Raw genomic sequence first — 270,492 nt, 5'->3', positions numbered from 1 at the left:
AGATTAAGAATGATTTTAAAGTTTTACTATTAATTATCTTCAGATGTTATCATTGAAAATTATCTTTAATTTTAATGAGAAGCTTTATTTTTTAGAGCTGATTAAAGCTTGTGTAGGTGATGGTGTTATATTTTGACATTGATGGCTGCCAATGATAGTCCAGAGCTCTCTTCCCAGCTGCTTTAGGAGTTCTGTGCTTACACTTTGTTTGGAAGTACAGTTAATTGGGACACATCAGGCCCAGCATGTTTTGGCCCAGTTAAGCAGCAGGCCCAATTAGCTGAAGTTTCATGGAAATAGTTAAAACGATTAAAACGAAGACAAACTATAAATTAAATTATGTATTTAAATGAAATACAAAACAAATTAGAGCACTACCAGTACATCTCTAGTACTGTAAAATTGTATATTAGTTCCTAATAGTTAAGTCATCACAGTGAGCAGATTCAGTGCAGACTCCTAGTGCAGATAATTGATACATAGCTTTGAATGAGTGAGTCCTCCAAGTCTTGATTTTCATTGCAACATTCAAGATGATTAATGATACCTTCAAATTCTTCGTAGTTACTAACATGTTGAAGTAGTGGAATAATTTCATTTTCACTCCCAGCCATTTCTGGCATTCTTGAAACTGCAGTGAGCTAAACAGTTCTGAATTGTCTTGCAGCTTATCTCTCACCAACTGTCTGTGACAAAAATCTCTGCTTTTTGGTCACAAACACACACAACTGACACTATGTAAAAATTGTTCGCTCTAAGCACAGTGTACTGTCTAATGGCCACACAAGTACGTGCGACTGATGCTTGTTAGAAGCTTCGGTAACAGTCTTCCATTCCAATTAAGTGGGTTAGTGTTCCAAATAAATAAAAGGATTCATGGTTAATTTCTCCTTTAGTTTTTGTTCTTTAAAAGTTGTCCCAAATAAGTGGCTGTCCTAATTAGCCAATTGCCCAATTAACCGGAATCGACTGTATTTTGAAGCTGAATTGCAGAACCTTGAGGGTCAGCAAAATGAGCTTCCACTGTTCCTTAGAGTTTGTGGAAAATGTCTGTTCATAATTACAGTTTTCTTATGGTTGCTTGGTGAATGTAGCCCACTTTTTCTCTGTCTTAAAAAGAAAGAGCAAAATTGTATCATAGATCTACACGAATGTCTTTAATAAAGCAGTGTGTAGGCACAGCTAATCCATAAAGGGAAGGGAGGTATAATCCATCATATCATAAACTCAAGAGATTCTGCAGATGCTGGAAATCCAGATCAACACACACAAAATGCTGGAGGAACTCAACAGGTCAGGTAGCATCTATGGAGAGGAATGAACCGTCAACATTTTGGGCCAAGACCCTTCATCGGGACCTATTTCTTGTTTTGTTCTGCGCAACTGTTTATTCTTCTCAATAGATGCTGCCTGGCCTGCTGAGTATTTATTTTATTCATTTAGAGATACATCACGGTAACAGGCACTTCTGACCCAATGACCCCACACCACCCTGTACTCCCATGTGACTAATTAACTATGCATCTTTCAAATATGGAAGAAATCTGGGGCAGCTGGGGGGAACCCACAGAGTCAAATGAAGGACATATGAACTACAGACAATAGTAGGAACAACAAGTTCCTTGTGTGTATGTTCTGCAAAGGCCTAGATTTGACCCTTTGCTCTAAACTAAGATCTTCAATAAGGCAGAGATTAAGAGGTACTTTATTCTTGGTGCCTGGTGTTTTTGGGTAACTATCCAGCTACAGAGCACAGACATTTATGACTGTCTGGTGTATTCACATCACTGCTTGGTGTAACATGTCAGCTCAGCTGGCAGCAGAACAACTCCAGCTCAGTTGGAAATTGATCTCTGCATTTGTCACACTTTATACTGTTGTGGTCAAATGCTGAGGGCAAAGGTTTTTGTTCATACTAATTAGATTTCCACAGTATTAAAATGTAGAAATATATTGTAAATTGGTGTTACTTGTTCACTGTGGGTTACCATTTTAGGTTCATGTGATATCTTAATGTAAAAACTATTGGAGGTAGGGGGAAATAAGTAGAATTAAATTACTGACTGGAGCTTCAAATGAAGAGAGAGGGTCCAGTAAGTAAAGATGTAAAATTTGAAGCATCAAATTCTGGTTTGGAAAAAGCCAGGCGGGTTCATCTCCAGTGTGGATCACCCACAGATTGCTCCGTAGTCCTGCCAACAATACAGAATACATAATTTTACTTAAACAAGGGGGCATAATTCATGGCTAATGCAAGAGGGCATAATTTTTAAGGTGACTGGTTGAAAGTATAGGGGGGCTGTCAGAGGTAAGTTCTTTACACATTGAGTGGTGTAACACCCTACCGGGGTGGTGGAGGAGACAAATATATTAGTGGTATTTAAGAAACTCTTAGATAGGTACATGGTTGATAGAAACACAAAATACTCTGCAGATGCTGGGGTCAAAGCAACATGCTGGAGAAACTCAGCAGGTCGGGCAGCATCCATGGAAATGAACAGTCAACATTTCGGGTCGAGTCCCTTCGTCAGGACTGAAGAGGGAGGGGGAGGGTGGGAAGGAGAAGGCTGGTAGGTGCCAGGTAAAAAACCAGTAAAGGGAAAGATCAAGGAGTGGGGGAGGGGATAGGCAGGAAAGGTGAAGAAGGAATGCAAGGGGAAAGCACTATGGGTAGTAGAAGGAGGCGGAATCATGAGAGAGGTGATAGGCAGCTGGAAGAGCAGGCAGAGTGAAACTGGGATGGGGAAAGGGAGAGGGAGGGAATTACCGGAAGTTGGAGAATTCAATGTTCATACCAAGGGGCTGGAGACTACCCAGACGGTATATGAGGTGTTGCTCCTCCAACCTGAGTTTGGCCTCATCCTGACAGTAGAGGAGGCCACAACAGACAGAATCTCCTGGTTGCCACCCACTTCAACTCTACTTCGCATTCCCATTCGGATATGTCCATACATGGCCTCCTCTACTGCCATGATGAGGCCAAACTCAGGTTGGAGGAGCAACACTTCATATACCGTCTGGGTAGTCTCCAGCTCCTTGGCATGAACATTGAATTCTCCAGCTTCCAGTAATTCCCTCCCCCTGCCTTCCCCCATCTCAGTTTCACTCTGCCTCCTCCTCTAGCCGCCTGTCACCTCCCTCATAGTTCCGCCTCCTTCTACTACCCATAGAGCTTTCCCTTTACATCCCTTCTTCACCCTTCCTGCCTACCTCCCCCACCCCTTGATCTTTCCCCTTACTGGTTTTTCACCTGGCACCTTCCCCCCTCCCCCCACCTTTATAGGACCTCTGCCCTCTCCCTCTTCAGTCCTGACGAAGGGTCTCGGCCCAAAACGTTGACTCTTAGTCTATCTTGGTTGATAGAAAAATGGGGGGGGGGGGCTATGTAGAAGGGAGGGGTTAGATTGATCTTAGGATAGATTTAAAATGTCGTGGGCCAAAGGGCCTGTACTCTGCTGTGATGTTCTCTGTTCTAAACTTGGAATATAAAATTTGTCTCTTTCAAATAAAATTCAATTTCTTTGTTTAATTGTAGAGAAGCCATTGGTTATCATTACAACAATGTATTTAGAAGTTTTATTATTGATTTCAAAGTACATTTAATAATTATCAGTCCGTTGGCATTACTACAAGATCACATTCAATTTCTTGTCATTCAGCTGTATTCATGTGTACCACCAAATGAAACAACGTTCCTCTGGACTAAGGTGCACAGCATAGTACATAGAACACACACATAACACATAAAGGTAATATTACCACAAATAACAAAGTGCATTTATGACACAAGTTCAAAAGTAAACAGTGTAATGCCACTGACGCGACCTGGGTGACGGTGGGGAATTCAGTAGTCTTAAGGCCTGGGGCAAGAAGCTGTCCCATCCGAACAGTCCTTGTCCTAATCCTATGGTACCTCCTGCCTGATGGTGGTTGGGGGGCTGGGGGGAAGATTAAAGAGTTTGTTGGACAGATGGGAGGGTTTGAGGACAGCATATGTACTGCCAATTCATGGCTGAATTGAGAACAGCATATGTACTGCCAGTTTGTAGCTGAATAAAATGAAAAACAAAACAATAAATCGCAGATGTAACTCAAATTTAAAAAATGTTAAAGCAATGCACACAAAATGCTGGAGGAACTCTGCAGGCCAGGGTGAAACGTGAGATGAATAAACAGTCCACGTTTCGGGCTGAGACCCTTCTTCACACAGCATCTATGGAAAAGAGTATAAACAGTCAATGTTTTGGGCTGAGATCCTTCTTCGAACAGCGTTTATGGAAAAGAGTAAGTAGTTGACATTTCAGGCCAAGACCCTTCATTGATCTTGAAGAAGGGTCTTGGCCCAAAAAGGTCAACTGTTTACTCTTTTCTGCAGCATTTTGTGTGGGTTGCTCTGGATTTTCAGCATCTACAGAATTTCTTGTGTTTGTGATTTAAAAAATGTTGAAAGTTTTCAACAAGTCTGGCAGCATCTGTGGAGGTAGAAATGTTTTAATGATTCACATTGGCAACCATCCATTAGAACAAGGCAAAGTTATAAATAAAATCCAGCCGACCAGGTGTTGGGGGAGGGAGGGAAAGTGCTGGCAGAACAAAGAAAATGTTTCTCACAGTTGGAGACCATGCAAAACTAAATTGTGTTAGGTAATGGCAAAGAGAGGGTTGGGATAGTTTGTTACTGCAGCTGATCTGTCTCCAGTAGATGTAAATAAATCAATGGAGAAAGAGACAGAAAGGGAAACATATCATGATTGGAGCTGTGAGATATGACACTGAATAGTGGGAATCTGAAATTAAATAACATACTGGAAATATTCAGCAGATTGAGTCATATCTGGAGGAGGAGCTCAGTTACAGGCTGATGATCTGATATTAGTCCTGCCCAGTTTCCATACAAACTGAACAGGATGGTGATCTGAGCTTGTTGAATTCAGGGGTATCTCATAAAACCACAAGATATAAGAGCAGAATTAGGCCATTTGGCCCATTGAGTCTGCTCCACCATTTCATCACAGCTGACCATTTTTTTCCTCAGCCCTAATCTTCTGCTTTCCCCCTGTATCACTTTATGCCCTGATCCATCAAGAATCTATCAACCTCTGCCTTAAATATACATAAAGCTTTGGCCTCCACAGCTGGCCGTGGCAACAAATTCCAGAGATTTTCCACTATCTGGCTAAAGAAATTCCTCATCTCTGTACTAAAAGGATGCCCCCTCTATTCTGAGGCTGTGTCCTCGGGTCTTAGACTCTCCCACCACAGGAAAGATCCACTCATCAAAAAACATAGAGAAACCTACAGCACAATACAGGCCCTTTGGCCCACAAAGTTGTGCCGAACATGTCCCTACCTTAGAAATTACTAGGCTTACCTCTAGCCCTCTATTTTTTAAGCTCCATGTACCTATCCAAAAGTCTCTTAAAAGTCCCTATCGTATCCGCCTCCACCTCCATTGCCGGCAGTCCATTCCACGCACTCACCTCTCTCTGAGTAAAAAAACTTACCCCTGACATCTCCTCTGTACCTACTCCCCAGCACCTTAAACTTGTGTCCTCCTGTAGCAACCATTTCAGCCCTGGGAAAAACCCTCTGACTATCCACACGATCAATGCCTCTCACACATATGCCTCTATCAGGTCACCTCTCATCCTCTGTTGCTCCAAGGAGAAAAGGCAGAGTTCACTCAACCTATTCTCATAAAGTGTGCTTCCCAATCCAGGCAACATACTTGTAAATCTCCTCTGCACCCTTTCTACGGCTTCCACATCCTTCCTGTAGTGACGCAACCAGAGCACGGTACTCCAAGTGGGGTTGGACCAGGGTCCTATATAGCTGCAACATTACTTCTCGGCTCCTAAATTCAATTCCACGATTGATGAAGGCCAATCCACAAACCTTTCACTATTTGATAGGTTTCAATTAGGTTACCCCTAATTCTTCTGAATTCTAGCAAATACAGGCCCAGAGCCATCAAACACTCTTCATGTGACAAGCTGTTCAATCCTGGAATCACGTTTGTGAACCTCCTTTGAACCCTCTCCAGTTTCAACACATTAACCATATAACATATAACCATATAACAATCACAGCACGGAAACAGGCCATCTCGGCCCTCCCAGTCCGTGCCGAACTCTTAATCTCACCTAGTCCCACCTACCCACACTCAGCCCATAACCCTCCACTCCTTTCCTGTCCATATACCTATCCAATTTTACCTTAAATGACACAACTGAACCGACCTCTACTACTTCTACAGGAAGCTCATTCCACACAGCTATCACTCTCTGAGTAAAGAAATACCCCCTCGTATTCTGCCCCCTAACTCTCAAATCATATCCTCTCATTTGAATCTCCCCTACTCTCAATGGAAACAGCCTATTCATGTCAACTCTATCTATCCCTCTCAAAATTTTAAATACCTCGATCAAATCCCCCCTCAACCTTCTATGCTCCAATGAATAGAGACCTAACTTGTTCAACTTGTTCATTCTTATTAAGAAAAGGGTGAAGACAGAAGTTGGGATGCTGTTCTTCAAGCTTTGCTTGAGCTTGATTTCAGAAGGCAAAGACACAAATCAGGCTTCAAAGTAAATTTATTATCAATGTACCATATACTATGATGAGATTTATTTTCTTTCTGGCATTTACATGAAAATAAAGTACTGTAGAATTAATGAAAAACTATGCATAAAGACTGACAAACTACCAATGTGCAAAAGAGAAATTATGCAAATACATAAATAAATAAATATTGAGAACATGAGAGGTAGAGATCTTGAAAATGAGTCCATAGGTTGTGTTCAGTGAGCATTTCAGTGTGGAGGTGAGTGAAATTATTTACACTGGTTCAGAATCCTGATGCGTGGAGGGTAATAATGGATCCTGAACCTGGTGGTTTGGGTCCTAAGGCTCCTAAATCTCCCGCTCGATAGTAATAATGAGAAGAAGACATAGCCTGGATGGTGGGTGTCCCTGGTGATGGATCCTTGCTGGTCTCTTGTGGCTGTGCCACATCTGGATGTTCTCAGTCAAGCAGAGGGCTTTACCTGTACACTGGCTTTTAGAGACTCTTCCATTCCAGTGCATTGGTTTTCCACACCAGGGTGTAGATTAGGTGGAACATTTAAAATAAGGGGTGACAAAGTTCAGATTTTGTTGTGCAAATGGAATGGGGGTTTTTGGCAAAGTAGTAGCCCAGACTACCTTTGAGAGCATTAAATGGGCACCAGAGTCAAGGAAGAGCCAGTTGTTTCATCAGTGAAGGAGTGCTTTGTGTCCCCGAGTGACTGGACGGCAAGGTCCAAAGAGATCTGAAAGGTCTTGCTGCCCCTGTGAGAAGGCAAGGAGAAAATGAAAGGGGGTGCTGCTTTTGGGAGAGGTTGTGCTGGGGGGGGGTTGGGGTAGGGGTGCTGGGGAGGGTTTGATAGGGGATTGGGGTGCTGATGGAGGGGTTTTTGGGGAGGATTTTGGGGGTGGGTGTACTGGTGGAGTGGTTTGTGGGAGGGGTTTTGGGTGGGGGTGCTGGTGGAGGGGTTTGGGGGAATGGGTTTAAGGGAGCGGGTGCTGGGGGAGTGGATGCTGTGGAGAAGATGCTAGAGAGAGTGTGCTGGGGAGGGGTTTGGGGGAATGGGTTTAAGGGAGCGGGTGCTGGGGGAGTGGATGCTGTGGAGAAGATGCTAGAGAGAGTGTGCTGGGGAGGGGTTTGGGGAAGGTGGTTAGGGGGAGTGGGTTGTGGGGAGTGCCTGCTGCGAAGGGTTGTTGGGGAGGGAATGCTGGAGAGGGGGTGCTGGGGAAAGGTTTGCGGGAGTGTGTCTTGGTCGAGATGGAAGAGTGGAGCACAGTGGAGGAGTGGACAGTTCCTCTGGGAAGGAAGGGAGGGGCTGATGTGTGTCGTGCCGGCGTGGAGTTGGGAAAGAGAGCGGGACAGCTATGCTGACCAGGGTCGTTGTCATGCGCACAAGCATAGTGCCGCAGTGTCACATGGACATTCGTTCAGACAACTTGGATCAACGTTATGGACAGTACAGTTACATGGATTGGGAATTCGGCCAGGGTACTACATGCAACAAGAAACAACATTCTACAATAATAAGGAATTATATAAAAACAAAATTAAATGTATGGGTATGGAATAAAAATGTGCATAAACACATCAACACCAACATGTAGTTACAATAAACAGTACTATAAAAAAAGGTTTGAAGTGTTTACAGCGCAGAGCAGTGACGGGAGTAATGGATAGAGGGATGGTGGGGGATTAACTAAAATGACTGATCAGATTAATTGCCTGGATCACAACATACAGAACATAAACTTTACCAGTGAAGAAAAAGACTGCTAAAACATTAATGCAAATAAAGAAAAGAATCCGAAAAATAAATAGAATAGAAAACAATAAAAAATAGAATCAGAGACAAGTCTGCGGTAGTGGAAAAGCTATTCCGTGGTGTTTGCTTGCCGAGGAACACGTCGGTCTTCTTGATCAGTCAGGGCGTCAAAAGTTAAGTCGAGAAGGCAGGAGAATGGGGTTGAATGGGATAATAAATCAGTCGTGGAGGAATGGCAAGGCAGATTCGATGGGCGGAATGGCTTAATTCTGCTCCTGTATTTTCTGGTCGTATGGTTCTGCGACTCTCCTTTCATTCAGCGAGAAGATAAATCCTGCAGATTGTTCCCGAGGTCGCAGCACCGCCTGAAAACATTAACACGACAGAGGAATAGACTTGGTTTCTGGTTCCCAGCCGGTTGCAATCCAGATGATCAGTTCGGACACGTTAATATCAATCCGGATAATTACACTTCGTTGACCTGCCGCCTTCTTATCAATTACATTTTACTGATTATGCCGTCCAAAAATCTAACCTCCAAGTGCTCCGGGAACGCTTTGGATTAGATAAGCGTGTCAGCGGAATTGTTATGTACTAATGAAAAACAGCAACAGGCCTGCGAGGCTCCTCTAGATCTTCCCCGTGAGAAAGTGCTAATGAAAATATGGGCTTTTATTATCCTCGCCACCCCCGCACACATTAAATACTACTCCATAATCGTTCAATTGAGTCTTTAGTTAATGAATCTGTTCTGAAGAAAAGTTTGACAGGAAATTAAATTTGCTTCCGTTTATTTATTTGTTTATTTGTCCATTCATTTATAGATTGATACAGCGCGGAATAGGCCCCACCCGCCCTTCGAGTGGCGCCGCCCCGCAACGCCCCACAACCCCGACCTAAGGAAACCCGCCAGGACACTGGGAGAACGTATCGACTCCTTGCGGAGGACGCCGGAGTTAAGATAGATAGATAGATAGATACTTTATTCATCCCCAAGGGGAAATTCAACATTTTTTCCAGTGTCCCATACACTTATTGTAGCAAAACTAATTACATACAGTATTTAACTCAGTATAAATATGATATGCTTCTAAAATCACCCTCCCAAAAAGCATTAATAAATAGCTTTTAAAAAAGTTCTTAAATAGTTGACTAAAGTGCATTGAGTGGTAACTTAAGCTCAGTCCTAACCCCGGCACTTTAACATGTCTTGCCCCTGGTGGTTGAATTGTAGAGCTGAATGGCGTTGGGGAGTAATGATCTCTTCATCCTGTCTGAGGAGCATTGCATTGACAGCAACCTGCCGCTGAAGCTGCTTCTCCGTCTCTGGATGGTGTTGTGCAGAGGATGTTCAGGGTTTTCCATGATTGACCGTAGCCTACTCAGCGCCCTCCTCTCTGCCACCGATGTCATACTCTCCAGTTCTGTGCCCACGACAGAGCCCGCCTTCCTTACCAGGTTATTAAGACGTGAGGCGTCCCTCTTCTTAATGCTGCCTCCCCAGCACGCCACCACAAAGAAGAGGGCGCTCTCCACAACTGACCGATAAAACATCTTCAGCATCTCACTACAAACATTGAATGATGCCAGCCTTCTGAGGAAGTACAGTCGACTTTGTGCTTTCCTGCACAGGGCATCTGTGTTGGCAGTCCAGTCTAGCTTCTCGTCTAACTGCACTCCCAGATACATGTAGGTCTTAACCTGCTCCACACATTCTCCATTAATGATCACTGGCTCCATATGAGGCCTAGATCTCCTAAAGTCCACCACCATTTCCTTGGTCTTGGTGATATTGAGACGCAGGTAGTTTGAGTTGCACCATATCACAAAGTCGGAACTCCGACGACCTGAGCCGTAATAGCGTCGCGCTAACAGCTGCAGTGCGCGCAGTTTTCCTCGAATTTACAGTAAATGTTCGTGGCCTGAAATTTATCAGAGATACTGTGATTATATAGGTTATGTCATTGTTTAAACCGATCTGTGGGATTGAACAGCTCCTTGAGTCGCGTAAGAGTTAAACGGCGCCGATTGTCCAAAAAAAAACAGCAGACGATGGAAACTACAATAATATCTGGGAAACTTCACTCTTTTCTTGCCCTCTCCACGAATGCTATCTGACCTGCTGAGTATGTCTGCTTTTCAACTGCAGAGGTGTGAACAGGGGAGCGGGACACGGGTAACGGAGTGCTCACATTTTGTTGTTTCCACTTTAATGAAGCAAATCCTTTCACTGTTGCGGTGAACAAGCAGCCCATGGGTAACTGTGAATATGTCCCACATCCCTGAAACATCGAGTTTCTCCACCTTGATCAGTCTGGACAATTCATTGTGTGTTAACCTGTAAAATTAGCAATTCTCGTTCTGTGTGTTTCATTTAGAACCTGCTCCAACTCCCAGGCATCTTAAGTTATATTTGTTTTGTTAGTTTTTTTTTGTCTTCTTACCCGCACGCTTGAGTTCCCCTTCGATCCGACCTCGAATGTAAGAACTTTTTAGAAAGATTTAAACCGAAAAGAAATGTATTTATATATAAAAGCTTGGTATTTCCACAGTTCAGTTATTCTTCGGTTGTTACAGAACTCGATTCGTCTGCAGCTCGCGAACCGAGAGAACTGTCCCAGAATCACAGTCACGTGAAAATCTGCAGATGCTGGAAATCCAAGCAACACACAGAGATGCCGGATGAACTCCTGTTCCAGTATTCTGTGTGCGTTGCAGAGAACTGTTCCAGTCCAGCTCCGAATCCTCGCACAGGTGGCGACGTAATTCGCCACCGGTATTCGGTCCAGATATCACATTATCCCTTTTGTTGGAGTTCAAAGTAAATTTGTTATCAAAGTACATGTATATCACCATATACAGCCCTGAGATTCATTTTCCTGTGGACATACTCAGCAAATCTATAGAATAGTAACTAGAACAGGATCAGTGAAAGATCAACCAGAAGACAACAAACTCTTCAAATGCAAATATAGATAAAAAGCAAGAACATGAGATGAAGGGTTCTTGAAAATGAGCCGGTTGCTTGTGGGAACATATCAATGATGAGGCAAGTGATGTCATCCCTTTTGTCCAGGTTTGTTGATTGAGGGGTAATAACTGTTCCTGAACCTGCTGGTGTGAGTCCTGAGGCCTCTGTTCCTTTTTCCTGATGGCAGCCATGAAAAGAAAACATGACTTGGGTGGTGGAAATTCCTGAAGATGGATGCCACTTTCCTACGACAGCGTTTCATGTCAATGTGCTCAGTGGTTGGGACAGCTTTACCTGTGAAGGACTGGGTCGTATTCACTCCTTTTTGTCTGATTTTCCATTCAAGAGCATTGGTGTTTCCATACCAGGCCGTGATGCAAACAGTCAGTCTGGGTCACTCCTACAGAGGTAACATGCCAGCATACTGCGAACCTACAGATATCAGATTTGCTTCCAATTTAAACATTATTTTATCAAGACGTGCTAAAATTTAAAGGCACAAGATGCTGGAATCTGGAGCAACAAACAATTTGCTGGAGAAACTCAGAGGGCCAAGCAGTGTCTGTGGAGGGATATGGATTGTCAACATTTTGGATTGAGGCCCTGCATCATAAAATGTAGAATAACATATACAAAATGCTGGAGGAATTCTGAAAGCAGGCAGCATCTATGGAGGGGGATTAAAGAGTCAATAGACTTTATCTGTTGAGGCCCTCCTTTGATTGCAGTTGACTGTGGATGTTGTGTCTCAGCTGTCTACGAGATACGCAAACCAGGGTAGTGTGAAATGGAGAGCAAGCTGTTCCCATGCAGCAGGCTCCCCTCCCCACATGGCTGGTCAGTTAGAGTTGAACTTGGGGATTCCAGCTCCGGACTTTTCATCATGAGTAGGTATAGACACAAGGCAGTGGAGAGCTGAGACAGAGCTTTTCTTCTAAATGAGCTGCCACCCACGGCTGATGAGTCCCATCTGGTTTTAAGGGGCCAGTAACCTCCTGTTGCCCCATCTCCTGTCAGTTGAAGCACTTCCACTGATTTAGTAACTGAGCCACCAATGAAGGCCAGGAGCTGAACTTGGTTGTTAGAGACTATTTCGAGACACACGCTATTGGGAATATTTACTAGTTAGCGGGAGTTAATCCCCACCACCACCCCCGACTATGACAACTTAAGAAACCAACATTCATCAGGACATCAGAAAATTCAGAATAGTTTAGTTTTGCTAAGTATAAAATAGTTACTACTGAAACTTGCTAAAAACAAACCTTGTGATTCTCTCAAATCTATTTGAATAATTGGCAGGGTTATATCCAAGAATTGTGTGGAGACGATCTAAACCTAATCAAGAAAGATTAATTAAGAAACTCATCCACTTTCTTCCTGGAAGTTCCTTCCCGATCAATGCAATTAGCAGAAATTTTAAAAAATCACAGTTTGACAAGAAACAGATGATTCTCTTTTTTTAAGGCAAGTTGGAAAGAAACCAACAAGTGCCATGTTTCTCATTTGGTTCAACAGTCACCTCTTGCCTTTCCTCTCTGCGGGAGCACGACCTGTCAGTGCACCAGCAAAGGAGGTGAAGTGAAACTAACTCAGACCAACAGCTCCAAAGGGAATCTCTAACAACTACATCGACACTTTGCCTTTAACATTGTCCTCCTGTACAATTCATGGCTTATCCCTTCTGTGCTGTTACACTTGTCTAGATTATAGATTTGGCCAGCCAGTGGTGAATCTGTGAAATTCTTTACCACAGCTGGCTGTGGAGGCCAAGTCATTGGATGTGTCTACACCAGAGCTTGTTGATTAGTCTGGACTCAAAGGTTACAGGGAGAAGGCAGAGGAATGGGGTTGACAGGGATTATAAATAAATCATGATTGAATGGCAGAGTGGACTCAATGGGCTGAATGGCCTACTTCTGCTCTCGTGTCTTACTGTTTTATATTTGTCTTTAGACCCTAAGTCTATAAGACATAGGAGCAGTAGTAGGCCATTCAGCCCATCGAGTCTGCTCTGCCAGTTCATCATGGCTGATCCCAGATCCCACTCAACCCCATACACCTGCCTTCTCATTATAATGTCCTGACCAATCAGGACTCCACCAACTTCTGCCTTAATTATACCCACTGACTTGGCCTCCACCGCAGTCTGTGGCAAAACATTCCACAGATTCAGCCCTCTCCAGCTAAAAAAAATCCTCCTTACCTCCTTTTTAAATGGTTGCCCCTCAGTTTTGAGGCTGTCCTCTAGTTCTGGATGCCCCCACCATAGGAAACATCCTCTTTATCTAGTCCTTCTAACATTTGGTAGGTTTCAATAAAATCCACCCCCCCCCCCCCCCCCCCGCGTATTCTTCCAGTGCATACAGGCCCAAAGCTGCCAAATGCTCCTCAGACGTTAACCCCTTCTTTCCCAGAATCATTCTCGTGAAACACCTCTGGGTTCTCTCCAATGACAATACATCCTTTCTGAGATATGGGGCCCAGAACTGTTGACAATACTCCAAGTGCAGCCTGACCAATGTAGCTTTTACAGTTTGCAGCTCTTGCAAAAGCTACGTAAAATCCTTTATCCATCAGCTCAAATGGCAACATCACAGCACAGTACAGTCATTTCAACCCAATTGGGCGGCCAACCTTTTAACCTACTCTAAGATCAATCTAACCCTTCCCTCATATGTAGCCTTCTATTTTTCTTATATCCATGTGCCTATTTAAGAGATTTTTTGAAATGCCCTTTATGTATCTGCATCTGCCACCACCTCTGGCTTGGTGTTCCACACACTCACCACTCTCTGTGTTACAAACACACCTCTGACATCTCCCTTCACTGAACTCCATCTCCCGGCTGTATTTTTATAACCGCCAACAGGCCCTAATGTGCCTGCTACAGAAACAGATCTCTTCACGCATTTAAACTGAAAGAATACTTATCCACCTTGTTTTATTTTTAACAGAATCAGAATCAGGTTTATTATCTCCGATATATGATGTGGAATTTATTGTTTGGTAGCAGCAGTACTAAATTAAAATACTATTTAAATTTGATTATTAATTTACTTGGTTCCACACAACTGTATGCCAAAGGTGGGGTACTGTTATATGTTCAGTACAATGCGAGTTCTGTCAATCATAAAAATAAATATTGCAAAAAGCAAGAAAGAAATGGATCGATGGGGCTGTTCAGAAATCTGACGAACAATTCCCGCTGCAAGGGGCCTTCCTACTTTTTAGGAGAAGCGCGTTCTTCGCGAAACTAAAGACCAACTCTGCATGTGTTTAAAACTGGGGAAAGTTGAATGAAATGAGGAGAGTGAGGCGATCTTTATATATCCACTCCAGCGACACTGCACGTTTGGCCCCTGTAGGTCGAGACTTCTGTACAAGAAAGTCTGTCTTGATAACTCGATCATTCTTTTCTGATGTCTCAGAGAGGCGAGTTTAAATCACCAGAGCCGCTCACCGTCTCGGCAAGAGTTATTGCTAAAAATACCGAAGGTTCCTTTGGGCGGAAGACCAAAGACACCCAGGGAGCCTGCGGAAATCCTTCGCGAACGACGAGGGCAACGTTATGAAGGTTAAAAAGAAGTTCTATTCCGGACAGAGTCCCATTGCCGTCCTAATATTCAAACGGTTTCCAAATCGCAAGCGTCAGCTCCCCGAGTTAATCAGGCTAATGTGATCCATTAGCGAAGTTATTCTGAACTGGCCTTTTCGCCGACGGCGTCAAAATGCGGAACAATCTTCACCCGCAACCGCCGGGACCTGGACCTCGGCCGTCAGCCACGCCATCGGAGAGATGGAGAAGGGGGAAGCCACTGGCGACGATCCGAGGGCTCGGCCGTGAGCCGAGACCTCTCCGCGTCCAGCACGGTGCAATATCTCAGCGGAACGCCCGCGGGAGCGCAGCGGACTTATCCCCCCGATGCAGGTCGGTGATCTACACGTTGTCAAAATAGCAGCTAATTCAGGCACATTCACTCGCGTAACCTTTGGTAGGAGGAAAGTGTATTAGGTCAAGAGAATGATCGTAAGCTGTGGTCAGAGAGGTCTGCCGCTGCACAAAGAACACAAGGGTAGCATGCAGTACAAAGTTCAAAGTGAATTTATTGTCAAAGAACATAGGTCACCATATACAACCCTGAGATTCATCTTCTTGCGGGCATTCACAAGGATCGCAATAGAATCGATGAAAGACCGTACACAGCAGGTCAGAGAAACAACCAACGTGCAAAAGGCAGCAAACTGTGTGCAAATACAAAAAGAGAGAGAAAAATAAATAATAATAAAGCAATAAATAAAAATATCGAGAAGATGAGAAGTGCTTGTGAAAGCGAGTCCATGGATTATGGGGACTGTGAAGTTATCCCCTCTGGTTCAAGGCTGAGGGGCAATAACTGACCCTGAACCTGGTGGTGTGGGTCCAGAGGCTCGTGTCCTCTCTTCCGGGCGGTGACAGCGAGAAGCGAGCATGGCCTGAATGGCGGATGCTGCTTTCCTGCAACTGCGCTCCATGTCCATGTCGTCAACGGCGAGTAAGAGGAATGTTTCCCTCTATTGCCAAGTCTTTGGAAAATGGCAGGAAACCGGAAACCCCGGAGGGGTCACGGGGAGAAAGTACAAACAGTAGCGGGAACCGAACCCGGGCTGACTGCTATGTTACCGTGCCGCCCCCTGAATCTGACTGAGATGCAGGAGGTCCGGGGGTGGGGGCACAGAAACTGTTGGAACTAATCAGCAAGTAAACAGTCTCTCTGCAGAGTGGGAAACAGAGTTAACATCTGAGGTCCGTGATCACTTCACTAATTGCATCGGAACATCTTTATTCTTGCACTCAATCCCTCTTGCAATGAAGGTCAATGTACCATTTACTTGTCATATATACATTACATGATTCAATGAAATCAATGATTTATGTACAAGGTCCCTCTGAACACCGACCTTTCAACATGCTCAAACCCCCCACTCAGTTCAGATGAAAGGTGTCATTCTGAAAGATCAAAACATCTTTATATATAATTCCTTATTTTTATATAATTCTTTATTTTTTATAATTGTTGAATTTTTGTTGCAAGTCACACTCTGACCAACACACCAGGCAAATTCTTAATACCTGTAAATGTGTATGATGAATGAAGTTCATCCTTGCTGCTTGATTGACAGTCCATTTCGCTCCACAGATGTTGTCTGATCTTCCTGCAGCTCATTTTTTGTTTCACCATTTCATTCCTTCTACTAAATGGATTAACCCACCTCTCAGCACATTCAATTCCATCATTTACCCATTCACTTGGCCTTTGCCGATTCCCTCCGCAACCTTTCTCCATCCTCCCCATAAGTCACATTGCCATCTGGCTTCATATCTTCAGCAAGTGGAAATATTACACCTGACAACCTGACTCAAATCATCACCATGTTAGTCAGATCACTGGGGCCCCAGCACCCCAGCTGAAGGTTTACAACACAGCCATCACAAAATCTTCTGAAGCATTCAGTATCAGATCTGGAGTAACAATCATTTCATTCTCCTTTACACTTGCTAACTGATGAATGACAATAAACAATCTTGAATCTTTAATCCTAATATAATGTGCTGTATAAATCTACTTAATAACCTGTTGTGTGGCAAATTATTAAAAGCCTTCCAAAAGTCCAATATCACCACATCAGCTGGTTCACTGTTATGCACTCAGTGGCCACTTTATTAGGTACATCTGTACACCTGCTGGTTATGCAAATATCTAATCAGCCAATCATGTGGCAGCAACTCAGTTCATAAAAGCACGCAGACGTGGTCAAGTTCAGTTGTTGTTCAGACCAACCATCAGGATGGGGAAGAAATGTGATCTAAGTGATTTTAACCGTTGGTGCCTGAAGGGATGATTTGAGTTTCTCAGAAACTATTCATCTCCTGGGATTTTCATGCTCAACAGTCTCTGGAGTTTATAAAGAATGGTGCAAAAATGAAACAAAACATCCAATGAGTAGCAGTTCTGTGGACAAAAATAAATCTTATTAATGAGAACAGTCAGAGGAGAACGGCCAGACTGATTCCTGATTCCAGCTGACAGGAAGATGACAGTAACTCAAATAGCCACATGTTACAACAGTGGGCGCAAAAGAACATCACTGAATGCACAACATGTTAAACCTTGAAGTGGATGGGTTACAGTGTCAGAAGACCATGAGCATACTGTACAATCTGTGGCTACTTTATTAGGTACAAGAAGTAATTGTAAATGTGGCCACTGAGTGCATATTTGGTTCACTACATTCTCTAAATACTTCGAAATTTGTCAAATATAATTTTTTCTTTCCAGAATCTATGTTGACTTTGTCCAAATATTCTACTCTTTTTGGAGTTCTCTGTTCCACTTCATTAATAATAGATTCCAGCATTTTCTTCTCATTGGTGATATTCTAACTATAATTCCATTTCACTAAATATCTCAGACCAGCTCATTACAAACCCATTCCACTCTCGACTAAACCCTTCAGGAGTTCTCTGAGCAAATGCTTTTTGTCACATGTCCCAGTACAAACCTGATCAATGCCAGTGTTTGGTTTCTACTGATAGATTTACACAGAAATTAAACATATTTATCTGTGATATAATTACATTATTTTGTGGTAATTGGCCATGTACATTGGAGATGGTAAAATGTTTATAGATGGTGATAAATATTTAATAGAGAAAGCTGTTAACAATAGCCATTTTCATTTTTAAGTTGGCAGGCTGTTATGAGAGGGGGTGCCACAGCAAAGTACCATCTATATTTAATGACTAAATAAAGGGACTGAATGCCGTTGATCCAGATTTACTGACGGAAGTAGGGTGAGTGGGAAAAGTAAGCAGCAACAAAGATGTGAAGTGTCCACAGAGGCTGGAGGCCTGATGGCAGGAACCCTGAGTTGATGAATCTCTGCAAGTTGGCTGGTGAATTGAAAGGCCCAAGAACTTCAAATCTACGAGTCTGCTGGAGCCTGAAGAATACAGCAATGTGCATGTGCATGCGTAGATGGGTGAACGGGAGAGAGAAAGGGGCTTGTTCTGCTGTTGTTGCATTTTGTGTTTTGTGTTACTCTGCCAATACGGTGGGCATGCTATGTTGCCACTGGAATGCATTGGCGACACTGCGGGCTGCCCTCAGCATATCTATAGGTTGTGTTGGTGGCATTTCACACTGTATATTTCAATGTACACGCGATATATCAAACTGAGTCAGAGAGATATGCGCAAGAGAATTTGGCCTAATTTGGAGTATCGTGTGCAGTTTTGGTCACCTACCTTCTGGAAAGACATAAAATAAGGTTGAAAAAGTACAGATAAAATTTACAAGGACACCATTGGAACTGGAGGACGAGCTATAAGGAAAGATTGACTAGATTAGGACTTTATTCCTTGTTACATAGAAGATTGGGAGGAGATCTGACAGGTGTACAAAATTATGAGGGGTATAGATAGAGTAAATGCAAGCATGCTTTTTCCACTGAGGTCATGGGTTAAGGGTGAAAGGTGAAAAGCTTATGGGGAACATGTGGGGAAACTTCTTCACTCAGAGGATCAGGAGAACGTGGAGCGAGCTTCCACTACAAATGGTGTATGTGAGCTCAATGTTTAAAAGAAGTTTGGATCGGTATATGGATGGTTGGGTTACAGAGGACTGGTTCAGGTCGATAGGAGTAAGCAGTTTAAATGATTCCGCATGGTCTAGATGGGCTGAAGAACCTCTTTCTGTGCTGTACTTTTCTATGACTCTATGAATGGATACTGGAGTATAACAAGGAGATCACATCCGTGGTCTCTGGAGCTGGAGGATAACAAAGGGAAGGTGAGCACATCGACAATGGTAGAAAAAATTGAACAGCAGAATATTATTTAAACGATATAGCAGGCAGGGTGAATGGGTTGAATGGCCTAATTCTACTCCTGTGTATACATCTTGTGGTATAAGAATATTAAATCTTGGAAAGTTACTGGTGGGGATTCTGAATGGCAGGGACTATCTGCATTTGGAATGCAAAGGCTGATTAGGATCTTAGCCTGAAACATTAGGGACATTTAAGAGTCTCTTACATTGGCACATAAATGAAAGAAAGATGGAGCACTTTGTGAAAGTGCAGACTTTTACTGCATTGAGAGCATACTCACCGACTGCATCTCACCGTGCTATGGCAATTGTCCCATATTGGACCGCAAAGCACTCCAGCGTGTGGTGAAATCTGCACAGTGGATTATTGGCACCCAATTGTCCACCATTGAGAACATCTACCATAAACGCTGCCTGGGCAGGGTGAAAAGCATTATCAAGGATGCATCTCACCCTAACCATGGACTTTTTATTCTCCTCCCATCCGGTAGGCTCTACAGGAGCCTCCTCTCCCGCACCAGCAGGCACAGGAAGAGCTTCTTCCCTGAGGCTGTGACCCTGCTGAACCTCACATCACAGCACTAAGCAGTATTGCACCCATATTGTACTGTCCCAGTACTTTCATATTTGTGTGCTGTAGCACTTATTTTTTATTCACAGTTATTTTGGAAATAACACTATTCTTTGCATTTCTGGTTAGATGTTAACTGCATTTCATTGGCTTTGTATCTGTACTCAGCACAATGACAATAAAGTTGAATCTAATCTAATCTAATCTAAAATAGTTGGCATTTGATTTTCTCCCCTCAATCTTCTATGTTCTAGGGAATAAAGTCTTAAAGTATTCAATCTTTCCCTATAACTCAGGTACTCATGTCTCAGCAAAATCCTTCTAAATTTTCTCTGCATCTTTCACCCTTTTTTACATCTTTCAAAGGTGACCAAAACTGCACAAAGTGAGGAGTACAGATAGGGTAGATTCAAACAGGCTTTTTCCACTGACTTTGGGTGAGACAGCACCTAGAAGTCATGGGTTAAGGGTGAGGTGAAAAGTTTAAGGGGAATATGAGGGGAAATATTTTCACTTAGTGGATTGTGAGGGTGTTGTCAGAGCTGCCAACACAAGTGATAGATGCAGGGACGATTTCAACATTTAAGAGAAATTTGGAGAGGTACATGGATGGTAGTGGCATGGAGACCTATGGTCCAGGCATATTAATAGTTTGACATGGACTAGATGGGCCAAGGAGCTTATTTCTATGCTGTAGTGCTCTATAACTTTAAAGGTTCAACACAACATTGTGAGTAAAGGGCCTTTACTGTGCTGTACTGTTCTGTATTCGTTGTTCTGAACAAAGTTAGTTCCCAGTTCTGTTGTCATGCTGTATAACTCAATGTCTCCATGGCAACAACAGTTCAAGAAGGCAGGTCACCACCACCACCACCACCTTCTCAAGGGCAAATACACAAGGACAACAATGCTGGCAAAGAGCCCAAAACTGAGATAGATTTTATATAACTGTAATAATGATAGTTATTATACTGATATTGTTGGCAAAGCTTAGGATAAGATGTGACCAGTGGGATTGTAACTACATAAAGTATTTATTAAATGTAAAAAAGGATTATATATTCTCTCCCAGGTTGAGGCCAGAAATCATGTGTCATAAATAGGAGCTCAAATTTGAACTCGTCCATGCCAACTGAGTTGCTGATGGAACTAGTCCCAATTACCTGTGTTTGTTCTGCAGGTGCCGTGGTCGTAGTAATTATCCTCTCACTATTGCTGCTCAGGCTGTCAGAGTTTAGAGTCTGGAGATCAATTTGGATGCAATCTTTAAGGAGTTTGTATGTTCTCCCTGTAAGCTCATTGGTTTTCTCCAGGTGCTCCAGTTTTCTTCCACAGTCCATGAACGTACCAAATAGAAGGTTAATTGGTCATTGCAAATTGTCCTGTAATTACTTTAGAGTTAACTCAAGGGTTGCTAGGTGGTGCAAATCTTAGGGCCAGAATGGCCTATTCACTGTATCTCTAAATCTATTCATTTATTTTTATTTTACTCCACTGCAAAACTGATACACTTGACATCAATTTCTCCTTCTCAGGGTGACTACTATCATATCGTGATCACTGCCTTCTAAGGGTTCCTTTACCTTAAACTCCCTAATCAAATCCGGTTCATTACAGATGCTCCAATTCAGAACAGATGATCCCCTAGAGCTGCTCTAAAAAGCCATCTTGTGGGCATTCTACAAATTCCCTCTCTTGGGATCCAGCACCAACCTGATTTTCCCAATCTACCTGTATATTGTAATGCTACGTGATTATCATAACATTGCCCCTTTGACATGCCTTTTCTATCTCCCATTATAATTTGTAGCCCATGTCCTGGCTACTGTTCTGAGGCCTGTATATAACTCTCTTCAGGGTCTTTTTATCCTTGCAGTTTCTTACCTCTACCCACAAGGATTCTACATCTTCCGATCTTATGCCACCTCTTTCTAAAGATTTGATTTCACTTTTTACCAACAGAACCACCCCACCCTCTCTGCCTACCTGCCCGTCCTTTTGATTCAAAGTGCATCCTTTGACATTAAGCTCCTTCTATAATCCTCTTTCATCCATGATTGAGCGATGCCTACAACATCACATCTACCAATCTCTAACTGTGCTACAAGATCATATACCTTATTCTGTGTACTGTGCATATTCAAATATAACACCTTCTATCCTGTAGCCATCACCATTTTCAATTTGTATCCCCTCTTACACTGCAACTCATCCCACTGACTGCAATTTTTCCCTATCATTTGTCTGTCCTTCCTCACAGTCTGACTATACACTGCCTCTGCTTGTATACTAACTACCTCATCCTGATTCCCATCCTCCTGCCAAATTAGTTTAAACCCTCCCAAGCAGCTCTAGCAAACCTGCCCACTAGGACATTGGTTCAGGTGTAACCCATCCCTTTTGTACAGGTTGTACTTCCTCCTGAAGAGATCCCAATGATCCAGAAAGTCACCTAGGTACCTGCCTTTTGCAACACAGGGGTGACTACCTCTCTGTAGGTCCAATCTACCACCTCTTCAGTTTCCCTTCTGAGTCAAAGATCACTGAGCTGCAGCTCCAGTTCCTGAACACATTCTCTGTGCCTGTTGCAGATGTGATTTTCTGGGAGGCCTCATTTGCCCCAGATACACCAAGCTGCCAGAGGAAGTGGTAGACCCAGGTACAACTATGACATTTCAAAATCATTCAGATAGGTACAGAGATAGGACAGAATTAGAGGGATATGAGACAAATAGGAAAGGAGTGAGCAGTTTTGGGTCCTTTATCTAAGGATATATGTGCTGGCATTGAAAAGGGTCCAGATGAAGTTCACAAGAATGAAAGAGTTAGTAAGAGGAGCATTTTACAGCACAGAAATAAACCCTTCAGCCCATCTTGCCCATGACCTTCACCCAGACCATAGCCCTCCATACCCCTATCATCCATGTACCTATCCAAATTTCTCTTAAATGTTGAAACCAAAACTGTTTCCATCACTTGTGCTGGCAGCTTGCTTCACACTCTCACCATCCTCTGAGTGAAGGTGTTCCCCTCAAATTCACCCTGAACATTTCACCTTTAACCCATGACCTCTACCCATAATTTCACACAACCTGTTTGTATTTACTTTATCTATTCCCCTCATAATTTTGTATACCTCTATCAAATCTCCCCTCAATCTTCTACATCCTAAGGAATAAAGTCCTAACCTATTCAACCATTCCCTGCAACTTTGGACCTCAAGTCTCAACAACATCCTTGTAAATTTTCTCTGCACTCTTTTAATCTTATTTATATCTTTCCTGTAGAAAGGTGACCAGAACTGCACACAATACTCCAAACTAGGAGTATTATGCTATCTTATACATTTTTAACATACCATTCCAACTCCTGTATTTGATGGAATTTAGAAGAATGAGGAGAGATCTCATTGAAACCCATCGAATATTTAAAGGCCTTGCTAGGGTCAATGTGGGGAGAGGAAGTCTTCACCCTGACACAATGGTGTCAAGAGAACAATCTCTCCCTCAACGTTGCAAAAACAAAGGAGCTGGTGTGGACTACAGGAGGAATGGAGACAGGCTCACCCCTATTGACATCAATGGATCTGGGGTTGAGAGGGTGAACAGCTTTAAGTTCCTCAGCAAACACATCACCGAGATTCTCATTTGGTCTGTACATGCCTGTTGTGTTGTGTACCTCTTTTCCCAGTTTCTCAGTGATACTTTGAGTTCAAGAGTCATGAGGTAACGCTCCAGCTCTATAAAACCCTGGTTAGACCACACTTGGAATTTTGTGTTCAGTTCTGATCACCTCATTATAGGAAGGACATGAAAGCTTTAGAGAGGGTGCAGAGGAGATCTACCAAGATGCTGCCTGGATTCGAGAGCATGTCTAATGGAGATAAATTGAGCAAACCAGGGTTTTTCTCTTTGAAGTGTAAGGGAATGAGAGGCAAGTTGATAGAGGTGTAGAATGTGTTAAGAGCCATTGACAGAGTGGACTACCAGAGACCTTTTCCCAGGGTGGAAGTGGCTAATATGAGAGAGCATAGTTTTAAGGTGATTGGAGGAAAGTACAGAGGATGTTTTTACACAGAGAGTGGTGGTTGCCCTCTGCCGGGGGTGGTGGTAGAGGCAGATACATTGGGAACAATTAAGAAATCCTTAAGTGGATGAAAGAAAAAAATGGTGGGCTACGCAGGAGGGAAGGGCTCGATTGATCTCAGAGTAGGTTATATGATTGACACAACATCCTGGCAGGAGGCCTTACACTGCGCTGTAGTGTTTTATATTCAATGAAGGGAGGGCTATCAGCCAATGCTAAGCAATGGACAGAAGCACTGGGGCAGGGGGCAGCTCCTGGCATTGATGGGATTGGATCAGGGGTCAGGGAGGTAAGGGTCAGGATTGGGCCAAAGGTATTCCTAGGTAGTTAGAGTTACAATCAGAATCTGGAGGTGAATGATCGGCAGTGGGTAAGGGAGGGAATATTCCAGGAGGGGGAAGTGGAGTTGGGAGAGTCATCATAAGACCATAAGGTATAGGTGCAGCTTGACACAGCATGCTGGGCTGAAGTGCCTGTACTGTGCTGTAATGTTCTACGTTCGATGAAGCTATGTCCCAGGCCCAGGCAGCTGTGGATTCAGAGTATTGCCAGTGTAAGCTGCGAAAACAGGCAGGTGCAGGTTGAATAGGAAGCAGATAAATGAACACTACAACAACACCTGGGGGAGCTCTGATTGTACTAAATATGTCTGAAGAAATGAGAATTAAATTAGACAAATTATCAGGTGAAATCTCATAGTTTATTATTTATTTCTGAAAATTAATCACTACAAAGATGTTTTATTTTAAGTGATTTTTTTTACGTGAGATTTTTCTGGAGCATAAGCATTGGTGTGAGTTCCAAACCCCTAGAAGCAGTTGTATCATACCTGGTTTCAGGTCTTTGGAAGAGCAGCACCTCATATTTCATCTGGGTAGTCTGCAGCCTAACGATCAGCCTGAGCGTGAGGCCTCTGTCGGTCAGGATGGACAATGGATGTTGCATCCTAGCTGTCTGGATACACGAGTCTGGGCAGAACAAAATGAAGAGCAATGTAGCAAGCTCCTCCTCTCCACACATCTAATGAATCCAAAGAAATGACAGAAGCCAATATAGTTTGGTACCACGAGTGAATCTGCAGATGCTGGAAATAAATAAAAACACAAAATGCTGGCAGAACTCAGCAGGCCAGACAGCATCTATGGGAGGAGGTAGTGATGACGTTTCAGGCTGAAACCCTTCATCAGGAGTCAGGAAACCCTCCTGATGAAGGGTTTCGGCCCGAAACATTGTCACTGCTTCCTCCCATAGATGCTGTCTGGCCTGCTGAGTTCTGCCATCATTTTGTGTTTTTACAGTTTGGTACCATCAGTGTCACAGGAGTTGCTATTCCGCATTGAATTCAGTGTAAGACTGCCTTACGGACTCCAGCTCCAAATGTTCCCTCAGGGTTTACTCCTGAAGCCTTCCCCATGAGTGGGTACAGCCACAAGGCAGCGGAGGTTTGAGATCAGAATTTTCCTTCTTCTAGACGAGCTGCCAACCACGGCTGACAAGCCCCATCTGCCTGAAGCGACTGGTCGTAAGGCACCTTCTCCCCTTCTCCTGTTGTAGAAATGTTTCCGCCAGGCTTGGTAGCTAAGCCACATGTGAAGGCCAGAAGCTGGACTTGGTTGTCAGAGGCTTTTTGAGGCACACGTTACTGGAAGCATTTACTAGGTAGTGGGAGCTTGTCCCCATTACCAACCCCAGCTATAACAACCTTAAGGAACCTGACGATATGACTATTGATTTCTCTAACTTCTAACAATTTCTCACCCTTCTCCCCTTCTCTCTTTTTCTATTCCCCATTTGGGCTCCACTCTTACCCCTTCCCTTTTCCTCATCTGCTCATCACCTCCTTGTGGAGGCCCTGCACCATCACTTTCTCCCATGGTCCACTTTTATTACCTATCAGATTTCTTCTTTGGACGTTTGTCTTTTCCACTTATACTTCATCCCTTCTCCCCCGCTCACACACCTTCCCCCTCACCTGGTCTCACTTATCACTTGCCTGCTTCTGCTCCTTCCTCTAACCCCATCTTCTTATTCTAGCTTCATCCCCTTTCCTTTCTAGTCCTGATGGAGGGTCTCGCCCTAAATTGTCAACTGTTTGTTCACTCCCATCAATGTTGCGTGACCTGCTGCGTTCCTCCAGCATTTTGTGTGTGTAGCTGTGAATGTCTAAGCACTTTATTGTAATGCTGAGGTCTTGAAAGACATTGCTGAGATCACAAGTGGAGCAGTATGTGCACTTTCAGGCCCCATATCTCAGACAGCCTGCGCTGGCATTCGTCCAGCGAGGTTCATGAGAAAGATCCTGAGAATGAAAGGGTTAACATTGAGGATGATTTGATGACTCTCCTCCTGTACTCATTTGAGTTTAGAACAATGAGAGGAGATCTCATTGAAACGTACTAAATACTGAAAGTTGCAAACAAGAGAAAATCTGCAGATGCTGGAAATCTAAACAACACCCACAAAACACTGGAGGAACTCAGCATCTGTGGAAAAGAGTAAACAGTCGACATTGTGGGCTGAGACCCTTCATCAGGACAAGATGAGAAGACAGAGTCAAGGGTCGAGTGCCTCGGCCCGAAACATTGACTCTTCTTCACAGATGCTGCCTGGCCTGCTGAGTACCTCCAGCATTTTGTGTGTGTTGCTTGAATACTGAAAGCCTAAGTTAGGGTGGATGTGAAGAGGATGTTTCCAGTAGTGGGGGAGTCTAGGACAAGAAGACATAGACTTAGAATAGTGGGATGTCCATTTAGAACAGAGATGAGAAGGAATTTCTTAGGCCAGAGGATGGTGAATCTGTGGAATTCATTACTGCAAATGGCTGTAGAGACTAAACATTGCGAATACTTAAAGCTGGGGTTGATTGTTTTTTGATTAGTAAGGGTGTCAAATGTTACAGGGAAAAGGCAGGAGACTGGGGCTGAGAAGGAAAATAATCGAATATTGTGGAGCAGTCTCTGTGGGCAGAATGGCCTAATTATGCTTCCATGTCTTATAGTCTTCCTAATGGCAGTGGTGAGAAGAGAACATGGCCTGGATGCTGTGGGTCTTTCATATCGGATTCTGCTTTCATGTGGCAGTGCTTCTTGTGGATGTGCTCAGGGCTTTACCTCTGATGGACTGGTCCATATCTACTACTTTTAGTAGGCTTTTCCATTCCGGGGCATTGGTGTTTCCATACCACGCTATGATGCAACTAATCAGGATTCTCTCCACTGTGCTTCTATAGAAACATCACAGTTTTAGAGGTCATGATGAATTGGCAAAAAATTTTAAGAAATTAGAGGTACCATCATGCCTTTTTTGTAACTGCACCTATGTGCTGGTTCCTGAACAGATAATTTGAAATGCTAATGACAAGGAATTTAAAGTTACTAACTCTCTCTGTCTCCAATGACCTGATGAGGACTGGCTCAAGGACCGACAGTTTCTTCCTCCTCTGGTCCATAATTGGCTCTTTAGTTTTGTTGATGCTTTGGCACATTCAATCATATTATCAACCTCCCTCCTAACTTTATAATTAGCTGCAATACAGCTCACCCTCAGTTGCATGTGATGTATAAAATATATACTGCTGTTTCTTCCAGCTGCTACCATCTGGGAAGCGGTACCGCAGCATTAAAGCCAGGACCAACAGGCTCCAGGACAGCTTCTTCCACCAGGCCATCAGACTGATTAACTCACACTGATTTGAGTGAACTCTATGTTACACTGACTGTTCTATTTATTACAAATTATTATAAATTACAATGATTGCACATTGCACATTTAGATGGAGACATAACATAAAGATTTTTACTCCTCATGTATGAGAAGGATGTAAGAAATAAAGGCAATTCCATTCAATTCAGTCTTTTTGATGGTGCATATCTTCACTTTTAGTAAATTAGTCCAATGAGTTAATTCCAAATTTAGTCTGACTATTGGTAATTAAGAATTTAAGCATTTTGAGGTATCTTCATGGTTTTGCAAAGCAGTTAAATACTGATTAAATATATTGGCAAATAGAGGCAAAAAAAGAAGCGTATTTTTAAAAAGGTGAGAGCATATAGAGCTGTAAGGTGCAGAAGCACCTGGGTATCCGAGAACATGACTCTCAAAAGGGTAGGACGCAGGTGGAGCATGTAATTCGAAAAATGAAGCGTTGTTGTTTCTTGCAAGAGGGTTCAACATTAGAATGTCGAGCAATGTTCCAATTACACAAGATATTGTTGAGACTGCACGTGGAGGGCAATATCGGTGGCTATGTTTGAGGAAGTTTGTCAACTGAGTGAAAGTACAGAAGCACTTTATAGTTCAAAGTTGAAAGTAAATTTATTATTAAAGTACATATATGTCACCATATACAACCCTGAGATTCACTGTCTAGTGGGCATACTCAATAAATCCATAATAGAATATTAACCATAATAGAATAGAGGTTGGTCATGGCTAAAATGAACTCCTCCCTGAACAAGGACCTGCATCTGCTGCAATTCATCCTCTGCCACAGCAGATCTACTGCAGGTGCAATCACACTGGCTCCCCACTCTTCCTCGGAGCACTTAAAAAACCAAAAAATCTATGCCAGTCTGCTTACAGCTGAGCATTCAACACCATCATCCCCTCAGGAGGAATCTCCGAGACCCTGTGCCTCCCTCTGCAACTGGATCTTCTTCTTCCTTACTGGGAGTCCACAGTATGCTCGGGTCAGAAATAACATCTCCTCCTCTCTGATGTTCAACTCAGATGTAACTCAAAGATGCATGATTAACCCTACACTTTTAACTGTATGGCTAGGCACAGCTCTAATGCCATTTATAAATTTGTAGATGACACCACTGTTATACGTAGAATCTCAGGTGATGACAAGGAGGTTTACAGGAGTGAGGTAGATCAGCTAGTTGAATGGTGTCAACGTTACCATTACACTAACCATTGATGTGCACTCAACATCCACAAGACCAAGTGTGAACTTCAGGAGTGTATCTCCAGCATTTGTGTGTCTTATTGTGGATTTCCAGCCTCTGCTGAATCTTCTGTGTTTATACATTTACTGTGATAGATTTCAATGAAAATTTTGTCTAAACTTGATTCCTGAATAAAAGATCCAGAAGAAATGTATACCTCACGAATTTCTAGTTTAACAACCAAACGTAATGGCAATCATTAATGGAGGTGACGTAATCCTGTCCAGCTTCAATCTGACTACTTTTAGAATATTGTGAATTGATCTGAAAACCACATGAATGTGTCAATATATTCTCATCAATACTTGATCAATGCAGTTGCACATCAATGGTTAGTGTAATGGTAAAAATGACTCATTGAGGCAAATTCTCCCTCTGACACCAGCCGACCAGCACAAGAGATTCTGCTGATGTTGGAAATACAGAGTAAAACACACACAATATGCTGGAGGAACTCAACAGCTCAGGCAGTATCTATGAAAATGAATAAACAGTCAATATTTTGGGCTGGGACTCTTCATGAGGATTCAAAGAACTCAGCTGAGTTCCTCCAGCATTTTATGTACATTACTTATAAACTCAAAACTAACTGGGATCATGTTTATGAGAGACAAACTTAATGGCCTCTCAATCCTATGACCTCCTATATTCTCTATGCATATTTTAGTTGGTCAGATGTGTGGTGGAGTGGGGATATATCTCTACCAAAGGAGGTGTAAGGTGCTCCTTACCCCTGCTAACCTGCAGGTCACCCTTGGGCAAGGTGTAGCACCTGCCTAGCCACCCCTTCCTCCTAATCAGGGTCACATGAAGCCATGGGAGCAGGTGGTGGATGGTCGTATTGAGCAGCCGGTGCATATCACAAATCCTGGTTATGCAACCACTGACATCAAGCAGACAATCTCTGAAGATGATGATGTCTGGGGTCACTCATCTTGTAAAGATACTGCCCAGAAGAAGGGAATGGCAAACCACTCTGCAGAAAAATTTGCCAATTACAATCCTGATTACGACGTGGCACATAACGAATGAACTCAGATACTGAGACGCCATGGTAGCTTAGTAGTTAGCTCAACGCTATTACAGCTTGGGGTGTCAGAGTTCAAAGCTTTATCCTAGTATCCTCTTTCAGGAGTCCGTACATGCTCCTCATGGAATGCATAGGTTTTCTTCAGGTGCTCTGGTATCCTCCCACTGTCCAAAGACGTACCAGTTAGTAGGTTAATTGGTCATTGTAAATTGTCCCGTGATTAGGTTAGGGTTCAATCACGAGTTGTCAGGGCAGTGTAGTTCGAAGGGCTGGAAAGCCTTATTCTGTACTGTATTTCTAAATAAATAACTATAGTAGATAAAAATATGGTAACCAAGGATCTTTAATGGGATCTCCCCTGCTAACAAAAACATAGCAACTGAACAGCTAGGAATTGATTGGTTTTGTGGTCTGGCTGCAATGAAATCCCAAGCAGTTTCTGAAATCTTCATGGACAGAGAAACAAACAGATTTTCCTGACATTTGTTAAGCATTTCAGACAGCAGTCTGCTGGGCTGCAGGCCTGCAATTTGACTACAAAGAAAGAAAAGTAAGGCTGTTTTCATTAAAGCCTGCTTTGGAATTTAGTGTGGTCCCTTAAGAGTCAAGCTCGTTGGCTCAGATTGAATTTCTGGAATATTTTCATTTAACTCAAGTAAATCAGCAATCAGATATTTGCCCATCTGAATAATACAGTACTTTGGGCATTCTATTGACGAACTTTTAATCCATAAGGACATTTCAGGGTATCATTGAGAGTACAGAGCAACACAAAGAGCTAATAATGAACCATTGTGCATAAAAATAATTATTTGTAAGGGAAATTTATATTTTACACATTAAATTAGGTTGAGAATAGGGGTGAGTAATCCAACTCGTGTTCAACTCTGAGAACGAGTCTCATAGTGCTTACCAGCACAATACCTATCTGATATTGATAGATGTGTTAGAAACCAACTGAACAGAAAAATTGTTACCAAGAGAGCTGACAAAAGTATAGAAACATATGCTCAAAGAGCCTAAAGACATCACACTTTCATTCGAGAAAAGAAACCTGATGTTGGATGTCATACAGATGTTTAAAATAAGGGTATGGATGGTTGGGCAATAAGAACAGAATGGGAATAAGGAGAATATTCACAGGCCTCAAGGAAGGCAAACAATTAAGAAATCTTAATCCTGTGCACATCTAGACAAGATTCTCAGAGATAATTGTTGATTTTCAATCCATATTGATATCTGCTAAGGAGGAAAGTCAGCATTGTGATATTTAGAGTGTGAGTGGATTCCATAACAGAGCCATTAAACTGCATCTCAGATAGAACAGGACCGATGGGATATACTGTATGTCCTGTTCTGATCCAAACAAAGAGTCATAGAAAAATACAGCACAGAAACAGGCCCTTTGGCCTATCTGGTCTGTGACAATCCATGTAAACTGCCTAGGTCCATAGCCCTCCGTACCGCTACCATCCACATAGCTATCCAAACTCCTCTTAAGCACTGAAATCAAGCTGCCTTGCACCACTCTCATCACCCTCTGAGCCAGCACAGACAGAGGCTCTTCAGCCCAACCACTCCAGGCTGTCCATATTGTCCATCCAGCAAGTCCCAATTTTCTCCATTTGGCCCATATTGTCTAAGCCCCACCCTTCCATGTTTCTATCCAAGCTCTTCGAATGATGCTATTGTACCTGCCTCAATCGCTTCTCAGTGGAGAGGCCTGTGAGCTCCCGTAATTTAGCTCTTGGTAGTGTCACCCATGGCAGTAAGGTCAAAGTGGAGGTTCCAGACAAACAGCAATCCAACCATATCCTCGCTGGAAGATGATGACACATCACAATGACAGTGAAGGGTCCCGGTCATCTTGGATGCTTTGCTACTTGATCCTGACCCTGATGCATCAAGGACCATGTGGTGGCTGCCTGTGCATCAGCCTCTCCACATTGAACAAAGTCATGCACAGGCATTCTCCAGTAAAGGAATAACCCCTTGTGACTACATCCTACTCAACTCGAGTGATCACACTATTTCTAGAGTAGTCCAGGTGTAGACTCAACAATGACTTACACAACCATTACATTATGTTAGGATACAAGAATAGCTGTCCTACTGTGGGATACCTCAATTTACTTAAACAATCCCAAAGATCCATTCTGTTATAGCATAAATGTATTGCTGGGGGGTGAGAACCAAACTGAAGAGATGGAGGAAGGGGTGGTAGGCTCACATATAGAGAAAGCTTGGAGACAGTGTGAGAGGGAGGATAGGCAGGTGATAGAGAAGGGATACACTCAGACAGATGATTTGAGATGTGTCTATTTTAATGCAAGAAGCATCATGGACAAAGCAGATGAGCTTAGAGCGTGGATCAGTACTTGAAGCTATGATGTTGCGGCCATTACAGAGACTTGGATGGCTCAGGGGCAGGAACAGTTATTTAGAATGCCAGGCTTTAGATCAGATATAGTGTCATGGCTGCAGAAAAGGAGGAAGTCATACAAGGATTGTCTACTGAGTCTGGGTGGAAGTTAGAAACAGGGAGGGTTTAATAACTCTATTGGGTGTTTTTTTTATAGAATACCCAAAAGTAACAGGGACATCAAGGAGCTGATAGGGAGACAGCTTCTGGAATGGTGTCATAATAACAGGGTTGGCGTGATGGGAGATTTTAATTTTCCAAATATTGATTGGCATCTCCCTAGAGCAGGGGCTTTAGATGGGGTGGAGTTCATTAGGCGTGTTCAGGAAGGTTTTCTGACACAATATGTAGATAAACCTACAAGAGGAGAGGCTGTACTTGATCTGGTATTGGGAAATGAACCTGGTCAGGTGTCAGATCTCTCAGTGGGAGAGTATTTTGGAGATAATGATCACAATTCTATCTCCTTTACACCATAGCATTGGAGAGGGATAGGAACAGACAAGTTAGGAAAGTGTTTAATTGGAGTAAGGGAAACTATGAGGCTATTAGACAGGAACTTGGAAGCATAAATTGGGAACAGATGTTCTCAGGGAAATGCACAGCAGAAATGTGGCAGATGTTCAGGGGATATTTGCGTGGAGTTCTGCATAGGTACTTTCCAATGAAACAGGGGAAGGATGGTAGGGTACAGGAACCGTGGTGTATAAAGGCTGTTGAAAATCTAGTCAAGAAGAAAAGAAAAGCTTATGAAAGGCTCAAAAAACTAGGTAGTGATAGAGATCTAGAAGATTATAAGTCTAACAGGAAGGAGTTTAAGAATGAAATTAGGAGAGCCAGAACGGGCCATGAGAAGACCTTGGCGGGCAGGATTAAAGAAAACCCCAAGGCATTCTACAAGTATGTAAAGAGCAAGAGGATATGACGTGAGAGAATAGGACCAATCAAGTATGACAGTGGAGAAGTGTGTATGGAACCCGAGGAGATAGCTGAGGTACTTAATGAATACTTTGCTTCAGTATTCATTATAGGAAAGGATCTTGGCGATTGTAGGGATGACTTAAAGTGGACTGAAAAGCTTGAGCATGTAGACATTAGGAAAGAGGATATGCTGGAGCTTTTGGAAAGCATCAGATTGGATAAGTCTCCAGGACCAGACAAGATGTACCCCAGGCTACTGTGGGAGGCAAGGGAGGAGATTGCTGAGCCTCTGGCAATGATCTTTGCATCATCAATGGGGACGGGGAGGTTCTGGAGGATTGGAGGGTTGAAGAGGTTTTTCCCTTAATCAAGAAAGGGAGTAGAGATAGCCCAGGAAATTATAGACCAGTGAGTCTTACTTCAGTGGTTGGTAAGTTGATGGAAAAGATCCTAAGAGGCAGGATTTATGAACATTTGGAGAGGCATAATATGATTAGGAATAGTCAGCATGACTTTGTCAAAGGCAGGTCCTGCCTTACGAGCCTGATTGAATTTTTTGAGGATGTGACAAAAGATATTGATGAAGGTAGAGCAGCAGACGTAGTGTATATGGATTTCAGCAAGGCATTTGATAAGGTACCCCATGCAAGGCTTATTGAGAAAGTAAGGAGGCATAGATCTTGCTTTGTGGATCCAGAACTGGCTTGCCCACAGAAGACAAAGAGTGGTTGTAGACGGGTCATATTCTGCACGGAGTTTGGTGACTAGTGGTGTGGCTCAGGGATCTGTTCTGGAACCCCTTCGCTTCCTGAATTTTATAAATGACCTGGATGAGGAAGTGGAGGGATGGGTTAGTAAATTTGCTGATGACACAAAGGTTGGAGGTGTTGTGGATAATGTGGAGGGCTGTCAGAGGTTACAGCAGGACATCGATAGGACGCAAAACTGGGCTGAGAAGTGGCAGCGTAGAAGATCAGAGGGATCTTGGGTTCCAAGTCGATAGGACACTCAAAGCTGCTGCGCAAGTTGACTGTGTGATTAAGAAAACATACAGTACATTGGCCTTCAACAACCATGGGACTGAGCTTTAGAGCTGAGAGGTAATGTTACAGCTATATAGGACTCTTGTCAGACTCCACTTGGAGTACTGTGCTCATTTCTGGTCACCTCACTACAGGAAGGATGTGGAAACTATAGAAAGTGTGCAGAGGAGATTTACAAGGATGTTGTCTGGATTGGGGAGCATGCCATATGGGAATAGGATAAGTGAACTTGGCCTTTTCTCCTTGGAGCGACAGAGGATTAGAGGTGACCTGATAGAGGTGTACAATATGATGAGAGGCATTGATCATGTGAATAGTCAGAGGCTTTTTCCCAGGGCTGAAATGATTGTCACAAGAGGGCACAGTTTTAAGGTGCTTGGAAGAAGGTGCAGAGAAGATGTCAGGGGTAAGTTTTTTATGTAGAGAGTGATGAGTGCGTAGAATGGGCTGCTGGCGATGGTGGTGGAGACGTATATGATAGGGTCTTTTAAGGGACTCCTGGATGGGTACATGGAGCTTAGAAAAATAGAGGGCTATGGGTAACCCTTGGTAATTTCTAAAGTAAGTACGTTTGACACAGCATTGTGGGCCAAAGGGCCTGTATTGTGCTGTAGATTTTCTATGTTTCTATCCTTCACTTTTTTTCCCTTTAATTTAAGTAATGCTTAAATATCCTGCAAAATCACTCCAAATTCCAAGTGCTTTTGATCAATAGACTAAATCTACTAATTGTTGTCAATCCCCGGAGAAAGGAATAAAGGAAAACAGAATCTCTGATATCGAAACATAAATTATTACTACACATTTGGATGCAATGATAGAGAAATCTGTCTTGTGTATAATGAACACATGATCTCATGAGGGAGAAAAGCAGAAAGAAGACTGTGAGTGGAAAAAATACAGGTCTTTGAAGCAGGTGGGAATAAATGAGAATTTAGGCATAATTTTTTTTAAGTGGAGAGCAATTTTGTTTTTAAGAAGTCTGGCAGAACAGCCAAGGACCCTGCAATGTTAAAGGATCAGCTAAGGTTCAAAATCCAGGATTCAAGATTGTTTATTGCCATTCCCATGGGTGATGGAGAATGAAATGTTTGTACTCTGGATCTGATGCAGCATAAAAAATACAATAAACAAATACAATAAAGAAACAAACATGCAGGAAAATATGAATATTAAAGCAATCCTATAAAGCATAATGAACAAGCAGCTAAGCATAGCCGTATATATACATACGATTAGTTTATATACATAGACTGGCTGTATATACATTAAGTGACCCTAGGTGCAGGGGAGTCTATACATATGATGACTCTGACAGGAAATGACAAAGTGAAAAAGTGGAACTCTTCTCCGTGGTGGCAGGGCTTCTGAAACACAGTAGGGCCATGATGCGTCAACCCTGCAATGCTGAATCAACTTTATTCACCAAATACATTTACGTGTAATAGGAATTTGCCGTGGTGTGGTGACATGCAAATATTATTAAGAATAATGAAGTTTATAAAAACAACTGATATGTTGAAGTTGTCAAAGATGGTGGTGAAGCCTAATTTGGAGTATTGTATGCAGTTCCGATCATCTACCCACTGGAAAAATGTAAATAAAGTTGAAAGAGTACAGAGGAAGTTTACAAGGATGTTGCTGGGACTGGAGGATCGAGTTATAAGGGGAGATTGAATTGGTTAGGACTTTATTCCCTAGAACATAGATAATTGAGAGGTGATTTAATGGAGGTATACAAAATTATGAGGGTATTGATAGTGTAAACATAAGCAAGTACTTTCCACTGAAAGTTTGGTGGGACTACAACTAGAGGTCATGGGTTAAGGGTGAAAGGTGAGAAGTTGAACTGGAACATGAAGGGAAACTTTGTCACTCAGAGGGTTGTGAGAGTGTGGAATGAGCTGCCAGCACAAGTGATGCCTGTGAGCTCAATTTCCTGGCTAAGTAGATTGATGGTAGGGGTTTGAGGGCTATGGACTGGTGCAAATTAATGGGAGTAAGCAATTGAAATGGTTCTGCATGGACTAGAGGGGGCAAAGCACCTGCTTCTGTACAGGAGTGCTCTGTGACTCTATAGAAGTAATGATATAGAATAAAATGTGCATAAATATCACATGTATTTACAATGTAAACAGCATAATTAAAAATTGATTACTGGGCAGTGCAGTGATGGGGGTAATAGGTAGGAGGGGTAGGGGTGGAAATAACGATCCCAGGAGCCTGAATATTGAACCAGTTCTAATTACAGAGTCAGTGATGATGAGCTGCATCTTCACTCTCAAATACTCTCAGTGAAACCCAAACACTTGAGAAAATTAGATAATGGTCATTATCCTTTGGGATGAATAGCCTAATTCTGTCCAATGCCTTATGGTCGTCTGATATTAATGTTGGGAGATCCCTGCTTCTGTAAACCTTTCTCAAGAGGCTTGTATATCAGAACAAGTGTACAGTAATTTTCTGAATGGTGCCACAGCCGTTTCCTTTGTCAGAGAGCAGCATTCATCATTAAGGGCCCTCACCAACACGGACAAACCCTTTTCTCATTACTACCATCATGGATGTGGGTACGGAGGCCTGATGACCCACACTCAATGTTTTAGGGACAGCTTCTTCCCCTCAGCTGTCAGACTTCTGAACAGTTAATAAACGCATGAATACTACCTCGTTATCCCTCTTTTTATAGTCTTGCACAGTACCATGAAATGGCACATTTCATGACATATAATGCATAAGACGTAGAGGCAGACTTATGCCTTACGGCCCATCGAACCTGCTCTGCCATTCATCCATGGCCGATTTATTATCTCTCTCTACCCTGTTCTTTTCCATCTCCTGGTAACCTTTGACATCCTTACCAATCATGATCCTATCAACCTCTGCCGTAAATATACCCAATGATGTGGCCTGCATAGCCCTCTGTGGCAATGATTTCCATTGATTCGCCACCCCCATGCTAAAGAAATGTTTCCTCATCTTTGTTTTAAATGGATGCCCCACTATTCTGAGGCTGTGCCCTTTGGACATGGACTCCTCTGCTGGAGTAAACATCCTCTCCACATCCACCATCTAGGCATTTCAATATTCAATAGTTTTCAATGAGATTCCCTTCCTTATTCTTCTAATCTCCAGTGTATACAGGTCCAGAACCATCAAACACGCCTCACACGTTAACCCTTTCATTCCTGGAATCATTTCCGTGAGCCTCCTCTGGATCCTCTCCAATGCCAGCACATCTTTTTGAGAATAAGGGTCCCAAAACTGCTCACAATACTTCAAGTGTGGTCTGATCAATGCCTTATAAAGCCTCAGCATTACATCCTTGCTTTTGTATTCTAGTCTTCTCAAAAGGAATGTTAACTTTGAACTTGTCTTCCTTACCACCGACTCAAACAGAAAGCAAACCTTTAGGGAAACCTACACGATAATTCCCAAGGTATTTTGAAATTCTGATTTTTTAATTTTCTCACCATTTAGAAAATAATCCATGCTTTTTCTTTCCTTCTACCAAAGTGCATGACCTCAGAGTTCCCTACATTACATTCCATCTGCCACTTCTTTGCCCATGCTCCCAATCTGTCTCAGTCCTTCTGCAGACACCCTGCTTCCTCAGTACTATCAGCCTCTCCACCTATCTTCATATTGTCTGCTAACCTGGCCACAATGCCATCAATTCCTTCATCCAAATCATTGACATATAAATTGAAAAGAAGTGATCCTTACCTTGTTAAGCAGCCTCATTTGCAGTACCTTGTGAAAGGTCTTCTGAAAATCCAAATAATCCACATCCACTGGCTCTCCTTTGTCTATTCTGCCTGTTATTTACTCAAAGAATTCCCAAAGATTCGTCAGGCTAGATTTCCTTTTAAGGGAACCATGCTGACTTTGGTCTGTTTTGTCATGTGCCTCATCCTTAATAATAGATTCCAACACCTTTCCAACCACTGAACTCAGGCTAACTGGCCTATTATCTCCTGGGTGTATTCCATCTGGTCCAGGTGACAACTACCTTCAGACGTTTCAGCTTCACAGGCATCTTCTCCCTAGTAATGACAACTTCACTCACTTCTGCCCCCTGACACTCTTGTACATCCACCTATTGGTAATGTGTTCCACAGTGAAGACTGGTGCAAAATATTTATTCAGTTCATCCGCCATTACTACCTCTCCAGCATCATTTTCCAGCAATCTGATATTCACTCATCTCTTTTTTTACTCTTTGTATATCTCAAAAATCTTTTTGTAGTCTTTTATATTATTGGTCAGCTTAACTTCATATTTCATCTTTTCTCTCTTTTTTTAGTTTCTTTCTATTATTTTTAAAGCTTCCCAATCTTCTACCTTCCCACTAATTTTTGCTATACTATATGCCTTCTCTTCTGCTTTTATGCTGTCTTTATCTTCCCTTGTCATCCATGGTAGCCTCATCATTCCTTTAGAATACTTCTTCATCTTTTGTATGTACCTTTCGTGTCCCTTCCAGAAATGCTCGCAAAACTTCCAGCTTTGGCTTTTCTGCCGTCACCCCTCCTAGTGTCCCTTTCCAATTAACTTTGGTCAGCTCCTCTCTCATGCCTCTGTGATTCCGTTTATCCAATGTAAAACTGATACATCAGACTACAGCTTCTCCTTCTCAAACTACAGGGTGAATTCTATCATATTATTGTCACTGCCTCCTAAGAGCTCCTTTACCTTAAGCTTCCTAATAAAATCTCTGTCATTGCATAACAGATCCAGAATTTCTATTCCCATAGTGGGCTAAACAACATATAAGCAACATATATTACATGGGCATTATACAAATTCCCTCTCTTGGGATCCGGCACCAAACTGACTTTTGCAATCTACCTGCGTATTGAAATCCCCCAGTACTATTGTAATATTGGCCTTTTCTATCTCTCAGGTTTATATGTCAGTGAAAATAAAGCTGTTTCTGACTCTGATTCTGAAACAATGAGATGAACAATAAACTGAGAATCAGGGATAATTTTCAGTAATTTGCTGGTAGGCTCTGGTCTACTGCAATGTTAAATAGATGTGGAACTGACCAAACTGACCAGTCCAGGACTGTACTGTAGTATTCATGCACTGCCTTTTGATGAGAATAAATGTGAAAGGAAATACTTCAAACTAGTTTATTAGCCAATAGTACGATTTTCAATATCATAATAGGAGCAAATTTAGGCATTCAGGTCATCAAGTCAGCCTCTTCCCCTATTTTTGTATCATCTGCAAACTTGGCCACAAAGCTATCAATACCGTCATTCAAATCTTTGAAACATAATGCGAAAGAAAGAGGACCAACATCAGCATAACAGACAGATGTAAGTCACCATACACTAACCCTTTTCTAATAACTTGCAAATCCTGCCTTCAGAAAACTTTGGGAATCTATCTTTGCTGAAGTTCCAAACCATCGGGTTCAAGAACAGCTACTTCCTTTCAACCATTCAATTCTTGAACAATCCAGCACAACCATAATCCCAACCCTCAGTTTAGTAACACTCTGATCTCTTTAACCACTTTGCACTACGATGTGTGTGCTCATTTTTGTTCAAATATTTTTGTGTAATTTTGTAAGATAGATGCTTTATTTATGTTTATTTTGAGAAAGATGTGACTGACGCTGAATCCTCTGATGATGCTATGGGCAAGTTTTTCTTTGCACCTGTCCACACATGTACTTGTGAATATGGCAATAAACTTGAATTTGACTTTGAAATTTAAATTGGGAAGTTCAGTGTTTGAGATATCATTTAGATCAAAAGGAATTTGTGGCAATGGGACACACTCACGAACTTTAAAGTTCTTCAAAAAGGTAAGAGATATCAATTATTCTGATCAAAACTACACTTTCAGAAGTTTACTTTTGTAGATGAAGGAATCTAAATGAAATAGGAACTGGTTTGTGAAACTGTTAATGAAGAACATAGAAGAGTACAGCACAGGAACAAGCCCTTCAGCCCACAATATTGTGCTGAACCAAATAAATAAGTAATCAAATGGTCAACTAAACCATTCTCCTCTGCCTACGCAATGTCCACATCCTTCCATTTCCCTGACATTTATGTGGCTATCTAAACACCTCGTAAAAGTACCCAACGTATCTGCCTCATCCACAGAGGAGCTTGTTGTGGACTAGAGGAGGAATGGAGACAGGCTCCTATTGACATCAATGGATCTGGGGTTGAGAGGGTGGACAGCTTTAAGTTCCGTGGCACACCCATCACCGAGGATCTCACGTAGTCTGTGCATACCTGCTGTATATACGTACAGCAACTCATTCACCTCAGACAGTTGAAGAAATTTGGTATGGGCCCCCAAATCCTAAGAATTTTCTACAGGTGCATAATTGAGAGCATCCTGACTGGCTGCATCACTGCCTGGTATGGGAACTGTACCTCCCTCAATCACAGGATTCTGCAGAGCCCAGCACATCTGTAGAAGTGAACTTCCCACTATTCAGGACATTTATAAAGACAGGTGTGTAAAAAGGGCCCGAAGGATCATTGGGGACACGAGTCACCCCAACCCAAACTGTTCCAACTGCTACCATCCAGCAAACTGTACCCAGAGCATAAAAACCAGGACCAACAGGCTCCGGGATAGCTTCTTCCACCAGGCCATCAGACTGATTAATTCATGTTGATACAATTGCACTTCTATGTTATATTGACTGTCTTGTTGTACATACTATTTATTATAAATTACTATACATTGCACATTACACATTTAGACGGAGATGTAACATAAAGATTTTTACTACTCATGTATATGAAGGATGTGAGTAATACAGTCAATACAATTCAATTCAATCCAATCAGATCTCCCCTCAGCCTCCTCTGCTCCAGAGAAAACATCCCAAATTTATCCAACCTATCTTTATAACACAAGGCCTCTGATCCAGGTAGCATCCTGATAAACCTCTTCTGCACCCTCTCTAAAGCCTCGACGTCCTTCCTGTAGTGGGGCCACCAGAACTGTGTGCAATACTCCAGCTGTGGTCTAATTAGAGTTTTATAAAGGAGCACAAAGTCAAGCTGGCTTGCCCAAATTAGCCATGGTTTTCCAAATGCTCAGCCACTAATTCATCTATACTATCATCCTATTCCTGCCCTGACTAGCACGTGGCACCAGGACTAATTCAGACATTACTACCTTGGAGTTCCTGCTCTTCAACCTCTTTCATAAATCCCTGTTCTCTCTACGCAGGGCCTCTTCCATATCATATCACCTATATCATTGGTGCCAATGTGCACCACAGCCTCTGGCAGCTCACCCTCTCTCTTGAGAATATTCTGCAGTCGCTCTGAGACATCCAGGACTCTAACACCTGGGAAGCAACACACAATCCTGGCATCTGTTTTGCAACCACAGAGTCTCCTGTCAGTCTCCCCAACTACCGAGTCTCCTAACACTATCACTCTACCTGACTTTACCCTTCCCTGCTGAGCTTCAGAATTGACCTGACTGCTGCTGTTGTGCCCAGTTGATTTAATTCTTTTAGCGACAGTGATGACGAATTCTGCTTCCAAGATGAGGAGCTCTTTATCAGGTTGGTACTGTTTTCATCAGTAGCGGTCGTGTGAACACTCAACTCGAGTATGGTGTTCTTCTGAGGAGATCTCGGTGGATTCCCTTAATGACAAACACCTGTGTGTGACTTTGTTCAACTTGGGGAGGCCGATGCATGGGCAGCCACCATATGGTCCTCGGCAGATCAGGGTCAGGATCTGCCAGAAGCATGGAACGCAAGACAACTGGGGACCCTTCACTGCTGCAGCCTTCCTCCGCCTTCACTTCCTTTGTGATGTGTCTTCATCTTCCACCAGCTCCACCACGGATGTCTTGGTCAGATCAGTCTTTGTCTGGAATCTCCCCCTTGACCAGGATAACACTACGAGGAGCTAAGCTCCAGATGGCATCAATCTCAGGATCTCAGGAACTCACAAGCCTCTTCACCACGACGAGGTGACAATCCTCAGAAAAATTCATTGGTCGAATTAAAAGAATGTAATCCATAATGTCATAGAACATAGAACAGTACAGTACAGCACAGGAACAGGCTCATCAGGCCCACCATGTTGTGCCAAACCAAATAAATTAGGAATCAAACCAATCCTCTCATGCCCACACAGTGTCCATACCCTTCTACTTCCCTCACATTCATGTGCCTATTTAAACTTCTCTTGAAAGTCCCTAAGGTATCTGCCTCTACCTTTGCTTCAGGAACCCACCACTCTGCATAATAAATTTGCCCCACACATCTTCTTTGAAATTACCCCCTCTCACCTTAAAAGCATGTCCTAATATTGCCCTAACAGTGTGAAATGCCATTGCCACTATGTCAATAGGGATAAAATGTCATCAATGAACTGATCTGAAACAGATTATTAATCAGATGCAGGTATGAATGATAAAGCACTCCACTAGAGTGAGGCAGGGAGAAAACAAAAGGGAGAATTAAGCCAACTTTATATTTCAGAAAAACATTTATTTTAGTTTCAGAAAGAGGAAAAGGGAAGCATGAGTTGAGATTTATTGAGTTATTTCAAGATACAGTATAGTACAGATCCTCCTGCCTCAACCAGCTGCACTGCCCAGTGTTTAGTCACATTGACCTACTAACCAGTCCATCTTTGGACAGTGGAAGGTAACTGGAGTACCTGGCACAAACCCACACAGTCCTGCGGAGAATGTATAAATTCCTTGCAGACTACACAGGGATTGAACTCCGAACTCTGGAATGCCCCACATGTAATAGCACCGTCTTGACTGATATGCAATGTGCATGCGTGCAATTGTTTTTCTTAATTTTTTATGTTGAAAATAAGTTGAGAGAAATCTATATGTAATGGCAAATTCTGCACTGCTGGCTAATAAATTACTTAGAGCTTTTCGCGCAGTGAAAGCAATGTCGAGTCATTATAAAGTTATTATCTAGTATCATTTTAGTTGAAAATGAGTTGAATATATCTTCCCATTAATTAAATTAATAACTTATCTTTTCAAGTTTTTTTAGCTAATACATTTTGTTTAAAGACCACATACAAATTTATTATTGTGCAATAATATCCCTTTGATGAAATACTCAATATCTTTACCATATTTTTTGTTCTGTCAGTTTTAATTTTGGTTTTGTATCTGGCGATCTGTTTCTCTGGTGGTCGACTTTATATGAAAACGATTTTAAGCCAAGATTAGATCTCATTTGGTTCTGTGTATGTCTGATTTAGATGTCACTTGGTTCTGTGTAGAAGGTATATTTTCGCCCTCCTCTGTCACTTCCAGGCAATGTCGTTGTGGCTCTGCCGTCTCTGAACCAGAAGGTAAGTTGAGGCAGATATCCCACTCCAGAGGACAAAACCTGAGCTGACTCATCAGGTTCCACTTGCAAGGATAAGTGCCAGGAGGGAAGGGACGAATGGACAAGGAAGTCACACAGGGAGTGATCCCTGCAGAAAATAGGAAGTGTGGGGGAGGGGAGGGGAAGATGGTAAGATGGTGGTGGGATCCCATTGGAGGTGACGGATGTTTCGGAGAATTATGCGTTGGACACAGAGGCTGGTGCGGTGATGGTTGAGGACAAGAGCAACCCTATCCCTGTTAGGGTGGCAGGAGGATGGGTAAGAGCAGACATGCGTGAAATGGAAGAGATGCGGTTGAGGACAGCGTTGATGGTGGAGGAAGGGAGGCCACTTTCTTTGAAAAAGGAGGACAACTCCTTCATAGAAACATAGAAAACTTACAGCACAATACAGGCCCTTTGGCCCACAAAGTTGTGCCGAACATGTCCCTACCTCAGCAATTACTAGGCTTACCCATAGCCCTCTATTTTACAAAGCTCCATGTACCTATCCAAAAGTCTCTTAAAAGACTCTGTTTTATCTGCCTCCACTACCGTTGCCAGCAGCCCATTCCACTCACTCACCACTCTCTGACTAAAAAACTTACCTTCATTCTAGAATGGAAAACCTCATCCTGAGAGCAGATGCAATGGAGATGGAGGAATGGAGAAAAGGGAATGGTGGATGTCAGAGGTAAGTTCTTTTACACAGAGAGTGGTGGGTGCTTAGAACACCTGGCCGAGATGGTGTTAGAGGCAGGTGCATTTGGGATATTTAACAGACTCTTACATGAATGAGTACATGTAAGTACATTCGTACATGAATGATAAAGAAATGAAAGGCTACATGGGTGGGAAGAGTTAGATTGATGTTAAAAGGTTGGAACAACATTGTGGGCTGAAGGGCCTGTACAATGCTGTACTGTTCTATGTCCCATGGCCTATGAAAGGAGGGATAGGAGCCAGTGCTAATCAATGGACAGAGGAACTGGGGAGCAGCAACTCCTGGCGTTGATGGGGTTACTCATGTGCTGTACTGTTGTGTGTTGTATGTTCTCTGTTCTATGTTCAAGTCAGATGCTGTTGGAAGAAGTGACTTCTGGAAGGATGTCAAATCAAGATGTCTTCACTTACTTGGGCATCCAAATGACTCCACTCACTTTCAGGGACTGTGCCTTTGTTATGTATGGACTTTCATGGATTCTATTGTATTTCTTTATTTTCCTGCAGATTCCAGCAAGTAAATGAATCTCAAGACTGTATATAGTATACATACTTTGATAATAAATTTATTTTGAACCTTGAAGACTGTGTCTATGTTGTGGAACGTAACCATGTTCCACCATTTTTAGCTTGAGAAAAATCATTAAAATCAGATCATTGTGGGAGATTGTTGTGTTTTCTACATTAAAACAATCTCAATTTTAATACAACTTCATTGGATTTGAAAACTTCATTCCAATATTATAAGAGATGTTGTAGAGCAGTAAGGCTTTTATTACTAATCAGAATCAGGTTTAATATCATCAACGTAATTCTTGAAATTTGTTGACTTTGCAATACCATACAATCCAATACATAATAATAATAATAATAATAATAATAATAATAATAATAATAATAATAATAATAATAAAACCATGAATTACAGTAAATATATATAAAATAGTTAAAGTAAATTCATAGTGCAAAAAATGAAAATAAAAAAGTAGTGAGGTAGTGATCATGGGTTCAATGTCCATTCAGGAATCAGATAGCAGAGAGGAATGAGCTGTTCCTAAGATGTAGAGGGTGTGTCTTCAGGCTCCTGTACCCCCTCCCTGATGGTAGCAATGAGAAGAGGGCATGTTCTGGGTGATGGGGGTCCTTGATGGATGCTGTCTTTTTAAGACACCATCGTTTGAAGATGTCCTCAGTGCTGGGGAGGCTACTGCCCATGATGGAGCTGACAAAGTTCACAACTCCCTGAAACTTATTTCAAGCCTGTGGAGAAGCCCCTCCCCCATAACCAGCTGGTGATGAAACCCTCCTGGTCAAGGGTTTCAGCCTGAAAAATTGACTGCTTAACTGTTAGAAGCTGCCTGGCCTAATGAGTTTCTCCAGCATTTTGTGTGTGTGTTGCCCCGGATTTCCAGTACCTGCAGAATCTCTGGTGTTTAAGATTTTAGTTTTGGTTTAGAGTCACAGTTCACCAGTTCTGAATCAAATATGAATCAGCTTTTCATTAGCCAGCAATAAATGTGAAATTATTTTAACCAGTGTCTACTCTTTATGGGCAAATCATACACCTCTGATCCGTTCTGTTGACATTAAGCTCTTTATTCCCATGGTCACTCAGGGAAGTAACAAAGCAAGATAGACAAGAATAAATTCACTCATAAAAAGACAATGATTTGATTAGTCATATCCATAATTAATGATGGACTAATGGATGCATATGTACTATATAACCAGAACGAAGATAGCATGGCAAAACTCAAGAGATTCAGCAGATGTTGGAAATCCAAAACAACATACACAAAATGCTGGAGGAACTCAGCAAGACAGGCAGCATCTATGGACATGAATAAACAGTTGATATTTCAGGCCAAGAGCTTTCTCCAGGACTGGAAAGGAAGGGGTGCCAATGACACCAAAATAAAAAGGTGGGAGGAGAGGAAGGAGGGCAAGCTGGAAGGTGAGAGGTGAAGCCAGGTGGGTGGGAAAGGTAACGGGCTGGAAAGGAAGGAATCTGATAGGAGTGGAAAGGAGACCATGGGAGAAAGGGAAGAAGGATGAGCCCCAGGTGATAGGCAGGTGAGGAGAAGCAGAAAGAGGCCAGATTGAGGAATAGAAGAAGTGGGGATGGGGAGGTGAAAAGAAAAAATGAGAAAAAAATCACCAGAAGGAGAAATCGTTGTTCATGCCATCAGAATGGAGGATACTTAGACAGAATACAAGGCGTAAATCCGCCACCCTGGGAATGGATTCATAGTGGCAGAAGAGGAGACTATGGACCGACATGCTGGAACAGGAATGGGGATAGGAATTAAAATGATTGGCCTTTGGGGCATCTTGCTTTTGGCTGATGGAAGCTAGCATGGATGGTTTAAGAATGAATCCAAGACTTCTGTCTAGTGATATCTTCCACTTGACAATGCCAAAATCCTAACAATTCCAACTCAAGTATTATTTTACATATTTAACTTCTCCTTGGGTAAATAGAATACAGGAACTAACAACACATTTCCAGCAATGACTCTCATAGTGGAAAACATGCTTCTGCAATCTGTACAGTTGTTTAAACTTAGGAATCGCAACAAGTGCTCGGGACAGCTACTGTTGGTGGGGACTGCACTTTACTGGAAGGACTACTTTGAATTAAGGGAACGATTGAGCAGGAAAGCAGCATCCATCATCAAGGATCCCACCATCCAGGCCATACTCTCTCCTCAGTGCTGCAATTGGGAAGGAGGTAGAGGAACCTTGGGTTCCACACCACCAGGTTCAGAAACAGTTATTACCCCTCAACCATCAGGGTGGTGATCCAGTGTGGATATCTTCACTCACTTCAACTCTGAACTGATTCCACAACCATCAGACTTATTTTCAATGCTCTACAATTCATTTTCTCAGGTTTATTTATTGATCTATCTATCTATTTGTTTATTTATTTCTCTTTTTTTGTTTATTTACTTATACTTGCAGAGTTTGTCTTTTTTTGCACATTAATTTTTTGTCAGTCTTGGTTAGCAGTTTTTCAAAGATCCTGTTTATTTCTTTGTTTTACTGTAAATACCCACAAGATAATGAACCTTAGGGTTGATATGGTGACATACATACTTTGATAATAAATTTAGCTTGAACTTTGAATGTACTATATTCCCATTGCTCCTCCTGACATAGGATGCCTGTCTGACCATTGTGTCTCTGCTAGCTCTCAAAGCAATTTCATACATCCACTTATTGCCCTGAAACTTATTCTCGCATGCAGCTGCATGCCTCCTACTACCCTTCAATGATGGGGGCACCATACAACAGCCAACTAACTCAGCAGCACATCTTCCAGATGTGGACAAAAAACAGTGCATTTGGGGGAGTCCTGAGCTGGGAGAACATGCAAACTCCACACAGACATTACCAGCGGTCAGAATGGAACATAGTTGCTGAAACAATGAATCATTGCACTACCTGAAGCACAACTACATGGCCTCTAAGTAAACTCTGTGGTATATTTGCTTGAGAGGTGTAAATAAATTTTATCATTGAAACCTATTGAATATTGAACAGCCTAGATTGAATGGATGTGGAGAGGATGTTTTCTTTAGTGGAGGTGTCAAGGATTAGAGGGCACAGCCTCAGAATACAAGGATGTCTCTTTTGAACAGAGATAATGAGGAATTTCTTTAGCCAGAAGGTGGTAAATCTGTGGAATTTATTGCCACAGATGGTTGTGGAGGCCAGGTTATTGGGTATATTTAAAACCGTAGTTGATAGTTCCTTGATTACCAGTTTGTCAAACGTTATGGAGTACAGGCAGGAGAATAGGTTGAGAGGGATAATAAATAATCCAGGATTGAATGGCAGCACAGACTCGACGGCCTAATTCTGCTCCTTTGTCTTAGGATCTTCTGAGAGGCACAGGTGGACTCCAAGCTTGCTGGATTCCCAGTGATTTCCTAACTCTTTCACAACGAGTGTGAGTATTTCACACAAGTGAATGCAACCTGGGGCAGCTGTGTGTGTGGGGACAATGAATTCGCACATCAGCCAACAGCTATCAATACAGGACTGTAGAGGGGCATGTCTTACAGAGGGTAAAAATTCATTTCACCAAGAACAGTCACATTTCAAACAAAGATTAAAGAGATAAAGGACAGCAACAAGGCCGATTGGTAGTGTCACACTTCTACAGAGACAGTGACCCAGATTCAATTCCACCGTGGTCTGAAAGGAGTTTGCTTAGTATCCCCATGACCATATGGGTTTCCTCCAGGTGCAACCATTTCCTTCCAGGTTAGTAGGTTAATTAGTCACATGGTGATACTATCTTGCCCATCCATCAAAAGCCATTCTCCCGAGCTAGCTAGTGATTGGCTTGTTTAAGGAGCATTGCAGCTCCTCCCACTGACTGCCATTTAGCTGATGACATCACAGTGATTATAAGCCTAGCGTCAAATTCCATGTGGCTCTCTTGTCACACTTCACAGGCTGAGGGTCACAGTGCTATGGAACAGTAAACGGTGGAGGTGTGCTGCAGTAAAGTGGGTCCGGGTGCACACTTTAAGTATTTGCCACTGTGTGTATATTTGGAGTCTGTCTTTTTTAGAGAAGTGTTTATAACAGAGGGTAAGTTGAAATTTACTGAATGTTTAGTGTCTGTCTTGTCCTGTAAATAAATAGTTACCTTACTTACTGGTAGTGTCTTCTGTCGCCACTCACCGAACCTGCAAACCTGATTTCACACAACACAGCATGGGATGGTTGGGCCGAAGGGCATGTTACCATGCTGTATCTCTAAATAATGAGTAGACTGAGAGAATACACATCAGCAGAAGCTGACAGATCTGGTAGCTATGAAAAGAGGGCAGGTCCTGGGTGATGGGGATCCTTAATCTGATTTCGGTCTGAATTGCAGTTAAACTGTAGCTGAGGGAAACAAGCATATAATAGCCTGATTGAAGGGGCCATTGGGGATCATAGATGTTTACATTTCCCTGCTTGAGGCCTAGTTTCAGACCTGATGCCTGAGACTTACCTCAGTAAAATGATGGATGAACTCAATAGGTCAGGCAGCATCTAATAAATAGTCAACATTTTGAGCCAAGAAGAAGAGTCCCAGCCTGAAATGCCAGCTGTTTATTCTTTTCCATGGATGTTGCCAGACCTGCTGAAATTTCACTGCCCAATAATCTCAACCTCATGGACCCTGTAGAGATTACAGAAGAAGAGATGTTTTCTACTCTGAGGCAGATTAGGGTGGATAAACTCCAGGGCCTGACAAGGGACTCCTTCAGGCCCTATGGGAGGTGGGTGCCGTGATCTTAGCAGAGGTATTTAAAATATCCTTAGCGTCAGGACAGCCAATGTTGTTCTATTTCTTTCAAAAAGGCTCTAAGCATAAACCAAGAAATTATAGGCTGGTGAGTCTGACATCATCTGTGGGAATGTTATTGGAAGGTATTCTAAGGGAACAGATGTATAAATATTTGGATAGACATGGACTCATTAAGGATAGTCAGCATGGCTTTGTGCACAGTAGGTCATGTCTAACTAATCTTATAGACTTTTTTGAGTAAGTTACCTGGAAAGTCTAGGGCAGACATGATCTCAGTGGCTCTCCACACAGCCTTGGATCACCTGGACAATACAAATACCTATGTCAGGATGCTATTTATTGACTACGGCTCAGCATTTAACACCATCATTTCTACGGTACAGAGAACCAAGGCCTCTGAACCTCCCTCTGCAACTGGATCCTCTACTTCCTAACCAGAAAACCAGAATCATGCAGATTGAAATTAACATCTCCACCTTGCTGACAATCAACACGAGCACAGCACAGGGATGTATGCTTGGCCCACTACTCTACCCTCTCTACTCCCATGGGTGTGTGGCTAGGCACATCTTAAGTGCAATCCGTAAATTTGCTGATAATACAACCATTGTTGACAGAATTTCATATGCTTCAGGAAGAGTAAGATGAAGAAGCACAAACCAATCCTCAGAAAGGGATCAAAAGTGGAGAGAGTGAGCAGCTTCAAGTTCCTGGGTTTCAAGATCTCTGAGGATCTAACCTGGTGCCAATATTTTGATGCAGCTATAAAGAAGGCAAGTCAGCAGATATATTTCATTAGGAGTTTCAGGAGATTTGGTTTGTCACCTAAAACTTTCGAAAACTTCTACAAATGTACCATGGACAGCTTTCTAATTGCCTGCAGCACCATCTGCTATGTGCAGGGGGCATTGCTAATGCACAAGATCAAAATAAGTTACAGAAAGATGCAGAATTAGTCAGCTCCATCATGGGTACTGGTCTCCACATTACCGAAGACATCTTCAAGGAGCGGTGCCTTAGGAAGGCGGCGTCCATCATTAAGGATCCCCATCACCCAGGACATGCTCTCTTCACACTGTTACCATTAGGAAGGAGATACAGAAGCCTGGAGACATTCACTCAGTGATTCAGGAACAGCTTCTTCCCCTTCTACCATCCAATTTCTAGATGGGCATTGAACCCATGAACCTGCTGAGCTCCTGCAGCATTGTGTGTACATTGATTGAACCCATGAACACTACCTCACTACTTTTTAAATTTCTGTTTATTGCACTACTTATTTTAACAGAACTAGTTAATAGACATATATTTCCTAAATGTAACTCAGTTTTTCTCTCTATGTATTTATTTATCATGTATTGCTGCTGTAAAGTTAACAAACTTCACAACATATGCTGGTGATATTAAATCTGATTCTGACTCTTAAGTGGATGAAGGCAAAGCAGTTGTTGTCTGCATGGGCTTCAGTAAGGCATTTGTCAAGGTACCACATGGGAGGTGGGTCAAGGTCAGTCACTCAGCATTCAGGATGAGAGAGTAAATTGGATGAGACATTGGCTTTGTGGGAGAAGCCAGAGAGTGGTAGTAGTGGGTTGCCTCTGACTAGTGGTGTGCTGCAGAGCTTGGTGGTGGGTTCTTTGATGTTTGTCTTCTGTATCAATGATCTGGATGATAATGTGGTTAACTGGATCAGCAAGTTTGTGGATGACACCACGACTGGGGGTAAAGTGGACAGTGATGAAGGCTATTGTGGCTTGCAGCAAGGTCTATATCATCTGGAAAAATGGGCTGTAAAATTGGGAGATGGAATTTTTCAACACAATTTTTTGCACTTCCATAGGAGCAAGCAGGGTAGATCTTACATGGTGAACAGTAGGGCACTGAGGAGTGTGGTAGAACAAAGGGATCTGGGAATACAAGCCCATAATGTATTGAAAGTGGCATCGCAGGTAGATAGGGTCATAAAGAAAGCTTTTGGCACATTAGCCTTCATAAATCAAAGTACTGATTACAGGAGATGGGATGTAATGTTGAGGTTGTAGAAGATGTCAGTGAGGCCTAATTTGGAGTATTGTGTGCAGTTTTGGTCACCTACCCACAGGAAAATGTACATAAGGTTGAAAGAGTGCACAGAAAAATTACAAGGGTGCTGCCAGGACTGGAGATTTGAATAGGTTAGGACTGTAGTCATTAGACTGTAGGTGATTGAGAGGAAATTTGATAGAGGTAAAATTAAGGTGGGGGGTTATATAGGAGGCAGGGTTTGAGGGCCGGCACAACATTGTGGACTGAAGGGCCTGTAATGTGCTGTACTATTCTATGATCTATGTTCTATTATGAAGGGTATAGATAAGGAAATGTAAACAACTTTTTCCACTGAAGTTGGCTGTGACTGCAACTGGAGGTCATGGATTGAGGGTGAAAGGTGAAATATTTAAAGGGAAACGTAAGGGGATATTTCTTCATTCAGAGCATTGTGTGAGTGTGAAATGAGCTGCCAGCACAAGTGGTGCATGCGAGCTCAATTTATACATTTAAGTGAAGTTTGGATAAGTACATGGATAGAAGGAACATGGAGGAGTTTGTCCCAGTGCAGGTTGATGGGAGTAGGCAGTTTAAATGGATTAGATGGGCTGAAGGTCCCGTTTCTATGCTGAATTCTCTTTGACTCTGCCTGATTGCAATGGTATTCCTGAATCTCCACGCAGGTGAAAACCAAGAGACCATAAGACAAAAGAGCAGAATTAGGCCATTTGGCCCATTGAGTTAGTTCCATCATTCAATCATGGCTGATCCTTTTTCTTCCCTCACCAGCCCCACTCGCTGGACTTCTCCCCATAACCTTTGATGCCCTGGCCAATCAAGAACCTATTAATCTCTGTATTAAGTACACCCAACAACCTGGCCTCCACAGCTTCTTGTGGTAACAAATTCCACAAATTAATCACACTCTGGCATCTCCTTGCAGTGTACTTTGGCCAGGTCCTCTCTCATACCACTGTAATCTCCTTTCTTCAATTGAAATATGGCTGCATCAGACTTAGTTTTCTCCCTGTCAAATTTCCAGTTGAACCCAATTGTATTGTGATCACTGCCTCCTAAATGTTCCTTTACCTTAAACTCCCAAATTGCCTCTGGTTCATTACATAACACCCAATCCATTATAGCTGATTCCCTGTTGGGCTCAATGACAAGCTGCTTTAAAAAGCCAATTACTATCATAACATTGCCCTTTTGACATGCCTTTTCTGTGTCCTGTTGTAATCTGTAGTCCGTAACAAGAGGACCTGAACGAAGCCTCGAACACCACCGGAGACGGAGGGTCCTCATCGCCCCGCTAAACACCAGCGGCGTAATGGGCAGTAAACTAAGTTAAACCCGGCACTGCTGCCACAAAACAACTCTGCCCAGGATGAACCTGAATCTGATTCTGATCTTCGCGAAAAGGCAGTGCGGGTTATAGTCTGTGGGTCTGATCTGTTCTCTGGTAGTCAGTGGGACTTTGGGAGTTCCGTGCGCAGCTCCCGCCGTGTCCTGCTTTTAAAGCATTATCCACTACCGTTGTTAATTTTGCCGGATCACCAGGTTTGGCAGGGGCGTCGGGGTGTTAACGCGAAAACCACCACGTGTCTAATGCGCCAAAACAGGGTGGAATTCGGTTTTGGGGCGTCAGTGTGCAGCAGGAGCGTCAACACACTTGCGAGAAAACCAACTCTGGTGTTCGGGAATAAAAAGCCATCGTACAGAGAAAATGAAATTACTCAGGGAAATGTTTCGTGCCGCCCCTCACTGTGAATAAATTCATACATCGAGCGGAAATCATCTCCGATCGGGACTAGTGTGTAAACTTCCGTGGGGAACAGGAAACGTGTTGATTTCCAAAGCGTTTTTCTGCTGGAGACAACTTTTCCCGTGAGATTAAAAATGAGGTGATGCTTGGACGAATTGTTCTGGTCTCAAGCACAAATAATGAGAATATAAGCACCGTGTACATTTCAGTGCGAAACACATCTCCATCGGCAGTGAATTCGTTCTAGAAATTCAAGTTCAAGTTTATTGTCATCTGACAACCAAGCAAAACACACTCCCCCGGACCACGACGCACCCACAGAACAAATACCACACACTGCTTACAAAACAAATTAATACCAGAGACAAGTTAATAAAATACAATTCAAAATGCAAGCAGTGCAGAGCACAGGTGAACAGTAAGCTGTCCTCGGTGGTGGCGGGGTGCTCATCAGTACAGCCGACAGTCCCAGTCCTGATACTCCTGTACCTCCTTCCTGACAAAGATTATGGGATGGGTGGTAGGGCCCTTCATATCCAACGCTGCCGATACATGTCACAAATATGAGACGGGGAGACCCCGATGATCCTCTCGTGGCTTTTACTCTCCCCCGTGGGGTCTTGCGGCTCCTTACCGTTTGCAGCTTCCGTACAACAGAACGATGCAGCCGGACCAGACACTCTCCATGGTACTCCTGTAGAATTGGTTGGGATCTGTAACCCCTGCGGTTGTGTGAGCTGGGAGACTTGCCCGCGGTTTGTATATAACGGTTGCCATTTGTATACGTGAATCTCTTGTTGTTCCATGCCCCGTTTAACTGTGCGTGAACTTGCTACTTCGGCCGCGGTGCATCAGACAGGTTCCACCCTGTTCCACACCCGGTCTACCTAAACTCTGGGAATCTCTGCAAACTGAGATCCAAGACAAAATAGCAAATGCTGGAAACGTAAGCTGGTTATCATATCAGAGGACATGTCCTGGGACCAGCTTGTAAGCGCCATCACAAAGAAAACACGACAGCTGCTCAGTCGTTCGCGTGTCACCAAAAACGTCGTCAACTTCTCTCCTAACTGGTTGCTTCACGGCCAGGTATGGAAACAGCAATGCCCAGGAATGGGAAAGTCGATAGAAGGTGGTTAATACAGGCGTCCAGCTGGGAACAGTTATCACCCCACAACCATCAGGCTCCTGAATCCGTGCGGATAACTTCACTCACCTCAACACTGAGTTGATTCCACAATCTGCAGACTCACTTTCAAGAACTATACGACTCGTGTTGTCAGCTATATATACAGTACAATCTTTTGCACATTGGCTGGTTGTCAGACTTTATTTCTGTTTTGGTTTGCACAAATTCTATTGTACCTTATTTTCCTGTAAATGAGAGCAAGAGACTGAATCAGAGGGTCGTCTAAAGTGACAGAAATTACTTTGATTTTGGGGTCAGACTACGTCTTCGGAAGGAGAAACAGAGATAACACCAGATAAATGGTCTTTCCTCAGAATACTGATACTGAGTATTTAGAGTCATAGAGATACATAGCGCAGAAACAAGCCAATCGGCCCACTAGTCTATGCTGACCATCATTGCCATCTAAGCTAGTCTCATTGCCTCCGTTTGACCCATAACCTTCTAGACCTTTCCGATCCATATATCTGTCCAGCTGTCTTTGTAAAGTTGTTATAGGACCTGTCTCAACCACTTCCCCTGGCAGCTGCCGCCTTCTGTGTAAGTTCCCCTTCAGTCTCTTCCCCTCTTACCTTTAACCTGTGCCCTTTTGCTCCTGATTCCCCAGCTCTGAGAAACTGAGACTGAGTGTATTCACCTTTCCGTTTGCTTTTTGTATTTTAATTTTCCAGAATCTGCATCTTTTTAAAAATACATTTTCCACAAACGTAATTGTCGCCCTCACCGTGACACTTCAGTTTTTTAGATTTTTTTTGAGATACAGCGAGGAACAGGCCCGTTCGGACTTTCGAACCGCGTCGCCCATCAATCTCCCGATTTAATCCCAGCCTAATCACAGGCCAATTTACAAAGATCAGCCAGTACGTCTTTGGGCTGTGGGAGGAAACCGGATTACCCTAAGGAAACCACTGTCACGGGAAGACTGTACAGACAGCGACAGGAATTGAACCCGGGTCACTGCAAAGTCTTGTGCTGTCCACTACACTTCCATGCTGCTCCATGGGGCATCCTAAGTATGAAAATATTTAAATAATAGCTTTATTTTTCACATATACATCGAAACATACCATGGAACACGAAACACATACACAAGAGATGCTGGAATCACAGCGTTACGTACAATGAAAAGCGAGTCGTTCTGCGTCAACGACCAACACGATCCGAGGATTGTGCTGGGGCAGCCCACAAGCTTCGAGGGCCAGCATAGCATGCCTACAACTCAGTATTAGGAAGTTTAAAAATAAAACATATTGCATTTTGTTTTAACCATCATGTCAAGTCTTATGATTGTCAACCTGGGCCCCGTCTGGAGCTACGTCCCTTTTAGGTTGCTGATCGAATTCAAATGAAGCGTTCGTTCATTATTTCAAACTTCCTGCAAGCTGGTGTTTTGTTCCACAGAACATCATCAGTCCTCCGATCAACATTTCGCAGTATTACTTACCTCGTTTCGCAGTCAGGATTTGCCAATAATATTAATACATTAGCGTCGCAATTCGGAATTCAGGTCCGGCGTCGTCTGCAAGGAAGTTTGGACCTTCTTTCCGTAAGCGTGTGGGTTTCCTCCGGGAGTTCCGGTTTCCTCCCACAGTCCAAAAACATTCTGATTAGTAGGTTAATTGTAAATTATCCTGCGATTAGGCTAGGATTAAATAGGTTGGTTGCTGGGCGGTGTGGCACATTGAGCGGAAAGACTCTGTATCTCCGAATAAGTAAATACTTGTTGAGACCGCAGTTACCGGAGTCTCTGTAGTGATCACTCCAGCTGACCATGATGTTCTCCTCAGGGCTTGTCTACTGGCGGCTGCAGAGGCCGGTCTGCCGTCCACATTTTCAGGTGCATTATGGCCGCGGTCTTTTGGTTGTTCGGTCTCTCCTTTTGCTAGGTCGCTGACTTGTGCACAGTTCCCTCTTGAACCCATTTCCTCCAGGGGTGTCCATTGAGTACAATGCGTAGATGTAATGTTGCATTTCTGATTTTGATGTTACCTTCGAAGTATTTCCTTTGCTCACTGGGGCAAAGTCTCCGCAACACGCAGTGAGATGGGGGAACTGTGGGGGAACAGACGCAGGGAGAGCTTTCATCGCAGATATCTACAATTACCCCGCTCAACACCGCACCCCCACCCCGCCAGATGCCGCTTGAAACAACAATGCGTTTGCATTTGATAACGAGTTTAATTATTGGCAAGTGAGCTATTTGGATAATATATGGAAAATGAGCTTGATATTTGCTTCACTGTTGTCAGGTTAGTGCATTATTGTTTTTGGACCCGAGACGGACGGATGGGGTTAAATGCTACAGTTAGAGCCCAATCAAACCAACTAATTAACTAACTAACTAACTAAAGGACTTTAATGAGTTCTCCCCACTGGTATATTTCTGAGGAATGGGGTTCCCCACTGCGGAGTGAGGGGAGGGAAAGAGTGTGGGCGAGTCCACTGTTATTAATTATTAAGTCCATCGGCTTTCCACTCCTGACGTTAATACGGATCGGTCCTTCCAATCATCACTCTGATCCACGCCCGCGTTCTTTGATAAGACCACAATTCGGCCCATCGAGTCTGCCCCGCCATTCGATCTTGGCTGATTTATTAGCCCTCTCAACATTATTCCCCTGACTCTCCCTCGTATCTTTTAAAGCCCGTCGATGGATCTGGGGATAGGAGGGGCAGCCCCGCTCTTCTTCGAACGTAGAACAGTACGGGGACCGGCCTTTCGGCCCATAATCTTGTATCGAAATTAATATTCATCTGGGGAAATGTCAAACCTTTAACTGCAGGAACTGGAACTTAATATCCCGAACATAAAGCCGGTCCGGTTCATCAATGGCCAGCGGCGGAAGGGATTTTTGTGTGAACACGATCTCAGTGCACCAGTGCCCTGGGCGCAAGAGGCTGGCACAGCGGTGGGAACCCCAGCAAAGGCGTGGAGTGGTCATCTCTACAGAGATTACTGATCAATCCATCTTAGTTAATCAGTTAATTCTGGCTTTTTTAAAAATAGCCGGTTCACTGTTTAAAAGGGAGTTCGTTTTAGGTTTAGACCTAAAAAGCTAGTATTTAGAAACAATTCAGAAGAATTATAATGATGACAGACCATTTAATCCCCTAACCTAGAGTGCATGACAATTATAGAAGCACAACAAACTGCAGATGCTGGAATCTGGATCAGAAAAAGCTGTTGTAAACTCAGCCAGCTCCATCATGGGCACCAGCCTCCCCAACATCAAGAACATCTTCAAAAGGCGGTGCCTCAAGGAGGGCCCTCGCCATCCAAGACATGGCTTCTTGCTACCATGTTTTAGTAACAGCTTCTTCCCCTCCGCTGTCAGATTTCTGAATGGTTTCTGAACCCATGAACACTATCTCACTATCTTGCACTACCTCCGCACCTTTGCCGCACGCTGGACTTCCTGGTGGCCAAGCAATTCAATTCCCATTCCCGTTCCCAGTCCCGCTCTGACGCGGGGCCACACTCAGGGCAGAGGAGGCATTCCGTCTGGATTGCCCTCCAACTTGATGGCATGAATATCAATTTCTCCTTCTGATGAACAAAATTTCCCCACTCTGGCCCCTTACTTCTTCTCACCTGCCTATCATTTGACCCTGCGAACTCCTCCTTCCCTTTCTCCCATGGTCCGCTCTCCTCTCCTATCAGATTCCTACTTCACCAGCCCTTGACCCGGCTGGCTTCACCCAGCTCCTTGCAGCTAGCCTCTTTCCCCTCCCGCAACATTTTTATTCTGGCATCTTCTCCTTTCCTCTCAGTCCTGAAGAAGGGTCTCGGCCCGGAATATCAGCTATTTATTTATTTCCGTAGATGCTGCCGGACCTGCTGAGTTCCTTCCGCGTTTTGACAGTGGGGCTCTGGATTTCCAGCCTCTGCAGACTTTCTCGTGTTTTTGTTTTGTATTTATTTCTTATTGTAATCTCTCCGTTCTGCTGCCGCAAAACAACAAATTTAACGGCATGTGTCGGCGATACTGAACGAGCTGCTGAAAGAACTCAATAGGTCAGGTAGCAACCGCGGGGGCAAATGGACAGTCCAGGTGAACGTCGACCGCCCATTTTCCTCATCGGACGCTGCCTGAAGCGCCGAACTCCTCCAGTATTTTATGTGTAATTCCATTACAACGATGTTTTTTTTTATTGACGCGAGTCCTCGCTTTGCTAATATCTGGCAGTATTTTTCTAAAGCCATAGATTATGTAATAGCATCGCCGAAGATCTCTATTAATCGGACCTGCATCCACGTTAGCACAGTGATGCACGGAACTCTATTTCGAACCGATTGCTCATCTATTTCATAATTTATTATCAATAGACACAATTTATAAAGCTTCGATTGCAGGCTGCCCGGACTGGAAAGTTGGCAAGGCGGCTCTGTTTCATGGGCCGGCGCGGGTTAATTACAATTCCAGGACGGTACCAACTTTCTTCACGACAAAAGCAACCGTGGATTTATTTGCTCGAGTTAATTGCTGATCCGCGTATTTCCAGCCAATTGACATTATGAGTCTTGAGGGCATCAACAATAAAGAGGTTAGATGAAATTAGAGGCAGTCACCTTGACTAATTTGGCATTTACGTGAAGGGAATAGAAGTTTGAAATGGAGACAAAATCTCGCCGACATAAGTAATTCACGCTGAGGTTTTGTACTGATGAGATGATTTCGGTGCTTTACTGCATGATATGTTTTGCCCAGTGCTTGGCGTCGAGAAGTGTTTTGTTTTATTTTCACCGTTCTCTTAATAAAACGAATGCACGGCGACCAAAGACACGTTTTCTGACTGACCACCAACCCCTCTAAATCGTGCTACAGTCGTGTCTGGCTTCCCGAGGAGGCAGATCATGGAGGGGGGCCCGCTGCCCCAGCAGCGGACGGTCCGGTCACGTCTCTACCACCGTCACCACCATCAAACATTATTTCTGTGAGTCAGAATTGAGCTGTAAATCGCGCTCTGTCTCTCGTTAAGGACGGCTGATTGATAAGTCAATGGGATCGATAAGTGGTCCAAGTGAGGGTGCATGAGGAGGTGCTTCAGCCCTGCCCTACTATATCGAACCTGTTAGGGTACACCCGCCCTGCCCTGTTATCACAGTACCTTCTCTTCAACAGAACAATTTCGCCCGGGTATATTAGCTCCAACCCTAGGCACACCAGCCCTGCCCTCTGAGAATACACCAGTCCCGCCTGGGTGCACCTACCCCGCCCGGATACGCTCTCCCCGTCCCAAATACAACAATATCGCACGTTTACACCTTATGTAACAGTCCTTCCGTCCAACCAACCCATCCCGCCCTGAAATATTACCCCCAGTCCCGAAAACACTAGCTCCGCTCAGGGGCACCCAACTCGTCCCGATATATCGATCCCGCCCAGGCCCAGATACACCTGTTCCACCAGGATACACCCGCCCCACCCTGATGTAACAATTTATCTCTCCAGCAAATCAAATCCCGCAGAGAAATGTCAACCCCGCCTGGAAACAGCCTCCCCCTGTTATAACAGCCACTCCTCCCCCATAGACTATTCCTCCCAAGAAATGTCAGTCCCAATCCCGGGAACACCAATCCCGTCCACATGCAACCTTCCTAACCCCGAATATACCGAACCCGACTGGGAACACCAGCTTCGCCCTGTTATAACAATCCCTCTCCCCTAATAGACAATTCTAGTTCGGGAACATCAGCCCCAATCCCGGATACACCAGCCCCGCCCGGGTACATAATGCCCCGTTATAATAAACCCGCCCCGACCCTGACACGCCCTCTCCCCCCCCCCGCTCCTACCGGTATCCCACCTCGCCTCACCCGGGAACACCAGGCACACGCTACTCTTTATTCGACTCGCTCACCTGTTTCAGAATTTTCCGACAGAGAGATGACAGTTAACCCAGAGACCCGCAAGCACCCTCATTTGGAGAATGGGTCAAGTGAGGGTGCATGAGGAGGTGTATTAGCCCCGCTCCAATACACCCGGCCCCCGCAAGAGTACACCCGCCCACCCTGTTATAGCAGTCCCTTCTCAAAACAAACCAATCCCGCCCGGGAATTTCAACTCCAAACCTCGGTATACCAGCCCCGCCTTCCGGGAATACACCAGTCCCGCCTGGGAGCATCCACCCTGTCCGAATACAACAATAAATCTTGTAACTATGAGCCAGAAGCCTTAAAAATACAATTTGAAACAAAGTGGACGGAAGAGAGGGGAAAAACTTATCAACAGTTGTCTGACTTGCAGCTCATAGACGCTCCATCTGAACATCTTGCAAAGGTCATAAACCAACTTTATTTTCCGTGGCGCATAAATTAATTACGCGCATTTAATAACCAAAATATCATTATATTCCCCCCTAATATCATCAAGGCTTTACGCTAGGGAAATGCTTAATAGTGCAGGGGGCTCTAACGGGCTATTATCTTTGCGTAATGCTATTACAGAACCAATTGCGCGCCATTATACTTGCATTTTTTGCAGTTTATATGATTTAGCCCAGTCCCGCGCCTCGACTTGGAATTTTTAGCGAGTGCTTAAAGCGCAAATTGCGGGAGGCGGGAACCGCGCGGTGTCTGCTCCTGACTCTAATGCGTTTTAGAAATAATATCATAGCGTCCCCTGCACATCATTTACTGAGGGAAGCGGCGTAAATCGATGCACCCCTTGCTGTGAGTATCTGAAAGAGGTAGCGATGTGACAGCATCCAAACCGCGGCTTGTGCGCGGGGCTCGCAGCGGCGGGTCGCCGGGGTCTTTCACTGGGCGGTGAAAGTGGAGCGCTGTGATGAGCGGTGACTCTCCCGAGAAATCGTCTTATCTCCGTCGTATAGGTAAGGTGTTACAGACGGGAGGAACGATGGAGAGGGTGCACGTTTTCGGAGAAGCAGACTCCCTTCTGCAAATGGGTGCTGTTGAGAAATGACGTTCCAGACCACGTGCGCATTTTAGCAAAGCCCAAAGGGCCTATCTAAGTTACTCACCGAAGACAATGCTGGAAATAATTAGATTAAACCCAATTATGCGTGAGATTATAAAGGCAGAGCCTGCCGCAGACAGATAGCGGCAGCTGGTCAGTCGCTTGCTGAGGGTTGGCCACTCGCTGCCGGGAAGGGTTCGCAACCTCCTCCACAGCCGCCCCACACCCTCAGCCGGATCCAGGTACCGGTCACTTGCTTCTGTTCCCTGGACGGTGGCAGAAGGCGCTCGGGCCTCGCTTCTGCTTCTCGCAGATGGAAACTCTATGGTGGAAATCAGCTGCAGATTATTCTTATTCTCATTATTAACATTATTGATTCTTTTTTCTTCTTCTCAGATACAAAACAAATTTTGCCCAGTCCTCTGGTGTAACACGATGTTTTACTTCCATTGCCCGCCGCAGTTAGATGGGGAGTGTTGCAGGACTAATTCCTGTAAGTACGTTCTCGTGCCTGTAACTTGGCGTAAATTAACCGTGTGCGGTAACAGCGAGGATCCAACTGAACACATTAATTGCCAAAAAACATCGCCTGCCAATGGCCATGGAAATAGAATAATAATTGTGTTCTGTTAATAACGGAATTTTCGTACTTTATAACGAAGGCTCAAATCCGTGTATTCCAATAGAACGTTTCTTTACCTAGATTTGTCCTGTCGGATAGTCCGCGGTTTTCCGCACCTGGGTGATGTGCGAAGGTGTGATGCCGGTGCCGGAGCCTAACTCAACGCACCTTTTTAACGGAACAACATTTGGCGAGAGTCAAATGTGGCCGCTAACTAACGAGTTAAATAAATAGTGAGTGTGCGTGATCCTATCCTGTGTATATCTGATCTGATTTTGCTCTGCACAATCTTAAGGGTTTGCTGTTAATTATTTATATTTTACAGAATTATTGAATCTCTGTGTAATGACGGATATCCACTTAAGGCGAGTGCCGTTCGCAGCGCCCGTGTGACGGTGCTCACCCCGGTCTGCCGAGAACGGGCCACCTGCTTCCTTCCTTCCTCTGCGGCTATAAAGGAGCCTTCCTTTTCGCCCGGGGGTTAAATTAGGCTTTTACCATCGCAGATGTTCGGTGTCATGCTTCGAATCAACGCCTTAACATGTGGTCACGCTCAACCCCCTTTGCCAAACGGCCCGCATGAATCTTTTATGCTGTTTTGCAAACAAATAATACACAGGGTGGGGTGGGGGGGGGATAGATTTATTGGAAGTTTTCACTCCCTGTCCAAGTGCTGGAGTTAGCGTTCCCATTCGAACTGAAGGCCACTGCGATCATTGCCGAGAGATTTGGGAGAATGGTTTTGAGAAAAATAGTTTTTGTTAATCTTATCAATATGCCTTTTTGATGGATATTTTCAATGTCTGTGTTTTATTGAGGACCTGCCATTTGCAAATCAAAGCTAAGCAGAATATTTTCTAGGCGAGAGACCCCCTACCCAGTTCACCGGCCCGCGGGGATTGTCCCCCGTAACTGTTACCTAATTGAACCACAATCTGAAAAAGCAAATACGGGATTTAAAAATGCTATTTTAAAAGCTGAGCTTACTGTCTCAAGGGGTACAGGGGATTTCCCTCCCTCTCTTAAATAAGCTTTCCCCATTGTTCAAGTGGGTAAAGGTTATGCTTCTTCTTTCTCAGTGAATTCCAGCGGCTTTGGAGGTCACGGCGCCGGCGATTTCGATGACGGGTTTCTCCGCAGAAAGCAGCGTCGGAACCGGACAACGTTCACCCTTCAGCAGGTCGGACTGCCGCGAGAGACCTGCTTGTGAGACGCGATTGAAGCACAAACAAGCTGTATAATATTGTTCACGGGGCTCCCTCGATGGTCAAAACTTCCATACAAATCAAACCGATGTTCGGATGGTTACAAATTTAACTTATGGTCTTTCTCACAAACGAAATCGGTTGTAAGAGGGTGAACTGAGGCCTGAACCAATTCGTCGAAACAAAAAAGATACCATTGAAATTCTGCTGAATTCATGGCCACAGAGGGCTGTGGAAGCCAAATCATTGGGTATATTTAAAGCGCAGGTTGATAGGTTCTTGACTAACGGGGAGAAGACAGGAGAAATGGGGCTGAGAGGGATAATAAATCAGCCATGGTGTAATGACAGAGCAGACTCAATGGGCCGAATGGCCTAATTCTGCTCCTATCTCGTGATTTTATGGAAATCTATTTCCAAAGTGTGAGAAATTTGATGCCACTTTGCACATTCGTTTCAAATCGCAATCTAACGGGGCAAATTCCGAATCACGGTATTGTCGCTGATTTATAGGGAGATTTGTTTATTAAAAAAGTGCATTCTCTCACTCTATTCCAGTTAGAAGCTTTAGAAGCCGTCTTTGCACAGACACACTATCCAGACGTATTCACCAGGGAGGAACTCGCAATGAAGATAAATCTTACCGAAGCACGAGTCCAGGTAAACGGGCTTTGAAGGACAGCTCAGACCTTTTGATATCGTCAGTGTAAAGTGCATATCTGGCTGTAGATATAGCAATGAAAGACTATCTGTCATTTATGTGATGCACTTTAATAACGTCAACATAATGTGGAATATTAGATTAGGTTGATTAATCGGTCATTCATAATTAACTAGTGATAATGTTCTACACTAATTTGTCCGTGTCTCTAAGGCACTAAATTACATCAATGCACATCCATTTCCTTGCCTTGGAAAAAAAAGTCCCAAACTCTCTTCTATATTGTGAGCGCAAACTGGTTTTTGTCCTTTGTGAAAAAAAGAGGGTGCAGAAGAGGTTTAACATGTCGCTGCCTGGATTCGAGGCCATGTGCTGTAACAAGAGGTTGGACAAACTTGCGTTGTTTTGTCTGGAGGAGCTGACGTTGAGAGGAGATCTGATAAAGGTTTATAAGATTATCAGAGGCATAGATAGAGTATCTTTTTCCCAGGGTTGAAATGTCTAATACCAGAGGGCATACATTAAAGGCGAGCGGGGTAATTTCAAAGGAGCTGTGAGGGGCAAGTTTTTTTTATACACATTGGTGGGTGCCTGGAATGCCCTGCCTGGGGTGGTGTAAGAGGCAGATACATTAGGGACTTTTTATAGTCACGTGAATGTGAAGAAAATGGAAGGACGTGGACATTGTGTAGGCAGAAGGGATAAGTTTAGATGGCCATTTATTTACTAATTTAATTAGTTCAGCTCAACATTGTGGGCCGAAGGGCCTGTTCTTGTGCTGTACTGTTCTATGCTCAATGCTGAAACCACGCTGTCAGTGAAATTTTTGAATATCTGGCTGCATGTAATTTAACACAAAGAGCCGGCTTAAAAAAAACTCACCCCATGTTTAATAAAGGATTGCACAGACATGCAGTTATGAAGTCTGTTGTAGGTGAGATCTATGGGTGAATGTAATTGCAAGAATTATAACAGTTTGTCTCTGGGTCACGATTCTATCGTTGTAAAGTGAATGAACACAGCGCAATAATGGAATTCGCTGCTCTGAATTAGGCATTGTAAACATATTATTCTTCCTTAAACGGATTAAGAGCTCTTGCTTATTAAATCTGGACATGATTCGACGTTCACTTGGAGGCGTATTATTATTTTTCAATGGAACCCTATTTTAGGTGTGTTTAAAGTGCTTCTTCACCGTCGCCTGCTCCCCTCCTGCCGAAAGAGAAACTGCAAATTAAGATAAATGTAGCAATTAGGGGCATTGAGGACGGGCAGCTCACGACTTTGTGCGGGAAGGTGCAGGGGTGAGATAGCAAGTGGAGACAATTACTCTGTAAACCGGAGCCTGAGATTTTCAATCGTCTTTTTATTTTCTTGAGACAAAAGAGAACTCGGAAAACAAAGCCAATAAAAAAAAAAATCCGCGACGTGGAATCCGTAGACCACTAAAATATGATTAATGCGTTAGAAAGCCCAGCCTTAATCGAAGCTGATGTTGTCAAACAATCACTAAATAGGATATAAACGACTTCATCATGCATGTTACTTTGTAGCGGACTGTCAGTGGAAAGTCATTAAAATATGATAATGAAAAATTGCTCAATTAAATGTTGTTATAGCCAATGACCTTCATTCAATTATGATGCAAGAAGTTATCTGCATCTGGTCCGCACTTAACTGACCCAAGTTTACGTGATTATAAAGTCATTAATATCGTCGTGAAGCTAACAGAAATTTCAATAGCGCATGCATAATTGGGGCAGAGTGTCGGGTCCGCCCTTCACCGAGTGTCCGCTACCAAATTTAACAAAACGGACTAAATTAGAATCTGAAGCAGGTTTAATATCACTGGCATATGTCGTGAGATTTGTTGTTTTGTGGCATCAGTACAGTGAATAATAAAAAAACTATAAATTGCAATGAGCGTATATATATTAAATACATAAAATTAAATTAAATTAGTAGTGCAGAAAGAGAGGAAAAATAGGGAGGTAGTGTTCATGGGTTCACTGTCCATTGAGAAATCTGATGGTAGGGTGGAAGAAGCTGTTCCTCAAACGTTGAGTTTTGTGCCTCCAGGATCCTGATGAAGGCGATGAGAAGAGAGCATGTCCTGGTGATGGGGGTCTTCACCATGGACGCTACCGTTCAGAGGCATCGCCTTTCGAAGATGTTCTTGATGCTGGGGAGGCGAGCGCCCACGATGGAGCTGGCCCAGTTAACAACTTTCTGTAGTTTCCCCCCGACCCTGTGCGGTGTCCGCTCCATACCACACAGTTAGAATGCTCCCTATCGTACACCTTCAGAAATTTGCAAGTGGCTTTAGTGACATACCAAAACTCCTCAAGCTGCCAATAAAGTACAGCATGTAATGCATGTAATTTTAAACAAATCTGAACTTGAACATTATTGCATTTTGATCGAACGTGCATCGGGCGGTCATTACCAAGGCGGGGTCTTTCTGACGGGCGGTGGTAGTCTTTGAGTGCGGAGGGGTTGGAGAGATCGGGGCAGTAGGAAAAGTGGTAGGAGGAAAGGTCCTCGTGTTTCACCTTAGTTAACAGATTGTAGAATCTCAGGGCAGCGGGTAAGTAGTTGCCGCCTTTCGGAAACACGAGCGGTGTCCTCGAGAGCTCGGCCTGACTTTGAACAGAAGTGTCGGAGCCCCATTCGATAACGCGACCACTTATTATCAGGCCAAGAAAACACGAATAGTGGGTTCTCGAACCTGACTTCACATCCCGAGCTTTGAATTGACAGGTATGGTTCCAAAACCGACGAGCGAAATGGAGGAAGACGGAGAGAGGGAGCGCGGAGCAGGAGACTGGGAAAGAGATCTCGGGAGAGGGTTCGCCGCCGATGAGAAACCTAAACTCTCCCTCTCAAATGGAGCAAAATAGGAACAAGAAGGAGTCTTTAGAAATGCAACAGAAGTAAGGGATACTGATTTTGCATCTTGCTTGTCGCTTTTGAGTTTTAACTGCCTGTGATGGTCCTGCTAAACTTGGCGTTTCTTTCAGCCTCAGCAGAGCGGTTGGCCCCGCCGGGCCATTCTTCCCGTCGTGTCTGCCCACCACTCTCCTCAACACCGCCACCTACGCCCAAGCTCTCACCCAAGTTGCATCGTTAAAAGGTGAGTCTGGTTTGCAGTTCGCTCGGTAGATCACAAGTGAAGATGCACCGAACCGGAAGGATAGCGAGGTGGGGTGGGGTCGGTGAGTGAACTATTAGGCTTGAGGATAGAACGAGATGCAAGGTCTTCATCAGGAACGATAAGAGGCAAGATTACCTTTATTTGTCACATACATTTGAAACATCAAATACGTACAGTTAATTGCATCGTTTGTGTCTGAAGATGAGCTGGGGGCAGCTCACAAGTGTCACCGTGCTTCCGGCGCCAACATAGCATGCCCACAACTTACTAACCCTAACTCATACGTCTTTGGAGCGTGGGACGAAACGGGAAGAGTGTATAAACTCCTTACCGACAGCGTTGGGGATTGAACCCTGATCGTTGGTGTAGTAAAACATTGCCTTAGCCGCTACACTACATGGAAAACTACTCCACCTACTGAGAGTCAACGGGACCACGGAACTCCAGATTAAAGATGGCACTTTATTCCTCCGTCCTGCATCCCAGGAGTCCAACGACAGGGAATCCGAGTCTGAGGCTGTTTTCTCCCCGAGATGTAATGGGCGAGGTTGTGGTGATGCCCACAGTAAGGCAGGAGAGAAACATAGAAAACCTCCAGCACAATGCTGTGCCGAACATGTACTTACTTTAGAAATTACCTAGGCTGACCCATAGCCCATAGAGAAAGATCAATTCACCCCTGCTGCCAAACCCGTCTCAGTATCTGAGACTCAAACGCCCTCAATGCAGAGAATCCTTAAGTGAGACTTTTAACACAAGTGACAGGGAGAGCCGGCTTTGGCCAGTTACGCCAGATGATGGAAGAAGACGTAGCTTGACATTCCCTCGTTATCGCAACCTCGTGCGAATCGTTCAGGAAAATGCTGAGGCAGAATCCATTAATGTCATTAGTTGGGAAAACAAAGTATGCCCGCCATAGTGCTAAAGGCCGGCAGATGGATTATATACTCGGCTTTGTAACTCCATAAATGTTGCTTGATTTACTGAGTTCCTTCAGCAATTTGTGCATTGCTCAAGATTTCCAACATCTGCAGAATCTTTGTGTTTCCCATTTGCATTGAGGTCTTTAAACAGAAATTCCCATCAGGCGGTAGGACTCCTCCACTTCACACCTGCACTTACCCCCATCGATGCCCCGTAGAGACATCACACCACCCATTCAGGGTAAGATAAGTCGGTGGCAGCGCCAGTAATTGCACCGGCGCCCTCAGCCTCCCCCAGAAGGAATTCCAGGCGCGGTGCTGTTTTACAGACCCCGATGACTGTGCCCTGCTGCAGATCCAATCGAGCTGTGATTTTAAACATATTAAATGCGGCGAGAAATAAAATTTTCATCAGGTACGACTTGTTACTCACCTAGTAGGTTTGAGCAGAGTAGTGGACTGGTTGTGCGCCAGATTTGAGAGGTAGTCCCGTGAAATATAACTGATTTGATTCCGTTTTAATTATTGATCGGTGCACAGAGGGGCCGGTATCACATCGAGAGTAAATATGGAGGCGAGAACTGCATCAGTTAATGTCTGGACTGTAACATTCACGAACTATTGTCACTTTCAATATTTATACCACAAACTAACGAATCTATTGGAGACAGAAACAAACAAGCCTAGAAATAATTGTATTTGAATCGGACAGTTACAATTGTTTCTCATCAGGTACAGGTTCGGAAGAAATGGGGGTTGGGTTAAAGTTAAACGCAAGTGAAGGTCATGATTAAGGTCCCGATGAAGGGTTTCGCATCCGAAGCATCCACTCGTTATTCCTCTCCATGGATGCTGCCGTGCCTGCGGAGCTCCTCTAGCATTTTGTGCGTGTTTCTTTGAGTTAAACTTGGCATTTTATCTCGTGTTCTAGTGAGCTGGTGGAGAGCGAAGGAAACCACAATGCATTTTTCCCGGTTGGTTCAGGTTTGATGTGGGTGTTGAGTTTACTGTGAATGACGTGTTTATAGCGTGGAGATCCACGACAGACCCGCAGCTTCAAGCTAAAGTATGAACAGATTTGTTAATCGGTCACAGATGGGGGCAACTGCGAGAATGCTGTACAGATTACATGTGTATCCCACAACAATAGCATTGTTCCTTCCAGTTACCATGAGAGTTAATGAACAGCTCTGATAATACTCAAGCCCCTTTGGCCACAGAGAGCTGATAAGGAAATTCGAAGCAAATTTCTCTCCATATAACCCCAACAGCCACCCCAACACTGAACTGATTCGACAACTTCAAGGACTCCAAACTCATGTTCGGAATCGGAATCCTGTTTAATATCGCTGGCTTCTGTTGTAAAATTTGTTGTTTTGCAGCAGCAGTACAATGTATATATATAATAATAAAAACTAAAGTGACTTTAGGTATATAGCCAAATGGTACTGAGGGAGTGTTCATGGGTTCATTGTCCACTCAGAAATCTGACGGCAGACGGGGAAGAAGCTGTTCCTGAAAAGTTGAGTGTGTCTTCAAGCTTCTGTACCTCTTCCTTTCTCAATATTTATTAGTTTTTTAATGCACTAGTATTATTATTTTCTTGTATTTGCACAATTTGTTCTCTTTTGTACTTTGGTTGGTTGTTTTTGATTTTGTACATTTTTCAACGATTCTTTTGTGCTTTTGTTTGGTATTTACTGTGAATGCCCACAAGAAAATGAATCGCAGAGTAGTATATAGTGACATATATATACTTCAATTTACTTTGAACTTTGAAATTTTACATGAGCAGGACTAAGTAGGATTCAGTCTAGACCAGATTATATCATCTAATTGTTAAAATGAGTAAAAATATCTTTGTGTGTTTAGTAATAATTGATTAAATCCACATTCTGGACTCTGAATTAAATTGTGGCATTATGAAACATACAGCAATTTATACATACATTTAATGCAAATGACTGTTTCTGGGCAGTTGATGATTTTACTATACAAAAAGGACACGGTATGGTGTGAGGCGATGAGGGGGCATCATTTTAAGGTGAATGGAGGAGAAAATATAGGGGGGGGTATGTCAGAGGTAAGTTTTTACACAGAGTAGTGGATGCATGGAACACTCTGCCAGGTGTGATGGGAGGGGCAGACACATCAGGAACATTTAAGAACTCTTAGGCACATGGATGGAGGGTTATGTAGGAGAGAAGGGTTAGATGGACCTTGGAGAAGATGAAAATCCTGGACTGTGCTGTAATGCTCTATTTTCTATGATATTCTGTGCATCTCTAGAGCTCAAAGTCCAAGCACAGGTTAGGTCAAGGGTCCCAAACATGTCCTTCCAATCTGGACCAAATAATGGAATGAAATGGATTTGCTCAATGACACTGAGGAATCTGAGTGAAAAGCGTAGCAGTTAGCACAATGCTATTACAGCTTGGGACACCAGAGTTCAGTTCTGGTGTACTCTGTAAGAAGTTTGTACGTTCTCCCTATGACCATGTGAGTTTCCTCCGTGTGCTGCAGGTTCTTCCCACAGTCCACAGATGTACGGGTTAGTAGGTTACTTTATCATTGTAAATTGTCCTATGATTAGGCCAGTGTTAAATAGGTGGGTTATTGAGGAGTGTAACTCACTGGGCCAGAAGGGCCTGTTCTGTGCAGTACCTCTAAATAAAATACAAGCAAAGTCCCCTTGTAGAGATCTCAGCAGATTGTTTTACAGGAGCAGATGGCAAGTCAGGTAACCAAAGTGGTATCAAGTACGTGTTGCTCATATTTGATCAGCTTTGTGAGCTGGGGTCAAACATCTAACGTCATTGCTGTGCAAAGCAACCCTTTTAATCCCTGGACCTTTTAATGATATGTTATCTTTCCTATTGTTTTTTATTAATAGAAATTTAGGCATATATAAATTGAGATCAAAATCCAGAATTCTTTCAAACCCAGTTGACTGTAAGGTTTGAAGTGATGTTTTTTACTGTTTATATTTGGTCTATCAGTACCAAGGAACTCATCTAGTGCAACTTGATCTGAGACAGAGATATAGTAAAATATAGATTTGCCAATCACATTACACAGTGGGAAAGAATTCAGTTTTGAGGAAGATGACCATTATCTATTAAATGTCCATTAGACCATAAAATATCAGAGCAGAATTAGGCCATTTGGCCCTTCAAGTCTGCCCTGCCATTTCATCATGGCTGATTCATTTCCCTGTCAGCCTCAGCCTCCTGCCTTTTCACCGTGTCCCTTCATGCCCTGACTAATCAAAAGCATATCAATCTCTGCCTTAAATATACCCGATGACATGGTCTCCACAGTCACCTGTGGCAAAGAGTTCCACAGATTCACCAACCCCTGGCTAAAGAAATTCCTCCTCAGTTCCATACAAAAGGATTCCCCTCTATTCTGAGGCTGTGTCCTCTGGTCCGAGACTCCTCCACTATAGGAAACATCCTCACTATGTGCACTCTATCTTGGTCTTTCAATATATAGTAGGCTTCAATGAGATCACCCCTTATTCTTCTAACCTCCAGTGAGCACAGGTCCAAAGCCATGAAACACCCCACTTATGTTAATGATTCTTGGAATCATTCTCATGAACCTTCTCTGGACCCTCTTAGGAGAGTACAAACCCAAAGCATCTAATGTTCCTCTTCCATTCCTGGGATCGTTCTCATAAACCTCCTCTGGAGCCTCTCCAATGCCAGCAGATCCTTTCTTAGATACGGGGTCCAAAAAAGCTCACAATACTCCAAATGTAGTCAGACTAACACCTTATAATGCCTCAGCATTACATTCTTGCTTTTATATCCTAGTCCTCTCAAAATGAATGATAACATTGCATTTGTCTTCCTTACTACCATCTCAAATTTATTTACTTATTTGGAGGTATAGCATGGAGTAGGCCCTCTGGCCCTTCAAGCTGCACTGCCCAGCAACCCCCAACAAGCCCGATTTAAAGCTAAACTAATCACAGAATAATTTTCAATGACCGATTAACCTACTAACCCACATATCTTTAGATTGTGGGAGGAAGCTGGAGGACTCAGAGAAAACCCATGCAATCCACGGGGAGAACATACGGAGACTTCTTAGAGATGGCACCAAATTGAACTTCAAACTCCAATGCTCCAAGCTTCAATAGAATTGTGCTAACTGCTAAATTACAGTAGTAGCCAAAACAAGCCAACTTTTAAGGAATCCTGGACTAGGAGTCCCAAGTACCTCTGTATTAAATATTAGCTTATAAACTCTGCAAGATGCAGTTTTTGTGTATAATTCTGAAGGATACTTGAGATAACTGTGTATTTTTATTAATTGTTCAAAAGGGACCGGTTTTGCGTGTTATACTGGAAATCTGAAGTGCAGCAAAAGAATCCCAAAGGAAATATCTCTATTGCACTGCCAGACATGTCATAAATACATTAACTACTATAAAAATTGGACCTTGGTGAGATCATACCTGGAGGACACAGTTTTGACTGTTTGAATATTGCCTGAGAAGGGCATTGTTGGTCCACCAGACTGATTCCTGGGATTGCAGAAGAAGTGATGGGGTCAACCAGGCTTGCCTTCACTGGAGTTTAGTAGAATGAGGCTGAACTCTTATTGGAACATATAGCATTCAGACAAACTCAACGCACTATTGCAGGGAGAATGTTTCCCTTGAATGTGTGTCATCTGGAGTTAAGTATCACAGAGACAGAACAGGGAATAAGAGATTTAGGACTGAGATAAAATGCTTTATAAGAGGTTGGTGAAAGTTTGGAAATATTTTCCAAAGAGGTGTATGGAGACCAAGTCACAGGATATATTTAAGAAGTCAACCTCTGTTGACATAGGACATGGGGCAGTACAGCACACTAACAGGGATATAGCTGAGTAGCAGAACATTTGACTGTGAATTTCTGGTCAACAGTGCTTTTTATTTTCATAATCTACAGTTTGTTGTGTGGGTCATTTGTACGTGTGTTGTGTATGTATTTGTGTTTTGTGTGTTTGATATGTGTGTTCTGTGTGTGTTGTGTGTAAGTGCTCTGTGTGTGCTGTGTGTATCTGTTCTGCAAGTGTTGTGTGTAACTGTTCTGTGTGTGTGTGTTGTGTGTATTTCTAAACAAAAAGCATAAAGGACCAAAGAGAGAGAATAGAAGTATGGTATTATGAAAGAGTATCTTCCAGAATAGCATTGAAAAAGGATCAGGCTTGAAGAGCTGAATGACTCAATGCCACTCCTACTTTTCTCCATTCTATGAATTAAGGACTTGACCAATCAGAACACAGCTCCAGGGTGAGATCTTTGCAGAGTGGATTTTAAGTTTTCCTGGGAATAAAGTTGGGATAGTGCACTGGTTTGCTCAATAGAAACTTTTCCTATGTGTTAATGACTATTTTAGTTAGCATGTTAATCCTTTTTTCCTTCCCTAACTTTGTGGAACTGAAAGGAAGTTTTATTTGAAACAGATGCAGGTATGCGAAGTATTAGAGTCATACAGCATGGAAACAGGCCACTCAACCCGACCTGTCCATGCCAGCAAGCAAGTCCCATCTACCTGCTTATGTTCCATAGTCATCTAAACCTTCCCTCTCCATGTACTTATCTACATGGCTTTTAAATGTTGTTAATTGAAGCAAGAGGCAGACTTAATTACTCAACCCATTGATCCTTGATCCTGTAATTGCTGATGTAAGGGTATCCTTGTTAGATGATTATGATAAAGTACTTTCAGTTGGATCTAAGTAATGTAGATTGTTGTGAAGTGTTGATGACTTTTGTAGAACATGCCACTTTCCACCAGATTAACTTATTATTTGCAACAGTGATTCTTTTAATTATTTCACAAAGAAAGGAAACATCTGTTTTAATGTTACCAAACGGTGACCTGTACTCTGTGCAATAATGCATCTAATTTTTTATTTATGGTAATTGTTAGTAAAATATCTTTTCATTATAGATTAAAACAATAAGCTTTATTTGTCACATGTACATCAAAACTTTAAGATAATGTCACATTATTTTTGCTCTCCTTTCACACTCCTTATTTAATTTACTTTTTTATGTATGTATATTTCCTATTGTAATTTATGATCGTTTATGTATTGTGTTGTACTGCTGCCATGAGACAACAAATTCCATGTAAATGTCCGTGACATTAAACTTGATTTTGATTTTATTAAAATAGCAGCTCGTCAACTGATCTGGCTTGTCTTGAGTTGGCAGATATGATTAGAAACAATGAGTTGTCAAGTTGCCTAACCTGGAACTGTTTTCAAATTTATTGAAATGGATGCAAAGCACAACATGAATTACTAGAATGCATCATTTTCTAGTCTCAAGATATCTTATCCAACCGCAATACTGAGTAAATTTTAAATTTCCCATATTAACACAAAATGCTGGATGAACTTAGCAGGTCAGGCAGCATCTACGGAGAAGAATAAACAGTCAACATTTTGGGCCAAGACCCTTCATCATGATCCCGACGAATGGCTTCAGCTTGAAATGTTGACTGTTTATTCTTCTCCGTAGATGCTGCCTGACCTGCTGAGTTCATCCAGCACCTTGTGTTTCTTCCTCAGAATTTCCAGCATCTACAGAATCTTTTGTGCTTATGATTTCCATATGCAAAGGAACATTATTAATATACTTGTGTTCATTTCAGGGAATTCCCTGTGTTCCTGTTGCACGCCAGACCCAATGGGCCTGTCCTTCCTGCCACCATACGGCTGCCAGAGTAATCGAACGGCCAGCGTGGCTGCACTACGGATGAAAGCACGTGAACACTCCGAGGCCGTGCTGCAATCTGCCAACCTGCTTCCGTCATCCAACAGCAGCCCCGCCATTGGAACAAAGGCTGCCTTGGATGGCGACCAGGAGAAGGCAAGCCTCCCCAAAGAAAAGATGGAGAGTGAAAGGAACCTATGAACAACATAACTGTAGCGACAACACTTGAGATCACTTTACGACATCATTGTGAATGTTCTGACTATGCTGGATCTACACTACCGTCAAGCCGTGACTCCAACTGTACAGAAGCTAAGATGTTCTTACCTGGTCAAAGCCAAAAGATGTAAATAGAGGGATTCTGAACTTTTGCAGCAGCATATCTGACTGGTTTTGTTTCTTTTAACCATGTTCATTCAACTCTTGGATTAATGGGAAGGTAGGAGCCTTTTAGCGTAGCTGTGCAGTGGCTCTGGTCTTGATGTGGATGAATGTCGCCAAGCGTTTCCTCAGAACACATGCAGTTTTATCTATTCTCTGATCACTATGCAGGAAGGAGGTTATAATCCCAGCCAGGTAAGTCATCACCGACCAAATGTGAATGGACAGAGTACAGCAGATTACTGATAAATTTGCATATGCAGGTGGTTCTTCTGCAAGCTGAGACCGTTTGTGTGCGATCCGAGTTTCTAGGTCATTATGATATAGTAGATTTCTATTAAGTGGATAAACTGTTAATAGGAATTCATTTAAAATATTAATAGCACAATTTCTGGTATACTTTCCACTGCAATAGGATTTATGAATTTAATTTATGCTGTTAATTTTAACTTGAAGTTCTGATGAAATATGAATACTATAACAGTTACAAAGAGTGAGATATTTCAGGGCTCTATGTATTGTGGACTGTAAATACTATTAAAATGTGTGATTTTAGAAAGAAAATATCTTGCATTTAGTTAAGGGGAAAACAAGAATGAAACATTAATATGTAAAGATCCTAAATTTTTAAAAATGTTCATTGTTGCTACTTTATTTGAATAAATTGGGTGTTTTACTAAGAAAGTACAAGTGGGCACACCATGAATCAGATTTCTAAATTCCAGAGCAATATTCCACTGTAATTTCTTTAAATAGCCTCTGTCTTAGATTAATTGCCATATGCTGTAATAAACTGTGCATTCCAGTCTTTAATAATCAGGTTAATACCATTTCCTTCTAAAATATGATTAACCGGCATAAAATTCAACTTGATATGATCCAGGGTTCTTGTAACCTAACTTTCATATTTAATTGTTTGATTAAATTTGTATTTCCAACAGAAAGGTGCATAAATAAATGACGATTGAACAAATTAAGAATACTTAACAGCATTGCATCCGAAAAGTAGTTACACTGATTAAATTTTCTGTCCTTGTGGATTTTCAGGAAATTACTTTTGATCGTCAATAACACAATTAAGTAAACTACACGCACATTAGCATGAATAATTGATAAGAAATTATGTATTACCACGAAGTACTGATTTAATAATTCACGATGCGACACTAGTGACTATTGCCATACTAGATAACATGGAATTCTTGTCTGATGCTTGAGGCAGTGTGCAATTACAGGGGGTGGAAGGTTGTGTATTTATGATGCATGGTTTAACCTCTTTGTTTTAAAAAAATAAATTAATAAAGATTAAAAAGCTATTGAGATGGCTCAATTTATTTAACAGGACAATAAGCATTAGGAGAAGAATTAAATCATCCCACAGATCTGTTCATACAATCAGTGCTTTCAAAGTGCTCAGCACACTAACCTGTTTTATTAATGGCAATTTTATCCTCGTAACTGTTGTTTTTGCAACTCCATTGAAGCTGTGAATTCCATTTTGAATCCCAAAGCTTTTAAAGTTATTTGACTAGGATCTGATCAATTGCCCAATCAATTTTGAGCATCTCAGCTGCAAATCATTAAAATACTATTCTTTTGAAATGTTGTGCATCCTGCAGGATGGCAGTATGGGTGGATACTATAAAGCTTGTTCAGCAGCCCTGTAAAAGCATGGACATTGTTCCTTTCTGCCTTATTGAATATCACTTCCGACCTCATTGTCAGTAATATATCATTGTTGAACTAGTCTAGTGCCTGATGCCCCTCACTGCCAATCACTTCATTTCATTACTTAGGCTGTTCTTTTTTATTTGAAGTATTTTATAACCATTTCAGAATCAGGTGTAATATCACTGGTGGATCTCGGGAAATTTGTTGTTTTGTGGTAGCGGTTCAATGCAATACATAATAATAAAAACCTGTAAATCCCAATAGGAACTATATATATTAGTTCTTTATGTATATGTGTATGTTCATATATAAATAAAAATTACATATATATATATATAAAATTAAATAACTAGTGTCAAAAGAAAAAATTAGTGAGTTAGTGTACATGGGTTCATTTTCAGCTCAGAAATCTGAAGGCAGTGGGGAAGAAGCTTTTCCTGAAATGTTGAGTGTGTATCTTCCTGTTTCTGTACCTCCTCCTTGATGGTAGCTATGAGAGGAGGGCATGTCCTGGGTGATGGGGGTCCTTAATGATGGATGCCACTTTTTTGAGGCATCACCTTCTGAAGATCTTTATTTGATTGCAAAGATGTTCATACAAGAAGAAAGTATTCCAGATCAAATAGAGTTTAAGCAATTGGCTGAGTGTGTGGAAAAGAGTTTTCTTTCTGAAATTTCTCTACTCCACCCATAATGTTCTTCAGTCAGTGACTGAGACTTTGGAGATGGTGCAGAAGAGGTTTACCTGGATTAGAGGGCATGCACTATAACAAGAGGTTGGACAAACCTGGGTTGTTTTCTCTGGAGGGGAGGAGCCTGAATGGAGATCTGATAGAGGTTTATAAGATTGAGAGGCATAGGTAGGGTAGAGGGACAGTACCCCTTTCCCAGGGTTGAAATGTCTAATACCAGAATGCATGCATTTAAGGTGAGAGGGGGTAATTTCAAAGGAGATATGAGGGGCAATTTTTTTCACACAGAGTGCTGAGTGCCTGGAATGCACTGCCTGGGATGGTGGTAGAGACAGATACATTAGAAACATTTAGATAGACACATGGATGTGAGGAAAATGGAAGGGTATGGACATTGTGTAGGCAGTAGAGATTGGTTTGGTTAGCCATTTGATTACTAATTGAATTGGTTCGACACAACATTGTGAACTGAAAGGCTTGTCCCTGTGCTGTACTCTTCTGTATTCTATTTTTCTCTATTCCTCCCAAGTGCTCTTCAACCACTGACTGAAGTTGTGCTCTGACTCCAAAGCTGCTGGCACTTGGAGCCAAAGACAGACTGTTGGAGGAAGCCAGCAGGTCTAGCAGACTCTGGAGGAAGGGTAAGGGGTGTGAAAAGAAGGAACTGTAAAATTTTGGGTGGAGACCCTTCCTAAGGACCTACTACTTAACCAACTGTGTTCTCCCAGTAGTTTGTTTTTCACTCTCCAGTTTTTTGTGTTCCATGTTTGGCATCAGCTTACTAGTTAATATTAGATCTCTGCAGCACAGGTTTTCTGCTGGTTTCTGGGGGTGATTTGTAATTGTACGCCCAGTCCCTTATTCCTCACTTTTTTTAGCCAATATTTGTGAGGTTTGTTCATTTAAAACAGGATTTTTCTGCTCCTTGTTTTCTTTGACAGGCATTAAACATAGTCAACATAATAACCGGGATGAATGCTTTAAATTAAAGAGACAGGAGATCTGTAAATGATGGAAATCTGGAACGGCAGGAAGGAACTCAGCAGGTTGTGCAGCATCTTACCTCTCACCTGCCAGTTTAGTATTTTCACCCTCTTTTATGTTGAAGTATTCCATAACTTTCATCCACTGACGATAAAGGAAAAACATTGTTTGCGGTCATAAACACAAAAGATTCTACAGATGCTGGAAGTCCAGAGAAACACAGACAAGAGCGGAGGAACTCGGCATGTCGGGCAGCAGCAATTGTGAGGAATAAACGGTCAATATTTAGGACTGAGAGCCTTGATCAATCAGGACAGGAAAAGGAAGGGGAAGAAGCTAGTGAAGAAGCCTTTTCTGGCTCCTTCCCCCTTGCTTTGCAGTTCTGATGAAGGGTTTTGGCTTAAAATGTTGACTGTTTATTACTCCCCGTGGATATTGACTGACATGCCAGGTATGTAGGTGACCTCGTTTATAGGTGGCAGTGTTGCTGTGACGTTCAATTTGCTGAATGAAGTGTGTGGATCTGGGAGGAGCTGCGTGAGAAGATTTTGGTGTCAGAAGAAATAGAGGCTTAACACACAAGCAGAGCAGCAGAGCCGATTCAGCAGAAAATAATACTTTACTGATAAACTGCAAAATAACAAGCCACAAGGAGCCACCAAACAAGAGAGAACAGATACCTAATGCAACGAGGCAATGAGGTAACTGAAGGCAAAGAGCAACTGGCTGAGGATGGGTAACAAAGTCTGTGGATGAGAACTGGGTTTAAATAGGCTGCAGGTGATGAGCTGGAAATGAATGGCAGGTTGCTCCTGTTAGCTGGGTGGAGACTGGGAGGTGTTTGCCTGTGCAGGCCTGACATTTGGAGAGTGTTTGCTGAACTCCCACTGTACTCTGTGACTCTATTAAGCAGAGTGTGCAGCCACATCGATATTCTTCCTTCCTTCACTCGCGACGCTGTCTGTTGCTGATGTTTCTGTCTATGGAATGATTTTTATAATCACATTGCATTAGCCCACCTTTACAGGGTGGTAACAGGTACTGTGCTTAACTTTGCTTTGCAACAGAGTGTTCCTTTTTCAGAGCCTTTTGTTTACACCCAGAGTTTTGAAACCAATTTTATAATGTTGCACTCACTGCATTAAACCTGCCAGTGTTCACTGTCACTGTCACTGTTGCATAGGGCTGACCACAGTTCTGGCAGTTTGCTGCTGAAATCACAGAGCTGCAGAGTGTGAAGCAGTGTGTCGTCACAGAGGCCCGTGTTCTCAGCTTCTCCATTGCAATCTTTCTGACATCACAGAACAGGCAGCATTGATGGAGTGGAATAAACAGTTCTGATGAAATGTCTCTGCCCAAAACATTGACTCTTTATTCCTCTCCATAGATGTTTCCTGGCCTGCTATGTACCTCCAGCATTTTTTTTTGCATGTTACCATCCATTTCACCTTTCTTACAAGCTGCTCTTGATATAAAATCAGTTTTGTGGTGCAAGATGTTTAAGAACATAGATCAGTACAGGCTCTTTGACCCACAATTTTTTCCATTTTTCTATCATCCATGTGCCTTTCTAAGAGTTCCTTAAATGCCTCTGATGTATCTGTCTCCACCTTCACCCCGGCAGAGCATTCCACTCATTTACCACCCTTCAATCACCTGAAAGTTATACCCCCTTGAATGAACCATTTCCACCCTGGGAGAAAAGTTTTTGCACTTCTTTTGACAAGCTGCTTTTGATAAAAAAAAATCTGTTTTGAGGTTTAAAATGTTTAATATTTCTAGAAATTACTTTATGCAATGTATTGTAACTTATTTGCATGATTATCTTATCATAGAATATAAAGGATTTTGGAACCTTTTTTATGTTTTAAAAGTTACCTTACTGTGTTTGTGTATCCTGTCTTAGTTAACCATGTTTATGTAAAATCACTCGCAAGTCTGTTTTAAGAGGGTGATTTAATGTGACTGGCTGCCTAGCAGGACATTGGTGCCCAGTAATAACAAACGTGATTCTGATTCTGAAAGACTCTCGCCCACAGCTGCCAAAATCCAGAACTTCCCAGCACTTAGGGGGTAGATGTCAGAAGGCTCCCACAGAACTGCTGGCCTTTGCCAGCAAGATCTCACTCAGTGCTGGTACCAAAGATTTATTGCTAAGACATTCTCTAAGGTCAGCAGAATTCAGACTTATATAGTTCTCTGGCATGTCCCAATTTATTGATTAATTTATTGAGATACAGCCTGGAATAGGCCTTTCTGGCCCTTTGAGCTGTGCCACCCCAGCAAGCCCTGATTTAACCCTAACATAATTACAGGACAATTAACCTACTAAACAGTACATCTTTAGACTGTGGCAGGAATATATGCCTCTTATCATTTTATGCACCTCCATCATAATAAAGCAGAGGAAACCCATGAGGTCCTGGGGAGAACGTATAATCTCTTTACAGACAACTGTTGGAATTGAACCCGGGTCACTGGTACTGTAAAGCATTATGCTAACCACTACATTATTGTGCTTTGGTTAGCAATGCTTTTATAGAACATAGAACACTACAGCACAGCACAAGCTCTTTTGCCACCAATATTGTGCTGACGTTATAACCTACTCTAAGGTCAATCTAAGCCTCCCCTCTTACACAGCTCTCCATTTTTTTATCATTCATGTGCTTTCTAAGAGTTTTTTAAATGCCCCTGAAGTATCTGCCTCTACCACCATCCCTGGCACACACTCACCATTCTCTGTGTTAAAATACTTACATCTGACATCCTCCGTATCCTTCTCTCCAAGCTCATTAAACTTATACCCCCTTGTATTAGCCATTCCCACCCTGAGAATATGTCTCTGCTCTGCATGGCCACACTGTCCATGCCTCTTCTCCTCTCTATCAAGTCACTGCGTACCCTCCTTTTCTATAAAGAGAAAAGCCCTCGTTCACTCAAACTATCAATGGGTTTTCACCACTCATTTCCACACATGAGCAAAGGACTGAACTTCGAGGTGATATGGCAATGTTCCCTCTCATATTTTTTTCAGCTGTGCACACCAATCATTGCTGTGAGCAGGACATTTTTGCATGGCCTGAAAATGGCACAGCACTTTAAAAGATGTCTTCCTTTTTTAAGCAAAGGGGCTTCCCTTTGTCCACCATCAACTCTGCTCTCAAACGCATCTCTCCCATTTCCCGCACATCTGCCCTCACCCCATCCACCCGCCACCCCACTCGGGATAGGGTTCCCCTACCACCCCACCAGCCTCCAGGTCCAACATATAATTCTCCGTAACTTCCACCACATCCAACAGGATCCCACTACCAAAAACATTTTTCCCTTCCCCCCCCCCTTCTGCTTTTTGCAGGGATTGCTCCCTACGCGACTCCCTTGTCCACTTGTCCCCCCATCCCTTCCCACTGATCTCCCTCCTGGCACCTTTCCTTGTAAATGGAACAAGTGCTACACCTGCCCTTACACTTCCTCCCTCACCACCATTCAGGGCCCCAGACAGTCCTTCCAGGTGAGGCGACACTTCACCTGTGAGTCGGCTGGTGTGGTATACTGCGTCCGGTGCTCCCGGTGTGGCCTTTTATATATTGGTGAGACCCGACGCAGACTGGGAGACCGTTTCACTGAACATCTACGCTTGGTCCGCCAGTAAAAGCAGGATCTCCCAGTGGCCACACATTTTAATTCCACATCCCATTCCCATTCTGATATGTCTATCCATGGCCTCCTCTATTGTCAAAATGAATCCAAACTCAGGTTGGAGGAACAACACCTTATATACCGGCTGGGTAGCCTCCAACCTGATGGCATGAACATTGACTTCTCTAACTTCTGTTAATGCCCCTCCTCCCCTTCTAACCCCATCCCTGACATATTTAGTTGTTTATGCCTGTTCTCCATCTCCCTCTGGTGCTCCCCCCCCCCCTTTCTTTCTCCTGAGGCCTCCCGTCCCATGATCCTTTCCCTTCTCTAGCTCTGTATCACTTTCGCCAATCACCTTTCCAGCTCTTAGCTTCACCCCACCCCCTCCGGTCTTCTTCTATCATTTCGCATTTCCCCCTCCCCCCAATACTTTCAAATCTCTTACTATCTTTCCATTCGGTTAGTCCTAACAAAGGGTCTCGGCCCAAAACGTCGACAGTGCTTCTCCTTATAGATGTTGCCTGGCCTGCTGTTGCTCCAGCAGCATTTTGTGTGTGTTGTTGTTTGAATTTCCAGCATCTGCAGATTTCCTCGTGACATTACTTTAAAAGTTTTTTTTTGTAATCTGCACATTAAACAACCACAAACCACAAATCATAACACAAGTAAACAATGTCAGGCAGTCAAAACAACTGACGAACACAATGACAAAAGGAAGATGTTTTGATCAGACGGTATTGGTGTTCAGTGGGATGGCGGTTTATTGACATTGAGCTGCTGACTAATATTCTGTTTATTGTTATAATTCGTAATTTGAAACACTGACGATGTAAATATGTTGAAGCTCTAATCTTTCAAAGTCAATGTTGTGGTACTTCTATTTAAATTTTGAAAATGTATGGATTATATTAATTAACACAATTAATTACAAGGTATTTCACAATTATATTATAATTTTCAAGATTATATTAACAAAGTTTTAAAATTATATTAACATTATATAAAAAGTCCAGCTCTATGGCAACAAAGGCTATGTATGTGGGAGCACTTCAGTTAGTGCATGGCCGCGCACCCACACAGCCTAGAGGGAACAGCACATCAGGGTGATTGCCTTTGATATCAAAACTGCACACCTGTCCTTACACTTCCTCCCTCACCACCATTCAGGGCCCCAGACAGTCCTTCCAGGTGAGGCGACACTTCACCCGTGAGTCGGCCGGTGTGGTATACTGTGTCCGGTGCTCCCAGTGTGGCCTTTTATATATTGGTGAGACCCGACGCAGACTGGGAGACCATTTCACTGAACACCTACGCTCGGTCCGCCAGAAAAAGCAGAATCTCCCAGTGGCCACACATTTTAATTCCACGTCCCATTCCCATTCTGATATAACTATCCATGGACTCCTCTACTATCAAGATGAAGCCACACTCAGGTTGGAAGAACAACACCTTATATACCGGCTGGGTAGCCTCCAACCTGATGGCATGAACATTGATTTCTCTAACTTCTGTTAATGCCCCTCCTCCCCTTCTTACCCCATCCCTGATATATTTAGCTTTTTCCCCCTTCTCCTTTTTTTTCCTCTCTCTGCCCATCACTCTGCCTGTTCTCCATCTCCCTCTGGTGCTCCCCCCTCCCCCTTTCTTTCTCACGAGGCCTCCCGTCCCATGATCCTTTCCCTTCTCCAGCTCTGTATCCCTTTTGCCAATCACCTTTCCGGCTCTCAGCTTCACCCCACCCCCTCCTGTCTTCTCCTATCATTTCGCATTTCCCCCTCCCTCTCCTATTTTCAAATCTCTTACTATCTTTCCTTTTAGTTAGTCCTGACGAAGAGTCTCGGCCCGAAACGTCGACAATACTTCTCCCTATAGATGCTGCCTGGCCTGCTGTGTTCCACCAGCATTTTGTGTGTGTTGCTTGAATTTCCAGCATCTCCAGATTTCCTCGTGTTTGCACTGAACTGAGTTCGGCATCAAGGCACCCTGGTAAGATGGCAATCTTTGCTCTGCCTTACACAGGGAAATACAGCTGCAGTTGCTGGATGAGTCCCCAGGACACCACTGTCATAAGGCATAGAGCAGAATTAGGCCACTCGGTCCATCAAGTCTTTTCTGCCATTCCACCTTGGCTGATTTATTAACCCTCTTAACTCCATTCTCCTGTGACCTTTGATGTCCTGACTAATCATGAACCTATCAACCTCTTCTTTAAATATACTCAATGACTTGGCCTCCACAGCCATCCGTGGCAATGAGTTCCACAGATTCACCACAGCTGGCTAAAGAAATTCATCTCTGTTCAAAATGGACATCCCTTGAAACTATTCTGAGGGTGTGTCTGTGATCCTAGACTCCCCCCAGTGCAGGAAACATCCTCATTATATCTACTCTGTTTAGGCCTTTCAATATTTGATGGGTTTCAATGAGATCCCTCCTTTATTCTTCTAAATTCCAGCTAGTAAAAAGAGCCATTTTCATGGGGATTTGAAAAGTGCTAAACTTTTAAGAAGTGCTTTACATTCTGATACTTTATTCCAGTGAAATCAAGGAAGGTATATACTTTCTGTGATCTCGGAATTTGTCAACTTCACAGAGACCTACACCCATCTGCATCAGACCCACAAGAGTGAAATTGTTTGTGCTCTGTGCCCTGCACACAAAGAGCAAGGTGAATTGAACCTACCCTGAGAGCAACCTAATCCTTCCCTCCCACATAGCCCTCTATTTTCCTATCATCCACATGCCTATCCAAGAGTTTCTTAAATGTCCCTAATGTATCTGTCTCTATCACCACCATTCCACGCACTCCCCACTCTGCGTAAAAGACCTGCTTCTGGCATCCCCCTGCAGTTTCATCCAGTCACTATAAAATTCCATCCTCTCAGATAAGCCATAAATATGGAAATCAGAGCACCTGGAGAAAACACAGGGAGAACATACAAACTCTTTACAGACAGTGGTGGGAATTGAACCCAGGTCACTGGCACTGTAATTGTGTTTTGCTAACCGCTATACTATGGTACCACTTAACCAAGCTCTTGCCCATCTGCCCTCTTCGACTGATGGAGAGCCACCCAGACTTCTGCCTATTAAGATTCCTCATGCTCCCGGACAGCAGGATCCCAAACTATCCACCTGCAGCATCCTGAGCTAAATCTGACCTTTCACACCTGGTTGTCACGTAGGTAACCAAGCCCCATGGTCTGGGTTCACATAACCATACAACGAAGTTCCCAACCTTGGAACATCCAACAGTCCGTGACAGCACAGTGGCTAAAGGGATCAGGGGGTAGGGAGAGAAAACAGGTACAGGGTTTTGAGTTGGATGATCAGCCATGATCATACTGAATGGCGGTGCAGGCTCGAAGGGCCGAATGGCCTACTCCTGCACCTATTTTCTATGTTTCTATGTTTCTATGATCAGCCTTCTGTTCAAATTGAAAGGGGTTGCTTTACTCTTCAAGCAAGGATGATGCACAAATTCCTGAAACATTCAATATTGTACTTCTTCAAGGATCCCGACTTTTTCATGGAGTAGAAGCTTGTGAGTTCTTGAGATCCTGAGAGCGAGGCCCTCTGGAACTTAGCTCTGGTAGGGTCACCCATAGCCTTACGGTCAAGTGGAAGGTTCCATCCAACCAAGACCTCAACGGCGAAGCTGGTAGAAGATGATGACTCATCACAACGGCTGTAAAGGGTCCCCATTCATCTTGCACTCCATGTCACTGAACCCTGACCCTGATCTGTCAAAGACCGCGTGGCGGCTGCCCATGCACCAGCCTCCCTACATTAGATAAAGTCTCACACGTCTACTCCAACATCCCAGTCCTTCTCATGTGGCACAGTTCCCTTTTGAACAGATTTCCTCCAGGCGTATCTATTGAATGAAATGTCTTTGCAGTTTTTAGATGAAGTGTTGAATTTCTTCAGGCTGATGTTGATGTATGTTTCAAATGTTTCCTTTGCCCACCGAGGGCTCACTGACCTTTGTTCAACTGGGAGCAAAGGATCTGTTTGGGGAGATGAGATCTTGGCATTCGGTGACATGACCTATCCATCGGAGTTGGTGGTGCTTTATCATGGTGGAGATGCTGCTCATGTTGGCTTCCTCCAATATGTCAGTGTTAGTGTATCTGTCCTTCCAGCAGCCTGAGCAGTCTGGTTTTCAAATTTATTGCTCTTCATCTAGTAAAAACAGAAGAGGTCATTCTGCCCATTGAGTCTAGGCAGCTCCCAGGGAAGTAGTCCATATCACCCCAGTTCCCCTTATTTGTCTGTTTCTCCTGCAATCTGGTCTCTCCTAATCTGGCCAATAACTTCCCTTGGCTTCTTTCCTGCCAATAAATTACAACGTGAGCAATCTACAGTGGCTAATCAAATTCAAAAGAAATTGATTATTGAAGTATCCATATGCTACCACATTCATTTTCTTGCAGGTATTTACAGGAAAATGAAGAAGTACTATAGAACTGATGAAAAACTATACATAGCACAGACTGAAAAGCTAGCAATGTGTAAAAGAAGAGAAATCTTGCAATACTGTACTGAGAACATGAGATGTTGACTTCTTAGAAGTGAGTCTGTAGGTTGTAGAATTAGTTCATTGTTGAGGTGAGTGAAGTTGTCCTTTCCGGTTTAGGAGCTTAATGGTACAGTGTTCCTAAATCTGGTATTGTGGGATCTAAGGCTCCAAGAATACCTTACTATTGGCAGCAGTGGGAAGAGAACATGACCTAGCTGGTGGGGGCCTTGATAATAGATGCTGCTTTCTTGTGGCAGCGCTCCTTGTAAATGTGGTCAATGATGGAGAGGGCTTTGCCCTGTGACAGACTGGGCTGTATCTATCAACTTTTGTAAATGTTTTTGTTCCTGGACATTGGTGTTTCCATACCAGTTAGATCACTTTCCACAGTGCATCTAGAGAGCCCATGTACAAGCACATTTTTGGGACATGGGATGAAGTTGGAGTGCCCACCAGAAAAGGCCACATCTATCATTAAGGGACCGCATGGCCCAGGACATGCCCTTTGCTCATTGCTACCATCAAGCAGGAGGTGCAAGAAACTGAAGACACACAGATGGTGACAAGAGGGTGTACAGGAGCAAGATATGCCAACTGGTGGAGTCGTGTCATAGCAACAACCTGGCACTCAATATCAGTAAGACAAAAGAGCTGATTGTGGACTTCCGGGAGGATAAGACGAAGGAACACATACCAATCCTCATAGAGGGATCAGACATGGAGAGAGTGAGCAGTTTCAAGTTCCTGGGTGTCAAGATCTCTGAGTATCTAACCTGGTCCCAACATATCGATGCAAGATAGTGGCTATACTTCATTAGAAGTTTGAAGAGACTTGGTATGTCAACAAGTACACTCAAAAACTTCTATAGATGTACCATGGAGAGCATTCTGCAGGCTGCATCACTGTCTGGTATGAAGGAGGGGGTTTGCTACTGCACAGGACTGAAAGAAGCTGAAGAGGGTTGTAAATTTAGTCGGCTCCATCTTGGGTACTAGCCTAGAAAGTACCCAGGATATCTTTAGGGAGCGGTGTCTCAGAAAGGCAGCGTCTATTATTAAGGACCTCCAGTACCCAGGTCATGTCATTTTCTCACTGTTACCATCAGGTAGGAGATACAGAAGCCTGAAGGCACACACTCAGTGATTCAGGAACAGCTTCTTTCCCCCTGCCATTCGATTCCTAAATGGACATTGAACCCATGAGCATTACCTCACTTTTTTAATACATATTATTTGTTTTTTGCACAATTTTAATCTATTCAATGTACACATACTGTAATTGATTTGCTTATTTATTTATTATTATTATTATTATTATTATTATTATTTTATTTTGGTTTTTTTCTTTTATATTGTGTATTGCATTGAACTGCTGCTGCTAAGTTAACAAATTTCACATCACATGCCGGTGATAATAAACCTGATTCTGATTCTGAAAACAAAGTTTAGGAACAGCTTCTTCCCCTCTGAATGCACAATGAATCTACACTACCTCACTATTTTTTCCCCTTTTTTGGTTCTCTTTTTGAGTTACTTAATTTTTAAAAAATATTTATATCTCTTATCATAATTTATATTGTTTTATTATTATGTATTGCAAAGTAGTGCTGCCACACAAAATAATAATCACAAGATGCCAGTGATATTAAACCTGATTCTGATTCTAATGTTAATTCTGAAATGCACATGCTTGAGGAGAGAATGTACAAACTCCACAAGGTTGAGACTTGGGACTAAATCTGTGCACGGTCCCTGACAAAGACAAGGTGAGTGACAGAAGGATCAGCAATTAGTGTGTCCTGAACTTACAAACATTTGTATAATGAGTCCCTTCAGAATTACAAGTCACAGTAAAAATGTTTGAGCAAAATATAACCTGTAGGTTCAACCTGACTGAATGTAGCATAGAACATACAATAGAACACAGAGCAGATCTGCACAGTACAGGCCCTTAGGCCCATGATATTGTGCTGACCTTTTAACCTACTCCAATATCAATCTAACCCCTCCCACCCAAATAGCCCTCCCTTTTTCTATCTTTCATGTGTCTATCTAGGATTTTTTAAATGTACCTAAGGTATCTGCCTCTACCACCATCCCTGACAGAGCATTCCACCCACCCACCACTCTCTGTGTAAAAAACCTAGCTCTGACACCCCCCCTCCAATCACCTTAAAATTATGTCCCCTTCTATTCACTATTGCTGCCTTTTGGCTGTCCTCTCTACCAATGCCTCTTATCACCTTGTATATCTCTATCAAGTCACCTCTCATCCTCCTTCTCTCCAAAGAGAGAAGTCCTAGCTCACTCAACCTATCCTGATGAGTCCTGCTTTCTAGCATCCTGGTAAATCCCCCCTGCGCCCCCTCTAAAGTCTCAATCCCCTTGTTTTTAATTAGGTCTTATATCTGCAAATACAAAAATAATAAATTTAAATTTTATGTTTCCACCTGAATATTGAGATTATTTCCATACCGAGATCATTCCAGAGTACAATTCAATCCTTTGAGTGCCACTAAAGAATGATTAAGATTTACATGTCAGTTTCAAGAATTCTGCCTCAGGGCTTTCTACGCAATTATTCCTTCATCCATGGAAATCTGGTGCTTGAATTAGGTTTTAATATTAGCAGTGTTAACTGATCACTTACTTGTCCATGTATTTGGACAGGAGATTTGAAAAAAAAGCACCCTGGGTTCTGTTCCACTGATGCATGTACATTGTCCCCATGGCCGTGTGGGTAACCTGGTTTTTTCCACATCCCAAACCTGTAGGTTAATGCTCAGTGGGTATAGTTGGGCAGCTCAGGAAGGTCCTGTTACTGCACAGAAATTTTATTTCTAAGTAAAATCTAAAAAATAAATAAATGAAAATGTATATATATTGATTCAGTATAAGCTGCACGTCCCAAGTACCTTCTATGATGTTGGATTTAAGCCATTATTAAAAACTGATTGGAAAATCAAACAGACATTAATGTTTGATGATACTTTTTGGTGTTAGTTGCAAAGCAGAATCATCATACTGTGGGTGCCACAGTAGCTTAGTGGTTAGCATGGCTTTATTACAGCTCAGGGTGTTCCGGAGTTCGGAGTTCAATTCCAGCACCATTTTGTAAGGAGTCTTTTTACATCCTCCCCCATGGAGTGTGTGGGTTTTCCCCAGGTATGTCAGTTTCCTTCCACAGTCCAAAGGTATACAGGGTAGATTAAATAGTTATTTTAAATTATCCCGTGATAAGGTTAGGGTTAATTGGGGTTGTGGAATTGCTGGGGCAGCATGGCCCAAAGGGCGGGAAAGGCCTACTCCACACAGCACCACCAAATAAATAAATAGTTGGATCATTGGAATGAACTCCCTAGTCTCACTGTACGCGAGGCTAGAAATACACTTTCAAAGCTCTGCATCAATTCTTTCCTCTTTCTTCTGGAAGGTCTTGAAATCTGCGTAGATGGTGGCCCTGCCTTCGTTCATCGGTGGACATTGATCATCTCTCTGTCATTAGTTCTGCAGGCACACTGACTACAGCAAAGGGACTGGGATTTGCAAATCACCATCATAAGAGATTCCGCAGATGCTGGAAATCCAGAGCAACACACACAACTGAGCAGGTCAGGCAGCATCTATGGAGAGGAATAAAGAGTCGATGCTTCGGGTGAAGGTCTTGGCCCAAAATGTTGACTGTTTTATTTCTCATTCCGCAGATTTGTTTTGGTCTGAAATTTTCATATTATGAAGATGGTTAATTTTCAATATACTACGAATTATAACCATTTGTTCATCCATCTTGTCATTGCTTTACCCTGATTTCTCTTCCCTGCCTTATTTTCTTTTCACCCCTTCTGTAGACTGCAGTTGTTGTTGACACTGGCTGTACAGAGCTGGATCACCATGGACTCCTGGTCATAAACACATGAGATTCTGCAGGTGTTGGAAATCTTGAGAAAACACACAAAATTCTGGAGGAACTCAGCAGGCCCGGCAGCATCTATGGGCGGGGGGGGGGGGGGGGAATGAATAGTCAATGATTTGGGCTGAGACCCTTTATCAGGACTGGAAAGGAAGGGGGAAGAAGCCAGAATAAGAGAGTGTAGATAAGGGAAGGAGTCCAAGCAGGCAGGTGATAGGTGAGACTGGGTGAGGGAGAACACTTCCCTTCCCCTGGCCGCACTCTGCACACCCCATTCACAGTATGAAACCCCAGATCACACTCAGACTGAGAGATTCCACAGCATCAGGATTTCTCAGCAATTGGTGCTAGATTCTCGGAGTGAACTGTTCCAGGTCTCAGTTACACTGCTGACCAAGATTTTATTGCCTCAATGTTAATTCTAGATCATACTCAGGACTTACCTTGATCTGGTCAGAGCAGAGATCATAAAGATACCCTTGAAAAGAAGTAGATAGACTCAGAATGATGGAGGAACTCAGCAGGCAAGGCAGCTTCTGTGGAAAAAAGTACAGTCGACGTTTCGGGCCGAGCCTCCCAGGGAATTACACCCGCGTGAAGTGCACCCGGCTGCAGCTCCTTGAAGACCGGGTTAGGGATCTGGAGCAGCAGCTGAATGAACTTCGGCTTGTACGGGAGAGTGAGGAGATCATCGATCAGAGTTACAGGGAAGTAGTCAGCTGGTGAGTAGCTGGGTGACTGTCAGGAGAAATGGAAATGTAATAGGCAGTTAGCACAGAGCTCTCCTGTGGCCATTCCCTCAATGATAAGTATACCGCTTTGGATACTGTTGTGGGGATGACTTCTCAGAGGAATGCCATGAAGACCAGGTTACTGGCACTGAGCATAGGTCCATAGAACAGAAGGGAAAGAGGAGAAGATAATGATAATTTAATGATAGGGGATTTGAGTCAGGGAACAGACAGGAGATTCTGTGGATGTGAGCAGGACACCCAGATGGTATGTTGCCTCCCACGGGCCAGAGTTAGGGATGTTTTGGATTGCATCCAGGAACTCTTTGCATTTCCTCCTATTTCATTGGTACCTATATGTACTAAGACATCTGGCTGCTCTCCCTCCCTCTTCAACTAGGTCCTGAAAAGAGAATTTAGAGAGCTAGGCAGAAAGCTGAGAAGCAGGAACTCCAGGGTATTCATTTCTGGATTGCTGCCTGTGCTACGCATCAGTGAGGGTAGAAACAGGATGATTTGGCAGATAAATGCATGACTGAGAAGCTGGTGCTGGGGGCAGAGCTTCAGGTTCTTGGATCATTCTGGGGGAGGTATGACCCGTACAAAAGGGATGGGATGCAACTCAACCCGAGGGGGGACCAATATTCTTGTGAACAGGTTTGTTAGAGCTGCTGGGGAGGGTTTAAACTAATTTGGCAGGGGGGATTGGAACTGGGGTGAAAGGACTCAGGACAGGACAGATGGCAAAAAACAAAGATAGCATGTCAGGAGGGGCGGGCAGATGATTGGACAAAATTGCAGCCAGCAGGGTGAGTATCAGTGCATTAGGGATGCAGAATCAAAAAAGGTAGCAAATACAGTATCAAAGTGTTGTATCTCAATGCACAGAGTAAAAAAGATAAGGTGGATGATCCTGTTGCACTATTACAAGTCGTCAGGTATGATGTGGCCGTCACTGAATCGTGGCTGAAGGATGGCTGTAGTTGGGAGCTGAATGTACAAGGTTACACGTTGTATCGGAGGGATAGGAAAGCAGGTAAAAGTGGTGGTGCGGCTCTGCTGGTAAAGCATGGCATTAAATCAGTAGAAGGATGTGACATATGATTGGAAGATGTTGAATCCTTGCGGGTTGTGTTAAGAAACTTCAAGGATAAAAGGAGACAGCAATAGAGGCCTGGAGGTGATTGGTGGAGACAACAGAGGGCAGCAGATGATGGAATCTGATGTGAGAGAAAGGTAATGGGAGGAATCATATGAGGGAAGGGTAGAGGGCAAGTTGGTGATTGGAACTGCCAGGGGGGGGGGTGGGCGGTGTAAAAGGTGGGATGGTAAATGGAGGAATAGATACGTGAGAAAGAACAGATCACAGGGATACATGGGGAATGCTGTTATGGGAATTTCCTGGGAGCAGCTATTGACACAATTGGCCAAATGCCCTCCCTTTAGATCAAGAGTCCAGAACCTGGGTTCCACAGACTCCCTGGTTAATGGTAGTGGTCCATGGCATAAATGAGGTTGGGAACCCCTGCTCCTGAGCCTCAGACTGTAGAAACAGACCCTATAGCCAATCAGAACAGAATTGTCAATAAGCACCCAGAGCTTGCAGTGAAGCTTGAAGCTTGCACCCAACAGCTCTGTTGGGATGGTTGATGCTTCAGGTCAAGACCCAACAGCAGGATGTAGGGTATAGTGCGAAGAATACAGCTATGTAGAAGTGAGAGGGGCAGGTGAAGCAGAGGCTCCACTGGGGCAGGCAGAACTGAAGGAGAGGGTAATGACGTTGGTGGAGGGGGAGGGAGGAATGTTGAAACAGAGGCCTCTCAGTTACAGCCATCAATGTTTGCATCGTGCATAAGATCCTGTACAAGGGATCAATATTGTGCCAGAATATCTTGGAGGAGCCATACTTGGGACAAGTCCAATTCGTTCAGCCACCATGTAATGAGCAGCTAATTAGTCCCGACAGGGACATTTTTGAAGGGCAAACTCTTAAGCATCTGTAGGAGGGGGTACCACACAGTTACTGAGTGGGTAGTGGGTCTCTCAACAGCTGCAACTATTGCACCTTGTGAATAGGAGTTTCAGAGTTTCAGAGCTGGTGCTGATGCTTGTATGAGCGATTGCTTTAATAAACAGACAGAAACGTTATGTAATACGCACAAAATGCTGGAGGAATCAGCCGGTCAGGCAGCATCCATGAAAAGGAATAAACAGTTGACATTTCAGACCAAGACTATCCTGATGAAAGGGCCTGAACCCGAAATGTCAACTGTTTATTCATTTCCATAGATGCTGCCTGATCTGCAGAGTTCCTCCAGCATTTTGTGTGGGTTGAGCTGGGTTTCCAGCATCTGCAGAATCTCTCATGTTTACGAAACGTTATGGTCTCTGCCTTCGATCTGTCGCTTCCTGGAGACCTGTTACCATTTGATGGTTTAAGACTAGTGCTCAGACGTGTCACCACCAGGGGTGAAGTTGTAAAAGCTGCGCTCTGTTTTCTTGTCATTATGAGGTTGCCTCAGGTAGGTGAAATTAAGCAGCAGGTTTCAGATTAATGCCGTGCCAGGTTGGAACTCCCCGAAACCTAGCAATCCTGAAGTAAGGTCATTAATTTGTAAAGACACTACCTGGTGTTCACTGTTACATGCAGCTGGGAGGTAAGTAGTGGAGAATTTGGTCATTTCAGATCTGAGGTTTCCTAATTTCTAGGAAGGATCAAAAATGTGAGAGGTCAATTTATTTATTTAGAGATACAGGACGGACAGCCCTATGAGCTGCACCATCAGCGACCCACCTGTTTAACCCTAGCCAAATCACAGGGCAATTTACAATCCCCAAATAACCAACTAAGCAGTATGTCTTTGTACTGTGGGAGGAAACCCACGTACATGTGAGAAGAACATCCAAACTGTCTTACAGAGGACACTGGAATCGAAGTTGAATCCCAATGCCCCGAGTTATAATAGTGTCACACTAACTACCATGGCACCCTAAAAGGGCTGCAGTTTAACCAGAGAGTCTGTGAACATAAGAGCAACACACACAAAATTCTGGAGCAACTCTAAAGGTCAGGCAGCATTTATGGAGAGGAATAAACAGTCAACAATTTGGTCTCAGTCCAAAATGTCAACTGTTCATTCCCCTTCATAGCTGCTGCCTGACCTGCTGAGTTCCTCCAGAATTTTGTGTGTGTTGCTCTGGACTTCCAGCATCTGCAGAATCTCATGTGTTTGTGAAAATGGAATCCTTGCTGTAAACCAACATGAAAACTTACAGAGAAATAGAAAACACCTTAAAACACTCAGCAAGTCAGGCAGCGACTATGGAGAGAATACCTCAGAACAGAACTATGAAAATGTATAGAAAGTTCATTGTAAGTTGTAAAATACCGATTGTGTTGCTGTCCACATACAAAGGCATTGGAGTCAGTGCATAAAGGTGGTGTGCAGTCTGACAGGCTGTCTCGGATGTTTCTCTTGTGATCATAAGACTCTGTTGGACATTAGTTACATAAATTGGACATAAATTAGTAAAATACTTCAAGTCCGGTTCACTGAAGGTGGAGGAACTGTGTGGCCTCAGTTGTAGTGAAGACTAGGCCTTATGATGTGGGCTTGCCTGCTGCAGCCATCCATGCTGGAGGCGGCATGGTGTGGTATCCATGCTGGCCCCCTCCCATCAATGTCCTTCAGTGTTCACTCGGTGGTGGAAGACAAGCTGGATTGTGTGTGTGCATGCGTACGTTTGTCTGCAGACTTTTGAGAAGTGCTTGTACTTGCTGATCACACCCAGCTACCATCAAATTACAGGAGAAGACACTCAGACAAAAAATATATTATATTTTTTGTGTGAATGTTTGTTTACTTATATGTTCTGTTTGTGCTTTGTGCTGTGTGTGACTGTTGGTACTGTGATTTGTATCTCGGCCACGGAGGAGCACTGTTTCATTTGGGCTGTGTTCATGGGCATTCATGAATGATTGAATGACAATTAAACCTGAACGTGAATAAGCAGCACAGTAGTGCTAGTAACTCTATTACAGCAGTAACACAGGTTCAATGCCGCTGCTGTCTGTGAGGCGTTTGCACATTCTCCCTGTGACCAGTGGGTTTCCTCCCAATTCCAAAGACATGTGGGTTACCAATGTAATTGGGCAGCGTGGGCTCGTTAAGCTGAGGGGCCTGTTACCATGCGGTATCAGTAAGTTCTAGCCTGTCCAAACTCTCCCCATAACACACACCCTCAAGTCCTGGAATTTCCTTGTAAATCTTTGCTGCACTCTTTCCAGTTTAACAGCATCTCCCCTACAGAGCAGGGTTCCCAACCTCTTTATGCCAGGGACCAAAGCCATTAGGCATTGGGTCAGTGGATCCCAGGTTGGGAACCCCTGCCACAGAGAACACCTCACCAGGTTTGTACCAGGACTTTCCAACTGACATGCTGTTTCAATTGGGAGAACAGATTTTGTGGGCTGAAGGGCCTGTTCCTGTGTGGTACTGCTCCATGTTTCAGGTATCATATAGCGTACTTCCAGTGGCAGATCAATCAGTATCTGGGAGTCTTGCATTTATATTAATATGCAGAAGGGTAAGAAAGGTGCTACAAAACAGGCACATATGGAAACGTTGACTGTTTAACCATCATAGATACTGCCTGACCTGCTGAGTTCCTCCAGCACATTTTTTTGTTACATGTGGAACTCACAGTGCCTGAATGACTGGTTGAGGACAAAAAATTCATTGCATTACAAAACTATCAAATGAGCACTTCAAGACCTTTGACCTTAAACACACGAGATTCTGCAGATGCTGGAAAACCAGAGCAACACACAAGAGCTGTGAACCAAGGCTGGGACCTCAGGGAGTAATTTGAATAGCTGTGTTTTCAGCTGGCATGAGGACAACAGTCGAAACAGATCTTCTGCATCATAAATGCCTGTGTTCTAGTGAAGTCCTGGATGGCTATTAATGGCCTATACAGGACAGCAGCCTCTGGGCCTCTGGACCTTTAGTGAGACATTATCAAAATGCATTTACAGAAACTACAAGCTGAGGCCTTGAAGGCTTTGGTCAGACCACACCTAGAGTACTGTGACCTGATCTGGGTCCCTTATCTAAGAAAGGACATGCTGTCATTGGAGAGGGTCCAAATGATGTTCATGAGAATTATCCTGGGAGTGTAAGGGTTAATGTTTCATGGCTCTGGGCTTGTAGTTGCTGGAATTTTGAAGAATGATGTGGGATTTTATTGAAAGCGGTTGTGGAAGAAAGTTTCCTGTAGTGCAGGGAGTCCAGGACCAGAGGACACAGCCTTGGCACACAAGAACATCCCTTTCGAACAGGGATGAGGAGGAATTTCTTTAACCAGAGCGTGGCTAGTTCATGGAACTCATTGCTACAGACAGCTGTGGAGACCAAGTCATTGCGTAAATTTAAATCAGAGGTTGATAGGTTCTTAATTATTAAGGGCGTCAAATGTTATGGGGAGAAGGCAGGAGAATGGGATTGAGAGGGATAATAAATCGGCCATAGTGGAATAGTGGAGCAGACTCAGTTGGCTGAATGGCCTAATTGTGCTGCTATGCCTTCTGATCTTACAACGTTCTCCCCATTTCAGCTGGCATGGTGACAATGGTTTGAACAGCCTGGGGTCAGCAGCACTGAGAAGTGAAGTCTGTCAACATAATCCTGCTTGTGCTGATGTGGATGAAGGTTTACTGTCTGCAGGTGAATGATGACAAGACTAACCCTGGCGAGCTTTGTACTGCACTTACTTTCAAACGCATTCTTTAATGAAAAGGGTCAGGAGGCTGGAGATGTTCCTGTCCTGGGACTGGAGGACTGTGTACAGTATGTGTGTGGGTTGGTGGGTGAGAGGGAGGAAAGACAATAGACAATAGGTGCAGAAGTAGACCATTCGGCCCCTCGAGTCTGCACCGCCATTCTGAGATCATGGCTGATCATTCACTATCAATACCCAGTCCCTGCCTTGTCCCCATATCCCTTGATTCCCCTATCCATCAGATATCTATCTAGCTCCTTCTTGAAAGCATCCAGAGAATTGGCCTCCACTGTCTTCCGAGGCAGTGCATTCCACACCTTCACAACTCTCTGGGAGAAGAAGCTCTTCCTCAACTCTGTTTGAAATAACTGACCTCTTATTCTCAATCCATGCCCTCTGGTACTGGACTCTCCCAACATCTGGAACATATTTCCTGCCTCAATCCTATCAAATCCTTTAATTATCTTAAACGTTTCAATCAGATCCCCTCTCAATCTCCTCAATTCCAGTGTGTACAAGCCCAATCTCTCCAATCTCTCTGCGTAACACAACCCTGCCATCCCAGGAATCAACCTAGTGAATCTACGCTGCACTTCCTCAATTGCCAGAATGTCCTTCCTTAAACCTGGAGACCAAAACTGTACACAATATTCCAGGTGTGGTCTCACCAGGGCCCTGTACAAATGCAAAAGGACATCCTTGCTCTTGTACTCAAAAAAGAAAGGGTCTGGTTTTGCTTTCTTGTTTGTCCTGTTCGGTTTTGTGGTGTTCCATGTTGCTTTGCCGAGCACAGTAGATATGCCATGATGGAGCTGGAATGTTTGGCAAAACTGGGGGCTGTCCCTATCTCACCCTTGGATGTACTGGTTGTTAATACAAACATCACATTTCACTATATGTTTTGATATACATGTGATAAATAAATTAGAATCCTGAATCCTGAAGCAATTCTAGTGGAATATTAAATCCTTTATTAAAGTGTGTGCTCTATCTTCACTGACATTTCGACAGGAAACAGCAGCCTCTAGTGCCTAATCCGAGTGAAAATCGTTCACAAAGCACAGAGTCTTCTTTACTTACTGACCACTCCGGGACACTCATGGCCCCCAGCTCACCTTTCCTTTTAATTCCAAATTCGTAACCTCAGGTTCAACATTTCACTGAGACAATAATAAGCCAGCAGACATAGGAGCAGAATCAGGCCATTCGGTCCATTGAATCTGCCCCACCATTCTCTCATGGCTAATTTATTATCCTTTTCAACCCCATTCTCCCGCCTTCTGCCCGTAACTTTTGACACACTTCCTAATCAACCTCTGCTTTAAATATACCCAAAGACTTGGCCACCACAGCCATCTGTTGTCATGAATTCCATTGATTCACCAAAGTTCAAAGGTACAAAGTTCGAGGTGAAATATATTATCAGAGTACATACATGTCACCATATACAACCCTGAGATTCTTTTTCCTGTGGGCACACTCAGCAAATCTGTAGAATAGTAACTGTAAGCAGGATCAATGAACAACAAACTGCAAATGCAAATATATATAAATGCACTCTACCTGTCTTTCAATATTCGTTACGTTTCAATGAGATCCCCCCTCATTCTTCTAAGCTGCAGCAAGTACAGGCCCAGAGCCATCAAACACTGCTCATGCATTAACCCTTTAATTCCCGGGATTGATCTTTATTATATAAGGGGCCCAAATCTGCTTACAATACTCCAATTATGATCTGAGCAATACCTTATAAAGCCTCAGCATTGCAACTCAAACCAACTCCCATTCCAATTGCAGTTTTACAGGGAGTGCTGCAAACAGAACCAAATGAGCTACTTGCCAAGCCACAGGCATTTCTGAATAGCCGGATCAGTACTGTGTCATGGTCAGGTTTCTGAGTATCGGCAGTGTCCCTTTAAACAGGAAACTAACCATTGGACTAGTGTGATGTGTTGCTGGTTCTACAGAGACTACTCCATGTTAAAACATAGAACATTATAGCATCATCCAGGCCCTTCGGCCCAAATGTTGTGCCAACATTTTTACGTACTCTGAGATCAATCTAACCCTTCTCTGCCACATATCTCCATTTCTATCATTCAAATGCCTATTTACGAGTTTCTTGGATGTCCCTAATGTATCTGCCTTTACCATCATCCCTGGATGGGCATTCCACGCACCAACCACTCTCTGTGTAAAAGACTTAGCTCTGTCAACCCACTATATTTTCCTCAGTGACTTTAAAATTATGCCCCTCGTATTAGCCCTTTCTACCCTGGGAGAAAAGCCTGTGGCTTTTCACTTGATTTGTTCCTCTATCATCCTGTACATCTCTATCAAGTCACCTCTCATCCTCCTTTGCTTCTGTGGCCTTTCAACTTAATCAAAAGTACCTGCCCCTCCACCTATCTTCATATCATCTGCAAACTTTGTAACAAAGCCCATCAATTCCATCATCCAATTCATTGACATACAAGGCCCAATACCAACCTCTGTGGAACACCACTAGTCATTGGCAGCCAACCAGCTCCCTTTATTCCCACTCTTTGCCTCCTGCTAATCAGGCATTACCTACCAAATGTAGAAAGGAGTAGATAAGGTGGACGTGGAGAGGATGTTTCCTTTGGTAGGGGTATCCAGAACCAGAGGGCATAGCCTCAAGTTTGAGAAGCGACTTTTTAGAACAGGGGTAAGGTGGAATTTTTTTTAGCCAGCGAGTAGTTAATCTGTGGAATGCTCTGCCACAGACAGCAGTGGAGGCCAAGTCCATGCGTATATTTACAGCAGAAGTTGATAGTTTCTGGTCGGTCAGAGCATCAAAGGATATGATGAAAGGGTAGATGTCTGGGGGTTGAATGGGATCTGGGATCAGCCATGATGGAATGGCAGAGCAGACTCAATAGGCTGAATGGCCTAATTCTGCTCCTATGTCTTATAGCCTTAGCCAATCCTCTGTCCATGCTAGTATTTTTCCTGTAATATCATGGGTTCTTATCTTGCTAAGCAGCTTCATGTGTGGCACCTTGACAAAGGCCTTACGAAATCAAAGCACACAACATCCACTGATTCTCCTTTGTTTGTACTGCATGTTATTTCTTCAAAGAATTCCAACAGATCTATTGGCAAAGCTGACTTTAACGTATGTTATCATGTGCCTCCAAGTATCCTGAAATCTCATCCTTAACAATTGACTCCAACAACTGCCCAACCACTAAAGTCAGGCTAACTGGCCTATAATTTTCTTTCTTCTGCCTCCCTCCCTTCTTAAAGAGTGGAGTGACATTTCCAATTTTACAGTCCTCCGGATCCATTCCAGAATCTAGTGATTCTTGAAAGATCATGACCAATGTGTCTCTGCAATCTCTTCACCTACCTTGTTTAGAAGCAATGTTCCCTCTAATTTCTAATGACCAGTATGCGCAAAATTCTTATGCTGTGCAATCTTTGCCCAGTGATAACATGTGCTCACTGAATAATTTCTTCAATAAAAACAGTATAAATAAGTAAGTGCTAAAATCTGCAGACAAATCATCACAAACTCCACTTCGTCTACACCATCCACATCAGAAACCAGAAAAGGAAATGTGATAGTGTATGATCATGAAATATACTTAACATGCCAACGAGGTAGAGAGTGACAGTTTAAATGCCTTTGTGCACTAGCTTCTAAAGGTGTGAACTGTGCGCTCACACAGATATGCACCTGAGAGGGAACATTGTTCGTAACCCTGGAGAGTTGTCCATCAGGTCCAGGTGACTTGCCTACCTTCAGATCTTTCAGTTTCCCAAGCAGCATCTCTCTAGCAATAGCAACTTCACTCACTTCTGCCCCCAGACACTTCCGAACATCCGGCATACTGCTAGTGTCTTCCACAGTGAAGACTGATGCAGACTTATTCAGATCATCCGCTATTTTGTTCTCCCCTATTTCTACCTCTCCAGCATCATTTTCCAGCAATTCGATATTTACTCTAATTTCTCTTTTACTCTTTATATATCTGAGAAAACTTTCGGTATCCTGTTTGATGTTATTAGTTAGCTTACCTTCAAATTTCATCCTTTCCCTCCTTATAGCTTTGTTAGTTGCCTTCCATTGGTTTTTAAAAGCTTCCCTATCCTCCAACTTACTCTATTAAATGCCTTCTCTTTGGCTTTTATGTTGGCTTTGACTTCCCTTGTCATCCTGTCTTTAGAATACTTATTCCTCTTTGGAATTGCTCACAGAAACTCTGCCATTGCACTTCTCTGATCATCCCTGCTGGTATTCCCTTCCAATCAACGTTGTCATGCTTCTGTAATTCCCTTTACTCCACTGTAATACCAGTACATCAAACTTCAGCGCCTGCCTCTCAAATTGCAGGGTGAATTCTATCATATTATGATTACTGCCTTCTTGGGTGCCTTTAAATCTTTCCCCCTCACCCTAATTTTGGATTTCTCTACCTTGAGGAAAAGTCTGTTACCAGCCCCCTTATCAATGCCTCTCATAATTTCTAAGGTCATCATTTTTTCTCCTGTGTTGCAAGGAATAAAGCCCTGCTCTGTCCAATCTTTTCCTGTAACTCAGGCCCTCTAATCCTGGCACTTCCTCATAAATCTCTGCTCTCTTTCTAGTTGAATCGTATCTTTTCTATTACAGAGTGACCAAAACTATGTATGGTACTCCAATTGAGGGCTTACCAATGACTTATATAATGGGAACAGAATGTCCCTGCTCTACAGTCAAAGCCCTGACTGATGAAGGCCAGCATGCTAAATATCTTTTCCACCACCCTGCCTACCTGTGATACCACTAAGCACGTGTGCTCTTAACTCTCTTTATTCCATTACACTCCCTCGATCCCTACCATTTTTAGCAATGTCCTATTGATCTTACCCTACATTCATTTGACTTCCCAAAATGAATCATCTTAAATATACAGTGTCTTTAAAAAGTATTCATCCCTCTTGGAAGTTTTCTTGTTTTACAACATTGAATCTCAGTTTTTGACACTGATCAACAGAAAAGGCTCTTTCTTGTCGAAGTGAAAACAGATTTCCACACTTCCCAATTTCATGTAATTTGGAGTTACTCCTTAATACTCCATCACACTTGTAATTCACTTGTTTTTAGATGTTAAGACGGTAAGATCAGAATCAGAATCAGAATCAGACTTTAATCGCCAAGTACCTGTGCACATACAAGGAATTTACTTCCAGCAGATGTTGTCTCTTTTCTCATAACAATAATAATGATAAATATAAATGAAAATATAGATTATACATACAGGTAGTGCAATCCAAGTAATAGTTAGCCGACAGTTAACCGGCAGTTAACTGTTCAGCATGTTGAACAAGATGGTGACGTTTTCAGTCACAGCAGCTTCTATGGAGTCAAGAAAAGGTGCTACGCTCCTGGTTAAATGTATTTTTAATGATTGCATGATCCTGCCATACATTTAAAGTCCTGCAGGTATACCCGATCAGCGAGTCGCTTGTTGGTGGAGGGAACAAAGGAGTTGTACATTGCGTTGCTGCCTGAGTTTAAGGGGCTGTACAGTATAATTGCAAGTGCTCATCTCAGTCACTTTTCTTGTGATCAGAATATCCTTTTGGACGTTGCTAATGTGGAATACCACAAATTCAATTCACCGATTTATTGGTGGAATGCAGGTGGAAGAGATCCATGGCCTCAGTCATAGTGAGGACCAGGCCTCAGGCTGTGGTGTCGCCTGTTTACAGCCACCAGGATAGAGGTATCGGAGCCAGTGTGCTCCACTGAGGGCGGTGTAGCACGGTGTCTGTGCTAGAGATCCATGGCCTCAGTCATAGTGAGGACCAGGCCTCAGGCTGTGGTGTCGCCTGTTTACAGCCACCAGGATAGAGGTATCGGAGCCAGTGTGCTCCACTGAGGGCAGTGTAGCACAGTGTCTGTGCTACCCCACTGGTGTTTGAAAGATGGGCAGAAGACTGTGGTGTCGCTTGTTTGCAGCCACCAGGAGAGAGGCATCGGAGCCGGTGCGCTCCAATGGGAGCGACGTAGTGCAACATAGGAAATGGAGTTGGTGCTGCCCTCCCTGGTGTTCAGTCAGTAGAAGACAGGCTCTGTTGTGGTCAACTGGAGATTTCTGCGCATTCAAATGAACTCAGGGTCTGGAATATATATGCAGACTATTGTGGCACCTAGCTTGCATCTGGACTCTTACTGTGTGGCTGTGACTTACTGCACAACTTTATGAGCTTGCTAAATTCTATATCTATGCGAGCTTTGTGCTGTGTGTGACTGTTGGTACTCTATTTTGCACCTTGGCCCAGGGAAATGCTGCCTTGTTTAGGTGTATTCATGAGTAATTATGTATGGTTGAATGACAATTAAACTTGAAATGAATTGAACAATAAATTTTCTAGTGGACACCGTAAGGACAGGAGCCTGAAGACACACACTCAATGTTTAAAGAACAGCTTCTTTCCCTCCACCATTAGATTTCTGAATGGTCCATGAACCCATAAACACTACCTCACTATTTTTTGCTTTCTTTTTTGCAACACTTATTTCATTTTCTCCCTATCTATCCATCTATCTACCTATATATGTTTTTTATTATTGAGATACAGCACAGAGTAGGCCACGCCACACAGCAATCCCCCGATTTAACGCCGGCCTAATCAGCTTACCATGAACAATCAATCTACTAATCGTCTTTGACCAATGACCCATTTACCACAGTCTTTGGAATATGGGAGGAAATTGGAGCACCTGGAGGAAACCCACATTGTCATGGGGAGAACATACAAACTTCTTCCAGGCAGTGGCGGAAATAGAACCCAGGATACCTGTACTGTAATGCTTAGTACTAACCAGTATACTACTGTACCACCACAAATATATCATATATATATGTATGTATATGTGTGTGTGTGTATATATATATATATATATATATATATGTATATGTGTGTGTGTATACACACACACACACACACACACACACACACACTTCCGGTGAATTGGGACCAGTGCATTTTGGCCCAATTAGCCAAAGCTTCATGGAAATAGTTAAAAAGGCATTAAAAAAACTGAGTAATGAATTGTGTATTTAAATGAAATACAGAATGAATGAGACCACCACCAACACCACTGCAGTACCACCGCTCCCTCTAAGCTGCACAGTGGCACAGAAACGGAAACTCTCCCGTGCACGTGGCCTTTGATACCACGCAGCTGGAATAAAGATAGATGAGAAAACCTTTGTAAAACGTGAAATATGTTCTTTGTTGTACTGCATTTCATTATATCATTCAATTAATAAATAAAAAGTATGTGATATTTCAGTATTGATAATATGCTTATTACAAAAAAGTCTATTTCAAGGGAGCTTGGGCTTTACTCTTTGGAGAGGAGGATGAGAAGAGACATGATAGAGGTGTACAAGATATTAAGAGGAATAGACAGAGTGAACAGCCAGCACCTCTTCCCCAGGGCACCACTGTTCAGTACAAGAGGACAGAGCTTTAAGGTAAGGGGAGGGAAGTTCAAGGGGGATATTAGAGGAAGGTTTCTCACTCAGAGAGTGGTTGGTGCGTGGAATGCACTGCCTGAGTCAGTGGTGGAGGCAGATACACTAGTGAAGTTTAAGAGATTACTAGACAGGTATATGGAGGAATTTAAGGTGGGGGTTTATATGGGAGGCAGGGTTTGAGGGTCGGCACAACATTGTGGGCCGACGGGCCTGTAATGTGCTGTACTATTCTATGTTCTATGTTCTAAGTGCCATGCAGTTTTCAGGCTGTGTAAAAATCTGCTCAGAGCATTGGTTGGCCCATGCATCCTTCAAATGTTCACTTTCATTGTAACATTCAACATTATTGTTGATACCTTCAAATTCTTTGTAGGTCTTAACTCATTGAAGTAAGGAAAAATTTAATTTTTACTCGTGGCTATTTCTGGAATCCCCAAGCCTGAAAGCTTGAAACCACAGTGAGCAAAACAGTTTTGAATTGTCTTACTGTTTATTTCTCGCCAACAATCAGTGCCAAAAGTCACTGCTTTTTGAACACAAACACATGCAACTGATGCCATTTAAAAACTTCGCTAAAAATATTAATGTATTATACACAGTACTGTGCCAAAGTCTAAGGCACACATATATAGCTAGGGCATCTAAGACTTTTGCACAGTATTGTAGTAATTTTATGTATTGCACTGTACTGCTGCCACAAAAAAACACATTTCATGATACTTATGGGTGATGATAAACCTGATTCTGATATTGTTCTCTGTTGTAGACTGAGATGGAAATCATGATTAAGAAAAAGGAAAAAGGAGAGTGGAGGGAGCAGGAAGCACCAGAGAGACATTCTGTAATGTTCAATAAACCAATTGTTTGGAATCAAATAACCTTGGCTGGTGTCTCAGGGCTGCGTGTGTCTGCGCCTGTGCCATCTGTCTGCCCCAGCACTGAAATCAGATAGCTGATTATCAGAGAAGTTCAGTTGGATCTAATATGTTCTGAACACAATTATTGAATAAGATTAGTGTCTTTGTATGTATGAAGCATTGCCTAGTAGGGATATGTGTAATGGGAGGTTAAACTAATTGGCACAAAATACCATCTATAAATTTGCTGATGATACAACCATTGTTAGTAGAATCTCAGATGGAGACAAGAGGGCGTACAGGAGCAACATATACCATCTAGTGGAGTGGTGTCCTAGCAACAACCTTGCACTCAACGTCACCAAGACAAAATAATTGATCGAGGACTTCAGACAGGGTAAGACGAAAGAACACATACCAATCCTCATAGAGGAATCAGAAGTGGACAGAGTGAGCAGCTTCAAGATCTCTGAAGCTCTAACCTACTCCCAATGTACCGATGAAGCTATAACGAAGGCAAGACAGCAACTATATTTCATTAGGAGTTTTAAGAGATTTGGCAGGTCAACAAAAACAACTCAAACTTCTACAGATGTACCATGGAGAGCATTCTGACATCACTGTCTGGTATGGGGTGGAGGGGGGAAGGACTACTGCACAGGACTGAAAGAAGATGCAGATGGTTGTAAATCTAGTCAGCTCCATCTTGGGTACGAGCCTACAAAGTACCCGAGACATCTTCAGGGAGCGGTGTCTCAGAAAGGCAATGTCCATTATCAAGGATCCCAGCAACCAGGGCATGCCCTTTTCTCACTGTTACCATCAGGTAGGAGGTACAGAAGCCTGAAGGCACACACTCAGCGATTCAGGAACAGCTTCTTCCCCTCTGCCATCTGATTCCTAAATGGACATTGAACCCTTGAACACTACCTCACTTTTAAAATATATATTATTTCTGTTTTTACATGATTTTTAATCTATTCAATATACATATACAGTAATTTATTTATTTATTTTTACTCTTTTTATTCTAGATTATGTTTTGCATTGAACTGCTGCTGCTAAGTTAGCAAGTTTCATGTCACATGCCGGTGATAGTAAACCTGATTCTGATTCAGACAAACGAACCTTATGAACTTGTTTTCTGTGGGAAAGCAGTGATCTTCCGAGTTTGACCACAGTTCAAGCAGAATTATTTGAATTCAAATTCCCCACTGGGGATGCCTTGGTAAACATGTTGGAACATGGTTAGAATTTCTCTCAGTGTGAGGGGATACTTGGGCTCGGAGGCCAACAGATTTAAGGATGCAGCATGGTACTTTGAACTTCATATCAAAGTATTTCATCCTTCTGCTAAGAACCATCATTCAAATCCAGGCTTCAGAAAGCCTGAAATTTGGAACACAAGAGATTCTGCAGAAGTTGGAAACCCAGAGCAACGCACACAAAATGCTGGAGGACCCCTATCACCTGCCAGCTTGTACTCTTTCCCCTCCCTCCACCACTGTCTTATTTGGGCTTCTTCCCCCTTCTTTTCCAGTCTTGATGAAGGGTCTCAGCCTGAAACATCGACTGTTAATTTGTTTCCATAGATGCTGCCTGACCTGCTGAGTCCCTCCACCATTTTGTCTCAAATTCGGTATGGGTTGTCATCAGTCATGTGACCAAGCCTGCCAACACACCCATCATTAACTGCTCTCCCTTCGTCATTAAGAACCAATACGTTTTTTACACAACTTTTGTCTCTTTATTTCACTTTCCAATCTTTGATGCCACATCTAATTTAACATCTTAAGGGTTAGGAACCACAATACAAAGCAGCACGTGTATGGACGCCTCCGTATGTAACTTCTGAGTAGCTCAATGGACACCAGACTCCTCTCCAGCAAAGGCCTTCACAGCCTTCACTGTCTCTATGTTAGTCGTTTTCTATGGCAATATCCTCCAGATCCCCCATGACTATTAATTCCAAGTTATGGTCTTCTGGTTGGATCTGACTATTTATCGCACTACACCACGACTCCTTTTCACTAGCTGCCCTGCTCCCTGTGTGAGAGTCATATAGTGTCTCAATATATGGCTGGTTTTCTCGCTCCTCTGTGTATCCCAGATCAAAGTTAGTCCGTTCATTCAGAGACTCCTCCTCCCTCTGTATCTCCAGGAGCACTGCGGGAGCTGACATTTGGGAAGGGGCCCTAAGAGACGACGTCAGTGGGAAGGACAGAAATCCAGGATACAGCACATAGGAAGTGTTAAAAAAGTCTAGTGTGGTATTTTGACCTGTCGAGGGTATGGACACTTGGAAATAATTCCCAGTCTCTGGATCGTACAATGTCTTCTGCTGCACTTGGATGGGAATATCTACAACAAAGTATTGACCAGTTTCGGGATCTTGAAGTAATTTCTGTTGGCTGAATGGGAATGAATGTAGAGGGGTAAAGGACTGAGCGCTATCTAATGCCAGGCTGTCAGGAAGGGCAGGGAAATCACACGGAGTGAGTGGCGGTTGAGGAGCTGGAGAGCAACTCGCGGGCAGCGGTGATGTGGGCACACTTGTGGGAGACATGGGCACACTTGGAGAAGCATCATTTTCTGCTCCCTCGCTGCTCTGATATCTCTGCTTGCTCTCTGACCTTTTCCTCCTGGTTGCCAGCTTTTTGGCCCGGCGCAGTGCTTTCTCCGACTTGGGAGGGACAACAGGTGGTTTTGCCGCTGCTTTTGAATCCAGGCTGCATGTTGATTCCGGCCTCGGATTGGGAGTGGCTGAACTGGCCAAACACATCTCAACTGAGTCAGGCTTGGCACCTTCTGGGGTTTCATTTGATGGAAGCGTAGTTGGTGTTTCAGCATCTTCACCCACCCCTTTGGGCAGAGTTAGCTTTGTGGGTTTTGCTCCTGAGGCTGTTCTCAGTACATTCTCCTTGGCTTTAAACAGACCAAGTCGCGGGGAACTTGGGATGTTACTTCCTGATCTGTCTTCTTCCTGTTTTGAGAAAATACTGTAGAACTTTTCTTCGCACATGACTGCAGAACCATTCTCCTTTGTTTTATTCTCTGGCAGGCCTCTCAATATCTCCTGCGGGGAATGACTTTGAAATGTCATCAGTGTGGCCTGTTTCTCCCCTCCCCTTTCAGAGCTTGTAGCTGGATCACTCAGTGCGTAATACTCTAACTCATTCCTTTCAAAGGTTTTGTCATTTTCGGCTGCAGGGCGACTCTTCAAAACATTGGCATTATTTCCAGGACACAGCTCCTTCGAGTGGTGACCTGCTAGTGACTCCTGGACCTGGGACTTGCTGGTACCTAAGTCAATGTAGGACTGACTGGATAACTTTAAATCCTGCCTGGTCCTGTCTTCTCTTATCGAATGGGAAGAACCTCGGATGCTCGATGCACTCGGGTCTGTGGTTGGGAGACCAGCATCCTCTGACCGCTGTGACGTCAATGCTCCCTCCTGCCTTCTGGAGTGCCTCTCGTGTGTGCGACCATCTTTCTCTGAGTGGCAGACCGGGTCACATTCAGGCTTACTCCGTCTCATCTCTGCCCTTTCTTGCGCAATTGGAGATGTCTCTGGGCTACCACTCGCAGTCAGCAAGTCCTGTGAAGTTGTCGTGGGAAGATCTGTCTTCGGTTTATTCAGCTGATGTGAAGCCCTTCTGTGCGGACTTCTTCCTGCATGAATCTCTGACGCTGTCATGGCCGACTGAGGTCTGGAACTTCTTGTTCTCCAGACGGGGTAGCTCCCACCTTCTTTAACCGTCTGTGGTGATGGCAGGTTCAGATAGTTATCATTCTTCCCCATGTCCAGCTCGCCTTTGGGAACCATGACAACTTTGAGACCATCAGCAGGAGGTCTTGCATCTGCAACACTGGGCACCCTGCCAACCTTCCCCTGATCACTGGCATCAGTCGCACAGTTTTCCTGGATGGCCAGCTGAACAGGAGCGGAAGATGTTCTTGTGCTGGTCTGCTGGGTGCTTTGATAGAGATAGAACCTGGCTTTTCCAGGCTCTGACAGGTTCTGTGGAGCAACAGCTGGTGAGTAGGTGGATTTTACCCGTTTCCTGACATCCTTCAGACTGTACATCAGATTTGATGCTTTGGATTTATAGCCTAAAAGAGTCTGGTTGTCACCTTTGATCTCATCGCCCTGATTGGTGCATGGCTGAGTGAAGGGAGGTGTCACCTCGGTGGGCTGGTTTCTGTGTGGTTCTGCTTCATTTGTACCGTGGACAATGTTTGGTGTCAGGAGCTTTGAAATGCTGAAGGAAGGGCTTTCCCCACGAGCAACTGGTTCAGCCATGGGTGGACCTTTCGTTGTCGGTTCTTCCACACCCACTGACTCAGCCTCCATTTGCATTTTGTTTCTTGGATACCTTGAGTTCCTCCACAGCTGAAAACCTTTCTCCTCAACCCCATTTTCTACCATGCCACCACTGCCCTCTTCAGATCTAACCATCTGAGGACTACCACCCTGATACTGGTTTCCTTTGACAGTGTGGAGATTTTCTTCAGCCACAGGTACATGGGGTTCTATGTCTCTATTACAGGGTGAACGACTGACTGGATGCTGCATCTCAGTTTCTTTGACTTTGTTAAGAGACTTTGCCTGCACTAATGAAGGAGCTTGTTTCTCAGCGATGGTACCTTCGTCAGAAGCTTTCAGGTGGACATTGGGGTTCTGTGTTTGAATGGAAGCATCCTCTTTAAACAGAGACTTGCTGTGATCCTGCCAGGATTTGAATGCACTGCATTCACTGTGAAGGAAACTGTTCTTTGTATCCAACTTCTTCAGCCTGCTGACTTTTTCAGACAGGGCTTTATCCAATTTTTTATTGGAGTCGTGAAGAGTCTTGAAGTCAGTAGGTTTTCGATATTGGGAGGATTTCAGATATCCTAAAGTATTGGTTTTGCTGCCTTTCTCTTGAGCAACATGTTTTTTAGTTACCCAATAATTCTCCTGACAAGCAGCAGAAAAGCTGGATTTCTCTCTGTGCAAGCTGATGATGGCTGACGGGTCGAACTGCGCAATGTCTTTAATGGCGTCTTCCCCAGGTGGCTCAAAGTGTGAAGATGGCTTTGCATTGACCCCAACAGTCCCAGTGAAATTTCTGTCACATTGATGAAAAGCTCCAACTTTTGATTTCTGCTGGTTTTTCTCATTAGCTTCAATTAGGAAGCCATTTCCCATGCCAGCTTTCTCTTCTCCAACAGAATATTGTCCTGTTGATTCTTGGAATGTCTCTGGCAACTCTTTTGCCTGATTCTTGGTGACTTTAGGTGACACATTACAGTTTTTCAGTTTGCCTCCAGAATACTTTTTCCCTTCTGGGGCTGGAGCAGCATGATTCACACCGACAGCCAGTGGTGATCTGTGCACCTCAAACTCATTGCACGAGCCTTCTTCTACAACACACAAGCTCTTGAAAGCACGTTCCGTAAGACTACTTACTTCTCTATCTGCTTCGTCCAAAATGCTCCCAGCACTTGACGTATCACTAAAACCATCCACAGGTTTAGAATGTGCCTGCATGATTCTCCTTTTAGCTGAACCTCTATTATTAAGTGAGTCCATGGCTCAGATCTGTTCCCCACAGTCTGTTTCGTTGAGGAGGTTCTCTGCGCTTCTACGATACTTTGCTTGGTACTCAAGAATTCTGAAGCTTCTTCATCCTTCATCCATTCAGATACCAGGTCATGAAACAAGGATTTCTTTCCTGTGTAATAAAAACAATGCTTTAGTTTAAAGGTTTATCATATTGATATCTGTACCATAATATCATGTCTGCACACTTTTGTTTTGATACCCTTGAATGGAAAAGCCTACAAACAGAAATGGATTCAGCCCAGTGTAGCAAGGGTAAAGCGCTCTCCACTATGGAATGCATCTATAAAGAGCGCTGTCACAAGAAAGCATCAGGGACCCCCCACCATCCTGGCCATACTCTATTCAGGAAGGAGGTTCAGGAGCAGTTATTACCCCTCAACCATGAGGCTTCTGAACCAGAGTGAACACTGAACTGACCCCAGAACCCATAGACTCACTTTCAAGGACCCTACAATCCATGCTCTCAATATTTATTTAATTATGTACGTATTTATTTATTTTTCTTTTTGCATTTGGACTCTTGTCTTTTGCACGTTGTTTATCAATCTTTGAGTGTAGTTTTTCATTGATTTTATTGTGTTAGCTTGTATCTACTGTGAATACCTTCAGGAAAATGAATCTCAGGGCAGTATATGGTGATAGTAAATTTACTTTGAACTTGGAAATGGGGCAAAGGGAGAGTGCAGAGCTTTACAAAATAATAGTAAATTGGTAAAATGATAAGTAACAAACACAAAATGTTGGAGGAACCCAGCAGGTCAGGCAGCAAATCTGGAGAGGAATAAGGAGTCAACATTTGGGCTGAACTCTTTATCAGTCTGAAATGGCCTTGCAGTGACTGAAAGTGACTTTCCCCTCACCTGGTCTCACCTATCACCTGCCAGATTGCAGCTTTTCCCTTCCCCTCACCGTCTGGCTTCTGTCCTCTTTCCTTCCAGAACAGAGGTGAAGATGAATTTCTTTAGCCAGAGGAAAGCAAATCTGTGAAATTCAATACTGTAGATGGCTGTGTATATTTAAAGTGGAGGTTGATAAGTTCTTGATTAGTCAAAGCATCAGAGGTTACACTGGGAAGGTAGAGGAATGGATTTGTGAGGGATAATCTGTTTAAGTTTATTATCATTTGGCTATACATATATACAACCAAATGAAATATTGTTTCTCCAGACCATGATGACCAGCTCAAAACATGTATCACGCATAGCATAAAAAACAAAATATTATCATAAGTATGTCAATAAAATATAATTCAAAATGCATATGGTGCACAGCACAGTTAACAAGTAAGCAGTTCACTGTTCCAGTGACAAGACATTAGTGGTGGTGCAGTAGTCAATCTACCATAATGGAACAGACTCATTTGTCCGAATGGCTTAATTCTGCTCCCATGTTTTATGGTCTTCTGGTCTTATTTTCCAGCTTCGCGCCCCATCTTGCTCACTCCCACAGATCACCATTTGAGGTATGTCTCCCACCTGCCTTGATCGCCATGGAATGAGCATTTTGGCTGCTCAAACAAATAAAAGTAGTGTCAAACCTTCTATTCATCTTGGTATTATATCTTTATGGTCCATTTCCTAACTTCAAACATGTTACCTTCCTTAACCTTCTCTGAATTGAGAAACTTGGAGGACAGCAATAGGTGGAGTGTTGTGCATACTGGTCAGCACAACGCTTTACAGCAGGCGACTCGGGTTCAATTCCCATTTACTGCTTGCTTGTAAGGAGTCTATCCATTCTCCCATTTCCTTCGGGTGCTCAGCTTTCCTCCCAGATCACAAAAAATGCATCAGTTGGTAGGCTAACTGGTCATTGTAAATTATCCTGTGATCAGGCTAGCATTAAATTGGGGGATTGCTGGGTAGTGTGTTTCGAAGGGCAGTAAGGGCCTACTCCGTTCTGAATCCCAATAAGTAAACACTTCATTAGGAGCTTGAAGAGATTTGGTACATCAACAAATACACTCAAAAACTTCTATAGATGTACCGTGGAGAGCATTCAGACAGGCTGCATCACTGTCTAGTATGGGGGGCGGGGGCAGGTACTGCACAGAACTGAAAGAAGCTGCAGAGGATCATAAATTTAGTCAGCTCCATCTTTTAGCCTACAATGTACCCAGGAGTTCTTCAAGGAGCGGTGTCTCAGAAAGGTAGCGTCCATTATTAAGGATCTCCAGCACCCAGGACATGCCCTTTTCTCACTGTTACCATCAGGTAGGAGGTACAGAAGTCTGAAGGCACACACTCAGCGATTCAGGAACAGATTCTTCCCCTCTGCCATCCAATTCCTAAATGGAGATTGAACTCTTGGACACTACCTCACTTTTTTAAGATATAGTATTTCTGGTTTTTTTTGCACAATTTTTAATCTATTCGATATACGTATACTGTAATTGATTTAGTTATTTATTATTTTTTTCTTCTAGATTATGTTTTGCATTGAACTGCTGCTGCTAAGTTAACAAATTTCATGTCACATCCCAGTGATAATAAACCTGATTCTGATTCTGAAATAAGTAAGTAAGTAAATAAATAAACAATTAAACAAAGTGGGTGAATAAATAAATGTGGTAAAATATGTTGTGAAAGACAAGAACATGTCTCAATATTGAAGAACTTCTTAGCTTCAAAAGCCTGCCTACTCACTTCAGTTTTCAGTACTATAGTCACATTGGCAGAAGTGTAACTGTGAACAGAATAGAATTAAAGAATTGCTAAAGCTTGATCATTCAGTTGGGGAAGTCAATGTATATAGCAATCTTAAAATGTTTAATAATTTTAAAGGGGCATTGACATATTTTTCTATCATTTTGCTTTCCTGTGTTTATCTCTTATGCAATACATTTTTGACTTTATGTGGTCTGATAACTGTGATCAGAAACATTAATGATTATAATTCAAAGTTTGTTTTTAATCCCACAGACCTTGAACTAAGTAACAGTAAAGATGTTTAATTTTTATTTATGCTTGTATGCAATAATCCATCCTCTGTTCTCTTATTTAATTAATGAGCAGGCAGATATGTGGGAAGGAGAGTATTCAATCTACAGTATGTTTACTTTAGAAATCAATTCACATTCAGTTAATCACACACAAAAACCCCACGAAGTTCATTGTAGTGTCTGGAAATTATTTCCTTGAACTTAACATAAATTTTATCTTAAATTTGGGATCAGAATAACTGGTCTCATAGAAATCTAACTTTTGATAAAGTATTGGTTAACTTCTTCTTCAATGGACACAGGAGACAGAGATGGTGACATTAATCACAGGGGGTTCTGCAGATGCTGGAAATCCAGAGAAACACACAGAAAATGCTGGAGGAACTCAGCAGGTCAAGCAGCATCTATGGAAATTGTCGATGTTTCGGACCGAGTCCTTTCTTCAGGGCCGAAATGGAAGGGTGAAGATGCCAGAATGAAAAGGTGGGGCAAGGGGAAGGAGGATAGCTAGAAGGTGATGGGTGAAGCCAGGTGGGTGGGAAAGGTAAAGGGCTGGGGAAGGAGTCTGATAGGAGAATAGAGTGGACCATAGGAGAAAGCAACCCAGAGGAGGTGATAAGCAGGAAAGGAGAATAGGTGGGGAATAGAAGAAGAGAGAAGGGGATAAAGAAAGAGGAGATGGCCAGAGTAGGAGATAGAAAAAGAGGGAAGAGGATAAAGGATCTCGGCCCAGAACGTTGGCTCTTTATTCCTCTTCATAGACGCTGCCTGACTTGCTGAGTACCTTCAGCATTTTCTGTGTGTTGCTCAATGTTTAAAATTATTTGGAAGTTTATGTAATATAGAAAATAGAAACATAGAAAACCTACAGCACAATACAGACCTTTCGGCCCACAACGCTGTGCCGAACATGTCCTTACCTTAGAACTACCTAGGCTTACCCATAGCCGTCTATTTTTCTAAGCTCCATGTACCTATCCAAGAGTCTCTTAAAAGACCCTGACCCACTGTCATCAGACTATCCACTGACATCTTCTACAAACCCACTGACTCCCATAACTATCTTGACTATACCTCTTCCCACCCTGCCCAATGCAAAAATGCCATTCCCTATTCCCAGTTCCTCCATCTCCGTCACATCTGCTCCCAGGATGAGGCTTTCCGTTCTAGGACCTCTCGAATGTCCACTTTCTTTCAGGATCGTGGTTTCCCTTCTGGCGTCATCAAAGATGCCCTCACCTGCATCTCCTCCACTTCCTGCACTTCAGCCCTTAACCCATCCTCCCGTCACCGCATCAGGGACAGGGTCCCCCTTGTCCTCACCTACCACCCCACCAGCCTCCGGATCCAACACATTATCCTCCGCAACTTCCGCCACCTTCAACAGGACCCCACCACCAAGCACATCTTTCCCTCCCTGCCCCTCTCTGCTTTTCGCAGGGATCGTTCCCTCCGTGACTACCTGGTCCACACGTCCCTCCCCACAGAACTCCCACCCGGCACTTATCCCTGCAAGCGCAAATGCTACACCTGTCCCCACCCCCCCCCCCCTTACCACCATTCCGGGCCCCAGACAGTCCTTCCAGGTGAGGCAACATTTCACCTGCGAGTCTGCTGGAGTCGTCTATTGCATCCAGTGCTCCCCATGCGGTCTCCTCTACATCAGCGAGACCCGACGCAGATTGGGAGACCGCTTCATTGAGCACCTACGCTTCGTCCGTCACAATAGACAGGACCTCCCGGTTGCCACCCACCTCAACTCTGCCTCTCATTCCCATATAGATATGTCCATACATGGCCTCCTCTACTGCCATGATGAGGCCAAACTCAGGTTGGAGGAGCAACACCTCATATACCGTCTGGGTAGCCTCCAGCCTGGTGGTATGAACATTGAATTCTCCAATTTCTGGTAATTCCCTCCCCCTCCCCCTATCCCAGGTCCCTCTCTGCCTCTCTCCCCTTTCAACTTTCTGCTTCTTTATCTCTACAGTTCTTTCATGCTTATGCCCTCCCCCTCCCCCTTTATCTTTCCTCTGATTGGTTTTCCACCTGGCGCCTCTACGCCCTACCCCCTCCCCTATTTCTATTACTGGGCTTCGGTCCTCTCTTCCACCACCCACACCCCCCCACTTTCCTGGTGAAGGGTCTTGGCCCAAAACGTTGGCTACTCTTTTCTTATGGATGCTGCCTGACCTGCTGAGTTCTTCCAGCGTTGTGTTCGTCTTCTTTGATCCACAGCATCTGCAGTTGTACTTTTGTGTCTTAAAAAGACCCTATCGTATCCACCTCCACCACTGTCACTGTCAGCCCATTCCATGCACTCACCACTCTCTGTGTAAAAAACTTACCCCTGACATCTCCTCTGTACCTACTTCCAAGCACTTTAAAACTTAGGCCCTCACCCCATCTTCCCATCACCACACCAGGGACCGTGTTCCCCTTGTCCTCACCTACCACCCCACCAGTCTCCAGATCCAGCACATTATCCTCTGCAACTTCCGCCACCTTCAACAGGACCCCACCTCTAAAGACATCTTTCCCTGTCAACCCCTCTCTGCTTTTCACAGGGATCGTTCCCTCCGCGACTGCCTGATCCACACGTCCCTCCCCATAGATCTCCCACCCGGTACTTATCCCTGCAAGTGTAAGTGCTACACCTGTCCCTACACCTCCCCTCTTACCACTATTCAGGGTCCCAAACAGTCCTTCCAGGTGAGGCAACACTTCACTTCTGAGTCTGTTGGGGTCATCTATTGCATCCGGTGCTCCTGGTGCGGCCTCCACTACATCGGCAAGACCTGACGCAGATTGGGGGACTGCTTCGTCGAGCACCTACGCTCCGTCCGTCACAATAAACAGGATCTCCTGGTTGCCACCCACTTCAACTCTGCTTCAAATTCCCATTCGGATATGTCCATACATGGCCTCCTCTACTGCCATGATGAGGCCAAACTCAGGTTGGAGGAGCAACACTTTATATACTGTCTGGGTAGTCTCCAGCCCCTTGGTATGAACATCGAATTCTCCAACTTCCAGTAATTCCCTCCCTCTCCCTTCCCCTATCATACTTCCACTCTGCCTCCTCTTCTAGCTGCCTATCACCTCTCTCATGATTCTGCCTTCTTCTACTACCCATAGTGCTTTCCCCTTACATTCCTTCTTCACCTCTCTGGCCTATCCCCTCCCTGCTTCCCCTCCCCCACCCCTTGATCTTTCCTCTGATTGGTTTTTCACCTTCACCTTCCCCCTCTCCCCACCTTCTTTATAGGGCCCCTGCCCCTCCTTCTTCAGTCCTGACAAAGGGTCTCGGCCCGAAACGTTGACTGCTCCTTTCAACGGATGCTGCCCGACCTGCTGAGATCATCCAGCTTGTTTGTACGTGTTGACTTTAAAACTGTGCCCTCTCATGCTATCCATTTCAGCCCTGGGAAAAAGCCTCTGACTGATCACACTATCAATGCCTCTCTATCTTGTATACACCCCAGCATATCCAATACTATGCAATACTAGAATATAGAAGGTAATATGTTAAATTTATTGCTTAGCTTCTTTCTGCGTTGTCTTCCCCAGCACCTCACTCTGCTGCTACAACCCAGAGACGTGTTTTTAATTGGCCACAGTAACTTTTGCCCACCACTTTAGGAGAGGATTATTGGGAATTAACAAGATAGAAAGGAACTCTCATACTTGAAGGGCTGATTGGTCACCTCCTAAGTAGTGTTTGGTACTCCGGATTTCCAGCATCAGCAGAATTGTACAGTACAGTCCTCCTTTGCCTTCCCTTCGAGAACAGGGCTCCTTACTGGAAGAGCCGAGTATTGGGGAACAGCTTGTTCCATATCCAGGATGCTCTGCCAATTGCTAGGGTGTAGCCTAACAGATACTGGTCACCCACCTCTACCTGTGGAGAACCTTTGCAACAAATGGTGCTTTTTTCTCAAGGTGAGGGAAAGGTAGGAGAGACATTTGCTCCATCCGCAATGGCAGCCAATCGTTTAAATTCCACCGCTCATTGCTACTCAGATATGTCGGTCCATGGCCCCTCTACTGCCACAATGAGACCACGCTCAGAATGGAGAACCAAAACCTCTTATTCCATTGTGTATCTTCAACCTGAGAGCATTGAATTCTATAACTTCCAGTAATTTCTCCCCCTGCTCTTTTTTTCCACTCTCCATTCTGACTGTCCTCTTACCCCTTCTCTTCTCCTCACCTATCACCTCCCTTTGGTGCCCACCCCTTGCCTTTCTCACATGGTCCACTCTCTCCTCCTATCAGATTCCTTCTTCTTCAGCCTTTCAACAATTTCCCCCTATCATCTTCTATCTTCTCACTTCATTCCTCCTTCCCACCCACCCACCCTCCCCCTCACCTGGACTCATTTATCACCTACCAGTTTGTATTCCTCCTCCTCCTCCCCCACCTTCTTCCCCCTTTCTTTCCAGTCCCAATGAAGACTCTCGGCTGAACTGACAGACAGACAGACAGACAGACGTACTTTATTGATCCCGAGGGAAACCGGTTTTTGGTACAGCTGCCCAACCAAGAATAGTGTAGAAATATAGCAATATAAAACCATAAATAATTAAATAATGATAAGTTAATTATTCCAAGTGGAAATAAGTCCAGGACCAGCCTATTGGCTCAGGGTGTCTGACACTCTGAGGGAGGAGTTGTAAAGTTTGATGGCCACAGGCAGGAATGACTTCCTGTGACGCTCAGTGTTACATCTCGGTGGAATGAGTCTCTGGCTGAACGTACTCCTGTGCCTAACCAGTACATTATGGAGTGGATGGGAGTCATTGTCCAAGATGGCATGCAACTTGGACAGCATCCTCTTTTCAGTTGACTCTTTATTCCTCTTCATAGATGCTACCTGATCTGCTGTGTGTTACTCTGGATTTCCAGCATCTGGAGAATCTCTTGCGGGGATGGGAAACCTGTTGGACTCCACCCATATTGCAGTACTGTATTTACAGGCATACATGTTCTACCACAAGTTCTTCGATATATTGACTGTACCTAACTGTGATCGCAGCGCCAGATTGATGGTGCTCACCTCTACCCAAACAGCAGAAAGACTACCACTGGATGATATAACTCAGAACAAAGTGCTCCCTTTTGGGATGCAGCACAGAATAAGCTCTTCTGACCTAGTGAGTCGCACTGCCAGCAATCCACCTATTTAACCCTAGCCTAATCACAGGACAATTTACGTTGACCAACTAACCTACTAACCAATACACCTTTGGACAGTGGGAGGAAAGTGGAGCACCAGGATGAAACCTATGCGTACACAGGGAGGACGTACAAACTCCTTACAGATGGCTTTGGATTGAACTCTGAACTCTGACACCCTGCGCTGTAATAGTGCCATGCTAACTGTTACACTATTGTAATATCCCTGGTGTAATGACTTACAGAACCTCTGTAATTGTAATCTGAACTGTGACTGAATATATTTAAATTATTCATAAAGACTATAAAGTTAATTAACGAACAAAATGCCTAATGGTGTTTATTACCACCAGTTAGGATAATGTAATCTTCAGGATGTATTAAGGGATTTTGTTTGTTGGACTTATTAGCCTACAGAGGTTTGTAGACTCAGCCAGCGACATCATGGGCATAACACACCCACCATCGAGCGCAGCTGTAACCAAAGACCCTCATCATCTGGGATATGCCCTCTTCTCATTACCACCATCATGGAAGAGGTACAGGAGTTTGAAGACCCATAATTGATTCATGAACAGCTCTTTCCCCTCTGTCATCAGATTTCTGAATGAACGCATGAACACTACACAAGAGATTCTGCAGATGCTGGAAATCCAGAGCAACACACTCAAAATGCTGAAGGAACTCAGCAGGTCAGGCAGCACTGATGGAAATTAATGAACAGTTGACGGTTCAGACTGAGAGCTTCAGCAGAGAGCGTCCTGATTGTACAAACCAGCATTTTGGGTGTATTACATCATTGTAGATGTTGATAGTAACCAACTGTGTGCTAACCACTAACTACAGTGGGGCAGCACGGTAGCATAGTGGCGAGAACAATGCTTTATGGTACCAGTGACCCGGGTTCAACTTCCAACGCGGCCTGTTAAGGAGTTTGTACGTTCTCCCCGTGACCGTGTGGGTTTCCTCCGGATGCTCCAGCTTCCTCCCACAGTCCGGTTAGTAGGTTAACTAGTCATTGTAAATTGTCCTGTCATTAGGCTAGGGTTAAATTGAAAGCTTGAAAGGCCGGAAGGGCCTGTTCTGTGCTGTAATTATCTATTTATGTAAATAAATACATAACTAAATGAATAAGTGAATAAATAAATAAATAAATGGATTTAAACCAATATCATTAGCCATTTTGTCCAGTCCTGATGAAAGGTCTCAGCCCAAAATATGGACCGTTTATTCACTTCCATCAACGCTGTTTGACCACCTGTGTTCCTCCAGTATTCTGTATTTGTAACACAAGCTCATTATTCTACATTTTCTACTAATTTATTCAGATGGTGAGGGAATATTTGTAATTAGTCATATTTATGTATGATGAGAAAATCTGCAGATGCTGGAAATCCAAAACAACACACATAAAATGCTGGAGGAACTCAGCAGGTCAGGCAGCATCTATGGAAAAGCGTAAACAGTCAACATTCAAGCCGAGACCCTTCATCGGGACTGGGAGAAAAGATGAGAAGACAGAGCAAGAAGGTGGGAGGAGGGGAGGAAGAAGTACAAGGTGAGAGGTGAAACTGGGAGAGGGGAGGGGTGAAGTAAAGAGCTGGAAAGCTGATAGGTGAAAGAGATAAAGAGCCAGAGAAGAGAGAATCTGATGGGCGAGGGTATAAGACCCTGGTGAAGGTGGGGAGGCAATTACTGGAAGTTGCCATTCCCATTCCCATTTCCCTCTCTTACCTTATCTCCTTACCAGCTCAATGCCTCCCTCTGGTGCTCCTCACCTTTCCCTTTCTTCCCTGGACTTCTTCCTCCCCCACCCCTCCTTATTGCTCTAAATTCTCCTCTTTTTTTCCAGTCCTGATGAAGAGCCTTGGCCTGAAACGTGGACTGTTTACTCTTTTCCATAGATGCTGCCTGGCCTGCTGAGTTCCTCCAACATTTTGTGTGTGATATTTATATATTAATTGTATTTATTATCAAGGACCAAGCTTCAGCTTTATTCACCATATACTTTTACACGTATTAGGGATTTGCTGTGGTGTGTTGGCCGACTTGTAACAAAAAGTATCATTCAACAATTATAATGAATAAAGAATAACTGAAAAAATAAAGTTGGAGATTAAAAAGTGTGGATATGAAATAAATTGTGCATAAATACACCAATCCCAGTATGAATTTACCATGTATACAGCAGTATAAAAAGGGGGTTAAATTTATTATATTTAATTTACAATACTCCCTCACATTCTGAAATAGACTTAATTGCAATATTTCTAAATATTACAAATCCCTAGGATTTTATCTGGTCGAGTTTATTTTTGAAAATAAGGTGGTGGGTGGGGGGGGGGATGAACAACTTGAAGATTTGACATTGAAAGTCTTTGTCTGCTGACAAATGTCCTGCCAGGAGAAGGCAGACTGCTCCATGAAGTAGAGGATCCTCACATCGAATGCTGCCTAGTGAAGTATCGAGGCACTAGGCCAGCTGAAAGAGTTTTCAGAGCATGTTAATGACTGAAATTCAATCCCACTCCTAGCCAGTAATGGTGATATGTTATACATAATCAACTCAGTCTGTAACAGGTGGTTTAGTCTCTCCATGCCTTCATACTTGGCTGTGGCCACCAGGATTGTCCCCAGACTGACTGCTCTTCCTTAACCAGCACAAAATGCTGGAGGAACTCAACAGGTCAGGCAGTATCTATCCAGCAGAATAAACAGTTGATGTTTAGGGCCGAGACCCTTCATCAGGACTGGCGGGGAAGGGGGAAGAAGCCAGAATAAAAAGGTGGGGGAGGGGAAGGAGTACAAGCTCTCAGGTGATGGGAAAGTGGGGAAGTTGGGGTGAACAAAGAAGTTGGGAAGTGATAGGTGGAAGAGGTAAAGTGCTGAAGAAGAAGAAGAAACACAGTAGGGGAGGGCAGTGGACCATGGTTGAAAGAGGAGGAGGGGCACCAGATGGATTGGTGAGAAGGGAAGGGTTGAGGGGTAACCAGGCTTTCTGCTTCTCGTTGTCTTGTAGGTGGCCCTCAACACCCAGTGGGCTAATGAGAACTACAGATATTCCCTCAGAGATTCCACACCTGGTTCATGTATCTAACAGTTCAGGTAATAGATTATTGTGGCTTTGTAACTTACATACAACTTGGCAGAACTGTCATCATGACTTGATTTGTTTATTTGGCATCACACAGGTTCAGCTGGAGTCACTGCATTAAGAAACACTTGGATAGTGTTTTCCAACATGCCAATAAGAGATCTGACACCACAGAAAATTTACGTCATGGAAGGAGGATATTTGGCCCTTCATGCCTGTGTTCAAAGTTCAAAGTTCAAAGTAAATTTATGATCAAAGTACATATACTACATTGAGATTTATCTCTTTGCAGGCATTTACAGGAAAAAAAGTACAATAGAATTTATGAAAAACAATGGCTGATAAATATGCGAAAGAAGACAAACTGTGCAAATAAAAATAAGACCAGGAAGAAGAGCTGTAATATGTCCTTGAAAGAGAGTCCGTAGGTCATAGAAACAGTTCAGTGTAGTGGTGAATGAAGTTATCCCCTCTGATTCAAGAACCTGATGGTTGAAGGGTGATAACTGTTCCTGAACCTGGTGTTGTGGGACCCAAGGCCCCTGTACCTCCTGCCCAACGGTAGTAGTGGGAAGAGAGCTTGGCCTGGACGGTGGGCGGTCTTTGATGAAGGGTGCTGCTTTCTTGCTGCAGTGCTACATGTAATGGTGGGGAGGAGGTCTTGGCCTGTGAAGGATTGCACTGTATCCATCATTTTCTGCATCCATTTCCATTCCCAGGTATTGTTGTTTCCCTACTAGCCAATGATGCAACCAGTCAGGATACCCGGGTTAGGGTTAGCTGACCCTAAACCTGACAGGCAAAACAAAATGAATGGAAACAGCAACAAAGAATCCTTCTACATCCGAGTGTGATGGTATTCCTGAATCTCCTCCAGGACTTGCATGGCTGAGTAGTGAAAACCGAGGAAGCTACTGACATGATGAAAGAAGCCCTGAACACCACCAGAGATGGAAGAGCTTCACTGCTGTCCTGAGGTAGCAGTGTAATTGGCAGTAGGTGTGTGTGTATATATAGACACACACACACATTACCATTGTATTATAAGGCACTCGGATGGGTACATGGATAGGGAGGATTTGGAGGAATATGATATGAACTGGGAGTGGATTTGATGGGCTTCTTATTCAGAATGGGTGAGCTGGGATGAAGCTGCTGTTTCCATATTGTATGTGTTCTCTATATCCTTTTGGACTACTCCCTGAGAGAATTTTATTTCACATTATCTCTCAACCATCTTTCAAGTGCTTGATTTTCATCCCCACCCATATTTTTGGTCCCTCTGCTGAAGGAAACAGGCCAATCCTATTAGTCTATCCAAATGCCTCATCATTTTATGCACTCATAAACCTCTCATTGTTCAGTCCACACTCCAGTTCTGGGGTACCCAGTGTTGCATTCTTTCTCGTGAGACATTCCATGGACAACTGGTGGGTAGGCTCATAACTTAGGGTATGCCATTGAGATTGCAAATGAGTACACAAGACATACTTACTTACTGTCCATTACACCACTGGTTTCTAGGGCAACAATGAAGGTCCTCCAGCTCTGTCTGACCACACAATCACATCCAGATGCATAATGATTCTTCATTGCTTTCCATAACAATTTATGTTTGACTAGTCAGCGTTGTTAGCCCTGAGCTGAACTTCTGGACCTGGAGGACCTGTGGATCACTGTTAGTCTGGCCTCTACCCTTTGACCTGTTCGGCATGGGTGACCCTATCAAGAGTCAAAGCACAAGGCCCTGACTCCAGCCAACATGGCTCTCAGGGTCAGTGAGGCACACAGGCCTCCAACCCCTATTACAAGGTTGTGGTTCTTTTGGAGGATATAATGAGAGGCATTGATCATGTGGATAGTCAAAGGCCTTTTCCCAGGGCTGAAATGGCTAGCACGTTTTAAGGTGCTTGGAAGTAGGTACAGAGGAGATGTCAGGGGTAGGTTTTTTATATAGAGAGTGGTGAGTGCGTGGAATGGGCAGCCGGCAGTGGTGGTGGAGACAGAAACAATAGGGTCTTTAAAGAGACTCCTGGATGGACACATGGAGCTTAGAAAAATAGAGGGCTATGGGTAAGCCTAGGTAATTCTAAGGTAAGGACATGTTCGGCACAGTTTTGTGGGCCAAAGGGCCTGTATTGTGCTGTGGTTTTTCTATGCTTCTAAGACATAGAATGGGGTGTAATTAGCAGGAAAAAACCATTAAGTTTTAGTTAAAGATTTATCCACGACTTGCAAGTCCGAATGAAATTCTAGGTTTTACAAGAATCTTAAAATATGATGGACACTTTCAAAAAAATGAATCATTTTGCAGACAAGTGCACTTCGCTAGGACCAACCAGGGTGGGTCTTACACAGTTAATGGTAGGGCACTGAGGAGTGTGGTAGAACAAAGGCATCTGGGAATACAGATTTATTAAAAGTGGTATCACAGGCAGATAGGGTCAAAAAGAAAGCTTGTGGCACATTGGCTTTCATAAATCAATGTATTGAGTACAGGAGATGGGATGCTATTTTGAAGTTGTACAAGATGATGGTGAGGCCTAATTTGGAGTATTGTGTGCAGTTCTGGTCACCTACCTACAGAAGCGATGTCAATAAGATTGTAAGAGTACAGAGAAAATTTACAAGAATGTTGTCGGTTCAGGAAGACCTGAGTTATAAGACTGAGTAGGTTAGGACTGTCTGTATTCCTTAGAACATAGAAGACTGAGAGATTTGATAGAGGTATACAAAATTATGAGGGGTATAGATAGTTTAAAAGCAAGCAAACTTTTTCCCTAAGGTTGGATGGGACCACAACCAGAGATCATAGGCTAAGAGTGAAAGGTGAAAAGCTTAAGGGGAACATGAGAGGGAATGTCTTCACTCTGAGTGTTGTGAGAGTGTGGAATGAACTGCTAGCACAAGTGGTGCATGCCAGCTTGATTTCAATGTTGAAGAGAAGTTTGGATAGGTAAATGGATGGTAGGGGTTATGTATGGCTATGGTCCCAGTGCAGGTCGATGGGAATAGGCAGTTTAAATTATTTTGGCATGAACTAGATGGGCTGAAGGGCCTGTTTCTGTGCTGTATTTCTCTAAGACTCTATGAATCTATTTTCATTTCAAATACAGTTGAATAGTCAATGGCACAATTTTAGATTCAAGGTTCAAAATTGTTTAATGTCATTTCTAGCATACAAGTGTAAAGGAGAATGAAATTATTGCTACTCTGTTTCCAATACAGCACGAAAAAACACACTAAGACAAAGATCACAACAACAATAAAAAAACACAATAAATATATAAGATAGCTTATATACATAGATTGATTATCTTTGCATAAAGTGACACCAGACTCAGGAGTGTCTATACATAAGGTGACTGACAGGAAATGATAAAGTAGTGCATGTTGGGGTTGTTGTGGAGTGGGTTAGTGGGTGGAGGTGTTGAGCAGCTTGGGGAAAGAGACTGTTTTTGAGTCTGGAGGTCCTGCTGTGGATGTTATGTAGCCTCCTCCCTGATGGGAGAAGGACAAACAGTCCATGAGCAGGGTGGGTGGGATCCTTCATGATACTGGCCTTTTTCCAGCTCCTCTCTGTATATATGCCCTTGATGTTGGGTAAATGGTGTTGGTGTTAAACATACCTGTGTTGTCAGCTGCAGCAGTGGGGTCTGTGTGCATTCCGTCCTGGTTTCTGTACATTTAACGCCTCTCGTCACACCTTCATTTGGTCTCATTGCTGCCCATCTGGAAGGAGAAATTAATTTTAATTCCATGCACAAGATCATTTGCTTGTAAATCTTTAATGAAATGTAGCTGTGACCTTCAGTCGTTTTGGCAAGACTTGAACACCCTAAGCACATGGAGAACAGGCTCATCATTGACACAGAAATACTGATTGCAAGCTCAGGCTAGTTAAATGCCTAATCTTAAGCTGTCCATACTGACTACAGGATGGACAACATGAGGAAGAAGGGCAATGCCTCAAAAAGGAGGCATCCATCATTAAGGCTCAATCACCCAGGACATGGCCTCTTCTCATCACTACCATCAAGGAGGAGGCTGAAGACGCACACTCAATGCTATTAGAACAGCTTCTTTTCCTCTGCCATTTCTGAATGGACAATGACGTACACTACATTAGTATTATTTTTGCACTTCTTATCCAATTTAATTTTATAAATATATTTCTTATTGTAATTTATAGTCTTTTATTATTATGTATTGCATTGTACTGCTGTTGCAAAACAACAAGTTTCATGACATATGCCAGTGATATTACACCTGATTCTGATTCTCAAACCGGAGGTTTATGAGCCAATCTTCATGAGGGAAAGGGATTTGGAGAGGACAGCAACTTCAAATTTCTTGGTATTACCATATCAAAGGATCTATCCTGGGATTATCACACAAGCGTATCACAAAGAAGGCATAGCAGTGCCTCAAATTTCTTAAAAGTTTGTGCAAATTCAGCATGTCATCAAAAAATTAGACAAAGTTCAAAGATGCACATTAGATACAATGCTAACTGGTTGCATTACACCCTGCTATGGAAAGACCAATGCCTCGGAATGGAAAATTCTACAGGCAGTGTTAGATACAGCCCAGTCCAACATAGGCAAAGTCCTCCCTACCATTCAACACAGTCTACATGGAGCACTTTCACAAGAAAGCAGTATCTATTGTCATAGACCCCTGCCATCCAGGCCATGCTTTTGTCTCACTACTAAGATTGGGCAGGAGTTACAGAAGCTTATGTCCCACACCACCAGATTTAGGAACAGTTATATCCCAGCAACCAGCATGGATAACTTAGCCATCCGGTCTCTCCTACTACCAACCAGCTCAAATGGCTTTCTCTGCATCTCTACTTTTGTAACTAATAAATGAAAGTTCACTAAGAAAATAAAGTGTTTCAAACATCTCCATTAATTAATGCCCCCATCTCTGCAAAGGATGTGGCTGCCTAAATAGGAGAGGAATTTCTGTCCTTGCCTTTTATTGGGAGAAGTTGCTGTTGCTGGATTCTTTCCATTCTGATAACTGAGAAAATTGGCTTTGTGAAGGATCAAGTTTATTCACTGTACACATTTACATTGGAAGGAGTTAAATCATTGTGGATAGAACTAGGGAACTGCAAGGGTAAAAGGACCCTGATGGGAGTTGTACAAAGAACCCAAAACAGTAGTAAGGATGCGGCCTACAAATTCCAATGGGAGATAGAAAATGCATGCCAAAAAGGCAATGTTACAATAGTCGTTGGGGACTTCAATATACAGGTAGATTGAGAAAATCAGGTTGGTAATGGATTACAGGACGGGGGAATTTCTAGTGAGCCTATGAGATAGCTTTTTAGAGCTGCTCATGGCTGAGCCCACTCCAGGAATAGCTATTCTGAATTGGGTGTTGTGCATTGAAGCAGAATGGATCAGGGACTTTAAGGTAAAGGAACCCTAAGGGGAAAGTGATTACAATATGATTGAATTCACCCTGAAATTTGAGAAGGAGAAGCTAAGTCAGATGTACCAGTATTACAGTGGAGTAAAGGGAAATACAGAGGCGTTGGCCAGAATTGATCCGAAAACAATACTGGCAGGGATCTGCAGAGCCGCAATGGCTCAAATTTCTGGAAGCAATTCGGAAAGCACAGGATATATACATCTCAATGAGGAACAAATATTCTAAAGGAAAGATGACACAACCATGGCTAACAAGAGAAGTTAAAGCCAACAAGAGGGCATATAATAGAGCAAGAATTAGTGGGAAATTAGAGGATGGGAAGCTTTCAAATACCAACAGAGGGCAACTAAAAAAAGTCATTAAGAAGGTAAAAATAGAATATGAAAGTAAGCCAGCCAATGATATTAAAGAAGATACTAAAAGTTTCTTCAGATACATAAAGTATAAAAGAAAGGCGAGAGAGGCTATCAGACCATTGGAAAACAATGCTGGAGAGGTAGTAATGGGGAATAACAAAATAGTGGATGAACTGAATAAACGTTTTGCATCAGTCATCACTGTAGAAGAGACTAGCAGTATGATGGAACTTCCAGGTGTCAGAGGGCATGAAGTGTGTGAACTTACCATAACTAGAGAGAAAGATCTCGGGAAACTGACAGGTCTGAAGGTAGATAAGTCACGTGGATCAGATGATGTACACCCTAGAGTTCTGAAAGTGGTGGCTGGAGAAATCATGGAGGCATTAGTAATGATCTTTATTACTAGATTCTGGAATGGTTTCAGAAGACTGGAAAATTGCAAATGTCGCTCCATTCTTCAAGAAAAGAGAGAGGCATAAAAAGGGATACTATAGACCAGTTAGTCTGACATCAGTGGCTGAGAAGATGTTGGAATTGATTGTTAAGGATAAGGTGTTAGGGTACTTGGAGGCACATGATCAAATTGGCCATAGTCAGCATGGTTTCCATAAGGGAAAATCTTGCCTGACAATCTGTTGGAATTCTTTGAAGAAATAACACATCAGGTAGACAAAGGAGAATCAATTGGTTACGTACTTGGATTTTCAAAAGGATTTTGACAAGGTGTGACACATGAGGCTGCGTAACAAGCTACGAGCCCATGGTATTGCAGGAAAGATTCTAGCATGGTTAAAGCAGTGGCTGATTGGCAAGAGGCAAAGAGTGGGAATAAAGAGAGTCTTTTCTGACTGCTTGCCAGTGACTAGTGGTGTTCCACAGGGATCTGTGTTGGGACTGATTCTTTTTATATTATATGCCAATGATATGGATGATAGAATTGATGACTTTGTTGAAACGTTTGCACACAATATGAAGATAGGTCAAGGGGCAGGTAGTTTTAAGGAAGTAGAAAGACTACAGAAGGATTTAGATTACAAGAATGGGCCAAGAAAAGGCAGATGGAATACAGTATCAGGAAGTGTGTGGTCTTGCACTTTGGCAGAAGAAATGAAAGGGTTGACTATTTTCTAAATGGACAGAAAATACAAAGAAAAACTGAGGTGCAAAGGGACTTGTGCAGGATTCCCTAAAGGTTAATTTGCAGATTCAGTCTGTGATGAGGAAGGCAAATGTAATGCTAGCATTCATTTCAAGAGGTACAGAATACAAAAGTAAGGTTATGTAATGTTGAGATTTTATAAAGCACAGGTGAGGCCTCACTTGGTGTATTGTGAACAGGATTGGGCCCCTTTCTTAGAAAGGATGTGCTGAAACTGGAGAGGGTTCAAAGGAGATTCAGAAAACTGATTCCAGGATTGAATGGCTTGTCATATGAAGAGCGTTTAATGGCTCTGGGCCTGTATTTACTAGAGTTCAGAAGAATTCAGGTGACTTAAATTGAAACCCATCGAATGGTGAAAGGCCTTGATAGAACTGATGTGGAGAGGATGTTTCTTATCGTGGGAGAGCCTAAAACCAGAGGACTCAGCCTCAGAATAGAGGGGTGTCCTTTTAGAACAGAGATAAGGAGGAATTTCTTTAGCCAAAGAATGATGAATCTGTGGAATTCTTTGCCACAGACAGCTCTGGAGGCCAAATCTCCATCTGTATTTAAGACAGAGGTTGGTAGATACTTCATTAGTCAGGGCATGAAGGGATACGGGGAGAAGGCAGGAGACTGGGGCTGAGAGGATCAGCCATGATGAAATGGCAGAGCAGACTTGATGGGCCAAATGACCCAACAACAGGAAAAACAACATTTAAACATTTTACAGAATAAAGAATTACATAAAAATAAGGTTGGAAGTTGAAGTACAGATGTGAAATAAGATATGCATAAATACATAAATACATTGTAATGTATTTACAATGTAAACAACTTTATAAAAAGTGGTCTAAAGTGCAGTTACAGGGGTAATAGATCGAGGAAGATGGAGGAAATTAACTCGAATGGTTGATCACATTAGCTGCTTGGGGGAAGCAGTGTTTAAGATGGTGTGAAGCTTTTGTTTTAAAAGCCCTATGGTGCTCTCCAGAAGGGGACTGTTTGCAGGGTGGGAATTATGTACAAATATATTTATTTATTTTTATTTTTATTAAGCAATAATTGGCCCTTTCTGCCCTCCGAGCTGCAACACCCAGCAATTCCCGACAACTCTCATTTAACCTGAACCCAATCGTCATCATCATAAGACTATAAGATAAAGGAGCAGAAATAGGCCATTCAGCCCATCGTCTGCTCTGCCATTCAATCATGGGCTGATACAATTCTTCCAGTCATCCCCACACCTCTGCTTTCACCCCATTCCCTTTGATGCCCTGGCTAATCAAGAACATATCTATCTCTGCCTTAATTACACCCAATGACTTGGCCTCCACAGCTACTCATGGCTACAAATTCCACAGATTTACCACCCTCTGAGTGAAGTAATTTCTCAGCATCTCTGTTCTAAATGGATGTCCTTCAATCCTGAAGTTGTGCCTTTTTGTCCTAGACTCCCTACCATGGGAAAAAAACTTCATCATATCTAATCTGTTGAGTCCTTTTAGCATTTGGAATACTTCTATGAGATCCCCCCAGCCCCCATTCTCCTGAACTCCAGAGAATACAGTCCAAGAGCTGCCTGACGTTCCTCATTTGGTAACCCTTGCATTCCTGGAATCATTCTCATGAATCTTCTTTAAACTCTCCCTAATGTCAGCAACTCCTTTCTAAAATAAGGAGGCCAAAACTGCACACAATACTCCAAGTGTGGTCTCACGAGTGCCTTATAGAGCCTTCAACATCACATACCTGCTCTTATATTCTATACCTCGAGAAATGAATGTTAACATTGCATTTGCCTTCTTCACCACCAACTCAACCTGGAGGTTAACCTTTAGGGTATCCTGCATAAGGACTCCCAAGTCCCTCTGCATCTCTGCATCACTAAGTGCCAACTCATATGATGTGGGCAATCATGATAATTCTTGGCAAATTTTTCTGCAGACGTGGTTTGCCATTGTCTTCTTCTAGGCAGTGTCTTTGCAAGATAGGTGACCCCAGCCATTAACAATACTGTTTGAAGAGTATCTGCCTTTGTGATATGCACCAGCTGCTCATACGACCATCCACCACCTGTTCCCATGGCTTCACATGATTCTGATCGGGTGGGGGGGCTAAGCAGGTGCTACACCTTGCCCAAGGGTGGCCTGTAGTCCAGCAGAGGGAAGGAGCACTTTACACATCGTTTGGTGGAGCTGTATCTCCAGCCCCCTACTGTGACAATTTAGAATAATTTAGAATAATCAGTACATCTTTGGATTGTGGGAGGAAACTGGAGGTCCCACATGTATACACATGTATTTCTTGGGTAGGATGGGACTTCTTACGCATGACACCAGGGTTGAACTCCGAACTCCAATGCATGGTGTGGAAATAGGGTCACGATAACCCCTACACTACAGTGTTTTCTAATATTAATAATAATGTGTGAGTTCCTTTAAATTAATGTTCCCTTTGAGAAGATCATGCCACACCAGTGTTGTGCAGAGCCTAGATTTGTGATGATGACAGAAATCACTTCAGGGCATTAACATGTTCATCCTCAGACAAAACCATCACCACTGACCCTGGTTAAAGTACCACGTTGTCACATCAGTGAAGCTGCTGAGCTAAAAGTCACATCAGGCAGACAGAGCTAAGTTTGCACATTGCAAGTCCACACTGTTACCTCTATTGGATTTCGATCTTTCAGGCAGATAACCTGATATGCTTTCAACAGTAAACTTACTGAGAGATAGTTTATCTCCCAAACACTGGTGTGTGGCTCTCAGTAACAGATAGGAGGTGAATGCACCAGATAACTATAGCTTAGATTGTAGTTAACAGAAACATAAAAAACCTACAGCACAATACAGGCCCTTCGGCCCACAAAGCTGTGCCAAACATGTCCTTACCTTAGAAATTACCTCGGGTTACCCATAGCCCTCTAATTTTCTAAGCTCTATAGAACATAGAATAAATAGTACAGCACATTACAGGCCCTTTGGCCCACAATGTTGTGCCTACCCTCAAACCCTGCCTCCCATATAACCCCCCCAACCTTAAATTCCTCCATATATCTGTCTAATAGGCTCTTAAACTTCACTAGTGTATCTGCCTCCACCACTGACTCAGGCAGTACATTCCACACACCAACCACTCACTAAGTGAAAAACCTTCCTCTAATGTCCCCCTTGAACTTCCGTCCCCTTACCTTAAAGCCATGTCCTCTTATACTGAGCAGTGCTGCCCTGGGGAAGAGGCGCTGGCTGTCCACTCTGTCTATTCCTCTTAATATCTTGTACACCTCTATCATGTCTCCTCTCATCCTCCTTCTCTCCAAAGAGTAAAGCCCTAGCTCCCTTAATCTCTGATCATAATCCATACTCTCTAAACCAGGCAGCATCCTGGTAAATCTCCTCTGTACCCTTTCCAATGCTTCTACATCCTTTCTATAGTGAGGCGACCAGAACTGGACACAGTACTCCCAAGTGTGGCCTAACTAGAGTTTTATATAGCTGCATCATTACATCGCATCTCTTAAACTCTATCCCTCGACTTATGGAAGTTAACACCCCATAAGCTTTCTTAACTACCCTATCTACCTGTGAGGCAACTTTCAGGGATCTGTGAACATGTACCCCCAGATCCCTCTGCTTCTCCACACTACCAAGTATCCTGCCATTTACTTTGTACCTATCCAGAAGTCCCTTAAAAGACCCTGTAGTTTCTGCCTCCACCATCGTCGCTGGCAGCCCATTCCATGCACTCCCCACTCTCTGAGTACAAAATTTACCCCTGACATCTACTCTGGACCTACTTCCAAGCACCTTAAAATAGTGCCCTCTTGTGCTAGCCATCTCAGCCCTGGGAAAAAGCCTCTGACTATCCACACGATCAATGCCTCTCATCATCTTGTACACCTCTATCAGGTCACCTCTCATCCTCCGTTACTCCAAGGAGAAAAGGCCGAGTTCACTCAACCTGTTCTCATTAGACATGCTCCCCAATCCTGGCAACATCCTTGTAAATCTCCTCTGTACCCTTTCTATAGTTTCCAAATCCTTTCTATAGTGAGACAACCAGAACTGAATGCAGTACTTCAAGTGGGGTTTGGCCAAGGCCTATATAGCTGCAACATTACCTCTTGGCTCCTAAAATCAATCCCATGATTGATGAAGACCAGTGCACCATATGCTTCCTTAACCACAGAATCAACCTGCGTAGCAGCTTTGAGTGTCCTATGGACTTGGACCCCAAGATCCCTCTGATCCTGCACACTGCCAGGAGTCTTACCATTAATATTATATTCTGCCATCATATTTGACCTACCAAAATGAACCACCTCAAACTTATCTGGGTTGAACTCCATCTCTCACTTCTCAGCCCAGTTTTGCATCCTATCAATGTTCCACTGTAACCTCTGACAGCCCTCCACACTATCCACAACACCTCCAACCTTTGTGTCATCAGCAAATTTACTAACCCATCCCTCCACTTCCTCATCTAGGTCATTTATAAAAATCACAAAGTGTAAGGGTCCCAGAACAGATCCCTGAGGCACACCACTGGTCACTGGCCTCCATGCAGAATATGACCCGTCTACAACCACTCTTTGCTTTCTGTGGGCAAGCCAGTTCTGGATCCACAAAGCAATGTCCCCTTGGATCCCATGCCTCCTTATTTTCTCAAAAAACCTTGCCAAATGCCTTGCTGAAATCCATATACGCTACATCTTCTGCTCTACCATCATCAATGTGTTTAGTCACAACCTCAAAAAATTCAAACAGTCATGTAAGGCAGGATCTGTCTTTCACAAAGCTTTGCTGACTATTCCTAATCATATTATGCCTCTTCAAATGTTCATAAATCCATATTAACTTACTGAGTTCCTCCAACAGTTTGTTTTTTGTTCTCCAGTCTCCTAGGCCCCCATTAAAATGTGAATTGTTGTATTATAGCAGTAGAACCAAAGAGACATACAGACAGCCACATGAAGGCAGGTGGCTAATGACTTTATCAAACAGGTAGGTCTCCAGCAGAGTCTCAGTGGAAAGGATATCAAGAGATGCTTAGAGAGGCAGTTCCAGAGTTTAGAAGCTAAAGGTTCAGAGGGTAGCTAATACCTGGGACAACTAGAGATAAGGTCATATGACCATAAGATATAGGAGCAGAATTAGGCCATTTGGCCCATCAAATTTTCTCTTCCATTATGTCACAGTTGATTTATTAACCCTGTCAACTCCATTTTGCTACCTTCTCCCCATAACCTTTGATACCCTTACTAATCAAGATCATATCAATCTCCACTTTAAAAGCACTCAATGACTTGGCCTTCACAGCCGACCATGGCAATGAATTCCACAGACGCTTCATCCTCTGGTTAAAGAAATTCTTCCTCATCTCTGTTCTAAAGGGATGTCCTTGCATTCAGAGGCTGTGCCCTCTGGTCCTAGACTCCCCACTCTAGAAACTATCCTCCCCACATTCACTCTATCCAGACCTTCCAAGTTTCAATGAGATTGCCCTCATTCTTCTTAACTCCTGCTATTACAGATCTAGATCCATCAAACACTCCTTACATATTCATCTTTTCAGAAACAGAATCAGAATCAGAACCACTATGGCTACATCCACATTGGACCGGATAATTTTGAAAACGCCAGTTTCGCGTAAAAACGATAGGCGTCTTTAAAAGTATCTCTGTCTACATTGAAACGGAGATTTTGGCGAACCTCTTACTACTGCGCATGCGCAGGACACATCTACTGAAAACAAGCGACATGTTTGGTGTTGAATTTTGGTGTGAAAGTGCACGTTTGTGTAGTTACAGACTAGAAAAACTAAAACGACAGACAGCTGTTGTCTTCCGTGCAGGAGAACTTAAAAGTTAAAAAAAAAACAAATACTGGAGCGTACGGAGGCAACTGACAGGGAGTTCACGGACAGATTGAACCGGCTGACAACGAACATTGAAAAACTGACTAACTCTGTTGCATTAATAAAGCCCCTTGTTAAATGTAAAAAATGTCTGCATCAGTGTTATGTTGTATTTCCACACAATGTTACATTAGGCTGTTACACATCTATTGTCAGAGAAGTACTTGCATAAATAGGTAAACCACCTTCATACGAGCAAGGACAGAAAACAGGGCCAAGTGAGTATACTTATTTATTCAGTAAGTTATGGGTCAAAGTATTTGGTGAGTACATTTCTAACTCTTCTGGCTTCAGTCTCATTGCCGTCTGTTCTGAAATTGTTCGGTTGTGTTTAGGAAAACAATGAAATGTCGCGCTGCCATCCGACAGTGTTTTCAGATTTCTCCGGTTACCCCGTCCGCACTGATCTGGCCAATCCGGCATTTTCAAAGATATACACTTTGGAGAGCGTTTCTGAAAAGCTCCGGTTTCAGGGGTTGAAAATGCCGTTTTAGTGTGGACAGAGAGTAAAAACGAAGAGAAAAAGCGTCGGTTACGGATTTATTCCATGTAGTGTGGACGTAGCCTTTATTGCCAGTGTATGAAACATACCAGAATTGATTGGGGTTTGGTGCCAAGTATAAAACCTGGGACAATACCATAACAGACAACACAATAACAACCAACAATTTACAAGACAATAGTGTAAATAGCCATGAATAATCAGCGATTAGCAGAATGGTTACATGTAAAATGTCAATAATCAAACTTAAATAAACATCAACATATGAACAGACTCAATAATTATCAACAGAACAAGGAGAGCAGGGAGACCATTTCACGGATGTTGCACGGGGATAGTTAGGGTATCACACCTGAGTGGGTTTGTTGAGAAACTGGATAGCTACAGAGATGATGTGTGGTCCTGGTGGTGGTGGACTTGTAAGATCTCCATGATGGCAATTTGGTGAATAGGTGATGGCTAGGGTGGGTAGAGTTAGCAGTCATTTTTTCAGCTCCCTTCTTCCCTCTGATGATGAACAGGTCTTTTAATGTTGGTCACTAACAGCATTCATTCTTGGGATCATTTTCGACAACATCCTCTGGACACTCTCCAGTGCCAGCACGTCCTTTCATAGATGAGGGCCTCAGAGTTTTCAAGTAACTGTTTTCAAGATTAGAAATAATGTTCTCAATAGGAAATTCATCAGTGGGTTTTATACCTAGATTTGGTTGGATATATTTCTTGTATATTAATAGCTTTATTTTCTGGCTAGTTCCATGTCATGATATAAGCCACACAGTCATTTTTGGGAGTTAAATGCTCTGTTAGTAAGTCTGTAGATACCTCGAGTATATTGACTAGCAACATCACAGCCTGGCATGGACACACCAGTGCCCTTGAATGGAAAATCCTACAAATGGGTAATGGATATGGCCCAGTCCATCACAGGTAAAACCCTTCCCACCATTGTGCCCATCTACATGGAGCGCTGTCACAGGAAAGCAGCATCCATCATTAAGTACCACCACCCAGACCATGCTCTCTTCTCACTGCTGCCATCAGGAAGAAGCCTCAGGGCTCACACCACCAGGTTCAGCAACAGTTATTACCCATCAACCATCAGGCTCCTGAACCAAAGGAGCTAACTTCACTCAAGTTCACTCACCCCATCACTGAACTGTTCCCACAACCTATGGACTCACTTTCAAGCAATCTTCATTTCATGTTCTTGATATTTATTGTTTATTTATTTATTATTGTTATTATTTCTTTCTTTCCTTTTGTATTTGTACAATTTGTTGTCTCATTTACACTGGTTGCCTGTCCTATTGACTGTGATCTTTTATTGATTCTATTATAGTTATTGGATTTCCTGAGTACGCCTGTGATAAAACAAGTCAGGGTAGCATATGCTGACATGTATAGACTTTGATAATAAATTTTCTTTGAACTTTGAAGAAACCATATCAGGTTATCTGCCTGAAAGATCAAAATCCAATAAAGATAAATGTGCACTTGTAATTTACAAACTTAGCACTATCTGATCTGAGCTCCAGTGAATGTTTAGCTAAAGAGTTCACAAATAGGTGCAAAATGCATAACACAGAATTAGACCTAAATCCTTCCACACACCCCACGCTAGCACTGGGAGAAGCTGGAGTAAGGAGGTAGGGGAGGGGAAGGAATACAAGTTAGAAGGTGGCTCGGGAGATCAGGTGAGGGGGACATGGTGGGTGGTGAGGCAGGGTATGAAACAATGCTGGGAGGTAACAGGTGAAAAGATAAACAGCCTGTACAGTTCTGTAGTTTCTACGTTCTAATTTCTATGACCTCAGTAGTGGAAAGGAAACTGTTAAATTTGCTTTCAGAGATGCCAAGTGCAGCTTTGGAGTGGCTTTCTGCTGTGGCCAAGGTGTCAGCTAACTGACTCATGGAGGGATCCAACGGGACATAATCCCCCGCTGATGAACCAGCTTCACAAGAATGAAATGCATTGGGAACTTGATATCTTTTGATGAGCAATGGATATAAACAAGGTACCTTGTCAATCCCATTGGAAAACTTTGGTCTGGTTAAACAAATTAAGCCTTTGAATCACACACACGTTAAAGGCATGTTCATTTAACTCCATGTCAGAATCGGAATCAGAATCAAGTTGAATATCACTGACATATGTTTGTGAAATCTATTGTTTTGAGAGAACTGTACAGTGTAATACATTAAAAAAATTATAAATTACAATAAGAAGGACAAATATATGGCACCGTGCAAAACTCTTGGGCAAACATATATATAGCAAGGGTGCCTAAGACTTTTGCACGGTATTGTCAACATGGAGCAGAGGGCAAGTTTGTAAACCTGGCAGGAGCAAAGGATATTGGGAATGGGGAGGGGTGTGGGACAGATGGCAGAGAAGGAGTGCCGGGGTGGAGGGTGACACAGGTACAGACACAACCTGCCCTGAGACCCCAGGCAAGGTCATTTGATTCCAAACAATTGGTTTATTGATCATTACAGAATGTCTCTCTGGTGCTTCCTGCTCCCTCCCCTCTCCCTTCCCCTTCCCCTAAACATGATCTCCCCTCCCTGCCCCCCTCCCCCTCTCAGTGCACAGCACAGGCCCACATCAGAATCAGGTTTATCATCACTCGCAAATGACATTAACTTTGTTTTGCAGTACCGTGCAATAGAAAAAATTACTACCATACTGTCGAGCTATATATATGTACCTGAGACTTCTGCATATATGTATATGAATAAAGGATATATAATAGCATTGAACTAACCGTAATGTTACTGTAAAATATACATAGAACTTCCAGGCTTTCAAGCTGCATGCCTAGCAATTCCAAGCAACCATAATTTAACCCTAACCTCACCATACCCAACCAGTATGGCTTTGCACTGTGGGAGGAAACTGGAACACTTGGAGAAAACCCAAGCATTTCACAGGGAGGGCGCGAAGAGACCCCTTACAGAGGATGCTGGAAATGAACTACAAACTCTGATGCCCCAAACTTTAAAGTGTCATGCTAGTCACTTTGATACTGCCTCTCAAATTCCACTATTGAATCTGTTTCCACAACCACCCTGGACAGCTCATTGCAGGCACCTATCTCTCCCTGTGTTAAAAGAAACTTTCCTTTTCTCCCCTTCTGGGAAAAGAATTTGTCTACCCTGTCTTTGCCTCTCATAATCTCATAAAATTCCATCAGCTCTTCGCTTAGCCTCTGATGCTCCAGGGTAAACAGTTCTTCTTTGCTTACCTAGTTTTTCATAAATTCTATTGTACTTCTTCATTTTCATGTAAATATATGCAAGGAAATGAATCTCAAAGCAGTATACACTGACATACACTCAGTGGCCATTTTATTAGGTACACTTACTCTTTAATGCAAATATCTAATCAGCCAATCATATGGCAGCAACGCAAAACATAAACACATGCAAAAATAGTCAACAGGTTCAGTTGTTGTTCAGGCCAAACAATCAGAATGGGGAAGAAATGTGATCTAAGTGACTTTGATCGTGGAATGATTGTTGGTGCCAGACGGGGTGGTTTGAGTACCTCAGAAACTGTTGCTCTTGGAATTTTCACTTACTACAGTCTCTAAATTTTACAGAGAATGGAGCAAAAAGAACAAAACAAGAAAAAAACATGCAGTGTGCGGCAGTTCTGTGGGCAAAAATGCCTTGTTAATGAGAAAGGTCAGAGGTGAATGGACAGACTGATTCAAGCTGACAGGAAGGCAGCAGTAACTCAAATAACCATGCATAACAAATAGTGGTGTACAGAAGAGCATCTATGAACACACAACACATCAGGTGTTGAAGTGGATGGGCTACAGTTTCAGAAGACCATGAATGCGGCCTCTGAGTGTATATATACTTTGATACTATCTTTACTTTGAACTTTGACTTTGTTCCTCTCGTAAAGGACCCAGGAAATCATTGACCTGATGCAACATGCACCAGCAAGTTGTGCTGTGTTAAGTTACTGTCCATTAGGCTGCTAGCGTTTAGGGCAGCAATGGAGGCCCTCCATCTCTGTCTGTCCTTGGCCAACTTCTCTTTTGTGCCTCAGGTGTGGTTCAGGGTCCTCATTCCTGCTTCTACAGTACGGCACCATGTTGTCTTTGGTCCTTCATTGTGTCGGTAGTTTCCTCTCAGTTTTCACTACTGTCAGTCATGCAAGTCCTGGGTGGAGAGTCAAGAACACTGTTGCACTCAGATGTAGAAGGATTCTTCATTGCTGATTTCCTTAACAATTTTGTTTGACCAGTCAGGGTTGTTAGCCCTAAGCTGAATCCCGAATCCGGAGGACCAGTGGACCACTCTAAGCCTGGCCTCTGCCCTTTGACCTGTTCCCAAGAGCCAAAGCACAAGGCCCTGACTCCATCCAACATAACCCTCTGGGTCATTGATGCATGCAAGCCTCCAAACCCTATGACAAGGTTATGGTTCTCTTGGAGGACTGTGATAAGAGTCTTCATTTAAAACCTCCCAGCGGTTGGTTCAATGCTGAAGTCTCAGTACTTCCAATGACCTTGATGAAAGCTCACCACTCACCAAAAATATCCAGCAACCTCGATGACAAAGAACTTTGCAACTTTGCTCCCACTGCTGTCCTTCTATTGGCAGGCATCACCTCAAGGGACTAATCGCATCCAGCTGCTGTGGCGACATCGAAATGGCTGAACAGCCAATCATATCCTCAGATGCAGGAAACAGAGAATTTATAATTCTATTCTTATCTTCATACAGCATGCTAAATAAAGACTGGAATATATTGACGAGTGAAGTAGAAAATAGAATATTATAAAAAGGACATTTTAAAGTACATCACACAAAATGCTGGAAGAACTCAGCAGGCCAGGCAACATGGATGGAAAGGAATAAAGAGTCAACATTTCAGGCCGAGGCCCTTCATCAGGAATTGCCTCACGAAGGGTGTCAGCCTAAAAAGTTGACTGCATAGTAACCTCCACAGATGCTGGCTGACATGCTGAATTCTTGCAGCAGTTTGTGTGTTCTACTCTGAACTTCCAGCATCTGCAGAATTCCTTGTGGTTAACATATATTAACAAGGATAGTATATTCTACAAATATACAATTAGCAAACAGTCTGGTGAATAAACTATGTAATATTATGGATTGTTTTGACATAAATGGTCACTTTGACTTGTAACTAAGCATAATATTTTTGGAGCATTTTTAGAATGGAAGTACTTTGTTAACATAGAACATAGAGCATTACAACATTGCTCAGGCCCTTCGGCCCACATGTTATGCTGACTTTTAACTTAGTCCAAGATCAATCTAACCACTTTCTCCCACACAGCTCTCCATTTCTCTATCATCCACATGCCTATCTAAGAGTCTCTTAATTGCTGCTACTGTACCTTCCTCTCCCACCACTGTGACAGGGCTTTCCAATCACCCACTTCTTTCTGCGTGAAAAAACTTACTTCGGATATTCTCCCTATACTTTCCTCCAATCACCTTAAAATTATGCCCCCTGGTATTAGCCATTTCCACCCTGGGGAAAAATTGTGGCTAACCACCTGATCTATGCCTCTTGTACATCGCTATCAACTTGCTGCTCATCCTTCTTTGTTCCATAGCGAAAAGTCTCAGCTTGCCCAAACTTTCCACATAAGACATGCTTTCGAATCTAGGCAGGATCCTGGTAAATCTCCTCTGTGCCCTCTCTAAAATTTCCACATCCTTCCTCTAATCAAAATGTTGCCAGTGTACAACGCTCCTTCATTCAACAGCTTCCAGATAGCAAACAAAAATGGTTTTACTTCTTTTACGTGTTTTTCAGCAGAGAAGGAGTGAGTGTGTGTGTGTGTGTGTGTGTGTGTGTGTGTGTGTGTGTGTGTGTGTGCGGGGCTCGTTGTGGCCAGTGGGTAAGCCTCCCTGCCTCAAGTGGTGTCCCTCTCTCTTGGTGAATGTCGGTGATATCATATGATGGTATTATGCTTCTGCCTTTATGACTGTCGTCTTTTTCAGACTTGCGCTTTTTATATTCTGTATTTTTCTCATCGCCCGTTCCTTTTCCGTTTTGCTGTGTGAGGGTGTTTAGGGGTTGATGTTCTGTTAGTTTTTTTGTACAGGTGGAAAGGTAGTTTTTTGGGCGTCAGTGTTCCTGTTCTGTTTTGTGTTGAGGAGGGGGGTTTGGGGAGATGTTGTTAATTGGGATTTTTATTTTTGTACAGAGGGGGATGCATTTGATGTTTCTCTCTTAATGACTTTCATGTTCTTTCGTTGTTTCATGGCTGTCTGGAAAAGACAAATTTCAGAGTTGTATATGGATATATGCTTTATAATAAGTGAACCTCTGAATCTTTTAACCTTTAATGAGGCAGCCAGAACTGAAAACAATATTCTAAGTGTGGTCTAACCAGGGTTTTATAGAGCTGAAACATTACCTTGTGGCTCTTGAACTCACTCCCCCGACTAATGACGTCAACACACCATGGGCCATCCTATTAACTTGTGCAGCAACTTTGAGGGATGCATGTACATGGGCACCAAGATCCCTCTGTCCTCCACACTACTAAGAAAAATGTCATTAACCCTGTACTCTGCCTTCAGGTCCAACCTTCCAAAGTGAATCACTTTACACTTTTCTGGGTTGAACTCTATCTGCCACTACCCAGCTCAACTCTGCATCCTGTCAATGTCTGGTTGTAACCTACAAAAACCTTCTACACTATCCACAAACTTTGACGTCAAAGTGTCATCCTGCCATTCAAGATTATCCCAGGAGTTTATTCCAGAGAGCTGCCTGTTCTCTCTTCCTATTTCTCTGAATATTAGTACATAAAGGACTGCCTTTGTTCCAGACATTTCTCAACGACCTACCTCCTTGATGATTTCTCTGGTTGCTGGTCGATTACCTGGCTCATTCCTCAAGCTGATAATTTAATGCATAGGTATTGCATTTAGTCAAATCAGCATACAACCAACCAAGTTGTTAAACAACTTATTTCATGTCACTGACTTGTCCAATTACAAGCATCATTTGGAATCTTTCTGAATGCTTTCCACATGACCTCAGTGGCCACTCTTCCATGGGGAGGTTCTGCAGTTCCATGCCTATTTCAACCCCTCCTTGTGGCATTTACCAGGAGCGTTGTGGGTGAAGGTCCTGAAATACTGTTGGGAATCCCTACCAGCCATCTCTTTGACCCACTATCGGCGGGAGAGAGGTACAAAAGCATCAGGACCACACAGCCAGACTGGGTTCCATCTTCTTCCCTCAGGCTGTGAGACTAATGAAATGAATACCCTGCCACCACCGAGGTCTTGTCACCAGGACAAAGAACTGGTTACTTTTTACTGGACTGTATACTGTTTACCTGTGTTGTGCACTACTTGCATTTTGAATTATATATTATTAACTTATTTGTTGTAATATTGTGCTTTATGTTCTGTTTGTGATAAATGTTTTGTGGGTGCTCTGTGGTCTGGAGGAATGGTATTTTGTTTTTGTTGTACAGTCAGATGATAGGAAACCTGAACTTCAACTTCTATAGCTTAAATTGAAATAAGTTGAACAACTAATTATTAACAAACAATAGCAGGATTCAGTTTTCTGAAATATTTTCCTTTGGTTGCCACAGCCATTTAGACATCACAAACTCACAATCCAATATGGTAAGTCACTCATTCCATTGAATTGATACAAGTTTATAATGAGCAAAGCAACTAATACCAACACTGGGTCATTTCTCTACAGATTACAATTCTTCAGCACTCATCCAAGTTCCTTTTAAATAGAGTCATAGAGCACTACAGCACAGAAATAGACCCTTCTGAACATCTAGTCCATGCTGAAATGTTATTTTGTCCAGTCCCATCAAACTGCCCTCCATACGCCTCCCCTTCATGTACTATCCAAACTTCTCATCCCAACCCATCGTATACCTTCTCATCTCATTCCATTCCATCATATACCTTTACATATCATCCCAACCCATCCCACCCCATCATATACCTTCTCATCTCATCCCATCCCATCCGATCATATACCTTCGCATCTCATCCCATCCCATCATATACCTTCTTACCTCATCCCATCATATACCTTCTCATCTCATCCCATCCCGTCATATACCATTGCATCTCATCTCATCCCAACCCATCCCATCATATACCTTCTCATCTCATCCCATCCCATCATACACCTTCGCAACTCTTCCCATCATATACCTTCTCATCTTATCCCAAACCATCCCATCAAATACCTTCACATCTCATCCCATCCCATCATATACCTTCTCATCTCATCCCAACCCATCCCATCATATACCTTCTCATCTCATCCCATCCCATCATAAACCTTCACATCTCATCCCATCACATCATATACCTTCGCATCTCATCCCATCCCATCATATACCTTCGCATCATCCCAACCCATCCCACCCCATCATATACCTTCACATCTCATCCCTTCCCATCCCATCCCATCATATACCTTTGCATCTCATCCCAACCCATCCCATCATATACCTTCGCATCTCATCCCTTCCCATCCCATCATATACCTTCTCATCTCATCCCATCCCATCATATACCTTCGCATCTCATCCCAACCCATCACATCATAAACCTTCTGATCTCATCCCATCCCATCCCATCATATACCTTCGCATCTCATCCCATCCCATCATATACCTTCTCATCCCATCCCATCATATACCTTCTCATCTCATCCCAACCCATCCCATCATATACCTTCGCATCTCATCCCATCCCATCATATTCCTTCTCATCTCATCCCATCCCATCATATACCTTCTCATCCCCTTCCATCCCATCATATACCTTTGCATCTCATCCCAACCCATCCCACCCCATCATATACCTTCTCATCCCCTTCCATCCCATCATATACCTTCGCATCTCATCCCATCCCATCATAACCCTTCTCATCTCATCCCATCCCATCATATACCTTCTCATCTCATCCCATCCCATCATATACCTTCTCATCCCATCCCATCATATACCTTCTCATCTCATCCCATCCCATCATATACCATCTCATTTCATCCCAACCCATCATCATATACCTTCGCATCTCATCCCATCCCATCATATACCTTCTCACCTCTTCCCATCCCATCATATACCTTCTCATCTCATCCCATCCTATCATATACCTTCTCATCTCATCCCAACCCATCATATACCTTCTCATCTCATCCCATCCCATCCTATCATATACCTTCTCATCTCATCCCATCCTATCATATATCTTCTCATCTCATCCTATCCCATCCCATCATATACCTTCTCATCTCATCCCATCCCATCCCATCATATACCTTCTCATCTCATCCCAACCCATCTCATCATATACCTTCGCATCTCATCCCATCCCATCATATACCTTCTCATCTCATCCCAACCCATCCCATCATATACCTTCGCATCATCCCAACCCATCCCACCCCATCATATACCTTCATATCTCATTCCAACCCATCTCATCTCAGCAGTGTGTACCTCAAATAGCCTCTGACAACCATGACCTACTACTGGCTTTCACCTGTGACTTAGCTATTACACCTGGTGGAACCATTTCTACTGAAAGGAGAAGGGGCAAAAGTGGGCTACTAGTTCTTTAAAACTGATCACTTTGGACAGATGGGGCTAGTCAGCCATGGTTGGCAGCTCACCTAGGCGAAGGAAAACTCTTCTGGCTTGCATCTGTACCCTCTCACAGTAAACTTCAGCAGTATACTCGGAGGAAAAACCTGGAGCTGGAGTTTCTAAGGAAGCCCTTCATTGAGTCAGTGGTGACTGGTAGCTCCTGTGATGCTGCTGGTCCCAAACTGTACCAGTCTCTGCTGTTCATTTGGATTCATCAGCTGTGTGGAGAAGTGGAGCTTGTTACATGGGCAACAGCTCAGTCTGCATATTGTACTACCCTGGCTTCCATATTGCATAGACTGGAATGAACCCAACTAATGGAGGGTCTCAGGTGGATCAACACCCAGAGGATGGCACCACTGATCCAGGACAGCTGTAAGATTTAAACTCAAACAACAAACACCAGAGATACTGCAGATGCTGGATGTCCAGAGTAATAGACAGAAAATGCTGGACGAACTGTGGTCCTGATGAAGGATCTCTGCCTAAACCATCAACTGTTTATTCCTCTTCATAGATGCTGTCTGATCTGCTGCATTCCTCCAGCATTTTCTGTGTGTTAAACTCAAGCAATAGGAGTTCAGAGTTCAACACCAATGTCATCTGCCTGGAGTCTGTCTTTCCTCCCCATGGAATGGGTGTGTTTCCTCTGGGTGCTCCAGCTTCCTAACACAATCCAAAGATGTACAGGTTAGAAGGTTCATTGGTCAATGTAAATTGTCCCGTGATTAGGTTAGGGTTAAACAGTTGGGTTGCCGGGCAGTGCAGCTCAAAGAGCTGGAAGGACCTATTCCACATTGTATCTCAATAATAATAATAACAATGTGGAATTAATTAAATCCAGAGCAATATCCACAAAACACTGCTCATAAGCTCTCAGGATGGCTATAAAATCTCATCTGGCTCAGGGAAGGGAATCTGCCATCTGCCTGCAGGTGACTTCATATCCACCAGTGACGGAGCTCCTTGTTCAGACTATTTATTTATTTCGAGACACAGACACAGGCCTTCCTGGCCCTTCAAGTTGCATCACCCAGCAACCCTGATTTAATTCTAGCCCGATCACAGGACAATTTACAATGACGATTAAGCAGTTTGTCTTTGGACTGTGGGAGGATCCAGAGCATCTGGGGAAATCCCACATATTCCAGAGTGAGAAAGTACAGACTCCTCAAAAAGGACACCAGAAATGAACTCTGAAGTCCAGATTCCTGAGCTGTAATAGCATTACGCTAACTCTACGCTTCTGTGGCACGTTGTTCAAGAAATCAGGGATGAACAATAAATGCTGACATTTCCATTGTGGTCAGAAAGTGAATAAGAAAATAATCTTAACCGCGAGAAAGTTTGCAGATGCTGGAAACCCAGAGCAACACACACAAAATGCTGGAGGAGCTCTGCAGGTCAGGCATTGTTTATGGATATGAATAAGCAGTCAATGTTTCAGGCCAAGACCCTTCTTCCAGACTGAAATGAAAGGATGAATAATCTGCTGTTGTTAGTCTCGCCTGATGCAAAAGCTGACACTAACTGACATTTTGGTTCATAGTGTTAATTTCCCAATGATAATCCTGAGCCCGTTAATAGTTCCTCAGTAGTGATAGTGGTCATTCAAAGACAGTTACCATCCAGAGGAAAGGCTTGAATCACCAAACACAGAATAACTGAAGACTGTAAACCTTTGGTTCCCTGCTCAGTGCTCACATTGCCACAGTGAGAAAAGGAATGAGCCAGCCGTCGTCATGGTTTCATCTGCTGAACCAGCCAGACTGTTATAAATAGTCATTGAAGAACAAACAGGCTTAGATTTCCACAGAACCTCTCATGAGCTCACAAACCACTCACTGCTATTAAGTGCTTGTCATGTGTAAACACTGATGTAATATAGAGGGAAAAGTATCAATCAATGTGAGCACAGCAAGATTCCACAGATGTTGCAATAAGTGAATAATTAATTGGATACGTGAGTATTTAGACATGCTCTGCTGATGTTGGTTGAGTAAGTCATAACTAGAACATCGCAACAAAAACAAAATGCTGAAACTATTCAACAGATCTGACAGCATTCATTGAACAGTCAATGTTTTAGGTTAATGGAGCTTTATCAGTCAGCAGCACCAATCAACAGGTCCTCCCTCAAACATCTATTAAACACCCCTCATCTGTTCTTCTGGCAATTGTTTGTTTTTTTTATGTGTGATAAAAGCACATTCAGCTTTTATTTTGAAATGAGCAGTTTCAGATTTATATTAGGTCACTTCCTGTGCAGTCAGGAAATAGTAAGTCGGAAGGCATATTAGCTGGGAGAAGGGCAGAAATTTATGTTGGGAGCTAAAGAAGCTTCTATCCAAAGCCATTCTGTTGTTTTCTCAGCAGTAGCTTTGCTTGTAAGTTGATTTTATATTGTTTAGAAGTTAATCTAAAGGTATGAATAAGATTTGCTGAAATAGATTGATATTTTTGAGTTTATTAGACACTAACTTAGATGCTAATAGTTTACACATATTACTTACCTGTAGTGTATACTTGTCAGAATCCTATAATACTTACCTCCAGGAAACTTAAGTAACTTCTTACTTATCTGTGTATATTTACTTGTGTGAATGGAACAATGTGGTAATTACACTGTATTTTGTTGTTTTCAGTTCCACTCCCTATTCACGACGTCATGCGATTGAGTCTGCAATAAAGCCAAGGAGCTTGGGCACTGCACCCTGACTCTTATGTCATTTTTGAATGGAGTTTCGTTGACTGTCTAGTTGATATTATGATACCTCAACAAGGGTAATTCACCCCCATTTGTGCTTTGGCTCCAGTATTCTGGCAATACAGCCTTTCTACTGGCTGCATCATCACTTGGTACGGAGGCTTCATACACAGGATCGAAAGAGACTGCAGAGGATTGTAGACTCAGCCAATTCCATATTTTATCAATTTATTTCTGGTAATATTTTATCGTTTGTGCTGTGTTTGATGTTTGGTGGGTGCTTTGTGGTCAGGAGGAACGTTGTTTTGTTTGGTTGTATATATGAACCGTCAGATGACAATAAACCTGAACTTGGCTTAACCCTCTCCACCATTGACGATACCTTCAAATGGTGATGCCTCAAGAAGGGGACACCCATCATGGAGGATCCTCACTATCCAGGACGTGTTCTCTTTTCTCAGAGAGGAAGTACAGGAGCCTGAGGATGTAAACAAAGTGTTTTCTTTTCCTTTGTCATCAGATTTTTTAATGGCAAAGACTGCTTCACGATTTAGATCTCGTTTTGCACTATTTAGTTACCTTTTAGTATATTATTGTAATTTCAATGACTTGCACTGTACGGCTGCTTCAAAACAACAGATGTTATGAAACGTGTCAGTTACCCTGATGAGAGGATCATTGGGGCCTCTTGTCCACCCATCTGAGATATTTATCAGCAGTGCTGTGTGCACAGGCCCCTTAGCATTGTCAAGGATCCCTCCCTTTCATACATCAATCTCTTTGACCCCCTACCATCAGGCAGGAGGTACCGACATCAGGACAAGGACTGTTAAGATGGGAAACAACTTATTCCCCCAGGCTGTAAGACTACTGAACTCCCTACCTCCACCCAGGTCTCATCAGTGCCAAGAGCAAAACAGTATTTACTTTTTAACTTGTGTTGTAAATGCACCTTATTACTTGTTAGTTTATGTGTGATAATATTACTTTGTATGTTGTTGTGAGTTATATGTACTGTGTTGTGCACCTTGATCTGGAGAAACATTGTGTTTGTCAGTATACATGAATGGTGGAATCACAATGAACTTGAACTCGAACTTGGTCTTGATTCTGATTCTCATGTCCTTGAACTCGGTGTGAATTCTGCCGTGAGATGCTGAGGTGCACAGTAGTGTGCTTTACAGTGATCGTCAACAATCTTCTCCCATGGTGGATTCCACATGCTTGTCTATTTGTTGCCAGGGTCTGGTGGTTGAATTGGCACCTTACATGGAGAGATTTGGTTGGGTATTCCTCTCATTGCTCCCAGGAAAGACTGAATCTTTCCCATCAGGCATAATTTCACTCGACTACTGCCTCATTTAGCTTCAAAACTAAGCACTGAAATAGGAGCTACAGCAATTTAGCAATTTGTTTTTCTTTTCACACAGAACAGAAGCTCTGTGATATCACTCAGCAAAGCCCAATGTTTCCAAGTTGCATAAACCTTCCAGCCTACAGCAACTGAGAATCCACATTGCTTCATCACCCAAAGAAATCCATGTTGGTGAGATGGGCAGGATTCATTGCTGACCATATAAAAATATAAGCTTTTAATTCTCACCATGTTGGTACATGGCACATGCAAAGCACAAAACATTATGATGTATGAGAAAGGGAGAATATTATCTGGATAATTTGATCCAGGACCAATCACACTGAGGTTTGACAGTGGCCAGGGATGAAGAGTTTTGGATTTAAGTCCAGCAGGTACAGGGACTCAGAAGACCATAAGACATAGGAGCAGAATTAAGTTCTTTGGCCCATCATCCCCCTCCTAAAAATATGAAATGCTTCACAAACTTGCATGTATTCCTGTTGTAAGCTTGAGCCTCAGCCTTTGATCTTCTCCAGGAAGAAATATTTCATAATTCTCAGTGAATATACTGGGTATAAAGAGCCTATGGGAAAAGTGACCCATCTATGGCTAAAGAAGGGTGATGTTAGATTGAAAGAAAAGGGCTCAAAATGTCACAGACTGCAGAAGGAAGACTGGGGACTGCAAGAATTTTAAATAACAACCAGTGGATTATAGAGGAGGAGAACAAATCATGAGCGAGGAATATAAAACCCACTGTAAAGCTTCTGCAAGTATAGTTCTAAAAGAGAACACTGAATTGGTTGTCTTCCAAAATTCCCAAGATTCCAGAAAAGGAATTTCAACAAACAACACTTTGCAATTAGAGCATAGAACATAGAACATTACAGCATGCACAGGCCCTGCGACACACGCCGCTGTGATCTTCTCCAAGATCGAGTTAACTCTCCCCTCCCACATGGCCCTTTATTTTCTATCATCCGTGTGCTTACCTGAGAGTTTCTGAAATGTCCCTAGTGTATTTTCCTCTACCCCCACCCCAGGCAGGGTGTTCCAAGCACCCAGCACTCTGTGTGAAAAAATGTAACTCCAACATCTCTCCTATACTTTCCTCAAAACACATATAATCGGATCCAATTGGAAGTCAGTATTAAAATTCACTTTCTGGACAGAGGCTATACACATAAAACATTACAGCACAGTGCAGGTCCATCAGCCCATGATGTTGTGTCAATCTTTTAACCTGCTCTAAGATCAATTTAACCCTTCTCTTCCACATAGCCCTCCAATTCTGAATCATACAGTCACCTATCTAAGAGTCTCTGAAATGATCCTAGTGTATTTGCCTCCACCACCACCCTCTGGCAGTGTGTTCCACATATCCACCACCCTCTGGCAGTGTGTTCCACATATCCACCACCCTCTGTGTTAAAAACCCACCTTTGACATTCCCCCAAAACTTTTTTCCAAATTTATGCCCTCTCATTTTAGCCATTTCCACCCTGGGAGAAAGGTGCAGACTGTCCATCCTATCTGTGATCTTATGATCTCCAACTTCTGGTCCTATCATCTTGTACAAGTCACATCTCAACCTCCTTCACTCGATCACTCCTCTAAGACATGATGTCTAATCTGGAGAACATCCTGGTAAACATCCTGCAGCCTCTAAAGTTTCTTCATCCCTCCTCTAATCAGGTGACCTACTATGATTGTTTATTGATTGATTACTGAGCATATAAAAATATGAGCTTTTAATTCACAATACAAACTTGATTCTGGCTTTTACCAGTAGGTTGTGAATGCAAATCCTGTCTATCACTCGAATGGATTCCTTCAAAGGGTGAAGCAACGTTGTGAAGTTGCAGTTTTATGGATTTCGTTAACAGTGGCATGTCACCAAAGACGCTCGCTGATTTCTACAGATGTACTGTGGAGAGTATCTAACTAGTTGCATCACCACCTGATATTGGGGGTGGGGGGAGTGAGGCACTGCAGTGGATTGAAATAAGCTGTGCACTCAGTCAGCTCCATCATGGGCACGAGCCTTCCCAGCATCCAGGGCATCTTTAAGGAGCAATGACTCAAAAAGGTGGCATCCGTCATTAAGGACACCCATCCGCCAGGTCATGCCTTGCTCTCATCAGGAAGGAGGTACAGAAGCCTGATGGCACGTACTCAACGACTCAGGAACAGCTTCTGCCCCTCTGCCATTCGATTTCTGAATGGACATTGAACCCATGGCCACTACCTCACTACTTCTTTTTTCCCTTTTTGCACGACATATTTAACTTTGAAAGAATATACACACTGTCATTTACAGTTTTTATCAATATGTATTGCAATGTACTGTTGCTGCATAACAGCAAATCTCACAGCATATGTCTGATATTAAGCCTGATTCACTCTGATTTCTCAGTTCAGTAGAAAAGCAATTTATTTCAAAATAAAAGGTGAGATATTAGTCACAGCTACTGTCTAAAAATATCTGGGTGGTGGTTAGCTCATGAGGTGCAGGAAATAAACCTGGTGAACCAAACATGAGGATGACCCGCCCCTCAGACTCCCTTGGTGTTCAATATAATCACAGCTGATATTTAACATCGATAGCTCTTCCCTGCACCGACCTCATATTCCACACTCTCTTTTCATTCCAGCCATCGGGCAGGAGGTCCCAAACCACCACGTTCAGGAACAGATATTGTCACCAGGCTCCCGAACCAGCGTCGATTACCACCACTCTGAACTGATTCTACCACCTACAGGCACACTTTCAAGGACATTTGACAACTCATGTCCTCCGTATTTATTTTATTTGCACAATTTGCCTTCATTTGCACATTGGCTATGTGTCAATCTTTGTGTACGTGTAGTTCTTCATAAATTTGGAAGTATTTAAAAAAATTTCCCGTAAATGCCTGCAGAAAAATGAATCTCAAGGTGGTATATAGTGACATACTGTATACGTGTTGGTTGTCCATAAATCCAGCAATGACAGGAGACCTGTGTGGGAGATCTTTAAAGTGGAGCAGTTCCACTCTCTAGACCTTCGAGTTTTGAGATCAGTAGTACAAGTGGTTGTCACAGACTGGGGTTTTCCTTGGTGGCAGTGAATGACCATGACTCCTTCTTTGCTGTGACATGTCCTTTGCTCTCCACAAAGCATTGCAGAACTGCCAAGCTGGTCATTGGATCTCACTGTTGATTTCACCCATCTAGTTTGCCAGAGCAGACATCACATTCTAGGGCAGGCATGTCCCTATCTCACCAGGGTACAAGCCTGCCGGCCATCCTCATTTGGTTTAGCCTGCCCCTCGAAGTGCTGTAACAGGGTGTGGCTGTAGTTGCATGCAAATATCTACCTGGAGCCACAGATGATAATAAATTTCCTTTATTTATTGCTTTACCTTGTACTTTACCAATTTCTACTCTGCCATTCTTCACCACTCTTTTAGGGAGCCTACTACAGCTCAAACAATGGGCCTTTCTCCTTGTTCTCAACCACCAATACGTTATCATTTTCTGTCAGCCACCTTACGTACCTAGCATTTCTTTATGTACACATAACCAATGTCCATGTATATAAGCTGACTTGTATATTTATGTTTGTGTTTTAATTATTATTATGTACTTTATCTTATTGTGTATTTTTGCACTGTATTAGAGCTGGAGTAACAATTAATTTGCTCCCATTTACATCTGTGTAAAAGAAACTTTTTGAAACTTTTGAAACTTGTTGATGCTGTCTGAGACTGCTCCTTCCTCCTGCTGTTACTCGCTTACTTATCTCTTTATCAGAGATATCAGTTCTAGTGTATTTATTTCCCAGCCTGTGCAACCATGCCTTAGTAACTAGATGACCCAGTTACTGTGTACAAAATTATGAGGGTAAATGCAAGCTGGCTTTTTCCACTGAGGTTGGCTAAGACTAGAACTTCAATAGAGTTGATAGGTTAAGGGTGAAAGGTGAAATACTACAGGAGAACCTGACGAGAAACTTCTTCCCTCAGAGAGTGATGAGAATGTGGAATGGGCTGCCAGCAGACATGGTGGACGCAGGTTTGGTTGCAAGGTTTAAGAGAAGTTTGATAGGTATGTGGGTGGGAAGGGTATGGATGGCAAAGGTCAAGGTGCAAGTCAATGGAATAGCCAGAATAACAGTTCAGCAAAGACTAGGAGGGCCAAAGGGCTTGTTTCTGTGCTGCAATGCTCTACGATTGTGTGAGTCGATTTCCATTTCTGCTATTAGTTCACCCATCTTGTTATTAATCCAAACACATGAATCAGAAGTAGACTGCTTGATCTTCAAACCTGTTCTGCAATTCAAAATGCACACTGATCTGATTGCCATGTCACATTGTTTCCCTTTCCAACTACAGAATTTTACAGCTACTGCCTTAAAGGTATTCAATGACTTCACTTCTAGCTCTCCTTGAGGAAGACCATTCCAAAAATGCATCTTGCTGGAAGAAAAGAAAATCTCCCCATCTCTTTGTTATTCTTAAATAGTAAACACTTAATTCTAGAATCTGCCACCAAAGGAAATGATCTCTCCACATTGATTCCATCAAGACCTTTGAGTATTCTGTATGCTGCAATAATCATTCATCCATACTTTTCTAAACACTCAATGCCTCCAAACAGAATTTTTATTCTTGACTTTGTACCAATTTCAGAATCAGAATCAGGTTTAAGATCACTGGCATAAGTTGTGATATCTGTTGTTTTTTCAGTAGCAGTACAGTGCAACATTTCATAATAAAATCTATAAATTACAATATACTGTGTATATATCGTGCAAGAGAGGAACAAAACTAGTGAGCTATTGTTCATGGGTTGGTGGTCCATTCACAAATCTGATGGCTAAAGGTAAGATGCTGTTCCTAAAATGCTGAGTGTGCGCTTCAGGCTTCTATACCTCCTCCGTGATGGTAGCAATGAGAACAGGATATATCCTGGGTGATGGATGTTGCCTTTCCGAGGCATTGCTGTTTGAAGGTGTCCTCGATGCTGGGGAGGCTCGTGCCCATGATGGAGCTGGCTGAGTTTGCAACCTTCTGCAGCTCTTTCCCATCCTGTGCAGCAGCCCCTCCGTACCAGATTGATGATGCAACCAGTTAGAATGCTCTCCATGGTACATCTGTAGAAATTTGTGCTGAGTTTCTTGACATACCAATTCTCCTCAAAATCCTGTCTTTGTAATTCTTTGTAATTGACAGACAGACAGACATACTTTATTGATCCCAAGGGAAATTGAGTTTTGTTACAGCCGCACCAACCAAGAATAGTGAAGAAATATAGCAATATAAAACCATAAATAATTAAATAATAAGTTAATCATGCCAAGTGGAAATAAGTCCAGGACCAGCCTATTGGCTCAGGGTGTCTGACACTCCTAGGGAGGAGTTGTAAAGTTTGATGGCCACAGGTAGGAATGACTTCCTACGACACTATATGACACTTATATGAATCAATATGTTGGGTCAAGGTTAGGTCTTCAGAAATGTTGATACCCAGGAACTTGAAACTACTTAGCCTTTCCATTGCTAATCTCTTGATTATAACTGATAAATGTCCCCTTGATTTCCCCCTCCTGAAGTCCACAATTAATTCCTTGGAGTTCCTGATGTTGAGTGCAAGGTTGTTGTTGCAACACCACTCAACCAGCTGATCAATTTTTTCTGCTGTGATGCAGGCTGTGTTCCATCCTGACATTTTTGAAAATTAGTAACTTGTTAGTCTTTGTTAGTCAATGTATAGTTTTCTAATTTTTTTGTATTTATTTATTTTCCTGTAAATCAAGAAAATGAATTGCAAGGTGGTGCGTGTTAGGATATGCATACGTACTTTGATACTAAATTTTACTGACTTTGACTTTGACAGTGCCTTCATGCACATCCAGTGCTGAAACATTTCTATACCCAGGCTTGAATCTACAACCTTCAGGCTTAGAGGCAACTTTTACCAACTAACCAAGGCTGAGACTGAAATCCCCTCAGTATACAATCCTGGCATCCAGTTATTACTGATTCAGTTACTTGTCCTCACCTCTGGAATTCCTAATCCTCTGATTTCTCTGAAAGTTCTCAGTAAATTTATCATCAAAGTAAATATATGTCACCATATACAACCCTGAGATTCACTTCCTTGTGGGCATACTCAATAAATCCATAATAGAACAACAACCATAACGGATTCAATCAAAGACATTCAACCAACACACAGAAGACCACAAACTAGGCAAATACAAAATGAAAGAAATAATAATGATTAATAAAATAATAAATAAAATAAATATTGAGAACATAATATGAAGCGTACTTGAAAGAGACTCCATTAGTTGTGGGAACATTTCAGTGATGGGGCAATTGAAGTTGAGTGAAGATATCCCTTTTGGTTCAAGAGCCTGATGGTTGAGGGTAATAACTGAACCTGGTGGTGTGAATCCTGAGGCTCCTGTAGAACCTACCTGATGGTAGTAGTGAGTAGAAAACATGAACAAGATGCTGGAAATCCAAGCAACACACACAAAAATCTGGAGGAACTCAGTACGCCAGGCAGTATCTATGGAAATGAGTAAACAGTTGATGTTTCAGGCTGCTTGGCCTACTGATTTCCTCCAGTATTTTGTGGGTGTGTTGTTAAGAGAGCTTGATGAAGGATGCTGCTTTCCTGTGACAATGTTTTGTGTCAATGTGCTCAATGGTGGGAGTGTTTTACCCATGATGGGCTGGGCAATGTCCACTACTTTTTGTAGGACTTTCCAATCAAGGGTATTGATGTTTCCATACCAGGCTGTGATGCAGCCAGTCAATACACCCTCCACTACAAATATATACAAGTTTGTCAACATTTTAGATGTCATGCCAAATCTTTGCAAACTCCTAAGGAAGTAGAGGTGCTGCCATGCTCTCTTCATAATTTCACATATAGTACATGCTGGGACAGGTCCTCCAAAATTATAATGCTGAGGAGTTTGCTGACCCTCTCTAACTCTGATCCTCTGATGAGGACTGATGTTGGGAGAGCAGCAACCAGTTGACCCAAAAGATCAACTGTAATTTCTTTCCACAGATGCTGCCTGACCAGCTGGGTTTTGCAGCTGAGTCTATCTACTTGTTTTTACACAATTATCAAGGTTGAAAATGAACACTGGCTTTGTTCTGCATTTTTCTGTAAAATAAAGTTGTGTTAAGAATTCTTCTGCAAAAACATGGCAAAAAAATGGAATCAGACTCAGAAAGGTACAAGGGCAAGTTTTGAAATATTACAAAGAAACCTGTAAGGCAGGAAGAATTTGTGAACAACCTTATCATTTAGCAAAGGCAGCAGGCAATCCAAGTTGTTGCTGGTTGCTGTTAATGTGCAGGTTGTGAATAAGCCAGGTAAGTCACATACTGAAGCAGCTTGAATAACAGAGGGCATCGAATTGAATCTGATCACACCCAGTGATACACAATGGGAGACAGAAGATGCGTAAAGCTTTACAGCGCTAGCAATCCAAGTTCAATTCTACCGTTGTCTAAAAGGAGCTTGGACGTTCTCTCCGTGACCATGTAGGTTTCCTCCAGGTGCTCTGGGTTTCTCTCACATTTCAAAGAGGTATGAGTGAGGTTTAGTAAGTTATGGGCATGCTATGTTGGCACTAGAAGCATGGCCACCCTTGCAGGCTGCCTTCAGCACATGCATGGGATATGTTGATCGTTGATGCAAATGACGCGTTTCACTGTATGATTCAATGTTTCAATGTACATGTAACAATAAAGCTAGTTAAAATGATTAATCATTTAGAACAATTTGATATTTGAAAGTATTCCAATTAAGGAAGACTTATCCACACACTAATGTTCAAGTGATAGAGTTCACTACCTATTTCAGAGGAGTGACCCTCAACTGTTAATCTGTAAAGAAATTCAGATCAGTTCCCCAGCAGCTCAGAAAAGGCCTGCCCAGATTACTTAAAAAAAAGCCAGGAACCTCTCAGACTCCATTCAAACTTAAAAGAAAATTTATTATCAAAGTACATTAACTAAATGTCACTAAAAACATTTTCTTGTAGGCAATCGCAGCAGAATGAAGAAATATAATAGAATCAATGAAAAACTACACACAAACAAAGACTGACAAACGATCAATACAAAATGCTGGAGAAAATCAGCAGGTCAGGCAGCATCTATGGAAAAGAATAAACAGTTGACTTTTCAGGATGAGACCTTGATCAAGACTTTATCAGGTCCGAATGAAAGTTCTCAGTCCAAAACATCTAGTATTTATTCATTCCCATAGATGCTGCCTGACCTGCTGAGTTCCTTTAGCATTTTGTGTGTAATTGTTTGGATTCCTAGATCTCTCATGTTTTGAACAAACAACTAATGTGAAACGTGCTCTAGCAATCTCAGATCCCAGAGAAAGTCCTAAATCATGTCCTTGAGCCAACAAAGTGAAGATACTGATCTGATTCTATGAGGGCTGGAAAGAGTGAGAGGTTCATTGCAGACAGAGAAGATGATTTCATTGCTGCTATTTCTAGCATCCCTGGTGCAGCATCTGTTTTATAAATTCAGAACACACAGCAAAGGGCAAAGACCAATCGTGCAGGTTAAAGACGAATGAGGGAAGATAAATCCAGATGAGTGAATGAGTGAGGTGAAAATTTTGATGTGTATTATTCCAGCAACAACTCCCAACAACCCAGGTCCTGCCCTTCTCTCATCACTGCCATCAGGGAAGAGGTACTGGAGCCTGAAGACCCACATTTAAACATTTCAGGAACAGATTCTTCCCCTCTGCCATCAGCTTTCTGAACAGTCCATGAAACCATGAACCTACATCACTATTTGCACAACTGATTGATTTTGTATTCTTACTGTAATTCTAGTGTTTTTATGTAATGCACTGTACTGACGCTGCAACACAACAAATTCCATGCAATGGATCCCCTTCAGGACTGTATCATTTAACATCTCAGAGTTACAACAGAATCTTACAGAAAACTTTGATAAGAGGACATGTCCTAAAGGGTGAGGGTCTTTCATGGTGAATTCTGCAATTTTTCAACAAAGGAGGGGGATAAGTCCCTATGATGATGCTGGATAACTTTACAACCTTCTGCAGTGCTTTCCAATCCTGTGCATTGGAACCTCTATACCAGGGGTCGGCAACCTTTACCACTGAAAGAGCCAATATGGACCCATTTCCCACTGAAAAGAAAACACTGGGAGCCACAAAACCCATTTGACATTTAAAATGAAATAATACTGCATACAACAGTTTTTTTGCCTTTATGCTATGTATAAACAAACTAAAATGTGTTGCATTTATGAAATTGATGAACTCCTGCAGAGAAAATGAAATTACATTTCTGCATGCAACAAAAACATTTTGAACTCCGAAAAAAAGACGTTGAGTTGAAGGTTACTCCATAGTTAGCCTACCTTGGATCGAAGAATTAAAAGAAAGCGCGCACTGGCGGGTGTCAGGCATTGGCAGTGGTGATGTATATTAATAGCGATAAAAAACACGTTGTAGCGGTGTAGCGCTACACGCAGCATTAAAATAAAGACACTGCAGTCAAAGGTAACTTTATTCAAACTAAACAGCCTTGATTTAAAGCCTCCCTCAACCCGTCCCCGGGGGCGCGGATGCTCCAAAAGACACGTACTCACAAACCCCCGTAGGCTATCTCCCTTAGCCGGAACGGTGGCTAATTGTGAGCCGGTTCGGATGTGCCAGGAAATGGGGTCTCCACAACGTTTTTAGATTGTACAAGATCACCATAATCTTCAAATTTCGAATTACATTTCAAAAACTAACAAACTACGGGGAGCCGCAGCACAGAGATCAAAGAGCCGCATGCGGCTCAAGAGCCGCGGGTTGCCGACCCTTGCTCTATACAAGACAGTAATGTAACCAGTTAGAATGCTCTCCATGTACTTGTGTAAAAATTTGTTACTGTCTTTTGGTGATATACCAAATTTCATCAAACCCCTAATGAGATATAGGCACGTGCATGAATTCATTGTAATTGCATCAATAGGTTGGACCCAGAATAGATCTTTAGAAATGTTGATTCTGTGGACAAGAGGCTTTTACTAGGTGATGGTCACTAAAGTAGCTCACCCTGCTCTTCTTAGGCACCAGTACGATTGGTGACCTTTTGAAGCATACAAAGGGTGTCATTTGCCACCCTTTACAGAATCAGTCTTCAACACAGATAAGACAATCCTAATACCCTATTACTTCCTCAATAACCTGTCCAGTCGTTTGTGGTAGTCGTCACGGAATTTCAATATAAAAACTTGGATGACAATGGGTACCATGTCTCCTTTGCCATGCTTTATCAGTTCCTCACTGCTTTCCTTTCCAAATCAGTTGAGATCAATATCTCAACAAGATTGTCCATTCAGTGTGAGCCCTATCGGGGGAACCGGGATAAGGGGGGAGGGAATCTGTTAGGAGGGGTTGGGGTTCAGGAGTAGGGGTCTTGCTGTTGAAGGAGGGGTTCAGGAGTCAGAGTTCTGTTTAGGGTGAGATTCTAAGGTTAGGGCCCTGTTTTTGGTGGAAGTTCAGGGTTGGGCTCTTGTAACCGGGTGGGTTTCAGGGATCGGAGTTTCAATTCAGGGCTGAGTTCAGGGTTGGGCTCCTATACTGGGATGGGGTTTGAAGTTGGGGTTCTGTTTCATGGCAAGGTATCTTGTTTCAAGAATATGTTCAGGGATTGGGTTTCTGTTTCAGGGTCAGATTTAGGGTTGGGGATCTGTTTCAGGGTGGGGTTTAGGGGTAGGTGTTCTGTTTCAGGGTGGGGTATAAGGTTGGGGATCTGTTTCAGGGTGGGGTTTAAGGTTGGGGATCTGTTTCAGGGTGGGGTTTAGGGTTGGGGATCTGTTTCAGGGTGGGGTTTAGTGTTGGGGATCTGTTTCAGGATGGGGTTTAGGGGTAGGTGTTCTGTTTCAGGGTGGGGTTTAGGGTTGGGGATCTGTTTCAGGGTGGGATTTAGGATTGGGGATCTGTTTCAGGGTGGGGTTTAAGGTTGGGGATCTGTTTCAGGGTGGGGTTTAGGGGTAGGTGTTCTGTTTCAGGGTGGGGTTTAGGGTTGGGGATCTGTTTCAGGGTGGGGTTTAAGGTTGGGGATCTGTTTCAGGGTGGGGTTTAGGGGTAGGTGTTCTGTTTCAGGGTGGGGTTTAGGGTTGGGGATCTGTTTCAGGGTGGGGTTTAGTGTTGGGGATATGTTTCAGGGTGGGGTTTAGGGGTAGGTGTTCTGTTTCATGGTGGGTTTCAGGGATTGGTGTTCTACTAAGGATGAGGTTTAGGGGTCGGATTGTGTTTTAGGTTGGGATGGTACCTACAGTGTAGGATGAACAGTGCATGTTCACCCTTCATGGTGAAGTTAGGTCAACTGTCTATGTCACATTTCTTTAATATTTCTTGTATAGTAGAACCACGCCTGCCTTGTTTCCCCGTGAAGCTCAGGGTTTAGAGAAGGAATATGACTCCCCTTTCCATTATGCATTATGAACTATTTAAACTAAATAACCTAAACCTAGGCCTATTCTCTGATAGGATCCTTCAGGAAATCACTGTGCGGCAAGGAGTTTAGATAGATAGATAGATACTTTATTGATTCCAAAGGAAATTACAATGTCACAGTAGCATTTCAAGTGTGCAGGTATACAAATACTAGAAGAGAAGTACAAAAGAATAAAGAATAAGTTACCATAAACAGTTTAACAGAAGGGGGTCATCACTTCCCCGGCTATAGGCTGACTCATTATACTCATTAATGGCCAAGGGCAAGAATGACCACATATTGAGCTCTTTGGAACAGCACAGTTGTCTTAGTCTATTACTAAAAGTGCTCCTCTGTTCCGCCAAGGTGGCATGCAGAGGGTGAGAAACATTGTCCAGAATTGACCGGATTTTCCATAGGGCCCATTGTTCTAGCACAGCCTCCAGTGTGTCCAGTTTGACTCCTATAACAGAGCCAGCCTTTCTAATAAGTTTATTGAGCCTGTTGGTATTACCTGTGTTGATGTTGTTGCCCCAGCACACTACCACATAGAAGATGTAGTCTTCTGCACTGCACTGGTGACTACAGACAGCTAGAACATGTGAAGGAGAAGCCTGTATACTCCAAAGGATCTCAGTCTCCTCAGGAAGTAGAGGCAACTCTGGCCCTTCTTGTACATCTCTCTGTTGGTGCTCCATTCAAGTCTGTCATTCAGAAGTAACCCCAGGTATTTGTAGTTCCTCACTACATCCTCATCCTCACCATCAATAGTAACAGGGAGCAGCGCAGGCTTAGTCTTCCTAAAGACCATCACCATCTCCTTTGTCTTGCTGATGTTGAGCTGCAGATGATTCAGCTTGCACCATTTGACAAAGTCTTCCACCAGGGCCCTGTATTCACCCTCCCATCCTCCCTTTATACACCCAACTATTGCTGAATTTAATTCTGTTACCAGCCGTTCTTTGGTTGTGCACTTTTGGCCACTTTGAATCTACTCTGGTAACTAGTCTACCTCTTTCACTGGAGTAAATATGGCTCCACTAGAAAGGTCTTGAGAAAAGGTTGCATTCTGAAACCTGCACAGACCATCGACATGCTGGATCAAACCGGTGAGTAACCACTGAGAAGTGACAATGAAGCAAGAACTTCTGAAATGCCACAACTCCAGATATAATTTCACATCTTTATTTTCTACCCAAGTGTAACTCTGTTGACTCCATCATCAGGGACTCCCTCCACCCAGGTCATGCTCTCTTCTCACTGCTGCCATTGGGGAGAAGGTACAGGAGCCTCAGGACTTGCACCACCAGGTTCAGGAAGAGTTAGGCTCATTAGAGTCTTGAATTAGAGGGGATAACTTCACTCAGCTTCACTCATCCCAACAATGAACTGTTCCTACAACCTATGGATTCCCTTTCAAGGACTCTTCATCTCATATTCTCGGTATTTATTGCATATTTATTTATTATTATTATTTCTTTCTTTTTGTATTAGCACAGTTTATTGTCTTTGCACACTGGTTGAACACCCAAGTTAGTGTGGTCTTTCACTGATTCTATTATAGTTATTATTCTATCTTGGATTTATTGAGTATGCCCATAAGAAAATGAATAGGTGATATATATGTACTTCGAAAATGAATTTAGTTTGAACTTTAAACTTTGTAGTCAGTGCTTCTGTGATGCACAAAGAACAGGCTCCTTGAGACAACTGTCCATGACATTAACAATCACCGTCCAGCTCCATAGTTACAAGTACCACAGCCCAGATACCACACCTAAGTGGTGTCATGATGCACCAAAAATAACTGGCTACTGAGGCTTCATTTGCACAGAGGCTGCACCTTCCCCCACAACTGCAACTCTTCATCATTTAGCAGCCAGTGTCAACGCTGTGGCATGCCTGGTTAACAATCAGATACGACTTGGAACATCAATGGGAGCTCAGAAAAGTTTTCAGCCTTCTTGCCTCTGATGATAGCCTCTACTTCACTGGCTGCAGCCAACTATCAAAATTCAAAGTAATTTTTTTCGACTAAGTACATATATGTCACCATATACTACCTTGAGATTCATTTTCTTGCAGGCATTTACAGGGAAATAAAGAAATGGAGTAGAATTTATGAAAAACTATAAATAAGAAAGACTGACAAACAACCAAAGAGTACAAGCAGACAAATTGTGCAAATACTTCAAAAAATAAGTTGTAGAGTCTTGCAGTGACTTTGTAGGTTAAGGAATCAGTTCAGTGTGGACCTGAGTGAAGATATCCACTCTGGTTCAAGAACTTGATGGTTGAGGGGCAATAACTGTTCATGAACATGGTGCTGTGGGACCTAATACTCTTCCAACTCTTGCCCAATGGTAGTAGTGAGAAAAGAGCATGGCCAGGATGATAGAGGCCCTCTAGACATGGATCCAAATAAATCTCTCAAAGCCACTTACTTTTCTCAGTTTGACACTGAGTTCTAAGCTGCTGATCCAGTAACACAGCAAACATATTCTGGTTGTCCCAAAAGGCTCAGGGTTTTGCAGTTCGGTTCTCCATTTCATTGAACTCTTTAGTTAATGGCGTCTGATTATGTGTGTTGCTGCAGTAATTAGATAAACCCCACATTGGGGACTACATTATGGTAAGAAAACCCAGCTGGTTTGCTAATGTCCTTCTGGGAAGGAAACCTGATGTTTTTACACAGTCCGTCCATGCTCCAGACACACCAAAGTGATTGACCCTTAACCAGTCTTTGTTCGGGGCATTTAAGGATGTCAATAAATGGTAGCGTTAGCAGTGACTTCCTCATCATATAAACCAATAAATAAACACGCTTAAGTCATACAGGTTAGGGTCTGTTGGCGCCAGAAGCATGGAGACACTTGTGGGCTGCCCCCAGCACATCCTCAGTCTGTTTTGGATATTGACACAAATGACACATTTCACTGTATGCTTCTATGTTTTCAATGTACACGAGACAAATAAAGCTAGTATATAATAATCTTTCAAACAAAAAATGGTGAAGCCTTCTAAACACTTACTCAAATATCAGAAAAGCTTTGCTTCCCTTATAACACTCACACAAAATGCTGGAAGAACTCAGTAGGTCAAGCAGCATCTATAAACTGTTGATATTTTGGGCCAAGACCCTTCACCAGGAGTCATGATGCCTTCAGTTAGAATGACAGCACAAATAACACAGGACCCCTGCAGCACCTTGTCCATTATTGCTGCGAAGTTGATGATTTCATCCCAATGTTTACAACACCCTGCTTGGTGAGGGAGTTTAGAGAAGCTGCTATCATGGGTATCCTGCTCAGGGTGAAGGTAGCTGCAATGCCCACCTGGCTGTCTGCAGGTCAGTGTGAATACGTGTTCATTGTCAAGAAACATTAACTCACTCTGTCAACATTAAACTGGTGAACTATGCAATGGTTGCAGATGTCAATCCTGATGAAGGGTCTTGGGTTGAAACGTTATCTATTTATTTCCTTCCATAGACACTAACGGACCTGCTGAGTTCTTCCAGAATTTTGTGTACGTTACTACGTAATTGGTAATCAGAAGGACTCTCCATTACTCTTATCACAGGGTCACCACTGAAAATATAAACTACCCCTTAAGCCTCCTCAGATGCTGTTTGGGTCTAATGAATCCTTCCAGCAGTTTGTCCTCAGCTCCTGATTCCATTATCTGCAGTCTTGTGTGCCTCAGAGGACTTCAATGATGATCACACACTGAAAAATCCTTTATACTGTTGGACAAGAGGTCAGGCCTTGTTCCAACTCAAACCCAGAGATCCCTGCCCGGATTCAAAGTTCAACGTTCAAAGTAAATTTATTATCAAGTACATAAATATCACCACATACCACCTGGAGATCCACTTTCTTGCGGGCATTTACAGTAAATACAAGAAACACAATGACCAACCCAACAGGATGGACGACCAATGTGCAAATACGAAAAGAACCGAGAGAAAATAAATAATAATAATAATTAATAATTAAGCAAGAAATAATATCGAGCTCACGTCAGCCTCACCCCAGTGAGATCACCCTCAATGTTTCATATTTTCCTCACTGAGGACGTCAAAGTGAGAGCCAAGATTATCAGGGCTTGCTCCAATGGCTATCACTGAACACATGGAGTAGATCTGTTCTCCGTACTCTCGCATGCCCACAATGACTGCCTGCAGTCTGGCTGGGCTTCTCCAGTCAACACGGAAAACCAGTCCGTGTAACTTCCGATTCCGAGGCAAGAATGCAATCAGCAGAGCTGCTCCAGAGACAGATTCAGGCTTAGTGGGTGCGACCCACGGCCTTAGCTAAATTGGAAGCATTATTCATCTAGTACTCCATATAAATTCACAACAATTTACAATGACAGAAGTAGTTAAGAGATTTGCACAATTTATTACGTGTAAGAAATGCCTCTTGTGTATCACTTTCCAGGAAAGATTGCTAGACTAATGCTTAAAACCAGAATGAGAATGAGGCTTAATATCACTAAAATATGTTGTGAAATTTATTGTTTTGCTTCAGCAGTACAGTGAAATGTATAAAATAACTATAAATTGCAATTATATATATAAATTAAATACGTAGTGCAAAATTGAAAGTTGGGCTTTGACATGAGGCATTAACCCAAAGCCCAAACTGCCCTCTCCACTGAATGTATAGTAAATACCTGTCTTCAACATTCCCCCTTTTAACCAACATAACTAAGGTGGACAAATTCTTGTCCCACAGAACAAACCAATTTTCCCCATGGGCGCTCACTCCCTCCAGAGCTCCACTTGATACCAAGATGGTCTGACAGCTATTCACTTTTTCCTTGAACAAAGGCCTAATCAATCATGTGATCACGGTGATCCTGAGTCCGTCTACACTTCCCACTGCCTCAGATAAACTGCCAACATAAAGTTCAAAGTAAATTTATTATTGAAGTCCATATATGTTACCGTATAAAACTGCAAGATTCATTTTCTTGTGGGCATACTCCATAAATCTATAGAATAGTAGCAACAACAGACTCAGTGAAATACTGACCAACCAAGGCTTTCAGCCAGAGTGTACAAGTCAACAAGCTATGCAAATACAAAAAGGAGAAATTATAATAATTATCGAGAACATGAAATGGAGTCCTTGAAAGTGAGTCCACTAGCTGTGGGAAAGTTTCAATGATGGGGCAAGTGAGTTGAATGAAGTTATCCCCTTTGATTTAAGAGCCAAAGGGTGTAATTTCTCTCTTCTCACCTCTCCCATCCCACAGAACATACAAAGCCTTAAAAGCACATCCCACCAGACTAAAAGGCGATTTCTATCCTGTTATCAGAATCAACAACGGACCTCTCATATGCTAAAGATGAATTGTTGATCTCCGAGTCGACCTTGCCATGAGTTTTGAATTTCATTTGTCTTCCTGCCCTGCTCTTTTTTCTCTGCAGCTACAACACTATATTCTGCACTCACAACACTATATTCTGCAGCTACAACACTATATTCTGCAGCTACAACACTATATTCTGCACTCACACTACATTCTGCACTCACAACACTATATTCTGCACTCACAACACTACATTCTGCACTCACAACACTACATTCTGCACTCTGCTTTGATTTTACTACCTTTTAGTACTTATTCTGGTGACTTCTTCCCTTCTGCCATCCAATATCTGATTCCTGAATGGACATTGAATCCACGAAGACTACCTCACTACTTATTTAATTTAGTGTATATATACTCTAATTCACAAATGTTATTATGTACTGCTGTCACAAAGCAACAAAGCTTGTGACATATGCTGGTGATTCTGATTCCCATTTCCTTTTCAATCCTGATGAAGGGTCTCACCCTAAAATGTTGACTCTTCATTTCTCACCATAGATGTTACTTGACCTGTTGAGTTCCTCCAGCATTTTGTGTGGGTTGCTCTGGATTTTCAGCATCTGCAGAATTTCTTCAGTTAGTTATTTACGAACAAAAGTTTTTTGCTATATCCTGACACAGCTGACAGTAATAAACAGAGTTGTACTGGGAAGATCTTAGATCTCACCATGCTGCTGGCACTGATATTGCATGCCCACAACTTACTAACCCTGACCCACACATCCCTGGACTGTGGGAGGAAACCGGAGCACCCGGAGGAAACCTTGCAACCATCAACTTGTAGTCCAAACGTTCCTGTAGTCCACTCTTATACTAAACTGCAGGATAAGGAACTGTGACTAAATGACCTGATTGGACTTGAATAGCAGAGCAATATGTGTGAGATACAAGAGAACTAGATCTAGAAGCTTAAAGAGACAAGTCACCACAGGGCAGTGGCCGGCTGGTGGTGCAATGGCATCAGTGCCGGACTCTGGAGTGAAGGCTCCCGAGTCGGGCACCTCCAGGCGCGCTATCTATCCGTGCTGGCATGAGCATCAAGCGAGCCACTTGGCCTCGAATCAGGAACGTTCACATTGTGACTTGGTTAATCCGAAAGGAGACCAATCCTGACACCACGTGCCAGACAAGAATGGCTGACTGTCTGGTGCGACACACTAAAAAAAAAACCACAGGGCAGTCATGCCGTCAGCCCTAATTCGGTCTACAGATCAGATAGTCTACCTCTTGCCTCCCAAGATGGAGTGCTGAAGGGTAACACTGAACTGTGAGACACTGGCATCACCCAGTTTTCATTATTAACTGTTCACTGACACTGGGGATCAAATGAATCATAATTATGAAGCTTGACCAGTTGACATTTAAAACATGAATCTCAGACTTAAAGAGTAAGATGATTTACTTTCCATCTGTGAACGTGGGAAACAGTCTTGAACAGTCCAGTCTGATGGCTGAGATGAGGTGATCCAGGATTAGTGAGTTCTCCTATACACTGGCAACCTCAAAAACAATTACATGTACCTGATGGCTACATGAATAGATACACCTGTACACCTCTCGTTAATGCAAATATCTAATCAACCAATCATGTAGCAGCAACTCGATGCATAAAAGCACACAGACAAGGTCAAGGGATTCTGTTGTTGCTCGGATGAAACACCAGAATGGGGAAGAAACATGATCCAAGCAGCTGACTGTGGAATGATTGTTGGTGCCAGATGGGGTGGTTTGAGTATCTCAGAAGCTGCTGATCTCCTGGCATTTTCACACACAATAGTCTCCAGAGATTACAAAGAATGGTGTGAAAAACAACAAAAAAATACATTGAGCGTTAGTTCTGTGTGTGAAAATGCCTTGTTAATGTGAGGTCAGCGGAGAATGGCCTGACTGGTTCAAGCTGACAAGAAGGCAACAGTAACTCAGATAACCATGCGTTACAACAGAAGAAGAGTATCTCTAAATGCACGACACCCTGAACCTTGAAGTAGATGGGCTATAAGCTATGGGCTAGACTGTAGATGATCATGAACGTACACTCAGTAACTACCTCATTAGGTATAGGAGGTACTTAATAAAGTGGCCACTGAGTGTGTGTGGGACCTGTCATTTAAAACTGACGTGCTTCGGAATTTGGTCTGGCAGAAGGTAGTTAATCTCCAGAATCTCCTGCACCTGAGGGTGGTGGAAGATGGATCAGCAGAAGAATTTGATGTGGAGATAGATACGGTTTTGAACGACTGGGGGATAGAAAGTCACACGGATCTGTAAATGTCTTCACATATTTGGTAAATCTTCAGAACTCTCAATCTCAGAAAAATGTGATGCTCAAGTATTGAATTTGTTCAAAATAGAAATGAATCAATTTTTGATTAGTAATGGTTAGAGTGGGACAATGAGGCTTGCGTTAGATCAGCCATGTTCACATTGAAGTGCAGGGCCCAGTACTGGACTAGATCTGCTTTTAATAGAGTTTGGAAGTCTGAGAGGAGATATTATTTAATCTATGAAATTCTAACAATGCTTGACAGGTGAATGTGTAAGTATTTTATTGTTATTTAGAGACACAGCAAGGAACAGACCCTTCCAGCCCAAAACTCCACACTGCCCAGCAACTCACCTATTTAACACTGGCATAATCACAGGAAAATTTACGAAGGCCAATGAACCTACTAACTAGTATGTCTTTGGACTGTGAGAGGAAGCCACAGCACCCCCAGGAAATGCACATGGTCACAGGGAAAGAATACAAACTCCTTCCAGATGGTGCTGGAATTGAACTCCAAACTGCAGAACACCCTGAGCTGTAATAGGGTCAATATGCTACCGTGGCACCCATCTTCTTCCTGACTGGGGAGCAGAGGGATCTCAAACTACAAGGGGCACAAATGGTGGCCATCTTTAATTTTCTTGTCTGTGACAATTGTTCCTTCTCACTGTTTCACCAGGGTGAATTAGCTGCACACATACTGCAGATCTACCTGATCTCCAGTACTGAAGAACTTGGCTATTCTACCAACTCTTTTTCCTGAAGTTTAAATCTCTGCAACAGTTATCACTTTACATCTGAAGTGAGAAGATAAAATTAAGGTTAAACCCAATGGACGAGTTCAGAAACACAGTGTGACTGAAGGAATAAAAGGATAATTAGTGCATTCAATATAAATATCAAGTCTCCCTTGTTTTTGAATGTGATTGTGTCCTAAAAGTTTCTGGAAACTTTATCTCTACAGTTTGATCTGCAGACCATTGGTTCCCCAAGTCTGACAATCCATCTCCCAGCAGAGGGCAGAGCACCCAAACTTCAAAGTAAAATTATCAAGCTCATATATATCACCATATTCTACCCTGAGATTCATTGTCTTGCAGGCATTCACAGTAGATAAAAGAAATACAATAGAATCAATGAAAAAGTACCCACAAACAAGGATGAACAAACAACCAATGTGCAAAAGAAGACAAACTGCAAGTAATAAAAATTGTAGAGTTGTAGAGTCATCGAAAGTGAGTTCAAATGACTCCCTTTTTCACTTATTTTGCTTTGGATTTGTTTTGACCATGAGTCAAAGCAAGTCTAAGTCAAAAGAGAAACATCAAACCAATGGAGAAACTCAACAGGCCAGGCAGCCTCTACATAGAAAGTTACAGCACAGTGCAGGCCCTTTCACCCATGATGTTGTGCCCACCTCTTAACCTACTCCAAGACCAATCTGGCCTTCCCCTTCCACATAGCCCTCCATTTCCTTTCATCCATGTGCCTATCTGCTGTGGCTCTGCTGGTAAGAGATGGAATTAATAGAGGTGACATGAGGTCAGAGAATGTTGAATCTTTGTGGGTGGAGCTAAGAAATTGTAAGGGTAAAAAAACCATTATGGAAATCATATATAGGCCTCAAAATAGTAGCTAAGATGTGGGGTTGAGATTGGAAAGAGAGCTGGAAAGGGCATGTAATAAGGGTAATGACCCAATTGTATTGGGGGGCTTCAATAAGCAAGGGGATTGGGAAGATCAGGTTGGTGTCAAAGTGCAAGGTAGGGAATTTGTTGAATGTCTATGAGATGGCTTTTTTAATGCAGCTTATGGTTGAGCCTACTCAGGGAAAGGCTATCTTAGATTCGAGGTTGTGTAATAACCTAGATCTTATTAGGGAGATTAATGTAAAGGAACCCATAAGAGGCAGTGATCGTAATATGATTGAATTCACACTGCAGTTTGAGAGGGAGAAGCACAAATCACATGTATCGGTATCCCAATGGAATAAAGGGAATTACAGATGCAGGAGAGAGGAGCTTGCCCGGGTAGATTGGAGGAGGGTACTGGTGGGGATGACGACAGAGCAGAGATGACTGAGGTATCTGGGAATAGTTCACAAGGTGCAATATAGATATGTCCCACAGAAGAAAAAGTTCTCAAATGGAAGGGGCAGGCAACTGTGGCTGACAAAGGAAATTAAGGACTGTATAAAAGTGAAGGAAAGGGCATATGAGGTAGCAAAGGTAAGTGGGAAGTTGGATGATTGGGAAACTTTTAAAATCCAACAAAAAGTAAGTAATAAAGCTATAAGGAAAAAGATGAAATATGAGGGCAAACTATCCAATAATATAAAGCAGAATACCAAAAGTTTTCTCAGTTATATAAAGAGGAAAAGGGAGGTGAGAGTTGATATTGGAACACTGGAAAATGGTGCTGGTGAGGTGGTAATGGGGGAAGAGAAATGGCAGATGAACATGATGGGTGCTTTGCATGAGTCTTCACTATGGAAGACACTAGCAATGTGCTAGAAGTCCATGAGGGTCAGGGAACAGGAATGAGTGCCATTGCTATTACAAAGGAAAAAGTGCAAGGCAAGCTCAAAGATCTTAAGGTGGATAAATCACCTAGGACACATGGACTATGTTCCAGAGTCCTGAGAGAGGGAGCTGAAGAGATAATAGATGCAGTGCTCATGATCTTTCAAGAATCACTTGATACTGACATGGTCCATGAGGACTGGAAGAGTGCAAATGTCACTCCACTCTTTATGAAGGGAGAAAGGGAAGAAGGAGGAGGAGCTTAGGAGGATTAATGGTGCCTAACGGCAACTCCTTTCCTTGTATCTTCAGAAACAGTTCTACTTCCACCTTTAATATCTCTATTTTTCCCTTTCAGGGTTCTTTTGATGACCCTGACCTCTTTTGTGCTGTAAGGTAAAAATGATCAACTTAACCTTCAAAGCAAACACCATCCGCCTCTTGACTCGATGCACAGTGTTGGCATCACAGACAAGCAGATATGAGATCTCCATCCTGGGGATCCAAGAACATCGTCATGTACACCCAGATGAAGAGATAAAGTTCACAGAGGTAGAGGAGATGCACCTCATCACCTCGACCGCATGGAGAGAGCCGACGAGGCGGGGTAGGACTGGTGTTGAACCGCAAGGCGAAGGAGGCACTGAGGGGCATAGTCTCAGTTAGTGACAGAGTCCTTACTGCGAAATTCAACAAAACCCAGCGACTTCCGTCATCATCTGTCACTCCCCGCAGGACTGCGGCGAGGAGAAGGAGGTGGAGACCTTCTACAGTAAACTTCACGAAGCTGTCACTTCAATACTGGCACATAACTTCCTGGCTGTGCTCGGCGATTTTAATGCCCAGGTCAGACTGGAAGATGTTCCATACTCATACCACTACTTTACCAACAGAAATGGACAGCACCTAGTTGATTTCATCCAGGAACACAGTCTCATTGCCGTCAACACACAGTTCAAGAGGTGAGCTGGTAAACTGTGGACATATGAAAACAGAGTCTCCCTCAACAGGAAACATCTCAAGCACATCCTCGTAAGAACAAAACGTCATATTTGTGTGATAAACACAGAAGCCTACAGCACCTCAGCTCAGTCAGTTCTGACCACAGACTAGTGTCAATGCAAGTGAGATTGAGCCTGTGCCAACCCAAAGCCATAGGTCCCAAGGAGAAGATAAAAGGCATTCTCCTCACAACCTATTCTTCAAGCCCAGTACACTGTGGAAGTGAGAAATCGCAACGGTCCACTGAAGAGGGAGGAGGAAGAGACTACCACCAACCACTATCAACGGCTCATAGATGCACACACAGATGCAACAAAGAGTCTGCCTACTGTGAAGCAAATCAAAGAGTGCTGGATCTCGAAACATCCTGACATAGTCACAGCAAGAAATGTGGTCAGTGCTGTCATGCCAAAGTTAGAAGGAGTGAAACAGAACAACTAGGAGACAAGTTCAAGACAGCAAAGAAGAATCTCTCTGCCACCTACAACTGACTGAAGGAAGAGGATACTAGCTGAGAGGATTAGAGGAGTAGAGGCTGCTCATGAAGACAAGCAGCATGGAGAAGCATAGCGCCTAGTCAACGAGATCAGAGACGGAAGAAGTCCCCATCAGGTCAAATAGGTGGCAAAACAGCAGAGGACCGTGTCCAGACATGGTTTACCCACATCAAGAACCTGCCGGGAAGCCCTCCAACGATCACAGAAGAAGAAGAGGACATACCCACGATACTAACACAAGTCGACATTGATGACGGCCCATTCACCATTGAGGAACTGAAGAAGGCCAAATATGCACTCAAACAGGGCAGGAGGTCTGGACCAGATGGGATACCACCAGACGTCCTGAAGAACTGCAACCTGGATGACATCTTGCTGGAGCAACACACACAGAATGCTGGTGGAAGGCCAGACAGCATCTATAGGAAGAAGCACTGTTAACATTTCGGGCTGAGACCTCTCAAACATTACCCCTTTGAGAGTGGTCACTCTCAAACATGATCCCTTTCCCTCACGGTATCAGCTTGACCTGCATCGTAGCAAAGCTATTCAATCGGATGATCTTGAACAGGATTCGCGCCGTCATCGACCCTAAGCTAAGATTCAATCAGAAAGGTTTTCAGCAGAAGTGCACAACAGTAATGCAAATACTTGCTCTCCGTAGAATCATCGAGGAAGTGAAGAAGAACAACCTACCAGCCATGCTTACTTTCATCGATATTCGCAAACTTTTGACTCCATTCACTGAGGTAAAATGCTGAAGATTCTGAAAGCTTACGGCATGCCAGACTGTCTACTGATAGCAATAGAGTCCAGCTATACTGAGACCATGGCGAAAGTTGTATCACCAGATGGAGAAACAGCAGTGTTCGAGCTCCTAGCTGGTGTGCTGCTAGGAGACACTCTGGCACCCTACATCTTTATAATCGTCCTTGATTACGCTCCACGTCAAGCTACCAAAGATCATGACAAGCTTGGTTTTAACCATAAAACCAGGACAAACCAAAAGGGTCAGACCAGTTATGTTCACAGATCTCGATTTTGCAGATGACATAGTCCTGCTCTCCGACCAGATGGACGAAGCACAGCAGCTACTGACAAAAGTAGAAATTGAGTGCAACAAAGTTGGACTTCACCTAAACGCTAAAAAGAGAGTACATGGCGTTCAACTGCGACAAAGGTACTCTCAAGACAGTAAAGAATGATACCATTAAGGAAGTCTTAGAATACAAATACCTTGGGTCAAGAATGGTGAGTTCAGAGAAAGACATAAAGATACGGAAGGTGCTGGCGTGGAGGGCTATGAACGACATTAAGAAAATCTGCAGGTCAAAGCTGACCAGAGGGCTCAAAAAGAGGATCTTCATAGCAGTCATAGAGTCCATTTTCATGTATGGATGCGAGATGTGGACACTCACTAAGGCCATGTGAAAGTCACTAGATGGTTGCTGTACATGAATGCTCCAGATGGCTCTTGATGTGAGTTGGCAACAGCACATGACGAATGTTCAGCTCTATGACGACCTACCGATGCTCACTACTAAAATCGAGGCGAGAAGACTGCAACCAGCGGGGCACTGTCTACGCCACCCTGAACTACCTGCCAGCCTAGTCATCACATGGGAGCCCAAGCACGGGAGGATGAACCCTGGGCGCCCTCTCAAGACTACGGTCAACACACTCCTAGAAGATAGCGGTGCTGCTAATGTAGATGAACTGAACACACTGATGAGGGAGAAGGAGGAGCGGAGAGTCCGTCATCGTGCCCCCTAGGCCTGAGTCATAGCAAAAGAAGAAGAAGACCTGAAATTACACACTGACTGCGGTTCTTTGTGGGAATGGAACCCACTCTCAGGGTTTCATGACTGGCTGTTATTCGACATGCCAAGGGCTCGGCCTAAGAACTCAGCTCATCTTTGGAGAGCTGAGATCTCATGGCTCTGGACATGAGCGGATCGAAGGTTGGTGTTTGGGCAGATCAGTGTGTCATGGGAGATGGAATATCTCTGGCTGTCTGCCCAGAGACCCGAGATCTTTAGGCACAGAGCTCAAAAAAAGCAACAAAACAGGCTTGTAACATTGTAAACCAGCGAGTTGTTTGTTATACCTCCCCTCTCACTGTGAAACGGAGACATTTCTTTCTCCCTTATTAGGGAGAGAGAGAGCCTGTGGTATGTCGAGTACTGGGTGAACGAGTAGACTTTGGGGTACTGCAAGTCTGTGTCTTTGCTGTCAATTTGTTCACATTTGAGTGCTCGGTGGGGGGGTGCCGATGCTTTGTTTGCTGGTGGGGGAGGGGGATCATTGCTTTGCTGCCGCTTATGCATGGGAGGGAGGAGAGCTGGGGGGGGGGATCTTTGGAGTTCTAACATTTAACTGTCATTCATTCTTTTGGGCACTTCTCTGTTCTCGTGGATGCTTGCAAAGAAAAAGCAATTCATGATGTATATTGTATACATTTCTCTGACATTAAATGTACCTTTGAAACCTTTGAAAAGGCAAAAGAAAGGAAATAATAGGCCAGTTAGCCTAACCTCAATGGTTGGGAAAGTGTCGGAGTCTATTATTAAGGATGAGTTTTTGAGGTACTTAGAGACACATGCTAAAATATGTCAAAGTCGGCTTGGTTTCTGTAAAGGGAAGTCTTACCTGACAAATTTGTGAGAGTTCTTCAAGGAAGTAACAAATAAGGTGGACAAAGGAGAGGAAGTGGATGTCATTTTCAGAAGGTACCTGATAAGGTGCCACATATGAGGCCGCTTAACTAGATAAAATCCTATGGTGTTACAGGAAAGATACTGGCTTGGATAGCGGAATGGCTGATGGGCAGGAGGCAGTTAGTGGGAATAAAAGGGATCTTTCCTGGTTGGCTGTCAGTGACTAGTGGTGTTCCTTCGGGATCAGAATTGGGTCCACTACTTTTCACATTGCTTGTCAATGATTTAGATAATGGAATTGATGGCTTTGTGGTAGAGTTTGCGGATGATATGAAGATAGGTGGAGGGGTTGGTGGTGCTGAGGAAGCAATGCGATTGCAGCAGGACTTAGACAAATTGGAAGAATGGGCAAAGAAGTGGCAGATGGAATACAGTGTTGGGAAATGTATGATAATGCATTTTGGTAAAAGGAACAATTGTGTGGACTATTATCTAAAATGGGGAGAAGGATCAAACATCAGAAGTGCAGAGGAACTTCAGAGTCTTCGTGCAAGACTCCCAGAAGGTTAATTTACAGGTTGAGTCTGTGGTAAAGAAGGCAAATGCAATGTTGGCATTCATTTCAAGTGGAATCAAGTGGAATAGACTATAAAAGCAAGAAGATAATGCTGAGCCTTTATAAGATACTAGGCAGGCCACATTTGGAGTATTGTCAACAGTTTTGGGCCCTAAATCTCAGAAAGGATGTGTTGTCGTTGGAGTGAGTCCAGAGGAGATTCACAGGGATGATTCTGGGAATGAAGGGGTTAACATATGAGGAGTATTTGGCAGCTTTGGTCTTAGTGGAGTTTAGAAGAATTCAGGGGCATCTCATTGAAACCTACCGAGTGTTGAAAGGACTAGATAACGTGGATGTGGAGAGGATGTTTCCTATGGTGGGGATATCCAGAACCGGAGGGCACAGCCTCAGAATTGAGGGGTGGACTTTTGAACAGAGGTAAGGTGGAATTTTTTAGCCAGAGAGTAGTGAATCTGTGGAATGCTCTGCCACAGACTGTGGTGGAGGCCAAATTCATGTGTATATTTAAGGAAGAAGTTGATTGTTTCCTGATAGGCCAGGGCATCAAAGTTACGGCGAGAAGGCAGGTATATGGGGTTGAGTGGGATCAGGATCAGCCATGATGGAAGGATGGAGCAGACTCCTTAGCTGAATGGCTTAATTCTGCTCCTACGTCTTATGATCTTAAGAGACTCTTAAGTACCCCTAGTGTGCTTGCCTCTACCACCACTTCTGGCAGTATGTTCCAAAAACCCACAACAGTCTGTGTAAAAACCCTCTGACATTCCCCCTCCCCACCCACCAACCTTTCCTCCAATCACCTGAAAATGATGCCCCCTCATATTAGCTGTTCCTGATCTGGAAAAAAAAGCCTCGGGCTCTCCACTCAAACCTTGGCTCTTATCATCTTGTACATTTTTGGTCAACATTTTAATGGTTTAGACCAAGAAATGTTGATTCCTCCTTTGTCTTTGCGGACAGTGTCTGACCCAGTGAGTTCCTCTGGATTCTAGCATTTGTACCTTGCTCCAGATTCCAGCATCTGCAGTCCTGTGTGTCTCTGACTAAACCCAAACCCTACCAGTGCTTGGTTTCCTCTCTCTCCACGTCAATGCTCATTTTGCGTCTGGTTAACCAAGCTGTTTCCTGCCCGCTCGCCAATTCAACATTCCTTGACTATCTGTCTGCTGAGGATAGGATAAAGCTCTTTAAAGACACAGATGTTCACACATACACAAACATGAGAAAATCTGCAGATGCTGGAAATCCAGAGTTACACAAACAAAATGCTGGAAGAACTCAGAAGGTCAGGCAGCATCTATGGAAAAGAGTAAACAGTCAACTTATTGCGCTAAGAATTTCTTCGGGACTGGATAGGAAGGGGGAAGGAGTCCGAGTAAGAAGGTTGGGGAGGAAAAAGTACAAAGTGGCAGGTGACAGGTGAGACCAGGAGAGGTGGAGAGGTGAAGTAAAGACCTGGGAAGTTATATGAGAGAAAGGGCTGGAAAAGGGGGAATCTGATAGGAGAGTGTGGAAGAAAGAGAAGGGGGAGAAGATGATAGGCAGGTAAGGGACAAATACAGCCAGACAGTGGAAGAATAGAGAAGCCATATTCACTTTCTTTGTTACAGTAACAAAGCAAAATGAAGAAGTGATGCGACTTTATACAAGACAAGCAGATCCAAGATTTCAAGTTATGTTATTAGAGAACAATTCCATCATATGTCATTAAGTTCAACTACTATTAATTTACCCTTATCTGTCAAAGAACATGATTGTACTTCTAAAATGTTTTAACTTTAAAGTATAATTGATCCTGCCACAGTTACACAAGACAAAAATTACATCCTCTATCCTATCACTCTGCCAGATGGGTCTCACACCAGAACGGAACTTCCAAGTCAGCTGACCAAACAAGCACAAAAAAATCAGCATCCAGTCCAAGATAATAATCCTTAACTTCAACCAAAACATGTCAGAGAGTGTTTGTTTTTAATCAGCGTAGCCTTGAAAATGCTCCCCACAACAAATTATTTTCTTCTGTCTTGTAGTTGGCCACGATTAGTCGATGTTAGAGGGAAAAGTTTTAATTACTGTTTAGGTTTGAAAAGGCAGGTAACCGTGCGTAAGATATAGGAGCAGAATTAGGCCATTTGACCCAAGTCTGCTCCGCCATTTCACCATGGCTGATCCAATTCCCTCTTAGCCCAATCTCTGGCTTTCTCTCTATAACCCCTCATTGCCTGACTAATCAAGAATCTATCAACGTCTGACTTAAATATACCCAATGACTTGGCCTCCACAGCTGCCTGTGGCGACAAATTCCACAGATTCACCACTCTCTCGCTATAGAAATTTTTCTTCATCTCCATTCTAAATGAATACCCCTCAATTGTAAGGCTGTGCACTCTGTTCCTAGACACCCCCAATCATAGGAAATATGTCTCCACATTGACTCTAGTGAGCTCTTTCCACATTTCATCGGTTTCAATGAGATCCCCCACATTTTTCTGAATTCCAGAGAGTACAGGCACTGATCATTAATTTGTCCTCATATGGTAACCGTTTCATTTCTGGAATTACTTTTGTGAACTTCCTTTAAACCCTCTCCAAGATGAGCACTTTATTTCTTAGATAAGAGGCCCAAACCTGCTCGCAATACTCTAACCAACACACACAAAATGCTGGTGGAACGCAGCAAGCCAGGCAGCATCTATAGGGAGAAGCACTGTCGACGTTTCGGGCCGAGACCCTTCATTAGGACTAACTGAAGGGAAAGATAGTAAGAGATTTGAAAGTAGGAGGTGGAGGGGGAAATGCGAAATGATAAGAGAAGACCGGAGGGGGTTGGGTGAAGCTGAGAGCCGGAAAGGTGATTGGCAAAAGGGATACAGAGCTGGAGAATGGAAAGGATCATGGGACGGGAGGCCTCGGGAGAAAGAAAGGGGGAGGGGAGCACCAGAGGGAGATGGAGAACAGGCAGAGTGATAGGCAGAAAGAGAAAAAAAAAAGGAAGAGGGGGGGATAAAACTAAATATATCAGGGATGGGGTAAGAAGGGGAGGAGGGGCATTAACGGAAGTTAGAGAAGTCAATGTTCATGCCATCAGGTTGGAGGCTACCCAGCCGGTATATAAGGTGTTGTTCCTCCAACCTCAGTGTGGCTTCATCTTGGCCTCCTCTACTATCAAGATGAAGCCACACTGAGGTTGGAGAAACAACACCTTATATACCGGCTGGGTAGCTTCCAACCTGATGGCATGAACATTGACTTCTCTGACTTCTGTTAATGCCCCTCCTCCCCTTCTTACCCCATCCCTGACATATTTAGTTTCTCCCCCCTCCTTTTTTTCTCTCTGCCTGTTCTCCATATCCCTCTGGTGCTCCCCTCCCCCTTTCTTTCTCCTGAGGCCTCCCGTCCCATGATCCTTTCCCGTCTCCAGCTCTGTATCCCTTTTGCCAATCACCTTTCCGGCTCTCAGCTTCACCCAACCCCCTCCAGTCTTCTCTTATCATTTCGCATTTTCCCCTCCCCCTCCTACTTTCAAATCTCTTACTATCTTTCCTTTCAGTTAGTCCTGACAAATGGTCTCGGCCTGAAACATCGACAGTGTTTCTCCCTATAGATGCTGCCTGGCCTGCTGTGTTCCACCAGCATTTTGTGTGTGTTGCTTGAATTTCCAGCATCTGCAAATCTCCTTGTGTTGCAGGTCTTACCTGTGCTTTATAAAGCCTCAACATTACATCCTAGCCCTGGAGGTGGTGATAGAGGCAGTTTAGGGACATTTAAGGGATTCTTAGATGCATGAATGAAAGAAAAATGGAGGACAATGTGGGCGGAAAGGGTTAGATTGATCTTGGAGGACTTTAAAGGTTCGACACAACATTGTGGGCTGAAGGGTCTGTACTTTCTGTATGATTCTAAATTCACTAAAACTATAATAGGCACCAAGGCTGCGAGTGAGGCTGCAGAATATGAGAGGTCACTTGCAAATCAAACCTCCTCCATCAAAGCTGATCTGATGATAACCTTAACTCTGCAGTGATCTTTTACATCTCCCTGATGAACATTTAAAGACTCACACCTAGGATGCTCTTAGAAAAGAAAGATTGGTTCATTTTTATCTCAAATAGGCAATCCTTTGTATTCAAACAGTCACTCCAAGTGCAAGAATATCCCAATGAAAGGAGAGATTCCCTCCACGCCCGCCCTGTCGGGTCTTCTCTTACTTCTCTAAACTCAAGTGTATATGATCTTATTATGGAATAAAGATAAGAGACATTGGGACTTGTCTATGGTCACGGATTAACATGCAAGAGCAGAGAAGTCGCATGTATTGGACTTAGAGTTACTATTATAGTAGCATACTGTATAGCTTCAGTATAGCTATATACTGAGCAGCCTCACAGGTAGATAGGGTAGTTAAGAAAGCTTATGGGGTGTTAGCTTTCATAAATCGAAGGACAGAGTTTAAGAGACGCGATGTAATGATGCAGCTCTATAAAACTCTAGTTAGGCCACATTTGGAGTACTGTGTCCAGTTCTGGTCGCCTCACTATAGGAAGGATGTGGAAGCATTGGAAAGGGTACAGAGAAGATTTACCTAGATGCTGCCTGGTTTAGAGAGTATGCATTATGATCAGAGATTAAGGGAGCTAGGGCTTTACTCTTTGGAGAGAAGGACAATGAGAGGAGACATGATAGAGGTATACAAGAAGTTAAGAGGAATAGACAGAGTGGACATCCAGCGCCTCTTCCCCAGGGCACCACTGCTCAGTATGAGAGGACATGGCTTTAAGGTAAGGGGAGGGAAGTTCAAGGGGGATATTAGAGGAAGGTTTTTCACTCAGAGAGTGGTTGGTGTGTGGAATGCACTGCCCGAGTCAGTGGTGGAGGCAGGTACACTAGTGAAGTTTAAGAAACTACTGGACAGCTATATGGAGGAATTTAAGGTGGGGGGCAGGGTTTGAGGGTTGGCACAACATTGTGGGCTGAAGGGCCTGTAATGCGCTGTACTATTCTATGTTCTATGTATTGTCCTCCACTTACACATGACTTCACATGCCAACATGAACCCTGGCGCCAAGCCACAATAGGAACTTCCTGCCTTCTGAACTGTTTTTGATTGCTTTGAGTAAAACTTAAAACATATTTTTCCTCTTTTGTGGAAGCAACAGTTTGTGGCCAAGTTTTACTGTAAATGAGAGGTTACACATTTCAATTAATGTCCAAATTCACCCCGGGGGTGGATCGTGTTCTTCATACTCAGTACAAGCTCTGCAGTTAGTTAGACTGAACAATGTGTTCTTTGCTGCAGAATAGCTTAATACAAAAGAAAAATACGCTTTTACAGAACCTGAACCACAATGCAATACTATTACTGGCAGAAACACAGATACGACCATAAGACATATGGGTAAATTAGGCCATTCAGCCCATCAAGTCTGCTCCACCCTCTCAAATCTATTCTCCTGCCTTCTCTGCATAACCTTTGATGCTCTAACTAATCAAGAACCTGTCAACCTCCACCTTAAACATCCCCAATAATTTGGCTTTCATAACTGTCTGTCAATGAATACCACAGATTCACTACCCTCTGGCTAAAGAAATTTTTCTTCATTTCTGTTCTAAATGGATGTGTCTCTATTCTGAGGCTGTGCTGTCTGGTCTTAGGCTCTCCCACTATAAGAAACATTCTTTGCACATCCACCCTCTCTAGGCCTTTCAATATTTGATAGGTTGCAGTGAAATACCCTCCTTACTATGGGGTGGCATATTAGCATAATAGTTCGCCTAACACTTTACTGGAACAACGGGGTTCAATTCTACCTGCCTGTATGTTCTCCCCATGACTGCATGGGTTTCCTCTGGGTACTCTGGTTTTCTCCCTCAATCCAAAGATGCATTGGTTGGTTGGTTAATTGGTCATTGCAAATTGCCCCTTGATTAGGCTAGGATTAAATTGAGGGATTGCTGGGCAGTGGGTATCTCAATAAATAAATAAAATAAATTCCTTTATACTCCATTCTTCTAAAGCCCAGAGCCATCAAACACTCCTCATATGTTAAACCTTTCATTCCTAGGATCATATGTAGCAACACAAATCAATTTGAAATAACAGAAATTATTTACATAAATGTACAATATTTAATTCAAAGTCAAGAAGATCATTTGTATTTCAGCTAAGTGACCCAGTTTGCCATCTGGTGTCGAGAACATTTCTGTATCTGGACTATTGGAGTTCAGTGTCACACCCTGCCCACCCTGCCCACACCGACCACACTGAAAACACTGGCCACGCTCCCGTCAAGTGAAGGGAGTAAATAAATAAACAAATACAAAGAATCTGCAATCAATTAAACACAGATTAAGTGTACCACATTGCTTTTTCCTATCTGCAGTTAAGCTTTTGACAACAGTGTTGGGCTGAACCAATTAAATTAGTATCAAATAGTTAACTAAACTAATCCCCCTTGCCCACACAATGTCCATATCTCTCCACTTTGCTCACATTCATGTGCTTAACTCCATGCTTCTTAAAAGTCCTTAATGTTTCTAATGCATTGCAGGCAAAACATTCCAGGCACCCACCACTGTGTAAAAAACTTGCCCCTCACATCTCCTTTAAAATTGCCCTCTCACTGCTCTTTGGTATTCAGTATTTCAACCCTGGGAAAAAGATATCGTCTGTCGACTCTACCTATATCTCTCATAACGTTAACAACCTCTATCAGATCTCCGATACCTCCTCCATCAGATATGAAAATGTCTGAGATTAACTTACCATTACTGTTTTTTTTCCCCTGGTATTAAGTTAGAAAGTCTTCATTCCTAAACCCTCCTTGACATTAGTTTTAGTTATTCTTTTCATTCAGTTCAGAGCAGCTGTGTTGAAAGCAAGTGACTCTGTTACTCTTGTGTGATCTTACCACACTAAAAACAATATCAAAGCAAGGGTACTTGCCAAACTTCTTGAAGATCTCGGGTGATCCAGCAAAAGGGAGTGAAAAATCGCAGGGGGGGAGGTTGCTTCAGGAAAGGGAGCTTAAATAGACCCTATAAAAGCAAAAACCTAAAGGGGGTTGATGAGATGGAGAAGTCAGTGCATGCATCACGTTCTGCCAGTGTCGAGTATCACACAGATGAAACTAAAAGATTGGTCAGCTATTTTTATATTTGGATAGCTATTTTGACGACCCTACTTACTCAACCAGAATGAAGTCCACAGATGCAATTAAAACATTCAGTCCTTCTCTGAAGCATAACAAATCCCTATGCATTGAGACATGTTTTATTTCCCAATAATTTGTTATTGTGTACTTTAAAATGACACAAGCTTTCAACAGAAGTAGAAAATGATTCCTGGGCACGGCTCTGCCCTGTAAATAGAACAGTTGCATCACTGGGTCAAAATAAGTTTGCTCATATCTCTGGCAGATGAACAGTCATCGGCTGGGACGATGCCCGAGCTTTCCAGTACAGTACATCATCTCGTCATCTCCCTGTGTGAGCACAAGGGAGCTGTGCTTTTGTCTATACCTCAACAGGGGCCACTACACAAGATCAAAAAAAAGCAGAGGGTTACAAACTCAGCCAACTCCATCATGGGCACTGGCCTCCCCAACATCAAGGACATCTTCAAAAGACGATGCCTCAGAAAGACGGCATCCATCATTAAGGACTCCCACTACCCAGGATATGCCCTCTTCCTATGACTACCATCAGGGAGGAGGTACAGGAGGCTGAAGACTCACACCCAATGTTTTAAGAACACCTTCTTCCCGTCCATCATTAGATTTCTGAACAAAAATGAACCCATGTACACTAACTCACTATATATTCTTTGTTCTCTTTTGCACTACTTATTTAAATATATATATATTTATTGTAACTTACAGCTTCTTTTGTCATTTACAGATTTACAGCATCGGAGCATCTGCGATGCTGAGAAAGTCATGAATAGCACGTTCAGTGAGTTGGCCACACCGCAGGTAAAGGCTACACAGGCAGAAAGGGAAGGGGTGGCCACTAGACAGCGTAGCAGTAGGCAGGTAGTGCAGGAGTCCCCTGAGGTCATCTCCCTCCTAAACAGATATACTGTTTTGGATACTGTTGGGGGAGATGTCTCATCAGGGAAGGCAGCAGCAGCCGAGTTCATTGCACCATGGGTGGCTCTGTGGCACAGGAGGGAAGGAAAAGGAGTGGGAGAGCTATAGTGATAGGGGATTTGATTGTTAAGGGGAATAGATAGGCGTTTCTGCGGCAGCAAACGAGACTCCAGGATGGTATGTTGCCTCCCTGGTGCAAGAGTCAAGGATGTCTCTGAGCGGCTGCAGGACATTCTGGAGTGGGAGGGTGAACAGCCAGTGGTTGAGGTACACATAGGTAAAAAATGGGATGAGGTCCTACAAGGTGAATTTAGGGACTTAGGAGATAAACTAAAAAGTAGGACCACAAAGGTAATAATCTCTGGATTACTACCAGTGACACGTGCTAGTCAGAGTAGAAATAGGAGGTTATTTCAGATGAATAAGTGGCTTGAAAAATGGTGCAAAGGGGAGGGATTCAAATTTCTGGGGCATTGGAACCAGTTCTGGGGGAGGTGGGACCGATATAAACAGGACGGTCTTCACCTGGGGTGGACTGGAACCAATGTCCTCGGGGAGCATTTGCTACTGCTGTTCAGGAGGCTTTAAACTAATGTGGCAGGGGGTGGGAACAAGTGCAGAGAGACAGAGGGGTGTAAAATGAGGGTAGAAGCAAAAAGTAGTAAGGTGAAAAGTAAAAGTGGCAGGCAGGCAAATCCAGGGCAAAAAGCAAAACGAGCCACTTTTCAACATAATTGTATAAGGGCTAAGAGTGTTGTAAAAACAAGCCTGAAGGCTTTGTGTGTCAAAAAAGCGGCACACCCGAGGACTGGGAGAAATTCAGAGACCAGCAGAGGAGGACAAAGGGCTTAATTAGGAAAGGGAAAAAAGATTATGAGAGAAAGCTGGCAGGGAACATAAAAACTGACTGTAAAAGCTTTTATAGATACGTGAAAAGAAAAAGATTGGTCAAGACAAATGTAGATCCTTTACAGTCAGAAACAGGTGAATTGATCATGGGGAACAAGGACATGGCAGACCAATTGAATAACTACTTTGGTTCTGTCTTCACTAAGGAGGACATAAATAATCTTCCGGAAATAGTAAGGGACCGAGGGTCTAGTGAGATGGAGGAACTGAGGGTAATACATGTTAGTAGGGAAGTGGTGTTAGGTAAATTGAAGGGATTAAAGGCAGATAAATCCCCAGGGCCAGATGGTCTGCATCCCAGAGTGCTTAAGGAAGCAGCCCAAGAAATAGTGGATGCATTAGTGATAATTTTTCAAAACTCCTTAGATTCTGGATTAGTTCCTGAGGATTGGAGGGTGGCTAATGTAACCCCACTTTTTAAAAAAGGAGGGAGAGAGAAACCAGGGAATTATAGACTGGTTAGTCTGACATCAGTGGTGGGGAAAATGCTAGAGTCCATTATCAAAGATGTGATAACAGCACATTTGGAAGGAGGTGAAATCATCAGACAAAGTCAGCATGGATTTGTGAAAGGAAAATCATGTCTGACGAATCTTATAGAATTTTTTGAAGATGTAACCAGTAGAGTGGATGGGGAGAGCCAGTGGATGTGGTATATTTAGATTTTCAAAAGGCTTTTGACAAGGTCCCACACAGGAGACTAGTGTGCAAACTTAATGCACACGGTATTGGGGGTATGGTATTGATGTGGATAGCAAATTGGTTGGCAGACAGAAAGCAAAGAGTGGGAGTAAATGGGACCTTTTCAGAATGGCAGGCAGTGACTAGTGGGGTACCGCAAGGCTCAGTGCTGGGACCCCAGTCGTTTACAATATATATTAATGAGTTAGACGAGGGAATTAAATGCAGCATCTCCAAGTTTGTGGATGACACGAAGCTGGGCGGCGGTGTTAGCTGTGAGGAGGATGCTAAGAGGATGTAGGGTGACTTGGATAGGTTAGGTGAGTGGGCAAATTCATGGCAGATGCAATTTAATGTGGATAAATGTGAGGTTATCCACTTTGGTTGCAAGAACAGGAAAACAGATTATTATCTGAACGGTGGCCGATTAGGAAAAGGGGAGATGCCACGAGACCTGGGTGTCATTGCACACCAGTCATTGAAGGTGGGCATGCAGGTACAGCAGGCAGTGAAAAAGGCAAATGGTATGTTGGCATTCATTGCAAAAGGATTTGAGTCCAGGAGCAGGGAGGTTCTACTACAGTTGTACAAGGCCTTGGTGAGACCACACCTAGAATATTGTGTGCAGTTTTGGTCCCCTAATCTGAGGAAGGACAATCTTGCCATAGAGCGAGTACAGAGAAGGTTCACCAGATTGATTCCTGGGATGGCAGGACTTTCATATGAAGAAAGACTGGATCGACTAGGCTTATACTCACTGGAATTTAGAAGATTGAGGGGGGGATCTTATTGAAACATTTAAAATTCTAAATGGATTGGACAGGCAAGATGCAGGAAGATTGTTTCCGATGTTGGGGAAGTCCAGAATGAGGGGTCACAGTTTAAAGATAAAGGGGAAGTCTTTTAGGACCGAGATGAGGAAAAACTTCTTCACACAGAGAGTGGTGAATCTTTGGAATTCTCTGCCACAGAAAACAGTTGAGGCCGGTTCATTGGCTATATTTAAGAGGAAGTTAGATATGGCCCTTGTGGCTAAAGGGATCGGGGGTATGGAGAGAAAGCAGGTACAGGGTTCTGAGTTGGATGATCAGCCATGATCATACTGAATACGTGCAGGCTCGAAGGGCTGAATGGCCTACTCCTGCACCTATTTTCTATGTTTTTATGTATAGCAATGTACTGCTGCCACTTAACAACAAATTTCATGACATATGCCAGTGATATTAAACCTGACTCTGACAAAGTCTCTAAGTAATTCCTGTAACAAATTACTTTAATCCATTGCTGTTGCTTCTGTAACAAATCCTGAAATCCTGGGTATATAAAGCTAGGGTTCCCATTCCTTCCCCCACCCCATTTCTTCAAATTCCAACTTCAAGAATGTTTGCCCACCTGATCTAGGACAAGCTAAAACCAGAAAGAAATTTATGGGGGATTTCTTTTTTAAGCATTTTAGCCACTTGTGTTTCAAGAGCGAGCTTCAGAAGATGTGATTGGGATACCTCAAACAAGGGAACAGCACGCTTTCCAGACCTCGGCCTAGTCAAGTAATTTCCCCTCCAGCCTTATATGCAGCCAAGCAATACTATAATAGGCGATGGATTTGGTGGCTAAGTTCCCAGAAACCTTCAGCACAGTGATGTCACCATGCAGGGTGATGGACATTGACACGTGTTGTGGGATGGGGACTGGGGGGCGGGGAGGTTGTGCAGCAGTAAGGAAGCAACCAGCCTCTGTTTCAGGAAGGATGGCAGACATTAACTGGTCCACTGCCACACCGGTGTGAGAGGCACAGAATCACAGGCAGCTGGCTCTGCAAGACATTGATTCAGGGTCTTTTGAAGTCAAATGTTTAACAACAACAACATGCATTACCATAGCAGCATTTCTGGAAAAGCCACATTATTAACTACTTCTGTATTTAATAAAGTGGCCACTGAGTGCACATTCGTGATCTTCTGCTGATGTAGCCCATCCACTTCAAGGTTTGACGTGTTGTGCATTCAGAGATGCTCTTCTGCACACCACTGTTGTCTCTTCTCTCTCTTAGGCTGTCCATCGATTTCAATGTTGACTGAGGCCTGTGCAAGTTTGTATGAAGGACCGGCAGTTGCCCAAGATGCAAGTCTCCCCTCTCCACACCACTGATGTTGTCCAAGGGAAGGGCACTAGGACCCAAGCAGCTTGGCACTGGTGTTGTCACAGAGCAATGTGTGGTTAAGTACCTTGCTCAAGGACACAACACGCTGCCTCAGCTGAGGCTCGAACTAGTGACCTTCAGATCACTAGACCAATGCACTGGCCACTTGGCCACGCACCAACATGCTGTTGTAACACAGGGTTACGTGGGCTACTATTGCCTTCCTATCAGCTCAAACCAGTCTGGCCATTCTCCTCTGAGCTGTCTCATTAGCAAGGTGCTTATGCACCTTATGCTTATTAACCACAGAACTGAGTTTGCACCACTCTCTGTAAACTCTAGAGACTGTTGTTCATGAAAATCCCAGGAGATCAGCAGCTTTTGAGATGCACAGACTATCCTGTCTGGCACCAACAATCATTCCATAGTCAAAGCCACTTAGATCACATTTTGTTCCCATTCTGATATTTGGCTTAAGCAACAAATGAACCTCTCAAGCATGTCTGCATGGATTTATGCATTGTGTTGCTGCCACATGATAGGCTGATTACGTACTTGCATGAACAAACAGGTGTAACTAATAAAGTGCTCACTGAGTGTATGTCCCAAGGCATGACAAACTCGTCCACTGTGGGCGAGTGAGCTGAGGCCTGGTGACAGAGGAAGCTTAAATAGCTGCATGAGGTAGTAAGCTGAGTGATTTTAGGAAACACAAAGAGGCTGCAGACACTGGAATCTGGAGCAGTAAATCAGCTACTGGAGGAAATCATGTAGGGTTAGGCCCAGCACGGAAATGACAGTCAACATTTCAGCTCAAGGTGCTGAAAGCTTCAAAAGATTAAAGATAAGCTTTATTTGTCACAGATTGCATCAAACTAGAGTGCAAGGATGTGCAGAGTATGGCGTGCAAGTGTTGCAACACTTCTGGCACCAACATAGCATGCCCACAGCTAACCCTAACTAACCTGTCTGTCCTTGGAATGTGGGAGGAAGCTAGAGTGCCCAGAGAAAACCTCTGCAGTCATGGGAAAAACATACAGTCAGCAGCAGGGACTGAACCCCGATCGCTGATGCTGAATCTGCTGAGAGATTTGGAGGCAGAAAAAGAGGAGTTTGAAGAAAAATACGGATTATATTGATGCCAAACCCATGCAAACTGCCTCCTGATGAGGCATCTCCTCTCTCTCCAACCCTGCTTCCAGAATTACACTTATGGAGTTCTCATAGAGTTCCACAGTACAGATGGGCAAGCCCAACTACAGCCTGAGAAATTGAGTGTAGGGTTGAACTCACTGAGGGACCGTTACAAGCAAAACACATTCTGTGGTAGAGAGTGAGAGAAACCATTTCCTCTCGTTGTCAGTGCATGGTGAAACTCTAACACCTTAATGAGTATCTGAACCACTTCCTCGAGCTAAAACACTCTTCACAAAGGTGAGTTAAACACATCGTCCATAATCCAACTGTACAGGGGAGAGACCGAGGGACTGAATGGTTTTCTGGAGCAGCAATTACCACTGCTTCTGAAAAATAAGATATAAAGTTTATTTTTTTTTATTTGTCCTCTAGATTCCAGGTTTCTGGATGAAATTTTTGTGGTATAAACTGACATAGAGATTTTCAGGCTCTGCCAGAACAGGTGAGGTACGGGTACAATGAAATCTTACTGGCAGCAGCACCAAAGGCTCATAGGTACAGACAACACACAGAGTATGTTGAACAGAAATTAGACGATAATTATACCATGCAGTGCAAAAACATGATCCAAGGATAAAAACAAGCATAATCAGGAACAACATGGCTCAGAATTGCATCTGCTCCAATCAGCAGTGTGAAGCTTCATGTTTCCGGCACTAAACATCACCAACTGCCTGTTCTGGTCCAAACAATGTAGATGCCATGGATAAGAAAGCTCACCAATGCCTCTACTTCCTCTGGAAACTAAAAAAGACGTTTGGCATACCTCCTCTGACCCTCATCAATTTTTATTGATGCACCATAGAAAGCTTCCTATTTGGATACATCACATCTTGGTACCGTTATTACTCTGCCCTTGCCTGTAGGACACTGTAGAGAGGTGTGGTCAGAGAAACCAACTTTACACTTCTCACCACCTCAGCACAGCAGCCAGCGTAATCAAATCCCCACCCACCCCAGTCATTCGCTCTTTCCCCTCCTCCATCGGACAGAAGATACAAAAGCCTGAAAGCACATACCACCAGGCTCAAAGACACCTTCTATCCCACCGCGATCAGACTATTGAATGATTCCCCTGTACAATAAGGTGGCCCTTGACTTCACAAGTTCTACTTCAAGATCAAGTTTATTGTCATGTGACAGTACATACTTATTTTCATTTATTTATTGAGATACAGCATGGAACAGGCCTTTCCTGCCCTTCGACTTGTGCTGCCCAGCAATCCCCCGATTTAATCCTAGCCTAATCACAGGATATTTTACAATGACCAATTAACTTACTAACCCGTCTGTCTTTGGTCTGTGGGTGGAAACTGGAGTACCCAGACAGTCACGGGGAGAATGTACAAACACAAACTCCTTACAGGCAATGGTGGGAATTGAACCTGGGGTCGCTGGTACTGTAAAGCATGCTAACCACTACGCTGCTGTGCTGCCCCAAACGAAACAACGCTCCTCCGGACCACGGTACACCCACAAAACATACACAGTACATAAACCAAAATATTACCATAAATTAAATAATTAAATACAAACGCGAATGCATGCAGCACAGGTCAACAGTAAACAACACACTGACCTAGTGGCAGGGTATCCGTTAGTTACCTCTTGATGATCTTGCACCTTGGTGTCAGCCTGTTCTCGCTTCCACTGTAATTGCTACACTTTACTTTGCACTCTCTTAGTGTTTTACCTCAATGCACCATTGGAATGAAATAATCTGTATAGATGGCTTGTAAAACAAGTTTTTCACCATACATCAGTACACCTGAACCATAAGCCAATTCACTAACTTACCAGCAAGTTCGTAGAACTTTCTGCTACATAAGGACCTTTCATGCTTCTGTAAAGACTGTACGCTTAGAGCTCCCCTAAAGTAGTGACACTGATGGACAGGGTCGTGAAGAAGGAAGTCCACATGCTTGACTTCATAGGCCAAGGCATGGAGTCAAAGTGTTGGGATGCCACGTTGCAGCTATACAAAATGTTGGTCAGGTTCTACTTGAAGAATTTGTCACCACTACAGGAAGGGTGTCATAGCTTTGGAAAGAGTGCAGAAGAGTTTCACCAAGGTGTTCCCTAGAATGGAGGGCTGTAGTTATAAGGAGGGACTGGAGAGGCGGGGTATACTCTCATTGGAATATCAGAGTCTTCGTGAGCTTTTTTAATACATGGGGTAGTGACATGGTAAAGTTCATTACATTTCATTATACTTTGAGGAGATTTGGTATCTCACCAATGACTCTAGCATATTTCTACAGATGTACTCTGGAGAGTATTCCGACTGGTTGCATCACCACCTGGTGTGGACAGGACTGGAAAAACTGCGGAGGTTTGTATATTCAGCCAGCTCCATTCTGGATACAAGCCTCCGCACCACCGAGGACATCTTCAAAAGGGAATGCCTCAAGAAAGCAGCATCCTCATTAAGGACACTCATCTCCAGGACGTGCCCTCTTTCATTACTACCATCAGGGAGGAGTTACAGGATCCTGACGACTCACACTCAATTTTAGGAAAAGCTTCTTCCCTTATCCGGATGATGGAGTGATGATGTATCTCCAAGAAAGGAAGTGTAAGATAGACCATGATCGCCCATATCATATGACAACACATAATGATGATTCTTCCCCTATGTCATCAGATTACTGACTGGACCACAAACCCACGAACACTACCTCACTCTTTGCTTGGTTTTTGCATTAATTATGTATTCCTTGATTGTTCTTATTGTTGTTGTTAAGCCCATCATCCTACTGGGGTATAGGCTACTGACAGCAGCTCTGTCCTGGCTTTTCCAGTCTTTCAGGTTATCCTGAGAGATGTATCTCTTCTTTGTGAAGGTCTTTCCTCTCACAGGAATGAGATCTTTGGAGCTTCAGTTGGTGTTTCTGTAGCTCTGGGTTTTTACGGGATGGGGTTGCTAATCCCATGCCCACTCCTCCTCCCTTCACAGCCGGGCTTGGGACCATCTACAGCAGGGTTAGTTTTTATAATAACCTATAGTAATTTTTTACATATTGCATTGCACTGCTGTGACTAAACAACAAATTTCATTACAGTGATGTCAGTATAATGATCCTGATTCTGATTCTGAGATAGAGTCCTTTTTCTTGAAGAGCTGAAATCTAGATAGCAGAGGTTAAAGGTGAAAGTGGAACAAATTACAGAGAACATGAGGGGTAATTATCACACATCGAGGGCCTGTGGCAGACAAATAGGAAGAGGTGGATATTATTATGGCGATCAGTGGAAGACAGGATAAATGCAGGTAAATGGTATTTGTTCAAAGTTCAAAGGAAAATTTATTATCAATGTACATATAATGTATGTCATCTTGTTTTACTTTGAGATTCATTTTCCTGTAGGTATTTACAGTAGGTACAAAGAAACACAATAGAGACAGTAAAAAGCTGCACACAAACAAAGATGGACAAACAACCAATGTACATAACAAGACAAAGTATGCAAATACTAAAAAAGTAATAAATAATATTGAAACATGAGTTGTAAAACCATTGAAAGTGAGTCTGTAGGTTGTGGAAGGTTGAGGCCAGTGTCGAGGTGAGTGAATTTATCCATGCCAATTCAGGAGCCTTATGGTTGAAGGTTAACAAACTGTTTCTGAATGCGGTGGTGTGGCTGCGGTACCTCCTGCTGATGGAAGCAGTGGCCTGGCATGTAGGGCTGACGCGCCTGTTTCCATGCTGTATAACTCTGACTGTACAAGTTACAAGCTGCAGGAACTAACACAGAAAAAGAAAATCCTTCTGTCCTCAGCAGCTGAAGATTAGTTTCACTGCAGGGAGGATAGGAACGTGAAAAACTTTGGCTCAAATGTGGGATTAGCGTGAGGAAGGGAGACAAAAAGAGACAACTGAAGGAATATGAACAGTCTAACAGCATTTCATATCATCCTATATGACTGGAATACACCCCCTTGATCTTTTTCCAAAGCTTCTTCCACTCTTAGACTGGGAAGTGATAATCTCCAGCTAATCCCAATGTACCATGGTTGCATGAAGCAATCCACCTCTGCAGACACTTGCTCAAGAGATACATTTTCTACTTTGCTTCTCAAGTATCTTTTCTCCCTCCTGAGTTCCTATTGCCATTTGTCACTTCCATTATAAAGGAGTGGATATTCTAAATTAATCATCGCATCTCCATTGTGGTTCAATACTATCTGTGGCTTTCAAACGACAACACAGCTCTCAGAATAGACAAACTGTAGTCAAATAATACAATTTTACATTACAAAATATTTACTAAATGCACTAAGTAAATTTATTATCAAAGTACATATATGTCCCTATATATTGGGATTCATTCCTTGCAGACATTTACAGGAAAATAAAAACATACAAAAGAATTTAAGAAAAAACTATACACAATCAAAAACTAACAAAAAAAACTAATGTGCAAAAGAAGATAAATCCTGCAACTAATAAAAAGGTAACTACATAATACTGAGGCTAGCATGAGTAGATGGACTAGATGGGCCAAAGGGCCTGTATCTGAGCTGTATGTCTATGACTCTATGACGAGTAATGTGGTTGGCATGGTAACGTAGCAGTTAACATACAAACATTACAGTTCTGGCGACTGGGGTTCAATTCCTGCTACTGCCTGTAAGGAGTTTGCACATTCTCCTGGTGAACTTGTGGGTTTCCTCCAGGTGCTCCAGTTCCATCCCACTCTCCTATGACGAACAGGTTACCAGGCTAATTGGGCATGTGTTTGTAATTGGGTGGTATCTGGAGGAAACCCAGAGGTTATCATGCTGTACCTCTAAGTAAAATAATAAAGAATATGAGTTATCGAGTCCTCGAAAGTCAGTCCATAGGTTGTGGAGTTAGTTCAGAGTTGAGCTGAGTGAAGCTATCCACACTGGTTCAGAAGCCTGAAGAGTAATAATATTGCTGAACTTGCTGGTGTGGGTCCTGAGGCTCATGTACCTAGACTCTATTCACAAAAGTTTAAGGCTTCTGTTATTTTTTTGTGCACTTGTTATTTCTTCAAAAAAATTTAAACGCTTTCTAGAGTGAAATAAATCTCTGCTACAGACAGTCCCAAACCCGGCTGCAAATGAAGGAGGGTTGGGCATAGGGCTAGCAAACACATCTCATAAAAACACAGTGCTAAAGAAATGTCAACAGAAGCTTCAAAGACCTCATCCCTGGCCAAGGTGAGATATGCCAAAAAGATGGGCCATACCTGGAAAAACCAGATAAGGACAGAGGACCCTGGTAAGCTGCTGATGGCAGCCTCTGCCCCAGGAGGGGTGAAAGGCTATACCAAAAGTGAAATATCAATGCAGGTTTTGTATCGGAATTTCTGTTACAGAGTTGGTATAAATCAGCACTTCTGTAATCTGGGCATTTTGGGCCTCGTTGCCAGCTAGGAGCCAGGACTAGACTTAGCTTACAGAACAGAATCTAGGTTTAGGTCATAGGCTGTGGGAATTGGGTAGGAAGGGGAGTTGCGAAAAAAATCAAATTGATTGTGAACTGGCTGACTGCTGCAGCAAGTTCAAAAGGCCACAGAACCTGTTGCTGCTCAATTCTTACTCAGATCATACGAGAATAGCACCAGGACTCAAATATAAAATCAAGGATGTAATGCTGAGGCTTTCTAGGACATTGGTCAGACCACACTTGTGATCAGTTTGGGCCCCTTATCTCAGAAAAAAATGTGCTAGCATTGGAGAGAGTCCAGAGGATGCTTGCAAGAATGATCCTGGAAACGAAAGGGTTAATGTATGAGGAGTGTTTGATCACTCTGGGCCTGTACTTGCTGGATTTTTGAAGAATAATGGGGGATCTCATTGAAACCTATTGAATACTGAAAGGCCTGGATTGAGTGAACATGGAGAAGATGTGTCCAATAGTGGGAGAGTCTAGGACTAGAGGTCACAGCTCAGAATAGAGAGACATCCATTTAGAAGAGAGATGAGAAAGAATTTCTTGAGCTAGAGGGTGGTGAACCTGGGGAATTAATTGCCATGGACAGCTGTGAAGGTCAAATCATTTAGTATATTTAAAGCAGAGGTTGATAGTCACAGCTTCAAACGTTACCAAAAGAAGGCAAGAGAATGGGGTTGAGTGGGGTAATAAATCAGCCATGGTGGGCTGAATGGCCTAATTTTGCTCCCTTGTTTTATGATGTTATCAGGAGAGCTAAAATTGTCTCAAATTTCCTTCTCCAAATGACCTTTACCATCTGGAAACAGCCCCCTTCTTGCTATTACCATCGGGGAGGAGGTACCTGTGACTAAAGCTTCACACTCAATGATTCAGGAACAGCCATTCTGAAAGGTCATTTACCCATGAGCACAACCTCAACATTCTTTTTTTGCACTACTTATTTTGTAATTTAGAGTAATTTATGCCTCTACACTGTACTGCCACTGCAAAACAATACATTTTATGACTCCTTTGCCTTTCCATCATGGCTGATTTATTATCCTCTCAACCTCATTCTCCTGCATTCTCCCCATAACCCGGACTAATGAAGAACCTCTCAACCTCTGCTTTAAATATACCCAATGCCTTGGCCTCCACAGTCATCTGTGTTAATGAGTGAAAGGAAGAGGCTGAACGAAGCTGGGTTGTTTTCTGTGGAACACCAGAGGATGAGGGAAGATCTGATAGAAATATACATCATTATGAGAGGCAAAGATAAGGAACACAGCTTGAATTGTTTTCCTGAAGTCAAAGCACCACATTCCCCTGAGTACGGGAGAGTAAGTGAAGATCTTATAGATGTATACAAAATTATGACGGGTATAAATAAGCAGGCCTTTTCCCCTGCGCTTGGGTGGGACTAGAACTAGTGGCCATTGGTTGCGAATGAAAGGTGAAATATTTAAGGAGAGAACCTGAGGAGGATCATCTTCATCTGAGGGTTGTGCGAGTATGGAACAAGGTGTCAGCAGAAAGAGTGGATGTGGGTTCAATTGTAACATTCGAGAGAAGTCTGGATAGATACACAGATGAGAGAGGTATGGAGAGACATAGGTATTCAGGTAGATGGGACTAGGCAGGGTTGTGTGGACTAGATGGGCCAAAGAGCCTGTTTCTGTGTTGTCATGCTCTATGACCCTATCAGATACTCGAAAACATATGTTTAAAGTGAGAGGGCGTAAGTTCACAGGAGATGTGCTGGGCAAGCATTTTATACACTGAGAGTGGTAGGGGTCTGGGACGGTCATGGGAGCAGATACAATAGATGCATTTAGATAGTCTTGTGAAGGTGCAGGGAACGGAGAGTGATACCTAGGCAGAAGCTATATGGTTTATGTGGCATCGTGTTTGGCATGGGGCATCATGGGCTAAAGGGCATGTTACCGTCCTGTACTGTTCAATTTTAATTTAATTTAATTAATTTATTTAGAGGTAAACAGTAACAGGCTCTTCCGGCCCAATAAGCCAATGCTGCCCAATTACACCCATGTGACCAATGAATCTACTAACCCTAAATGATTGGAAAGTGGGAGGAAACCAGAGCACCCGGAGGAAATCCACACGGTCGTGGAGAAAACGTACAAACTCCTTACGGACAGCAGCAGGAATTGAACCTGGGATGCTGGTGCTGTAACAGCACTGTGGTACCGTGCCACCCCCTGTTGTTTATCACTCTGTAATCCACAGCATTCAGGGTGATTAGCTGCTGAAGGTGAAGTTTATTAAACCATAGACATAGGAGCAGAATTAGGACATTTGGCCCATCAAATCTGCTCCGCCATTCTATCGTGGCTGATTTATTATCCCTCTCAATCCCTTTCACCTGCCTTCTCCTGATGATCTTTGACACCCTTACTAATCAAGAACCTATCAACCTCTGCTTTAAATATACCCAATGACATGGCCTCCACAGCCATATGTGGCAATAAATTCCACAGATTCACCACCTTCTGGCTAAAGAAATTCTTCCTCATCTCCATTCTATTCTGAAGCTGTGCCATCTGTTCCTAGGCTCCCTCCAAGAGAGAGGAAACACCTTATCCATGTCCACTCTCGGGTGGCCTCTCAACATGGTTGCTTTTGGAATGGAAATTGGACCACTGACCCTCTGCAAATGAGATGGAGGGTTTAGCAGTGCAGTTTTCAAAGGGCTAGCAGTTACGTGAAATACAAGACCACTTGTTGGGAATAAAGCAGAAACAATCTAAGGGTATCGGAGGCTGAATGGAAAGTTTCTCAGACAATGTACCCATTTACACCTGAACAAAATGGAAGCAGTGACAGCCTATTGAATATGTATCCTCATTGATTAAGGGAAGGAGACAGTCAGCAAACAGCTTCAGGCCAGTTAGCTTATTATCTACATTAAGGAAAATGTAGGAAAATACTGTTAACAATGTTCTAGTAGGGCATCCAGAAAAGTTCAAAGTCATCAGATGAAATCAATATGGTCTGGTGAAAGAGAAATCCTGTTGGACCAATTTAGTCCTGATGAAGGGTCTTGGCCTGAAATGTCAACTGTTTATTCCCTTCCATAGATGCTGCCTGATCTGCTGAGTTCCTCCGGTTTGGTGTGGTGTTCTCCAAAACCATTTCAGTGTGGCTTGTAGTCTCACAAGCCACGAAGTCAACTCTTTATTATCCTGATAGTTCAAAGTCAATTTATTATCAAAGTATATATATATATATAGTGTGTGTGTGTGTGTGTGTGTGTGTGTGTGTGTGTGTGTGTGTGTGTGTGTGTGTGTGTGTGTGTGTGTGTGTGGGGGGGGGGGGGAGGTGGTGCTTCCTCCAAGTGCTCCAGTTTCCTCCCACAGTCCAATGATGTACTGGTTAGGTTAACTGGTCATTGTAAATTGTCCCGTGATTAGGGTGGGGTTAAATGAGTGTGTTGCTAGGCGGCACGGCTTGAAGGGCCAGAAGAGTCCGTTCCACATTGTATCTCTAAATAAGTAACTAAATATACTACCCTGAGGTACCCGGATTTTCTGCAGGCATTCACAGTATCTACAAAAAAACACAATCGATGAAAAAATACACTCAAGAAAGATAGACAAACAACCAAAATGCAAAAGACCCCAAACATTGAAAATACAAAATGAAAAAAATAATTATAATAAATAACTAAGCAATAAATATCTAGAACAATAACTATTGAGAATAGGAGCAATAAATTCTGACATCATCACACTACCCTCATCTTGTGAATGAAAGTAAAATATTACAGTATCCAATAAACAAGTTACTTTCAAGTTCCAATGTGTATCAATGGTTACACGTAAATATGATCAATAGAATTACTTGAAACAGACTTCAAGGAAATTGATTTATTATCAGAGCTCTGACTTTATCCATTGTGAAGTCAGTTATAGATCATTCCAGTCCATTACCTCGATTTCAAAGCCAGCGACAGAGCAGAGACTGATCTGCAGGTCAGAGACCATGTTCCCTGACCCGGGTTCGCTCTGTAATTAACTCCAGAGCACAACGGAGATGATTTTACAAAGTGAAAGGAATGCAAATTGTTTCAGGAAATCTGGGGCCTGAATGTGTGAATTTGTTATTTGAAGGAGTTGAGGATGTTGAAGCACATTAAAGAGCAACACACTGAGTTATAGGGAAAAGCTAAACAGGTACAGACTTTATTCCCTGAAGCACAGTAGAATGAGGAGAGATTTGATAGAGGTATACAAAATTGTGAGAGAAATGGATCGGGTAAATGCAGGCTTTTCCCAGAAGGTAGGTGAGACTACAACTAGAGGCCATGTGTTAAGGGTTAAATTTGAAGAATTTAAGGGGAACTTGGGAGGTGGACTTCTTCACTCAGAGGGTTGTGAGAGTGGAACGAACTGCCAGTGGAAGCATTGCTGCAGGTTTGATTGCAACATTTAAGAGAAGCTTGGATGAGAAGGGTTTTGCAGGGCTATGATTCAGTGCTACTAGGTAGAATAACAACTTGTCATGGTCTAGGTAGGCTGAAGGATTATTTTCAGTGTTGCAGTGATATGCAGCTCTCGTGTTGGCGCGTGGCCAAGTGATTAAGGCGTTCGTCTAGTGATCTGAAGGTCGCTAGTTTCAGCCTTGGCTGAGGCTGCGTGTGTGTCCTTGAGCAAGGCACTTAACCACACATTGCTCTGCGGCGACACCAGTGCCAAGCTGTATGGGTCCTAATGCCCTTCCCTTGGACAATCGGTGGCACGGAGAGGGGAGACTTGCAGCTTGGGCAACTGTCGGTCTTCCATAGAAAAAAACCTTGCCCAGGCTTGCGCCCTGGAAACCTTACTATGTGCAAATCCATGGTCTATCGAAACTAACAGAGGCCTACCTACCTAGATATGCAGCTCTATAACACAAAATACTGGAGGAACTCAGCAGGTCAGGCAGCATCTATGAAGGGAAATAAAGAGACAATGTTTTGGACCATCCCCCAAGAGGACCACAATCTTATTGTGGTTTGGGAGCTTGCGTGCCTTGTGACCCAGAGAGCTTTGTTGGCTGGAGTCAGGGCTTTATTTTTTGGCTCTTCGTAGGGTCATCCATGCCAAACAGGTCAAAGGGTAGAGGCTAGACTAAGAGTTGTCCACCAGTCCTCCAGGTTTGGGGATTCAGCTCAGGGCTAACAACCCTGTCTGGTCAAACAAAACTGAAGCAGTAGTGAAGAATACTTTTACATCTGTGTGCGACAGTATTCCTGAGTCTCCACCTGGAAATTGCTTGATTGACAGGAGTGAAAACTGAGCCACTGACACAGTGAAGGAAGCCCTGAACACTGTCAGAGGTGGAGGACCCTCACTGCTGCCCTAAATAACAGGCAGGAGTAGTAGCACTTGGGTCATGGCACTTCAACAGGGCAAGTATTAAAGAACGTGTCAGATTAGTTGCTTTATGAGTTCTGAAGAATGATGACAGCTCCTAGGCTTGTTAACGGGTATCAGCCTGAAACTCTTTTCCATAGATGCAGCCTGGCATGCTGAGTTCCTCCAGCATTTTGAATGTGTTGCTAAGACATATTAGCCTCATTTTCTACCACAAACAAGATGACTCACATTAGATCTGGCCTCCAGTTTAAATCTCCAAGGTGGTAAAATATTTCAGAATCAGCCACAAACATTGCTGTATAACCTGCTCTGACACTCAACATGAGAGAGAGGGAATGTCATCTGTTACCCCAATCGTGAACAGACAGATACTCCTCCGAGCCACATGAGATGTATGTCCCGTGATTAGTAATTAGGTCTGTAAGAGTGTCGTGCTGACCACTACCCTCCCGTTATTAGTAATTAGGTCTGTAACAGTATCGTGCTGACCACTACCCTCCCGTTATTAGTAATTAGGTCTGTAAGAGTGTCGTGCTGACCACTACCCTCCCGTTATTAGTAATTAGGTCTGTAAGAGTGTCGTGCTGACCACTACCCTCCCATTGTTAGTAGTTTGGTTTTACTAGTGTTATTGGGTGTTGATTTTAATGTCTAGGCCAATATGTGAAAATATCAACACCAACACAAATTTCCATTCCATCCTTTCTGTCACAAAACAATTCAAAGAAGAATAAATCTGATATTATCCCTTGTTTGCTTAGAGAACCCATGGAGTCACAGAGTCATGCAGTGTGAGCTCAGGTCACTGGGCCCACAGACTCCACAGAAAGAAATAAACACACACTGTCATGAGAACATAGAACACTGAACATTACAGCACAGTAAAGGCTCTTCAACCCATGATATTATAATATTCTTTTAACCTACTCTAAGATCAATTTAACCCTTCCCTCTCACACAGCATTCCAATTCTCTATTATCCATGTTAAAGGAGGAGGGTTGGGCATGGGGCAAGCAACCCCATCCCATAAAAACCCAGAAATGCCAACAGAAGCTCCAAAGACCTCATCCCTGTGAGAAGGATCTTTGCCTCGATGATGTATGAAGTTGTGTGGTGAAGCCGCAAGACCGTGGAAGCCACAGGACAGATCAATCTTCTGTTATCCAGGTGAAAGTCATGCCCAGGACAGAGGACTTTGGCAAGCTGCTGTTGGCAGCAAATGCCCCAGTAGGAGTGATGGGCTTAAGAATAAGATGTGCCTATCTAAGCGTTTCTTAAATGCCCCTAATGTATCTACCTTTACCACCACCTGTGGTAGTGTTTCCATGCTCACTATGTCAATAGCATACTTCTGACATCCCCTGCTGTATTTTCCTCTGTTCATGTAAAATTATGGCCCCTGGTATTAGCCATTTCTGCGTGGAAAAAGGTCTTGTCTGTCCACTTGATCAATGCCTCTTCATCCTGTATGACTCTTGTACTTCTTCCATGTTTCCTACAATTGCTCCAGGTTCTACCATTCGCCTACACACTATGGGCAATTTAATATGGCAGATTAACCCAGCACCCTCTGTGTCCTTAGGATGAAGATGGGGGGAAAATCAGAGGACATTGGGGTGGGCGGGGGAGAGCGGAATCTATGTGGTCACAGGGAGAGCATGCAAACTTCACATGGACAAAATGAGAGATCAGGATCAAATCCAAATCTCTGGAACTCTACCATCTGTACCAGGGTGCAAGACCGAGTAAGAGAAAGAGACAAAGCATTTGGAAGTTTAGAAGGGATTTCAGATGTCAGAGCCTGTGGCCTCCAAAATTCCAATGACTGCAAACAAAGACGTGATTATCAAGGTTCAACCATCCCAGACCAAGAACCACTGCAGGAGTACCACAGGGAAAGGTCCTAGGCTCAGATGCTTCACCAACCCTTTCCTTCCTTGAACCCATGAATATTGCCTCACTATTTTGTTCTCTTTTTGCACTATTAAAGTACTTATATATATAAAAATAATTTTCATTGAGCACCTACCTGTACGCTCGTCCGCCACGGTGACATCTCCCGGTGGCCACTAGTTTCAATTCAACAGCCCATTCCTGTTCCAATATGACTATCCATGGCCTTCTCTACTGTCACAATGAGGCTGCATTCAGGTGGGAGGAGCAACAGCTCATATTGCATCTGGTAGACTCCAACTTAATGGCATGAACATTGATTTCTTGCTAGTAATTTTTCCACCCTCCCCCGGACCCTTCTTCCCTCTTACCCCTTCTCTTCTCCTTAGCTGCCTATCACCTGCATCTGGTGCTCCTTTTCCACCTATCACCTCCCAGCTTCTGACTTCATCCCCATTCCCCCACCAACCCACCCCCTCCCTCACCTGGCTTCATCTATCACCCACCAGCATGTACTCCTTTCTCTCCCCAAATTTCTTATTCTGCCTTCTGCCCCTTTTCTTACCAGTTCTGAAATATCAACTGTTTGTTCCTTTCCATAGATGCTACCTGAGCTGCTGAGTTCCTCCAACATTTTGTATATGTTACTCTGGCCTTCCAGCATCTGCAGAATCTCTCGTGTTTGGTATTTTCAATATCTCTTCTTGTAACTTATAGAAATTGCTTTAATATCTTGCACTGTACTGCTGCTGCAAAATAACACATCTGGCAACTTACATCAGTGATAATAAATCTGATTCTGATTCTTCTGTCAGAACATTAAAAGTTGAGGATGTTCACTGATGACTGTGCAATGTTCAGTTCCTTTCTCAGACCCTCGGTAAATAAAGCTCTCTGCTGGCACCTGTATGTTTTGGAGAACATTCAGGCATAGGCAGAAGCAGCATTTGAGTCATAGAAATGCATATGATGTCCATCATCAACAAGGCAACATCACACCGCCCACCTCGACTTTCAAAGCATTAGCAGCATCTAAGCCCCACTGCCATTGACCACAAGCACAACTTAATTGGCCTCATAAATACTGTGGCAAAAACAGAGGCTGGTTGTCATCTGGCAAGTCACTAGCTCCTCTGTGAAGCCTTTCCACCATCTACAAGGGCATGGGTCAAAGGCTATAGAAGATTTTCCACTTGCTTGGATGAGTGCAGTTCCAACAACAATGCGGAAACTTGAGGAAGCTCATGTGGCTGACCTTCAATACACAAATTAAATATTCATTTCTTCCACATCTGACTGATCTATACTGCCTTCAGATCTATCAAAATCTCAATTAGTTAAACCTCTCCTTGTTTCTCATCCATGGATGTGTATATACATCATTTTAGTAAGCCATTTGATTAGGTTCCCCATGGTAAGCTTATTCAGAAAGCCGTGAGGCATAGGATTCAGAGAAATTTGGCTGCTTGGATTTGGATTTGGCCCGCAGAAGGTAAAGGGGTGGAGTGTATTTTGTCTGGAGATCTATAATTAGTGGTGTTCCACAGGGATCCATTTTGAGACCACTCCTCATTACGATGTTTATAAATGACTTACACGAGGAAGTGGGAGTTAGTAAGTTTGCAGATGACACGAAGAAGGTGGTTACAACAGGACATTGATAGGACGCAGAGCTGGGCTGAGAAGTGGCAGATGGAGTTCAATATGGAGAAGTGTAAAATGATACACCTTAAAAGGTTGAACGAAGGCAGAGTACAAGGTTAATAATGGGATTTTTAGCAGTGTGGAGTAACAGAGGAATCTCAGGATTTAAGTCCATAGAACCCTCAAAGTTGCTGCACAAGTTGATAGGGTGGTTAAGAAGGTGTAAGTTGCGTTGGTCTTCATTAGTCAGGGGACTGAGTTCAAGAGCCATGAGGTAACGTTGCAGCTTTATAAAGCTCTGGTTAGACCACACTTAGAATATTGTGTTCAGTTCTGGTGACCTCATTATAAGAAGAACATGGAAGCTTTAGAGAGAGTGTACAGGAGACTTACCAGGATGTAGCCTTGATTACAGAACTTGTCTTATGAGAAAAGCTTGAGTGTGCAAGTGCTCTTTTTTTGGAGTGAAGGAGAACAAGAGGTATCTGGAGAGAATGATAAGGATATGGTTTTATGGTATGTCAGAGGTAAGTTTTGTTTACACAGAAAGTGGCAGGTGGGTTGAACAAATTGCCAGGGAAGTGGTAGAAATAGATGCATTAGGGACATTTTGGAGACTCTTAATGGATGAAAGAAAATGGAGGACTATGTGGAAGGGAAGAGTTAGGTTGATCTTGGAGTACTTAAATGGTTAGCACAACATTGTGGGCTGAAAGGCCTGTACTGTGCTGTAATGTTCGATGTGCTAACTCATCTGCTGACATCCAGTGCCCCAGCTCATGCTGACAGACCTTCCGTCACCACAGAAACACAACCAGCTCTGGTCAGGAGAAACGGAAGATGGAAATAACAAGGCAAGATTTGAAACTGGTAATAATGAGCATTCTGGTGCCCTATGTTTGTGAGGGAGAGGGGAGCAGAGAAGGCATTTTGCAAAAATGGACATTTAGAAGAGGGATTTAAGAACCAACCTGTTGGGAATAGATTCACAGAAATGCATGTTCATATTATCACCTCTATGACAGATTCAGAATCAGAATCAGATTTATTATCACAGACATATGTTGTGAAATTTGTTTTTGCAGCAGCAGTACAGTGCAAGACATAAAAATTACTGAATGTTGCAAAAATTAAATAGATAGTTCAAAAGAGGAAAGATGTAGTTGTGTTCATGGACCTTTAAGGAATCTGATGGGAAAATGTGGCTGTTTCCACGGCAATGGATGGACTCCTGTCTGTATGAGCTGGGGCACTGGATGCCAGCAACTGATTTAGAACATACAGCTTTGCAGCACAGTACAGGCCATTCGGCCCACGATGTTTAACCTATTCCGAGATAAATCCATCTGATCAGAAGGGAAGATGCTCTTCCTGAATCATTGGTGAGGGTCTTCAGGCTCCTCTACCTGCCCTCGAAGCAACCCTGTCAATAAGAGAAGCACCAGCTCTTCGAGTTTAGCCCGGGAGGGGGGTGGTCACAGCAATGGACGCCAGCGACAAAGCACTTACCCAGGCCGGATCCCCCGTGCTTATTGGTCAGTGCAATGCCGAAGCAAGGCTTCAGTCATCTCGAGAGGCCAAATTCCAGCTTGTTACCCTTCATTTCAATTCGAGAAGCAATCGAGGTGTCTGCGGAGATTCTGTAGAGGAAGAGAGTAGTGTCAAATCTGTAGGTCCAGAAACGCGCTTGTAGAGACAGCGGCAAAACCAACTGCTGGAGAAACTCAGAAGGTCAGGCAGCATTTATGGAGAGAGGAGTAAATACTCTCATTTCAGGCAGAGATTCTTCATCAAGACCTGACTTGACCTGAGGAGCTCCTCCATCATTTTGTGCGTGTTGCTCTGGATTTCCAGCATCTCTTGTGGTCACACTGGGACGCCTCTTCTCATGCTGAAACACACCGTGGGACTGCTCCTCATCCAGGGACCGGTACCGAATAACATTCTCAGCCCTCCGAGCGCACCCCGTCTGGAGAGCAGGAACCGCGGGGCCCGAGGAGACCGGTCCGGTTAACCTTCCAGGCTGGGGCTTCACCCGGAGACCCCCCGAACCTCGCCCTCTACGCTGCCGGCGCTCGGCACAAGCTTTGCCCGGGTTCGGAGCCTTTTGTCCGTTTTAGCAGCCACACAATGCAATCGAGTGCCCTCGTCCTCCGAGCTGATGCACTGAGCTTCCTCAGCCGCAATCTGACCGGGCACAACAGCTCTGACCGATTCCCATAAAATTTAGCGTGGCCGCAATAACCACATTATAGCACCCATCCCCTCAAAATAAACACCGCGAAATATTTAAACACAATAAATTCAGCAGATGCTGGAAATCCAGGGCAACACACACGACATGCTGGAGGAACTCAGCAGGTCAGGCAGCATCTATGGAAATGAATAAACAGCCGACGTTTCAGGAGGGGGGAAGATGCCAGAACCGCAATATTATTTTATCGCGAGGATACAGGTACAATTATTATTTTCTGCACGAAGCATCGGACTGCTGGATGATAACGTCGTTGTCGGCGCCCGTTGGGATTATGCTCACCTGCCGCCGGACTCCCGGGCCCGGGCTCGGTGTCGGCTGCAGCGGCTGCCGGAGCTCGGAGCAGCGGGGGTGCAGACACTGACAGCGACGTCAGTCCTGCGGGGGATCAGCGGCAACATTTTGCGTCGTGCGAGGAGGAGCGGCGAGGGTGGGGGGTGTGAGTGAGAGCCCGTCTCCGCCAATCCCGTGGGAGCCCCGGTCAACCTGTCCCGGGATAAAGCAGGTCAGTGACCCGCACTGCACATCGGGCGCAGGGTCGAGGCCGGAATCTGACCCGAGGTATTCCGCAGGCTTCACATCACTTCCCGAGCAGACACTGGTCACTGACACACAGCGGTCCCGGAACACGGACACGTGCCTCTTGGACGTCTCCATGGTATTTTGCACCCCAGGGACCGAACACTATATATAAAGCACCTCGCTCTGTTCATCTCCTTTGAACTTAACCTTAATTGCATGCCCTCTGGTTTTAGACATTGCAACCCTGTGGGAAAAGAAACCAGCTGTCCACTATATACCTGCCGCTCCTAATCTTAAAAAAAAACTATCAGATCTCTCCTCAGCCTCAGCTGCTCCCGAGAAACCACCCTCTCCTTGTAGCTCATATAAACAGCATCTTTGTGAACTGTATCCTCTCCAAAGCCTCCTCATTCTTCCCGTAATGCGGTGACCAAATTTAATGACATACTCTATATAAGGCCTAACTGGAGTAAGCAGTATAACTTACTGACTCTTGAACTCAGTACCTTGGCTAACAAGGACCCTCAGTTATCCAAGCGTCTAGTCCCGTGGAGTCTATTGTTAGGAGCACAAGTATGGGGAGCTAAGTTCCCTTGATATTTTTTTAACAGCTACATGGTCCAACCAATGCTCTGAGCAGGAAAGTTTACACAGCCTGAAAACTGCAAAACTTTAAATGGTTTACCCTCCAATGCTTTTTAATTTATTTTTGCAATTTAAATGTTTTCACTTTAAATGTTTTTTGTAATATGCACACGATGAATATTTATAATGAAAGTTGAAAAATCACATACTTTTTGATTGTATTTATTAATTAAAGGGTATAATGAAATACAGTGCAACAGCGGAAATCTTTCACATTTCATAAACTTTTTCTAACAGCATCCAATTCCAGCTGCACAGCAACGAAGGCTATGTGTGTGGGAGCGTTTCAGTGACTGTGCAGCCTCACCCCTGCACAGCCCAGAGGGAGCAGTAATGGTGAGGTACAGCTACAATGCAAGACAACCTACAGTGGCATCACAGGCCGATAGCTACATACAATGACACACTGAACATAAACTATACAAGATGATGCAGAGAAAAGGAGTCTGCAAAACAAGTCTATAGTTCAGGGTCTGGAACTGTCCCACTAAGTCACTTACCAACAGACAGCAGTCCAGGAGTCTGCGAATGTCCCGCTATTGATTGACCTACAGTAGTCCATCATAGGTTTGAAAATGACCCAGTGAGGATGCCAAATGTCAGTCACTTACTAATTGACTGAAAGCAGTTATGGAGTCTGAAAGTGTCCCACCAAGGGTGCCAAACACTGGTCACCGACTAAATGACCAATGATAATCATGGGTGTGAAGATGTCCCACCGAGGGTGCCAAACTTCACCTACGGCAGTCCATGAGTCATGTTTGGTGTGGGTAGGGCTTTGTCCTTGCTCCTCTACGGAGGCAGCACGAAATGTAGATCAAGTCAGTGGAGGGGAGGTTAGCTCCTGTGCCTACAACTCTGCAGACACCAGCTGCAAAGTCACAAACACATTTGGTGTCACTGGGAAAAGGACCAGCTGCATTGTGAGTTACTGACCCTCAAATGAGGACTGGCTCGTGGACCTCCAGTTTCCTCCTCCTGTAGTTGTTTGGATAAAGGTGTTTGGTTGTCCTCACTGTTGTGATGATTTGTGAGATCAATCTTAAGTATAAATATATTGTCTGAATAACACACACAAAATGCAGGAGGATCTCAGCAGGTCAGGCAGCATCTGTGGAGAGAAATAGTTAATGTTTTGGGCTGAGACCCTTCGTCATGTTGTCTGAATACGGTGTAAAATGGAAGATGAATACTTCATAATAAGATTTCTTGCTGAATTCCAGATATTTACTAAAATGATGCAGGCTATAAATATTAGGATGTTCCATCTTGGCATGTTGTTGATGGATGACTAATTGCTAATTTCCTTCTGTTTGAATTTGTTAATTAGTTTCAAGGCATTACACCAAAATATTTGTAAAAATAAAGTTTTTGCAAGGAAATGTGAGCTATAAATGTTTGCAGAGACTGCAATGTTTCTTAATATAAGAAATTTGAGAATGGAATAGACCTTCTTCTTCTCTTTTATTGACCATGTATCAAGCTGAATGCTGGCAGTGACTGAACCCAAATGTAAAGGAAAGACAAAGTCCCATGTAGAGACCACAACAAGAGTTTATACATTGGGATTCCAACAGAACATAGAGTGATTCGACTGAGACACACACACACACACACACACACACACACACACACACACACACACACACACACACACACACACACACACACACACACACACACACACACACACACACACACACCACCCCTCTGGTTCCTGGCTCCAGACTTTCAGGCTCACTCCAACATTGGACTTCACCAGCACAGGTGAAGGTCACAGATTTAACCATCGTGCCTAGACCCCGAGACTTGCCAACCACCTTTGGACCTCAACTTCTGGATATGTATGAGCTGCTGACTCCGTTAACCTGGAGAGGTGGTCACCGGACCTCATGACAGTAAATTGCCCCTAGTGTGTAGCTGAGTGGTAGATTCTTGGGAGGGAAAATGGGACGGTGGGGAGAATTAAATGGGATTTGTGTCAAATGGTGCTTGTTGATTGCTCTGGACTCAATGTTCGCATATTTGTGCCTCAAGGACTTATGCTTGTGACTCATGGGCACCAGCTCCATCATGGGCATTAGTCTCACCACCATCAAGGACATCCTCAAAATGCAATGCCTCAAAAAGACAGTATCCATTATTAGGGACCTCCATCACTGGGACATGCCCTCTTCTCATTGCTGTTCAAGGAGAAGGTACAGGAGCCTGAAGACACACACTCAATGTTTCAGGAACAGCCTCTTCCCCTCCATCATCAGATTTCTGAATGGACAATAACCCATGAATGCTACCTCACTACTTTTGCTCTCTTTTTGCACTAATTTAGTTAGCATTTCATATTTCTTATTATAATTTATAGTATATTTTATGTTGTGCACTGTACTCATCTCTGCACTGAACTGAAGCTGCGCCTTGCAACTAACAGGCTCCTGGATTGGATGTGATTGACTTTGTGGCTGTGAACTTACTTTTGTGAACTTCAGTTTTGAATGTTATTTGCTTATTTTTATTGTTTCAAGATTCCATTTTTAATAGATTTTGTAGTGATTTGCCTGTAAAGAGACAAATCTCAAGGTTGTACATAGTATAAATATTTTTATAATAAGTTATCATTGAGCTTTGATGTGGCAAGGCAGAACACTTGAATTGGCATCTCCCTCCTGAATCCTGCATGATGTGCTGCTCCTGCTTTATAAATGAACAACGTAGGTTATAGGTATCTTCAGTGTTCTGATTACTGCAGCGCTTGGGGTGCGAGTGATTCTCTTGCACTAAGGGGCCTGCCATGTAAAAAGGAGCCTGCAAACCGACTGAACGATGTGACCTATGAGGTTGGGCTAAGCCCATTGTAAACTGCAATTTTGTTAGCAGTTGCATTGGCCCTGGGAAATTAGGGGTGTCTGATTCAGAATTAGGCGTATTTATCACTGGTTTTTATATGACCTGAATTTTGTTGTTTTGTGGCAATAGTACAGTGTAAAGATATAACATTTTTCAAAATTACAAGATAAGTCATTTCATGAAAAGAGATAACAATTTAGTGTTTGTGAACTCTTCAAAATTCTGTTGGCAGAGGGGGAAGAAGCTGTTTCTCAATCGTTGAGAGTGACATACGTTGTGAATTTTGTTCTGTGGGAGCAGTATGGTGCAATGGAGAAACTATACTAGAACTTACAATGGAATATTACAGCACAGGGACTGGCCATTTGGCCCAATGTTGTGCCAAACCATCCTTACAGCAACTCAAAAACACCCAAACACTAATCCCTCCTTCCTACGCCATGTCTATATTGCTCCATCTTCCTTACATCCATAAGCCTATCCAAATATCTCTTAAAAGCCTCTAATGTATTTGCCTCTATCACCAAACCAGGCAGTGCCTTCCAGGCATCCACAACTCTCTGAGTAAAAACTTGCCTCTCACATCCCCCCTTGAACCCACCCACTCTTGCCTTAAATGCATGCCCTCTGTTATTTGATATTTTAACCCTGAAAAACAGATACCTTCTGTCTACTCTATCCATGCCCCTCATAATCGTATAAATGTCTGTCAGATCTCCCCTCAGCCTCCGGTGCTCCAGAGAAAACAACCCAAGTTTATCCAGCCTCTCATGATAGCTCGCACCCTCTAAACCAGGCAGCGTCCTGGCAAACCTCTTCTGCACCCTCTCCAAAACCTCAACATTCTTCCTGTAGTGGGGCGACCAGAACTGTGTGCGATACTCCAGATGTGGTCAAACCAGAGTTTTATAAAGTTGCAACATAACCTCTTGACTTTTGAACATTTTAACTTTTTAAGCATTCAAAGAGCCTTCTTAACCACTTTATTGACCTGTGTGGCCACTTTCAAGGAGATATGAACTTCCATCCCAGGATCTCTCTGCTCAGCAACACTGTTAAAGACTTTGCCCTTAACTTACTGTCAACTTGCATTTGCCCTACCAAGGTGCAACACCTCACATTTATCTGGGTTAAACTCCACCTGCTATTTCTCTGCCCATATCTGCAACTGTTCTATATTGCGCTATATATTCTTTATCAGTCTTTTACACTATCCACAACTCCACTAATCTTGGTATCATCTGTAAATTTACTAACCCACCCAACTGCACTTTCATCCAGGTCATTTATATACATCACAAACAGCCGAGGTCCCAGCACAGCTCCCTGTGGAACACCACTAATTACCCACCTCCAGCACGAGCACGTTTGTTCAAGCACTAGCTTCTGTCTTGGATGTGCAAGCCAGTTCTGATTACAAACAGCCAATTTGTTGTGGACCCCATGCATCTTAATCTTCTGGATTAAGCCTTACTAAGATCCATGTAGACAACATCCACAGACCTACTTCATCAATCTCTCTCATCACCTTGTCAAAAAACTCAGTCAAATAAGTCCTGCTGAAGGTGTCTTGGCACGAAACACTAACTGTACTCTTTTCCATTGATGCCTCCTGCGCTGCTGAGTTCCTCTGTATTTTATGTATGATACAAGTTGGTAAGACATGACTTGCCCTGGACAAAGTTATGCTGGCTCTCCCTAAGTTAGGCCATGGGTTTCCAAATACTCAGATATTCTATCTCTAAGAATTTTCTCCAGCAATTTCCCTACAACTGACATGAGACTGACGTGTGTGCGGTGTGCGAGGAAACGGAAGCGAGGTGAGAGGGCAGGAGTCCTTGCCAGGAGAAAAGCAAGCCCCAGCCAGCCGGCCCTCCCGTCCATTCTGCTCTCCAATGTCTGCTTGCTGAGGGAATCGGGCCTGCAGTCCTCGGAGTCGCCTGATGCTGGTGGCCGGGGATGGGGACGTCGTAGGCGGTGTGCGAGGAAACGGAAGCGAGGCGAGCGGGCAGGAGTTCGTGCCAGGAGAAAAGCAAGGCCTAGCCGGCCAACTCTCCTGTCCATTCTGCTCTCCAATGGACATTAAATTGACTACATCTGTGGCAACAAAATACTCAGTGGGAGTACAGAAACAGACGGAATCCCGGACACCGCCATTCAGCTGATTATTTATGTAACAGACTTTCTCCCCAAGCCATCGGACTACCAACTGACTGACCTCTGCTGTGCCTATTGTCTTGTTTGTTATTTATAACTGTTTATTATAAACACTGTTCTGCTACTTTATGCAGTCCTGGGTAGGTCTGTAGTCTAGTGTAGTTTTTGTGTTGGTTTACCTAGTTCAGCGTAGTTTTTGTATTGTTCATGTAGCACCATGGTCCTGAAAAATGTTGTCTTGTTTTTACTGTGTACTGTACCAGCAGTTATGTTCGAAATGACAATAAAGAGTGACTTGACTTGAGTCTCAGTGGTCTATAGTTCTCAAGATTTTCTCTTGTTCCCTTGTTACATACTTTTCCTTTTTCTTCTTGACTAAATTATCACCTCTCTGAACATCCAAGGTTCTCTAATCTTTCCATCCCAGTCCTTCCTTCTACCAGGAACAGACCTTTCCTGTGCTCTGTGCAATTGATCTTTAAGCACCCTCCACGTGTCTGATGTGGACTTGCCAGAGAAAAGGTGTTCCCAATTAACGCTTCTTAGTTCCTGCCATATGCCCTCGTAAAACTCTCCCACAAGGATCATACTAACCCTTATCTATAGCTATCCTGAACATTAAGGAGTTGTGGGTCACTGTTCCCTAAGTGTTCCTCCACTGAAAGGTCAGTCAGCTGGCCAGGCTCATTACCCAACACTAGGTCCAGTACAGCCCCTCCTCTCGTTGGATAGTCCACATATTGGTTTAAGAAACCTTACTGGATAATTTAACAAATTCTGGCCCATTTAAATCCCTTGCACTAAGAAAGTGCAAATTTATATTAGGGAAGTTGAAATCCCCCGTGACAACAACTCTATTATTTTTTACACATTTCCTTAATCTGATTACATATGTGTTTCTCAATATCCCGGTGGTTATTGGGGTGTCTGCAGTACAATCTCATCAGTATGACTGCACCTTTCCTGTTGCTGAATTTTACACAGATGGACACAGTATCTGACTCCTCCATGATGCCTCCTCTGAGTGCAGCTGTGATATTGCCCCTGATTAATAGTGCAACTCCATCCCTCTTATTTTAACTCCTCCTCCATCTTTTCTAAACCTTCAAAACCCTGGCATATTAATCACCCATTCCTGCCCCTGTCAGTTTCAGTGTGACTGCAACATCATAGTTCCATGTAGTGATCCATCACCTTTACCCATAATACTTATGGCATTAAAATATACACAATTCAAACTATCTGACCTATCATTCCTGTTATTCTAATTTTGCTTTTTAATACTTTCCCTGGCATCTACCTTCAAGTCTGATCCTTCCCTTACTGACCTGGGGCTCCAGTTCGCAAACCACTGCGAAACTAGTTTAAACATTCCCGAGTAACATTAGCAAAACCTTGCAGCAAGAATATTGGTTTCCTCTCCGGTTCCGGTGCAACCCGTCCCTCTTGTACAGGTCACCTCTTCCCCAGAAAAAGTCCCAATGATGCAAGAACTTGAAACCCTGTCCCCTGCACCATCTCCTCAGCCACTCATCATCCGTGCTATCACCCCATTCCTACCCGCACTATTCTGTGGCACCGGGAGTAATCCAGAGGTTACAACCTTGGAGGTCCTGCCCTTCAGCCTCTTTCCTAGCTCTATATAATCACCGCATAGAACCTCTTCCCCTTTTCTGCTTCTGTCATAGGTGCTGATATGCACCACAACCTCTGGCTGTTCACCCTCCCCCTTAAGAATGTCCTTCAGCTGCTCCGATACATCATGGACCTTAGCATCCGGAATGCAACGAACCATCCTGGTGTCTCCACAGAATCTCCTTTCGTTCCCCTGACTATTGAGTCCCGTATAACTACCACACGGCCTGACTTTAGCCTTTCCTCTTGAGCCTCAGAGCTCGCCAGCCGCAGTGCCGCAACCCTGGCTGCTGTCGCTGCTGTGATCTGATGGGTTATTCCACCCCCAGTATTATAAACTTGTTACTGACTTCTTAATTCCCTGCTCATCTATCCCCTGTCTGAAGACTGTACACAGGGTATGACCACCTCTTCAAAGGTCCCGAGTATAATATCTTCAGCTTGCCGAATGATCCTCAGTACATTCAACTCCAGCTCCAGCTCCAGGACAGTCAGCCACTGAAGCGGGGTGCACAATAAGAAATATGTTTAAAAAATAAATAAGTATTGCAAAAATAGTCAGGTGGTATCATGGGTTCATTAACTGTACAGAAATCTGATGTCAGAGGGGAAGAAGCTATTCCTAAATCACTGAGTGTATGCCTTCAAGCTTCACTACTCCTCTCTGATGGAAACAATGAGAAGAGGGCATGTCCTGGATCTTAAGGGTCTTTAGTGATGGAGACCACCTTCCTGAGACTCCGCCTCTGGAAGATAGCCTTGATGGTGGGGAGGATTGTGCCCGAGATGGAGCTGGCTGATTCTGCAAACATCTTGCCACCCTTGCATTGGAGCCTCAGTACTAGTCAGAACGTTCTCCACTGTACAACTGTAGAAATTTCCTTAGGTCAAATCTCCTTAAACTCTGCACTGTTTCTGGTGAGCCTTCTACACAATTGAGTCAATGTGTTGGGCCCAGAACAGTTCCTCAGATTTTACAGAGACAGGAAAGTATGTACAAAGCTTCAGGAAAGTTTCTTGAGACTGGAGGAGGGGGTGGAGACAGGGAAGGTTTTAGGACTGTAAGTTTAGAGATTCAGAGACGGACTAGGACCATGAAGAGGTTTAAACACAGTGATGGGCTTTTTACCATTGAGATGTAGCCGGTGTGTGTTTACTGCGGTAAGCCCAGAGCAATCGATGGCAGGTGGGATTTGTTGAAAGTAAATTTATTATCAAAGTCTGTTTATATCATTAAATACTACTCTGAAGTTCATTTTCTTGCGGGCATTCAAAGTAGAGGATAGAAATAGAGTAGAATCAATGAAAGACTAACAAGCCACCGATGTGCAAAAGAAGACAAACTGTGCAAATACGAAAAAAAACAAATAGCAATAAATAAACAAGTAAATAAATAATACTGAGAACATGAGCTGTGGAGTGCTTGAAAATGAATCTGTAAGTTGTAGAATCAGTTTAATGCTGGGGTGAGCGATGGTATCCAGGATGGTTCAGGAGTCTGATGGTTGAGGTGTAATAACTTTCTGAACCTGGTGGTGTGAGTCCTGAGGCTCCTGTACCTCCTTCCTGATGGTAACAATGAGAAGAGAGCATGGTCTGGATAGTGGGGGCCCTTGATGAGGGTTGTTGTAGATATGCTCAATGGTGGGGAGGGCAATTGTGTAATTACTGACTCCACCCTCTGAGATTTCCCTGTCCGGAGGCACAAACACCTCTTCACCTCACAACCTTACGGCTATTTTAGGTTTTGAATTAATTTGACCAACAAGGTTTGAAATGACCGTACAACCACAGATGTAGCTCTGAAGCACCACCCATACATTACCACACAAGCTTTCCATCGGGATTTCCTTTAATTACAGCTAGCTGCTCAGGGGCACTGACACAGCAATAATTAAAGAGTGTGTTATGATGGAGCAGTTTATCACATATTTTAATATTGAGTAATGACCTGAACTGCAGTTGCTTACTATGTTTAAGTACATGTTTTAATAGTACAAATAACATATTTTGAAAATAGAATTAATTATTACTGATGTGAGCAATGCTGCTGAAATAAATAAAAATTAGATGAAGCATACGTTCCTCAGAGGGATTGAAAGAGGGAATCGTAATGAAGTCTCTGTTTGTAGAACTTCATTGGGAGTGAGCGGCTGAACAGAGTTCCTCCTCAAAGCTTAAAGATGCAGTGTCACCAGACATTGCAACAGCACATGCACGTTCAGTCACTAGGAGCATGATTAGGCCATTCAGCCCATTAAGCCTGCTCCACCATTCTATCATGATTGATTTCTTATCTCTATCCCATTCTCCTGCCTTCTCCCCAGAACCTTTGACGCCCGTACTAATCAAAAACCTATCAACTTCTGCCTTAAATGATCTGGCCTCCACAGCCGTCTGTGGCGATGAATTCCACAGATCTACACCCTCTGATTGAAGAAATTCCACAAGAGGTTGTGCAGCAACACCATCTCACCCAACGTAAGCAAGACCAAGGAGCTGATTATTAGCTAAAGGAGGAGGAAACTGGAGGTCTATAGGCCAGTCCTCATCAGGGGATCAGAGGTAGTGAGGGTAAGCAACCTTAAATTCCTTGGTGTTATCGTTTCAGAGGATGTAAGTCCTAGATTCAGCATATAAATGCAATTACAAAGAAAGTGCAGCAGCTTTCTTAGAAGAGAGCAAAGATTCAGCATGTTATCTAAAACTTTAACATTTTTATAGATGTGCAGTGTAGAGTATATTGACTGGCTGCATCACAGCCTGGTGTGGAAACACCAGTGCCCTTAAAAGGAAAATCCTACAAAAGGTAGTGTATTTGCCCCAGACCATCATGGGTAAAACCCTCCCCACCATTGAACACATCTACATGAAACGCTATCATAGGAAAGCAGCATCCATCATTAAGGACCCCTACCACCCAGGTCATTCTCTCTTCTCACTGTAGTCATCAGGAGGAAGGTACAGGAACCCCAGGACCCCCACCACCAGATTCAGGAACAGTTATTACCCCTCAACTATCAGGCCCTTGAACCAGCGGGGATAACTTCACTCAACATCACTCACCCCATCACAGATTGTTACCACAACATATGGACTCACTTTTAAGGACTGCTCATCTCATGTTCTTGATATTTATTGCTCTTCTATTTATTATTATTATTATTATTATTATTATTATTATTTTGTTCTTATTTATTTTTGTATTTGCACAGTTTGGGCGCAGTCTTTGGTTGACTCTATTGAGCTTCTTGTACTTACTGTGAAAATGAATCTCACGGTTGTGTATGGTGACATATATGTACCTTGATAATAAATTTATTTTGAAATTTTTACTTTTGAACTCCTCATCCCTATTCTAAAGGGAAGTCCTTGTATACTGAGGCCGTGCCCTCTGGTCCAAGACCACCCCTCCCCCCACTATAGGAAACATCACCTCCACGTCCACTCTGTTTATGCCTTTTAGTATTTTGTAGGTTTCAGTGAGATCTCGCGCATCCCCGGTCTGCTAAACTCCAGTGAGTACTGGCCCAGGAGCATCAAAATGGTCCCAACTGTGGTCTGAGTCTACTCTGAGCTAAATTAGTGGCAGGCTGCAGTCAGTCACATGATGACAAGTGTCTGAATTGTCTTGTCTGACCAATGTGTAAAGATGCCAAAATTAGAAATTTGAGGGTACAACCACAATTTTACAGGTAAGGCAAATAATTAGTTCCTGGAGATTATTTTTCAATACTTCTTGACACCACAATGTCAACAGGGGATAAAAAAGGCTCACATAATAAAAACAGGAAGTGCTTGGGATATTCAGCAGGTCGGTCAGCATCTGTGGAGGAGAAAGGGGGTTAATATTTCAAGTCAGAACAGAAAAAACTAGATTTATTTGTCACATATAGATCAAAACATCGAAGCATGCACTGAAATGTGTCGTGGTGTCAATAATAAATACAGTCTGAGGATATACTGGGGGCAGCACATAAGTATTGCCATGCTTATGGCATAAACAAAGCATGCCACAACTTACTAGCCTTAACCTATACATCTCTGGAGTGCGGGAGGAAACTAAAACCTGGAAAAAATCCACATGGTTATGGGGACAATGTATAAACTCCGTATAGACAGTGGCAGGAATCGAACCCCGATCAGCAATCACTGGCACTGTAAAGTCAATTGTACTAATCGCTACACTGTCATACAAACATGAGCCAATGTGCATCCTTTCTGTCACCAAGAGGGTGGGAGCGTGGGGATGATTGTGATCGGGTGGTGGGCTAGGAATGATGTTCAGATTCAGAGGTGTCCAAGGAACTGATGTTGTGGAAGATGTGGTAAGGCAAGGGTTGCCATAACGTCCAGGCAAAGGTTGACATAACGTCCAGGCAAAGGTTGACATAACGTCCAGGCGAGGGTTGACATAACGTCCAGGCAAAGGTTGACATAACATCCAGGCAAGGGTTGACATAACGTCCAGGCAAGGGTTGACATAACGTCCAGGCAAGGGTTGACATAACGTCCAGGCAAGGGTTGACATAACGTCCAGGTAAAGGTTGACATAACGTCCAGGCGAGGGTTGACATAACGTCCAGGCGAGGGTTGACATAACGTCCAGGCGAGGGTTGACGTAACGTCCAGGCAAAGGTTGACATAACGTCCAGGCAAAGGTTGACATAACGTCCAGGCGAGGGTTGACATAACATCCAGGCGAGGGTTGACATAACATCCAGGCAAGGGTTGACATAACGTCCAGGCAAAGGTTGACATAACGTCCAGGCGAGGGTTGACATAACGTCCAGGCCAAGGTTGACATAACATCCAGGCAAAGATTGACATAACGCCCAGGCGAGGGTTGACATAACGCCCAGGCGAGGGTTGACATAACGCCCAGGCGAGGGTTGACATAACGTCCAGGCAAGGGTTGACATAACGTCCAGGCGAGGGTTGACATAACGTCCAGGCAAGGGTTGACATAACGTCCAGGCGAGGGTTGACATAACATCCAGGCAAGGGTTGACATAACGTCCAGGCAAAGGTTGACATAACGTCCAGGCGAGGGTTGACATAACGCCCAGGCGAGGGTTGACATAACGCCCAGGCGAGGGTTGACATAACGTCCAGGCAAAGGATGACATAACGTCCAGGCGAGGGTTGACGTAACGTCCAGGCAAGGGTTGACATAACGTCCAGGCAAAGGTTGACGTAACGTCCAGGCAAAGGTTGACGTAACGTCCAGGCAAAGGTTGACATAACATCCAGGCAAGGGTTGACATAACGTCCAGGCAAAGGTTGACGTAACGTCCAGGCGAGGGTTGACATAACGTCCAGGCAAGGGTTGACATAACGTCCAGGCAAGGGTTGACATAACGTCCAGGCGAGGGTTGACATAACGTCCAGGCAAAGGTTGACGTAACGTCCAGGCAAAGGTTGACATAACATCCAGGCAAAGGTTGACATAACGTCCAGGCGAGGGTTGACATAACGTCCAGGCGAGGGTTGACATAACGTCCAGGCAAGGGTTGACATAACATCCAGGCAAGGGTTGACATAACGTCCAGGCAAAGGTTGACATAACGTCCAGGCGAGGGTTGACATAACGTCCAGGCCAAGGTTGACATAACATCCAGGCGAAGATTGACATAACGTCCAGGCGAGGGTTGACATAACGTCCAGGCGAGGGTTGACATAACGCCCAGGCGAGGGTTGACATAACGTCCAGGCGAGGGTTGACATAACATCCAGGCGAGGGTTGACATAACGTCCAGGCAAGGGTTGACATAACGTCCAGGCGAGGGTTGACATAACGTCCAGGCGAGGGTTGACATAACGTCCAGGCGAGGGTTGACATAACGTCCAGGCGAGGGTTGACATAACGTCCAGACGAGGGTTGACATAACGTCCAGGCGAGGGTTGACATAACGTCCAGGCAAGGGTTGACATAACGTCCAGGCAAGGGTTGACATAACGTCCAGGCAAAGGTTGACATAACGTCCAGGCGAGGGTTGACATAACGTCCAGGCCAAGGTTGACATAACGTCCAGGCGAAGATTGACATAACGTCCAGGCGAGGGTTGACATAACGTCCAGGCGAGGGTTGACATAACGCCCAGGCGAGGGTTGACATAACGTCCAGGCGAGGGTTGACATAACGTCCAGGCGAGGGTTGACATAACGTCCAGGCAAGGGTTGACATAACGTCCAGGCGAGGGTTGACATAACGTCCAGGCAAGGGTTGACATAACGTCCAGGCGAGGGTTGACATAACGTCCAGGCAAGGGTTGACATAACGTCCAGGCGAGGGTTGACATAACGTCCAGGCGAGGGTTGACATAACGTCCAGACGAGGGTTGACATAACGTCCAGGCAAGGGTTGACATAACGTCCAGGCGAGGGTTGACATAACGTCCAGGCAAGGGTTGACATAACGTCCAGGCGAGGGTTGACATAACGTCCAGGCCAAGGTTGACATAACATCCAGGCAAGGGTTGACATAACGTCCAGGCAAGGGTTGACGTAACGTCCAGGCAAGGGTTGACTTAACGTCCAGGCAAGGGTTGACATAACGTCCAGGCGAGGGTTGACATAACGTCCAGGCGAGGGTTGACATAACATCCAGGCAAAGGTTGACATAACGTCCAGGCAAAGGTTGACGTAACGTCCAGGCAAGGGTTGACATAACGTCCAGGCAAGGGTTGACATAACGTCCAGGCAAAGGTTGACGTAACGTCCAGGCGAAGGTTGACATAACATCCAGGCAAGGGTTGACATAACATCCAGGCAAAGGTTGACATAACATCCAGGCGAGGGTTGACATAACGTCCAGGCAAGGGTTGACATAACGTCCAGGCAAAGGTTGACATAACATCCAGGCGAGGGTTGACATAACGTCCAGGCGAGGGTTGACGTAAGGTCCAGGCGAAGGTTGACATAACATCCAGGCGAAGGTTGACATAACATCCAGGCGAGGGTTGACATAACGTCCAGGCAAGGGTTGACATAACGTCCAGGCAAAGGTTGACATAACGTCCAGGCAAGGGTTGACATAACGTCCAGGCAAAGGTTGACATAACATCCAGGCGAGGGTTGACATAACGTCCAGGCGAGGGTTGACATAACGTCCAGGCAAAGGTTGACGTAACGTCCAGGCAAAGGTTGACGTAACGTCCAGGCAAGGGTTGACATAACGTCCAGGCAAGGGTTGACATAACGTCCAGGCAAAGGTTGACATAACGTCCAGGCGAGGGTTGACATAACATCCAGGCGAAGGTTGACATAACGTCCAGGCAAAGGTTGACATAACGTCCAGGCAAAGGTTGACGTAACGTCCAGGCAAAGGTTGATGTAACGTCCAGGCAAAGGTTGACATAACGTCCAGGCGAGGGTTGACGTAACGTCCAGGCGAGGGTTGACATAACATCCAGGCGAGGGTTGACATAATGTACAGGCAAAGGTTGACGTAACATCCAGGCAAAGGTTGACATAACATCCAGGCAAAGGTTGACGTAACGTCCAGGCAAGGGTTGACATAACGTCCAGGCAAAGGTTGACATAACGTCCAGGCGAGGGTTGACATAACATCCAGGCAAGGGTTGACATAACGTCCAGACGAGGGTTGACATAACGTCCAGACGAGGGTTGACATAATGTCCAGGCAAAGGTTGACATAACGTCCAGGCAAAGGTTAACGTAACGTCCAGGCGAGGGTTGACATAACGTCCAGGCGAGGGTTGACATAACGTCCAGGCGAGGGTTGACATAACATCCAGGCAAAGGTTGACATAACGTCCAGGCAAGGGTTGACATAATGTCCAGGCAAAGGTTGACGTAACGTCCAGGCAAGGGTTGACATAATGTCCAGGCGAGGGTTGACATAACGTCCAGGCAAAGGTTGTTGTAACGTCCAGGCAAAGGTTGACGTAACGTCCAGGCAAAGGTTGACATAACATCCAGGCAAGGGTTGACGTAACGTCCAGGCGAGGGTTGACATAACGTCCAGGCAAGGGTTGACGTAACATCCAGGCAAAGGTTGACGTAACGTCCAGGCAAAGGTTGACATAACATCCAGGCAAGGGTTGACGTAACGTCCAGGCGAGGGTTGACATAACGTCCAGGCAAGGGTTGACGTAACGTCCAGGCAAAGGTTGACGTAACGTCCAGGCAAAGGTTGACATAACGTCCAGGCGAGGGTTGACATAACGTCCAGGCGAGGGTTGACGTAACGTCCAGGCGAGGGTTGACATAACGTCCAGGCGAGGGTTGACATAACGTCCAGGCAAGGGTTGACATAACGTCCAGGCAAAGGTTGACGTAACGTCCAGGCAAGGATAAAGTGCAGATATGGTGCCATCATTCAAAGGTCTAACCATGTAAAATTCAGCAGCGAGGGATGATGTGCCACTGGGGTCCATCTGTACAAAACCTGTACAGTACATCTGCAGTTGAGTGATACAAGAGAGATTATTTCCAATAGTGGTGGAGGCTTTATGAGGCACTGTTCAGAATGCACTTAGAATATTGTAGGCAGTTTTGGGCCCCTTATGTAAGGAAAGATGTACTGGCATTAGAGAAGGTCCAGTGGAGATTCACGAATATGATCGCAGGAATGAAAGGATTAACATATGAGAAGCAGTTAATGGCTCTGGGCCTGTATTTGCTGGAGTTTAGAAGTTCAGTGGGGTCCCACTGAAGCCTATCGAATATTGAAAGGCCTATATTGAGTGAATGTCGAGAGGATGTTTCCTATAGTGGAGGAAGTCTTGGACCAGAGGGAACAACCTCAGAATACAAAGATATGCCTTTAGAATAGAGATGAGAAAGATTCTCTTTAGCCAAAGGATGGTGAATCTGTGGAATTCATTGCCACAGTTCGGTGTGGAGACTAAGGTATTGAGTATATTTAAAGTGGAAGTTCATAGATTCTTGATTAGTAAAATTGCCAAAGGCAGGAAAATTGGGTGGAGAGGGATAATCACCCATGATGGAATGGTAGAACAGACTCAGTGGGCTGAATGGCCTAATTTTGTTTCTGTGTCTTATGCCGGCACAGATGGACCAGTATGGGCCAGTTTTGGGGACACAAGTGACTGCAGATGCTAGGATCTGGAGTGAGAAAGAAACTGTGGAAGAACTCAGTGGGTCAGGCAGCACCTGCAGAGGCAAAGGCAAGGTCAACATTTCAGATCAAGACCCTGCATCAGAATCATCCCTCTGCCTCTACAGATGCTGTTCGACCCGCTGAGTTCCTCCAACAGTTTGATTTTTGGGACAGTGATTGTAAAGGTGAGGTGGTCAGTGCAAAGGAGGTTGGCCATGACGCAGGATTTTTCTGTAGAGGAGTTACGGTAAACATTAACTGCCAGGAGTCATGATGTGGGGGTGTCGTACCAGGGGTGGGGGAGTTGCACTGTCAGATCGGTGCCTTTGATGCTGTGAGTGATGACAACAACGACATGGAGGGTTTGGAGAGGGTGCAGAGCAACTTCATCAGACGTTGCTTGGATTGGAGAGCTATATAGAAAGGTTGGACAAACTTGGATTGTTTTCACCCATGTGGCAGTGGTTGAGAGAAAACTTGATGGAAGTTTATAAAATTTTGTGAGGCAGTGATAGGGTAGTCAGTTAAATTCTTTACGCAGTGTGGAAATGTCAAGTACTAGTTGGATTGTTGGAATTGCTGCCTTCCACCGGGGGCAGTGTAGGGCAGCGTCCAAGCTGGAGACAGTGCTGCCCCCCAGTGTTTACTTGACAGAAGGCAAGCCTTATTGTGTTCCACTGCAGACTTCTTGCAACATTCATTGACTCGGGGTCCTGGACCATAGTTTTTGCATGGCTGTATTTTACTGATATCTTTTTTGTGCTTGCTATCTTATATGTGCTATTAGTGTTTAGTGCTGTGTATAACTGTTGGTACAGTGTGTTGCTCCTTGGCCCCAGCGTAACGCTGTCTCATTTGACTCCATTCATGGGTATTCAGGTCTGGTTGAATGACAAATGGACTTGAACTGAACTTAGTGCATAGCTTTCAGGTGGTAATGGGAGGTGTTTGCAGAGGCATGTGTGAGGCAAAGTTTGAACACAGAGTGGTGGGTGCCTGGAACACACTGCCAGGATTGGTGGTGGTGGTGGAAGAAGATAAGATAGTGGCATTTAAGAAGTTTTTGATACAGAACCAGGGATATGCAAGAAAAGGGGGGATATGGAACAGCACATTAATTTGGCATTATATAGATGGCACAGATATTGAGGGTGTTGTGCTTGTTCCTGTGCTGTACTGTTTCATGTTCTATGATTGTGAGTTCGATGGGGGTAGAGGACCCAACAGAGAGAGAATGGTAGCGGGAGATTGGACAAAGATCTGGAGATGTATACTACCTAATGGGAACTTGCCTGAAGCGGATTGTCAGACCTGGATTCCATGGGCTCAGGTAGGTTTCAAAAAAGAGATGGTTTGTAACCCTCTGCGCCTGTGAACAGAGAAGCCTCTTGGAATAGAGTAGAACTTTATTGTCACTACTTAAGAGAGGCTATGCCAGTCCGTGCAGACCAGTTATTTACAACGCATGCAGTTTGGCTTAATTTTTTTTAAATTACCATATTGACATGCAGCAAGTGACTTTGATAGTCCTTAACACTCAAAGGCCATGAGCAAGCTGAAATGTAGCATTATTCAGCTTCACAACAACCCTCGGGACTTTTCCTCAGACCAGTGTTACTGTGTCTTTGGTGGAAATGAAAACGGAGCACACACTGTGTCAGATTTTAACAACCATCTTCATTTCCTTCTTGTTTATTGCTCTGGAGAAAACAACCCAAATTTGTTCAACCTCTTCTGAACCTTCTCCAAAACCTCCATGTCCTTACTGTAATGGGGCAACCAGATTTGAATGGAATACCAAAGGTGCAGCGCAACGAGTTTGATAAAGCTGATCTCACGCTCTTTGAATTAAAGACTTACAAAGTCTCTTTGTTCTTTTATTGAGAACAAAGCCAGTGTCTTTGAGTGAGTTTATGGGCCCACCTTCTCCTCGTCACTTATGCTTAGCTTGCTGTAAGTCTGTTAGATCACGGTTCTCTGAAATAATTTCCCACCTGACTAACACTGTACCAAAGCTCCTATTGCTGGTTCAACTTACGAAACCTACTGTCTAAAGTGTACTGGTAATCTTTATGATGGGGGAACCAATCTAAACAATAGTTATGAAAAAAATAAGCAGGATTGATTTTTTAATATAGTGACATGCAGATACTATTTTCAACAGCCAAGACTTCACTTTATACTGAGGGTATTCAAATCACTTGCTGCAAATGAAAAGGAACCGCTCGATGTTTTACACCACTTACAGGATGTGGTTTGTATTTCCTTCTGAGTACTTTGTATTTAATGCATCTTACCAGTCACGGTCTGATCTCACGGGGTTTGACTGTGACGGTGCCATGGCAATGATTCTGGCTTTCAGCTGGTTTAGGATTTTACCAATTTTCATTCTCTCATTTCGTAAGTACCTAAGATATTCTTAATAAAAAATAAATGTTGTTTGCTGTTGTGGAAGGATTCTGTTCAGGTTCTTTGAATGGTTGTGGTTTACCAGCTCCGTTAAGTTGAACAACAAAATATGGCCTCAAGCATCTTGTTAAAAACTTGAACTAAGACCCAAGGTGAATTGTCAAATTGTCAAATGGAGTACATAATTCTAAGGTATTGACATCTTGACTACCTACATCTGTGACCTAAGCAATTTACTTCAAGTCTGTTAACTTGTTTGCTTTCAACAGAGTAGACAAGCCCTACAAACTAATTTCCTGATCAAATGCTAACGGTGGCATGGTAGTGCAGTGTCAGCAACCAGGCTTCAGTTCTCACCACTGTCTGTAAGGGGTTTGTACCTTCTCCCCATGACCATGTGGATTTCCTCCAGGAGCTCCAGTTTCCTCCCACTTGCCCAAGACGTAAGGGTTAGTAGGCTAATTCGTCAGAACCATGGACTCAATGGGCTGAAATGGCCATCGTGCTATATCTTGTTCACAGTTTATTGTGCTATATCTCTAAATTAAAAATAAGTTAAATGATTTTCCATCTTCATTCACAGGAATGTCCTTGGACAATTTCAGGTTCTTTGCTAAATGAGTGAACTGTGGCATTTCACCTCATAAGGATAAACTTCAGGCTTTTAGTGAATGATTTGGATTGGACAACAAAATGGAAGAAATTAAATATTAGCTTTATTTCTCAAATGTACTTTGAAACATATCATAAAATATGTCACTTGTGTCAAAGCAAATCAGCGAGGATTGTGCTGGGGAGCCCATAAGGTCGCCATACTTCCAGCACCAACATAGCATACCCACAACTTACTAACCTAACCTTAACTGGAATGTGGGAGCAACCAGAACATGCAGAGGAAATGTAAGAATGTATAAACTCCTTACAGAGAGCGGCAGCAATTAAACTCTGAGTTTAACGCTCGTGTTGTAAAGCTATGCACTAACCACTATAATAATTTTTAAAATTATCAAAAATTATCTTTAATCAACATGTAACAACTTCATAAAACTCTGGCTGGGGTACATCTGGAGTGTTGTATTAAATTCTTAAGTGTAAGGGAGTTGTGTTCCACGGTTTGGATACGAGGTGTCCTTGAGTCTGATGGTACATGCTCTCAAAGCTTCGTATCTTCCGTCTGACAGAAGAGGGCAGAAGAGAAAATGATCAGAATGGAAGGATTATGTTGGCTGCTTTCCTGAGGTGGATGGTTTTGGGAGTCAGGACACTGCAAAGGACATCATAAAAATTAAAGTTTTTTTCCTTTTTCCTATGAGGTTTGTGTAAATAGCAAGGGGCTTACCAGGAACCATGGTGCCAACTGGTGGAGAGCTACAGACAGCTCTCGTGCCGTAGTTCTTTATAATCAGCTCCCGGATCAAAAGTGAGCCAACCCAGATTTTAGCAGCTTAGTCTGAGGGAACGTTTGCTGACGCAGTCAGAATCAGCTTGGATTATTTTCTTTTTGTGCAGAAGGATGAGAGTCAGCTAAGCATTGCTGGGGCTTTGCACGTACATAATGCCCTGTAACCTGAGGAAGCAGATCCCAGATTGGATTTCCTACAAGTTTGCAGAGGCTTGTAATGTTACTATCATTTTGTTTGGATGGTGTTGTTTAAATTTGGCTGAGCTAAGCCAAACCTTGGAATGTTGGCAGGCAGTCCGAACTCCAGAATGCTTTGCACTTACTTGGAACTGGAAAATATCTGACAGAATCTTTCAAAAAATATAACATGTTGTCAAGGGAATATTATTATAACCTTGGAGCAATCTGCTCAAAGTGCTTTATGTAACTGCAGAAATAGTTTTTAAAGATTATAACAGCACATATGTATTTACATATACATAGAGTTCTTATTCTATTTTATAGTATATTTCATGTATTGCACTGTACAGCTGCTACAAAACACCAAATTTCATGATATATGTCAATGATAATAAACCTGATTCTGACTCATGGACCCTATTCTGCAGATGAAATATCAAAGATATACCAAGGAACATTTTGCAGATACCTTGCAGGGAAACAAGATCTGCCAAGAATAATGAAGTGTACTGTTAGAAATTGGAGAAATAAAGGTGTTTTTATTGTTAAGGAGTGCTCAATATCACTGGTTGAAGCTGAATTCAAGATTTATGTTTATTTGCCATGTGTACGTAGAACCATACAGTAAATTGTATCATTTGCATTAATAATCAACACATCCAAGGGTGTGTTGGGGACAACCTGTAAGTGCTTCTACACATTCGGACCAAAATAGCATGCCCACAACACTTGGCAGAACAGCAGAGAACACAACTAGCAACTAAAGAACTCCGGCAAAACAAGCTCCACTCTTCCCTTAGCTCTGTCGTGCTGCCATAAAACAACAGATCTCACTTCATGTAACCAGTGATAATAAACCTGATTCTGATTCTGATGGGATTATTCTTTTATTCCTGTCTAGGATAACATTTGTTTCGCAATGCAAATTTGCAAAGCATTAATGTCTATTTTAGACAAATGAGTCCACAGTTAAAACTGAAGAACCCATCCTACTTATAGACTACTTTGTAGCCACCATCACCTGGTCTCACCTTTAACCTGTCAGCGTGTGCTCCTTTTCCCCCTCCACCTTCTTGCTCTGGTCTCTCTGTCCTTCCTTTCCAGTTCTGATGAAGGGTTTTGACCTGAAACATCAACTGTTTATTCCCCACCATAGATGCCACCCAACTGGCTGTGTTCCTTCAGCAGTTTGTGTGTGTTGCATACATAATTCACCTTGACTTTGAGAGCAGTTTGTGTAACTAAAGACCATAAGGAGTAGAATTAGGCCATTCGGCCCATCAAGTCTGCTCCGCCATTCTATCATAGCTGATTTATTAATCCCATTCTCCTGCCTTCTCCTCATAACCTTTGACACCCTTACTAATCAATCAACCTCAACTTTAAATGTACCCAATGACTTGGCCTCCACAGCTGTCTATGGCAATGAATTCCACAGATTCACCTCATCTCTCTTCTAAGGGGACATACTTCTATTCTGAGGCTGTGCCCTCTAGTGCTAGACTCACCCACAATAGGAACCATTCTCACCACATCCACTCTATTTAGGCCTTTCAATATTCGATACATTTCAGAAGACCTGGTTCACAAAAATGTGCTGGTAATGCATGTTGAAGTCACAAGGTAACAAGTCCTAATGGTTCAGATGAGGTAAAATGCCTTTTCACCTGGCTGTGAAATTTGCATACTACTATTTAAAGGAATTCTGTGACTAATCTACCTATGAGAAAACAGTAGCAGGACAAATCAAATCGCTTAATATATATTTCATCTATCTGTCATGACACAACGACAAAGAGTTAATTCTGGTCCATATGGTAATGGCAGTGGGGGGGAGGGCTTCATTGCACACATTTCTGGTCCCAAACGTAACGATTGGAGCTACATGTGGGAATGAAATTGGGCTGCACATATGTAACAGATAAATCTGGATCGACATGTCAACAGCATACATTGCTGAACACATTTTGTGTGATTAATTTGACGCTGGGATCCATGGCCTTACCAGATGTCAAATCTTCACAGGAGTCTTTTGTGCAATGTGCCGTCTTAGATGTTTTAAGTTGTAGGAACATGCCAAGTTAAACTACTGCACCCCGATGTTCACTGCTAACACAGTTCCTGCTTTTGATCAACAATACATCAACATAAGGAGTCGGAGCATTCAGCCAAAGGTTCATTGGGACAGAATGTTTTCAGAATTACCTTCTTTCAGACATTACAGGCTGCCCCCAGCACATCCTAGGCTGTGGTAGTTATCAATGGAAACAACACATTTCACTCTATATTTTGATGTACAAGTGATCTGAATATGAAACTGATTTATTTTGACTCTCAGCCCCATTCTCCCGCCTTCTGCCATCACCTGTGAAGTATCAACACTTGTCACAATTAGCTACGTACTTCCCTGTACTTGACTGAGAAGGGGCAGGACAGAATGCTTTACCGTTGTGCTCAGATGGTTTAGAATTACAAGGTTTTACTGGGGAACCTTGTTCGCCTGAACGACCGGACCTCCTCTGGGTTGGAGAAAACCTCTGCCAATATTTTTATGTGTATGAATTTTACATGGATTGAAAACATCTGGCCAAAACATTTAGATCCTAGCCTCATGTTTCTGTTAAATCTTTATATTTGGATCTTCCCGATTCTGACTATAAGCAGTCCTTTTCTTACCAGATCGGGCCTGTGGGCTGCTGTTCTTGGGGAATGGTCCCACTCTCCAGTGTAACTCTCATTTCTGTTCGGTAACAGCACTTCTGGTGCTCAATTGTTGCTTTCCTGGGCTCCTTCCTTTCTCCAAGCCAGGCTCTTTATCTTCATGTCCACTCAATTGTCAATGTGCTGTTACCTTCTTTTGCCTGCTGTTGTTGCTAATAAAATAGCTAAAGTAACTTGGCCCGCAACACAAACACCCTTATGGCTCAAGCATACCTTTCACTTTAGTTCTGCACAGGAAAAACACCATGGCCCCTGTCACCCACACTGTTCTGAAGTTTGAACAGAATTGGCTTATCAGTTACAGATGTTGACCATTTGGTAATCTGTGTATGCTTGAATTCCTTACTTGCAAGATCAATCGCCATTCACAGTAAAGATGGGAATAGCAAATCAAAGCTTCGAGCAAACAACCAATGATACTTTGGTATCAGTGAAACATTGTCCCTTAGTTGTTGGGTGTGTTTCACATCCTTGCTTTATTCCTATCTCATCTGTCTCCAGCACCCTGTATTGTGAAAAGGAACGTATGTTTTAGGAAGACTTTTCTAGAAAAGTCTCACTACAGAGGCATTACTCACCTGACTTGAGTACACACTGTCTTAGTCACCACCACCTACCACGTCTGTAGTAAGCAGAGGAGTCTCCATTGGTCTCACTTCAAAGGTCCCGTTTGTCTAGAACTGTCCCCAGGCTATCCTTGTCTTTAGCCCTTGCCTTACCACAACTCCAATATCATTAAACCCGTGTTTTTGGCCATAACCTGGAAGGCTTTAATCTCCTTGTGTTTTTCAACAATGGTAAAAGTGTCAAAGGTTACGGAGAGAAGGCAGAAGAATGGGGCTGAGGAGGAAAATTAACTGGTTTCAGATTCAAGTTAATTTATTTATCCCATGTATATCGGAGCACACAGTGAAATGTGCCATTTGCATTAACAAACTACACAGCCTAACTATGTGCTGGGGGCAGCCTGCAAGTGTTGCTACACATTCTGGTTTCAACATAGCATGCCCACAATGTTCAGCAGAACAACACAGGACAACAGCAACAAAACAAACCCCATTCCTTCCTCCCATATATACACACACTCACACTCACACTCACACCAGGTTAACCGAAGTGCTTCCAGTGCCGAGCCGGTGATGTACAATATATTAGTTACCATCCATCTGTGGCTAATTGGGAATCCACAGGAGGCTAAGTGAATTCTCTCAGTGATCACGTGGGTTTCTTCCTGGTGATCTGGTTTCCTCCAACATTCTGAAGACATACAGGTTAGTAGGTTGAGTGGTCACATGTGTGTAATTGGGTGAGACAGATGGCAAGGGAGCCGTGTGGCCTCGATTGCAGGGAGGACTAGACCTCAAGCCTGTTGCAGCAGCCCGGGAGAGATGCCAGAGGCACCCATGCTGGAATGGGGGCAGGACTGTCCTTTGGGTGCAGCTCTCCAGTGTTCGCTTGGTGAAAGTGAGCTGGATTGTAGGTGTGCATGCATACATTCATCTGCGGAGTGCTGAGAACTGCTTATTCTTGATGCTAACATCCATGCAGCACCTATATATAGGACATGTCACTCAGGGATTTTATTTTTTGTGTGTCTGTATGTTTACTTGCTATCTGTCTCCTGTACTGTGTATGACTGTAGGTACCGGGTCTTGCAACTTGGCCATGGAGGAATGCTGTTTAGTTTGGTTGCATTCATGGCTATTCATGTATGGATGAATGATAACAAATCTGAACTTGAACTTGAATTGGGTGGTGTGGGCTCATTGGGTCAGAAGGGCCTGTTAGTGTGCTGTATCTACAGACAAACAAACCACTAAACAATAGATAGAACTTAGATAGAACGAATAGTCAGTGTCTTTTTCCCAGGATGGAAATGGCTGATATATGGAGGCATAGTTTTAACGAGGAAAGTATAGGGGTGATCTTCCACATCTACCCTGTCTCAACCACTCAGGAGTCTGGAAGGCGTATTGAAAGGAATAAGAAAATAGTGTTCTTTGAAAGCAGACCCTTTTCTTCGTCTGTTTCCTGCCAGGGTCACAGCTGTAAGGTACAGCCTGTGACATTTTGTCTGTGCACTCTGCATTCTGACTTGTTGCTGGGAGGAACTGAGAACAACTATTAACAGGCCTTGTAACACATCGGCTGTTGTTGCCGTTTTTACAGAACCTGCTTTCTCAATCAGAAATCCTTTGAGTATCACAGTGGTGCTTAAACAGGAATTGATATGAACTTTGAAAGATCAGTTATGTCTTTTTTCACTATCAGGATTTCCTGTTAATGTAACAGCACTAGCAAACTGGTAGTGATGAGGCCACTCAGCACATTGGAGATTGCCATTCCATCTCTGGGACTTCAGTGCCAATGAAACTTATATTGTGGACAATATTGCCCCACGATCTGCCACTGAAAGATAATATTGCTCCACGATCTGACACTGAATGACAATATTGCCCAGAGGAGCTAGAGAATGCTTATGGTAAAAACTATTCACCATACAGCATGGGCCCTGATTATTGAGATGCATCTTCTCAACTTCAACTACCCATTCAATAGACAATAGACAATAGACAATAGGTGCAGAAATAGACCATTCGGCTCCTCGAGTCTGCACCGCCATTCTGAGATCATGGCTGATCATTCACTATCAATACCCAGTCCCTGCCTTGTCCCCATATCCCTTGATTCCCCTATCCATCAGATATCTATCTAGCTCCTTCTTGAAAGCATCCAGAGAATTGGCCTCCACCGTCTTCCGAGGCAGTGCATTCCACACCTCCACAACTCTCTGGGAGAAGAAGCTCTTCCTCAACTCTGTTTTAAATAACTGACCTCTTATTCTCAATCTATGCCCTCTGGTACTGGACTCTCCCAACATCTGGAACATATTTCCCGCCTCAATCCTATCAAATCCTTTAATTATCTTAAACGTTTCAATCAGATCCCCTCTCAATCTCCTCAATTCCAGCGTGTATAAGCCCAATCTCTCCAATCTCTCTGCGTAAGACAGCCCTGCCATCCCAGGAATCAACCTAGTGAATCTACGCTGCACTTACTCAATTGCCAGAATGTCCTTCCTTAAACCTGGAGACCAAAACTGTACACAATATTCCAGGTGTGGTCTCACCAGGGCCCTGTACAAATGCAAAAGGACATCCTTGCTCTTGTACTCAATTCCCCTTGTAATAAAGGCCAACATTCCATTTGCCCTCTTCACTGCCTGTTGCACTTGCTCATTCACCTTCATTGACTGGTGAACTAGGACTCCTAGGTCTCTTTGCATTCCTCCCTTATCTAACTCGACACCATTCAGACAATACTCTGCCCTCTTGTTCCTGCTTCCAAAGTGGATAACTTCACATTTATTCACATTGAATGACATCTGCCAAGTATCTGCCCACTCACCCAGCCTATCCAAGTCTCCCTGTATTCTCCTAACGTCCTCTTCGCATGTCACACTGCCACCCAGTTTAGTATCGTCAGCAAACTTGCTGATATAGTTTTCAATGCCCTCATCTAAATCATTGACATAAATCGTAAAGCGCTGTGGTCCCAATACAGAGCCCTGTGGTACCCCACTAGTCACCTCCAGCCAGTCCGAGAAACACCCATTCACCGCTACCCTTTGCTTTCTATCTGCCAACCAGTTTTCTATCCATGTTGAAACCCTGCCCCCAATGCCATGAGCTCTGATTTTACTCACCAATCTCCTATGTGGCACCTTATCGAATGCCTTCTGAAAATCTAGGTACACAACATCCACTGGCTTACCCTCGTCTAACATCCTTGTTACACCCTCAAAAAACTCCAACAGATTAGTCAAGCACGATTTGCCCTTGGTAAATCCATGCTGGCTCGGCCTAATCCTATTACTGCCATCAAGATGTGCCACTATTTCGTCCTTAATAATGGACCCAAGCATCTTCCCCACGACTGACGTTAGGCTAACAGGGCAATAGTTCTCCGTTTTCTCCTTCCCTCACTTCTTGAAAAGTGGGACAACATTAGCCACTCTCCAATCTTCAGGAACTGATCCTGAATCTAAGGAACATTGGAAAATGATTACCAATGCATCCGCAATTTCCTGAGCCACCTCTTTTAGAACCCTCGGATGCAGACCATCTGGACCTGGGGATTTATTAGCCTTCAGTCCTACCAGTCTACTCATCACAGTTTCTTTCCTAATGTCAATCTGTCTCAATTCCTCTGATATCTTATGACCCTGGCCCATCCATACATCTGGGAGATTGCTTGTGTTCTCCCTGGTGAAGACAGATCTAAAGTACGCATTAAATGCTGATGCCATTTCCCTGTTTCCCATAACAATTTCTCCCAATTCATTCTTCAAGGGGTCAACATTGTTCTTAACTATCTTCTTTCTCTTCACATAGCTAAAAAAGCTTTTGCTATCCCCTTTTATATTCCTGGCTAGACTGAGCTCATACCTGATTTTTTTCTCTCCGTATTGCTTTTTTAGTTAAGATCTGCTGTTCCTTAAAACTTTCCCAATCATCTGTATTCCCACTCATCTTAGTCCCGTCATACTTCTTTTTCTTTAATGCTATACAATCTCTGACTTCCTTTGTCAATCACTGTGGCCCCTTCCCCCTCTTTGAATCCTTCCTTCTCATTGGAATGAACTGCTTTTGCATCTTTTGTATTATCCCCAAGAATATCTGCCACTGCTGACACACTGTCTTTCCTGCCAGGGCATCCGCCCATTTAACTTTGGCCAGCTCTTCCCTCATGGCTCCGTAGTCTCCTTTATTTAATTGCAACACTGACACCTCTGATCTGCCCCTATCCCTCTCAAATTGTAGATCAAAACTTATCATGTTATGATCACTACTTCCTAATGGCTCCTTTACTTCAAGATCACTTATCAATTCCTGTTCGTTACACATCACCAAGTCCAAAACAGCCTCGTTCCTGGTTGGCTCAAGCACAAGCTGTTCCAAAAATACATCCCTTAGACACTCCACAAACTCCCTATCCTGGGGTCCAGCACCTACCTGATTCTCCCAGTTCACCTGCATGTTGAAATCTCCCATAACGACTGCATTACCTTTAGCACATGCCAATGTTAACTCCCTAATCAACGTACCCAATATCCACGCTACTGTTTGGGGGCCTGTACACAACACCCATTAGGGTCTTTTTACCCTTACTGTTCCTCAGCTCAATCCACTCTACTTCCCCTGTTCCCAAGTCACCTCTTGCTAAGGACTGAATCTCATTCCTCACCAACAGGGCCATCCCACCCCCTCTTCCCATATTTCTGTCTCTACGATAGCACGTATACCCTGGTACACTCAATTCCCAGGCCTGATCCCCTTGCAGCCATGTCTCCGTTATCCCAACAATATCGTAGTTCCCCATTTTCATCTGAGCTTCAAGCTCATCTGTCTTATTTCTGACACTACGCGCATTCAAGTATAGAATTCTTAGCCCATTCCTCCTCTCTTTGCTTAAAACACTGTCTATTGTACCTAACCCAACTCCTTGAACTTCCATCGGGCTAATTGCACCTTGAATTTTGATGACCTTCTCAAGATCACCCAAACCTTCTACACATTTAATCCCATGTTCCTTCTGACCAACCCTCTGGATCTGGATCCCTGCCCCCTGCACATCTAGTTTAACCCCCCCACCCCGAGCAGCACTGGCAAACATTTCTGCAAGGATGTTAGTACCCCTCCGGTTCAGATGTAGACCGTCCCTTCGAAACAGATCCCAATGTCCCTGGAACAAAGACCAATTATCCAAAAACCTGAACCCTTCCTTCCTGCACCATGCTCTCAGCCTCGTATTAATGTGCATAATCATTCTATTCTTCGCCTCACTCGCACGTGGCACAGGTAGCAATCCCGAGATTGTCACCCTGGAGGTCCTGCCTTTCAGCTTCACTCCTAACTCCCTGAACTCTCTAAGCAGGACCCCCTCACTCACCTTACCTACATCATTGGTCCCTACATGGACCACTACATCTGGGTTCATGCCCTCACTCTCAAGAATAGCCCGCACCCGATCTGAGATGTCCCGGACCCTGGCACCAGGGAGGCAACATACCATCCGAGACTCCCGATCTGCCCCACAAAATCTCCTATCTGCCCCCCTGACTATAGAATCCCCTAAAACTATCGCTCTCTTCTCTTCCCTCCTCCCCTTTCTAGTTGAGGGTTCAACCTCTGTGCCAGAGGCAGGACCACTACAACTCATTCCTGGTAGGTCATCCCCAACAACAGTATCCAGTACGGTATACTTATTGTTAATGGGAATGGCCGCAGGGGTGCTCTGCTCTCTCTGCCTGCTCCCCCTGCCTCTCTGGACCGTCACCCATCTACCTACTTATTGGTTTTTTGGTGTGACTACCTCCTGATAACTCCTATCTATCTCTGCCTCTGCCTCCCGAATGATCCATAGTTCATCCAGCTCCTGCTCCAACTCCCTAACTCGGGCTGATAGGAGCTGCAGCTGGACGCACCTCTTGCAGGTGTGGTCATCAGGGACAACTGTGTTGACCCTGACCTCCCACATACTGCATACGGAGCACACCACTGCTCTGACTGTCTCCCCCATACCTGAACTGGATTAATAGAATGTCTAAAAAGCACCTAGCGACCTTACCTTCTTTCCCTCAGCGAGCAATCACACAAGCTTACCGAAGTCCCCTTACGCCGAAGCCCAGGACTCTGCTCCCACGGACTCCGCTGCCCGCTCTGACAAGAGGTCCTACCTTTTAAATTGCGCGCTCGACGCTGACGTCACTCGCGCCTGCGCAGTTCCCCCTCCTCCACAGGTATTGACTAGGTAGGCTTAAATCCTACCTACAACGGTTGAATTCTTTGAGCTCCCAGCTGAATCACAAGCTGTAACTTGCTCCTGATTCAACTCCCGATTCCTCTGTACTTCTCCATGGAACTGCCCTGACTCCTATTATGGAGACCCTGTATGGCAAATTTCCAAAGGAGACACATTTTTTGGTGCAGGGGTAGGGTTTACCCCTCACCTAACTGTGACGTTCATAACCTGCAGACTCAGACCCAGAGATGTCACTCTATGTGGGAGATCATCAGGATCTCAGCTGCAACCAGGGGTCCTGGAATGGAAAGGTCTCCATTTCCAGCACCAACTTCCACAATCTCATGTGAAAAGAAATGAGTCAGCTAAAGCTGGTATAGCAAGCATCATCACTGGAGTAGAAAGTTGGACAGGTAACTACTGGAAAACAAACTTTGGCTCTACACTATAATCAATGACTGTCTAAAAGAAGCCAACATTTGATAATATGTGACTTTCTTGACGTAACCTTCTAATACTCAACATGCTGGCATACTAGTTGCTCCAATGGATTTTGCAAATCCACTATAATCAATTAGTATTGTATCTTTCTGACTGGAACTCAAGGAAGTTTCAACCAATTTTGATTCAAATACACAACAACATATAGATAAGATTATTCGGGATAGAACACAAATTATTGTTAAATAAAGTATTTTTGAGTTTACTACTGGTCTATTTGAACTAGGTGACAGTGGAATATTGCTGGAAATTAAATTTTGTGATAGTTATTTTCAAAATTAAATGAAAAACTAACAGTTTGTGCGGAATTACACAGGGAAGGAAGCCCAGTTCTGTTCCTGGGAGACTACAATTTGATTTGATTACTGCTTTTAAGTTTCAGACTAGGCTGGTCCTTGGGAGGGGACTGATTGCTTCATTTGGAAACTAAACGACCTTTGGATTTTCCTGAAGACAAGCTCCACATCTCAAAGACAGAGTAAGACTCACAATCAGATCACTGACTTTAATTATGTGAAATTTGTTTTGTGACAGCAGAAAAACTATAAATTATTAAAATGAATAAATAATGCAAAAAGAAGGATTAACAAAGTGGTGTTCATGGATTTTCAAACCATTCAGAAATCTTTCAGCAGTGGGAAAGAAGCTGTTTCTAAAGCATTAAGTGTGGGTCTTCAGGCTCCTGTATCAGGCCTTTGATGATAGTAACAAGGAGATATCATGTCCGGGATGGTAAGGGTCATTAGTGACGAATGCTGTCTTCCTGAGACACTGCATTTTGAAGATGTCCTTGATGGTGGGGAAAGTTGTGGCCATGATGAAGCTGGTAGAGACTAAGGCAAACTCTCGTGATCCTGGGAATACCAGGCTCTGAACTTCACATTGTTACTGTGGGTTACTCTACATGCGAGGGTACACTAGGAGACAGCCACTATTACAAGCCAGTAATCAGCCAGTCAGTTAGAGTCAGAGAACTATAGATCGGCGAGAAGAAAATAATTCAGCCATAGAGTTATACAGCATGGAAACAGATCCTTCGACCCAACCAATCACTGCTGACCAGGACTTCCATCCGTCAATCCCGTTTTCCCAAGATTGGCATGCCTTTCCTATCCATGTATCTGTCCTCATCATCTCTATGTGATATGTCGAATGACATGGGCAATCGTGGTCTTTGACCATTATTGTTCTTAGCAGGCTTTTCTACAAAAGTGGTTTACCATTACCCCCTTCTGGGCAGTGCCTTTACAAGATGGGTGACCCCCAGCCATTGTCAATACTCTTCAGAGGTTGTCTGCCTGACATCAGTGGTCGCATAGTCAGGACTTGTGATCTGCACCGGCTGCTCATACGACCGTCCACCACCTGCTCCCAATGCTTTATGTGACCTTGGCTGGGAGCTAAGCAGGTTCTACACCTTTCCCATGAGTGAACTGCAGGCTAATGGAGGGCACCTTACACCTCCTGTGGTAGAGATGTATCACCATCCCACCACTCAAGTGCCTGTCCTAGTACCCTTTAAAAGTTGTCTGTCTCAACCACTTCCTCTGGCATCTCATTCCATTTACTGATCACTTTCTGGGTGACAACATTGCTCCTCAGGTTCCTATGAAATCTCCCTCCACTCACCTTAAGCCTGTGTCTTCCAGTTGTAGGTTTCCCAACCCTCTGAAAAAATAACTGCTTAAATTCACATACCAATGGCCCTCGATTTGAAGCACATGAAGTTTGTGCTGCCTCTATCAGTGGCCAATCATAATGGCATCACCGCCCGGTTCTGACTCAGATCCCTGTCATGTTGTCGCCAAGTATTCGTCTTAAAGTTCAAAGCAAATTTATTATCAAAGTACATATAGACCACCACATACAATCCTGAGATTGATTTACTTGTGGGCATTCACTGTAGAACAAAGAAACACAACAGAAGGTGGCCTCAGAAATGGGGACGGTACCTGTAGATGTGCTATGGCTGTTGGGCAGTTACGGCATCTACCGACTGAGCTTTGTTGCCTTCAGCAGCATGACTGTAGCCCCATCCCAAATTGTATTTATTTAGCTGTTTTAGAGTTGCAGCACGGTAATGAGCCTGCACAGCCCAATTACCCCCATGTGACCAATTAACCTACTAACTGGTGTAGTGGTTAGTGTAATGTTGTACAGTGCCATCAATTCCCACTGCTGTCCGTAAGCTGTTTGTACGTTCTCCCTGTGTCCACGGGCATTTCCTCCAGGTGCTCCGGCCTCCTCCCACATTTGCAAAGATTTACCGGTTAGGTTAGTAAGTTGTGGGCTTGTCATGTTGGCAATGGAAACATGGCAATACTTGTGCATACCCCCAGCACATCCTCAGACTGCGTGGGTTGTTGATGCAAATGGCACCTTTCACCATATGTTTTCAAGCGTATATGAGAAATAAAACTCTAATCCCTCTTAGTTAAGAAGTTCCCCCTCAGATTTCCCTTAAATATTTCTCCTTTTACCCTACACCTATGACCTTTAGTTCTAGTCTTACCCAGTTTCAGGGGAAAAAGCCTGATGAAAGTTCTTAAGCCCAAAAATTGACACTTCATTTCCTTTCTAGATGCTGCCTGGCCTGCAGTGTTCATCCAGCAAATTGTGTGTTGCTGTTGAGTGAGGAGAGCTATCTTTAGAAGGCAACTCTGGACTCTACTGGACACTGTTGTGGCAGCTGATTCACTGAAACACCCAGTGTTTGTGGTCAGAAGTGAAGCAGTTGTGTTCACTGCTGAGGTCCCAGACTCTGGAGGAGCTGGCTATGGAGGGACATTCAGAAAAGCATGGAATATACACATATAGCTAAGAAAGTTCAAATTCCATAAATAGATTTTATTAGAACTCAGAAGGTCAGGTGGCATCTATGAAGAGAAAGAGGAAGAAGCCAAAATAAGAGGGTGGGAGGAGTTTTCTGGCTTTCCCCCATCTCTCCAGTCCAATTGAAGGGCCTTGGCCTGAAATGTCGACTATTCATTCCTCTCCATAGATGCTGCTTGACCTCCTGAGTTCCTTCACCATATCTGCATGTTGCTCTGGATTTACAGCATCTGCAGAATTTCCTGCGTAATAGATTTTGTTGTTCTTTTATTGACTTTAAAATCCATGTTCTTAAATACTTGCATCAGGAAACTGCGATGCATATCCATGGAATTGATTTTTAGGACCACTTACTTTGCAAAAAGTAATTATTTGGTGAATTAATTAAAAATTAATTTAAATCTCAAGCAAGAACCAAGGTTTTCAGAATATCTTACTGCAGGACTAGTTTTATTTATCTTAAGAAGCAGTGCAGAATAATTCCTTCCAGCGCAGCAAGCCACACTGTCTAGCAACCCACCATTTGCCTAATCACAGAACAACTTACAATGACCAATTAACCTACCAATCAGTAAGTCATTGGACTGTTGGAGGCAACCAAAGGACTGAGAGGAAGCTCATGCAGTTAACAGGGAGAATGTACAAGCTCCTTACAGGCGGCTCCAGAGTTGAACTCTGAACACTGGGGCGCCCCGAGATGCAATGGTGTTGCAGTAACCACTACACCACTCTGCATTCTATCTCAGCCAGGTGGTTACCCTTCATTTTCAAGTTGGCAAACAGATGTAGATAGGCAGAGCAAGGTGTCAAAAATGTTGTATGGGGGTATATTGTGAGGAGTTGTGGTAGGAAGAGCAGAAATCCAAATATTGTGCAAATGAAGAGAAAGTGCAATTTGGCAAGCGAGAATTCTCGTATCTGAAACACAATATTGTTGTACAAAGACGGTACGGAAATGAGAGAGCAAATGAAATGTTCAAGCATCATTGCAAGTACAGGGCGGTACAGTAGGGTAGTGATTAAACTAATGTTTTACAGCACCAGCAGTCACTGATCGGGTTTCAATTCCTGATTTACAATGACCAACTAATCTACTAACCAGTACGTCTTTGGACAGTGGGATTTGTTGCTGTGTGTTGTGCATTTTCCCTGTGACCACATGGGTTTTCTCTGGGTGCTCTGGTCGCCTCAGACGTACAGTTAGGATTAGCCAAGTGTGGGCATGCTACGTTGGTGCCAGATGCATGGTGATACTTGTGGGATGCCTCCAGCGCATCCTCCTTGGTGATGCATTTCACTGTATGTTTCAAAGTGTTGATGGACATGCAGCAAATAAAACTAATACATAGACAACACACACAAAATTCTGAAGGAACTCAGCAGGTCTCTTAGAAACCCACCGATTCTCACAGCTACCTAGACTATACTTCTTCCCACCTTGTCACTTGTAACAATGCCATCCCCTTCTTTCAGTTCCTCAAACTTCACCACATCTGCTTTCAGGATGAGGGTTTTCATTCTAGAACTAATAAAATGTCCTCCTTCTTCAAAGAAAGGGGCTTTCCTTCCTGTACCATCAACCCTACCCTCACCCGCATCTCTCCCATTTCTCATAAATCTGCCTTCACCCCATCCTCCCACCACCCCACCAAGGATAGGGTTTGTCTTGTCCTCACCTACCACCCCAGTAGCTTCTGTATTCAGCACATAATTCTCCATAACTTACACCATCTGCAATGGGAACCCACCACCAAGCACATCTTTCCCACCCCCCACCTTCCACTTTCTGCAAGGATCACTCCCTATGCGACTCCCTTATCCATTCATTCCTCCCCACTGATCTCCCTCCTGGTACTTATCCTTGCAAACAGAACAAGTGCCGCACCTGCCCCGACATCTCCTCTCTCATGCCTACTTAGGACCCAAACAGTCCTTCCAGATGAGGTGACATTTCACCTCTGAGTTTGTTGGGATTATCTACTGTATCCAGAGCCAGTGTGGCCTATATTGGTGAGACCTGACAGAGATTTGGAGACTGCTTCATTGAGCACTTACTCTCTGTCTGCCAGAAAAAAATGGGATCTCCTGGTGGCCACCCATTTCAATTCTACTCCCCATTCCCATTCCAACATGCCAGTCCATGGCCTCTCTACTGCCACGATGAGGCCACACTCAGGTTGGAGGAGCAACACCTTGTATTCTGTCTGGAAACCCTCCAGCCTGATGGCGTGAACATCAATTTCTCAAACTTCAGGTAGTTGTCCCCCACCTTCATCATTCCCATTCCTGTTTCCCTCTCTCTCACCTTATCTCTTTCCCTGCCCATCACCTCCCTCTGGTGCTCCCCCTTCACTTTCTTCCATGGTCTTCTGTCCTCTCCTATCAGATTCCCCCTTCTCCAGACCTTTATCTCTTCCACCAATCAATTTCCCAGTTCCTTACTTCACCCTTCACTCTTTCCCGGTTTCACTTGCCACCTTGTGCTTCTTCCTCCCCTCCCCCCACCTTCTTGCTCTAACTTTCACCCTTTTATTCCAGTCCTGATGACGGGTCTTGGCTCGAAACGTCAGCTGTTTACTCTTTTCCACTGATGCTGCCTGGCCTGCTGAGATCCTCCAGCATTTCTTGTGTGTTGTTTGGATTTCCAGCATCTGCAGACTTTCTCATCTAAAGCTAAAATCTAATCTAATATATTGTATTTGCAATCTATAATTAATCTATATTGTTCATTTCATAGCTTGTCACACCAGACAGTCAGCCATTCTTGTCTGGCGCGTGGTGTCAGGATTGGTCTCCTTTCGGATTAACCGGGTCACGGTATGAACGTTCCTGACTTGACCCTGGTTTTTTATGAGGCCGAGTGGCTAGCTCGGCCCTCAACCCGGCACAGATGGAAAGATTATATATTGTAATCTATAATGTAATTTCATCTAAATACAGTGGAGTCTTGCTTCAGCTGGTGCAATTGTTCCTGGAGTACTTCATGCACTTGGTCTCCTTATTTATAGAGGGATATGCAGGCTGAAGTTCTCCGGTGTGACATTTTGTGGTCTGGCATGTTTGAGCTATAGGAGTGATGTGAACAAATTAACTAATTATAACTAACATCTATCAAATATCTAAAATAAACTAAAGAGATGAGAGTTAATTCCATGTTCTCGATAAACACTGTTTCCAACTTATGGAAACTCTGAGATAAGGACAGTTCTTGGAAGCCTCCATCTTTCGTTCTCCACATCTGTCTCACTAACTTAAAGAGAACAATTCTCCTGTTCAGAAGGAGATAACCAAGGAGAAGTTTCTGTGGCCTGGAATTTCTGTGATCTGATTCCAGTCAGGTGCCTGGGATGTTGGACTAGAGATTCAATATGTACCTACAATGGAGGCAGTTCAGAGGAAGCTCCCTCAATTGACTCCTGCAATGAAGAGGCTGCCTTACGAGCACTGGTTGAATAAGTTTGGTCTACATTAATAGAAGCTTAAAAGAATGAGGAGTGACCTCATTGAAAAGCCCGTGCCACAAGAAGGCTTCATCATTCCTCAAGGACCATTCCCATCCGGAACATGCCCACTTCCCGTTACTACCATGGAGGAGGTACAAGATCCTAAAGGCACACACTCAACAATTTGGGAATAAATTCTCCCCGTCCACCATTAGATTTCTGAACAGTCCAGGAACCCATGAACACTACCTCTATATTCCTGATTCACATTATTGATTGATTCATTTATATTACTTTTTATTGTACCTTACAGTAAACTTTTTCTATGTCTTGCACTGTACTGGCAGCACAACATTTGTCAGTGATTCTGATTCTGGAACATTTTAGATTGTTGTGGGGAGGGAAGTGGATGATGTCTGAAGGGTGGATGAACTGAGCAGATGTTTCAAGTGGGTTATCTGGAAACAATACAGAGTTTTAGAATGAGAGGTTGGTCATTTAAGACTGAGAAAAAGGGGAATTCCTTCTCTCCGAGGAATTCTCTATCCCAGAGCACTTTGGAGGGGGAGTCACTGAATCAAAGAACTGTTTATTCTAGTTCTGATCACTCACCTACTGGAATGATGCCAAGTTGAAAAGGGCGCAGAAAAGATTCACAAGGATGTTACTAGGACTGGGGGAGGGGTTCAGTTAAATGGAGAGACTGGATTAGTTGGGACTTTACGCCCCTGGAGTGGAGTGTAGGAGACTGAGAGGTGAGCATATAGAGGAATGTACTATCTAGAAGGGCATGGAGGGGTGAATGGTCCAAGGGTAGGGGAACTTGAAGGGATGGGTTTAAATTGAGAGGGGAATTGAGAGGCAAGTTTTCCACACAGAGGGTGGTGGGGATATGAAATGATTTACCAGGGTCCCAACCTGAAACATCAACTGTTTGTTCATCTCCATAGATGCTGCCTGACCTGCTGTGATCCTCCAGCATTTTGTGTGTGTTACTTTGGGTTTCCAGCATCTGCAGAATCTCTTGTGTACAATTACAATGTTTCAAAGCCATCTGGGCAGGGTCATGGATAGGAAATGTTTAGAGGGATATGGGCCAAATGGGAGAACCTCTGCTGGGCAACATGACCATGTTGGGCCAAAGGGCCTCGTTCTATGGAACATATTTGAGGCTGAGGTAGAGGTTTTTGGTCTACAGGTGATGAAGGGTAACAGGTGGGGGTGTGAAACCAAGGCTGAGCCATGTTCTTACTGACAATGAAATAGGCTGACTCCCTTTACATGCAATCTTCAAGTTCAAGTTTATTGATATTCAACCTTATACAAGTATACCACCATATAAAACACCATTCCTCTGGACCAAGGTTAACAACACGGTACATATAACTCACACACAACACATAAGATAATGCTACCACAATTAAATTAACAAATAATAAAGTATATCCCAAAAGACTGACATTTAGCATAAGGTGTATTTATGATGAAAATATAAACAGTATAATGCTACTGGAAGTTCATAAGTGCCTGGGGAATGAAGCTGTTCATTCTAACAGACCTTGTCCCAATGCCACGGTACATCCTGCCTGACGGTCGGGGTCTAAGAGACTGCAGGACGAATGGGAGGAGTCATTGACTATGGAAGAGCCTTGCATTTGCAGTGCTTCTGATAAACACCTCAGATGATTGGAAGAGAGACCCCAGTAATCACAATCAGCTTTGATATCACTGGCATTTGTCATGAAATTTGTTGTTGTGTGGCAGCAGTATATTGCAATGCATAATAATACAATAGATTAAGAATATATAGTACCGATATAAATATTCCCCCAACCCCCCTCCCAGAAGTTTTCATGTTTTGTGTTGCAAAATTGAATTGCAGTGGATTTAATTTGGCCTTTTTTGACCGATCAACAGAAAAAGATTATTTTGTGTCAAAGAAAACATATCTTTACTGTTACGAATGTGCCACAACTCTGAGGGGCCGAAGGGCACAAAGTAGCCCCCTCCTTTTTGAGAATCGCACGATCACTATTAGGTCAATTCAGGAGACCCAGGAAATGAGAGAAATACATGCAGAATCCACAAAGAGTTTGGAATGTGTCCTGGCCTCCGAAAGGTGGAACCATTGATAACGGCTATTGTCTCTTGGAGACAGAATTGTGTATTGAATACTGTACGATGCATCAAAGCCCCCAGGCAATGAACCGAGGGGGAGGTTGGTGGAGGTATTGCATCATCCCAACCTGATTGACATCAGTGAGTCAGGATAAAAGAGTGTCTGTGGGAACAGCCCCTCAGACGCAGCAGAAGAAACGCTAGAACTCCTGTAACAGCGTAATAGCGAAAGCCGGTGGAAAAGCCCACGTGCGTCCTTTTCCATTTGCCTCGGAATTGGTGGGTCTTTACCATGGAAGCACGGCTTTAGCTAAACACAAAGGGGAAATCAGTTCCCCAACGACTCTCGAAGGATTGACATCATAAAAGGAATGGGCAAGTTAAACCTCCGTCTTTCTCTCCAACCAAAAAGCTGCAGCTTGAATGAGCTTGAGTGACTTTTATATTTCCATCAGACAATACATTATCCCCTAGACAACGACAGAGCTATTTCTTATTGATTATTATTATACCTGCGCTTTTAGATTTAGTATTGACGATGTATATTATCTGTACGTTTGCATTGATATTATTTTTGTGTATTTTATCAATAAACGCTGTTAAAAATAGTACCATCAGACTTCAACGGACCTCTCTATCTTTGCTGGTAAGTGACCCGGTTATGGGGTACGTAACATTACAATGTGATCTAAATTAATTACAATCATAAAACACAAAATAATTGATTGCATAGTATTCACCCCTTTCAAGTCAGTATTTAGTAGATGCACCTTAGGCAGCAATTACAGCCTTGAGTCTGTGTGGATAGGTCTCCAACAGCTTTGCACATCTGGACACTACAATTTTTCCCCTTTCTTCTTTACAAAACTGCTCAGGCCCTGTCAGATTGCATGGGAATTGTGAGTGAACAGCCCTTTGCAAGTCCAGCTACAAATTATCAGTAGATTGAGGTCTGCACTCTGACTTGGCCACTCCAGGACATTAACTTGTTTATATCTATGTTTTTAAGCCATTCCTGCATAGCTTTGGCTTTATGCCTGGGGTCATTGTCTTGCTGGAAAACAACTGTCCCAAAGTCACAGTTCTCTTGCAGACTGCATCAAGTTTTCCTCCAGGATTTCCCTGTACTTTGCTGCATTCATTTTACCCTCTACCTTCACAAGCCTTCCAGGGCCTTCTGCAGTGAAGCATCCCCACAGTGTGATGCAGCCACCACCGTGCTTCACGATAGGGATGGTGTGATTTTGATTATGTGCAGTGCTTATGCCTAGCAGTTTATCCTGATGGCCAAAAGCTCAACTTTGGTTTCATCAGACCATAGAATCTTCTTTCAGCTGACTTCAGTCTCCTACGTGCCTTCTGGCAAAGTCTAGCTGAGATTTCATGTGAGTTTTTTCAACAGTGGCTTTCTCTTTGCCACTCTCCCATAAAGCTGTGACTGGCAAAGCACCCAGGCAACAGTTGTATGTGCAGTCTCTCCCATCTCAGCCACTGAAGCTTGTAACTCCTCCAGAGTAGTCATAGATCTCTTGGTGGCCTCTCTCACTGGTCCTCTTCTTGCACAGTCACTCAGTTTTTGAGGACAGCCTGCTCCAGGCAGATTTACATCTGTGCCGTATTTTTTCCATTTCTTGATGATTGACTTAACTGTACCCTAAGGGATATTCAGTGACTTGGAAATGTTCTTGTATCTAATTACCAAACTGTGCTTTTCAATACTCTTCTCGTGGAGTTCTTCTGTCTTCATGGTGTAGCTTTTGCCAGGATACTGGCTCACCAGCAGTTAAATCAGTTTAAAACAACCCTTTGTTTCAGGATTGCCTGTCTGTCACCAAGAATCAAAAACTCTCCTTCTGTGCACATTTTAATGAGATTATAATCCCATTTTGAATTTAGTTCCTGTTGCTTCATATGAGAATTACACAATTGTTTCTCCCTGACGTTCTCTGAAATAGTTAATAGACATACAGCAATAATCCAGGAAGTTGGGTGTTACAGAAATAAGGAAGAATTTGAGCACGTATTTTCTCCTTCTCCTTCAGGCTAAAGCAATGGATCATAAGAGAGGTGAGACAAATATCTAAACGTGGGAACCTGTGTCCTGATGAAGGGTCTAAATCTGGAAAATAGATTGCTTATTCCGTTCTGATCTGCTGAGTTCCTCCAGCATTTTGGGTGTGTGTGTGTGTGTGTGTGTACGTTTTGCTCCATATTTCTTGGGTTTAAGATAAGACTGCGAATGTAGTGCATTTGGACTTTAGGACGACTTCTGTTAAGGTTACACACAAGATATTGTTCAGGAAGACCATTATTATTATTATTATTATTATTAAAATAAGACTGGGGGGGAATATACCTAGATGACTGAGGATTAGTGATGGATCGGAAATAGAGCAGGGATTAAGGGACACTTTTGATTGAGAAACCGGGAATGCTGCAGAGACTGGTGCTGGATGAATGAACCGGATGAGGGGACTACAGTAACACACACAACATGCTGGAGGAAGTCTGCAGGCCAGGCAGCATCTATGGAAAAGAGTAAACAGTCCATATTTTAGGCCCTTCTTCAGGACTGAGAGGGAAGGAGGGGGGAGTTGCCTGAATTAAAAGTGGGGGGAATGGGATGAAGGTAACTGGAAGGGGATAGAAGAAGCCAGGTGGGTAAGGAAGTTCAAGAGCTGGAGAAAAAGGAATCTGATAGGAGAAGAGAGTGAGAAATGGAAGGAAGGGAAGGAGGGGGAAGGGCACAGGGGGAAGTAATAGGCAGGCAAGAAGAAGTAACTGGTCTGAATGGGGAATGAAGAGGGGTGGGGTGGGGTGGGAATTTTGTTCACCAGAAGGAGAAATCGATATTCATACCATCAGTTTGGAGGGTGGACAGATGGAATATAAGGTGTTGCTCCTCCACCCTGAGGGCGGCCTCATCCTGGCACAAGAGGAGGCCATGCATCAACACGTCAGCATGGGAATGGGAATTAAAATATTTAGCTACCAGGACACCCCGCTTGTGACAGATGGTGTGGGGGTTTCTGATAAAGCATGCCCCCAATTTACCACGGGTCTCACCAATGTAGAAGAGGCTGCACCGGGAGCCCTGGACACAATAGACAACCCCAGCAGGCTGTCGGGCGGAGTGTTGTCTCCCCTGGAAGGACTGTTTGGGGCTCTGAATGGAGGTGAGGGAGGAGGTGAATGAGCAGGTATACCCATTCACCTCCGCCCTCACCTCCATTCAGAGCTTGCAGGGATAAGTGCCTGTAGGGAGATTAGTGAGGAAGGATGAATGGACAAGGGAGTTGCGGGAGAGTGAAGAGGATCGTGAAGAGAGTGGGTAAAGATATGTTTAGTGCTAGGGTCCTTTCGGAGATGGAGGAAGTTGCGGAGGATAATACGTTGGATGTGGAGGCTGATGGGTTGCTCAGTAATATTATTATTATGACAGTGGTGGCACAGAAGTATGGAAAATGAGGGGGATAAGGGAGAGGGCAGCAACAACAGTTGAGTGAGGGAAATCATGTTCTTTAAAGAGGGAGGACATCAATGGAAAGCCACATCCTGAGAACAGATGTGGCAAAGGTGAAGAAGCTGAGAAAAGGGAATAGCATTTCCACAGGAGATAGGCTGGGAAGAGCTATAGTCCAGATAACAATGGGAATCAGCAGGTTTATAAAAGATGCCGCTTAACAGTTTGTCTTCTGCGATTGAGACAGAGAGATCAAGAAAGGGGAAGCATGTGTCAGAGATGGCCCAATTGAACTTAAGGACAGAGGGGACAGGTTAGAGGCAAAATTGATGAAATTGGCGAGCTTGGCATGTGTACTTGAGCTAGAGCTGTCCGTGTGTTGACAGACAGAGCTGTGAGTCAGTGTGGGTTGTAAAGTGCAGGCATGTAGAGACAGACAGGGAAATGCCAGTCTTGCGGTGAAAGAGCTAATCTATTAGAAAGTCAGAACCTGTTTCCCAGGGCACCAATAGCAAACATCAGAGGGCATACGTACAAAATTAAGGGAGGGAAGTTTAGGGGAGACATCCAGGGGTAAGTTTTTTACACAGAGGGTTGTGAGTGCCTGGAATGACTTGCCAGGGATGGTGGTGGAGGCTAAAACATTAGGGGTATTTAAGAGCCTCATGGACAGGCACATGGATGAAAGAAAAATGGAGGGTTATGGGGTAGTGTGGGTTTAGTACTTTTTTTAAGGATTATATGGGTCGGCACAACATGGAGGGCTGAAGGGCCTGTACTGTGCTGTAGTGTTCTGTGGTTCTATGGTTCTATTGCGTGCTTTAAATGTACCTTATGCAAAATGTCAATCTTCTGGAATATATTTTATTATTTGTTAATTTATTTGTGATAATATTACTTTATGTGTTGTGTGTGTGTTGTGCACCTTTCTCCGGAGGAACATTGTTTCATTTAGCTATATACATGTGCACAGTTGAATGACAATAAACTTGAAGTTGAGCTTAATACAAGTGGAACGGCGAGTATTTTTAAATGGGGAAATACTGAAAGGAGTTGTTGCTCTGAAGGACCTGCACGTGAAATCACTGACAATTAACTTGTATCTGCAGCAAAAGATTTTAAAGATTAGCTTTACTTGTCACATGTACAATAAAACATAAAATACAATATGTCATTTGCATCACATCAAATCAGTGAGGATTGTGGTGGGAGGTAAGAAGTAGGGGGCAGGATGAAGCTGTAGGTAATGAAATGTGATTGTGGTAAACTATGTATACCTGTCTGGACACGCCCCTCTGCTGACTGCTCCTGTGGCTCCTCCCACTGACCCCTGTGTAAAGGTGATTGGAGGCACTGCTCCCCCCTCAGTCTCCGAGATGCTGTGCTCTGTTTTGCTGCTAATAAAAGCCTATCGTTGCTGCTAATAAAAGCCTATAAAAGGCTGGACTTTGACTAGCCCCATGACGGACCTGTTAATTAGAACGTAGAACATGGCAATGGTTGAATAGAGACCGATTTCTCAAGACAGCCATGCTTAGAATGATTCTCCACTGTTAGAGTTAAATCTGATAGTATGGTCAAGTATTTCCCATATCTAGAGTTAGGCTGTAAATATAGGGGTGCATTCCAAATTGATTACACCTTCTTCCCAAATGTCAGTCTAGAACACAGAAACAGTAGAACGGTACACCACATTCCAAGCAGTTATCCGTCTGTGTATAACAAAATGCCTCAATAATCTCCTTTCACATTTCCTTCTCCCACTATGAATGCCCTCCATTAATTGACATTTCCATTCTGAGGCTCATTCTACTCACCTATGCTTCTCATAATGTGATACACTGCTGTCATTTGCCCCTCAGCTTCTGACACTCCAGAGATAACATTCCAAGTGTGTCCAACCTCTCATACACTCTAGTTTAGTCACCGTTGTGGTACACAACTTCTGCACCCTCTCCAAAGCCTCCACTTCCTCCTGTAAAGGCACAACCAGAACTACAAGCAATTTTCCAAATGTGGCCTCACCAAAGTCTGAATTTATCTATTTAAATCAAAGGATATTTGTGACCTTGGATGGACACTTGACAAAGTCCTTTGACCTTTCAGACCATTGCCATGCGAGGCCTGTGTACCCAGTTTCAGGGTCAGGGGTGGTTTAGACTGGTGCCCTGTGGGTGACTCTGTAGTACACTACATGACTGCATTATGCACCTGCACTAGAGGAAGATTGTTGTCTTTTGTCTACCCAAATGTTCTTAAGGAACCTTTCCGAGTTGTAAGTAGAGGAAATTAGATAGAACACAGGTCAGAAATAATAGATGTAAAAGGCCCCAGTGAGATGGGGAGGGAGATTTGGAGCTTTGCTTGGGGTGGGATGCAGAGAGGTTAAGCACCAGAAGATAGTTTGGGACAAGGATGGATCTCTAATCCTTAAATTGCCAGCTTCCCCCAGAACCATCCTTACGGATTTGATTTGACGCAAGTATGTTTAGTGCACATGTGACAAATAAAGCTAACCTTTATCTTTAAGCATGTTGGGTATGCATTACCCAGTTTGCACTCAAACACCCTCAGGTGTGGACGTATCACACTCTCAGGGGTCTGGAGCTAGTTCAGTGTCCTAGTAATACTTGTGAATACAGAAAAATTAATGAATTAGGAAATTTGATTAGATCCTTTGTGTGGCTCATTGAACCACAAGGAAGACATTTTAACCTATATTCTAATTGCCCGAATAATTACCATGGTGGCTATGTTGTAACTCATTTAACATTTTTGTATTGTAGATTATTTCACAACAAAAGCATCTGCCAATGGAACATCCAAGGATGGTGATGAAATTGGTGAGTATCCTCAGTCTACCCGCTCACTTTCCTCTTCACCTGATTTCACCCGCCAGCTTGTACTCCTTCCCCTCTCCCCTCCTTCTTATTCTGCCTTCCTGTCCTGATGAAGAGTCACATGCTAAAAGGTTGATTGTTTATTCTCCTCCATGGATGCAGCCTGGCCTGCCGAGTTCCTCTGGCATTATCTTTGTGTGTTGCTCAGGATTTCCAGCATCTGCACAATCTCTTGTGTTCACATCTTTGATCTGTCTTTCCCACTATACTCCCTCCAGCCTGAGTTCACTTTTTTTTTCCTTTTTTTTGTGATTTATTTTTTATTGAATTTCATCATCAAACAAACATTTCCATAAGATGTATTTCAGACATTATACATATATATCATATAATCATATATATCACAAATCTCCACAAAAAAATTTATCTGGGGTATACACTTATAGAAAAGAGCGGAAAGAAAAAACAAGCAAAAGGAAAAACTATGTACAAGTAGGGAGTGATCTTTTTTTACAACATATTCATTGATTTGTGAGAATAAAATCAGGCCTATGAGGCATTCACCTTTCAGGGTAGTAGATTATCTGTACCTGAATGCTTAACTTTTTTTCTTGGCAAATCTTCCTCTTCCAGTTCTGTCAAGGGAATATCTGCTATTAGAATCCCTCCATGCTTCTGAAAGGCCACAGCCCAAACCTTTTCCTATTCATTCAAATCTAATTAAATTCAATATTTTCTAATTTTGCTTTGAAAATTGTGAGTGGAACTGTGACATGGTCAAAGATGGAAACATTCCCTTGTAGACAAACTGCAATCCTTCACATCCAATGAAATTCCTCCTGAAACATTCCAGTGCAGGAAACAGAGCAAATTCCCACAAACAATGTTGTGGACATGTCCAGACATTCTGAGATTTTATATCTTTTGAAGAGGAAATTCTGTCCCCAGGACGGCAGAAGAAATTCCACTTTACCTCAGTAATAGGCCACTGAGGAATGTGGTAGAACAGAGAGATTTGCGAACACAGATTCAAAGTTCTTTGAAAGTGCGTCACAGGTAGATAGTGTCATTAAGAATGCCTTTGGCACACTGGCCTTCATAAATCACAATATTGAGCACAGGAGTTGGGATGTTATATTGAAGTTGTTAAAGACTTTGGTGAGACCTAATTTGGAGCGTTGTGTGCAGTTCTGGTCACCAACCTACCAGAAAGTTATCAATAAACAATACATACAACATGCTGGAGGAACTCAGTGGGTCAAGCACCATCCATGGAAATGAACTGTTGACATTTTGGGTTGAGACCCTTCTTCAGGAGTGGAAGGAAAGGGAAATATACTGGATATCAATAAGACTGAAAGAGTGCAGAGAAGTTTGACAAGGATGTTGTCAGGACTTGAGGACTTAAGTATTGGAAAAGGCCGAATAGAGTTCGGACTTTATTCTTTGGAGCGCAGCAGAATGAGGAGAGATTTAATAGAGGTATACAAAATTATGATGGGAATAATAAGGTAAATGCAAGCAGGCTTTTTCCACTGAGGTTGTATGAGATTAGAACTAGAGGTCATAGGTTCAGAGGGAAAGGTGTGAAATATTTAAGGGGAACATGAGGGAGGAAGATCTTCACACAGAGGGTGGTGTGTGTGGAATGAGCTGCCAGTACTAGTGGTTGATGCGGATTTAATTTCAACATTAAAGAGAAGTTTGGATAAGTACATGCAAGGGGGGGTATGGAGGGTATCAGGTGCAGGGAGATGGGACTAGGCAGAAAATTAATTCAGCATGGACTGGATAGGCTGCTTCTGTACTGTAATGTTCTATTATATATGTACATATATGTCACCACATAGAACCAAGATTCATTTTCCTGCAGGCATACCCAGCAAATCTATAGAACAGTAACTAAAACCAGGATCAATGAAAGATTAGCCGGAGTGCAGAAGACATGAAACTGTGAAAATGCAAACATAAATAAATAATGAGAACATGAGGTAATGAGATAACGAGTGCTTAAAGTGAGATCATTGGTTGTAGGACCATCTCAGTGGATGGTGAAGAGCCTGATGGTTCAAGGGTAGTAACTGTTCCTGAAACGGGTGCTGCGAGTCCTGAGGCTCTTGTGCCTTCTGCCTGCTGGCGGCAGCAAGCAAAGAGCGTATAAGCACACATCACAACAGTGGTATGCAGGAGAGCACCTCTGAACGTAGAGCACATTAAAGTTTGAAGTGGGTGGTCTACAGAGACCACTCAGTGGCCACTTTATTAGGTACAGGAGGTACAGAATGAAGTGGCCACAATCACAAGCTTTCTCCTTGTTGAGAAGTATCCTGGTTATGCAGTTGCAGATAGCTGCAAGTGTTTTGTTGTGACAAAGTGCTGAATTGTGAGGTCAAACATGTCAGTGTGATTGGAGAATCGGCACCCCCTCATCATTCATCATCTCTCTGCTCTTTTCTAGAAATGAAGTATGCCTTGATGGGAGCTGGAATAGGAATATTTCTAGTTGTCTCATTTGTCTTGGTTAAGATTTACATGATTAAAAAACACATCTATGAAAATGAGTTATCAGGTAAGATTGCAAATAATTAAAGACACGCGACAGAATAAATTAATTCAGACACTTGTAAACATCAGTTTTTGGGGCTTTTTCCAGCAATGGGAGCGTGTATGTTGTTTTATTCCTTACCCTCAAACTGTTACTCGCTGTGTCCCTCCATCCCATGGAGGGAGAAGTAAGTCTCTTCCCTCACCCTGGAACTGTCACTCCCTGTGTCCCTCTGTCCTACAGAGGGAGGAGTAAGTCTCTCCCCTCACCCTCAGAACTGTCACTCCCTGTGTCCCTCTGTCCTACAGAGGGAGGAGTAAATCTCTCCCCCCACCCTCAGAACTGTCACTCCCTGTGTCCCTCTGTCCTACAGAGGGAGGAGTAAATCTTTCCCCCCACCCTCAGAACTGTCACTCCCTGTGTCCCTCTGTCCTACAGAGGGAGGAGTAAGTCTCTCCCCTCACCCTCAGAACTGTCACTCCCTGTGTCCCTCTGTCCTACAGAGGGAGGAGTAAATCTCTCCCCCCACCCTCAGAACTGTCACTCCCTGTGTCCCTCTGTCTCTCACCACAACAGCAATATCTATTATTTAATTTAGCGATACTGCACAGCGCAGGCCCTTTCAGTCCGCTGAACCAGCATCCCACCTATTTAACCCCTGACTTATCGCAGGACAATTTACAATGACAAATTAACCTACTAACACTACATCTGTGGAAGGAAACTGGAGCCTACCAGAGGTTCACAGGGAGAGCATACAAACTCCTTACAAGCAGTGCTGAAATTAAACTCCAAACTCGATAACTTCATGAGATGTAATAGTGTCATATAACCACTACGCCCAATATCCTGAATCTCCATTTGAAAATCAAAGCCACGAATGTGTGAGCCAAGCAATCAGGGAACATCCTGACAGCTATTTAAAAATGAACACATGCAGAAACAGATCGATTCAAACAAATCTACTCTTGTAGATCAGTGCATTGGCCAGTCTGCTCTGGGAGTGTGGTGAGCAGTTTTGGGCCCTTTATCTAATAAAAGATGTACTGGCATTGGAGAGGGTCCAAAGGAGGTTCACAAAAATGATTCTGGGACTGAAAGGGTTAATGTATGAGGTGGTTTGATCGCTCTGGGCTGTGCTCACTGGAGTTCAGAAGAGTGAAGGTGGATCTCATTGAAATGTATCAAATATTGAGAGGCCTAGATAGAGTGGATAGGGAGAGGATGTTTCCTTATGTGGGGGAGTCCAGGAATAGAAGGACATCCCTTTAGAACAGAGATGAGAAAGTATTTCTTTAGCCAGAGGACAGTGAACGTGTGGAATTCATTGCCACAGATGGCTGTGGAGGCCAAGTCATTGGATATATTTAAAGCAGAGGTTGAAAGATTCTTGATAAGTCAGGGTGTCAAAGGTTATGGGGAGAAGGCAGGAGAACGGGGCTGAGAGGGATAATAAATCAGACACGATGGAATGGCAAGGCAAACTCGATGGGCTCCAATGTCTTGTGCAAATCAGCACATATTTCAGATCATTTAAATTCAACCTGTTCAGGCTCCTTTCAACAGGTTTAATTTGGTGAACTAAGAAAAACAGTTCTGAATATTCTCCCATCTCATCTCACTCAGAAGAAAGTAAAACTGAGAGACATCAGTATAGTTCTACATATTTATCAATAAATAATGTGCCTCCATTTTATAAAACTCACATTCATTGAAGATTAATATTTAACATTACAAGTTGTGTAAAACTGCACTCCCACCGAGGTGACAGCGTTTTATTATTTGTGGATAATCACCAGAGATTCTGCAGACATAGGAACCCAGAATTCCTTTCCGTGGATGCTGCCTGGCCTCCTGAGTTCCTGCAGCATTCTGTGTGTGTTAGGATTCTTATTAACACCCGTTGTCCGAGTTTGAACCTAAATTTGCATGGGTTTTAGTCAATTGATTTGCCCACAGGTTGAAAGTTTCGGCCAAATTAATATTGTTCAATCACAAGAGTATAACCGTGCTTTGAGTCAGTGCTCCTCGTTCCGTGTTCAGAGACCAATATATCACAGATAAAGGTCCCTTTGTCTAGCGAGTCCTCAACAACCCCCCATTTACACCAATCATTGAGTCAAACAGCATGGAAACTGGCCATTCACATCTAAGCTAGTCATTTCTGTCTGCATTTGGCCCATATCCCTCTAAACCTTTTCGATTTATCGACCTGTCCAATCCCATTTCTTCCTGAACAATCTGGCATTAATCTTTTGTTTACCTTGGGTGAACTACCAGAAGAATGGTTCACATTGTTACCTTACTCAGAGAGGGCCTTAGGGGTAAGTCAGTGAGTTTTGCGGCTTCCCCACCCTCTGAAGGGGAAAAAAAAATTTCCACTTGTGTTCCCCTCACTCTTGAGCCCAAAATTTCAAACTGATAAAATCAAAATTTCAAATCGACTATGGACGGCATGGTAGTGTAGAGTAGTGCTTTACTGTCCCAGCACCAGGGTTCAGTCCATGCTGTTAACCGTAAGGAGTTTGTATGTTTTCCCTGTCCGGGTGTCCCAGTTTCCTCCCACCTTCCAAAGACATGCAGGTTAGTAGGCTCATTGGTCTCATGGTTGCAACTGGGTGGTGTGGACTTGTTGAGCAAGAAGGGCCTATTACCGTGATATATCTCTAAATAAAAATGAAAAATTAAAATCCCATGTTATTCTCACATTCCTATCAACTCCTCCTTCCACTACCTCCCCACAGCACTGGGAGCAATTCCACATTGCTGGGATGTGGGAGGTGCTGGGGAATATACAAATTCCACACAAGCAGCACCCAACGTCAGGGTCAAGAGTCCAGAGGAGGTTCACGAGGATGATTCCAGATATGAAGGGGTTAACATGTGAGGAGTGACTGACTGTTTTTGTCCTGTACTCACAGGAATTTAGAAGAATGCTGGGGGGATCTCATTAAAACCTACCAAATGTTGAAAGGACTAGAAGGTTGATAGAGAGAGGATGTTTCCTCTGGGGGGTATCCAGAACTAGAGGGCACAGCCTCAAAATTGAAGGGAGGGTGACCTTTCAGGGCAGAAGTAAGGAGGAATGTGTTTTAGCCAGAGAGTGGTGAATCTGTGGAATGCTCCGCTACAGACTGCAGTGGCGGTCAAGTCTGTGGGTATATTTGAAGTGGAAGTTGATGGATTCCTGATTGGTCGGGTATCGAGGGATATAGTGACAGGGCAGATGCATGAGGTTGACTGGGACCAGCCATGATGAAATGGTGAAGTGGATTCAATGGTCTGAATAGCTAATTCTACTCCTGTGTCTTAGATCTCATGGTCTTATGTTCTCTACACATGCACATTGTTCTCTCTCTCTCTCTGCAATGTGAATACACCAGTTAAAGCCATCTCCCGCGTGCATGCCTTTATTTAATATATATGTAGTTGTGCACAGACACAATAGGCAGAATATGGAAAGATCTGCATAGATTGAATGTGGATAAGATATTTCCATTAGTGAGGGAGTTCAGGACCGGAGGGCACAGCCTCAGAATAAAGGGACATCCCTTTAAAACAGAGATGAAGATGAATTTTGTCAGCCAGAGTGAGGTGTATGAGTGGAACTTTTGTCACAGAATGTTGCAGAGGTCATGTTATGTGATATATTTCAGGCAGACATTGATGGGCTGTTGTAGGTAAGAGGGTTAAGGTTTACAGAGAAAAGACGGGACAATGGGCTTGGAAGAAACATCAGACGTGATTGAATGGTGGAGCAGACTTGATGAGTCAAGTGGCCTAAGCCTGTTCCTATATCTTATAGTCTCAGGTCTAATGTTTTAATCACATAGTGGTTAGCATGACACTGCTGCAGCTCAGGGCATTCTGGAGTTCACAGTTCGATTCCAGTGCCATCTGTAAGCCGTGTAAACATTCTCCCTGGGAACCATGTGTGTTTCCTCCCAGTTTGTAGGTTAATTGGTCATTGTAAATTGTCTTGTGATTAGATTAGGGTTAAATAGGCGGGTTGCTGGGCGGTGCAGTTTATTGGGTTGCTGGGTTGCGGGTTGCTGGGCGGTGCAGAACCTGTTTTACACTGCATCTCTAAGTAACTAATTCACACCAACATACCAAAGCAATTGCTGAGATGCTATCTATCTCTTACAGATCCTCCATCCAGGCAAAGCCAGTCATTAAGGTAAGCAGTGGAAATTTCCTCAAGATCTTGCCCAGAAATTAGTCTGTAAGCATATTTCTTTTACACCACGTAGCCTCAGTGGTAAATTGAAGCACTCTGTAATGGCAGTTGGAGATTTGTTAAAGTTTCACATGGTCTGTGATCTCTCCAGCTCCTCACTTGTCCGACATTTTGACATTTGGAGGAGCCCAGAAAGGATCAGTTCTATCCCATGGCCTACCTTAGGTTGACATGAGTGTCCCACATGTGAAATGCACCATTGATAGAACTTCAGGAGCTTCAGCTCATGATGTTATGTTGACCTTTTAACCTGCTCTAAGATCAATGTAATCTCCCTTCCCACATAACCCTCCATTGTCCTGTCATCCATGTGATCACCTAAGAGTTTCTTAAATGTCCCTAATGTATCTGCCTCCACCACCATCCCTGGCAGTGTGTCTCACACTCACCAATCTCTGTGTTAAAAACATAACTATGACATGCCCCCATACTTTCCTCCAATTACTTTAAAATTATGTCCCTCATATTTAGCCATTTTTACCTTGGGAAAAGAGTCTGGCTATCCATTTAATTTATGCCTCTTATCATCTTGTACACCTCCATCAAGTCACCTCTCATTCTCCTGTGCTTTGAAGAGAAAAAGCCCTAGCCTACTCAACCAATCTTCATAAGACATGCTGTCTAGCCTAGCTCTGGTAAACCTCCTCTACATTCGCTCTAACACTTCTACACCCTTCCTATAATGAGGCAATCAGGAGTGAACACAATATCCCAAGTCTGGTTTCAGCATCAGAATCAGGTTTAATATTGCCAGCATATGTCATGAAATTTGATAACTTTATGTCAGCAGTGCATAAAATACTTGATAAGTAAAACTGTTACATTAAGTATATATATATTATTAAATACATAAGTTAAAATAAGCAGTGCTAAAAACTAGAAATAAAAAAGTAGTGAGATGGTGTTCAAGGATTCAAAGTCCATTTAGAGATTGGATGGCAGAGGGGAAGGAGCTGTTCCTGAATCACTGAGTGTGTGTCTTCAGGCTTCTGTACATCCTTCCCAGTGGTAACAATGAGAAAAGTTTATTTCCTGGGTGGTGGGGGTCCTCAATGATGGACAGCCTCCCTAGGGCACTGCTGGTTGAAGATGTATTGGAAACTACATAGGCTAGTACCCATGATGGAGCTGAATGATTTTACAACTTATTTCAATCTTGTGCAGTAGCTGCTATCCCACCCCTGCATATCAGATGGTGATGCAAAGGGTGTTTCATATGTGAGCTTGCTAAAGCATTGATTAAAGAGGATCTACCTTCACAGCCCCCTGGTGCTATGAAACTCCTGGTTAAATGACATAACGTGCCTTTTATGGTGGCTCTTCCTCAGGCCCAGAACCTTGCCCTCCTTCCATGTGCCATGAACACACTATTCCCATCCACAACCTCAAGATCAACCCTTATCCCAGACAGACAGACAGACAGACAGACAGACATACTTTATTGATCCCGAGGGAAATTGGGTTTCGTTATAGCCGCACCAACCAAGAATAGTGAAGAAATACAGCAATATAAAACCATAAATGATTAAATAATAATGAGTTAATCATACCAAGTGGAAATAAGTCCAGGACCAGCCTATTGGCTCAGGGTATCTGACACTCCTAGGGAGGTTGTAAAGTTTGATGGCCACAGGTAGGAATGACTTCCTATGACGCTCAGTGTTACATCTTGGTGAATGCTTATCAGAACACCCCGTTCCCATCCTTAATGTGGTGCCTCCACCCTTGAAGTCCTGATCTCAGTTGATGACTTGCCTCTCCTGGGCGGTCAGCTACAGGACCTCCCATTTGGCTGAGCTACATTGACAATGAGTGGAAGAGTGGAAAGCAGCCCCAATGTGCCTGATATGTTAGAATAGAGGAACGTGCCTTTAGATCAGAAATGGGGGAGGAATTTCTTTTGCCATACGTTGGTGAATCTATGGAATTCATTGCTATAGGCAGCTGTGCAGGCCAAGTCATTGGGGGTGTTTAAGGTGGAGGTTGACAGGTTCTTCATTAGTAAAGGTATCAAAGATTATGGAGAGAAGGCGGGAAAATGGGGTTGAGAGGGGTAATAAATCAGCCATGATGGTATGGCGGAGAGGAATCGATGGGCCAAATGGCATAATTCTGTCCCTACACCTTTAAGGTCTAATCTTATATACTTAGAGATTAGCTTTATTTGTCACATGTACATCAAAACATACAGTAAAATTAGTAATTTGTGTCATCATTTGCGATGTTCTTTGGGCAGCCTGCAATTGCCACCATGTTTCTGGCATCGTGATAACATGCCCACGGCCTACTGACCCTAACCTGTATGTCTTTGGAATTTGTGGAGAAACAAACTGCCCAGAGGAAACACACACAGTCACAGGCAGAACACGTAAACTCCTTACAGGCAGTGGTGGGAACTGGATCTCGATCACCGACGGTGTTACCTATTACATCAGTTAGTCGGGTCATTGGTCACACGAGTATAACTGGGTGGCATCAACTCTTTGGGCCAGAAGGGCTTGTTACCATGCTGCAGCTCCAAAATAAATAGTAAATAGTTATGTGGATTGTGCTATCTTATGTATTTATATTCATTCTTTTTTTATTATTGTGTTCTTTTTTTCATTGTGTTTTTTTTTGTGTGCTGCATTGGATCTGGAGTAACAATTATTTTGTTCTCCTTATCACCTGTGTACTGGAAAGGACATTAAACAATCCTGAATCTTGAAACTTGAAACAACTTAAAGTATGATTTGATGAACCCCTTCACACCACCAACCAGCACTACTTTACCATTTCATGTCAGAGTCACCTTAGGTTACAGATACTCCTGTGCCTAGTGTCACTTTATGGACAATCAATCTATGTATATTAGCTAACTTATATATTTATGTGTACGGGAAATGACATGAATCAATCTTGAATCTTGATCCTGATCCTGACTCAAAGGCATGGAACACAGCAGCAATGACACCCAAGTTTCAGGATCTTCACTAACTATATTTTAGCAAATACCCACTGTTGTAATTGAAATTTCAATTTTTTGTTGGACTTGCGGATAATCATTTTATTCCATAATAAGGACACAAAACGTTGAGTTTGTGTCTTCAGACTCCTGTACTTCCTCCCTGATGGTAGCAATGAGAAGAGAGCATGTCCTGGGTAATGGGATGCTTGATGATGGATGCTGCCTTTTTGAGGCATCACCTTTTGAAAATGTCCTCGATGTTGGGGATGCCAGTGCCCATGATGGAGCCAGAGGTGATGACAAAGTTGAGAGGTATTTACAAGTCAGGGCACTGAGTAACTTTGTTGGGAGATTGTAAGTTGTGGAGATCTCATGTTTCTACCTTTGTATTTTGATCTCTTGAGAGACTCCCTGTTAGGCAATATTGTATAAGAAAGAGGTAGTGGAGGATTTGGTAGGAATCCTCAATCCTCTGAGGTAGAGGAGAATGTCCTGCCCTTTCAGCTTAGCAGACACAGCAGAGAGTGCATGTGGAGCTGGGCCTTATGGCTTCCCAAATGAGCAATCTCTACAACATAATATATCGGGAACACACTCACTCTACACTGTATAAGACAGCACAGCAGATTACACGCTGTAAGATCCAAACACAGCAATGACCAAAAAAGCTGTTAGAGAGTTGGCTGAGGAATGAATCACTGCCAGAACAGCTAGAGAGAACAAGACTGACCTGAAACTCCAACAATTCCTGACCCCACACTGCCCCACAGACGCTGCTTAACACTCTGAAATCCTCTGTTCACCATCTCCAGTCCAGCTCCAGCTCCAGGTTTCACCATCTGCAGTCTCCCATGTCTCCAGCTTGGAAATCTCCTCTCTCCATATCAGGTCTGTCTGGGTCCAGCATGTAATGCACAGCAGCACCTCTAATTTCTTAGAAGTCTGTGATGATTAGGCAAGTCGTCTAAAACTTTGACGAACTTCTCTAGATGCATCCTGAAGAGTGTACCAAATGGCCGCACCATGACTTGGTGTGGAAACACCAATCCAGGAATGGAAAATCCTACAAAAAGTGATGGATACAGCCCAGTCTGTCATAATAAAGCCCTGCTCACCATTGAGCACATCTACATGGAGCGCTGTTCAGGAGACCAGCAACCACCTTCTTGATGTTGTCATCAGGAGGAAGGTACAGGATCCTCAGGACTCACACCACCAGGTTCAGAAACAGTTGTCACCCCTCAACCATCAGGCTCTTGAACTAGGGGATAACTTCACTCAGCTTCACTTGGTCCATTTCTGAAATGTTCCCACAAACTATGGACTCACTTTCAATGACTCTTCATCTCATGTTCTTGGTATTTATTCCTTTTTGTTTTTTTGATTTTTTTACTGCAGTTTGTTGTTTTGTGCACATTGGTTGTCTGTCCAGCTTGTGTGTATGTGTGTTTTGTCATTGGTTTCTTTGTATTTTCTGTGATTGCCTGGAAGATGAAGATCTGGGGTGTGTGTGTGTGTGTGTGTGTGTGTGTGTGTGTGTGTGTGTGTGTGTGTGTGTGTGTGTGTGTGTGTGTGTGTGTGTGTGTGTGTGTGTGTGTGTGTGTGTGTGTGTGTGTGTGTGTGTGTGTGTGTGTGTAGATAGATAATAAATGTATTTTGAACTTTGAAATCTATAAATGGAGAGACAGTGTTTCATTGCATCCACTTGCGAAGGTTGTTGAGGTTCCTGATTTAACGCCTCAGCTAAAACAAGGTTTCCTCAATAATGCAATATTTCCTCAATACAGTGGTTACATGAGCAATGGGATTTCAGACTGTCTCTGAACTTTAATCTGAAAAAGCTGACGGTCTTCCAACTGAGCTACTGACTTCCAGCTGAGGAAGTCTTGAGCAATAGTTGTGAGAGATGTTTCTGAGGTTACAACAAATGTGACAGAGAACCTCCTCCAGGAAGTTATCACTTATTTCTGTAGCCTCTACTTTCGGGAACTTACCACGTGAAGGAGAATTGTACAAATTGCAACAGACTTGAAGTTGAAGAGTTAAGAGTGACTGGTAAAGTGTGTGGCAGCAAGATTATTAATGAGGAAGCAGTGAGTTCCCTCCGGGGCAGGAAATGAATGCAATGGTTTCAGTATAGCTGGCAGAGCTGCCCGAAAAAATGCAGCAATGAAATTTCAATTTATTCTGCAGCTTTCGTTAGTCAATGACTATCTTTGTTTATTTTCTCAACTTTATAATGCAAGATGCATTCATGTAATCCGGTCACTAGGCTGTCAGGATGGGAAACAGTTTCCTCCCCCAGGCTGTGAGGCTACCGAACTCCCTGCCACCACCCAGGTCTCACCATGTCTGAAGCGCCAGTCGTGTAATGTTGTTTACTTTCGAACTTTATTATTTGTTATTATTTGATAAGTATCTTATGGATAGGGGAATCAAGGGACACGGGGACAAGGCAGGAACCGGGTATTGATAGTAGATGATCAGCCATGATCTCAGAATGGTGGTGCAGGCTCGAAGGGCCGAATGGTCTACTTCTGCACCTATTGTCTATTGTTATTTTATTTGTGGTAATATTACTTTATGTAAACTCAAGAAAGTCTGCCGTTGCTGGAAATCCAGGACAACACAGACAAAATGCTGGAGAAACTCAGCAGGTCAGGCAGCACCTATGGAGAGGAAGAAGGAGCCAAGACCCTTCATCAGGACTGGAAAGGAAGTGGGGGAAGATGCCAGAATAAAAAGGTGGGAGGAGGGGAAGGAGGCTAGCTGAAAGGTGACAGATGAAGCCAGGTGAGTGGGAAAAGTCAAAGGTTGGAGAAGGAAGAATCTGATAGGAGAGGAGAGTGTAGCATAGGAGAAAGGGAAGGATGAAGTGATAGGCAAATGAGAAACGGTAAAAGGCCAGTGTGGGGAATAGAGGAAGAGGGAGGAGGAGGGAATTTCTTTTAACCAGAAGGAGAGATTAACTTTCATCCAATATTACTTATGTGTTGTGTGTGAGTTATATGTACTGTGTTGCACACCTTGATCCAAACAAACATTGTTTCACTTGGCAATATGCATGTATATGGTTGAAATGACAATAAACTTGAACTTGATTACTGGAGTATCAGATTTCACAGAATTTCAACTGACAGAGATATCAGGCTAATTGACCAGCACTACAACAGTCAGTGTCATAGATCTATACAGCATAAAAACAGGCCTACCATAACAGCCAGGTTGTCTACCTGATCAAGTCACATCAGCCTGCATTTGGTCCATAGTATCAATGACACACACAATCTAGGCCTTGCTCTCTTCTCATTGCTGCCATCGGGAAGGAAGTACAGGAGCCTTGGATTCCACATCATCAAGTTCTGGAACAGTTATTAACTCTCAACCATCGAGACAAGTCAAGTCAGAATACTGTTTAGTGCCTTTTAACTATATACATGTATACCATCAAATGAGGAAATGCTTCTCTGGACCAGGGTGTAAAGCAGTAAACATAACATACAAATAACACACAGTAATTTATGAAAGTAAGGATAAAATCTACAGATGAGTCACACATAAATAAACAAAGTGCAGAAAATAAATATTGTCAGGTATAGAACAGATTAACCAGTGACACTTTGAATGCAATGTGGCTGAGTCTGGGGAATAAGCCTGACTGTTTTTGCTTTTATGCATCGGTCTCCTGCCTGATGGTAGAATGTCAAAGAGGATGCTGGATGGATGGGTGGGATCCTTGATAGTACTAATGGCTTGGTGTACACAGAGTTCCTGTTAAATGGTCCCAATGAATGGTAAGGAGACACCAATGATCTCACAGTCCTTCAAAGAGACCCAGTCTGATGCTCGGCTGCTCCCATACCAGATGGAGACGGAGCTTGTCAGAATGCCCTCAATGGTGCTCCTGTAAATCACAGTTAAGATGGGAGGGGGAGCCTTGCTTACCTCAATCTCCTTAGGAAGTGGAGGTGCTGCTGTGTCTTCTTGTTCATGATGGTGATATTAAGGGACCAGGTGAGGCATCTATGATGTGATCTCCCAGGAACTGTGCACTTAACTCTCTCTACGGAGGAGCAATGTATTTGCAGAGGGGGATGGCTCATCTGCACCTTCCTGAAGTCTTTGGTCTTGTCCGTATTCAGACTTGGGTTGCTCTCCTCACACCAGTCCACCAGCTGCTCCATTTCCTGTCTGTACTCCAACTCATCATCATTGTGGCCGACCACTGTTGTGTCAATTGCAAACTTGGTGACATGGTTTGAGCTGAATCCTGTGACACAGTCATACGTCAGCAGTGGGCTGAGCACACAACTCTGGGGAGTGCCAATGCTCAGTGTACTGGGACTCAGACTCCTGAACCATCGTGGGCAACTTCACTCACCCCAATACTGAAGTAATTCCACAACCTATGAACTCTCTTTCAAGGACTCTACAACTCATGTTCTCAGAAATAATTATTTTTATTATTATTATAAAAATCTTACAACTTTTTTTCTCAGTCAAGCACATGGGCATAGCCAAGCTCACTCATTTTAAATTACTGGGAAATTTGGTGTTTAGTATCGTGGCTTTCTGAAGATTTACTTAGATATTGCTAATTGCTTAAAGCTATTGTGTAGTGACTTCGGGATGATTCCAGTTGTAGATATTACTATTGGAACAATATATAGCCTGTTCATGTTCCATAGTCTTTCAATTTCCTCTTTTAATTCAACACATTTCTGTTTCTTTCATATTGATTTCTGTAAGTTATGTGCATTTGGAATGGTAACATCTATAACGTAAATTGTTCCTGCTTGTTTATCCTGTATTATAATATCCGGACAGTGATTGTGGATTGTCCTCTCTGTAGTAACCGATCAGTCATAATATAATTTGTGCTATTCTGACTCTAAAACTGGATCAGGCTTGTATTTATCTTAAGGTATGATTTCTTTTATGAGTTTGTATTTTAAAGCAAGATTTTGATCAATGATGCTGTGTAAGTTTGAGTTAAACTGATTTAGGATCTTGTTAAGTGTTGGATTGTTTCTGGTTTTTTTGCGTTCTCTACATTTATCATCTTGAATTTGTTCTTTTTTTGTTACGTATTTTTGTTATTTTTTTGTGTTAACCACCTGGTCCTGTATTGTCACAAGGAAACCTTCTGTTTCTGGGAAGAGGTCTCCCACTCTGAGCCAGGCGTTCACATTTATTCTGCTCAGATTGTGGGATGTCTTCCATGGAGGGTCACGTTCTATCACTGGTTAAGCTTTTCTTCTACAGGAACAATGTCTTTATTTTTCTGGGTTGGACTTTCATTTAATTTTAGTGGTGTGTACATCTTATCAGAATTGCATATGCCTGTGTGGAGTGCTGAATTCTGATTTTGTTGATTAAAGTATATCCTAAGAAGTTGTATCTGACTTTTGTGTGGACTTTTAATGTCTGTTTTTCCTCTTCCTCCTTCTGTCCTAGGTAGTGTTAATACGTGTGCATTTGAATGTATATAATGTATTTTGAAATTTGTTATTTCGGTCAGTTATTATTATTATATTTTGTACTTACATAGTTCATCTTCTTTTGCATATTGGTTGTTTGTCAGTCTGTGTGTAATTTTGCTTTGATTCTATTGTATTTCTTTGTGCTATTGTGAATGGCTGCAAGAAAACAAATCTCAGGGTTGTATATGGTGGTATATACTTACTTTGTTAATAAATTTACTTTGAACTTTGAATATCCTCCTAAACCCTTCAACCTCTAACACATGGGATTCTGCAAATGCTGGAAAGTTTGAGCATCACACAAACTTCATCAGGTCAGGCAGCATCCAGCAAGTAACTGGTGATGAAAGAGTTCTGATAAAGGCACACTGCACAACTCATTCTGAGATTCAATTTTTCTGGGTTCAAGTGATTCAAATCCTGTACACTAAAGAGAATCATGCACCTGGGCAGTTTTGGAAACAATTTGGCATCAGGTTATTGTCCAAAAATTAAAGCATAACTACTAAAATGATAAAATTAAAAGCAGATGAACAAATTGACAGCTTCACCAGGAAAGCTGCAGGTACATCATAAAATATTTACAGATCATTCCTACTTATCATCAATATTAAATAATTTGTAAGTCGAAGCTAACTCCCCTGAGAAAATTCCTCCACAAACATTGCAGACAGATAATTGATAATTTTGTTCTCTATAGCCCTGTGTCACAAGCAGCATTTTGTGAATTTTGTGAAGTTTTGAAGGTCATTTTGACAGTTAACGGTATCATATAAATGCATTAGTCATATCTCGGAAGGAATCAATATTGGAATAAAGTAATGAAGGGAAAATAATGGGTAAATTGGTAGAGATTTGGGAGAAATGTGATTGATCTGGAAGTCAGGAAGAAGTGCAAATGGAAATTTGTAAATGGAGTAAAGTGTGTTGCACTCTTTAGTGTGGGCATGCAAATAAAATAAAGATTAACTTTAGCTTCTATTCCCCACTGTGGACTCTTACCTCTTCTCACCTGCTTATCACCTCCCCATGGTGCCCCTCATCCTTCCCTTTCTCCTATGGTCCACTCTCCTCTCCTATCAGAATCTTTCCTCTTTAGCTCTTTACCTTCCCACCCACCTGGCTTCACCTATCAACTTCCCTCCTTTCCCTCCCTCTACCTTTTTATCCTAACATCTTCCCCCTTCCATTCCAGTCCTGATGAAGGGTCTTAGCCCAAAGCATTGACTGTTTGCCTGACCTCCAGAGTTTTGTGTATTTTGTTTAATTTTCCCATTGGTAAATGTCCCTGAACAGAACGGAAAGGTCACAGAGTCACTGCTGACCGCAGAGACTGGGGACAAGAGTCTAGGCTGATTCTTCAGCACAGAATTCTGGGATCACGGCACAGTCAGGCATGTTCAGTTTCAGCTACACCTGCCCGCATCTCCGGCACCAGCCTACCCGCCATCAAGGACATATACACAGAAAGTTTCCAGGAAAGAGCCTGTGGCATCATAAAGGATCCCATCAACCCTGCTCATGGACTGTTTGTCCCACTCCCATCAGGGAGGAGGCTACGTACATAACCATGCCAAGAACACCACAGTCAGGAACAGTTCCTTTCCCCAAGCAGTAAGTCTGATCAACAGCTGCACCCAGCAGCTCCACCACTGTCAGTCGCCATACGTGAACCCGAGCATCACTTTATGGACGTACAATCAATCTGCATTATAGAAGCGCTCATGTATTTATATTTATTGTGTGTTTTTTTAGTATTATCATTATGTTTGTTATCTTCTATGTTCTTTTTGTGCGGCATCAGATCTGGAGAAACAATTATTTTGTTCACTTTACACTTGTGTGGAGGAAGTGACATTAAACAATCTTGAATTTTGAAGAACTGTGGGCTCCTCTGCTCTCTCAGCTGAACCGAAACTATTCTGTAGCATTAATTGGAAAAACAGGGACATTCTTTGAAATGATAGAAAATTTATCATTGATGGATGTTGATGACGATTTGAGGGGCTGAATGGCCTATTCCAGATTCTTCTATTCCTTATGTCAGAGTCAGGAAGTCATCGAGTCATACAACAAGGAAACAGGCCATTCAGCCCAAGGGGTCCATGTCTAGCAACATTCCCACTTAAGCGAGTCCCATTTGACTACATATCGCCCATATCCCTCTAAATCTTTTCTCTCCATTTACTTTTTAAATGTTGTGAATGAAATTAAGATTAAGATTAGCTTTACTTGCCATCTGTATGTCGAAACATATAGTGAAATGCATAATTTGTGTCAAGTCACATCAGTGAAGATTGTGCAAGTGCTGCACTCTTCTGCACCAATGTAACATGCTTTAAAATAATAATATTTTCTATTTCAGAGAAGAGAGACACAGAATTGCCTAGAACCGAAAGTCACAGGAGCAGTGAGTGGGCTGTAAGCTTGGACAGCTGCTTCGCTGAAGAAGAGATGTTTGTGTTTGCAGTTACCACTTGGGACAAGTTTGGATCCATTTCTGGATATTACATGGAATACACAATTTATTTAGTATTGAAATAAGATCTTTAGTTTATCCCAGCACTAACATTCAGCTCCATGCTACCTTTCCCCAGTGAATTCTGTCAGCAGAACCATCCATTCCTGCCTCTATGATATCCTTACCGAGATTCCGTTTATCCCATTTAATTTGGTACTTCTTGTAGTACCCTGCCCATCTTCACTCACTGGATAAACAAAGTGCTTAGTTTTCTAATGGATTTGTTAGGCTTGATACTGATTTTTTTTATTAGATTTTTTATTTTTTTAACTTTTTTGTTGAATAATGTAGTATTCATGTTACATGAAACTTAGCACTTTTAATCTTAAACTGCGGTCACACCATGCCGTTAGACTGCCTCTTGAAGCAAATGTTGACCACAGCCCACTGGCCCATACCAGCTGTCTCGATTCTGGTACCTGTGGCCATTAAAGTATTTGCACAGGCAGATTCCTATCAATTGTAACAGATGTTGTAAATAGTATTAGGAAAGTGCACAAACAAGTAGATTTAGGATGTATCTCAAATGTTCACACTCACACAGTAATTTTGCGTGGTTCCTCATTTTCAAAGATCTTGTGTCCTTTCCAACAGTGCAAGCCTGTAAGGAAGGATCATTCCTAATCACCAGCTCCCATAGCTGCAGACTGCTGTCAGTGCCGGTGACCAGCAGAAATGCAGGACAATACTCTTGTGAAACATACGTTCAAATGCACATGCAGCAAGCTGATATTGTGTGCAATAATTCAGAGTACGAGCACCAGCACAGAGCAGACGGGGCTGGATGTCTCAATCCTGTGCTGTAAATCTCATGTCATTCCAAGCAGCCCCACTCTAAACTGCATTACAGCCATGCAACATCTTGACTGTGTGCTGCTAATATTTAGTAGCTTTGTAGTTATTTCAGGAGATTGTATAAACCAGAACCTTGTTGTTTTGTTGCTAAACATGGCAATATCCTCTTTTTTACTGTGTGTTTTGAGTCATATGTGTTCTGTGTCTGTAAAATTAATAGGTATAATTAATAAATTGTTAGTTGCAAATTTATAAAATCGGCCGACTTCTGAATGGTGAGCAGCTGGACGTGAAATTCCTCTATTCAAGTACTCTTCTCCATCCGGTTCTAATTTCCCTCCAGGCCTGATGGCCTCCTGTCAGTCCCGATCTCTCAGTCCCTCTGCAAGTTTCAATCTTCCTTTGCAGCTTTTCCTGCCCATGTTGCATTTTGTTTACAACAAACTAAATGTGCTCACCAAAAAGCACATTTCCTCGTTTGATCCCAATCAAAAGCAATTAGAAAGCTACGATCCTAATTTATGTTATTATTTTCAGCCAGAAACCTCTGTAACCACGAGGATAGTCATGGTAGAATCAAGTTACACTTAACGGCCACTTTATTAGGTATACCTGTACTCTTGCTCAATGGTGAAAATATCTAATCAGCCAATCACATAGCAGCAACTCAATGCATAAAAAACATGCAGACATGATCAAAAGGTTCAGTTGTGGGTCAGACCAAACATCAGAGTGGGGAAGAAATGTGATCTAAGTGATTTTAATCATGGAATGGTTGTTGGTGCCAGAGGTGGGTGATTTGCGCATCTCAGAATCCACTGGGATTTTCACACACAACAGTTTCTAGAGTTTACAGAGAATGGTGCGAAAAACAAAAAAAAATCTTCAGAGCATCAGACTGGTTCAAGTTGACAGGAAGGCGACAGTAACTCAGGCTACATCCGCACTAGACCGGATAATTTTCAAAATGCTGGTTTCGCTTAAGAACGATAGGCATCCACACTATGCATTTTTGAA

At 43.3% G+C, this 270,492-nt stretch overlaps 3 protein-coding genes and 1 long non-coding RNA gene across 5 annotated transcripts; 3 read left to right on the top strand and 1 right to left on the bottom strand.

Annotated features, from left to right (window-relative positions):
- Positions 1 to 61,911: 61,911 nt before the first annotated feature.
- drgx (dorsal root ganglia homeobox) lies at positions 61,912 to 74,965 on the top strand. Its single transcript, XM_059946971.1, has 6 exons — positions 61,912 to 61,949; positions 63,188 to 63,278; positions 63,861 to 63,962; positions 66,724 to 66,896; positions 66,984 to 67,096; positions 74,703 to 74,965. The coding sequence occupies exons 1-6, from the start codon at positions 61,912 to 61,914 to the stop codon at positions 74,963 to 74,965; spliced, it is 780 nt and encodes a 259-aa protein (XP_059802954.1).
- A 32,162-nt stretch (positions 74,966 to 107,127) lies between these two features.
- LOC132379272 (cardiac-enriched FHL2-interacting protein) lies at positions 107,128 to 201,681 on the bottom strand. Its single transcript, XM_059946970.1, has 4 exons — positions 201,579 to 201,681; positions 125,888 to 125,990; positions 122,300 to 122,473; positions 107,128 to 111,154 (listed from the first exon to the last, which is right to left on the bottom strand). The coding sequence occupies exon 4, from the start codon at positions 111,010 to 111,012 to the stop codon at positions 107,356 to 107,358; it is 3,657 nt and encodes a 1,218-aa protein (XP_059802953.1). The 5' UTR covers positions 111,013 to 111,154; positions 122,300 to 122,473; positions 125,888 to 125,990; positions 201,579 to 201,681; the 3' UTR covers positions 107,128 to 107,355.
- LOC132379271 (uncharacterized) lies at positions 147,562 to 149,086 on the top strand. Its single transcript, XR_009507348.1, has 2 exons — positions 147,562 to 147,665; positions 147,924 to 149,086. It is a non-coding gene; the product is annotated as an uncharacterized LOC132379271 (long non-coding RNA).
- Positions 201,682 to 224,542: 22,861 nt separating the features above from the next.
- Positions 224,543 to 269,983, top strand: LOC132379153 (transmembrane protein 273-like). Of its 2 annotated transcripts, none has more exons than XM_059946777.1 (5): positions 224,543 to 224,631; positions 250,891 to 250,947; positions 253,403 to 253,513; positions 257,639 to 257,669; positions 268,525 to 269,983. In XM_059946777.1, exons 1-5 carry the CDS (start codon positions 224,571 to 224,573, stop codon positions 268,547 to 268,549), a joined length of 285 nt encoding a protein of 94 aa, XP_059802760.1. In that variant the 5' UTR covers positions 224,543 to 224,570; the 3' UTR covers positions 268,550 to 269,983. The 2 variants fall into 2 exon arrangements, with proteins under 2 accessions (XP_059802760.1, XP_059802761.1); XM_059946778.1 differs by lacking the exon at positions 224,543 to 224,631 and adding an exon at positions 246,618 to 246,708 and having other exon boundaries at positions 268,525 to 269,982.
- The last annotated feature ends 509 nt before the right edge of the window (positions 269,984 to 270,492 follow it).

The sequence above is a fragment of the Hypanus sabinus genome, chromosome 21, assembly GCF_030144855.1.
Source record: "Hypanus sabinus isolate sHypSab1 chromosome 21, sHypSab1.hap1, whole genome shotgun sequence".
NCBI lineage: Eukaryota > Metazoa > Chordata > Chondrichthyes > Myliobatiformes > Dasyatidae > Hypanus > Hypanus sabinus.
This window is presented reverse-complemented; position numbering and strand designations above follow the sequence as displayed.

What these genes read in the sequence shown, in the direction of transcription:
- drgx (XM_059946971.1), top strand. Translation starts at nt 61,912, where the DNA reads ATGTTTTACTTCCATTGCCCGCCGCAGTTAGATGGGGA. An exon ending in CAACGTTCACCCTTCAGCAG is followed by an intron (nt 63,279 to 63,860) that starts GTCGGACTGCCG and finishes ACTCTATTCCAG; the next exon opens with TTAGAAGCTTTAGAAGCCGT. An exon ending in TCTTTAGAAATGCAACAGAA is followed by an intron (nt 66,897 to 66,983) that starts GTAAGGGATACT and finishes CGTTTCTTTCAG; the next exon opens with CCTCAGCAGAGCGGTTGGCC.
- LOC132379272 (XM_059946970.1), bottom strand. Translation starts at nt 111,012, where the DNA reads ATGGACTCACTTAATAATAGAGGTTCAGCTAAAAGGAGAATCATGCAG.
- LOC132379153 (XM_059946777.1), top strand. Translation starts at nt 224,571, where the DNA reads ATGGCAATGATTCTGGCTTTCAGCTGGTTTAGGATTTTACCAATTTTC. An exon ending in AATTTTCATTCTCTCATTTC is followed by an intron (nt 224,632 to 250,890) that starts GTAAGTACCTAA and finishes TTTGTATTGTAG; the next exon opens with ATTATTTCACAACAAAAGCA. An exon ending in AGGCAAAGCCAGTCATTAAG is followed by an intron (nt 257,670 to 268,524) that starts GTAAGCAGTGGA and finishes TTTCTATTTCAG; the next exon opens with AGAAGAGAGACACAGAATTG.